Source organism: Hemiscyllium ocellatum, chromosome 44, assembly GCF_020745735.1.
Source record: "Hemiscyllium ocellatum isolate sHemOce1 chromosome 44, sHemOce1.pat.X.cur, whole genome shotgun sequence".
In the NCBI taxonomy this organism is placed as follows: Eukaryota; Metazoa; Chordata; class Chondrichthyes; order Orectolobiformes; family Hemiscylliidae; genus Hemiscyllium; species Hemiscyllium ocellatum.
The window spans coordinates 3,681,062-3,969,419 of NC_083444.1; the positions used below are offsets into that span (position 1 = coordinate 3,681,062).

Genomic DNA, 288,358 nt, shown 5'->3' on the forward strand with positions numbered 1-288,358 from the left:
TCCCTCCATGACTACCTAGTCAGGTCCACGCCCCCCAACAACCCACCCTCCCACCCTGGCACCTTCCCCTGCCACCGCAGGAACTGTATAACCTGTGCCCACACCTCCTCCCTCACCTCCATCCAAGGCCCTAAAGGAGCCTTCCACATCCATCAAAGTTTTACCTGCACACCCACTAATATCATTTATTGTATCCGTTGCTCCCGATGCGGTCTCCTCTACATTGTGTAGACTGGACGCCTCCTAGCAGAGCACTTTAGGGAACATCTCCAGGATACCCGCACCAATCAACCGTACCGCCCCATGGCCCAACATTTCAACTCCCCCTCCCACTGTGTCGAGGACATGCAGGTCCTGGGCCTCCTTCATCGTCGCTCCTCCACCACCCGACACCTGGAGGAAGAACGCCTCATCTTCCGCCTCGGAACACTTCAACCCCAGGGCATCAATGTGGACTTCACCAGTTTCCTCATTTCCCCTTCCCCCACCTCACCCTAATTCCAAACTTCCAGCTCAGCACTGTCCCCATGACTTGTCCTACCTGCCTATCTTCCTTTCCACCTATCCACTCCACCCTCCTCTCTGACCTATCACCTTCATCCCTACCCCCACTCACCTATTGTACTCTATGCTACTTTCTCCCCACCCCCACCCTCCTCTCATTTATCTCTCCACCCTCAGGCTCTCTGCCTTTATTCTTGATGAAGGGCTTTTGCCCGAAACGTTGATTTCGCTGCTCCTTGGATGCTGCCTGAACTGCTGTGCTCTTCCAGCACCACTAATCCAGAATCTGGTTTCCAGCATCTGCAGTCATTGTTTTTACTACCTTGATGGGCTGAATGGCTTGCTTCCACACTGTAGGGATTCTGTGATCATGAAGGACTCTCATCCTCGACCTCTCCCCTTGCCTGAGGTGAGGTGACTCTCAGATTAATTCACCACTAATTCTCTCTCTCTCTGAGAGAGCAGCCTGCAGTTTGGAAGGACTGTGGTGATATACCTGGCTCTCTGAGGAGAGCTGAGAAGGTTAATGGGGGATTAAATTGGATTGTTCAAAGCCTTTGAGTGTTTTGATAGAATAAATGAACTGTTTCCATAGGGCACCAGAGGAACTCAGATTGAAGACAATCATAAACAGAGCCGGGGAGGGGGGAACTGGGGAGAACTCTTTGTTTAAAGCACAGTGGATCTCTATTTTAAAAAGAAACTTGCAAATTGAGTAGTGAATAAAGTCATAATGTATGCACTGCAACAGTAAATGCCTTGGAACACACTGCCTGAAAGGGTAATGGTAGATCCAAAACGAAAGGGAATCAGGAATGAGAAAGGTTTGGGGGGAAGGAATGGAGGGAGCAAGTGGTGAAATTAATTGGAGAGTTGTCATCAAGAGTCAAATGGACCCTTTCTGTGTCCTCCAGTAAAACGTGAGGTCTGCAGATGCTGCAGATCAGAGCTGAAAATGTGTTGCTGGTTAAAGCGCAGCAGGTCAGGCAGCATCCAAGGAACAGGAAATTCGACGTTTCGGGCATAAGCCCTTCATCAGGAATGAGGAGAGTGTGTCCAGCAGGCTAAGATAAAAGGTAGGGAGGAGGGACTTGGGGGAGGGGCGACCTTTTATCTTAGCCTGCTGGACACACTTTCCTCATTCCTGATGAAGGGCTTATGCCCGAAACGTCGAATTTCCTGTTCACTTGGACATCGATAAAGAAACGTTTTCAGCCTGTGGTACAGATTAATCAGGTCCCTGAATGTGTGTTCCCCCTTTCCATCGATGATTTGGGGTTTGCTAATGTTTTGCCATTCGCTATTCCCCAGTCACAGCCCTGACAGCACTGAGACAGGAGAAGGTGAGGCCAGCGGGTTTGGAAACAGAGGCATTGAATGACACCACGAAAGCAGAAAGAGCAACTCTACGCTTGTGGTTAGAGTGGATATTTGGAGACGGTCCCTTGGCAAGGTGACGGGACTTGAAAGGAGTCAGCCCAGAGTTCCTGTAAACAGCAGTTACAGAGCCTGAGGCCAGAGATTGTGTAGAGCAGGTAAATCATTCCAAACATCCACATGCTGAGATACAAGAGGGAATGGAGGCTCACAGACAGTCAGTAAGATTGGGCTTGGAGAGCTCAGGAATGAGGTGCTACACAACAGCAGCATGTTCAGATAGCAAGGAGAGGAGGAAAATAATTAATGAATTTAGGAATGTTTCACTGGGGTACAGTCCTGCACACACAGACACACACACTGACTCTCACTGGGGTACAATCCCATGTACATAGACACACTGACTCTCACTGGGGTACAGTCCCACACACACACTCACTGACTCTCACTGGGGTACAGTCACACACACACACACACACACACACACACACACACACACACTGACTCTCACTGGGGTACAGCCCCACACACACACACTGACTCTCACTGGGATACAGTCCCACACACACACTCACTGACTCTCACTGGGGTACAGTCACACACACACACACACACACTGACTCTCACTGGGGTACAGTCCCACACACACACTCACTGACTCTCACTGGGGTACAGTCACACACACACACACACACACACACACACACACACACACACACTCTGACTCTCACTGGGGTACAGCCCCACACACACACACTGACTCTCACTGGGTTACAGACACACACACACACACACAGACTCTCACTGGGGTACAGTCCCACACACACACTCACTGACTCTCACTGGGGTACAGTCACACACACACACACACACACACACTGACTCTCACTGGGGTACAGTTCCACACACACACACACACACACACACACACACTGACTCTCACTGGGGTACAGTTCCACACACACACACACACACACACACACAGACTCTCACTGGGGTACAGTCCCACACACACACACACACACACACACAGACTCTCACTGGGGTACAGTCCCACACACACACACACACACACACACACACACACACACACACACACACACACACTCTGACTCTCACTGGGGTACAGTCCCACACACACACACTGACTCTCACTGGGGTACAGTCCCACACACACACACACACACACACACACACAGACACACACACACTGACTCTCACTGGGGTACAGTCCCACACACACACACACACACACTGACTCTCACTGGGGTACAGTCCCACACACACACTGACTCTCACTGGGGTACAGTCTGTCCATGCTGAAGAGGATAATGTGGTTGTTTTTATGCTGTGAGAATTCTTATGCCAACATACAACTCGTCGATGCTTCCCCTGTAGAATATGCTTGACCTTCTCAGCTGCAAAGTGTTGTTTGTCTGGATTGTGGGGTGAGGCATTGCTGCTGGGTTGTCTGATGGTTATGCTCAGTTTCCTGGGACCAAGCTAGCTGACCTCAATGATAAGGAAACAAAATGCTCATCATCTCCTTTCCTGACTTGGGATTTTGCTGTGCACATGTTGGCCGCTCCGTTTCCCACAACATGGCTGCGGCTGCGTTGAATGTGAAGTGATTTGGAAAGTCCCAAGATGCCGAAGTGAGCAGGTTATAATTCCCAGAGGTCCTTGCTGGTTTGGTGATCAGACCTGGGGTCAGGTGAGAGGCTGGGACGTGTCGCTTTCTCTGGCCCTCGGTGCTGTTGTCCAGAATTCCCTGCACTACCTCGGGCAACTGCCTGCAGTCACTCTTGCATAATGCAGTCCGACAGGTCTGTCGACTCTTCTATGTAAATAAGGCTCTTGTGTGCTTACTCCTCCCTCATCACGTAGCTCAGTCACCGCTGACGACCTGTAGAAGGTACCGGAAATCTGCCACCTGTCTGGCAGTGGCTGGGGTGAGTGATGGGATAGTATATGTCTGTGAGCAAACACTGGTCCCTGTTTTGATTTCACTGCCACCAGGGCGTCTGTTCCAAAATGCTCCTTGTCTTTGCCACTCTGTGAATCTCCACTTTACACAGAGGCTGTGTCTCCCCCTCTGCTGTTTCTTGAGACGCAGTTTAATAAATGACCGTTGAACAGGGAGAGAATTGTTTTCTATTTTTGATTAATCTCTGCTTTGTGTGACTTGCTGAGTTGGGTCAGGTCACAGCATTATTGTTACTGAGCACAGATAGGTTCAAGTACCGGTGTGAGGCGAGATGGGACCTTGGTAACAGGTTGTTTGAGGACTTTACACGCTTAATCTCTCAATAATCCTGCAGGCAGTGAGTGAATGACTTGTAATAGGAACAGGAGGAGCCTATTCAATCCCTCAAAGTCTTACTATCCCATGAGATCAAGAGGAATCTGCAGCCCAACTCCATGGACATCTTTGTCCCACATTTCTTAATAATTTTGATGAACAATCCATGTTAGATTTATCGTTCTAAAGTCAATTGCCATTTATGAGAAAAATGCCTCAATTTCTGCCACCGTTTGTCTGTAAAACGATCTGATTCCCCATCCCTCAATTCCAGACTCAAACCAGTGGGAATAGTTTCTGTCAGTCCTTTTTGTTCCCCTGAACGTTTTAAATTTCAATCAAATCACTGTAAACAATCTAAATTCTGGGATTTCGACTCGAGTTTGTGCAAACTGTCTTTGAAGCAATCCTTAAAGCAGCATTGGGTTGGGGGTCAGATGTAATCTGGTGACGTTTTAGGCAGTTCGACTGTGGGCTTCCTGAATCTTCCAATTGTCACAAAATGTTGTCTCACTTAAAATAAGTAGAGCGCACACCTGTGAGGAGACAGTGTAGACAACATTGTACCCAGTGCACAGCACAGAGGCCATTCAGTCCCTTTTCTGACTCATTGGAAGGGCTATCAGCGAGTCCCGCCTCATGCCCCTCCCCCTTTATCTAGCCCTGCGTGTGTCTGTATGTGTGTGTGTGTGTCTGTCTGTATGTGTGTGTGTGTGCGCGAGAGTGAGAGAGAGACATCCTTCAGTAACCATTCTGATGATCTTAGAGCTCTGTGAAGGTTGTTTCATACGTCAGATGTAACTTGAGAATTTTTTTCTTAACTTTGAAAGGCAGAGGATTGGAAAGGGGGAGTTTTCTATGGCAGGAAGTGGCAGCATTTACTGAGTGGGAGAAAGTGGTTTTACTGCAAAACAGGTGCCTTTCCAAGATTATATTTTTAGTCGCTCTGACTGTTGGTACTGAGATTTCCTCTTTCAAGCTCCCCATGTCTATCTCCCACCCTTCAATCCTTATCTAAAGCCCCAAGTTCTCCTTTTACCCTAGACCACTGCGTTGTCTTCTGTTTTTCTGTCTCGCTCTTTACTGTCCACCTCTTCTTTCTCTTTCTCTGTTTATCTGTCTGTTCCCTTTTCCCCACTTCCTTGATTTCCTGTCCCCAAGCCTGTATTTCCCCCTCCTCACCCCAATTCTCTCTGCTTCCCATCCTCTGTGTCTCCCCTTCTCTGCGTTCTGTCCTGTACTTATTCCCCTTCCCCTCTGCGCTCTGCTCTCTGTCTCCTTTCCCCCTTCTCTCATGCGTCTCTTCTGTCCCTACCCCTTTTCTTTCCAAATGTCTGTATCCATGTCTTCCTCCTCCCTTCTCTGTCTACCAACCCCCTTCTTTCTCACATGAATCAAATTAACCAGAGAAGCAGTGATGCTGTTTCATGTGACATTCTCCCCAAAAATAGTCAAGAAACTCATCATAAATCTCACTCCTTCCTCTCATCTGAATCCCCTTCCTCTTCTCTCTCTCTCTTATCTGACCTATCCCACATCAGTAACGTTTTTACTAGGTTTCAGCTTTGCATTTCTGAAGTTTACAGCTTTGGTCTTTTTAGCTGCTAAAGTTAGCGATTCTTTACTTCTCTTTGTGTGGCTGACTTCAAGACAGTTTCAGTTGAGCTGTCCATCTGCAGCACGTGGTCCAGAGGTGGCCCTGCCCTTCCCCGCACTGAGCTGTGAGAAACCGATCGGGCAGGTGGGTGACTGGGATGTCGGGCTGGGGGAATGGGATACTTGTGGAAGAGCAGAATAAGCTGGGACTGAGATGCAAAAGCAGCTTCAGACAGATGCAGTCACAAATGGCTGGCCCTCACCTTCAAACTGGGACTGTGGGAGGATTCTTGACTGAGTGTTTTAATGTGTCTCACAAGCAAAATATTAGTTATGTTAACCTGTAAGGAGGTGGAGAAACTAAGGTTACAGCATGGAAAGTTAAGAGGGGTTGAAATTATGGAAGGTTTTGCTAAAATAGTTAAGGAAAACTATGTTTCCATTGTCTGAAGGATAGACTCTTAAAGGATCAATAAAGTGTGAGGTGATTTATTTTAGCAGGAAGAACATTAAAAAGCAATATAAAATTGGGGGTACAATTCTAACGGGGTGCAGGAGCTGGGAATAGAGGTGCACAGAGTAATGAAGGTGGCAGGACAGGGAGACAGCAGTAACTGAAACATACAGTACTCTTGGTTTTGTTAATAGGTGAAGGAGCAGGGAGATTATGTCGAACTTGAACTTGTATAAGACACTTGTTAGACCTTAGCAGTAAGAATGTGTGCAGTTGTAGAAAGGATTTTAATGCATTGAAGTGAGTGTAAAAACGATTTCCAAGAATGGTCCAGGGGTGAGGAATTCCTGTTATGTAAATAGATTACAGAGGTCGGGGGTGTTCTCCTGAGAGGAGGTCCGATAGAAGTGGCTCTATTGGATAGAGCTACTGGGCGGCACGAGTGGCTCAGTGGTTAGCACTGCTGCCTCACAGCACCAGGGTCCCAGGTTCGATTCCAGCCTTGGGCGACTGTCTGTGTGGAGTTTGCACATTCTCCCTGTGTCTATGTGGGTTTCCTCCAGGTGCTCCGTTTCCTCCCACAGTCCAAAGATGTGCAGGACACAAGAGAGAGCTAGGTGGCGGCACGGTGGCTCAGTGGTTAGCACTGCTGCCTCACAGCACCAGGGTCCCGGGTTCAATTCCAGCCTTGGGCGATGGTCTGTCTGGAGTTTGCACATTCTCCCCATTTCCTCCAGGTGCACCAGTTTCCTCCCATAGTCCAAAGATGTGCAGGGCCAGGTGAATTGGCCATGCTAAATTGCCCGTAGTGCTAGGTGCATTAGTCAGAAGGGAATGGGTCTGGGTGGGTTACTGATCGGAGGGTCGGTGTGGACTGGTTGGGCCAAAGGGCCTGTTTACACACTGTAGGGAATCTAATCGAATCGAATCTAATAAGGTTCTCAGAATCATGAGGGTGCTGGACAGAGCAGATCAGGAGAAACTGCTCCTGTTCAGAAAAGGAACAAGATGATCTGGGAAAGAAATAAGAGTGAAGTGAGGAAAAACATGTTCACCCAGCGAGTCGTTATGGTCTGGAGTGCACTGCCTGGAAACATGGTGGGGTCAGATTCAATTGAGGCTTTTGAGAGGGGCTTTGGATGGGTATTTGGATGGAAATAAAGTGTACGAGAGTAGGGGTGACAGGCAGGAGACTGGCTTCAAGTAACAGTGTTCGTTAAATGAGCCGACTCAGGCGGGTTGAGCTGAATGACTTCTTCCTACACTCGGACAATTCGGAGAGAGGGGCGAGATTAGCGAAAGAACCAAGATTGGAGGATGGGGGGGTGGAGGGGGGCCGTGGGGTGGGGGGTGGGGGGGGGGTGTCGGGGAGGGGGAGAGGGAGAGGGAGGGATGTGTAGAGTGACATTGAAGCCCAAGATCAAGTGACAGACCCAGCTCAGTGGACCAAATGGTCTCTACCAGCTCCAATTTCTTGTTGCCACAGACTGTGCCCCTCTGGAAGCAGGTTCAAGAGGTGAATGAGTTGGAAACGAGGTGGGGGGGGTCCAGATAAATGGTTGGAGGAGAGTTTATGGGGGGGGTGTGGAAGCTGGGGAGAAAGAGAAGTGAGACTGATTTGCAGAACAGGGTTGATGGACTGCATGGCCTCTTGTCTTTGTGGTGTTGCTGAAAGGGTTATGAAGGGATTGTCGATCTCTAAGTGCCCAGGAAGGAAGGCTTCTTGGCGGGCTGCCACATGGTCTGGGTCAGGGCCAAGTGTACATGTTACAGTTTGCTGCCTATCTGGTCAGCAACTTGACATACTGTTCCGTCAGTGAGGCAGATGATCTGCCTGCCAGTGTCTGGGTCTCCCGAATGAGGAGCACTGCTCCCACAGAGGGGGGGTGGTGGCTGGCAGGAATACCCACAGCACGGGGGAGGTATGGGAAAGGCAGGGTTCTGAGTCCTGGTGTATACCCCATGTCGATTGGTGAGTCCCATAGCGGGGGATTTGGGGAGATGCTGATGTGAATGGGGAATACACCTAGGCATACAAGCCACCTTCCTGCCCCTCCCCAACATCCCTGGCCACCTAAAAGCCTCCTGGAAGGTCCCCAGCTGCCACCTGCTCTGCTCCTGAGGCAATGTTTTGACCACAGGCAGAGTTTGTAGCCACCTATTCCTTTGCCCGGTTCCCTCCTGTGCTGGCGCAGAGTGGGGAGGTGGGCAGGAAACACTCCAACGACAGTCAGAGCAGAGCGCTCGGAGTGTGGGCCTGTCCTTTTTTTGGTGTTGTTTTAGGGTCAGGATTGCCGACGTTTCTACAACTGTTTTCAGGCTTAAGATGTCACCGTCTCACACCAGCTCCTCTTCCCTGCCCCCCCCACCCCACCCCTGTTCTATCTGAAACAGGTGAAAGGTCGCTGGCATGGCGACCCGGATTCCGGACGAGGTTCCTGACGGTGGTTGGGGTTGGGTGATTGTTCTGTCAGCATTCCTCATGTCGGCTCTGGTGTTTGGTGTCATCCGTTCCTTTGGCGTGTTCTTTGTGGCGTTTGTGGAGTACTTCTCCGAGGCTTCGAGCACCGTGTCGTGGATCACATCAACCGCCATCGCCATTCAGCAGTTTTCCAGTGAGTAGCCACACTGGTGTGAGGGAGGCAACAATGTCTACGCGGCAGTACCTGTGGTCTTTTACCCAGCACCTGGGAGTGTGGATTACTCCCTGTGTAACTCTACAGAGTCATTGCTAATTCAGCAGAGTAAGGTTATTCCAGATCAAAGGGGTTAGCCATGGGTACGTGTATGGGCCCTAGCTATGCCTGTCTCTTTGTCGGCTACGTAGAACAGTCCATCTTCTGTAGTTACACCGGCACCACTCCCCACCTCTTCCTCCGCTACATTGATGACCACATTGGCGCCACCTCGTGCTCCCATGAGGAGGTTGAGCAGGTCATCAACTTCACCAACACATTCCACCCTGACCTTAAATTTACCTGAACCATCACTGACACCTCCTTCCCCTTCCTGGACCTCTCCATCTTCATTATTGACAACTGACTTGACACTGACATTTTTTACAAACCCACCGGCTCCCACAGCTACCTGGATTGCACCTCTTCCCACCCTACCTCTGGCAAAAATGCCATCCTTTATTCCCAGTTCCTCCGCCTCTGCTGTATCTGCTCCCAGGAGGACCAGTTCCATCACAGAACACACCAGATGGCCTCCTTCTTTAAAGACCGTTGCCCTCCAACGCATCTTGTCCACATCCCGCACCTCCGTCCTCAAACCCCATCCCTCCAACCATAATAAGGACAGAACCCCACTGGTCCTCACCTTCCACCCTACCAACCTCCACATAAACCGCATTATCTGCTGACATTTCCGCCACCTCCAAACGGACCCCACCACCAGGGATGTATTTCCGTCCCCATCCCTATCCATTTTCCACAAAGACCGTTCCCTCCGTGACTACCTGGTCAGGTCCACGCCCCCCTACAACCCACCCTCCCATCCTGGCACCTTCCCCTGCCACCGCAGGAACTGCAAAACCTGTTCCCACACCTCCTCCCTCACCTCCATCCAAGGCCCCAAAGGAGCCTTCCACATCCATCAAAGTTTTACCTGCACATCCACTAATATCATTTATTGTATCCGTTGCTCCCGATGCGGTCTCCTCTACATTGGGGAGACTGGATGCCTCCTAGCAGAGCGCTTCAGGGAACATCTCCGGGACACCCGCACCAATCAACCACACCGCCCTGTGGCCCAACATTTCAATTCCCCCACCTACTCTGCTGAGGACATGCGGGTCCTGGGCCTTCTTCACTGCTGCTCTCTCATCACCCGATGCCTGGAGGAAGAACACCTCAACTTCTGCCTTGGAACACTTCAACCCCAGGGCATCAATGTGAACTTCACCAGTTTCCTCATTTCCCCTTCCCCCACCTCACCCTAGTTCCAAATTCCAGCTCAGCACCGTCCTCGTGACCTGTCCTACCTGCCTATCTTCCTTTTCACCTATCCACTGCACCCTCCTCTCTGACCTATCACCTTCGTCCCCTCCCCCATTCACCCAATGTACTCTTTGCTACCTTCTCCCTAGCTCCACCCCCCCCACTTCCCATTTGTCTCTCCATCCTGGAGGCTCCCTGCCTCCATTCCTGATGAAGGGCTTTTGTCCGAAACGTCAATTTACCTGCTCCTCGGATGCTGCCTGACCTGCTGTGCTTTTCCAGCACCACTCTAATCTAGACTCTGGTTTCCAGCATCTGCAGTCCTCACTTTTGCTTAAGGATTACTCCCTGTGTATCTGTATACAGTCATTGTTAATTCAGAGGATTACGCTCTGTATAACTATACAGAATCGCTGTTAATTCAGCTGAGTAAGAATTACTCCCTGTATAACTGTACAGAGTCACGGTTAATTCAGCAGAGTAAGGATTACTCCCTGTATAACTGTACAGTCACTGTTAATTCAGCAAAGATTACTCTTTTGTAATCTTTGCTGATTACAAATATTTGTAAAATCATTTTACAAAATCATTGTTTATTCAGCTGAGTAATGCCTACACTCTACAACTGCACAGAATCACTATTTGTTCAGCCAGATAAGGGTTATTTGTCTATATATTTAGCAACAGTTTACAGTACTGGATTTAAACTGCTGGAGATAATGAATTGAACGCACTTTGAGAAATAATTTCTCCTGTTTTCCTTTCCCGTTAGGTCCCATAGCCAGTGCTCTTAGCAATTACTTCGGAGCCCGTTCTGTGGTGATGCTGGGTGGTTTCCTTTCCAGCTTGGGGCTGGTATTTGCTTGTTTAGCTACAAACCTGGTTCACCTTTACCTGTCGATCGGACTTCTCTCAGGTGAGACAGGAAGTGGCTGAAGGTTACTCACTGGAAAGTGTTCACATAACAGCAAAGATAGATTCATACAGCATGGAAACAGACCCTTCGGCCCATCTCGTCCATGTTTGCCAAAGTAAACTAAACACACCGTCTGTGTGAAAAGGTTGGCCCCCCCTAGGTCTCTTATAAATCTTTCTCCTCTCACCTTAAACCTGTGGCCTCTAGTTTTGGACTTGCCTATGTTGGGGAAAAGACCTTGACTCTACTCTCTATCCACACCCCTCATGATTTTATAAACCTCTGTAAGGTCACCCCTCAGCCCCTGACACTCCATACTCCACAATTGGCAGCAGATGATGTGTGGTTAGGTGCTAGACCACTGAACACCATTCTGCTCAGGAGGAAGAACGTCACCTGGTGAGGCACGAAACTGTCTGGCTTTCTAGAATTTGTAGTGTACGAGGAGGCCATTCGGCCCATCCCACCTGGTGCAAGCTCTTCGCCTGGAGCCGTTTCCTTCAGTTCCATTTCCTGAAAGCGTTCCGGTGTGGGCTGGGCACTGAGGCTGCAGTCTTTCTCCCCTGTCTTCGGTGGCTCCACATAAAGACGTGATTTGCTCTGTTTGAGGGATTCTAATGACACTGACAGGCTGCTAACTATTGGTCGTTCCTGAGACGATAAGGGTGTCAAGTCTCTGACCTGTATGACTGTGCAGTGCTTCAAACAAGCCGGGCACGACAGAAGAAAATGGTGGACAACTATATAGTGCAGGACAGGAGACCCAAGTCGACGAGATTGGAGGGGGGAAGCATGATGGCTTTGATTCCTTGAGAGGTATTACTGAAGCTAAATGCTCATTTTACTCATGCCTACCTTTTATTTCCCTATTTGATAAACTGGAATTACATTCTCAGAACTGTAATGGAGGCAAATTTGAACTCCTTAGGAGTCTATGATTAGCAGCATTAACATAAGCACTACACAGCCATGTTTTTCAACCATGGTTCTGTTGTACAGCCAGAAACAGACCCTTCGGTCCAACCAGTCCATGCCAATCATAATCTCAAACTAAACTAGTCCCATCTGCCTGCACCAAACCCTATACCTTCAAATATTTCTTAGTGATCGACTTACCTAAATGTCTTTCAAATGTTGTAACCGTACCCGCAACCATCACTTCCTCTGGAAGTTCATTCCACACACCAACCACCCACTGTGTTAAAAAAAAACGTGCCCCCTTGTCTTTTTGAAATCCTCCCCCTCTCACCTTAAAGATTTGCCACCAATCTTGAAATTCCCCACCCTAGGGAAAAGACACACCTGCCTTTCACCTTATCCACGCCCTTCATGATTTTAGAAACCTTGAGAAGGGTTACCCCTCAACCTCTTATGTCCACTGAGAAAAGTCTGAGCCTTCCCAGTATATTTTTAAAACTCAAACCCTCCATTCCCAGCAACATCTTGGTAAATCTTTTCTGAACCCTCTTCTGCTTAATAACATTCTTCCTATAAATATATAGAGTCATAGAGATGTACAGCACGGAAACAGACCTTTCGGTCCAACCCATCCATGCTGACCAGATATCCCAACCCAATCTAGTCCCACCTGCCAGCACCTGACCCATATCCCTCCAAACCCTTCCTATTCATATACCCATCCAAATGCCTCTTAAATGTTGCAATTGTACAGCCTTCACCACTTCCTTTGGCAGATCATTCCATACACGTACCACCCTCTGTGTGAAAACTTTGCCCCTTAGGTCTCTTTTATATCTTGCCCCTCTCACCCTAAACCTATGCCCTCCAGTTCCCCGATCCCAGGGAAAAGACTTTGTCTATTTATCCTATCCAGGCCCGTCATGATTTTGTAATACCAAAATGGCGTTTAGTCCATCTGTTCCACATGAGCTTCATTCTGCCCTAACAGCACATTCCTGTTTGTTTCTGCATTGTGTGTCCATCCGGCTTTTCCCTCCTTCAATGGATTAGCAATATTCACTGGAGTCACTCCTTGTGATAGCGGTTCCATCACTGTCTGGATAAAGAACGTTCTCCTGAATTCGCTTTTGGATTTGTTAGTGACAGACTGTTCCATTGACACCCCTGCAAGTGGAAACACCTTTGCAATGTTTACTGTTTGCAACCTTTTCACAATTTGTAATGTTTTCCATCAGGCCACCCTCAACCACTTCTTTTCTAGAGGAAAAAGAGGGTCAGCCACTTCAGATAGTTATAACCTTCCAGTTCCAGACATCATCTGACCACAAAAACAGCCAACATTTTGTGACAATTTTTAAACTACAGATGTGGTGTCATAGCAGAAGTGAGTGGCAGAAAATCTACAATAAATCTTAAAGATTTCAATTCACCCACTAAATGAACAAAGAAGTACTGCAGGATCCAATGAAAAAGTTGATGTCTTTGAAACTTTTATTGGCAGCCATTAATGATAATGCTATCACCCTCTCTTATTTTGATTCTATAGGCTAATTCTCCAAGATCCCTGTAGTAAATTAAACCTGAGTTGTACATAGAACATAGAAAAATACAGCGCAGTACAGGCCCTTCGGCCCTCGATGTTGCGCCGACCAAAGTCTACCTAACCTACACTAGCCCAATAACTTCCATATGCTTATCCAATGCCCACTTAAATGACCATAAAGAGGGAGAGTTCACCACTGCTACTGGCAGGGCATTCCATGAACTCTCAACCCGCTGAGTAAAGAATCTACCCCTAACATCTGTCCTATACCTACCACCCCTTAATTTAAAGCTGTGTCCCCTAGTAACAGCTGACTCCATTAACAGAAAAAGGTTCTCAGTGTCTACCCTATCTAAACCCCTAATCATCTTGTGTTTCCCATTTCACTGATCTGCCTTCGTCCTCCTGAACACCATCACTGTTCTGTGTTTACTGCATTACCAAGGCTCAAATGAAACTTTCAAATTATACCCTGTATATCCAAGGCCTGGTTATTATAAAGAGCAGCAGCCCCAAACTTTTCTTTTTATTCATGGGACATGGATGTCACTATGGCCAGCGTTTCTTGCCCGTCCCTAATTGCCCTTGAGAAGGTGGGGGTAAGCTGGCTTCAGGAATCGCTGCCGTGTGTTGTAGATAGACCCAACAGTGCCCTTCCTTTCCTAGACTGTAAAATGACTCCTCACCGCTAAGCTCTGTCCCTTGGATAGCTTTGCATCCTTAATGGCAGTGCTCCTTTATCCCAATGGAATTTAGTTTTGATAACCAGTCTATGATGCGGGCATTAGTCAAATGGAGATTGAAGCTCTGTGCCCATCACTTGTGCTCTCCTGAAGAAACCTGTCACTTCATCAAACGTTTCGATCAAATTTGTTTTCCTATTAAAAACAAAACAGTGATAACCATCATTGATTAACTCCTCCTTATCCAAGTGAAAATTAATTGCTGTCTACGGCTTTCCCACGATTGGCCTTAAGACCGTAAGACATAGGAGTGGAAGTAAGGCCATTCGGCCCATCGAGTCCACTCCGCCATTCAATCATGGCTGATGGGCATTTCAACTCCACTCACCAGCGTTCTCCCCGTAGCCCTTAATTCCTCGAGACAACAAGAATGATCGATCTCTGATGCCTGGCTTGTCATTCGACTTGAAGCTATGGGTGGTATGGCCTTCACTTCTGAGTAGCTAAAGCAGGGGTTGGTGCTCTGTTACTATTACAAATTTGCATCCATAAAGCTATAGGTGGAACCTTTTCACACTAAAGGTAACCCCAAACCTCCCTCCTCTATCTGGGCGTATTTCTGCCCAGATTCTGCCAAAATCTGGGGAAAGTATGCTATTGGGTGTTCCTCTCCATTGGGCCATCTGTGAGTCAACATGATGCCACATGGGGCGTACTCCCTGTCAGCATGGTTTACCGTTGCCTCATTATAAACAACGGTGTGACATCTACATCCTTCCCGTCCTCTAGTACTACTCGAGTATTCAAGGAGAATTGAAAGATTGCGGCTCAAATGTCTGGAAATTTCACCCTTTTTCTCAAACTCGCATCATGTATAAATACATTGTATAATATTTTGAACTTGACATTGCAAAAAAATCCAAAGGAGGTTAGTTTGTTTCAATACTGTACGTGAGGTGTCTCGCTGCACTTGGCATTAGAGGTTATATTTCTGACACGTTTACATTTCATGCACGTCGTTCTCTGGTGTTTACAGCTCTGAGCGGGGTTTGCAGTTTGCTGCCTTTCAGTGTGCAGGGATAGGAGGGTCTTAGACAGACACCTTTCTCCATTGTGCCTGTGTGGTGGCCATTGGGCCGAACTTTACAGCATTCCTCGTGTGTAATCCTGGGGCCTTGCAATATGGTCATTTACATTCGCCGGCTGTCGATAGTTCTTTGCAGTGGCGGAGCAGCGAGTCAAAGAATCTTTTTCACTAAGTTGGTGGTCGTCCAGCAGAAGTTGTATGCCCCTGGGAATGTCCCATAGAGCACAGAACCCGACGTCACGGAGATGCCTGTGTCCAACCTCAACAAAAACTCCCTCCTTCTGGACTGACTTGCCTCCTGCAGCGACCGACTGTGTATTCCATCCTGACTTGAGGATTTTTTTTATTTTTGAACACTTAATAACTGTTCTTTATCCACCTCAATCCTGTCCAGTTTCTCCACTCCCTCCCACATGGCTGTGTTGTACACAGCATCCTGTTTCACAGAAGGAAATCCAAAGTTTATACTTAGTGCCGTGCTTTTTGCCTTTACACGTGACTACCCTTTTAGTCTTTACATGTTCCTCATAAAAGACAATCTTCATGCTTTATTGCACCCGCTGAGCTTTGCTGAGAAATTTCTTTGCCTGACTTACTTCCTATTTCAGTGTTTCAGTTCTCTTCTATACTTTCTTTCTTTACATGTCATTCACTACCTCAGGATGTCTCAGGTTTCTTTGTAGGAGTCAGAATGTCTTAACCAATACATGTCAGCAAAATAGCAATGCAGTACGACGAAGTCATTTTTTTTTTGTTTGTTACATTAATGACATCTGTGAGTCGTGCCTGCTCTGATGTGTGTGTGCGGAGCCACATGTAAACCAATGTGGTTTGACTTGTCTCCCGTTTGGGATGATCAACACTCATTTAAAATGGGTAACAAATGCTAGAAATGAAAGAAAGGAGCCATCTGGGTGGATGGATCTTCTGTCTGATAGCTTCGCTTTGAAAGATGGCATATCTAACAGTGTGTTGCTCCCCTCGTTTCTAACCCTCCGACAGTGCGGCACTCCCTCAGCACTGACCCTCTGACAGTGCGGCACTCCCTCAGCGCTGACCCTCCGACAGTGCGGCGCTCCCTCAGCGCTGAGCCTCCGACAGTGCGGCGCTCCCTCAGCGCTGACCCTCCGACAGTGCGGCGCTCCCTCAGCGCTGAGCCTCCGACAGTGCGGCGCTCCCTCAGCGCTGAGCCTCCGACAGTGCGGCGCTCCCTCAGCGCTGAGCCTCCGACAGTGCGGCGCTCCCTCAGCGCTGAGCCTCCGACAGTGCGGCGCTCCCTCAGCGCTGAGCCTCCGACAGTGCGGCGCTCCCTCAGCGCTGAGCCTCCGACAGTGCGGCGCTCCCTCAGCGCTGAGCCTCCGACAGTGCGGCGCTCCCTCAGCGCTGAGCCTCCGACAGTGCGGCGCTCCCTCAGCGCTGAGCCTCCGACAGTGCGGCGCTCCCTCAGCGCTGAGCCTCCGACAGTGCGGCGCTCCCTCAGCGCTGAGCCTCCGACAGTGCGGCGCTCCCTCAGCGCTGAGCCTCCGACAGTGCGGCGCTCCCTCAGCGCTGAGCCTCCGACAGTGCGGCGCTCCCTCAGCGCTGAGCCTCCGACAGTGCGGCGCTCCCTCAGCGCTGAGCCTCCGACAGTGCGGCGCTCCCTCAGCGCTGAGCCTCCGACAGTGCGGCGCTCCCTCAGCGCTGAGCCTCCGACAGTGCGGCGCTCCCTCAGCGCTGAGCCTCCGACAGTGCGGCGCTCCCTCAGCGCTGAGCCTCCGACAGTGCGGCGCTCCCTCAGCGCTGAGCCTCCGACAGTGCGGCGCTCCCTCAGCGCTGAGCCTCCGACAGTGCGGCGCTCCCTCAGCGCTGAGCCTCCGACAGTGCGGCGCTCCCTCAGCGCTGAGCCTCCGACAGTGCGGCGCTCCCTCAGCGCTGAGCCTCCGACAGTGCGGCGCTCCCTCAGCGCTGAGCCTCCGACAGTGCGGCGCTCCCTCAGCGCTGAGCCTCCGACAGTGCGGCGCTCCCTCAGCGCTGAGCCTCCGACAGTGCGGCGCTCCCTCAGCGCTGAGCCTCCGACAGTGCGGCGCTCCCTCAGCGCTGAGCCTCCGACAGTGCGGCGCTCCCTCAGCGCTGAGCCTCCGACAGTGCGGCGCTCCCTCAGCGCTGAGCCTCCGACAGTGCGGCGCTCCCTCAGCGCTGAGCCTCCGACAGTGCGGCGCTCCCTCAGCGCTGAGCCTCCGACAGTGCGGCGCTCCCTCAGCGCTGAGCCTCCGACAGTGCGGCGCTCCCTCAGCGCTGAGCCTCCGACAGTGCGGCGCTCCCTCAGCGCTGAGCCTCCGACAGTGCGGCGCTCCCTCAGCGCTGAGCCTCCGACAGTGCGGCGCTCCCTCAGCGCTGAGCCTCCGACAGTGCGGCGCTCCCTCAGCGCTGAGCCTCCGACAGTGCGGCGCTCCCTCAGCGCTGAGCCTCCGACAGTGCGGCGCTCCCTCAGCGCTGAGCCTCCGACAGTGCGGCGCTCCCTCAGCGCTGAGCCTCCGACAGTGCGGCGCTCCCTCAGCGCTGAGCCTCCGACAGTGCGGCGCTCCCTCAGCGCTGAGCCTCCGACAGTGCGGCGCTCCCTCAGCGCTGAGCCTCCGACAGTGCGGCGCTCCCTCAGCGCTGAGCCTCCGACAGTGCGGCGCTCCCTCAGCGCTGAGCCTCCGACAGTGCGGCGCTCCCTCAGCGCTGAGCCTCCGACAGTGCGGCGCTCCCTCAGCGCTGAGCCTCCGACAGTGCGGCGCTCCCTCAGCGCTGAGCCTCCGACAGTGCGGCGCTCCCTCAGCGCTGAGCCTCCGACAGTGCGGCGCTCCCTCAGCGCTGAGCCTCCGACAGTGCGGCGCTCCCTCAGCGCTGAGCCTCCGACAGTGCGGCGCTCCCTCAGCGCTGAGCCTCCGACAGTGCGGCGCTCCCTCAGCGCTGAGCCTCCGACAGTGCGGCGCTCCCTCAGCGCTGAGCCTCCGACAGTGCGGCGCTCCCTCAGCGCTGAGCCTCCGACAGTGCGGCGCTCCCTCAGCGCTGAGCCTCCGACAGTGCGGCGCTCCCTCAGCGCTGAGCCTCCGACAGTGCGGCGCTCCCTCAGCGCTGAGCCTCCGACAGTGCGGCGCTCCCTCAGCGCTGAGCCTCCGACAGTGCGGCGCTCCCTCAGCGCTGAGCCTCCGACAGTGCGGCGCTCCCTCAGCGCTGAGCCTCCGACAGTGCGGCGCTCCCTCAGCGCTGAGCCTCCGACAGTGCGGCGCTCCCTCAGCGCTGAGCCTCCGACAGTGCGGCGCTCCCTCAGCGCTGAGCCTCCGACAGTGCGGCGCTCCCTCAGCGCTGAGCCTCCGACAGTGCGGCGCTCCCTCAGCGCTGAGCCTCCGACAGTGCGGCGCTCCCTCAGCGCTGAGCCTCCGACAGTGCGGCGCTCCCTCAGCGCTGAGCCTCCGACAGTGCGGCGCTCCCTCAGCGCTGAGCCTCCGACAGTGCGGCGCTCCCTCAGCGCTGAGCCTCCGACAGTGCGGCGCTCCCTCAGCGCTGAGCCTCCGACAGTGCGGCGCTCCCTCAGCGCTGAGCCTCCGACAGTGCGGCGCTCCCTCAGCGCTGAGCCTCCGACAGTGCGGCGCTCCCTCAGCGCTGAGCCTCCGACAGTGCGGCGCTCCCTCAGCGCTGAGCCTCCGACAGTGCGGCGCTCCCTCAGCGCTGAGCCTCCGACAGTGCGGCGCTCCCTCAGCGCTGAGCCTCCGACAGTGCGGCGCTCCCTCAGCGCTGAGCCTCCGACAGTGCGGCGCTCCCTCAGCGCTGAGCCTCCGACAGTGCGGCGCTCCCTCAGCGCTGAGCCTCCGACAGTGCGGCGCTCCCTCAGCGCTGAGCCTCCGACAGTGCGGCGCTCCCTCAGCGCTGAGCCTCCGACAGTGCGGCGCTCCCTCAGCGCTGAGCCTCCGACAGTGCGGCGCTCCCTCAGCGCTGAGCCTCCGACAGTGCGGCGCTCCCTCAGCGCTGAGCCTCCGACAGTGCGGCGCTCCCTCAGCGCTGAGCCTCCGACAGTGCGGCGCTCCCTCAGCGCTGAGCCTCCGACAGTGCGGCGCTCCCTCAGCGCTGAGCCTCCGACAGTGCGGCGCTCCCTCAGCGCTGAGCCTCCGACAGTGCGGCGCTCCCTCAGCGCTGAGCCTCCGACAGTGCGGCGCTCCCTCAGCGCTGAGCCTCCGACAGTGCGGCGCTCCCTCAGCGCTGAGCCTCCGACAGTGCGGCGCTCCCTCAGCGCTGAGCCTCCGACAGTGCGGCGCTCCCTCAGCGCTGAGCCTCCGACAGTGCGGCGCTCCCTCAGCGCTGAGCCTCCGACAGTGCGGCGCTCCCTCAGCGCTGAGCCTCCGACAGTGCGGCGCTCCCTCAGCGCTGAGCCTCCGACAGTGCGGCGCTCCCTCAGCGCTGAGCCTCCGACAGTGCGGCGCTCCCTCAGCGCTGAGCCTCCGACAGTGCGGCGCTCCCTCAGCGCTGAGCCTCCGACAGTGCGGCGCTCCCTCAGCGCTGAGCCTCCGACAGTGCGGCGCTCCCTCAGCGCTGAGCCTCCGACAGTGCGGCGCTCCCTCAGCGCTGAGCCTCCGACAGTGCGGCGCTCCCTCAGCGCTGAGCCTCCGACAGTGCGGCGCTCCCTCAGCGCTGAGCCTCCGACAGTGCGGCGCTCCCTCAGCGCTGAGCCTCCGACAGTGCGGCGCTCCCTCAGCGCTGAGCCTCCGACAGTGCGGCGCTCCCTCAGCGCTGAGCCTCCGACAGTGCGGCGCTCCCTCAGCGCTGAGCCTCCGACAGTGCGGCGCTCCCTCAGCGCTGAGCCTCCGACAGTGCGGCGCTCCCTCAGCGCTGAGCCTCCGACAGTGCGGCGCTCCCTCAGCGCTGAGCCTCCGACAGTGCGGCGCTCCCTCAGCGCTGAGCCTCCGACAGTGCGGCGCTCCCTCAGCGCTGAGCCTCCGACAGTGCGGCGCTCCCTCAGCGCTGAGCCTCCGACAGTGCGGCGCTCCCTCAGCGCTGAGCCTCCGACAGTGCGGCGCTCCCTCAGCGCTGAGCCTCCGACAGTGCGGCGCTCCCTCAGCGCTGAGCCTCCGACAGTGCGGCGCTCCCTCAGCGCTGAGCCTCCGACAGTGCGGCGCTCCCTCAGCGCTGAGCCTCCGACAGTGCGGCGCTCCCTCAGCGCTGAGCCTCCGACAGTGCGGCGCTCCCTCAGCGCTGAGCCTCCGACAGTGCGGCGCTCCCTCAGCGCTGAGCCTCCGACAGTGCGGCGCTCCCTCAGCGCTGAGCCTCCGACAGTGCGGCGCTCCCTCAGCGCTGAGCCTCCGACAGTGCGGCGCTCCCTCAGCGCTGAGCCTCCGACAGTGCGGCGCTCCCTCAGCGCTGAGCCTCCGACAGTGCGGCGCTCCCTCAGCGCTGAGCCTCCGACAGTGCGGCGCTCCCTCAGCGCTGAGCCTCCGACAGTGCGGCGCTCCCTCAGCGCTGAGCCTCCGACAGTGCGGCGCTCCCTCAGCGCTGAGCCTCCGACAGTGCGGCGCTCCCTCAGCGCTGAGCCTCCGACAGTGCGGCGCTCCCTCAGCGCTGAGCCTCCGACAGTGCGGCGCTCCCTCAGCACTAAACCTCCTGCACTGAAGCACTCCTTCAGTGCTGACCGTCCGACAGTGAGGCGCTCCCTCAGCACTGAGCCTCCAACAGTGCCCACCGTCCGACAGTGAGGCGCTCCCTCAGCGCTGAGCCTCCGACAGTGCGGCGCTCCCTCAGCGCTGAGCCTCCGACAGTGCGGCGCTCCCTCAGCGCTGAGCCTCCGACAGTGCGGCGCTCCCTCAGCACTAAACCTCCTGCACTGAAGCACTCCTTCAGTGCTGACCGTCCGACAGTGAGGCGCTCCCTCAGCACTGAGCCTCCAACAGTGCCCACCGTCCGACAGTGAGGCGCTCCCTCAGCGCTGAGCCTCCGACAGTGCGGCGCTCCCTCAGCGCTGAGCCTCCGACAGTGCGGCGCTCCCTCAGCGCTGAGCCTCCGACAGTGCGGCGCTCCCTCAGCGCTGAGCCTCCGACAGTGCGGCACTCCCCCAGCGCTGACCCTCCGACAGTGCGGCACTCCCCCAGCGCTGACCCTCCAACTGTGCAGTGCTGCCCCAGTGGTGACCCTGCGACAGTGCGGTGACCCCTCAGCCTTCTGGCTGAGAATCCTACCAACCTGGGTCATGGTTGACCACCTTCTCTGTGAGCCTCCATCTGTGTAAGGGAGCACTGTGCTGAATTGTGACATGCTGTGTTTGGAGTGGGAGATTGTGTGTTTAGTTGTTCAGCCACTCCACAGTTTGTTAGAGCTGTAATGGTGAGACCTTCTGTTGTGGTTAAACTTTGCCCTCTTGTGTTCTATTCTTTGTAAACTTAACCCTACCTAAATTCTGCTGCCTGGGATCTTCACTCACAGCAAGCCCTGCTCCCCTACTTTCCCAGTGGTTGCTAATCTACATTGCAACTTCTCACCCATTATTTTCAAATGCATTCATAGCCTCAACTCCCTTCCACAGGTAGCTCTCCCTGAGGTCTCTACACTTCTCGAACTCAGGGCCCTTGATGATTGCTGTCGCTCCCGCTTGGGCGGCCTTGCTTTCAATTGCTGGCCCCAAATTCTGGAAATTCCTCCCTTAACCTATGCCTCTCCACATCATGCTCTTCCTTTTAATACAATCCTTGTAACCTATCTCATGATTTGACTGTTGGCTTATGGAATCATAGAGTCGTACAGCACGGACACATGCCCTTCAGTCCAACCTGTCCATGCCAACCGCGATGTACAAGGATGTTACCAAGACTGGAAGGTTTGAGTTAATAGGCTGGGACTTTCTTCCCCTGATGCATACGATACTGAGGGGTGACTTTATCGAAGTATATAAAATCATGAGGGGCATGGATAAGGTGAATAGCAAAGGGTGGGAGAGTCTGTAACTAGAGAGCAAAGGTTTAAGGTGAGATCTGACTTAACATCCTGCTGTGGGCTCTTGTTATACATTATTTTATAATGCACCTGTGAAGCACTTTGGGTTATTCCACTGCATTGAAATTGTTATATAATGATCAGTGGTTGGTAGTTAGCTGTCCGTATGTAAACAATGTGTTCTCCTGTTATCTGGCAGGCTTTGGCTGGGCGCTCGTCTTCACCCCATCCGTTGCTGCTGTTAGTCGATACTTTAACAAGAGGCGGACTCTGGCAATGGGGATGGCTTTCACTGGAGTTGGCATCGGCTCCTTTGTCTTCTCCCCACTCTTCCAGTATCTAATTGATGAGTACATGTGGCGGGGGGCACTGCTGGTCATCGCGGGCATGATGCTCAACCTCATGGTGTGTGGTGCGTTGATCAGACCCCTGACCCTGAAGGAAGACCTGGTTCGCGCCACGGCTCCGGGAGAGGGCTCATTATGTTGTCAAGGTGCCAGGAATGTGATCTTCGACCTGCTGGACCTGAGCCTGCTCCGACACTGGCCCTTCCTGACCTTGGTGCTGTCTGTCACCTTGATCAATGCTGGCTATTTTGTGCCTTATGTCCACTTTGTGGCCCACGCCCAGTCCATTGGCTTCGATGAGTACCAGGCCGCATTCCTGATGTCAGTGGCGGGAGTGATGGACCTGATTGGTCGGCTGCTGTCCGGCTGGTTCTCTGACCTACGCAAGATGCGCCTGGTTCACATCCTGATCCTGTGGACCATGCTGACAGGACTGAGCTTGCTCGCCATCCCCTTGGGTCACACCTACCCTGTGCTGATGTTGATTGGCATGGCCTACGGGTTCTGCGCTGGGGCCTTGACACCTGTGGTGTTCTCCTTACTGCCTGAGATAGTCGGGATTGGGAGGATTTACGGAGCGTTGGGCCTGCTGCAGATGTTGGAGAGTGTAGGGGGACTGCTGGGAGCACCGATATCAGGTAAAGAAAACACCCTTTATTCTGAACTTTGCATTTTGGACACCTGGGTGTAGAAACATTGATCTCTGTGACTCTATGTTAAGGTTCTAGTACAATGTTGGTAGTTAGGGTACAGATCAGTCATGGTGTAATTGCATGGCAGTTGAATGAATGAATGGCCTCTCCCTGTAGCTATAAGAAGGATGATCCTTTAGTTCCAGGTGAATCTTTCTCTTGAGGTGCAGTACTCAGAACTGAACACACTGACTTCAGATGGAATCTGACCAAGGTTCAGTACCACTGAAGCATCAGTTCTTCCTCCCAGCTTTGAGATAAAGATTAACTTTCCGTTAGCAGCTTTAATTGCTTTTTGCAGCTGATCGCTTTCTCAAAACGGTTTCGAGTCTTAGATCACGGAAACAGACCCTTTGGTCTTACTCGACAATGCCGACCAGATATTCTGAATTAACCTAGTCCCATTTGCCAGCGTTTGGCCCATATCCCTCTGTACCCTTCATATACCCATCCAGATGCCTCTTAAATGTTGCAATTGTACCAGCCTCCACCACTTCCTCTGGCAGCTCACTCCACACACGTACCACCCTCTGCGTGAAAAAGTTGGCCTTAGGTCCTTTCAAAATCTTTCCCCTCTCACCCTAAACTTATGCTCTCTAGTTCTGGACTGCCCTCCTCCAGGGAAAAGACCTTATCTATTTACACTGTCCATGCCCCTTATGATTTTATAAACCTCTATAAGGTCACCCCTCATCCTCCAACAATCCATGGAAAATAGCCTTCGCCTATTCAGCCGCTCCCTATAGCTCGAACCCTTTAACCCTGGCAACATCCTTGTAAATCTTTTCTGAGCTCTTTAATTTTAATAATATCTTCCCTATAGCAGGGAGGCCAGAATTGAATGCAGTATTTCAGAAATGGCCTGTACAGCTGCAGTTTTTTTTTTGTGTGAAAATCTGACAGAACTCTTTGCTTGTCCAGGTTCTCATTTTTTCACCACGTTAAAGGTGCTGAATGTGCATTTATATAGCGCTGTTGACAAGGATCTTCCAAAGTGTTTTACAACCAATGTTACACTTTTGAAGAACAGTCAATGTTTTATGTTTGCAAACATGGGAGCCAATTTGCAAAACCATCTCCTACATTCAATAACCACATTTATGGCAGGGGATTAGGGATTAATATTGGCCAGGACCCCAGGATGATCTCCCTGCTCCTCTTCTTGTAGTTAGAGACAAAAAAAAAACTGCAGATGCTGGAATCCATAGTAAACACACAGGAGACTGGAAGAACACAGCAAGCCAGGCAGCATCAGGAGGTGGAGAAGTCAACGTTTCAGGTGTAACCCTTCTTCAGGACTGGGAGTGGGTGTAGGGGGAAGCTGCAGATAAAAGAGGTGGCAGGGGTAGGGTGGTGAAGTGGGGATAGGTGAAGACAAGTAGAGGGTACGACCTGGTTGGCCAATGGGAGGAATGAATCCTGTTGGTGGCAGGGAGGAGTGGAAGGGAGGGGAACATAGAACATGGAACAATACAGCACAGAACAGGCCCTTCGGCCCACGATGTTGTGCCGAACATCTATCCTAGATTAAGCACCCATCCATGTACCTATCCAATTGCCGCTTAAAGGTCGCCAATGATTCTGACTCTACCACTCCCACGGGCAACGCATTCCATGCCCCCACCACTCTCTGGGTAAAGAACCCACCCCTGACATCTCCCCTATACCTTACACCCTTCACCTTAAATTTATGTCCCCTTGGAAAGAGCTGGGCAGGGAGTCAGGGGATGGGGAGGGAGGTTATTTGAAATTGGAGAACTCGATGTTGAGTCCTCCGGCCTGTAGGTTGCCCAGGCAGAAGATCAGGTGTTGTTCCTCCAATTTGTGGTGACCATGGGGTTCCTTTACATCCCTCTGAGAGGGAAGATAGGGTGTCATCAGAAATGTGACATGTCTTGACAGTGCAGAATTCCTTCAATATGGCACTAGGAGTGCCTGAAGAGCATAAATACTCCAAAAGAGCATAAATACTCCTTCAATATGGCACTAGGAGTGCCTGAAGAGCATAAATACTCCAAAAAAGCATAAATACTCCTTCAATATGGCACTAGGAGTGCCTGAAGAGCATAAATACTCCAAAAGAGCATAAATACTCCTTCAATATGGCACTAGGAGTGCCTGAAGAGCATAAATACTCCAAGACTTTGTTGTGGGATATGAAGTTGTGACTTTCTGACACAAAGGTGAGCCTCTTCAACTCAATATTGGCTAGTCTCAGCTATTTGCAACAGGCTGACCTAATTTTTTTTCACATTTCTGCTTCTAGGCTGGCTGCGCGATGCAACTGGTAACTACACGGCTTCCTTTGTGGTGGCAGGTACTTTCCTCCTGCTCAGCAGCCTGGTTCTGATTGGTATTCCCGGTGCCTTGTCCTGTTCCTGTCTCCCGCCTGCCAGGCATCCCCAGACAAAGAACGCGAAGGAGGAGGAGGAGGAGGAGGAAGAGGAGGAATGCAAGTCTATGGCTGACTCAAATGGATCTGGGCTGGAGGTGCAGTGTGTCCCGATTGAGCCCAGCAGTATTGCTTGCAGAAACACAGTGGTGGCCTGAATTAAGAAACACATTAATGCTGGGAGTGGATGTTGATGTTTAAATTGAGCTGTCTCCAACTCCAAGTGAGATCGGAGTGAGAATTGACGCCATTCTATCAGCCATTGCAGGCTGGAAGTTGGATGGAATCCATGGCAAACAGAGTCTATTTAAACAGAGCTTCTACGAGTACAGGAAATGGGCTAAAATCCCCGAGGAAAAAAAAACCCTCAGCAAAAAGCAGTACGTTGTTGATGGTGACATGATACAAATTTGCTGCATAAAATCATTAACTTTACAATAGTATTGATTAAGGGAGGTACTAGTAAATCATCTCCATTAGACTGGGACTCATTGTGCCACAGTAACCTATTAATGCTCACTACCCCTTTAACACTTGCCCATTTTCTCCCATCCCACCCCCAATTAGTGATAGCTGTTTGTACAGGCACTGGCTCAGCCTGACTGGCAAAGTTCGCAGTTCAGAACCAAGTCTAGTTGTGCATTTGTTGATCTTGGCAGAGAATGGGCCGGGCTATAGTCCTCATCAGTGCCTCTGAGTTGAAAGAATCAACTTCCTGCCTGCTGGAAAGACTGTGTCCATATGGTTGATGGTAAGAGCTGGTGTGAAGGTTGCTGCTGTTGAATAGTTCATTGGTGCTTGTTGTTAGCAGGCTCCTGCAGATATAATGCCTGAGGTAGGTGGCATTGTGAGGAAGGAGCAGAAAGTGGGAAGGCAGAGACGCCTTTATTAGCAGTGTGGAGAGCTGCCAGACTGCAGAGCACTCAACTTGGGGCTTTTAGAAAGAGCAGTTACACCACGTCAACCCACCACCACCGTCACTTGGCTCTTGAGACGGCGCCTCCTGTCTTGGGCCCCAAATTATCATATCGAAGACATGATACGTTCTAACTCCCAACTGATATAATCATTGAGATACTATATTAACTAACTCAGGGCAACTGGAATTCAGTCAGACTTCAACTTCTTAGCTTTCTTCAACTTAACACACAGACTTGGTGATTGTGTTATCCTGTGAAATGGCATTTGGAGAGCATGGAACTACTGAAGGTGGGAATCTCCTTATCGGGGACACTGTCAAAATTGTACTACTGGCCCTGTTCTCTTTCCCTCTGGACCTGCACTGGTTTTATGCCTTCGAACCTGGCAGTTGGGTTTGACTATAACTTGGATAGGGTTGTCAGTGGGTGATGTGACTAATTTGAAGGGGAAGGTAGGGGTCTCCTGTTGGCTTTCTCAGTGAGATTTCTCAGGAATCCCCTGCTTCTGAGCGCTACCAAAAAAAACCCTGCCTGTTCATTGCTGCATCTCGAATAGAAACTGAGAATGTTCAAACAATAAAAGCATTTTAAAAAATACTTTTAACGTTGTCATTTCTTTGTTAAAGCTGCGTTACTGCCAACTAAGATCCTTGTCCCTATTCTTGATTAGTGGCTGGGTTGGTATAACTAGGCCAGGGTGCTACTGTTAACTTTGGTTATCTGGACTGGGGAAGACAAATACTATTTGGCTGTGTGAGTCTGCGACTGTTTGGTGAGGATGGGAGTTGAATTTTCATGTTGTCACGGTTAGCCTGACTTGCATTTATTGTAAGGACCCACACCCGAAATATAGCTACTTTGGTAAGGTGTCAGGGAGCACCAGCACCAGGTGCGGACTCTAGGAATGACCAATTCAACTAGTGTAAGATCCCAACATCTTTCCCTTATATATTCCTCCTTAAATAATCAGATTCCCTCTTAAATGCCCCATTTCCAGATCCTAAATGCTTGCTGTATCAAAAAGTAATTTGTGTCTCCACTGCTTATTTTGCCAATTCCCTGAAATCCACGCCCTCTGGTACTTGATGCTGCCACCAATGAGAACAGTTTCTCTGCAAGTTCTGGTCCCTCGTGATGCCTTCATTAAATCCCATGTTGATTACTTTGTGGGAACTAAGTTTCCTGCCATTACTTGTTTGTTGATTGACTTGTTTCATTCTGAGCACCTAAGTCCGGATATATTCAGTTCAAGTTGGGAAGGAGTGGGAGTTGTGATTTGGAGAGATATCCCATCAAAACCGAAACTTGAGTTTCTGCTCTAGATTTCCAGTTAATTTTTTTTGCTCAACTCCAGACGGTGCGCTGATTTTTTAAAAAATCTATTTTTCTAATCAACCTGTTCAGAGATTTATTACACTTCCATGGAGCTGGTGGCCTCCTGGTCCAGCGCAGGCACACTACCAGTGTGCCACAAAAGGGCCCCTGGTAGCATTGGCCACAAGAAAGTTCTGGTACACACCTCCAATCAATGCAGGATCAGCTTCTCTCCTGTTCTGTTTAGCCTAAAATGGATTGGAGTACCGGAATGGAGATTGTCCATGGACTCTGAACTTCAGAGAATATCCGTGTTCAAATCCCATGCCTACCTCTATCCTCCTTTCGGTGTACAACTCCTTGAGGAATCTGCACTCCTTAATTTCTGACCTCCTGCTAATTCCTGGTTTAATTGCTCCACCATTCCTTTAGGCATTTAGGAACTAAGTTCTGGAATTGCTTCCTGAAACCTCTCTGCTGTTCCTCCTTTTTAAAAAAAAATAAAATCTTTTCTTTGAGCAAGTTTTTGGTCCTAAAATGTAAGCCCTGTGTATAGGTCATCATCTTGCTGTTTGATTACCACCCTTGTGAAGCAAATTTGGATGCTTTGCTACATTAAAGTTACTGTATAAATTGTGTCGATGCTGCTACTTTAACAAGGTTATTCTGCCTTTGTTTTTTTCCTGAGAGAGGTCGTAAAGGCAGAGGTGCCAAAATGTCTGAACTGGCTATTTTAATAACGGCTAACAGATGCTGTCTCAGGTTTTTATTCAAACCACTCGTACAATGAAAGGGGAGTGGCCAGTTTTGCCAGTTCAGGCTTTTTTCTAATTCTGATTTAGTTTTAGCTGGGCACCCAAAGAAACAGCTCCATGTTGATCCTCTCTCTCTCTGACATCTCTCTCCTGTAAGAATCTGTGATTAGATTAGATTACTTACAGTGTGGAAACAGGCCCTTCGGCCCAACAAGTCCACACCGACCCGCCGAAGCACGACCCACCCATACATTTACCCTTTACCTAACACTACGGGCAATTTAGCATGGCCAATTCACCTGACCCGCACATCTTTGGACTGTGGGAGGAAACCGGAGCACCCGGAGGAAACCCACGCAGACACAGGGAGAACGTGCAAACTCCACACAGTCAGTCGCCTGAGTCGGGAATTGGACCCGGGTCTCAGGCGGTGTGAGACAGCAGTGCTAACCACTGTGCCACCGTGCCGCCCACTAATTTAGCTGTTTGCCAAGGGGCGTGTTTATGCGATGTTGCAGGAAATCAGAACCGTTCTTTAAGTTGCGTTTATGTGTCAGTTGGGTTTTCAAATAGTTATGGTATTCTAAATTTGGTTTTCTTTTCATTGTGTGCAAATAAATTCAGTTTTGTTTGAAACTGTGTTGTTTGACCAATTGCATCACTCCTGGAATATTCGCCTTACATCTGCTTAAAACAACTAAAAAAGTTAAGTTCTGGGCTACCTTGTTAAAATGTTTTGAGGGGGTCCAGCCTGGTCCATAACAAAATGTAAGATGTTGCCAAACAGCGTTTTTGTGAAAGGATAGGATTGAGGAAGCTTGACCAAAATCATGCTTGACAGTTCTGTTCGCCGAGCTGGAAGTTTTTGCTGCAAAAACTTCCAGCTCGGCGAACAGAACCACAACAACAGACACCCGAGCTACAAATCTTCAACCAGACTTTAATCATGCTTGACATTTTGTGTAAATTTTAATCGTCTCTGTCCAATTGTTGCCAGTAGTTTTGATTTACATTGGACGATTGCCCATAATAGTGAATGTCTCCTGACTGAACAATTCACGCAATGGCTCAATGTTAGTAATTCTTGCAAAATAGAAATAACAAGGTATTCCAAGAGCTCTGAAGCATTGTGCAAAATTTCTTGCAATATGAAATCTTCTTTGAAGGCACTTCCCAGTAATCTGTATATGAAAAGACTTCTTGGAAGCAGAGAGAAACTAAAATGCCATTCTTTTCCTAAAAGTGTTGGACACCACGATAAGTCATCAGCTAGCTCTTCAGGTTGGCCAGTTGCATGTGGCAGAACTGAAGATACATCCCATTGGCTTTCAACTCCCACTTAGGAATGGTGTAGGGTTTCTGGTTTGCGGTCAGAAATTTGCTGATTTTTAGATGGTTTGAATCACCCCCAGATCCCTGGTTCTGACATATTTTGGGAACATGAAATGAAGAAGACGGTAGACGGATGTTTCATGGCAAAAAAATCTGTGTTTATTTAAATACAAAAAGGTAAGTATAATTCAAGAAATAAAAAGGCAAATGTGATAGAAAAGTTAAAATGCCACAATTATACATAAACGGTAATTAGATACACTATCAAATTAAACAGGTTAGAACAGTATTCGAAGCTAAACAGCAGTTTTAATCACAGATATTTTCCTCAGGCTTCCTACCCTTGGGGTCCCTGCCCTGTCACCACCTGCCTTCCCCTACTTGCTAGGTAGGCTGGAAACTTTTGAGGTCTCTGGAGTTTCAGCTCATCACTGGGGAAAACACAGTTTTAAAGTGTGTCCAGTTGCTGAGGTTCTTGGGTCAGAAATTGGCGAGCTGAAAGAAGACAGAAGGTGGTGATTGATGGGAAATGTTCATTCTGGAGTTCAGTTACTAGTGGAATACCACAAGGATCTGTTTTGGGTCCACTGATGTTTGTCATTTTTATAAATTACCTGGATGAAGGCGTAAAAGAATGAGTAAATTTGCGACGACACTAAGGTCAGTACAGTTGGGGATAGTGCTGAAGGATGTTGTAGGTTACAGAGGGACATAAATAAGCTGCAGAGCTGGGCTGAGAGGTGGCAATGGAGTTTAATGCAGAAATGTGTGAGGTGATTCACTTTGGTTGGAGTATAGGAATGCAGAGTACTGGGCTAATGGTAAGATTTTTGATAGTGTAGATGAGCAGAGGGCTGTTAAGAAGGCATATGGTGTGTTAGCTTTCATCAGTAGAAGGATTCAGTTTCGAAAACCATGAGGTCATGCTGCAGTTGTACAAAACTCTGGTGCGGCCACACTTAGAGTATTGTGTACAGTTCTGGTCACCGCATTATAGGAAGAATGTGGAAGATTTGGAAAGGGTTCAGAGGAGATTTACTAGGATGTTGCCTGGTATGGAGGGAAGGTCTTATGAGGAAAGGTTGAGAGACTTGAGGCTGTTTTCGTTAGAGAGAAGATTGAGAGTTGACTTAATTGAGATATATAATCAGACGGTTAGATTGGGTGGCCTTTTTCCTAGGATGGTGATGGCTAACACAAGGGGACATAGCTTCAAATTGATAGATATAGGACAGATGTCAGAGGAGGTTTCTTTACTCAGAGTAGTAGGGGCGTGGAACGCACTGCCTTGCACAGTTAAAGACTTGCCAACTTTAGGGGCATTTAATTGATCATTGATAGGCATTTGGACGAGAATGGAATAGTGTAGGTTAGATGGGCTTCAATTTGGTTTCACAGATCAGTGCAACATTGAGGGCCGAAGGGCCTGTCCTGCGCTGTAATGTTCTATGTTCTTGCCGTTGGTTCTCTTAGCTTGGAACAGGCATGTATCTGAAAGCTCTTCTTCGGATCGTGTTTGGTTGGTATCCCCCTCTCATGTCCTGTTGCGATGAATGCTGTTGGTTTTGGTCTCCTGATCTAGCTTCTCAGTTCGGCTTCTGTGGTTGTAGATTCCAAAGCTGCTTGTTGGGGCTGGAAGCCTGTGGGGAAACTGTTTCTGCAGGAACCTGATGTTTGAAAAAAAACTCTCTTGGATCTCTCTCTCCTGCCAGTAGCTACAGGATAGCTTTCAGGGTGGCAGCTATCTGGGATCCTTCTTCTGCGAAAGCTATGGGCATAATTACCTGTGCCGAGATGAGGGCTTGTAATTATAGTGAGTTCAAATCTGTTGTTCTTACAATAGTCTCTTTGTTGTTTCTTTTGAGATGAATGTCTTCCTTATTATTAGAGTAGGTGCAAATATGTTTTCCATCCGGGGTGTATGGGCTTTCTGATTGTATGGAATATCCTCTGTTTAAGTGATTGAATATCTGGTGAAGTTGGAGGTCTTGGAATCTGTGCAGCCTCCATGTTGTCTGAATTCAGTTTTGTCATAAAGGTTAGTTCATCGCTCTTGTAGGGCTGAGGTGTGAATAGGTTTCCCCAGCTTCCAGACAAACTGTCCCTGTGACTGTATATTCCAGCATAGCTCAGCTGCTGGAGTTTTCTTTAAGTTTAACTTCGGAAAAAAAAACCTCCAAAATTCTGGTGGAAATCCAGTCATTTCAGATGGTGAGGAATCTTTTCAAGCTGATTTAGAATTTTGCCCAATCCTACAATGGGTTCTTCAGGCATTGACGCCATTGGAATATAGATTTGACAGAGAAGTGTTGGAGAGCTGTGGGTTATGGGTGCCATACGCAAACTGAATCTCATTGGGTGCATAAGCACCTTTGAATGCAGAAATAAAAAGTGGCCTCATGATATGATGGAGGGCATTGTACAAGGTATGATTGAGTGAAGAAGTAGGTGGATGTGGCTAAAAGGAAAATAGGGTATCAGTAATAGGCCTTGTATTGATTGACTGCCAAAACAAACACTTGATTTTACAAAGCATCTTTGTGTACTACTATACTCCCACAAGTGCTGTGGGAACTTGCTCATATACATGACTGAACAGGCAAGGATCTGATTTTATGTCTCATTGTATAAGGTCACTTCTGATAATGCAGCATTCCCTCAGTATCAGTTATGGTCAAATGCTACAGTAGGAGCACCGATCCCAGAACCTTTGACATCAACATCAGAATACTACCCAACTGAGTGACATTGACACATGGTTAGTAGTGTTTGCCATATCAATTCTCTTATACTTACACAGACTATTTATAGGGTTTGTTTTTTAAGTGATAAAACGTTGCTGATTAGAAAGTGCAAGGGTGCTTCTTTTTAAAATGATAAGGTTGCTTTCTACTTTATTCAGTGAACAATAAAGCTGTTTCTAAATTCAAGAAAATTCCTCAGCTCTTCATAATAAGAGTTGTCAGAGGCATTACCTAAAACCAGCATGCTTCATTCCGAGGGTCAGTGCAGCACAGGGTTAAAGAAAGGTTAAACGCAAAGTAACGTTCCCTCAACATTGTACCCATCAAACAATCCCAGGACAGGGACAGGGTGGGGTTAGATACAGAGTAAAGCTCTCTCTACTCTTTTTAAACTGAATGCAAAGCTTCCTTGACACTCCCCATCAAACATTCCCAGGACAAGTACAACATGGGCTTAGAAGTAGAGTAGAGCACACTACCCTTTTCACTCTCTTCACCCTCTTAAGCGAAAAAAAGGTCTCTCTACTATTGTATTGAGCATTCCTAGAGTAAAGCTACTTCCACAGTCTCCCCATCAAATACTCACAGGACAGGGATTAGACACAGATTGAGGATCCCACAACATTATCCCAAGACAGCCTTCCTGTTGCAAATGGAGAACTCTGCTCCCTCTATGATTGTAACTTGAATCGCTGAGGGAAATTAGTTGCCACCCCGGACACCCCAGAAATTGAAAATTAGTTTGCAGGACTAGGGTCATAGAGATGTATAGCATGGACGACATCAAACAAAACAATTTTTTGATTATGTGTATTAGTTTAAAAAAAAAGTCAGAAAAGTTGGGTGTAGAGGTAGAGTAAGGACTTTCAGTAATGGTCAAAAATAATTCAATCAATCAGCAAATTAAATTATTTGTTTTCTGATAATGTTTGTGATGAATGTGCTGAGTTATCAATGATGATAATGTAAGAGTGGGTGGGTATTGGAGGCAGGAGATTGAGTGAGAGATCATCACCAGACATTTGTCTAACTAGACAGCTCCCAGTCATTAGTGGCAGGTCATTTCTTTTGGGTATGTCAAGGCAAGCTTGTCCTTTCTCATTCTCAGTCTACCTGAAATCAAGAGTAGATTTAATCAAGGTGTTCAAAATTATGATTGGTCTCAATAAAGTAAATAAGGGGAAATGGTTTCCACTGGTGTTTGGATCAATAACCAAAAGACATGGGTTTAAGGGAATCTCAAAGACTCTGGCACAGGAAAGCAGACCGAATAACCTCTTTGTATGGCATCATAAACAAATTGATGATTGTATCCAGAGTATTTGGTGGGTGGAGAGAAAATAAGGGCTGTTTGATTTCCAAAATCATAAGCAAGCTGAGGGTCAGGGGGTTTGGAGACCCCTCTCCCACTGCTTAAACTAATCAAAAATCTAAAAAGCCTTCTGCAGTTAAACCTAGATTGAACATTTCAACCTGTAACTCCTTTAACGTTTTTATACATTAATGGAAGCTCCATGGTTCCATCTACAGGTAAATGCTTTCTTAGCATATTGGAATCAGTGTTAAAAGATTCTGACAAACAGGGATACTGGCCAGATTGTCTGTTTTTAGATGTTGGTTGAGAGGAAAATATTGATCCAGGACACAAGGGAGAACTAGGTGGTGGCACAGTGGCTCAGTGGTTAGCACTGCTGCCTCAGCACCAGGGACCCAGGTTCGATTCCAGCCTTGTGGAGTCTGTGTGGAGTTTGCATATTCTCCCGGTTTCCTCACACAGTCCAAAGATGTGCAGGCCAGGTGAGTTGGCCATTCTAAATTGCCCATAGTGCTAGGTGCATTTGTCAGAGGGAAATGGGTCTGGGTGGGTTACTCTTTGGAGAGTCGGTGTGGACTTGTTGGGCCAAAGGGCCTGTTTCCATACTGGAGGGAAACTAATCAACTTGCCTACTCCTCTGTAGTGTGAGGGATCTTTCATCAAGACCTTTGGTTTAACATCTTAGTGCAATAAGTTGATTAACAGCACAATGATAACATTGAGTCAGTCTACAACACAGAAAGTAAGTCATTTAGCCCATATAATCCATGCTGCTATTAATACTCCACAAACACCAAAGCCATGCTCAATCTATTGACTACCACCTGACCTATTTAAGCAAACAATTAACAGTAAGCCTGACTATGTGGTACGCCAATGAAGATTTCATACATCATCACAGAATGAGATGCAACGTTATCTGATCTTGCTTTCTTTGGCCTCGTGGCAAGATGAAGCCGCAATAAAATATTTCTCAAATAAAACTGTTGCTTTCAATGCTTGCAACGGTTTCCAAAAATACTCCTTAGTGTCACAATGACACTAAAAATGTTATATCTTACAAGTCAATTGATCTGAATAATATGCTGACTGAGTTAAAATATAAATGGCATCAGCAGTTCGATGGAAATAGCCAAGCCTGAATGAGAAAAAAAACAGGAAAGAAGGAGGGTCATTTCATTTGGGGCTTGCCTTGAATGCATTAGAGCCAGCACCCCTAACTGAGGCTGTCACCCCACACCACCTTCTGTAATGTCTGTCTTAAAGAACACCACCCCACTCATTGAGTCATAGAGACGGACAGCATAGAAACAGCCCCTTCGGTCCAACTCATCCATGCCGACCAGATATCCCAACCCAATCTAGTCCCACCTGCCAGCACCTGGCCCATATCCCTCCAAACCCTTCCTATTCATATACCTATCCAAATGCCTTTTAAAAGTTGTAATTGTACCAACCTCCAACACTTCCTCTGGCAGCTCATTCCATACACGTACCACCCTTTGCATGAAAACGTTGCCCTTTAGGTCTCTCTTATATTTTTCCCCTCTCACCCTAAACCTATGACTCCCCTACCCAAGGGAAGAGACTTCATCTATTTACCCTATCCATGCCCCTCATGATTTATAAACCCCTCAACCTCAAACGCTCCAGGGATAACAGCATCAGCCTATTCATCCTCTCCCTACAGCTCAAATCCTCCAACCTTGGCAACATTCTTGTAAATCTTTTCTGAACCTTTTCAACTTTCACAACATCCTTCCAGTAGAAATGAGATCAAAATTGCACGCAATATTCCCAAAGTGGCCTAACCAAAGTCCTGTACAGCCACATGACCTCCCAACTCCTGTACTCGATACTCTGAACGATAAAGGAAAGCATACCAAACGCTGCTTTCACTATACTGTCTACATGGCACTCCACTTTCAAGGAACTATGAACCTGCACTCCAAGATCTCTTTGTTCAGCAACACTCCCTAGAACCTTACCATTAAGTGTATAAGTCCTGCTAGGATTTGCTTTCCCAAAATGCAGCGCCTCGCATTTATCTAATTTAAACTCCATCTGCCACTTCTCAGCCCATTGGCCCATCTGGTCCAGATCCCATTGTAATCTGAGGCAAACTTCTTCGCTGTGCACTATATCTCCAATTTTGGTGTCATCTGCAAACTTACTAACTATACCTCTTATGCTCATATCCAAATCATTTATATAAATGATGAAAAGTAGTGGACTAAGCATCGATCCTTGTGGCACTGCACCAGATATAGATCCGTCCTCACTCAATAGCTACAGGATTTCTGTTTTCAGGGCATCTGGGATCCTCTTTAGGTCCTTACTGCTCTCCTGCCAACAGCCTGCACCAGGAGTGATGGAACTGCTAGCTAGTCAAACTAGTGACTCCTTTTGAGGACAGCACTTGGTCTCAATTGAGCCTGCCTGTAGTGTGTTGTATTAGTGGCTTTCTTATGTATTTCCTTCTAACTCCCCTCCTTCAAATGCAGTCGCATCTATTCTCCTCAACGATTCCCTATTCTCACCACTCCTTGGTAAAATAAATTTCTCATGTATCCCCCATGTGATTTATTTAGCAACAGTCCTGTATCAATTAGTTTCACTTGAACTGTAAACATTTTATCAACAACTTTGCAAATCCCTTCACACAAGACCATGAACTAGGAGCTGGAGTAGATTATGTGGCCCCTCAATCCTGTTCCATTTAATAAGATCATCTGATTGAAACCTCAAATCTATATTCTTGCTTATCCAATAACTTTTCACTCTTTGTTCACTCAGAATCAATCTACTTCTGCCTTTAAAAATATCAACATCTTAGCTTCTCCTACCTTTTCAGGAAGAGAAATTTTGAAGACTCTCAATCTATCATGATAAAAAAACTCATCTGTTTAATGGGCAACCTCTTATTTTTAAACAGTGGCCTCTCGTTCTAAATATTTTCATAACAGGAAACATCCCCTTATCTGCCTGTTGAGACCTCTCAGGACCTTATAAGTTATGATCATGTCTCTTCTTACTCTTCTTACAAGCTATTCTGCCCATTTCAATTATTAATCTGATAAACCTTTGAATTGCTTCCAATGTATTTACATGAAGAATACTGCACACAGTCTTCCAAATGTGGTCTCACCAGTTCCCTGCATTACTGAAGTATACCCTCCCTCCTTTTGCATTTAATTCCCCACACAATAACTGATAATCTATTAGTCTTCCTAATTACTTGGACCTGCATTGACCTTTTGTGATTAGTGCACTAGGAACCCAGAACCATCTGCATCTCAGAGCTTGCAACCTCTCACCATTTAGGTAATTTGATTTTAAAAAAATTCTTTCTATCAAAATGGATAATTACACATTTTCCCATCTTATACTCCATTTGCCAGATGTTTGCCCACTGGTTTAACCTACGTAAAGACTTTAGCAACCTTTTTATGTCCTCTTTACAATTTACTTTCCTACTAATCTTTGTGTCATTAGCAAACTTTGCAACCATACCTTCCGTTGCTCCACCCAAGTCACGTATGTGCTTTATTAAAAAGTTGAGATCCCAGCACTGATCCCTGTGGCACACAATTCATTACATCTTGCTGACAGGAAAAAAAAACCCTTTTCTGTCTCCTCTCTGCTTCCTGTTACCCTGCTAATTTTCTATCTATTACAAAATGTTTTGGCTACACCATGAGGTTTTATTTTCCAAAATAAAAATGAAGAGATTTGATATGGCACTTTATCAAATGTCTTCATAATCTTAAAGACCTTGAGTCTTGCCTAGAGGCAAGAGTCCTAGGCCTGATCATCCTTTACTGACCTGCACATCTCTCAATTGACGATAATTAGATAGAAATGAACAACATGGAGAAATTTATTCCTCAAGTACAGTGCAAAAAACAGATTATCAGATCACTGCCATTTTGTTGTTTGTGGGATCTTGCTGTGTGCAGATTGGATGCTGTATTTTCTATACGACAACTATGATGAGATTTTGGCTGTAAAGTGCACTGGGATATGCTGATGTTTTGAAAGGCACTTTTTTTTTTGCTTTGACAAAATCAGAGATGTGATTGTAATAGTCAGAGTCTGAATAAAGTGATGGGCCAAATGCCCTTTTCCTACTCTGAATTTGCATTATTTTCCTTGCTGAATTGTCCAGCTATTTGTCTGCAGGAGTAATTGCAACTACATCTGTTACAGATTAGAATGTGCTCACTCAAATGATTCACATTACTAACTTGGGGTATGTCACTCCTTAACTGAATGAATCTTCCCTTTGCATGTGCCACGTTTGGTGATGTCCAGCTGTGATGCCTTGGTTTAAACAAGAGAGCTTGGCCATGGAAAGAACCTTACAACACTGCATTGTTAGGATGCACACAGTCAGCTGCATTCCAATAAATAGTTCCTGTTATTCCTCCAAGCAATAGTTTGTCACATCAGCCTGTGCAGAATGGTCCCTGCCATCCCCAGCCCTGGCTTGATCACAACTCTGTTGTTCAGAAAGGACCACTGTGCAGATGAGAAAGCTCGGAAGGAAGAACAGGACGAGTGATCCTGCTAGGATGAAGCCACCTGCAGTCATGAAGGATGTGGTGTAACTTCCTGTGAGATCCTCCAGAAACCCTAAGTGGGAGAGATAAATTAGAATCACAAGTCACTAAACTCAATGTTTAATCTTTATTGCAGTTGCAGGTTCAACCCACTCATTCCTGGTTTTGATGACTCAGAGCCACACCTATTAAATGATGTTCTTCATGCTTGGCTTGAAGAGTACAGGTGAAATGTACAAAAAAAACAAGGAAGTTATGCAGTTAATAAGAATTGTTCACGCAGCAGTTCACATCCTCGAATTCTCTGCCTGCAAGGGTGGAGGAAGCAGATTCAATAGCAACATTCAAAGGAGAAATCAACAATTATTGTGAGGGCAACATTAATAGAGCTCTGAGCAAATACCAAAGGGTGTGAGATTAATTGCGTAACTCAAAGATGCAGAGACAATGGACCAACTGTGATGAATTATTTTTGTTTCTTCAGATCTCAGCCTGAAGACATGAACCAAATATCAATACCACAACTTCCATCAGGGAGGCTGGAACCCGACTATGTTCCTGCTGAATCAAGGATCGAATCCCGTGCTGGCACCAATCTGACCAGAGCAGCCAGCTGAGCTAACCAACCTTCAACCCCTAAAGATTGACTACTAACACATGTGCCACAAGACCTACCTGATTTTATATTGATTCAGTCCAATCCCACTTATAGTTGTGTTTGCTTTATAATGAGGGAATTTAAATACATCAGCAAGTGGTAATTGACAGAACTAATAAGACTCTATCTCAAGTAGGGGCAGGCTGCCTAATGTGGCCGGAAGGTGGGAGGGACGGGTGACTTGCTGGGTTGCTGGGGGTCTGTATTGAATGTACTGTTTTTTATGTAATTGGACTGTCTTATGTACAAATGTCATTGTTACTGTTTTATAATGATTGAAACTGAAATTTGAGGTATGTCCTCATTTCCCTGAAAACTTGTTGAAGGGTAAGGTTTGGGGTTTGGCTTTGCCATTCCTCTCCCTTGTAAAATTGACGTTTTTCTGTATACAGCTGTTTAATGTTAATTGTTTTGTAAACTGTGCATTGTTTAATAAAATAATAAGACTCTATCTCCAGACAGCAACAACCACCACCAATCAGTAAACCTCTGAAAAATATTATTGTAATATATATTTCTGTCAGAGCTCCACAGAGATATCAGTTGCAACCAACTATATGGAGATAGTCAGCATTGTATTAGAAAAAAATGTACCTATAAAGCATTCTTAAAATATGTTTTATCCATCTCATTTTTCTGTTTATAATATTTATTTCACATTTGTAACTGGATAGTTCAAATTCAAAAACTCAAAACAAATTAGAAACAGAAATCTTCAGCACTTTTCACAATTTCACGTTGTTCAAAAATTCAAATTCACCTGGACTGTCTCAGACTCCTCCCTCCCCTTCCTAGACCTCTCCATTTCTATCTCGGGCGAACGAATCAACACAGACATCTACTATAAACCGACTGACTCCCACAGCTACCTAGACTACACCTCCTCCCACCCTGCCCCTGTAAAAATGCCATCCCATATTCCCAATTCCTTCGTCTCCGCCGCATCTGCTCCCAGGAGGACCAGTTCCAATACTGTACAGCCCAGATGGCCTCCTTCTTCAAAGACCGCAGATTCCCCCCAGACGTGATCGATGATGCCCTCCACCGTATCTCCTCCACTTCCCGCTCCTCCACCCTTGAGCCCCGCCCCTCCAACCGCCACCAGGACAGAACCCCACTGGTTCTCACCTACCACCCCACCAACCTCCGTATACAGCGTATCATCCGCCGTCATTTCCGCCACCTCCAAATGGACCCCACCACCAGGGATATATTTCCCTCCCCTCCCCTATCAGCGTTTTGAAAAGACCACTCCCTTCGTGACTCCCTCGTCAGGTCCACACCCCCCACCAACCCAACCTCCACTCCCAGCACCTTCCCCTGCAACCGCAGGAAGTGCAAAACTTGCGCCCACACCTCCTCCCTTACCTCTCTCCAAGGCCCCAAGGGATCCTTCCATATCCGCCACAAATTCACCTGCACCTCCACACACATCATCTATTGCATCCGCTGCACCCGATGTGGCCTCCTTTATATTGGGGAGACGGGCCGCCTACTTGCGGAACGCTTCAGGGAACACCTCTGGGATGCCCGGACCAACCAACCCAACCACCCCGTGGCTCAACACTTTAACTCTCGCTCCCACTCCACCAAGGACATGCAGGTCCTTGGACTCCTCCATCGCCAGAACATAACAACACGATGGTTGGAGGAAGAGCGCCTCATCTTCCGCCTGGGAACCCTCCAACCACAAGGGATGAACTTAGATTTCTCCAGTTTCCCCATTTCCCCTCCCCCCACCTTGTCTCAGTCGATTCCCTCGAACTCAGCACTGCCCTCCTAACCTGCAATTTTCTTCCTGACCTCTCCGCCCCCACCCCACTCCGGCCTATCACCCTCACCTTGACCTCCTTCCACCTATCACATCTCCATCGCCCCTCCCCCAAGTCCCTCCTCCCTACCTTTTATCTTAGCCTGCTGGACACACTTTCCTCATTCCTGATGAAGGGCTCTGGCCCGAAACGTCGAATTTCCTGTTCCTTGGATGCTGCCTGACCTGCTGCGCTTTAACCAGCAACACATTTTCAGCTCTGATCTCCAGCATCTGCAGACCTCACTTTATATTCAGTCATGTGACAAAGAGACCCCAAGGTGGGGTAGAGTTCATTTATGCATGGGATGAAGAAGCCCTGGCCCTGAGTGGCCAATACCTCAACCAGGAAACTGGGTTCCACTGCAGCATGGTTCCTGCTGCTGATCCCAATTGGAAAATTTAGCTCTAAGTGAAGATTTAATGAGCGTTTGGTAGTAGAGAAGTTGAATATTGCTAAAAGAAAAGTGACCACGCTGGTGAAACCTTTTGTCATACACTCATACAGCCTGCTTGTTGTGATATAATGGCTACATATCTGGCATTGCACCATACAAATTACTCATTTATGCACTTGGCAGAACTTCTTTTAAAGTTGAATTACTGCTGATATAAGTACTAATTTTTGTCATAATTTTCAATGGGATCACATTCTAATTTCAAAAGTTATTTCCTGTTTGCCCACATTCCAACCAGATTTTTTGGAAACCTGAAATGTTATAGTTTGTATGTGTCATGAAATCATTCATTTGCGGCACTTCCTTTAAATAGATTTCTGCCTCATTTGCAGGAAGGTTTTGATCCAAAGTACTTGAGTGGTGTTCACAGATGCTGAGTTAAGATCAGATTATATTGCTGTAATAGATCCTGACAGGAGAGGGATTGATGTCTGAACCTTGTCTATTTTAATAAGGTTGTATTTTACATTGATTTCAGGGAACTGAAGTGAACTGCTGTGATAAACTAGCAAATTGTCCAGGAATGAACGGAGAACTTATAGCATTTCAAAGCTTAACCTGAATTTCTGTGTATTCTACTCTCATAGAATTTTCAAATGGGTAATGAGTCAGTTATGTCTGAAATGGATTGAATTACCTTTTGTTGTTGCTCTTTCGAAATGTTTCTATATGATAGGGACACCCCCACTAATGGATCTCCAAAGGAGACAACAGTGTGACATGATATGGGGCAGAAGGATCCCCCTGCCCTTTCCTTTTGGGTCCTTCTGTAGACTACCAATGGAGGAACACCTCCATGAAGGGGTGTCATGGAGTTATTCAGTGCAGAAACAGCCAACATGCTGACCAAGTTTCCCAAACTAAACTAGTCCCACTTGCATGCATTTGGCGCCTATCCCTCTAAACGTTCCTATTCATGCCGATAGTAGCACAACACCATGTTATAGTCCAACAGGTTTATTTAAAATCACAAGTTTTCGATGCGCTGCCCTTGGTCAAATGAAGCGTCCTCCAAGGTGCCCTTTAGGTGCACAACAATGGTGAGCCACCAAGCAGAACCGATAGCCAAGATCCATACTCATGAAGACGGTCTCAACCGTGATCTTTGGTTCATGTTGTGCGACATGTGACCATACTGTTCTGTACAAGCTTCCTTACTGCCCTGTTTTGACACTATCACCTCGATAACTTGGTCTGATCTCTCTCCCTTAATTAGTTTGTACAGTTTTGGATTACTTGTTACTTTGGTTAGACCCTCAACATGCAACTCTTTTACGTGGCATGTTATTCCAGTCATTTGGCTTGTCTCCAGCAACACCTTACTTTAATTTTTTGTAATTGTCTCTCTACTTCAATTAATTGGATTATAGACCATTCCCTTCACTTATTAATTAGCTGTTGACACTTTACTCACACCATCAGACATTCTTGATCACCTGCAGAGAGCTTTTCAGCCTGTTGATATTCCATTCCGACCATTTGTATGATCTTTTGATCTCTCTGATTGTGCCTGGGTGCTCTTTTTATTCCGCTTGACTAACAAGCAGTGCTCCAAAGGTTTGTGATTTCAAATAAACCTGTTGGACTATGGTGTTGTGTGTAAAAAAAAGTTACCTCTTATATTGTTTTTAAATCTCTCTCCTCTCACTGTAAAAATGTGTCCCCGAGTCTTGAAATCCCCCAGCCCAGAGAAAAGACACCTACCACTAACCTCATCTATACCCTTCATGAATTTATAAACCTTCAGAAGGTCACCTCTCAACCTCCTACGCTCAGGTGAAAAGGTTCCAGCCTATTCAGACTTTCTTTATAACTCAAACCTTCCATACCCAACCACATCCGAGTAAATCTCTTCTGAACCTCTCCAGCTTAATAATATCCTTCTGGGTGACCAGAACTGAGGAAGAAAATTTCAAAGACTAATTACTCCATTAAACAAGGAATCCCCCTTCACTCCTACCCAGAGTGGGAAACTATTTTGAAACTGTGTCCCTAATTCTACATTCCCACAAGGTGAAATACTCTTCTCAGCACCTATCCTGTCACGTCCCCTCAGAATCTTGTATGCTTTTCCCCCAAGTGGATAAGATTGCTTGTTGCTACTTCGAGAACAGGAATGTTTTTCAAAGTGTTATGGCCTATATTTATCATGCAATTAAAATCAATAAAAGCAGACTGTCTTCTTCTGTCCTCATTTATAAGGATCAGGCTATGGACTTCTTTTATCCACTTATGGGCAAAGTTATGCAGTGGTTTGTCATTGCCTGTGTAGGATAGCTGACCAGGAGACTCACCCACTCTTACTGCCTGCTTTCAGTTTTATTTACAAAGATTTATCTGGGGGATGATTAACCTGTTTCAAAAGCACCTTCCCATGGTCAATGAATTCTACTATTCCACTCAATTCTGGAGTTTCTGATGTAGAGATAGGGCTGCTACCCACTGCGCTGCAAGACCTATAAAGACAGATTATCCATTTTATCACTTTTTTTGTAGCATCTTGCTCTGCACAAATTGGGTGCTGTGTTTCCTAAATTATGATCGTAAATTCAGTTCAAAATGTACTTCATTGGCTCTTAAGCAATTTTGTTTGTTCTCAGGATTTGAAGTCATGAAATTGCAGTAGAAGAGTCCTTTAATTGTGACTTCAAAAGCAGGCCACATTAACAGCCAAATGATACAACTACACTCCCAGACATAAGCCAAATATGAGAACAGCCACAAGCTGTCTGTAAATGACAATGCTCCTGACAATATTTATAAAATTTATTCTTTAAAGATGATTAAATCTTGAATAGCTCTGCTCCATTTGTGGATCAGCTGGTTAGGAGAGAGTTGCTGAGTTATACAGAAAGTTTTCCAATTTTCTACATTAACCCACTTTAGGCAGGGATTAATGGAGGGTGTCAGTGTTGCCTTCAGTTATTTTTCCCAGGGAAAGGAAAATTGTCAAGGTTCCCATCCCATTTTGATAACTATTACCATTTGTTGTATGTGGATACCGCATGGGGACATGACCTGTGATGCCTCCACTGGTTGAGAAGGTTGCAGATTGATCAGTCCAGCATATTAAGAATTGTATAGAAATAGGCCATTCAGCCCAACTGATGTATCTTGGTGTTTCTGCTCTACAAGCTCCCTCTCATCCTATTCATCTCATTCTATCAACATGGCTTTCTATTCTTTCTCCCTTGTGTGTTTATCTAGGCATTCCCTTATCCACATCTCTAAAATCACCGGAAGTGCGATTCCTACATTCTCAGTTTTCTTTGGGTAAAGAAGTTTCACCACAATTCTTTCTTAGACTTACTCGTGAATAACTTGTATTTAAGAGCCATGAATGATTACTTAGATGAGGCAGTGGATTTTGACAAAACTCTTTAGAATTGTATCCCAGTAGAAGTCAACATACCTGGTGAAGATGATGATGAAAATAAGAAGAGTAGAATGAAACACAGAACAAGACATTTTATTACCTGATAAGGGAGGCCCAAGGAGTCCGCCAATACTTAGGAGCATCAGAAAGAGCCCAGTTGCATTGAGAATCCGTCCAATTCCTACGATATCTGGGAGCGTGGAGAAGAAGAGTGGGGCAAGACCTCCAGAACAGAAGCCATAAAAAAAACTGACCCCCACTAGACTATAGTACGTGCTCCCAACAGGAATGAGGAGAAGGCTAATTCCAGTGACAATACTCCAGAGGAATAACATGTGGATTTTTCGGATCAGCTTGAGATCTGCCAACCAACCAGAAAATAGCCGTGCAATAGTCTCAGCGATGGCAGTGACAGACAATAGGAAGGCAGCTTTATAATCACTCAATCCAAGATTCTTTCCATGGGCCACCAGATGGATGTAGGGCACAAAGTATCCTGTGGTCATCAGAGTAACTGCAAAACTGTACACCATAAAGCCTCTGTGCAAGAAAAGGGTCAAATCAAAGGCAGAGGTCACTTTGTTCCAAAACTCAGTGCTCTTCTTTCCATTGGCAGGATGTCCCCTTGAAGCAACTAGAAGGTCTTCTTGGATGGTGATGGGTCTGAGCAGAGCTGCACAGACACAGAGATTCAACATCATTGCAGACAGGATCTGAATGGCCCCACGCCATCCATACACATCAATTAGGAGCTGAAACAGTGGAGAGAAAAAGAAGGAGGCAACTCCCACTCCAGTGAATGCCAAACCGGTTGCCAAGGCTCTACGTCTCTTGAAGTATCTGGAGATCATGGCCATTGTGGGGGTGAAGACCAAAGCCCAACCAAAACCTGGAGAGTGAAGCAAGGGACAATGGAAACATGTTCTCCAAATTAGTGTGGAGCCATTGCATGGCTTAACACCCAAAGTCACCAAGATCTAAAAACTCGAACTCCTCACCTCCCATTGTCTTTCCCTTCGTCATTCAGGCATTTAAAACCAAAGCACAGTGTGATTAAATCACTGCTTTTCAAACTACTCCAAATTCCTCTCTCACTCTTTCAAATATGAATTGGATATAGATATAAATAAATATAAATTAGATTAAAATATAAATTATAAGAGGAAATGAATTGAATGGCTTGGGGCAAAGAGTGATTGACTGGGGATAATTCAATAGCTAGCAAAGACCGAGCACAAGTGTAATGGGTCTTATAGCCTCCTTCTGTGAGATTCTATGATGAGATGTCATGTGATGAAAATTCATGTGACCTCCAGAAATCTTTCCAATCAGAGTTAGTAAAGTAGTGGGACTGTACAAGAAATGTATCATTCATGGTGAATGGACATTTCATGGATACAGGGTTGTGTTTGGCTGTGATGGTCTTCCAAGTGGGTTAGCCAGGCAATATTCAGTATCAAAGTTCTGTGTGAAAAATGACCATTCGAGCAAAACAATTGGAGGACAGCCACAGCCTGTGGAATCAATCTCCTGGTGAGAGAGTCACTTTTTTAAGGAGGAGATAATTGGAGAGAGGTGGACCATCACATACCCAGGATGGACAAGACATATTGGAGCTCTCATATATGTCTCTTTGTTTGAATATAACCCATTATGAATGCTGAGGACTTGTGTGCAACTGCAGAGTTAAGAGAACAGAAATAAACTCGGATCAAGAAATCTGACAAACAGCCTACATTAAACACATTGTGCTGACCTGTCAGAACTCCAATGGAGAGGTACATGTGCAGAAGGCTCTGTCCAAATGAGGCTGCAAGCATTCCCAGGAAAGCTAAAATTGCACCAACCATCACCACAGGGCGAGCTCCGTAATGCATCCCAAATACACTCCCCACTGGACCTGTAAATTGAAACAAAATAGGAACTTCGGTCTATATCTTTAAAAACTCATAGACAAATACAAAACTAAAAAAAGGCTAATCGATATGAGGTCTTGTGGGATAGCCTTTAAACCAGAGGCTCAGGTTTCATGTCCCACTCTAGTAGTTGATGACCAAAGAATGCAAGCATCAATCCTCATATCCTTCCAACAAATGCTAGTGGCAGGCAGTAAGAGGGCCAAAGTTTCAGTCATATGCTGGAACGGAAATTGAAGTTTGTTCCATCACTAATAGCTCCAGGCTATTCATGAATCTAAAAATGTATGCTGCCACAGCACCACTTGGCTGCAAAGTTGTTGTGGATCAGACTTGTGCCAACAGAATGGGATTCTACTGGGCTGGTTATGGGATCTGTTGCCTTGACCCGACACTGGTCAATGTTGTGATGCTGTAGGTCAGACCTTTCTTCAGGCAGAGAACTCAAGAAGAACAAAAAGGCTAATAGGTTGTTCGAATTCAATTCAGGAAGGTTTTGAAAGTTTTGTTACAGCTCTGGTTGTGGCTACAGTTTTTATTTTAATCTTTCATGGTATGCGAGTGCCACTGGTAAGACCAGCATTTGTTTTCTATCCCTCATTACCCTTGAATTGATGAGCTATCTAGGCCCTTTCAGAGGCCTGACAAAAGTCAACCTCATTTCTGTGCACCTGGAGTCATGTGTAGGCTCAACGGGATAAGGATAACAGATTTACTTCCTTAAGGAACACTAGTGAATCAATGGGTTTTATGACTATTGACAATACTTACATGCTCACCTGCAGACTTTTTTTGTTCCAGATTTTATTGAATTCAACTCGAATATTGTGACATGGAGAATGTTGACCAGGGTCTCTTGGTTACCATACACCACTGCCTCCCCTCCTCTGGAGCACTGCATTCAGTTCTGGGCATCACTGCTTTGTTCTTGGAGAGGGGATGCAGTGCAGAATCACCAGATTCTGAGGCTAAAGCACCTGAGGCTAAAAGGGTTGAATTCTGAGGTTAAAAATCACACAACACCAGGTTAAAGCCCAACAGGTCTATTTGGAAGCACTAGCTTCAGAGCGCTGCTCCTTCATCAGGTGATTGTAGAGTATAAATCATAAGACACAGAATTTATAACAAAAATTTACAGTGTAATGTAACTGAAATTATATATTGAAAAAGACCTGGATTGTTTGTTAAGTTTCTCATCTTTTAGAATAAACATGTTGGTTTCAGTTCTTTCATACGAAAATTGTAGAACTTTTTTAAAGTTACATTCTCAAGTGAACTTTAACAATTGGTGTCATGTTGACCCAGATAATGCATTGAAGGTGTGAGATGCCCTGTGTGAGACTGTCTGTGCCACAATGGTCAGACTGATTCTAATCTAAAAATTGATTTACAGAATCGTACATTGATTCATGCAGTTTTTGAGCAAAATGAAATGTAAATCTGCAAGTACAAATTCACCCCAAAGATTTGTGTGTGTGTACGTGCATGTCAGTGTGTTTGTGAGGGGTGAGGAGGGTTATGACTGTCTGTGAGAGAGTGTGTGAATATGAGAGTAAAAGGGTATAAGTCTGTAAGAGGCTGTGTGTGTGTGTGTGTGTGTGTGTGTGTACGTGGCAGGTACTCATGCTAACATTGTCTATCTCATACGCTGCAGGCAAGGATGCCCTTAGGCATGGTACATTGGTGAGACCGAGCAGAGGCTACAGCAATGGACGAATGGACACCCCACAACAATCATCAGACAGGAGTGTTCCCTCCCAGTCAGAGGAAACTTCAGTGGTCCAGGACATTTGAACTCAGACCTTTGGGTGACTGTCCTCCAAGGTGGACTTTGGGACAGGAAATGTGGCCTTGCAGAAGCTGATAGCCACGTTCGGTACTCATGGGGATGACCTTAACTGGGACCTTGGGTTCATGTCATACTACAGGCGACCCCACTATACACACATGCAGACCCTCTCTCATACACAAGCTTTCTCTCATACGCTCACACATACACTCCCACACTCACACGCACACATGCACCTTCTCATAGACTTATACCCCTTTACACTCACACTCGCACATATGCACATACTCTCTCACAGACATTCATAACCCTCACCCCCATGCACACACTCACATGCACGCACACACATACATTTTTGGGGTGAATTTGTACTTGCAGATTTACACTTTAGTTTGCTCAAAAACTGCATAAATCCATGTAAGATTCTGTAAATCAATTTTTAGATTAGAATCATTTTGAACATTGTGGCACAGACAGTCTCACACAGGGCACCTCACACCTTCAATGCATTATCTGGGCCGGCATGACACCAATTGTTAAAGTTCACTTGAGAATGTAATTTTAAAAAAGTTCTGCGATTTACATATGAAAGAACTGAAACCAACATGGTCATTCTAAAAGATGAGACTTAACAAACAATCCAGGTCTTTATCAATATATAATTTCAGTTACATCAAACTGTAAATTTTTGTTATAAGTTCTGTGTTTTATGATCTTATACTCCACAACCACCTGATGAAGGTGCAATGCTCTGAAAGCTAGTGCTTCCAAATAAACCTGTTGGACTATAACCTGGCGTTGTGTGATTTTAACTTTGTACATCCCAGTCCATCACTGGCATCTCCAAATCTCGAATTATGAGGACATTGTGGTATAATATTGCCTTGACTTTCGAAAATTAAGGATGATCCCATTGTGGTAAGTTGACTGGAAGATTTGATTGGATTGATTAAAAACCATTTCCACTGGTGGGAACAGTCTTGGATAAGTAAGTAGAGTCTTAAAAAAAAAGGTCAGGCTGCTAAGGGATGATGTCAAGAAGCATCTCTTCACATAAAGACTAATTTGCCCATAAAAACCTGATGAGGTCAATTGAAAATGTCAAAACTGAGATTAACAATTGATTTTTGTTGAGTAAAGATATTGAGACATAAAGAACTAGGCTGGGTAAATACATTTAAGATACACATCAGTCACGACCTAATTTAATGGCAGAATACATTTGAGGAGCTAAATAGCTTCCTTCAGTTCATGAGTTTGTCTCCAGAAAACAGTAATTGGGCCATTTGACCTCACCATGTCCTTTGAGGAGAGATATTCTTTTAAAAGGACATAAATTTGAAGAGCAAGAAAAGAGGAAACAGGACTAACTTGCAAACTGTTGTGTTGCCATAGCAATGGAAGTGATCCATGAAACATGACTAGATGACTCTTGGAAGTATTGGATGAAATGAATGAAGAAGACTCCAAAGGATCGTGTGACACCGACCAAAAGGCAGTTATTCAAGAAGCCAGCCAAAACGATCATCCACCCCCATCCACCATCTGGAGACTTACTGATGACTGGGTCAGCCATTGCAGGCTATAATGAGATCTGTGGAGATAACACAATACTGAACAGATCAGTGGTGAGGCCCAATCCCTTTCCTGTCTCTTGGCCAAGAAATACTGACCAGTAAAAACGTCTTACTATTTTCCTGTTACAGGCTACAAACATCTCCAGATAATTGTTGGTGTGCTGATATGTGAGGCTAATGGGTTGTGACAATGGATTGTGGGGCCCCATCCCAAATATTTACATGATTAGTAATAGCTGTGGTAACAATTATTCCTGAATTGACCTGGGTTGGAGATAGGGAAATAAATCAGTCAGTGTTCCTGTACCTGAGCATGATCATGCTAGCCTAAATGGAAAATGTTTGTGTGTGATGATGCTGATTGAGCACAATATTTAACTTTACCTTGATTCCCCCACCAGATTTCCAAATACCTTCCCAACAGATGACATTCCAGAGCTGGAAGGGCAATTATATCTAATGTCTTTTGCCCATATGCCGGAGTTGGATTGTGAGACAGGGTTGAATGTTAATAGTAGCTGTAGTTCTATGGGACTTGTTGAATTCTGGCCCGGAGGTCTGCCTTCTGTGAAGGCTCTCCAAGTGTGAATCTGGTGATCTGGGGCTGAGCCTGGTGCTCAGAGAGGGGTCTCAAAGTGAGTTTGCTTCGGTTAGCATCAAAGAGTCATAGAGATGCACAGCACGGAAACAGACCCTTTGGACCAACTCATCCATGCCGACCAAATATTCTAACCTAATCTAGTCCCATTTGCCAGCACTTGGCCCATATCCCTCTAAACCCTTCATATTCATATTTTAGGATGGGAGATATTTCAGTGTTGTAAGCACACTCTCTCTTCACTTTTATGTATTGAAATGCTAACTTTCCCTTGATGCTTTCTCTCAGCTTTCAACTGTGCCTATAACTGGGAGGTGTTGGCCTAACGGTATTATTGCTGGACTGTTAATCCAGAGACTCAGGTAATGTTCTGGGGACCCAGGTTTGAGTGTCATCATGGTGGAACTTGAATTTAATATTTTTTTAAAATATGGAATTGAGAGTTTAATGATGACAATGAATCTATTGTCAGAAAAATCCATCTAGTTCATTAATGTCCTTTTGGGAAGGAAGCTGCCATTCTTACCTGGTCTGGCCTACATGTGACTCCAGGCCCACAGCAATATGGGTGATTCTTAACTGCAATCTGGGCAATTAGGGATGGGCAATAAATGCTGGCCTCATCAGAGATGCCCACATTGCATAAGTGAATTAAAAAATCCACACAATTAGTGTCCAGTCATACACATTTTGCAAATTGTTTTTCTCCTTTATATTTCATTTTGCCACATCCCTGTCCTATGCTCTTCAGACTTCTTCATTTAAGTTTTGAAACAGTTCTCCTGAGTCCCCTTCCCCCAGCACCAGAATGAAGATTTGATAGATACGCGCTGTTACATCTATGAGGAATTAATCTATTCTTTTCTCTCTTAGATGTGAAGTGGCCTACTCTGAATTTTACGTTTTTAATCCTGTTTGGCAATTTTGTTTTGTACAGAAGTGAGGGTACTTTGCAGTTTTTCTATGTTTTTGTGAATAAGACTTGAATGCTCAAATGACTTTTGAATTTTGGAACATCTCTAGGTGGCTTAAACTCAAAGAAATACTTATTTTTGAAGAGTTGTCAACACTGCAATGTTAGAAATGTAGCAGCTCTCATAAATATGATTAAACAGCGCACCATCTGTTTTTAGTAATGTTGACTGAGGAATAAATATGGGCCAGAACACTAGGAGCATGATTAATTCAGCTGCTGTTCTGCAAATTGCACCACATCTTATTCTTTGTGACTGATTTGAGAGGCAGATAGGGCTGTGATTTATCCCTCTCATGAAAGACAGTGCAGTATTCCTTCATGACTATGCTGAAGTCTGCGGAATGAAGCTTGAATTCCACTTTCTTGACTCAATGTGAAAAAATGCCACGCACTAATTCACGGCTTACATGGTGAATTGCTAAACGCCCTTCCATTACCTGAGACACTGGAAGGACTATGACTGAAACAATCAAGATTTAATGCTGTAAATCACCATTAATACATGTACCTACTTGTGGAGTTTCCAATTATAAAAGAATCTTATTATCTTATTTTAACCAGCAAATCCAGTTAATCTGTTGAAACAACTTACCGACTGTAGTAAGGGAGCTTGTAAGGGGAAGATTGGTGAACAGACAGATATTGTCAGCACAAGAATTTTGGTCAACAGATGAGAGAATACTGTCCCTGGGAGCAGCAGAGTGAGTGAATAACAAGTGGTGAAAAAATTAGGCTGGTTAAAAAATAACTACTGTAGGGTTAAAGTTAGGGATAGTGTACAAATCATTTCCTATACTAGTGAATGAAGAAATGAAAAGTAAAGGAGCTCAGACTTTGATGCATCAGTTCCTCACTCCCATCACTCAGTTGTGAACCCCCTTTTCTATTCTCTAACTGTAATTGAGAAGGTGGTAGTGAACTGCCATTGTAAACTGCTGCAGTCCCTTTGGTGCAGGTACACCCAGACTGCTGTTAGGAAGAGAGAGTGAAGGAATGAAATGCTTGCCTTCATTGCTCACCACATTGAATATAGGAGTTGGGATGTCATGTTGCAGTTGTACAAGATGTTAGTGAGGTCACTTGTGGAGTACTGTGTACAGTTCTGGTCACCCTGCGATAGGAAGGATATTATTCAATTTGGAGAGGATGCAGAAAAGATAAACAAGGATGTTATTGAGAGGGTTTGAGTTATAAGGAAACGCTGTATAGGCTGGGACTTTTTTCACTGGAATGTCAGATTTTGAAGGGTGACCTTATAGAGGTTTATAAAGGTGAACAGCAAAGGTCTTTTCCCCATGGTAGGGGATTTCAAAACTAGATGGCATAATTTTAAGGAGAGAGGAGAAAGGCTTAAAAGGGACTTGAAGGACAACCTTTCCAGACAGAGAAGAATCCACAGAATCCCAACAGTGCGGAAACAGGCCATTCAGCCCAAGAAGTCCAAACCGATCCTCCAAAGAGTAACCCACCCAAATCCATTCGCCTACCCCATTACTCTACATTTACTACTGACTAATGCACGTAACCCACACATTCCTGAACACTATGGACAATTTAGCATGGCTAATTCACTGAACCTGCACATCTTTGGACTGTGGGAGGAAACAGGAGCACCCAGAGGAAACCCATGCAGACACGGGGAGAATGTGCAAACTTCACAGACAGTCACCTGAGGCTAAAATCGAACCTGGCTCCCTGGCGCTGTGAGGCAGCAGGTGCTAGCCACTGGTAATTGGAATGTACTTCCAGAAGTAGTGGTAGTTGCAGCTACAGTGACATTTGGACAGGTACATGAATAGGGAAGGTTTAAGGGGATATGGGCCAAACACTGGCAGTTTGGGAAACTTGGTCAGCATGGAGGAGCTGGACTAAAGGGTCTGTTTCCATTCTGTATGACTGTACAAATGACTACTTAGGGGCGACACAGTGGCTTGGTGGTTAGCACTGCTGCCTCACAGCACCAGGGACCCGGGTTTGATTCCCACTTCAGGAGACTGTTTGTGCGGAGTTTGCACATTCTCCCTGTGTCTGTGTAGGTTTCCTCCCACAATCCAAAGATGTGCAGGTCAGGTGAATTGTCCATAGTGTTAGGTGCATTAATCGGGGTAAATTTAGGGGAATGGGTCTGGGCGGGTTACTCTTTGGAGGGTCTGTGTAGAGTTGTTGGGCCAAAGGGCCTGTTTCCATACTGTAGGGGACAGAGTCATAGAGATGTACAGCATGGAAACAGACCTTCTGGTCCAACCCATCCAAGTATCCAAGGGTGGATGAGGTATTGGGAGGGAAGGAGAGGCAATAGAATAGAATAACTTTCATTGTAACGGTCATTGGCAGAAGATGGGCGATCTTTGAGAAGGTGGATGAGGAAGGAGAGGTAATAGAATAGAATAACCTTCATTGTAACGGTCATTGGCAGAGGATGGGCGATCTTTGAGAAGGTGGATGAGGAAGGAGAGGTAATAGAATAGAATAACCTTCATTGTAACGGTCATTGGCAGAGGATGGGCGATCTTTGAGAAGGTGGATGAGGCATCAAGAGGGTGAGCCAAGGGTGTGAGCTCGAGAATTGGGTTTGCCAGTTGGCTCAATCCTCAGACACAGATCATTCACGTGATGTCTGGCCTGCTTCGCTTGGTTTACTGATTGAAACAATCGGCGCCCTTTACACAACGGACAAAGGGCAGAGGGTGTTTTTACAGCTTGCTGAGGTTATAGCTGCGGCACATGGAAGATAAACATTAGCTAACAGAGCTGCCAACTCCACCCCCCACTTCTGCTCCAGCTGCTGAGTTCGGTGCACCGCTCCTCCCCATGCTGCCTGATCCACCAATCACGGCCCGTCTCCCCACCCACCCCACGCGCTTTCTCCGTTGGTATTTGAAAGCTCCGCCGCTCGAGGCTGCCTGATCCACCAATCACGGCCCGTCTCCCCACCCACCCCACGCGCTTTCTCCGTTGGTATTTAAAAGCTCCGCCGCTCGAGGCTGCCTGATCCGCCAATCACAACTCGTCCCGCGCTCCCGCCCCGCGCGCTTCATACGTCGGAATTTGAAAGTCCCGCCGCACCCACCGCGCGAGGCTGCCTGATCCGCCAATCACAGCGCGCGCTTCTTTCAATGCGCGCGTTCTTCGGGCTGTTGGCGGTTGGTTTATGTTGTCGAAGCTCGGCTCAGGACGGACTCTGTAGTAATCACTCTGCATCGGGATCTCTCTCTCTCTCTCTCCTCCCTTTCACGCAACATTTATACAAAATCCTGAGTGGTGTCCACAGGGAAAACAAGAGTTGTAAGTTGTTGGAGGAGGTGAGACTTCCATGTCGACATTTTAATCAGATCTCAAACTGTCAGAATTGACCAAAGAATCTGGATCTCCCATCGCCTGTCGTGGAAGCTGATTCCATGCCGATATTAAAAGGAAATCGAACCTTTATCTGGAGAGAGGAAAAGAAACAGGTTCACATGAGAGTGGCTTTTGCAGATAACTAATTTCCTTCTGGGCCGTAATTCACAGAAAATCAAATAAAATAGAGAGCTGAAAATATTTGAGACGGAAAACTAGTTAATTGGGCAGGGGTTTTCCACTTGAAGATCAAATCGAACGATCTGATCTGATGAAGGATGAAATTCAGTTGTTAAACTGCAATTATAACATGGGTAACAAACAGCACTGCAAAAACTCAGCAAGTCTGGCAGCACCTGTGGAGACAACGTTTCTCTTAAAACGAGAAATGGAAACATCTCAGTAAGGGGACAGAGTGAGGACTGCAGATGCTGGAGATCAGAGTCGAGAGTGTGGTGAGTTTTGAGATGATTTGTAGCTCAGGTTGAGGTTTTGGATGTAAGTCTGCTGGCTTAGTGGCAAGGTTCATTTCCAGACATTTCGTCACCCTGCTAGGTAACATCTTCAGTGGGCCTCAGATGAAGCAATGTTGAAAATTTGTGCTTCCTATTTATATGTTTGGGTTTCTTTGGGTTGGTGATGTCATTTCCCGTGGTGATGTCATTTCCTGTTCCTTTTCTCACGGGGTGGTAGATGGCATCTAACTCTATGTGTTTGTTGATAGAGTTCCGGTTGGAATACCATGCTTCTAGGAATTCTTGTGCGTGTCTTTGGCTTGTCCTAGGATGGATGTGTTGTCCCACTTGAAGTGGTGTCCTTCCTCATCTATATGTGAGGATACTAGTTGGTGTTCATGTATCCTGGTGGCTATTTTTCTGCCTGTTTGTCCAATGTAGTGTTTGTTACAGTCCTTGCGTGGTATTTTGTAAATGACATTAGTTTTGCTCGTTGTTTGTATAGGGTCTTTCAAGTTCATTAGCTGCTGTTTTAGTGTGTTGGTGAGTTTGTGGGCTACCATGATGCCAAGGGGTCTGAGTAGTCTGGCAGTCATTTCTGATGTATCTTTGATGTAGGGGAGAGTGGCTAGGGTTTCTGGATGTGTTTTGTCTACTTGTTTGGGTTTGTTGTGGTACTGGAAAAGCATAGCTGTCAGGCAGCATCCAAGCAGTGGGAAAATCGATGTTTTGGGCATAAGCCCTTCATGCCCAAAACGTTGAATCTCAGTGTGGGGTGCAGACATTGGGAGCCAGCTCCAGTTAAAAGTAAAAAAGTGGATAACAGATGAATATGTGTTGGAATTGGAACCTGGTTTTCAGTCAAGACCTGACCGTAAATCTAACGAACCTTGAAAGGATCATTGCCCAGAAGACTTTTGTGAAGGCACATTCCAGAAGGGGATGTGTGACAGTCATGTCCACCTCCCACAGCCACTTCGAGAGCAGTGTGTTGTGGTGCATAGAGTCCGGGTATACATGAATGATCTCACAGGTAGTGCCCTTCTCATCACTATGCCTTGGTGTTTGTTGGAAAGTTTTGGTGATGAAGCATTCTGTGAAATGGCTTTGAATTTCAGTCTGTCAAATGACAGTCTGCCCAACACAAGAAGGCCTAACTTTTTCCTGACGGTCTTGAGGACTCTCTGTGCTGACCGCTCACTGATGGACTTGTGGTTAAAGGTGTTTTCTTTTGTAAATATTTCCATGAGGGGCAGGTGATATGAAATGGTCCAACTAGTTGGGAGCATTCTGCAGCAATGAGGCCAGATCTATCCCTGTAGCATCAGGGACAGGTAGAACCTCAGTAAGTAGTGTCATTGGTGTTTGTGTGCTCAGGGTCTACCCACATGATGCAGCCACACGCAAACATGGTATCAGGATGACGGTGGCTTTGACTGCACTTTTCTGCACAGTATAGCACTTTATACATGGTGTGCCTTCAGACCTGATCCATCTTTGACTTCCAAATGAAGTAAGAGACTTGGATGACTGCATCAGTGAGGGCTTGGGGAATAGTCCAGATCTGTGCCACATACAATAACATCAAGAGGACCTCACACCTGATGACAGAGGTTTTACCTACAATGGAGAGGGACCGGTTCTCCTGTATGCTCAGTTTGTCTCACCTTGGCGATATGCTCCTTCCAGGTTTTGGTGCATGCTCCAGCCCTTTTGAACAATATACCCAGCACCATCGAGTAATCTGTCCTAAAGATGAAGAGCATGAAGCATTGGTTAGCCCAGTCACCAATGAACATGGCCTCGATCTTGCCTCTATTTATCTTTGCATTGAGGCCAGTTTGAACTGTTCGCAGATGCTTAGTTGTCTGCACTTGAGAGCAGACCTGAGCAGATGAAGGTGATGTTATCCATTTACAAGGAGGCTTTGACCTGCAGGCCTCTGCTGTCTGGAATAGTCACTCCTCTCGAGCTCGCATGCTTTCTGATGGACTCAGCAAAAGATGATATATAACTCAGAAACAAGGCAAAAGAGAGTGGGCAGCCCTGCCTGAATCCAGATTTGATCGGGAAGCTAATTTCCACCTGTAGATTGAGATTGCACTCCTGATGTTGGTGTAGAGCAGTCGGATCCAATTGTGGATCCCCTCCGCAAAGCCTATTTTGGAGAATGCATCCCTCATGTAGTTGTGTAATATAAACTTGATTGAGTTTTTTGGGGAAGTTACCAGAAAGATTGATGAGGGCAGTGTTGTGGATGTTGTTTCCTTGGACTTTGACAAGATTCTGCATGATAGACTAATTTGTAAAGTTAGGTCACATAGGACTTGTTAAGCTTGCCAGTTGTATACATAATTGGCTTAACGGCAAGAGACAGTGGTAGTAGAAGGTTGCTTTCAGACTGGTGACATGTCACCAGCGGTGCTGCACGCAGTTTGGTTCTAGGTTTTTTTTTGTCATTTATGCAAATAATTTGGATGAGAATATAGAAGGTATGTTAAATAAGTTTGTGGACGACACCAAAATTGCTGGCATAGTTGACAATGAGAAAGGTTTTCTAAGTTAACAAAGGAATCTTGATCAAATTAGTCAATGGGCTGAAAAATAGCACATGAAGTTCAATTTGCATAAATGTAAGGTGCAGCAAATAAGGGCAGAACTTATACAATTAATGTTAGGTGCCTTGGGCAGTGTTGTAGAACAGAAATCGAGGGGTTCGGGTCATAATTCTTTGAAGGTTGTGTCACATAGACGGGGAGAAAGTGAAGACTGTAGATGCGAGAGGTCAGAGTTGAAAAGTGTGGCACTGAAAAAGCACAGCAGTTGAGACAGCACCTGAGGAGCAGGAGAGTTGATCTTTTGGGCATAAGCCTATTTGTGGTACCAAAATGCAATACTTCACATTTATCCAAATTGAAATTCATGTGCCATTTTTCAGCTCATTGACTAATTTGATCAAAATTCCTGATGAAGGGCTTATGTCCGAAATGTCGACTCAGATGCTGCCTGACTGGCTGTGCTTTTACAGGAACACGCTTTTTGACTTTGATATCCAACATAGAGTCATAGAGATGTACAGCATGGAAACAGACCCTTTGGTCCAACCGTCCATGCCAACCAGATATCCCAACCCAATCTAGTCCCACCTGCCAGCACCCATATCCCTCCAAACCCTTCCTATTCATATACCCATCTAAATGCCTCTTAAATGTTGCAATTGTACCAGCCTCCACCACTTTCTCTGGCAGCTCATTCCATACACGTACCCACCCTCTGCGTGAAAAAGTTGCCCCTTGTATCTCTTTTATATCTTTCCCCTCTCACCCTAAACCTACGCTCTGTAGTTCGGGCCTCCCCGACCCCAGAGAAAAGACCTTGCCTATTTACCCTATCCATGCATGTCATAATTTTGTAAACCTCTATAAGGTCACCCCTCAGCCTCCAATGCTCCAGGGAAAACAGCCCCAGACTGTTCAGCCTCTCCCTATAGCTCAAATCCTCCAACCCTGGCAACATCCTTGTAAATCTTTTCTGGACCCTTTCAAGTTTCACAACATCTTTCTGACAGGAAGGAGATCAGAATTGCATGCAATATTCCAACAGTAGCCTAACCAATGTCCTGTACAGCCACAACATGACCTCCCAATTCCTGTACTCAATACTCTGACCAATAAAGGAAAGCATACCAAACGCCTTCTTCACTATCCTATCTACCTGCGACTCCACTTTCAAGGAGCTATGAACCTGTACTCCAAGGTCTCTTTGTTCAGCAACACTCCCTAGGACCTTACCATTAAGTGCTAAGATTTGCTTTCCCAAAATGCAGCACCTCGCATTTATCTGAATTAAATTCCATCTGCCACTTCTCAGCCCATTGGCCCATCTGGTCCAGATCCTGTTGTAATCTGAGGTAACCCTCTTCGCTGTCCACTACACCTCATGTAAATGACAAATCGTAGAGGACCCAGCACCGATCCTTGTGGCACTCCACTGGTAACAGGCCTCCAATCTGAAAAACAACCCTCCGCCACCACCCTCTGTCTTCTACCTTTGGGCCAATTCTGTATCCAAATGGCTAGTTCTCCCTGTATTCTGTGAGATCTAACCTTGTTGCAGCCTCAGTTTCCCTTTGAGTATAGGAGTTCGGCCATCATGTTGAGATTGTACATGACATCAATAATGCCTTTTCGGAGTACTGTGGTCAGTTTTAGTTGCCCTGTTATTGGAAGGAAACTATTAAGCTGGAGACTGTTCAGAAGAGATTTACCAGGATATTGCTGGGAATGGACGATTTGATATAAAGAATGGCCAGACACACTGGGACCTTTTTTTCACTGGAGCTTGAGAGGTTGAGTGTCTACTTTATAGAGGTTTATAAAGTAAGGAGGGGGATCAGTAGGGTCAATGGGAAGTATCTTTTTCCGAGGATCAGGGATTTCAAGACTAGGCATATGTTTAATGTGAGAGATTTAAAAAAAGAAATGTGGGGTAGATTTTTTACACTGAGGGTGATTCTTGTGTGGAATGAACCTCCTGAGGAAGTGGTGGATGCGGGCACAGTTGCAGTGTTTAAAAAAACACTTAGATAAGTATATAAATAGGAATTGGAGAGATATGAGCCAAGAGCAGACAGATGGGACAAATTTAGTTTGAGATTATATTCGGCATGGACTGATCGCACCAAAAGTTCTGTTTCTTGCTGTATGATTCTGATTCTGTATCCTGTCAAAGGCCTTCTCCTGGTCCAGACTGATGAGGTAGATCTCCATTCCTCTGTTTAGCATATAGGTGATTGTTTCCCAGAAGGGTTCTCAGAGATCGGTACATCACAGTTTTGGTCGGGGTGAATCACTGATCTCAAAGCAGACGTGACCTCGTTGGCGATAAACTTAGACAAGATTTTGTAATCTACATTCATCAGTGAAATTGATTGCTGGTTCCTAATTGCCTCCCCTTTCCCCTTCTGCTTGTAAATAAGATTGATGATACCTACCCTTATGAATTCGCACATAGTACTCGCCAGAAGCGTACCTTCGTATGCTTCCAACAGGTCCTGGTCCATCAAGTCCTACAAAGCAGAATATAATTCAGCCAATAAGATGTCACTTCTGGGAGTTTTATTCTTTTCGAAGCACTCGAGGCCTTGGTCAGCTTGTGTAGAGATAATGACTGGTTCAGCTTCCCCTGCGTGCTGCCCTCTAAAATCTCAGTCATAATGACAGGAATGACTGGGAAGTTGTATTATAGTGGGCTTCGTGTCATACAGTCTGGCATGAAAGACTGAACGGATGGCCCATTCTGAACATGAGCAGGTCTATTTATGCTACACTCAGTCTGCAGGGGTGCTGAAGACATGCAGCTTGATGTTTTTATTTGTTTTTATCAGGAATCTAGGCATGCCTAGTTTGCTGTCAGCCCCTTTGGATCTTCCGTCTGCATTGATGACGCAATTGAAATCTCTGGCCAGAATGACTAACTTTTATGTCACCAACAGCAATGGGAGCTGCTGCAGGGCAGCCAGATTCTCATTTTTTTGCTGTCAGGCATGCACATTAATTAGTCTCGGGACTATTTCTTTACATAACATCTGCATTGAGGAAGCACCTGCTGAGCATCTCCTTAACCTTGGAAATGGTGAATTTGCCTCCTCGTAGCAGAACATCCAAGCCCGGAGGAACAGCAATCGTTGCCTGTGGGCCCACAAGCTCATCTATTTCTGTAGCTGAGGTGCACTATCCTGCATTCCTGCAAAAAGGAGGTCCACTTTTATGTTGGAAGGTAGGCCAAAATGGAAACACATCATGTAATCGATTTTTAAACTATTTAAGATTTATGGAAATTGCCAGAAATCCAATGTCCGTTTGCTGAAAGTTTCATCACTGGGGGATTTTCTGCATCCCTGTGGCAAGGGGGAATTGTTGAACCCTTGCAGGACTGACATAGCTGTCCTGCTCTTCTTTTCTGTAGATGCTGGAACACTAACTGTAAAGTCCTGTTCATCTATTTTTATTCCTATGACTGTTGACTTAGATTCTCAAGCATCATCATTTTAAAATTCTTATTGTTGCGTTCCAATCCCTCAGTAGCCCCCTTAGTATTCCTGCACCCTTCTCCAGCTTTTCAACTTTTAAGATATTGTTGGTCTTTCACCTTTTTAAGTATTGAAAATGTGTTGCTGGTTAAAGCACAGCAGGTCAGGCAGCATCCAAGGAACAGGAAATTTGACGTTTCGGGCCAGAGCCCTTCATCAGGAATGTGGAGCCTGATTCCTGATGAAGGGCTCTGGCCTGAAACGTCGAATTTCCTGTTCCTTGGATGCTGCCTGACCTGCTGTGCTTTAACCAGCAACACATTTTCAGGTCTGATCTCCAGCATCTGCAGACCTCACTTTTTACTCGAACCTTTTTAAGTATTCCCAAGTTTTTCTTTGGGTCCACCATTGGTGGCTACCCTGTGTTTGCAATTCCTACCCTTAATCTGTCCCATTTCTATTCAGCTTGACAGCTATTTTGATCAACCTTTTAGTTACCTATCCTATGCCTCCTCATCTGTCTTAGGGTCAGTTTTGTTTTCCTGCAGGCCCTGTGAAGCATCTTAAGTTTTTTTTAGTATATGCTAAAATTGCAGAATAAATGAAAGCTATTTTAGATTATTCTCTGGAGTGTGGGATTCTTTGGTCTAGGTACTAGGCAGTGATGTTTGTCAGTGGGTTGGGGGGGGATCTTGGGAAGCTCTTTAGTATTCTGTGCTGTGAAGCTTATGGCATTAGTGGGTTACGTTTCAGCAGAATCTCAACACATATTTTGAGTGCCTCGATTCTACTAATCTGCATTTAAGCTTTCTAGATTTAATTAAGTGGAGTTAAGAAAAGAAATAATTGCATTTCTGAACATATTTCATGACTTCTGGCTGTCTCATATTGCTTGGTATCCATTAAAAACTTTTTAACTGTAGCAAAGTAGGAAATATGGCATCCAAATTACACAAAGCATGCTCCCATAAACAGCAAAATGATAACGAGCAGATTCCCCACTCTTAAAATCCTCTTGACTGGCAGACAGAGCTAAGGGTTTAATGTCTCACCTGAAAGATAGCACCTTTGAATTTTTAAAATTACCTCTTGGGATGTGGACATTGCTGGCAGGCAGCATTTTACTGCCACCCTAGTTGAGAAGATGGTGGTGAACTGCCTTCTTGATCTGCTGCAGACACATGCTGTAGGTTGACCCACAATACCCTTAGCGAGGGAATTCCAGGATTTTGACCCAGTGAAAGTGGAGGAACGACAATATATTTCCTTGACAGGATGGTGAATGGCTTGGGGGTGAATTTGCAGATGGTGATGTTCCCATTGCATCTGCTGCCCTTGGTCCTTCTAGTTAGAAGTGGTCATGGGTTTGGAAGGTGCTTCGGTGAATTCCTGCAGTGCATCTTGTTGATACTACACAGCTGGTACTGAGTATCTGTGGTGGAGGGTATGGTGCAAGTTATGTATGCTGTTTTGTTCTGGATAGTGACAAGCTTCTTCAGTGTAATTTGAATTGCACCTATTCAGACTAATGGGGAATATTTCATCACACTTCTGATTTGTACCTTGTAGATGGTGGACAGGCTTTGTGGAGTCAGTTGGTGAGTTAATGGCCACAGTATTCCTTGTCTCTAACCTGCTCTTAAAGCCGTTGTGTTTATGTGACAAGTTAAGTTGAGTTTCTCATAACCTCAGAGATGTTGATAGTTGAGGATTCGATGATAGTAACACCATTGAATGTCAAGGGGTGGTGATTAGATTGGGAAAAAGTGAGGACTGCAGGTGCTGGAGATCAGAGCTGAAAAATGTGTTACTGGAAAAGCGCAGCAGGTCAGGCAGCATCCAAGGAGCAGGAGAATTGGCGTTTCGGGCATAAGCCATTCTTCAGGCATTCCTGAAGAAGGGCTTATGCCCAAAATGTAAATTCTCCCGCTCCTTAGATGCTGCCTGACCTGCTGCGCTTTTCCAGCAACACATTTTTCAGTGGTGATTAGATTGTCTGTTTTTGGAGATGGTCATTACTTTTCCATTTGTGCGGCCTGAATGTTGCTTGCCATTTGACTAGATATTATTATATTTGAGCAAGGAATTCTTGTTCAAAAGCCAAGGCTTTTTCATGCCCCCTCCTCAGTCTTTTTGAGTTTCCTAGCTATCCTGTAAATGAGTTGATGGGGGATATGGGGAGAAAGGGCATGTGGTTTATTTGGATTTTTAGAAAGCTTTCAACGAAGTCCCAAATAAGAAAATACCATGTAAAACTAAAGCACTTGGGATTGGGGGTATTGAGGTGGATAGAAAAGATTAGACTTACAGAGTGGAAACAGGCCCTTCGGCCCAACAAGTCCACACCGACCCGCCGAAGCGCAACCCACCCGTACCCCTACATTTACCCCTTACCTAACACTACGGGCAATTTAGCATGGCCAATTCACCTGACCTGCACATCTTTGGACTGTGGGAGGAAACCGGAGCACCCGGAGGAAACCCACGCAGACACGGGGAGAATGTGCAAACTCCACACAGTCTGTCGCCTGAGTCGGGAATTGAACCTGGGTCTCAGGCGCTGTGAGGCAGCAGTGCTAACCACTGTGCCACCGTGCCGCCCAAAACTGGCAGATAAGAAACAAAGTGGGAATAAATGGGTCTTTTTCTGTGGTATATCTCAGACTCCAGTACCTGTGTATTTAGATGAGGAAACTAAATGTAAAATCTCCAAATTTGCAGACAACAGAAAGCTGAGTGGGAGGGTGAGCTGTGAGGAGGATGCAGACAAGTTTCAGTGGGATTTGGAAAAGTTGAGTGAGTGGGCAAATGAATGTACTGCATCTGCCAGTGTGGATAAATGTGAAGTTATTCACTTTGATAGCAAAAGCAAAAAGGCAGATTAGCTAAATGGTTGTTCAGTGAGAACGGGAATATGCAAGCAGACCTTGGTATCCTCGTATAATAGTCGCTGAAGATAAGCGTGTGGGTGCAACAAGTGGTTAAAAAAAGACGAAAAGAAAAAGACCCATTTATTGCCACTTTGTTTCTTATGTGCCAGTTTTCTATCCACCTCAATACCATCAATCCCAAGTGCTTTAGTTTTACATGGTATTCTCTTATAGTAAGAGAATGTGAGTACAAGAACAGAATGTCTTACTTCAATTAATCAAATCTGATTCCACACCTGGAATATTGTGTGCAGTTTTGGTCTCCTTAACAGAGGATGGATATTCTTGCTATACAGGGAGTGCAGCAAAGTTTTGCCAGACTGATTCCTGGGATGGCAGGCCCAGAGAGATTGAATTGGTTAGGGTTATATTTTGTGAAGTTCAGAAGAATTAGACAGGGTGGGGATGACTGATAGAAACCTATAAAATTCTAACGCAGGTAAATGCTGAAAGATGTTCTTGAAGGCAAAGGAGTTCAGAACCAGGGATCACAATCTAAGGATATGGGGTAAACTACTTAGGACTGAGATGATGTTTTTCTCCCCCTGAGACTGATGAACCTGTGAATTCATTGCCACAGAAAGCAATTGAAGCCAAAATGTTTGATTCAAGAAAGGGATCAGTATGATGGGGGGAAAACTGGGAACAGGCTATGGTAAAGGTTGATTAGCTAAAATCGTAATGATTGGTAGAGCAGGCTCGAAGCTCTGAATGGACTACTTCTGCCCCTATTATATATGCTTCTAAGTTTTAAACTTGAAAAGTATGGATAGAGTGAAGAGATCACCTGTGAATAGATTTAATGTAGTTCAAAGAGATTATTTAACTCAGTATTTATGTTGTGTAGTTAAAGAAAAGTTTTGTGAATTTGGAACTTAAACCCTTCCTGTACAAATATGAATTATGTTAATATGATGATATTTGAACACAAACTCTCTTGTTAGCCTAATACCATTTCCACTGTACCTAACTATTTGTACGTGGATCTATACCATTAAAAAGGTTGGAATTAATGTCTGGAATTAATGCTGAATCTCCAAGTCACTTTGTCGATGAAACAATATGCCTGTTAGTCAATGTTACTGATCAGTGGAGGTGGAAATGTAACACTGCCCATGATCTGATCTTTCTAATTGGTCCAGTGTGTTTCATGAACAGGTCTTTTGACCGATAACATTGAAGATATTACAGCAGTAGAAATGAAGAGTGGACAGTCTAAATAAAAATGAGGGTTCTTTTCATTCCTACAGTTATTGATCTGGAAGTGCAAGTGAAACAAAAAGATGGATCTGTACTGAGGAACATGAGATTTTAACAAACTTAATACTGGAGAAGTATTTTCTAAGAAAAGGCAGGTGTTTAAGCAAACCTAGTGAAGATTATACGGTCAAACTGCTTAAGTGTAATCAGATCCAATTTTTAAAAACCAGTTCTCTGAGACGTGGTACAAGAGATGTACAAGTGAAAACCAGAAAAATCTGTGCTGCACTGTGCCCGGGTCATAGCACAGACTTGCTGAACAATCTTCATTTTCATTTGCAATATTCTTCATATGCTTTTGAAGGGCTGACATTACCTTGATTATACATTTTCTTCTAATTTAGTTGTAAAGATCTTGTTCATGGTAATCATCTGATTTTTTTTTCCCCTGCTGTTGCTATCTTTATTTTTCTTTTCGTCTTTTTCAATTGTCTGGATTCAACTATTCATCTGTAGTTCTCCATGGTGACAATTTCAAACAAGGAAATTAATGCAAATGGATGCAAGTTTGCTCGCTGAGCTGGAAGGTTCATTTTCTGAAAACGAACCTTCCAGCTCAGCGAGCAAACTTATATCTGAGCTACAAATCTTCTCAAAGCTCATTAATGCAAATGGCAGGATATAAATTTCAAAGAAACTGAGGCAGCTTGAGAGATTTGTTTAAATTATCACATTGTATTGAATGCAGTGCCTGCAAGGGTGGTGGAAACAGATTGAATAATCTCTTTTCCAATATGTATTTACCCATTTCCTTTTGAATACATTTATACAGTGAAAGAGATTGGGAAGTGTAATTAATTGTGTAACTCTAACAAAAATCCAGTCAAAGAATGTGGTGCTGGAAAAGCAAAGCTGGTCAGACAGCATCTGAGGAGCATGCGAATTGACGTTTCAGGCATAAACCCTTCATTTGGACTTCTAACAAAGATCCAGGACAGGAACCAGGGGCTGAACAGCACTGTGTTTTCGAGAGAACAGGAGTCATACAGCCTTTCCTGATAAATATGTTCTGTCAGTTTTCGTATCATCATTGTGAATCTATTTTGTACTTTTCCTACTACCTTTATATTTTAGATTAGGTTAGATTCCCTACAGTATGGAAACAGGCCCTTCGGCCCAACAAGTCCACACCGACCCTCCGAAGAGTAACCCACCCAGACTCATTCTCCGACCTGACATTTACCCCTGACTAATGCACCTAACACTGGGCAGTTTAGCATGGCCAATTCACCTAACTTGCACATCTTTGGATGTGAGAGGAAACCAGAGCACCTAGAGGAAACCTGCACATACACTGTGAGAATGTGCAAACTCCACACAGACACTCGCCCGAGCCAGAATTGAACCTGGGTCCCTGGCATTATGAGGCAGCAGTGCTAACCACTGAGCTGCCGTGCTGGCCTAGCCACCATTTATTTTGTAATATGCAAATAGTACTGCTCACAGTACTCAACATCCAGGATTTCTAGTCTTCTAGGTGGTGACTTCGGAAGGCTGGTCAGTGTTCAATGCAACCATTTCCTCCTCCAATATTGTCTTTTCAAGTATGATGACTGTACTCCAATAAAGCATAGAAGCTCTAAAACTCACCCCCCCACCCTCCTCCCAATTCAATCTCCAGAATGGGACTTGAAGCTAAAACTTTTGATTGAGTATAGTTTTGTTTCTTTCCTTACAACTCTAAAGACATTCACTGTATCCTTAACATTGTAGTTCAAAGGCTTCGCTTTGCAGTATTTGAGTTGCCCTCTGATGGCTGCAGAATGGCTGGATTTCTGTTTAGTTTTGTTGGTAAATGCTGATACTACTCATATCTTTGATCACCAGCATAATTCTGAACAAGAAACTACATGAGGTAATATAACAATTCATTATTTTCAGATTCAACTGGTTTTGGATCATTTTTGGGGTAAGGGCATAATGACAGTTAGACACACACGATGTTCATTTAGTCCATTAAACGTTATTCTGTATCTTAATATTCTCATTGAAGCCCATCCATCTGGCATTCCACCTCTCATGGAAGCCAAATCACTCCTATATCCTGATACTCCTATTGATGCCCTTCTGACTACTATCCTAACTATTAGAGAGTCATGGAGTTATACAGCACGGAAATAGACCCTTTGATCCAACTTGTCCATGCCGACCAAGTTTCCCAAACTCAACTTGTCCCAGACAAAAACAGAATGCTGGGTAAGCTCAGCAGGTGGTGCAGCATCTGGAGAGAAATCAGAGTCAATGTTTTGGTTCAAGTCACCCTTTCTGAGAATAGTCCTATTTCCACACTTGGCCCATTTCCTTCTGAACCTTTCCTATTCATCTATAGCGAAGAAGGTTACCTCAGATTGCATTGGAATCTTGATCAGACGGCTGATGGGCTGAGGAGTGGCAGATGGAGTTTAATTTAGATAAATGCGAGGTGCTGCATTTTGGAAAAGCAAATCAGAGCAGGACTTATACACTTAATGGCAAGATCCTAGGGTGTGTTGCTGAATAAAGAGACCTTAGAGTTGTAGTGGTTCTGTTCGCCGAGCTGGAAGTTTTTGTTGCAAACGTTTCATCCCCTGGCTAGGAGACATCATCAGTGCTCTGGAGCCTCCTGCGAAGCGCTTCTTTGATGTTTCTTCCGGCATTTATAGTGGTCTGTCCTTGCCGCTTCCGGGTGTCAGTTTCAGCTGTCCGCTGTAGTGATTGGTATATTGGGTCCAGGTCGATGTGTCTGTTGATGGAATTTGTGGATGAATGCCATGCCTCTAGGAATTCCCTGGCTGTTCTCTGTCTGGCTTGCCCTATGATAGTAGTGTTTTCCCAGTCGAATTCATGTTGCTTGTTGTCTGAGTGTGTGGCTACTAGGGATAGCTGGTCGTGTCGTTTCGTGGCTAGTTGGTGTTCATGTATGTGGATTGTTAGCTATCATAGGGCAAGCCAGACAGAGAAGGTGACCAAGCATGTAGATGAGGGTAGGTCAGTTGACGTGGCATACATGGACTTCAGTGAAGCCTTTGATAAGGTTCCACATGGTAGGCTGTTGGAGAAAATGCAGAGGCATGGAATTGAGGGTGATTTAGCAATCTGAATTAGAAATTGGCTTTCTGAAAGAAGGCAGCGTGTGGTGGTTGATGGAAAATATTCAGCCTGGAGTCTCGTTACTAGTGGTATGCCACAAGGATCTGTTTTGGGATCACTGCTGTTTGTCATTTTTATAAATGACTTAGACGCAGGCGTAGGTGGACGGGTTAGTAAATTTGCAGATGACACGAAAGTCGTTGGAGTAGTGGGCAGTTTGGAAGAATGTTATAGGTTGCAGGGGGACTTGGATAAACTGCAGAATTGGACTGAGAGGTGGCAATTGGAGTTCAATGCAGCTAAATGTGAGATGATGCACTTTGGGGAGAATAACAGGAAGGCAGAGTACTGGGTCAATGGAAAGATTTTTGGTAGCGTGGATGTGCAGAGGGATCTTGGAGTCCATGTACATAGATCCCTGAAAATTGCCACCCAGGTTGATAGTGCTGTTGAGAAGGCATATGGTGTGTTAGGTTTCATTCGTAGAGGGATTGAGTTCCGGAGCCGCAATATGATGCTGCAATTATACATAATGTTAGTGCGGCCACACTTGGAATATTGTGTACAGTTCTGCTCGCCATATTTCAGAAAGGAAGTGGAAGCATTGGAAAAGACCCCTGGGCCTCTTCATATTATTGATGCTTATTTCTCCTATATCCTATTTCTCTATTATCCTGTTACCAATACTCCTATTGAAGACAATTTCTCTGACAACCTAACTCTCCTTTGAAGTGCCTCCTTCTTATACCTTGAAATCAAAACAGAATAGACTGAAAATGCTTAGATGTCCTGTAGCATTTGTGGAGTGAGAAACAAAGCTAATATTTCTGTTCAATTACCTTTTCTCAAAACTCGTATCATAGTAGTAAAATTACTAGATTGGTAGTCTAGAGGGCTGGACCAGAGCTGAAAATGTGTTGCTGGAAAAGCGCAGCAGGTCAGGCAGCATCTGTTGCTGCGCTTTTCCAGCAACACATTTTCAGCAAGTATCATTTATAGTTTGGATGATACATGAACCATCAAGCTCTTCTGTTTGATTCACCCTAGTCTATTTCTGGTTTATTAGTATTCTGTTCCCTCCAAACTTGCACCCTCCTGCAATAAATGTGGGAATGCTGTTTTTTTTTGTCATTGGTCAGGTCTCCTCATTCTCCAGGATCTCAATAATATTCTTCATCACTGCCCAATATTTCGCAATTTCTTTGGATTTGCATTCTTTTACTTTAAAAGTGCATCTTCTACCTAAAGAAGTTTTGGAAGGCCAAACACAAGAAGGTATTAGATTCACCTGAAATGACAACTGCAAACTTAACCTTGTTGATCCTATAAAGTCCTCATTAATTATTGGGGCTCGTGCCAAAATTGAGAGAACTGTCTAATTAGATTTGATTACTTCCAGTGTGGAAACAGGCCCTTCGGCCCAACAAGTCCACACGACTCGCCGTAGCGCAACCCACCCATGCCCCTACATTTACCCCTTACCTAACTCTACGGGCAATTTAGCACGGCCAATTCACCTGACCTGCACATCTTTGGACTGTGGGAGGAAACCCATGCAGACACGGGGAGAACGTGCAAACTCCACACAGTCAGTCACCTGAGTCGGGAATTGAACCCGGGTCTCAGGCGCTGTGAGGCAGCAGTGCTAACCACTGTGCCACCGTGTCGCCACTGTGCCACCGTGCCGCCCACTTGGTAAAAATAAGGACTGCAGATGCTGGAAACCAGAGTCTAGATTAGGGTGGTGCTGGAAAAGCACAGCAGGTCAGGCAGCATCCGTCAAGTAACAGCCCAACCTAATCATACTAATAGAATCATACTTTACAGATAATGTTTCAAACCGCATCATCACCATCCCTGGGTATGTACTGTTTAACTGTCAGGATAGACCTACTAGAGGTGACAACACAGTGGTATACAGTTGTGAGAGTTCCTCTTGAAGCACTCAGTATTACCTCCGAACTCCATGAAGTCTCTTGGCATAAGGTCAAAAATGATCAAGGAAGCCTCTTATTGATTGTCATATACTGACTACTACTGCAATAGGCTGATGAATTTGTCATCTGCAAGTTCAGCACCACCTAGAGGAATCACAGGATAGAAATGGTGCAGAATGTATCTTGGGTGATGTACTTCAATGTCACCACAAAGTGTGGAATGTCAGTATCACTAGTGACAGCTGCTTGAGTGCTAAAGGATATAACTGCTGGATTGGAGCTGTGGCAGCTGAGAAAGAAACCACCATGAGGGAAAACAGACTTGATCATCTACTCACCAATATGCTCGCCACAGATATACTGTCAATGATAGCCTTTAAAGGAGTGACCAACAAATAGACCTGGAAATGAAATAATATCTTCATATTGAGGATACCGTCCATTGTGTTGTGTTGCTCTACCAACATGTTAAATGGGATAGATTTTGAACTGAGATCTTAACACCACCATTACTAGCAAGTGGAAGGATCAACCCTGGTTCATTGAAGAGGACGTTAAAAATGAGGTATCAACTTGGTGAAGCTACAACTCAGGATAACTTGCATGCCAAATAGTGTAAGCAGCAACTCTTAGATTAGCTAAGCAATTCAACAACCAACAGATCAGATCTATTCAGCTGCCTTGGTAAAGGAACCAACATAGTGAAAGACTTCTCTCACCCAAGTTATACTCTCTTCCATCCTTTTCCATCAGGCAGAAGGAATAAAAGTTTGAATACATATACAAACTGATACAAGAACAGCCTCTTTGTCTGCTTTTATTAGACTTTTGAATGCACCTCTCAAATGTTAATGTTGATCTCTTTCTCTCTGTGGCTGTAACACTATTCTACACTCTGTTCTGCTACCCTAAATACACCTTGTATGGTATGGTCTGTCTGTATAACACTCGTAACAGCACTCCTCACCATATCTTAGTACACATAACAACAATAGATCAATCAATCTAAGCTCTAATACTACTACATCCAATTGTGAATGGTAGTACAGGTAGTTCTCCTGTAGGGCTGTAGTTGCATTCCAGTGAAACCTCACATCATTGATTTATATATAATGGGGCTTATGGGAAAAGTGGAGTTGGTACAGATGAGCAAAGATTATGATTCAAGATCACTCAAAAATTATTCAGAAGTCTAACATAAATTATAGCACAGCTTGAATGAAGGTATAAATCATATTTATCAATGGAACAAAAGTAAATTTAACAGTATATTTAAAAATTTAAGTAATCTCTCTTATAATATCTCTCATGGAAAGCTGCTTTGTCGGTAGCTGACATGGTCACATGTGCTGTATGGCACGAAGACTGGTGCTGACATTGCGCATGCATAGAACGGCATGGAGACATCAGCATGGACATTGACGCCTGCGCAGAATGGCACTGGTGTGTGTGCAGAATGGCATGGACATTGGCGCATGTGCAGAATGGCATGGAAATTTTGGCATGGACATTGGTGCGTGTGCAGAACAGCATGGAGATTTCAGCATAAACGTTGACGCATGTGCAGAATGGCATGGAAATTTCAGCATGGACACTGATGCATGCACAGAATGGCATAGAGATTCCGGCATGGACACTGGTGTGTGTGCAGAATGACATGGAAATTTTGACATCGACATTGGTGCGTGTGCAGAACAGCATGGAGATTTTAGCATGAACATTGATGCATGCGCAGAGTGGCATGGAAATTTCAGCATGGACATTGGCGTATGTGCATACCAAAGCACGCAGACTAATCCCTGCTTGAATCGCATTATTGCAAACAGGGGTGAGCGTTCTCGAAGATACTGTCACCTAATTCTTCAGCCAAATCTGCTAAATTACACGTTATCCCAGAACCACCTAGAAGATTAAACAACTGAATGAAGGAGGAGGCTCCCAAATACACCACCATCAATGATGGTGGTCCAACACATCTGTATAAAAAATAAGCATTTTCAACAATATTCAGCAAGGAATGCTGAGTGGATGAGTCCCCAGTATCATAGATGCCAGTCTTCAGCCAATTTGATTGACTCCATATCACATCAAGAAATGACAGACAGCACTGAATACTACAAAGACTATTGGTCCTGACAACATTCTGGCAATAGCATTGAGGCATGTGCTCCAGAATTTGCAAATCCCTTAAGCTTTTCCAGTATAGCAACAACAGTGGCTTTTACTCGCAATATGGAAAATTGTTTAGGCATGTCCTATACATAAAACACGTGCCATTCCAACCTAGTTAATTATTATTCCATCAGTCTACTATTGATCGTTGATAAAGTAATGGAAGGGGTTGTCAAAACTGCACTTACTTGGCAATAACCTGCTAAATATACTCACTTTGGGTTGCATCAGGGTCACTCAAGAGTTTGATCTCGTGGGCTCAAACATAGTTGAAAGGGTACTAAAGAGTTGAATTCCATAGGGGTGGTAAGGATGACGGTTCTTGCCATCAAGGCTTCATTTCAACGCCTTGAGACTACCAAGGGACTACCATTGACCAGAAACCATACTAGTCCTGCAAGTAGGTTCTGTGGCTATAAGAGTAAGTTAGAGGCTAGGAATCTTGCAATGGCAGCTCACCTTCTTACTCTCCAAAGCCTGTCCACCATCTACAAGGAATAAGTAAGGAGTGTGATGGAGTACTCCCCATATTCACTAAAGATCCTTAGGTAGAACCTTCCAAACGCATGGCCATTTCCATCTAGAAGGATAAGGGTAGCAGATACATGGAAACACCACACGTACAAGTTCCCTTCCAAGCCACGTACCATTCTGACTTGGAAATATATTGCTTTTCCTTGATTGTTGCTGGGTAAAAATCCTGGAATTACCTTCCTAATGGCAATGTGGGCCAACCAAGAGCAGATGAACTGCAGCAGTTGAAGAAGGCAGCTCACCTCCACTTTCATACAGGCTGTTAGACTAGATGGAATTGTGACGCGTAAGGAGGAGGTGTTTCCAATTCTGCAAAGTGTGAAAATAGGTAAGTCCCCTGGGCCGAATGGAATTTTTCCTAGGATTCTCTGGGAAGCTAGTGAGGAGATTGCAGAACCTTTGGCTTGGATCTTTATATCATCATTGTCTACAGGAACAGTGCCAGACGATGGAAGGATAACAAATGTTGCCTCCTTGTTCAAGAAGGGGAGTGGGGATAACCCTGGTAATTATAGACCAGAGAGCCTTACGTTGGCTGTGGGTAAAGTGTTGGAAAGGATTATAAGAGATAGGATCTATAATCATCTGGAAAGGAATAATTTGATCAGGGATAGTCAACACGGTTTTGTGAAGGGTAGGTCTTTGAGAAAGTGACCAAACAGGTGGATGAGGGTAAAGCCGTTGATCTGGTGTATGTGGATTTCAGTAAAGCATTTAATAAGGTTCCCTATGGTAGGCTATTGCAGAAAATGCGGAGGCATGGGATTGAGGGTGATTCAGTGGTTTGGATCAGAAATTGGTTAGCTGAAAGAAGACAGGGTGTTGGTTGATGGGAAATGTTCATCCTTGAGTTCATTTACTAGTGGTGTACCACAAAGGTCTGTTTTAGGGCCACTGCTATTTGTCATTTTTATAAATGATCTAGATGAGGGCGTAAAAGGATGGTTTAGTAAATTTACGGATGACACTAAGGTCAGTGGAGTTGTGGACAGTGCTGAAGAATGTTGCAGGTTACAGAGAGACATAGATAAGTTGCAGAGCTAGGCTGAGTGGTGACAAATGGACTTTAATGTGGATAAGTGTGAGGTGATTCGCTTTGGAAGAAACAACAGGAATAAAGAGTACTGGGCTAATGGTAAGATTCTTGGTATTGTGGATGAGCAGAGTTGCCATCCATGTTGACAGGGTTGTTAAAATGGCATACAGTGTGTTAGGTTTTATTGGTAGAGGGATTGAGTTTCGGAGCCATGAGGTCATACTGCAGCTGTACAAAACTCTGGTGTGGCCGCAATTGGAGTATTGCATACAGTTCTGGTCACCACATTATAGGAAGGATGTGGAAGCTTTGGAAAGGGTTCAGAGGAGATTTTCTAGGATGTTGCTTGATATAGAGGGAAGGTCTTATGAGGAAAGGCTGAGGGACTTGAGGCTGTTTTTGTTAGAGAGAAGAAGGTTGAGAGTTGACTTAATGGAGACATACAAGATGATCAGAGAATTAGATAGGGTGGACAGTGAGAGCCTTTTTCCTTGGATGGTGATGGCTAACCGGAGAGGATATAGCTTTAAGTTGAGGGGTGATAGATGTAGGACAGTTGTCAGAGGTAGTTTCTTTACTCAGAGAGTAGTAGGGGCGTGGAATGCCCTGCAGCAACAGTAGGAGACCCACCAACTTTAGGGTATTTAAACGGTCAATAGAGAAACATATGGATCATAATGGAACAGTGTAGGTTAGAATGGCTTCAGATTGTTTTCACAAGTTGGTGAAACATTGAGAGTGGAAGGGCCTGTACTATTTTATGTGCTGTAATATTTTATGTTTCATTTTCTATGTTCTCAAGGGCAGCTAGGCATTGACAATAAATGCTGGCTACCCAACAACGTCCACATCCCATGAATGAATAAAAAAAAGAACTTGAGAGGACACAGTAGAAGTGATCTTGATCTCACATACTTTCCAGTCAGTTGATAAATAGGGATCAGGAGAGGCATCCTATCTAATCGATTGTCTGATCAACACTGCTGGGGTAGATGCTCGTGAGCCAACTGCTTTTCAGCTATGGAATGGAGATTGAAACTGAGATCTAATGGGTCTGGATGGCTGATCTAACCTCTGTCTATACCCCCAAGTCCCATCTCAGAATGGCAATGAAGGTTTCCAGAGTTATACCATAGACCACAGATTTCTACCATACCCTTGGCAAGGTTTCTTGCACATCTTATTAAAGCAGCATCGAAACAATAAACTTCTTAACTCAGATTATGTCCTGGCACTGTGTGCTTTGCATTATAACACACAACAAACTGACTCAAAGTTTTAAAGGTTTACTAACAGCTGTATTTTCCAACTGACTGACCAATAAGCTTGAATGACAGCTCAGGATTGCATGAGAGAGAAGGTGATATCAAAAATGGTTATTGTTATTTGGAGCATAAAACCTATACTATCAATAGAATTGGAAATTATACCTATTACATTTTTATGTGTGAATACAAACACAATTTATAGTGATTTCCAGTAACTTGTTTTTAAAAATCCAATTTCTATCACAGTCCTTGGTTCAAAGCAGTATCCTTTTCCACTTTGGTGTCGAAATTAAAATAAAGAAATTTTTAAAAATGTGAACTTAATGTTTAAAAAATTCTTGGACCCACACCTTTTCTTTTCAAACTTAATGTAAAATTCAGTCATGTCATGGTGCTGGTTCCTATGGATACCTTCACCTTGAGATCAATAATTAAATCTATCTTGTTGCACAAGACAAGGTTTAGAATATTCTGCTCTCTGGTCACTTCCAGATTGTGCTAATAAACTATCCAAAACACATCTGACTTTTCCAGTCTGTAGGTAGATTAAAATATCCCATAATGATCACCATATCTTTCTGACAATCTCCCATTATTCCCCTTTACATCACTCCCACAAGTGACTTGCATTTATTATTTTTTTTCTCCACTCAAACCGATTTTATAAATTAGGTTTACTCATTATTATGCTAATACAACGAACAAACCACCCCGCCCATTTTTCTAATTTCCTGTCCTTTCACTCCTCCACTTTTTTCTAGTTTTCTGTGCTTCCTAAATGACTTGTACCTTTCAATACTCTGGTCCCAATCCTTGTCATTTGACAGCCATGCCTGTGCAATGACTACCAGATCATTTTTATTTATATCTTTTTGTACTATTAGTTCATCAGTTTAGTTTTGATCTTTAATTCTTGTTTGTAAATTCTATTTCATCTAACAATTTACTCTCAGACTCAGTTTTGTGTTGTATATCCCTTCCAATCCTGGCCTATTTATCATTTCCTGTATTAATACCTTTGTCTCTTGCCTTAACTCTTCAACAACTCCACAGAGGCTGGTATTCAGTCACAAATTCACCCTTTATTTACATATGGAAAGTCCTTGACACTAATCCAGCTCCCTCAGAGCCAGCTCTCAGAGTGAGTAGTATGTCTGACACTCCTGTTCTTATATGTCAGCCAGGGCTCCCTGATTGGACCATATCAAGCCCCATTCAAATAATTCATATTCTTTGAGGTCCACCTGGCTGACCTAGTTAAAATTGCTACAGTCTCTACTGTTTACTTTGTCACATCTTCCAAATGTCATCTCTTGCCCCACTAGTAGGAATTCTGTGCTTCCATTTTAGTTTAAAATTCTCTCTACTTGTTTGCTTAAGTGATTTGCAAGAAACCAGTACTAATATTGTTCAGGTGGAGACTATCTTGTTCCAATTTGGCCTTGCACTGGTGCCAGTGCCACACAAACCGGAACCCACTCCTCTCACACCAGCCTTTGAGCCAAGTATTTATCTTCCTTGTCTAATTAATTCTCTTTTACTTCAACATAGTTTGCATCTGCTTCACGTAATAATCCAGAATTTCTGGGGTCTGTTTCTTAATTTGGTGCATAGCTCCTAATACTGATAATTCAGAACCTGCTTTGTTCTGCCTTTGCCATTGGTACAGACATGGACATCAACCAGTCTCTCTCCTTTCCACTGCAAATTCCTTTCTAGTCTGAGCCTGTAAGAAAGAATGGAATAGTATGTGCCAATGAAAGATATATGTAAAGTACGGTATTATGTCAATAAATAAAACAATTTGTAGAACCTACTAAAGTCAGATAACAGTTGCTCATAAGTGAGAGGAAACCATTACAGGCCATAAACTATCAGAAGAGGCAAGGATAGCCATCTCTCATCTGCAGTGTGCAGGATAGAACTCTGAGGCATAAGTCTGATAGCAACACAAACCACTTACAGAGCAAGAGATTTTCAAATTTGAAAATGAGAAGCAGCTTAACCCAGGGCATACTGTAATTGTGTGATTACAGCAAATTCTGGCCAAGATATGCAGCTTTAATACAGAGTATACAACAGCGTTGGTCTTATTTCCTTATTAGTTTATCAATTTCCTATCATTGAACTTACACAGTGAGGCCAGAGGCTACTTGGCACATTATGTCCATGTAGGCTCTGCAAGATCCTAACCACATTACATGAAGTTAAAAATCACACAATACCAATTTATAGTCCAAGAGGTTTATTTGGAAGCACTAGCTTTCAGAGCACTGCTCCTTCGTCAGGTGGTTATCAACCACCTGATGAAGGAGCAGTGCTCCAAAAGCTAGTGTTTCCAAATAAACCAGTTGGACTATAATCTGGTGCTGTGTAATTTTTAACTGTGTACACCCCAATCCAACACTGGCACCTCCAAATCATGACGTTGCATGAAAATATTTTTCCTCATATCACTGTTGTTACTGTTGTCTTTCACTTTAAATCAGGTTCTCTACTGTCTGGCAATAGGAACAGATTTTCTGTTCTGTTAGATCCATCATGATTTTGGATGTATTTACAGAGAAAGCTTCATCCGACAGATTGCTGATTAGTTTGTGTAATGAAGCTCTGTTGTGGAGGCCAAAAGTCACCAACATGACAGCTGTTCACTGATTGGCTCTTTGGGAGGTGGACATCTGTACGATTGAACAACACAGAGGAAGAAACCTCCAGAATGGAACCGTGAAAAGGATCTCTCACTCTCAGTGATATAACCAAACTTGGAAAATGGATAGCTCTTCTCTTCCATCAGTTGGTGTAAACTGTTGCCTCTAACCTGTGACTGAAAACTGTGTAATAGGTATGCCAATTGCATTATGTCTTCAAATAACTGAAAGAAGCTGGATGAGGAAATCAGAGAACAGAGGGTTTGGAAGCTGTAAAATTGACACCACATTGAATCTTGTGGGCTGGTGCTATTGAACTATGTTTCCCCAATTCATCAACACAGTGGCATGGTGGCTCAGTAGTTAGCACTGCTGCCTCACAGCTCTGGGGTTCCAGGTTTGATCCCAGCCTTGGGTGGAGCTTGCACGTTCTCCCTGTGAATGTGTGGTTCCCCTCTGGGTGCTCTGGTTTCCTCCCACAATCTAAAGGTGTGCAGGTCAGGTGAATCGGTCGTGCTAAATTGTCACATAGGGATGTATGGGTTAGGTGCATGAGTCAGGGGCAAATGTAGGGGAATGTGTCTGGGTGGGATACTCTTTGGAGGGTTGATGTGGACTTGTTGGGCTGAAGGGCCTGTTTCCACATTGGAGAGATTGTAGTATTTTCCCCTCCTCCCATATGTTAATTTGAAAAAGGTCTTGTCTGCATGCCTGTTTTGGGGAGATGATGGTGTAGTGGCATTATTACTAGACTTTGAATCAGAGATCCAGATAATGTTCTGGGTACCCTGGTTTGAACCCTGCCATGGCAGATAGCCAATTTGAATTCAGTAAATAAAAACTGGAATTATGAGTCTAATGATGAACATGAAACCACTGTTGATTGTTGGGAAAATACCCTTTAGGGATGGAAGCTGCCATCCTTACCTGGTCTGGCATACATTTAACCCCAGACCCACCGCAAAGTGGTTGACTGTTACTTGCCCTCTGAACGATAAATACTGGCCTAGCCAGTGACACCCATATCCTATGTATGAATAAAAAAAAAATCAGCTACTAGAGTTTTATGTTGATAATTCATAGTTCTGTTTACCAGTGGCTAGAATTGCAATAAATAGTAGCTTCCTGTTAAGTGTACAAACCTGACAAATGTTTTCTGTAAACCTGAGTTTATCAGACAGGAAAATTGATAAATTTGAGTAGTTTAATTAAATATTTAACATTTGTAATGATCCTGGGAGTAGTGGGGCTTGAATATCAGCCAAGTGGACCAAGACATTAAACAAGGCCAGTTATGAAGGCATGAAACAAAATTGACTAAAACTGACTTAGACAATCAGGTTAAAGGGTAGGTCAATAGAGAAACAGTGGCAGACATTTAAGGGATATTTCAGAAGTCAACAAATTTGGAAAATTCCAGAGGACCCAACATTCATTGTAACTAGAAACGTTAAACAAAATATAAAATATAAAGAAAAAGTATATAACGTGTGCAAAATCGGATGGCAAATCAGAAGGGTGAATAGAATATAAAAAGTCCAAACAATTAACAAGGAGGCAAAAGAAATCGAGTTTGAGAGAAAGCAAGCTTGAAATGTAAAAATATGTTGAGTTTTAATAAATGTTTACAAAAAAACAAAGTGAGGATTTGTCCTATAGAAAATGAGTGTGGAGAATTGATATTAAAAAAAATGAAGGCATGGCAGATGAGTTAATTGATTATTTTAGTCTTCACAACATCACACGAGTCTTCACAACAGAAGGTAATATCCCAGAAGCAGCGATCATTCAGGAAATTGAAAAGAGGGTCTTGGGAAAATTAAAATAATTGGAGAAGTGATACTGAGTAAATTGTTGTGGGTGCAGGCTCATAACTTACAATAACATTTAGTTTAGTTTTTGGATTTGAGCTAGTGGCATGTGGGCTTTGATCTGTGTGTTTCAGTTGATTTAAAGACTAACTTGTAGATACTTCTGTAGTCATGGTAATTTTGTTTGAAAAAAAGACATATTTCTTGGAGGCCAATGGGACTTTGCTTCTCATGGGAGAGGTTTTACAAATCCACAATCTAAACATTTGTGTATTAGGCTTTCAGTTCAGAAGATCAGCAATTGATATTTTTCTTTGGGGAGAACACCCAGAGTTTGGAAAAAGCTTTTGATTTCAGTTTGGCAAGTTTGCAGAAGTCCTTGTTGAAGTTGGATACATAAAACAGTCATTCCTCAGAAAGTGAAAAATCACACGACACCAGGTTTATTTGGTTAGACACCAGGTCTAACAGGTTTATTTGAAAGTACAAGCTTTCGGAGATCTGTTATTGGGAAAATTTTAGAAACCATTAACAAAGCCATCATAGCAAGGAACTTCAGTAAATTCCTTATGATCAGGCAGAGTCAGCATGGTTTTGAAAAGTGACACCATGTTTAACCAATCTGTTGGACTCTTCCACCCCAGGGAAAAGACCTTGTCTATTTATCCTATCTATGCTCCACTCTCTTTAAGAAAGTAACGTGCTGTGGATAAAAAGGAACTGATGGATGTAATGTACCTTGATTTCCAGATGGCATTTGATAAGGTGTAACATCAAAAGATATTATGGAAAATAAAATTTCATGTATCAGGAGTAGCATTTTGGCATGGAAAGAATTTTGGCTGGCTAACAGGAAGAGTCGAAAAGGGTGGTGCTGGAAAAGTACAACACATCAGATAGCATCTGAGGAGCAGGAAAGTGGACGTTTCAGGCATAAGCCCTTCATCAGGAATGTGGAGAGGGAAGGGGGAATGAGAGATATATAGCAGAGGTGGGGCTGGGGTGGAAGGTAGGTAGGAAGGAAGATGTACAGATAGGACAGGATGAGAGGGCGGTGCTGAGTTGGAGAGTTGGATCTAGGATGAGGTCAGGTGGGGGAGACGAGATTTGGAAACTAATGAATTTGATGTCGATGCCATGTGGTTGGAGGGTCCCAAGGCAGAAGAAGAAGCATTCTTCCAATAAAGAGTAGGCGTAGTGGTGTGTTTTTTCGATTGCAAGATGTCATCAGTAGTGTTTCACAGCGATTGGCACTGCGACTTGACTGTTTACAATGTATATAAATGACTTGGATGAAGGGCTGAAGGTATGGTTGCCAAATTTGCTGATAAGAAAACAAAAAGTCATAGCAGATGTAGATCGTTTGGCTCTTGAATGCTTCATCATTCATGAAGATGACAGCTAATTTGCCCATGCTTCAGCTCATTTTTCTCAGGCCAATCCATCATAGCTCTCAGTTCCTTGTTATTATGAAAAATTATTTACCTCCTCTTTAGAAGCTAGCAGTGATGCAATCTCCACAACTCTTTAGGGGAGAGACTGCCAGACATTCAATACCTTCTAGCAGAATAAATGCTTTCACATTTTAAATGAGCATCCTAACATTGTCCCCAATTCAAGATTTTCCCACTAGTGGAAATATCTTCTCAACATCTACCCTGTCAAGTTCCCTCGGGATCTTGTATGTTGCAATAAGGTCACCATTTTGACTGGAAGATAAAAAGAAAAGCAAGCGTGTTATCTCAATGGTGAGAGACTGCAGAGCTCTGATCTGCAAATTTGGGTATCTTAATACTTGAATGTTAAAAGGCTAGTATGCAGGTATAATTCCTAATTGGGAATGCTTATAGAATGTTATTTATTGCAAGAAGAATGGAATACGAAAATAGGAAAATTATGCTTTAAATATGTTGGTACTGCCTGATCACATCTGGAGTACTTTATACAATATTAGTGTCCAGTAAAGGAAGAATGCGTGTAAATACATTGGAAGCAGTGCAAAGAATGTTTACCAGGCTGACACCTGGAATGGTCCATTTGTGAGGGACTGGGCTAAATAGACTCGGTTTGTATCTGTTGGAATTTAGAAGAGATGACATGATTGAAACATCCAAGGTCCTGAGGGGTCTAGACAGGGAAATGCAGAAAGAATGTTTCCTGCTATGGGATAATCTAGAACTTGGGATCACTGTTTAAAAATAAGGTGTTACCCATTTAAAACAGAGATGAGGTGAGTTTATTTTTCTTCGAGGATTGGGACTTTTTGGAATTCTCTTCCTGCAAATGAAGTGGGTGGAATCTTGGTAATCAAGGGAGTGAAAGATTATTGGGGTTTGTGAGATGGTGGAGTTGAAAGATCAGCCATGATCTTATTAAATGACGGAGTAGTCTTGAGATACCAAGTGGCCAACTCCAGTTCCTAGTCTGTATGTTCACCCGACTGCGGATGTCATTTTTACGTCAAGGTAAACATCATTGCATTATCATAACTATTCCCATTGAACTACTGTAAGTTGTTGGAAGTATGAGCTAGCAATGTTGCAGCAGTGATAGTGAAACATTTTTGATTCAAATGAAAAGCGGGGTCAACAGTTAATCCATAAACTCACTGGTGAAAGGTTAAGAAAATAAAGTAAGAGGGTTGGTAGGAGAGAAGAAACTGTTAATACAGGTTAGGAAGAGAATGAAAAAGGGAAAACATTGAGAAGAGATTGAGAGAAATGTGTGACCATATGAACGTGTTCCTACACACATGTATACAACTCCCTGAAAGCTGCTATACTTCTTTTAACCTGACACAGTTATCTCAGTTTTTTAAGATACTAACACAGGTCCTTAGTTTGTGTCTGTCGAATAAGGGGTGTTCCTTCAGGAAGTCACTAATAATCGCCTTTAGATGGCTGCAATGGAACATGAATACAACAGTTGGCACCTTGAAGATGTGTTTTACATGTCTTGGGTGTTTATTCGAGAGTGTGGTGCTGAAAAAGCACAGCAGGTCAGGCAGCATCTGAGGAGCAGGAGAATTGATGTTTCGGGCATAAGCCCTTCATCTTCTCATTCCTGTGCTGTGCTTTTCCAGCACCACACTCTTGACTCTGATCTCCAGCATCCGCAGTCCTCACTTTTTCCTATGTCTTGGGTGTACTCATGCTTGAAGTGCACTTGATAAACTGGTTTGATTTTGATTTGGATCATTGATCCTGCCTTAAAGACAATCACTGATGGACAAGAAATGCTACAAAAGATCATCGTCATTTTATTTATCAATACCTTATCTGAAGATCTGGAGAATGAAACAGCCTTCCATGTCTGGGTATGCTCCCGATAGCATCAATGTGAGATGGATATCAGCATGCAGTCTTTGGTGGCAATAGTAAAAAGCATTTTCATTCTGTAAACATTCTCATTGAGGATTTAGTTCACAATAGTAGACAAACATATTTAGCAAGGGATTTGTATTTGTCATGTGCTTAATTCTGCTACACTCAAAGATTTGAATGGAACTACCCATCAGTGATTGAGGTCAGAAATGTCCTGCACTTATAAATGCTGCTATACATAGCGCCCTACATTGATTTAGAAGAAGTGGAGACAGCCTACTCATTTCTTATGCTACATTGCATTAAGGAGGGTGGTGAAGTGGGTCATTGTGCAGGGACCTGTTGGTACTGTAGAAGCAGCTGCTGGGTTAGGCGGGATCGGCTCTAGGGGCACAGGAGTTGTCCATTTTAGGAACCATTGCGAACATCCTGTTCAGGGAAAACACCTTATTTATCCCATGTTTGTTACCACTCATTTTCAGCTAATTGTTTCATATTAGTGAACCTTGTACCTTTATAGGGGGGTGTGCAGCTGTTGCATGCATTCTGAGTGATACTGCACTTGTCTCTCCATGGGACTAGCCATTCTCGCATGATTGGATATTGTGGTTGCACCCCCGAGCCAAGAGAGAGCACACCACTGTTATAGACTGCTGCATTTTCAATGCACAGACTTGCATTGATTTACAAAATGGTGAAATGTCCATATATCTGGATAACAAGGATACCATCAGGCTCCTACTTATTGACAGATTCAAGATTAGTAGAATGGTGCTGGAAAAGCACAGCAGGTCAGGCAGCATCCGAGGAGTAGGAAATCGAAGTTTTGGGCAAAAGCCCTTCACCAGCATTTGCCCGAAATGTTGATTTTGATGCACCACTGTAATCTTGACTCTGATCTCCAGCATCTGCAGTACTCACTTTCTCCAATTTATTGACTACAGCTCTGCCTTTAACATTATAACTCAAACTAATCTCCAAACTCTGAGACCTCGGTCTCTGTTACACTTTGCAACTGGGTCCTCGACTTTCTGACTCACATACCACTGTGAGAGTAGGTAACAGCACCTCCTCCACAACAGTTCTCAATACTGGTTCTCGTAAGGCTGCGTACTTAGCCACTTGCTATACCCCTGTTCACTCATGACTGTGTGACCAAATTTCATCCAAACCCCATCTACAAATTCACTGGCCATACCACAATTGTAGATGTGATTCAAACAACGATAAGATATAATATAGGAAAGACATTGTTATCTTGACACCGCACTACCAAGCACTCAATCTCATACTTAATGTCAGCATAGCAAAAGAGCTGATCATTTGCTTCCCGACGTCAGAGGGAGGGCACCCCTCTTCATCAATGGAGCTAAGGTGGACATGGTCAAGAGTGTCCAGTACCTAGGAGTCATAGTCACCAACAATCTGTCCTGGTCCACCCATGTTGAAGCAATGGTTAAGAAAGCACAATAATGCCTCTATTTCCTCAGGAGGCTAGGGAAATTTGGCTTTTCCAAAAAGACTCTTAACAATTTTTATAGATGCAACATAGAAAGCATTCTACCTGGATGCATCATGGCTTGGTATGGCAACTGCACTGGCCAGGACTATAAGAAACTACAGAGAGCTGAGAACACAGCCCAGTCCATCTTGCAAGCTAACCTTCTAACCATTGACTCCATCTACACTTCTTGCTGCTTCAGAAAGTCAGCCAATATAATCAAAGACTTCTTCCACCCCAGTTGGAAACAGTGGGCAGAAGGTACAACAGCTTAAACACGTGTACCAACAGATTCAAGAGCAGCCTCTTTCTGCTGTTATTGGACTTCTGAATGGACCTCTGAAATTTCAGATTTAATGTTCATTTCACTCTTTGTGCACCTTCTCTGCAGCTGTAACATTATATTCCTCGCTTGGTTCTGTTACCCTTTATGCAGTTTACCCAAATCATTTGTATGGTATGATCTGCCTGTTCTGCATGCAAAACAAAACTTTTCACTATAGATATGCGACAATAATAAATCAAATCAAATCAACATCTGCTGCTGATGCTCCAAATATTGTGCTCCATAGGGTGATCCCTGAGACCTTATCTCTATGCATAATGGAGCATTATTGTGACTACTGTCCCTCCTCCAGGGATTTATACAAAGGTGTCACTGACTCAGTTCCTTCACTTGTACTCACCAAATACTACTGATTCTATATGCATGCAACATCCCTCTGCAGGCCAATTAAAAATGCTGCTGCTTCCTTGAATGTCTTTTCCTCCTAATGCCCAAATATAAAGTTGATCCAGTGAGTTGGTGGGGTGGAGAGAGAAGCAGTAAGTAAGTGAGCTGGGACCTATGTGAGTTATGAACAAAATGTAATGAGGTTTGGCCCTTCATATTGAGAGCCATCTTGAAATATGCGATTTACTTTAACCTCTAGTCACAACTGTATTGCTTGCAACTGAACCATGTACTTGAGATGTAACATTTGTGATTTTTATACTGTGTGTTTGCACGATACTAGTTGTACACTAGTAGTATATGTGTGTCTGAAGGGGTTTAGTAATTAATGTGTAAGAACTATAGTACAGATGAGAAGCAGGGAACCTGTACTTTTTCCTTCTGCAACCAAATGGCATTCAGTCCATTGATAGTAACAGCTTCAGCACAGTTGGTGGGAAAGTGTGGATCCAGAATCTCTCGGTTTAGCACAGTACAATATACTAATTTTATATAATGCGAGAAACTTAAAGGCTCCTCTATCTTGATTTCTTGTCAAGGTAATCAATCAAACTTCAATGAAGCATATAAACCGTACATTTCTTTTTAAAAAGGTTTATTTTTTTCAAAACCTCAAGCAAAGCTCTTTTTTATATAAATATATTGTTACAAACTAATGTATTATTTTAAAAAACTTTCAAAGTGAACTCTATCACAATGTAATAAATTGTCTCAAATTTCTGATACATTTCTTTTGAATCCTGCTGTTCATTTTTGAATCCAACAGCTTCTGCTTTGGCCTGATTGATTTCCGCAGTCTTAAGCTGTGCATGGGACCCGGAATAAAAAGTTGTCCCTAACTTAATTCTGAGTTTGAACCTCAAGATCTGTTTGGATTACTGACTTTGGATATCTGATAATTAATAGGAGTCTGATTGAAACTTTATCTGGAAATGTTATCCTGAGATATTCCAGACTGTAGCTGAATTCAGACATGTTGAGAAGAGAATTAGTTGAGTTCCAGAGTTTGGAGATCAAGGGAACAGTGCAATTAGATCGGATTTCAATATACTGAAGATGGAGGAAGCAAGAATCCCCTGGTGCTGGAAAAGAAATGGGGTTCCTCAGTTCCTTATTGTTGTTGAACTCTTAAAAATGATATTCCTGCTGTATGTGAACAATCAACATTTTTTTTGCTTTCTGTACTTTAGCTAGTTTGAAAGAAGTTGCACCTGTTGAGGGAATCATACAGCAGCCTGTAGGATATCTCTGGGTGATTGCCAGGTAGGAACACTTAAAGCGTTGAGGTTCTGAGTTCATGACTCTTACGTTTTAACTTCTCCGGGTTATTTGAAGCCATATGCGAGAAATCTCGGAAAATATCGTTGTACGTTTCATCTCCTGAAAGGAGAAGAAAAAGATATAAAGTGAAAGAAAACATGGGATCAGAAAAGCAAGAAATTCAAACCTACTGACACTCAATCCTCAGCATCAAGTAGGGTCAGAAGCACACAGGCATGCAGAGGCTTGGTGAACAAATATCTTCTGCTTGATGTACTACACAAAAAGCAGGAGGCGCAAGATTCTGTCTTAAACTCACATCAAAATAGTTAATTAGCTACAGTCACCTTCAATATCCCTGGGCTGGGATGGATGGTGTTAAAACCAGCTCAGAGCTTCGCAGCTAATCACTATCCATGCCTCTATTGCTAAGTGTGTATATGGATTGAATATAGCTATCATATCTTTTACAGCTGAAGAACTCAATGACTCCCACTGTCCTGGATAACACAAATAATCCAGGAGAGCAGAATGGAGGAACACCAAAATGAAATTACAGCAGCTACTGGGCAAAGGGTACAAAACCGCATTGGAATAACCTCAATGTTACGTGGCCTTAGAATGATCAGAGGGGAAATGCTTGTTAGAGTTAGTTCCAGGTCCCACAGAGATTAATACCAGGGAAATGACTGAATGCCACTCTTCATCCTGCTTGTTTTGTCAATTATTTTCTTAAAGAAATGTAAAGAATTCAGTGGCAATCAAATTGCTTCAATTTGATTTGGTTTTCATATTTTTTTTGGCTACTTGCCTACTCTACTGTGACACAGCAATAGTGCTTTTTTCCCTCACTGCACCCATGTTGCATATGTGTACTGATTCGGATTTCAAAGTCCATATTAATTTAATATGTCTTTGATTTAAACCTGGTTGATGACATGCAGCATTGGACACAAAGATACTGACCTGCTTGTCCAAAGACTCCCTCTGCTTCTCGCATCTCCTCATTCATTTTAGCCAACCGAAGCCTGAAAATTCAGTGGGCAGATTATTAGGGTTTAACACAGCGAGTCCTTCACTGAGGATCATAAACTCAAAGAAAGAGGTAGGTCAGCCCTTCATGTCTATTTGCTTCTTTGAAACAGCATCCAGTTAGATTATGCCCCCATCTCTTCCTAACAATCCCGATTTTTGTCCTTCAGGTAAAGAAAGTCTTGGAATTGAAAGAATAGCATAGAAACCTTATAGTGTGGGAATAGACCATTCAGTCCAAGTCCACACTGACTCTCTAAAGAGCAACCCACCCAGACTCACCCCCCAACCCCACACTATCCCTGTAACCCTGTATTTCCCATGGCTAATCCACACATCCCTGAACGCTATGAACAATTTAGCATGGCCAAACTACCTAACCAGCACATCTTTGGACTGTGGGAGGAATATGGAGAACCCAGAGGAAATCCACGCAGCCTTGGGGAGAACGTGTAAACTCCACACAGACAGTCGCCCGAGGTTGAAATTGAACCTGAGTCCCTGGCGCTGTGAGGCAGCAGTGCTAACCAGTGCCGCACCTATACATGATGTGTTTTGTAATCCCAGGAAGCTTAAAAGTGTTCAGTCTATGTTGTGAAGAATCTGGGAAAAACTTTCTTCCTCTTCTTTGAATAGTGCAGTGGGATATTTTACATTACCTTAGGGGACAGATAGAGTTTTAGGTGAACATTGGAACTAGAAAAAGAAATCCAATTCCCTTAAAGAGTTGGCATGATCTGCATAGGTTCTTGATGAATTTTATGGGCCCCTCCATTCAACGGGACGAGATGGTCTAAAAAAAATGGCTTATCTAAAATAAATGTTGCTGGACTTGAGAGCTGGAGAGCTTCCCCAGGCCATGACTCAGATTTGTGGACCAATGTCTTTCTTTACTGTCTGCAATCATATCAGAACTCCTTCACTCCACCTTCCCTCTGATCGCCACATACAGACAATATGTCTTCCCTCTGCAATTTGATGTGACACCCTACACCTGGAGTCAAAAATCGGTACTCGATCGTTCAAGAATTAAATTAGGAAATACTTCACACAACGATAGAAACTTGGAACTCTGATGGTAGATCGTTTGTCAATTTTTAGGGATGGACAATAAATGCTGGCCAAGCCACCAATTCTCTATCCTATGGATGGTTAAAAAAAAAATCAGATTGATTTCTGTTAACCAAAGGCTTGGCAATATATTGGAAAAGAGTCATAGAGGAATAAAGATGTACAGGATGGAAACAACCCTTCGGTCCAACTCGTCCATGCCGACCAGATATCCCAACCCAATCTAGTCCCACTTGCCAGCGCCTGGCCCGTATCTCTCTTAAACCCTTCCTATTCATATACCCATCCAGATGCCTTTTAAATGTTGTAATTGTACCAGCTTCCACCACTTCCTCTGGCACTGCTCTCTGAGTGAAAAGGTTGCCCCTTAGGTCTCTCTTATATCTTTCCCCTCTCACCCTAAACCCATGTCACCTAGTTCTGGACTCCCCCAGCCCAGGGAAAAGACTTTATGTATTTATCCTATTCATGCCCCTCATGATTTTATAAACCTCTGTAAGGTCACCCCTCAGCCTCTGACGCTCCAGGGAAAACGGCCCTAGCCATTCAACTTCTCCCTATAGCTCAAATCCTCCAACCCTGGCAACATCCTTGAAAATCTTTTATGAACCCTTTCAAGTTTCACATCTTTCCAATAGGAAGGAGACCAGAATTGCATGCAATATTCCATAAGTGACCTAACCAATGTCGTGTACAGCCGCAACATGACCTCCCAACTTATGTACTCATTACTCTGACCAATAAAGGAAAGGAAGGCGGCATGGTGGCTCAGTGGTTAGCACTGCTGCCTCACAGTGCCAGAGACATGGATTCATTTCCCACCTCAGGCGACTGACTGTGTGGAGTTTGCATATTCTTCCCGTGTCTGTGTGGGTTTCCTCGGGGTGCTCCGGTTTCCTCATACAGTCCAAAAATGTGCACGTCAGGTGAATTGGCTATGCTAAATTGCCCATAGTGTTAGGGGCAGGGGTAAATGTAGGGGAATAGGTCTGGGTGGGTTGTGCTTTGGTGAGGACTTGTTGGGCCGAAGGGCCTGTTTCCATACTGTAAATAATCTAATCTAAATGTAATTGTACCTGCTTCCACCACTTCCTCTGGCACTGCTCTCTGAGTGAAAAGGTTGCCCCTTAGGTCTCTTTTATATCTTTCCCCTCTCACCCTAAACCCACACCATCTAGTTCTGGACTCCCCCACCCCAGAAAAAGACTTTATGTATTTATCCTATTCATGCCCCTCATGATTTTATAAGGTCACCCCTCAGGCTCCGACGCTCCAGGGAAAACGGCCCTAGCCATTCAACTTCTCCCTATAGCTCAAATTCTCCAACCCTGGCAACATCCTTGAAAATCTTTTCTGAACCCTTTCAAGTTTCACATCTTTCCAATAGGAAAGAGACCAGAATTGCATGCAATATTCCATAAGTGACCTAACCAATGTTGTGTACAGCCGCAACATGACCTCCCAACTTCTGTACTCAATACTCTGACCAATAAAGGAAAAGAAGGCAGCACGATGGCTCAGTGGTTAGCACTGTTGCCTCACCGCGCCAAGGACCCGGATTCGATCCCAGCCTCGGGTGACTGTCTGTGTGGAGTTTGCACATTCCCCCCATGTCTGCAACACTCCTGAGGACCTTACCATTAAGCGGGTTTCCTCCGGGTGCTCCGGTTTCCTCCCCCAGTCCAAAGATGTGCAGGCCAGATGAATTGGCCATGCTAAATTGCCCATAGTGTTAGGTGCATTAGTCAGAGGGAAATGGGTCTGGGTGGGTCACTCTTCAGAGGGTCGGTGTGGACTGGTGGGCCGAAGGGCCTGTTTTCACACTGTAGGGAATCTAATCTAAACTCATGGATTTAGGCATGAAATCATGCAACAAATGACTCCCCAAAACCTCCCATCATCACCTTACCACTTTAAAGCTTTTGCCCCCTTGTTCCTTCTAAATATATTTTCAGTGAAGGCGTGAGAGTCAGTCCTGACAGTGTAGCTCCGTCATGTCTCAGACTGATGCTAATGCCAATGAAACAGACTTTCAGTGACTAGCTCTCCATTGTGACTGTCCTCCATGCAATATTATTCCTTGATCTCATAGGTCACGAGTACATTGTAATTGTTGGGTAGACTCCATGTCTATGGGGCCTCCTCTAAAGGTGAGTCTAAGTTCTGTATAATATTGTCCAGACATTCTTCTGACTCCCTTTGGAGAGCAGGGAATCTAATCTAATCTAATTATACCAAACGTCTTTTTCACTATCCTATCTACCTGAGAGTCCATTTTCAAGGAACTATGAACCTGCACTCCAAGGTCTCTTTGTTCAGCAACACTCCCAAGGACCTTACCATTAAGTATATAAATCCTGCTACGATTTACTTTCCCAAAATGCAGCACCTCACATTTATCTAAATTAAACACCATCTGCCACTTCTCAGCCCATTGGCCTATCTGATCAAGATCCCGTTGTAATCTGAGGTAACCTTCTTCGCTGTCCACTACACCTCCAATTTTGGTGTCATTTACAAACTTACTAACTATACCTCTTATACTCACATCCAAGTCATTTATATAAATGATGAAAAGTAGTGGACCCAACACCGATCCTTGTGGCACTCCACTAGTCAAAAGCTGGAGATGTGGAGTTAGATCACAGATCAGATAATTTTATTGAATGGTGTAACAGGTTTGAGATATTTAACGACCACCTCCTTTCCTTTCTTCCCCTGCAGTCCTATATTACTGCTGGCTCTAACTTTTCTCCAGAGACGATCAGTTGTAGCAGACACAGTTTACCTAAGCTGTATATAATCTTCTCTCAACATAGTTAACCACTTTCACTCACTGGGGAATGGGATGGGGAGGAGATAGCTATTCAATAATTAACATTTGGAAGCATCCCTGAGAGCTGGGACTAATCTTCCAGAGCTAAGGTTCCTGAGTAAGTCCGTATAATCATTTAATGGTGGGGATTATTGTCAGAACTATACACCCTGCTCACTGGCTCCTCTCTCAGCTTAGATTTAAAGGACAGTAGCTTGTGTTACTTAATCACAGAGAGCAGAAATATAATATATTCAGTCTCAAGTCCCTGTTGACTTGTCATGATTTGGAGATGCCGGTGTTGGACTGAGGTGTACAAAATTAAAAATCACAACACCAGGTTATAGTCCAACAGGTTTAATTGAAAGCACTAGCTAGTGCTTCCAATTAAACCTGTTGGACTATAACCTGGTGTTGTGTGATTTTTAACTTTGACTTAGTTGAGTTTGGATAGTGCAAATCATTAACTGCAACAAATGATCTTTGCACCATCGAACCAGCCAAGCTATAAAAGGAAATGCAAGCAAGGGTTTCTGCTTTTTAGTCATTATTCATTGACTCATGAATGTCAGCTGACTATAAACCAACATCCCATGAACATTCATTGCCTTGATGCAGACATGAGCAATGAGCCCTTGGGTGAGGAACCAGGAGCAGACTGGATACTGTTGAACACAGCCCAGCAAAAGTGAGCATCTTTGAGAGTGGAGAAGGGAGGTAGTAGAAGAGAAGGTAGAGAAGTAGAGAATAGAGGGTAAGAAAGATATCCTGGATTTTGTTGGCACTCACAGTGTGACAATGTCTGCATTCGCAGTATCGATAGCGATCGTAATTGGATCTTTGCCGTTTTCATCTACTGCAGTTTGGCTTGCTCCACGTTTCAAGAACAGGCACACTAGACTATAATAAATCACAGATTGTAATAAACAGAACATTTTAAAAACACAAACTAAGAGTTGGCATTAATAACTCCGATAGGTGTCAACTGAATTATTATTTAGGAATGCATTATCTTAATCAATAACAATTCACACACTTCAGTGAAGCTGGTATAGTTATTGAAATTTCTCGTGACCATTGTTCTGCATTAATATCACCAGGCAAATAGACAGTGTTGAGCTAAAAACAATGCAATAAGATGACAACTTGTATTTATCTAGCAGTGTTAAACGAGTGAAACATTCCATGGCACTGCAGAGGAATTTAACATTGACCGAGTCGTGTGAGGTGACATTATGGTAAGTAATTAAAGACTATGCCACAGAGATGTAGAGATGACAAGCTCAAGGGACTAAATGGCCTTTTCCTATTTCAGTGTCTCTAAAGCAAAAAAAAACCAGAAGTCACGATCGTCCTCTTCTGCCATTGGGGTCCAGGATGTAACTAACTTTTACAGTGCCTGCCCTGGGAATATAATGACAGGAAGGTGTAAAGAGATCTTTATTCTGTATCTAACCCACGCAGTACTGCTCAGAATTGATTTTGTTAGGGATTGTATAGGTAGAGTTCTAACAATATCTAACCCTGTGCTGTACCTGTTCTGTGAATGTTTGATGGGACAGCAAATAGGAATTTTCTCATTGTTGTTTCAAACTTTCTAAATTTGACTCAAGTTTTTGAACATAAAGACCCAAAGGAAGTGCCGGAAATGAGACCAAATCATGATCTCCCACTATGAATCAATTTTCACTTCTGATTTATAATTAGCTACATTTCCTTTTTAAATAAGTTACATCACTTATGGTGTCAAATCGGCACACATGATTACTTTTGCAGCATTAGATGCATCAAGTGCCAAGCCAGCCTTACCCAGTGTGCCCATGGATAGTGGCATGGTGGAGTGGACCACGACTGTGGATGTCCATTTGATTCACGTTGGCTCCGTTCTGCAACAGAAATTCACAGGCTACCAAGGAACCCTGGGAACCATATCATGGAGCCGAAGAGAAGGAATGTAAAGATGGAACAAAAAAAAGGTCCATGGTTAGTCCATTTAGGATCTAAATCACATTTCTCAATGATACGAGGAGCAGGATCTCCACAGAACATACTTAGTCTTATTGAGTACATATAATTCAGCGCAGAGTTATCTTTCTGTCTTTGCATGATTTGACCAAACAGATTACCCACCTAATATCCACTTGGCCCATTTTTTTTAATTTTAGTTCAGTCTTGAGGGATAATATTTCAAGGAACAAATCTGAGCTATTTTTCCTTCCACTCTAGGGATCCCCGTAGAATAAATACCAACTTTCTATTAGCTCTCATTAAGAAGATACCCAATGATGTAAATCACATGCACTTACTGTCAAAGCAAGTATCACTACAATTTTTTAAAACAAGAATATTCGGACAAGATTTCAAGTGAAATCATTGTTTATCATTGTATTTTATTGTTTAACCAGGCTATGGTGGATTTGATTTGATTTATTGTAGTCATATGTACCTAAGTACGATGAAAAATTTTGTTTTGCGAGTGGTACAGGCAGATCATAACAAACAAGGAAATACAGATCACAGGATGAGTCTATGATCACAGAGCGAGGCATACAGAGTAATGGCACACAGCAAAATCAACATTAAATTTGAAATTGAAGAGGTCCATTCAGCAGTCTAACAATAGCAGGGAAGCAGCTGTTCATGAACCTTGTGTCTGATAGAAGAAGTTGGAAGAGAGTATTACTGGAGTGGGAGCGGTCTTTGATGAGCATTGATGAGATTGTGGATCAGAGATTATTGTTGGATTGCTATTGTTCAGTTGTGGCTCAGTGAGGGGAGCACATCAGTTAGAAAAGAAAGGCACAAGGGAGTCAGAGTATGTAGTAAATCTGAAGAACTAAACTGCATTTATTTCAATGCAAGGAATTTTACAGGTAAGGCCGATGAACTGAAGATATGTTTAAGAACATGGGATTGGGACGTCATAGCTATTACAGAAACCTATATGAGAAATGGACAAGACTGGCAGCTCAATGTTCCAGGTTTTAAACGCTGTACGAAGGATAGAAAAGGAGTGAAAATATATGGGTAAAAATTACAAATAAGAAAGGAAAGATCACTTTGATGGGATTGTACTATAGGCCCCCCAATAGTAAGAGGGAGATTGAGAAACAAATACGTAGGGATATCTCAGATATATATAAGCATTGTAATAATGGGGTTTTTGATTTTCCAAACATTGACTCAGGCTACCATAGTGTTAAAGGCTTGAATGGTGAAGAATTTGTCAAATTTGTTTGAGAAAATTTTCTTTTTCAATATATGGATGCTGCTACTAGAGAAGGAGGAAAATAAGATCTTTAGGGCAATAAGGCAGAGGACAGGTGACTGAAGTTAAAGTGGGGGAACACTTTGGGTCTAGCGATCATAGTTCTATGAGTTTCAAAATGGCTATGGAAAACGATAAGCCTTCCATTTAGAATCAGAGAATCATAGATATGTACAGCATGGAAACAGACCCTTCGGTCCAACCCGTCCATGCCTACCAGATATCCCAACACAATCTAGTCCCACCTGCCAGCACCAAGCCCATATCCCTCCAAACCCTTCCTATTCGTATACCCATCCAAATGCCTCTTAAAATGTTGCAATTGTACCCGCCTCCACCACATCTTCTGACAGCTCATTCCATACACATACCACCCTCCGTGTGAAAAAGTTGCCCCTTAGGTCTCTTTTATATCTTTCCCCTCTCACCCTAAACCTATGCCTTCTAGTTCTGGATTCCCCGACCCCAGGGAAAAGACTTTGTCTATTTATCCTATCCATGCCCCTCATAATTTTGTAAACCTCTATAAGGTCACCCCTCAGTCTCCGACACTCCAGGAAAAACAGCCCCAGCCTGTTCAGCCTCTCCCTGTAGCTCAGATCCTCCAACCCTGGCAACATCCTTGTAAATCTTTTCTGAACCCTTTCAAGTTTCACAACATCTTTCCGACAGGAAGGAGACCAGAATTGCATGCAATATTCCAACAGTGGCCTAACCAATGTCTTGTACAGCCGCAACATGATCTCCCAACTCCAATACTCAATACTCTGAGCAATAAAGGAAAGTATACCAAACGCCTTCTTCACTATCCTATCTACCTGCGACTCCACTTTCAAGGAGCTATGAACCTGCACGCCAAGGTCTCTTTGTTCAACAGCATTCCCTAGGACCTTACCACTAAGTGTATAAGTCCTGCTAAGATTTGCTTTCGCAAAATGCAGCACCTCGCATTTATTGGAATTAAACTCCATCTGCCACTTCAAGGTAAATTTTAATGCCACGAGACAAGAGCTTTCAAAAGTTGATTGGAGTAGACTGTTCGCAGGTACAAGGGTGCCTGACAAATTGGAGCCGCTCAGGAATGTGATGACGAGAGTTTGGAGGCATTTTATTCATGATAGAGTGGTATGATTAAGGAACAATGGATGAATAAAGATACTGATGTTCTTGTCAAGAATAAAAGAGAATCATAATTTAGATACAGACAACTTGGTTCAATTGAACCTCTTAATCAATATGAAGAGTGTTGGAGCATTCCTAACAGAGAAATCAGGAAGGCAAAGAGGGGAAAAGATAGCATTGGCAGATAAGGTTAAGGAGATTCTACAAATAAAGTAAGAGTAAGGTAACTGAGAGAGGGTAGAGCCTCTTAAAGATCAAGGAGGTCATAAGAACTAGGAGCAGGAGTAGGCCGTCTGGTCCTTCAAGCCTACTCCGCCACTCAATAAGGTCATGGCTGACCTTTTCGTAGACTCAGCTTCATTTACCTGCCCATTCACCATAATCCTTAATTCCTTTATTGTTCAAAAATAAATTTTAGTTTTAAAAACATTTACTGAAGAAACCTCAACTATTTCACTGGGCAGAGAATTCCACAGATTCACAACCCTCTGGGTGAGGACGTTCCTTCTCAATTCAGTCCTGAGTTTGCTCCTCCTATTTTGAGGCTATTCCCTGATGTCTTAGTTTCATCTGCCAGTGCAAACATCCTCTCTATGTCTATCTTATCTATTCCCTTCATAATTTTATATGTTTCTCTAAGATCCCCCCTCATTCTTCTGAATTCCAATGCATATAATCCCAGTCTACTCAGTCTCTCCTCATAAGCCAACCCTGTCAACTCCAGACCTAGTGAACCTCCTCTGCACCTCCTCTTGTGCCAGTATATTCTTTCTCAAGTAAGGAGACCAAAACTGCATGCAGTACTCCAGGCGTGGCCTCACCAGCACCCTGTACAGCTGCAATATAACCTCCCTGATTTTCAACATAATTCCTTCAGCAGTGAAGGACAAAATTCCATTTGCCTTCTTAATTACCTGCTGTACCTGTAGACTAACCTTACGTGATTTATTTACAAGGGCACCCAGGTCCCTCTGCACAGCAGCGTGCTGCAACTTTTTACCAGGAGATGGGAGAGATACTAAATGAATATTTCTCATCAGTGTTTAATGTGGAGAAAGAAATGGAGACCAGAGAACGCAGAGAGAGAAATATTGATGTTTTAAAAATAGTTCACACTACAGAAGAGGAAGTTTGGGAGGACTTGGAGAATATAAAGGTGTGTAAATCTCCTGGACCTGATCTAATGTATCCCAGAACATTGTGGGAAGAAAGAGAGGAAATTACGAGACCCCTCGCAGAAATATTTACATCATCTGTAACTATGGGGGGGGGGGGGGGAGGGGGAGGTGCCTGATGACTGGAGGGTGGCTAATGTTGTACCTTTGTTTAAGAAAAGTTGTAAGGAGAAACTGGGGAACTAAAGACCTGTGAGTCTGACTTTGGTTGGCGGGAAATTTTTGAAGGTGATTATAAAAGGTAGGATTTATGGACATTTAGAGAGGCAAAATCGATTAAGGATAGTCAGCATGGTTTTGTGCGAGAAAAATCGTGTCTCACAAACTTGATTGAGTTTTTTTGAGGAAGTTACCAAAAAAGTTGATGATGGCAGAGCAGTAGACATTGTTTATTTGGATTTTAGTAAAACGTTTGACAAGGTTCCGATCGGTAGGTTAATTAGTAAAGTTAGGCCACATGGGATTCAGGATGAGCTTGCCAATTGGATACATAATTAGCTTAATGGCAGGAGACAGAGAGGAATGATGGAGGGTTGTTTTTCAGACTGGAGGCCTGTGACCGGTGGTGTTCCACAGGGATCAGTGCTAGGTCCACTTTTGTTAGTCATTTATATAAATGATCTAGATGGGAATATAGAAGGCATGGGGTTAGTAAGTTTGCGTACAAAACCAAAATTAGTGGCATTGGGGTAGACTGTGCAGAAGGTTTTCTAAGATTATAAGAGGATCTTGATCAAATGGGGCAATGGGCTGAAAACTGGCAAATGGAGTTCAATCTGGATCAATGCAAGGCATTGCATTTTTGTATTACAAACAATTAATGGTAGGGCCTTGGGTGGTGTTGTAGAACAAAGGGACCTAGGGGTGCAGGTACATAATTCTTTGATGTTTGTGTCACGTATCGACAGGTGGTTAAAAAGACACCTGGCACACTTGCCTTCGTTGCTCATTGCATTGGTTTTAGGAATTGGGAAGTCATGTTGAGGTTGTGCAGAATGTTGGTGAGGCCTCTTCTGGAATATTGTAACCAGTTCTGGTCGCCCAGTTATAGAAAGGATATCATCAAGCTGGAGAGGGTTCAAAGGACATTTAGTAGGATGTTGCCTGGCATGGAAGGTTTGAGTAAGAAAGAGAGGCTGGATAGGATGGGAATTTTTCACTGGAGTGTAGAAGGGTGAGTTCTGATAGAAGTTTATAAAGTACTGATGGGTATAAATAGAGTTAGTGGTAGTTGTCTTTTCCCTAGGATGGAAGATTTCAAGACTAGGGGACACATATTTAAGGTGAGTGTCGGAGATTTTAAAAAAGACATAAGAGCCACATTTTTTACACAGAGTGGTTCGTGTGTGGAATGAACTTGCAGAGGAAGTGGTGGATGTGGGTACAGTTACAGTGTTTAAAAGACATTTGGTTAAATACATGAATAGGAAAGGTTTGGAGGGATGCGGGCCAGGAGCAGGCAGGTGGGACTAGCTTGGGATATGTTCAGCATGGACCGTATGTTTTAATGCTGGGTGACTCTGTGACTCTATGATTAGGTGTAGTGCTGCATTCAGCAGATATCACTCTCTCCATCGAAAATAATGAATTCTTTTTACCGGTGTCACTGCCTGGATAAGTGGAGTTTTGTTCTCATCTGATGCATTCACCCAGTTCACATCAGCCCCATGTGCCAGTGCATCAGCCATGACTGGGAGATTTTGGAGTGCGGCAGCTCGGTAGAGTAGCGCCCCTGGATGGAGGTCTCGCAGCTCGTCACAGCTGTCAGCATTTGAGGCTTCTTTATCATTCACGCCTACAAACAGGGAAAAGGAGAAAGAGAAATTGAAATTAGTGAACCTGACCTGACAGTGCTTTTCAGCATTTTACATTTATAAATTCACCTTTAACATAGTAAAAACATTCCAAGGAGTAGCTAGGTAAAGGAAAATTGACATAAGATAAACAAAGATATTGGGACAGATATGGGAACATGGGATATTGGAAAACAGTACTTTGATCCTGCTGCTTCATTCATTAGTAAGATCATGGCTGATCTGGCTGTTGTTTCAATTCCACTTTCTAGACCGCTTCTGTCCCTGGGATAATGGGGTACATTAGGGTCCAACAAATGAGTCCTGGATCTCTGGAGGCCCCCTCACTCAGTACTTGCATGGGGCAGGGCTGCTGTGCTCAGTTGGGGTCCTGAACTAGTGGGGTCTTTGATTTCTGTACCTATTCCTGGACTGCATTCCATAACTTTTGATTTCAATGTTTATCAAAAATCTCTCTCAGCCCTGTGTAAATTTACAGACCATTCCCTTCTGGAGAAGAATAATTCCACATTCTTAACTGACCACAGGATACTAAAGTTCTTATCCCTATCTTAAAAATAACATCCTTTATTTTTCAAGTATATCCTCTAAATTTTTTTTTTAAAAGATATTTTTATTAGAAATTTAATATTTTGACAGATTTACAAAAATAAACAGAACTTTCAAGCACAAACATTAATATAAAAATAGATCTTAAATATATAATCATCAAAATTCAAAGGAATGATACTAAAGAAGAAAGAAAAACAATGAAACTCAGTTAACTACTAATCTAATCCACAATTATCCAGAGTGTATAGTTGAGTCACTTACATCCTTCAAACAAGAGAAAATGTTCTCTAATACACTCATAACAGTATAATAAAAAGGAAACTATTTCCAAACAATAAGAACAAAAAAAAAACATGTTTGAATGGAGATCCTCCCCCTTGTTCTCAGGGGGCCTTACTTCCTTTCTAAAGGTCCACCATATCCTCTCCCAAACAGTGTCCCACCCTTGACCCGGGCGCTCCTTAATAGGATTTAGATATAATACCGAGCTAGAGTTAACAGTGAGCGCCCCACCCACACCTGAGTATATCTGATAGCATCAATGCCACGTACAAACACACATAACTATAAAATTACAACTCCAACAGATTACAGTTAAGTATAATAACATAAAATAGCAAGGGAAGACAACCCTGCTCCCAGAAGCAAAAGTAAAGTATCCACTTCTCCCCACGAAGTGTGGAAGAGGCAAGCCAACATAAATTGTCTCTTACGATTTATTTAAACGAGTCTAAAAGTTCCTTAGCCTCTTCTGGTGATCTAAAATTATACTCGGATCCTTCGTGGGTAAAGCATAACGTCGCTGGGTAGCGTAAGGTGTATTGAATATTTAAGTTCCTTAGACATTTCTTCACCTCATCAAACGCCTTCCTCCTTCGTGCCAAAGCCGGGGAGAAGTCCTGAAATAACATAATCTTGGATCCTTCATGGATCATGGCTTTAGGATCCTTTCCAAGCTTTCTGGAGGCATCCAGGAGTATCTGCCTCTCCCTATAACTCTGCAGCCGGAACAGGACCGGGCATGGGCGCTGGTTTGGGCCAGATCCGTGTACTGCGACCCGGTAGGCCCACTCCACCCTTACCCGGTCAGTTTCAGCCCCCAGGTTTAAAAGCTGGGGCAGCCATCGCTCCAGAAATACTGCTAATTGTCCTTTCCCTTCTTGTTCAGGGAGGCCCAGAAGACGGATATTCTTTCTCCGATTTCTATTATCCAGGTCATCCATGTAGATTTCAAAGGCCCGGACTCTCTGCTCCAGAGCTCGCACCTGTTCTGCAGCTGTTTGTGCTGCAGCCTCGGAGGTCGTGGCCTTTAGCTCCGCCCCCTTCACTCGGCCCTGTAATTCCTCGAGAGCCTGGCTGTGTTTTTGCAGCTTTTCTTCAAATGCATTCCATCTCTGTCTGGATTCTACAATGAAATTGACGAGTGTCGTTTCCAGCCTGGCAATCATCTCTTCAAGGCCTGTTTTTACATCAGCTGCAGCAGGAGGAGTCTTTGTTTTCTGAGAGCTGCGGGATCCCTTTGGTTTACTCATTATCCACTTAATATTAAACTGCTTAAATATAATAGTAAGCAGCTAATTAAGGTTAGAAAATTTTTTTGGGTGGTTTGGTAAGTGTGGTGGGGGTGAGTAACTCACTTTACCCAGGTTTTGGGAAGAGCACTGTAAACTCAGACTTGCTGAGTCGCCGCCATCTTGGATCTCCATCCTTTAAATTTAACCTTTGCCACAAAAGGAATCATTCTCTGGGTATGCATCCTTCCCAGTCCCCTGAAGATTTTGTCTCAATAGTATTAGCTCTTTTTATGGTGGCACAGTGGTCAGCACTGCTGCCTCACAGCACCAGAGACCCGGGTTCAATTCCCACCTCAGGCAACTGTGTGTGTGGAATTTGCACATTCTCCCCGTGTCTGCGTGGGTTTCCTCCGGGTGCTCCGGTTTCCTCCCACAGTCCAAAAATGTGCTGGTTAGGTGAATTGGCCATGCTAAATTGCCTGTAGTGATAGGTAAGGGGTAAATGTAGGGGAATGGGTCTGGGCGGGTTGCTTTTCGGAGGGTCGGTGTGGACTTGTTGGGCCGAAGGGCCTGTTTCCGCACTGTAAGTAATCAAAATCTAAATCATTCTTCCAAACCCCTAATTTCTAGTGGCCAACTGTCCGATGTTTCTTCATAAGATAAGCCCCTCATCGCAGGAATGAGTTGAGTAAACCTTCTTTGAATTGTTTCTGAAGCAATTCTACCTTTTTAAAATCAAAATTATGACACCAAAACTACATAGCACTGTAGACATATAACTGGACCTCCAAGGGCCTTTGTTCCAATATATTTTCTTTTTTTTTAAGATTTTTTTTAGAAATTTAACATTTTTACAAGTTTACAAAAATAAACAAAACTCTCAAATACAAACATTGATGTACAATTAAATCAAATATACAATAGTCAAAATTTAACAAAGGAAAAAAAAATTACCAAAATAAAGAAAACAAAACTCAACTTTCTACTAATCTAACCTATAACTAACCAGAGTGCATACTTAAGTCTCTTACATGCTCGGAATGTAATAACATCAAATGTAATAAAACCCGTATTCGTGCGGGATTCCTCTCCTAAGGGGCCCCGGAGCAGCCAGGTTTGTGATCATTAAATAAAAGCCTTTGTTAGGATGGCCGAAATATCTGCATTTATGCAATTCAAAAAGGGCTGCCATATTTTATAAAATAATTCAGTCTTTCGGTGCACCATATTTGTCAGGAAGTCAAGGGGAATACATTCCATAATTAATCTGTGCCAATTTGAAAGTCCAGGGGGGCCTCAGCCACCCAGTTCACCAAAATATTTTTCCTTGCACAGAAAGAGAGAATAGAAAATAGTCTCTTCCCGTGCATATCCAGGGAGGAAAAGTTCGAAAAGCCCAAAAGGAGAGATACAGGGTTCACTCTAATTTCCGTTCCTAAAATTTCTGTCAGGGTACTTGCTACTTTAATCCAATATCTACGGATCTTATGACAAGTCCATAGGCAATGTACAAGAGTGCCCACCTCTATTTTGCATTTGGGACACATTGGAGATGCTCCTGCCTTAAATTTTGCCAATCGAGCCGGTGCTATATGGGCCCTATGAAGTATCTTCAGCTGGATAGCCTGGGTTCTGTTACAGATAGTAATTCTTCTAGCATTTTCCCAAATATCATTTCACATTTCTATAGAGATTTCTAGTCCCAAATCTTGATCCCATGTTTTAAGCAGATTGTCCATATCTCCCGATACTTCATCATGTAGTAAATGATAAATAGTACTGACGGAGGATACCCCCACTGGTCGTAGGACATTACATTCTCTATCTGATTTATAAAGACTATCTATTAACGTAGTCTTCTTCTGTATATAATCTCGAATTTGGAAGTATCGAAAGAGGTCTCCATTGGGTAATCCGAATTTCTGACGCAGCTGTTCAAAGGACATCAGGACCCCATCTTTAAATAGGTCCCCTAAACATGAGATACCCCTGGATCTCCAGAGTTTAAAAGTGGCATCTGTAAACCCCAGTTGGAATCCCCATGCCCCTACTATCGGTGCATAGGGGGATGTTTTATGTAAATTACCCTCATTTTGCCACATTATATTCCAGGCCTTAATTGTGTTTAGTATTATGGGGTTTTTACAGTGATCTGTAATGATTTTCCTCTTGTCTGAAAATAAGAGGTTAATAAGTGGGTATTTTACTTGAGAGGCCTCGATGTCCAGCCAGATTGATTGTGGGTTGGACAAGACCCAATCAGCTATGTAACTTAACTGATATTTCCTAAAGTCTGGGAAGTCCAGTCCTCCCCTTGCCTGTGGAAGCTGTAGCTTCTTCAGCTTAATGAGGGGCCGTCTATGATTCCAAATAAAGGAACCCAGCCAGCCATATAATTTACGTAGGGCCATCCTTGGCAGCATCACCAGGAGCATTCTCATAGGATATAGGAGATGGGGCAGAACATTCATTTTAATTAGTGCTATTCTACCCAACCAGGAAATTGGAAGGTCTCCCCATCGCTGGAGGTCCTGCCTTATCCTTTCCAGTAATTGCACAAAATTCGCCTTATACAACTGACCAAATACTGGAGTAATAAAAATACCTAAATATAAGAAACCCTCCAGGGACCAACGAAAGGGAAAAAGGGATCCGTCCACTAAGTGGGGTGTCATAATCAGGCCACCCATTGGCATAGCCTCCGATTTTGAAAAATTAATTTTATAGCCTGAGAATGCACTAAATGTATTAATAACTTGAATTAGACGAGGTACGGACATCAGAGGATTATTGAGGAATAAAAGAACATCATCTGCATAAAGGGTAATTTTGTGTTTACCTGTACCAATCCTCGGGGCCGTTATATTAGGATCAGTCCGTATAGCTTCTGCTAGTGGTTCAATTATTAGCGTAAATAATAATGGCGAGAGAGGACATCCTTGACGGCAGCCCCTACCCACACTGAAGCTATCCGAACCTAATCCATTGGTAACCACAACTGCTTTGGGATCACTATACAATGTTGAGACCCATTTGGTAAACACCTGTCCAATGCCAAACCTTTCCAATGTGTAAAACAAATATGACCATTCAACCCTATCGAATGCCTTTTCCGCATCTAATGAGACTACTACTCCAGGTATCTTTCCCTGATGACAGGCTTGGATCATGTTCAAAACCCTTCTAATATTATTGGATGATCTACGGCCCTTAATAAATCCCGTCTGATCCTCCTTTATGATATATGGCAGTACCCTTTCTAGTCTCAGTGCTAACATTTTAGTGAGGATTTTAAAATCTACATTTAGCAAGGATATTGGTCTATATGATGTACAGTCTTCTGGATCTTTTCCTTTTTTAAGGATAAGAGAGATATTTGCCTCTTTCAGCGAAGGCGGGAGACAGCCCTGACTATATGCATAGTTATACATGTCCGTAAGTGGATCAGCCAATATTTCTGTAAATTCTTTATAGAATTCAACTTGAAAACCATCTGGGCCCGGTGCCTTTCCGCTCTGGAGTTGCCTAATTGCATGAAGTATTTCTTGGACTGTTAGAGGAGCATTTAGGACCGATACCTGTTCTTGAGTCAAGCCCGGAAAGGTCAAATTTTTAAAAAAATGACTGCATCCTCCTAGTCCTATCTTCACAATCCTGCGATTTATATAACTCAGAATAAAATTCTCTAAAAATCGCGTTAATCTTTTTATGATCATGAGTCAGAGTACCTGTACTTTCCTTGATAAAAGTAAAAGTAATAGTCTGAGGGGCCTTCTTTTTCTATGCAAGAAATGCTAAGTATCTACCCGGTTTGTCGCCATATTCATATAACCTTTGTTTTGCAAATAATATTTCCCTCTTAGCCGTTTGAGTAAGCATAGTGTTTAGAGCTGTCCTAAGAGCCGTAATCCTCTGCAATTTTATAATAGAAGGTCTATCAGCGTATGCTGTTTCAGCTGCTTTTAAGTGTGCTTCGAGCAGGCGCTGTTGCTCTCCCTTCAGTTTTTTCTGGGTCGCTGAGCAGGAGATGATCAAACCTCGTGCATAAGCTTTGATGGTCTCCCACATCATTGATGGGTTGCTAGCCGTACCTGAATTAATTTCTAAAGAAGTTTTAAATTCTTGGGAGAAGTACTTTACAAATTTACTATCTTTTATCAGGAAGGGGTCCATACGCCAATGCCAAGCGGATGTCCCATTGTTCCTTGCCTTAGTTTCCATAAATACAGCGGCCTGGTCAGAAATTGCTATAGTACCTATTTTACAGGATGATATGGAATTTTAAAAAAAATCGATGGGGCAAAAAACGTCAATTTCTTGTATGACATTTATGTGGATTAGAGTAGAAAGAAAAATCTCTACCCTGTGGATGGAGACATCTCCATACATCTACCAATCCTAATTCTTTATTCAGATCCGCCAGTTGTCTAGATCTGGGAGATACTCCAGCAGCACTCTTGGGAATCCTATCTATTTCCGGATCCATAATACAATTAAAGTCTCCCCCTATAATTGTATGACGGGCACCAAAGGCCATCAATTTTGAAAAAGCTTCCGTTATAAATTTAAAGGGGTGTGCTGGGGGGCAGTACAAATTTGGAATCCCATATTCCCCTCCATTTACGAGGGCTTTAATCAAAATATATCGTCCAGATTCGTCTTTTATCTGATTTAGAATTTTGAAAGGGAAATTCTTCCGAACAAGAATAACAACTCCCCTGCTTTTTGAGCTAAAAGAAGAAAAAAAGGCCTGATCAAATCCACCCTGCCGTAATTTTAAGTGTTCTTTATCCGACAGGTGTGTCTCCTGTAGGAGAGCTATATCAACTCTTTCTTTAAGATTTGACAATATTTTCTTCCTTTTAACTGGCGAATTACTCCCCTGACATTCCAGGTGCACCACTTAACCGACTGATCAACCATAATCATCTGGGCAGATCCGAGACCCCTCGGGAGGGGAAACCCTATCTGGAACATCCCGAGCATGGAGCATATAAAATTTACAAAAATAAAGGCTCTCTAATACACTCAAAACAGTATAATAAAAAACTATTTCTAAATAAAAAAAAATATAAAACGTACCTAAATGGAGATTTTCCCTCTTGTTCCCAGGGAGCCTCACTTCCTCTCCAAAAGTCCATCTTATCCTCTCCCAACCAATGCCCCACCCTTGACCCAGGTGCTCCTCAATAAAATGAGGAGAATTCAAATATAATACAAAGCTAGAGTTAACAGTGAGCACCCTACCCCCGCCCACACCAACACCTGAATATATTTGGGAATGTTAATACCATATATAAATATATAACTATAAAATTACAATCTCAACAAAGTAATAATTAAATATAATAATACAAAATAACAGGGGAAAAACAACCCCGCTCCTAAAGACAGAAGTAAAATAGAATAAGGTAACCACCTCCCCCCACCAACATTAACCAAATGCCCCAACATGTATATACATACATACATACCCACATATATACATAAAGTAATAAAAGAAAACAAACCCACGCTGGGGGGGCAGAAAATCAAATCCCTCTCCCTGCCCCCATGATAATATTAAACAATAAGGTAAGAAAAAAGAGAAACAAAAAAGGTGGGGGGGATGTAAACCAAAGTAGAGGGAAAGGCAAACCAACATCCACTATCTCTTACAGTTTATTTAAGAGAGTCCAAGAATACCTTAGCTTTCTCTGGTGATCCAAAGTTATATATGGATCCTTCGTGGTTAAAGCGTAGCGTCGCTGGATAATGTAAGGAGTACTGAGTATTTAAGTCCCTTAAACGCTGCTTCACCTCATCGAATGCCTTCCTCTTTCGGACCAGAGCTGGGGAAAAGTCCTGGAATAGCATGATCTTGGATCCTTTATAGATCATGGCTTGGGGATCTTTTCCAAGATTTCTTGAGGCTTCCAGGAGCATCTGCCTCTCCCTATAGCTCTGCAGCTGGAACAGGGCCGGGCGTGGGCGCTGGTTTGAGCCGGGCCCACGTATTGCGACTCGGTAGGCCCATTCCACCCTTACCTGGCCTGATCTAGCACGCAGATTTAAAAGCCGTGGCAGCCATTGCTCCAGGAATGCTGTGAGCTGTGAGCTCTTCCCGTTCAGGAAGGCCCAGCAAACGAATATTTTTTCGAAGACCTCGATTATCGAGGTCGTCAATATGATTTTCTAAGGTCCGGACTTGCTGCTCGAGAGCCCGGACCTGATCCGCGGCCGATTGAGCTGCAGTCTCGGAGGTCGCGGCCTTTAACTCCGCCCCTCCGACCCGGCGCTCGACTTCCTGGATGTCTCGGCCGTGCTTCTGCAGCGTGGCAGAGAATGATTCCCAGCGATGTCGGGACTCCTCGATAAAGGCATCGATCTTCGCGTCCAGCTTGGTGATCATCTCCACAAGGCTTGTTACCATCGGTAAGTCCCCCGGGGCGGCTGTGGATGCCTCTGCTGCAGCTGAAGAGGGAGAAGGTGGGGGAGGGGGTCCTGCTTGTTGAGAGCTGCGGGCTCCTTTCCCTTTGGTCATTTTTCACTAAATGTTAGATTATTTAAATGTAATACTAAGCAGCTATTTAAAGTTAACAGCTATTATGAATGATTTGGTGAGTGTGGTGGGGGTGGGTGACCCACTTTGCCCAAGTCTTGGGAAGAGCACTATAGACTCAGACTTGCTGGGTCGCCGCCAACTTGGATCCCCACCAATATATTTTCTAATCTCAATCCTTTCAAAGAAACATTTCAATTCATCTTTCTTGATCAAAAAAGAGATGAAATGTTGAATTATACCTTTAATAGTTGTACTAATTCTCTAAGTCTGTCATCTCTTTTTGTAACCATAGATCCATAGAAAATGTACATTATAGAAATAAGCCATTCAGCCACCACGTCTGTGCAGTTTTACTGAATTAGCCACCTGTTCCAATCCCATTTTTCAGCAGTTAGTCCAGAGTCTTTCAGGTTACAGTACTTCAGGTGAAGATATAGCTTCCTCCTCCATGATTCAATTATTGTGTCATCTGCAAATTTCCCAATTATATCTTCCATGTTTAAGTGTAAATTATTAATATATACACCAAAACTAACATGCCTTCTCATAGCTTCTTTGAAGAATGTGAAAAACGTTCTCCATATTGTTACAATACAGGGTAAAAGACCCTGCTTAATTTAAACCAGCAACACAGAAAGGATTTACTCAGTGCAGTAATCTGTGAAAGTTCGAGAGACCAAAAACTATTTGAAGTAAAAATTAACAACTTTATTTCTTAAAGTATAACAAAGAATAATTAACCAACAACCATTTACAACTCCTTCCTCTAATCTGTCTTTTAGTTTCCCTTCTTTAATACTAGTCCAATAAAACCCCCGATTAAGATTTACTAAAAAGTTCAAATTTCAAAATCAGCCAGCTGTCGAATCTTCTCTTTGCAGATTTGCTCTCCAAGTCGGTGTCGAAGTTTTTCTCTGTGCAAACTCCTTCTCTGGACAGGTACCTCTCAGAGTTCTGACTAGCAGCCTACATCTGTTGGTCTTTTCGAGTTCTCCCCCAGCTGTTCAATTTTCCCTGGTCTTATACCCCCAAAGGATCAGATTGAATCATTGGCTTTTAATATTGTCAATATACTAAATTCAAACTTGATTAGAGTTTTTTTTTGGGGTATATTTTAAACTGATTGGCCAAATTCAAATTTGTTTGTCTCTGGGCAACCAGCTACCCTAGCTGCTGGACCACATGTTACATTGTATCTTATTCAGAACACTTGGTGCTGTTGGATAGTTCTGCTCACTTTTAACTCTCTTAAAGGTACAATACACCCACACCTTCATAACACCAAACAAGAATCGATTGATGGTATAGATGTTGAATATTGCTGCAAAAAGACATTTTGTGAAAGCTTTCTGTTTTGCACTCATAACAAAATGTTGCAAGAATACCAATTCAAGGGGAAAAAAAATCCAACCTTAATGCTACATGAGAAGAGATGGCTGATTGGTTGGCAAGGGGATTCTGATTGGTAGAGGTACTCTCCCTGGCAACATCTGTGCAAGTAACATTCTTGCCCACACAAGTCCCAGTCAGCCAATGGATATCTCTAACAAGAAAGAATTTAAGCAACACCTCTCCATTCAATGGCACATTGTTGAATCCCCCACTATCAACCTTGGGGTTACCACTGAGCAGAAATTGGACCAGACTAGCCACATTAATACTAATCTACAAGAGCAGGTCAGAGGCTAGGAACCTTGGAGTGAGTAACTCACCTCCTGACTCCCTAGCTTGGAGAAAGTGAGGACTTGGAGATACTGGAGATCAGAGTCGAGAGTGCAGTGCTGGAAAAGCACAGCAGGTCAGGCAGCATCCTAGGAGCAGGAGAATTGACGTTTTGGGTAAGAGCCTTTCATCAGGAATTCTCGATGAAGGGCTCTTGTCTGAAACATCGATGCTCTTGCTCCTTGGATGCTGCCTGACCTATTGTGCTTTTCCAGCACCAACTCAACTCCCCATGGCTTGTCCACCATCTATAAGGCACAAATAAGGACTAGGATGGAATACTGTTCACTTGGATGAATGCACCTCCAACTACATTCAAGTGGCTTGACGCATCCAGGACAAAACTGCACACTTGAGTAATATTCAAAAATGTTTATTTCTCTCACAACCAACACACAGAAGCAGCAATATGTACCATCTACAAGATGCACCAGAGAAATTTATCAAGACTCCTTAGGTAGAAGCTTCAAAACCCATGACCACAACTATTTAGAAAGACAACGGAAACACATACATGTGAATGTCACCATATGCAGGTTCCTCTCCAAGTCACTCTCCATGCTGACTTGTCACTGTTGGTGAGTGAAAATCCTGGAACTCCCTCCCTAACAGCATTGTGGGTAAATTTACAAATGTCCTGCAGCTGTTTAAAGTGGCACTGTTACTTAATATTGATCTGAGATTTAATAGAATAAGTGAACAAGGTTAATTGGGTATGAATTGGTTGAATAAAAATGGGCAACTAAGAATCAGTGGAGTGAGAATTTTGTGGTGTGTGGTTAACTGAAATAAAGCTCTTGCTTCAACTGTTTAAAAACAGCTAACCTGTAATGTATAACAGTAGTAGTGGAGTGTGGTTGAGTCAAACTGTAAAGTTTTAGGGTATGATTTACCCACCTATTTCCTGAAAATGAGCCTTATGACCAGTGGTGTGCATGTCTACATAGTATAGAATAGACCGGCTAAACTGCGACCAGGTTTCTAAGTAATAAAGATCGGGTTAATGTTAGGAAATTTGAGAGTCCCATTAATCTCAGACTTTTGGGAATGATAACACACCAGAAGGAACTAGTCAGTGGAGAAATGTGACTCTTAATTTGGACAAAGAAGGCCACTGGCAAATGTAAAAGCTAGTTGAACATACAGGGTAAGGACAGGAAGTTAGGTCATAGAGTGGGAATATGAAGATAGAAGGCAATAAAACACTGTTAGTTGTTGGCTTTGTTAGTAACAAATGCTTGGAAGAGTAGATTAAATAATATTGTTTCTTAGTCCTCCAAACAAGCCACCAAATAGTGAAGCAAAATTAATGTGCATTTTACCTAAATACTGCCATTACGGTTTGGTACTTCTCAACAAGGTGTGCCTTGTTAATACTGGGCTGTCAAGTTAAAAATAGATTTTTTCATGAGGAGCAACTTTCAATCATCTTTATGTTGTGTGTGGATAATTGTTTGTTGAGTGGAAGCAGGAAACTTGAAAACATTGTGATCAGTGGGCTTAAAAAAGAATTCCAAGTTGGATTCTGGAGCTTTTTCACATATTGGATTGGAAAATCAGGTTGAAATGATTATGTGTCACCTTAGCAACCTTATCTGGGAAATGTTAGGCTCATTGTTATTAGTCAAAGAGCCTCAGAAAAAGAATGCAGCAGCTTAGAAAACTGAAATGGACGAAATGCAAAGTCTAAATGTACAGCTGAATTGACTTGGTACCCAAACAAGATCAGATGAGAGAGTTTTGTAGCAATACAGTTGAATAAAATTATGAAAAATCCCAACATAGGAGATGTTCTGGTGAACAAGACATTGAAAAAAACATTTAAAATAAAGCTTTTTGTTAAAGTTTGCATCAGTGCGAAATGCCAGAAACTTGAAACTTCTTGTTTTTAAATCATGCTTCCTAAGCAATCTGTGATGGATTCTTAAGTACTGGAGAGTTTGTAATTCTTCTTGTGAGATGGGGAAGAAAATATTGCAATTTAGCTTCGGAAGGTAAAAAGATCAGATTTGTAAAAGGAAGGTACTTAGCAACAGAAACTCGCTTTTGGTAAGGCTGTGGATATGGTGTTTCTCTTGCAAAAATATTGGAGGAAATTGTAAGAAGCAATTGAGTAGCAACACCCTTTGAGTGCTACATTGATAGTACGTTGCTATGGAATAAAATACACTCAACAAATGTGCAAATGGGAAAATACTGAGGCTTGATTTTGTAGTTTTAAAACAGACACTGGAGAATGGACAAATCTCCATATTGGAATGGGTGGATAGCAGGAGTCAGCTAGAGATTATTTGTGAAACAAAAGAGCAAATCCTCAGAAACTGCCATCCGTACTGGAAAAGGGATACTTGGAATGCCAATATGCAAAGAAGAAATGGGAATATAATATGTTGTCATTTTATATGACTTGTTTTATTTAATTTTTAAAAAAAATTTAAAAGGATAAAGAGAATCTGTTATTGTCTAATGTAGTCTGAAGGAATGCCTGAGACCTAAAAATTTAATGATAGTCTTTATATACCTTCGTAATTGAGATGAAACACCATTCAGAAAAAGTGTTTTATCATGAGATATATGTTGCAAAGATGACAAAACACATGACTTTTATCTGTTCATCCACCTCCTGCCCCCTTCCAAGCAAAAATACAAAATTTCAGCATTTCTTAAACCTTTAACTTATACCATCAGTTTACACTCTGGGCAATGCACCTGCAACCACATTATTTGCTCCAGAAATGTGAATGACTTACCATTAAATGGTTGAAATAATATATTCTGAATAAGGTTTTGAACTTATGAATGAATACCAATGGATCACTGTCACTGTAGATTAATGTACTGTACATCTGTTATCATGTCAAACATAAACTTCAAAATATTGAAAAGACAATGACATTCTCAAAATCTCTTTTTGGAAAGTAGAGTACATCCACTGAGAAGTATGTCCTAATAAGTTACTCTTGCACTTGTGAATACACTTTTGGGCAAATTTATTACAAAACCAGCCAACTGTAATTTCGTAGCAAGGTCTGACATGTTCCTCCCAGATGTTTGGTATGTTGCCTCCCAGGTGCAAGGGTACGTGATGTCGCTGATCGTGTTTTCCGGGTCCTTAAGGGGGAGGGGGAGCAGCCCCAGATCGTGGTCCACGTTGGCACCAACGATATAGGTAGGAAGAAGGGTGAGGATGTCAGACAGGCTTTCAGGGAGCTAGGTTGGAAGCTCAGAGTTAGAACAAACAGAGTTGTAGTCTCTGGTTTGTTACCTGTGCCACGTGATAGAGAGTCGAGGAATAGGGAGAGAGAACAGTTAAATGCGTGGCTACAGGGATGGTGCAGGAGGGAGGGATTCCGGTTTCTGGACAACTGGGGTCCTTTCTGGGGAAGGTGGGACCTCTATAAAAAGGATGGGCTACACCTGAACCTGAGGGGCACCAGTGTCCTTGGGGGGAGGTTTGCTAGTGCTCTTTGGGAGGGTTTAAACTAACTCCGTGGGGGCATGGGAACCAGGACTGTAGCTTTAGGGTACAGGACCTTGAGTGTAGGGAGGTTAGGAATAATGCAACGATCTCTAAGGAGGGTGCCTGTAACCAGAAAGGTGGATTGAAGTGTGTATACTTCAATGCCAGAAGTATAAGGAATAAGGTAGGTGAACTTGCAGCGTGGGTTGGTACCTGGGACTTCGATGTTGTGGCCATTACAGAGACGTGGGTAGAACAGGGACAAGAATGGCTGTTGCACGTTCCAGGGTTCAAATGTTTTAGTAGGATCAGACATGGGGGTAAAAAAGGGGGAGGCGTGGCATTACTTGTCAAAGACAGTATCACAGCAGTGGAATGGACGATGGAAGAGGACTTGCCATCTGAGGTAGTTTGGGCTGAGGTTAGAAATAGGAAAGGTGAGGTCACCCTGTTAGGTGTTTTCTACAGGCCTCCTAATAGTCCTAGAGAAGTAGAGGATAATATTGCGAGGATGATTCAGGAAAAGAGTGAAGGTAGCAGGGTGGTTGTTATGGGGGACTTTAACTTCCCAGATATTGACTGGGAGAGCTATAGCTCGAGTTCATTAGATGGGTCGGTGTTTGTACAATGTGTGCAGGAGGGTTTCCTGACACAATATGTCGACAGGCCAACAAGAGGGAAGGCTATATTGGATTTGGTTCTAGGTAATGAACCAGGCCAGGTGTTAGACTTGGAGGTAGGTGAGCACTTCGGGGACAGTGACCACAACTCGGTGACTTTTACTTTAGTGATGGAGAGGGATAATCGTGCGCCGCAGGGCAAGAGCTATAGCTGGGGGCAGGGAATTTATGATGCAGTGAGGCATGACTTAGGTTGTGTGGATTGGAAAAACAGGCTTCAAGAGAAGAACACTAATGAGATGTGGGGATTGTTCAAGGAGCAGCTACTGTGTGTCCTCGATAGGTATGTACCAGTCAGGCATGGTGTAAAGGGCCTTGTGAGGCAGCCGTGGTTTAGTAAGGAATTGGAGTCCCTTGTGAAAGGGAAGAAGGCGGCATATGTAAAGATGAGGCGTGAAGGTTCAGTAGGGGCGATTGAGAGTTATAAGGTAGCCAGGAAGGAGCTAAAGAGGGAGCTAAGAAAAGCGAGAAGGGGACATGAAAAGTCTTTAGCTGGTAGGATTAGGGAAAACCCAAAGGCTTTCTATAGGTATGTCAAGAATAAAAGGATGACTAGGGTAGGTATCGGTCCAGTCAAGGATAGTAGTGGGAAGTTGTGTGTGGAGGCGGAGGAGATTGGAGAGACATTAAATCAGTACTTTTCATCAGTATTCACTCAGGAACAGGACACTGCTGATGTGAATATGGAATCACAAATAATTAGAATGGATGCCCTGGAAATATGCAGGGAAGAGGTTTTGGGAATATTGGAGAGGATGAATATAGATAAGTCTCCTGGGCCTGATGGCATTTACCCCAGGATCCTATGGGAAGCTAGGGAGGAGATAGCAGAGCCATTGGCCTGGATTTTTATGTCGTCATTGTCAACGGGAATAGTACCAGAGGACTGGAGGATAGCGAATGTGGTCCCATTGTTCAAGAAAGGGAGTAGGGATAGCCCTAGTAACTATAGGCCAGTGAGTCTGACTTCAGTGGTGGGCAAAGTCTTAGAGAGAATGGTAAGGGATAAGATTTATGAACATCTGGGTAGGAATAACGTGATCAGGGATAGCCAGCATGGTTTTGTGAAGGGCAGGTCGTGCCTCACAAACCTTATTGAGTTCTTTGAGAAGGTGACTATGGAAGTGGATGAGGGTAAAGCAGTAGATGTTGTGTATATGGATTTTAGTAAGGCGTTCGATAAGGTTCCCCATGGTAGGCTAATGCTAAAACTTCGGAGGTATGACATTGAGGATACATTAGAGGTTTGGATTAGGAATTGGCTGGCTGGAAAGAGACAGAGGGTAGTAGTTGATGGATTATGTTCATCTTGGAGCGCAGTTACTAGCGGTGTACCACAAGGATCTGTTTTGGGACCATTGCTTTTTGTTATCTTTATAAATGATCTAGAGGAAGGACTTGAAAGCTGGGTAAGCAAGTTTGCGGATGACACGAAAGTCGGTGGAGTTGTGGATAGTGAGGAAGGAAGTGGTAGGTTACAGCGGGATATAGATAAGTTGCAGAGCTGGGCGGAAATGTGGCAAATGGAATTCAATGTAGCTAAGTGTGAAGTCGTTCACTTTGGTAGGAATAACAAGATGATGGATTACTGGGCTAATGGTAGGCTACTTGGTAGTGTGGATGAGCAGAGGGATCTTGGTGTCCATGTACACAGATCTCTGAAAGTTGCCACCCAGATAAATAGTGCTGTGAGGAAGGCATATGGTGTACTGGGCTTTATTGGCAGAGGAATTGAGTTCCGGAGTCCTGAGGTCATGTTGCAGTTGTATAAGACTCTGGTGAGGCCTCATCTGGAGTATTGTGTGCAGTTTTGGTCGCCATACTATAGGAAGGATGTGGAAGCTTTAGAACGAGTGCAGAGGAGGTTTACCAGGATGTTGCCTGGAATGGTAGGAAAATCTTATGAGGAAAGGCTGAGGCACTTGGGGCTGTTCTCATTGGAGAAGAGAAGGTTTAGGGGAGATCTGATAGAAGTGTATAAGATGATTAGGGGTTTAGATAGGGTAGATACTAAGAACCTTTTACCGCTAATGGAGTCAGGTGTTACTAGGGGACATAGCTTTAAATTAAGGGGTGGTAGGTATAGGACAGATGTTAGGGGTAGATTCTTCACACAGCGGGTTGTGAGTTCATGGAATGCCCTGCCCGTATCAGTGGTGAACTCTCCTTCTTTATGTTCATTTAAGCGGGCATTGGATAGGCATTTGGAAGTTATTGGGCTAGTATAGGTTAGGTAGGACTCGGTCGGCGCAACATCGAGGGCCGAAGGGCCTGTACTGCGCTGTATCCTTCTATGTTCTATGTTCTATGTTATTATATATCTCAAAGCCAAAATAGGTGTGCAATTATGAATTTCAGCTATGACTTGATTCATTAGCCTTTGGAATTTAGTTTGGTCATTCTTTAATCCAAATGGCATTACTTGAAACTGTTTGTGACCCTTGTAGGGTCACAGAAGTGGGTATCTTCTTCCTGTTTGATGTTAAGGGCATTTGCCAGTACCACCTCATTACATTTATGTCAGAAAGGAACACAGCACTGCCAACCCATGAACATGAGTAGGCTACTTTGGCCTTGAGCCTGTTCCACATTTAATTAGATTATGGCTCATCAGTGGCTTAACTCCATTTATCTGCTTTTGGCCCATATTCCTTCCTACCATTTGCTTAACAAAAAAAATTATCTATCTCCGACTTAAAATTAACAATTTTAAGCATTTGCTGATATTTGTGGAAAAGGCTTCCAAACATCTATCACCTTTTGTGTATAAGAACGTGTAGAAATCTCTCCTGAATAGCTTACCCTAATTCTGAGACTGTGCCCCCTAGTTTTAGAATTCCTAACCATTAGAAATAGTTTATCTCTACCCTATCTTTTCCTGTTAATACAGTCTTCCAATAGTGGGAATGAGTACAAATCTTATTTTCTGACTGCATTTACCGTTCTGTAATCTATACAGTATCTAGTTGATCTATCCAGTTTATAAACTGACAGTATCGTTGAAAGCGAAGTGCTTTGATTAGGTTCATTAAAGTAATTTTCCAGAATGTATTGAATTTATTTTTCTTCCCCAGAGTTTGCTTTTCTGAGCTGAACTGATAAGGATTCTGTCTTATTGATATGAAGTCTCCATATTATGCCGAGCTAACAGAGCATACCCATGTGAGTATCTACAGATTATCTAATACTTCCTTGGTTGTTTTGCAAGATACTTCCATTGTCCATCATGTAGTCATCTCCATGAGGTCTTCATTTAGCTCTGTCTTTTAGTCGTGCAATCTTATATCATGATCCTGTAGGTTCATGTTGCTTTGCCATTATCAGAAATAATATCAAACTTGGAGGTGTGGGAAATAACATGGATGATATCAAACAGCTGTAACAGGGCATGGCATACTGGAAGAGATAGACAACTGGTAATTTGAGTTGAAAATGTGTTGCTGGTTAAAGCACAGCAGGTCAGGCAGCATCCAAGGAATAGGAAATTCAAGATGCTGCCTGACCTGCTGTGCTTTAACCAGCAACACATTTTCAACTGTGATCTCCAGCATCTGCAGACCTCATTTTTTACCCAACTGGTAATTTGAATTTAATACAGAGAAATGTGAGGTGATGCATTTTGGCAGAAGGGTTAGGGAGAGGTAGTATATACTGAAAGATACAGTGCTAAAGAGAGCGCAGTTCCAGAAACATCTGGGAATTAATGTATATTAATCTTGAAGGTGGCAAGACATACTGAAAGAATAATTAACTTTCTAGGATCTTGTCACACCATAAATAGAGACATTGAAGATGAAAACAGGGTAGTTACACTTAACCTATATGAAGCTCTGGTGAGACTGCAACCAGAGTATGGTGTCCATTTCTGGGTACTGGACTTTAGGAAGGATATGAGTGTCCTGCAGAGGGTACAGAGGAGGTTTACCAGAATTACTATAGGGATGAAGAATTTGTGATGATGCCGCTCCTTTAACAAGGTAATGTTATCTTTGGTTTTTGTTTTCAAAGTGATTGTAAAGACACAGATTCAGAGAGAGCTAGGTTTGAAGGGTATTAGGGCCAATTTGATTATAGCTAACAGATACTGCCTCAGGCAAAAGGTTTTCAAGATTTGAAATAATCACTTGTACAATGAAAGGGGAGTGGCCAGTTCTCCCATCCCAGCTTTTCTCTGCTTTGGTTTGGGGTTTTAGTGAGTAGTCAGTAGTGAAGCTGCTAGACCCAAAGAAGCAGCTCCATGTTGATCCCCCCCCTCTCTGACATCGCTCCTAGAAGACTCTGGGTTTGATTTTACCTTAATTTCCAAGGGGGTGTTTATGGGGATTGTTGCAGGAATTTGGAACAGCATCATTAAGTGGGGTTACTCTGTTGGGTTTTCAGATAGGCTAAATTACTCTATTGTCTGTTCTCTTTTGTTTGTGTTTCATTTAGTAATATCGCAAATAAATTCTGTTTTGTTCAAAACTGAGTGGTTGGGTCAACTGCATCTCTTCTGGAATATCTACTCTACACCTGATTCAAACAATTAGCAAAGTTAGTGTCCAGGCTACTTTCTTGAAATGTTTTGAGGGGGTCTGGCCTGGTCCATAACAGATGGAGGGCTTGTCCGGGATTTGTTCAATGGTTCCAATTGGGATTCGTGTTGTTGGACTTAGAGGCAGTGAGTGGCAGGTGTGAGTGTCTTTTATTCTGCATGTTCATTTTGGTTGGTTTAAACAGTACTTGGGATAGCAATGGCTCTCTCAGTCAGTAAGAGATTTCTAGGGGTGGAAGAAGTGACTTTAGGGGTTTCACAAAAAGTGAATAAGGCCAATTGCTGAAATTAGCAGACAAGCTGGGATTGGAGCTACCTCCTTCTGTGTGGGAAGGAGAGATAATTACAGCAATAGCTCAGCATTTAAATTTGTTGGAAAAGCCATCAGAATCTTTCGAGATGGCTAAAATTCAATTGAAAATGAAGCAGCTTGAGTTAGAGGCAAGGAACAGGAAACAGAAATATAATGGTTTGAATTATGATTAAAAGCAGAGGAAATGGAAAAAGAACCCCAAATCTTCTAGCAGAACATAAAGAAAAAGAGAGAAAGAGAGAGGGACAGCAGATAGAGAGACAGAGAGGAGAGAGAAAAGGAGAGGGAAGAAAGGAAGAAAGAGAGGGAGTTTGAACTTCAGAAATTGGCACTGAGACAGGAAATTCAGCTGAAATGGATAGAGATGAAGGCTGAAGGGAAGTTTAATGAGGAAGAGAGTGAGGATGAGCAAACCCATGGTAGCCAAAGGGCAGGGGAGAAACTGTTTAAAGATATTCAAGCCTTGCCTAACTTGATGAGGGGAATATGGAAGCCTTTTTCATCTCATTTGAAAAGTTGGCTAAACAAATGCGGTGGCCAATCATCTTGTGTTAATCCAAACAAAACTTGTAGGTAGAACTAGTGAGGTATTCACATCACTATCAGAGGATGTATCTGGGCCGTATGAGGAGGTGAAGAAAGCCATTTTTAAGTGCATGTGAGCTTGTGCCAGAAGCCTATAGAAATGTTTCAGGAAACTAAGGATATTGAGTTTGAAAGAATCAAACAAATAATTTAATAATGGATAAAGGCATTAAAATAGAGCAAACCTATGATGTTCATAGAGACAATTATTTGGGAGGAGATCAAAAATTCACTTCTGAAGTAGTGAGAACTTATGCAGAAGAGCAGAGAGTTAAAACGGCAAAGTTAGCAGCTGAAGTGGCTGATGATTATGAGTTGGTCTATAATTCAAAGTTTAGCTTCCAAAATCAATTTCAATCCGTGAGGGTTGGACGCTGGGACAAAGAGAAATCCTCACATGGATAGAGAAAGGTAGATCTCGGTGAAGATCATAAGGTTAACTTACCACAGGGTACAAAAGAAAACCCTTGAAGGGGAAAGAGAAGTTAAAAAGCTCTGGTGTTTTCACTGCAATAAAGTAGGCCACATGAAATCACAATGTTGCTGGGCTAGGAAAAGCACTGGGAAGCCAGATGTATGAAAAACAGCATAAGCCAGTGAATTTTGTCAGAGTGGTAATGGAAAGCACAGTGGAGGCTAGAAAGCTGACCAGAATGTACAACTTGATCAGAGGTTGATTAAGGAGGAAGTGCCAGATCTTCTTAAACCATATACCTTCGAAGGTAAAGTTTACTCATATAGGCCAGGAGCAGCAGGTAAAGAGGTTACAGTATTAAGAGATATAGGATCCTCTCAATTTTTGATGTTGAAAGATGAGGAGATATGTACCCCTGAAGGAATATTGCCAGACAAACCTTATTGAGTTCTTTGAGAAGGTGACTAAGGAGGTGGATGAGGGTAAAGCAGTAGATGTTACTAGCGGGGTACCACAGGGATCTGTTTTGGGGCCGTTGCTGTTTGTCATCTTTATAAATGATCTAGAGGAGGGGCTTGAAAGCTGGGTGAGCAAGTTTGCGGATGACACAAAGGTTGGTGGAGTTGTGGACAGTGAAGAAGGATGTGGCAGGTTACAGCGGGATATAGATAGGTTGCAGAGCTGGGCAGAAAGGTGGCAGATGGAATTCAATGTAGCTAAGTGTGAAGTCATTCACTTTGGTAGGAGTAACAAGAAGATGGATTACTGGGCTAATGGTAGGTTACTTGGTAGTGTGGATGAGCAGAGGGATCTTGGTGTCCATGTACACAGATCTCTGAAAGTTGCCACCCAGGTAAATAGTGCTGTGAGGAAGGCATATGGTGTACTGGGCTTTATTGGTAGAGGAATTGAGTTCCGGAGTCCTGAGGTCATGTTGCAGTTGTATAAGACTCTGGTGCGGCCTCATCTGGAGTATTGTGTGCAGTTTTGGTCGCCATACTATAGGAAGGATGTGGAGGCATTGGAACGAGTGCAGAGGAGGTTTACCAGGATGTTGCCTGGCATGGTAGGAAGATCGTATGAGGAAAGGCTGAGGCACTTGGGCCTGTTCTCATTGGAGAAAAGAAGGTTCAGGGGAGATTTGATAGAGGTGTATAAGATGATTAGGGGTTTAGACAGGGTAGACACTGAGAACCTTTTACCGCTAATGGAGTCAGCTGTTACTAGGGGACACAGCTTTAAATTAAGGGGTGGTAGGTATAGGACAGATGTTAGGGGTAGATTCTTTACGCAGCGGGTTGTGAGTTCATGGAATGCCCTGCCAGTAGCAGTGGTGAACTCTCCCTCTTTATGGTCATTTAAGCAGGCATTGGATAGGCATATGGAAGTTATTGGGCTAGTGTAGGTTAGGTAGGATTTGGTCGGCGCAACATCGAGGGCCGAAGGGCCTGTACTGCGCTGTATTTTTCTATGTTCTATGTTCTATGAAAAGGCAATCCTGGGATTGGGTGGGTTTTATCGAAAATTCATCCCAAATTTTAGCAGTGTGGCTGCTCCACTCACCAAATTGCGAAAGAAAGTCAAGAAGTTTCATGGACAGCGGACTGTCAGAAGGCATTTGACAACCTGAAAGCTGTGTTAACTACTGCCCTGGTATTAGCCACAGCTAATTATGCAAAGTCATTTAAGGCGATTATCGACGCAAGTGATGCGAGTGTCTGTGCTGTGTTCTTGCAAAAAGATATGAGAAATAGAAAGACCTGTCAGTTATTTCTCAAGGAAATTGAACATTAATCAGCATAAATATTTGACAGGTGAGAAGGAGTCAGAAAAGATTTACAAGGATGTTGCCAGGGTTGGAGGATTTGAGCTATCGGGAGAGGCTGAACAGGCTGGGGCTGTTTTCCCTGGAGCATCGGAGGCTGAGGGGTGACCTTTTAGAGGTCTATAAAATCATAAGGGGCATGGATAGGGTAAATAGACAAAGTCTCTTTCCCTGGGGTGGGGGAGTCCAGACCTAGAGAGCATAGGTTTAGGGTGAGAGGGGCAAGATATAAAAGAGACCTAAGGGGCAACTTTTTCACACAGAGGGTGGTACGTATATGGAATGAGCTGCCAGAGGAAGTGGTGGAGGCTGGTACAATGACAACATTTAAAAGGCATCTGGATGGGTATATGAATAGGAAGGGTTTGGCGGGATGTGCACCATATGCTGGCAAATGGGACTAGAGTGGGTTGGGATAGCTGGTCGGCATGGATGAGGTGGATCAAAGGGTCTATTTCTGTGCTATACATCTCTATGGCTCTATGAGACTTTGAACTTGGTGTTAACATCACAACATTTCAATGTTTATGTTCCCAGTAATGTATCTGAGACAATCATATACACTGATCAGAATCCACTGAAGTTTGTGGAGAAATTGAAGGACAAAAACATCAGACTGTTTAGATGGAGCATGCTGGCCAAAATTGTGCATGTGGCTGGACAAGAAAACACAGTTGCTGATGCCTTTTCGAGTCTCAAATGAGAAACAGAGGTGTTCGATGGCAGGAATACGACAGACTGAAACAGAGTGTAGCAGGGCATACTTGCACGACTATTGTCAATGTAATTTATATGGTTGTTGTGGTATACTAATTATTTAAGATAAAGGGGTTTTAACATGAAGCTATGTTTGGATATTGATGGTTCATTTTTTTTAAGTGGGGAGATGTGATGCTGCTGCTCCTTTAACAAGGTAATGTTATCTTTGGTTTCTGTTTTCAGAGTGTTGTAAAGACACAGGCTCTGAGAGATCTAGGTTTGAAGGGTTTTAGGGCCAATTTGATTATAGCTAATTGATACTGCCTCAGGAAAAGGGCTTTCAAGTTTAAAGAAGAACTTGTACAATGAAAGTGGAGTGGCCTGTTCTCCAAGCTCAGCTTTTCTCTGGTTTAGTTTTAGCGAGCAGTCAATGGTGAAGCTGCTAGACCCAAAGAAGCAGCTCCATGCTGATCCTCCCCCTCTCTGACATTGCTCCTGGGTTTGATTTTACCTTAATTGCCAAGGGGGTGTTTATGGGGATTGTTGCAGGAATTTGGAACAGCATCATTAAGTGGGGATACTCTGTTGGGTTTTCCGATAGGCTAAGTTACTCTATTGTCTGTTCTCTTTTGTTTGTGTTTCATTCGGTAGTATCGCAAATAAATTCTGTTTTGTTCAGAACTGAGTTGTTGGCCAACTGCATCTCTTCTGGAATATCTACTATAAATCTGCTTCAAAGTTAGTGTCCAGGCTACTTTGTTGAAATATTTTGAGGGGGGTCTGTCCTGGTCCATAACAGATTCTAGTTACAAAATAAGGTTGGAAAACCTAGAGCTCTTCTAAAAGCAAAGGGGCTGAGGATGGACCTGATTGAGAAAAACAAGATCATCCCACGTTTCCATTCCTATTAATTGATGATGCAAGCCCTATAGGACATCAATTTTAGTTTTTTGACGAGATATTGGTGTATGTGAGGAAGAACTATTTTCAGAAGTACTGTTCATAGAATCCCTACAGTGTGGAAACAGGCTGTTCAGCCCAACATCTCTGCACTGACCCTCCGAAGAGTATCCCACCCAGACCCATTCCCATTCCCCAACCCTTTTATCCCTGCCTAATGCATCTACACATCCCTGAATGCTATGGGACAATTTCCCATGGCCAATCCATCCTCATCTGTACATCCCTGGACACTATGGGACAATTTAGCACAGCCAATCCACCCTAACCCGCACATCTTTGGACTGTGGGAAGAAACTGGAGCACATGGAGGAAAATCACACTGACATGGGAAGAATGAGCAAACACCACACAGACAGCTGCCCGAGGCTGGAATTGACCCTGAGTCCCTGGCGCTGTGAGGCAGCAGCACTAACCACTTGAGCCACCTTTGCACAGCAAATGGTAATGACCTGTGGTCGATGGTATTTAAGTGAAAGGAAATTTCAATCTTACCTGAGTTCGAGGACAAGGTTTTCCCTCTTGGCTTCAGGAAAGGTTTTGGTGGTTTTTCAGGTTTTTGGGCTTTCTCCAGAGTGTTGGTACGCTGATTTCGCTTCAAGCTGCACCTTCGAAGTCTGATGCCACTTTCTGGAAGTTTGTGGATAAATTTCTTCTCCACATACTTGGCCCGAATCCAGGCTTCTTTCTCCTGTCTAAGGAAGGAGAGTAGTGAACAAGGCTGTTATTCACTATGCCTTTTATCAACTTTCAAGATCATGGTAGAAAAAGACCTTTGCAATTTTAAGACAGATGTTATCCTCAAAATATAATCCTTACCGAGGAGATCCAGAGTGAGGCTTTTTCACTGTCATCTCTTCAATTCGAGCTTCATAGATCCGATTAATGGTAGAGTTCCCCAACTCACACATCAGCTGTTTGCGAGAGAAACATAGAGTGAAAGGGATGACAGAGTGATGGGAAAATCAAAGCAGGGTTGGGGTAGTAGTGAAAGCTCAGCGATGAAGGATGAGTAAACACAGGTTGAGGGCCAGGGGAGTGGGACACAATGAACAGTGAGAAATGGAGATGAGTGAGTGGGTGGAACAGAGGTGGGGGTTAAAATCAGATATGGATAGGGCTTCAGGGAAAATAACCTGGGAGGAGAGTTGGGAAGAAAAGGAGGAGAGCCTGACAAAGTGTGGTGGAGATGGGAAATAGAACAGGAAAGGAAAAGGGAAAAGAAATAGGAGTCGTTGGGAAAGACAGGGGAGGGAAGATATAGAACAAAGAGTGAAGGGGGAAGCAAAGAAGAATGGGGGGAGTAAAAGGAAGGGAAAGGTGAAGCAAAGGGAGGGGACAAAACGATGAATGTGGGATAAAGGTGAGAGGAAGGGAGGAAAAGCAGAGAGAGAAAGAGGGGGGCATAGGAAAAGTAAAGGGGAATTCAGATGTAGAAGTCCAAGGTCACGGGTTGGTGCAACATCGAGGGCCGAAGGGCCTGTTCTGTGCTTTTTTGTTCTATGTTCTAAATGTAGGAAATCCCATATTATATAATTTAAACTATATTAATTCTGGAAAGTACTGACCTTTAACAATTCAGGCTCCCAGGAATCAAGAGTCAGTGATCGGACTTTGGAAAAATGGACTCCCAGACTCCTGACAGAAGTAAGAGAACCAAAATTAGTTCTCTCTTGCTCAGTACACACTTCCAGTTGTCATGTCTTTAGCCTCTTTTCTGACAGTTACAGCTTCATCCCACTCCTGACATTCTTACAAGAAGTACCTCAAGATCAGTGCTGGGCTTATTTCGAATACTTAGATTTGTTACTTGCTCCCAGCATTCAGCTCAAAAGTTCAGAGTTTACAATCCCATTAATAGGTAACCACAAGAGAATAAAATCTGAAAAGGTTATGAATATGAATCTCTGGGCTAAAGTAACAAGGGTTTTGAAAGAAAATAACTGAAAACACTGGATTACTTACTCGTTCTGTAATCAGTATTAGAATAGAATCCCTACAGTGTGGAAACACACCCTTCGTCCCAACACGTCCATACCGACCCTCCGAAGATTATCCCACCCACACCCATTCCCCTATTACTTAACATTTCCCCTGACTAATGCACTTAAAATACACATCCCTGCACAGTATGAGCATTTCTCATGGCCAGTTCACCTGACTTGTACATGTTTGGACTGTAGGAGGAAACCCACGGGGAGAATGTGCAAACTCCACACATACAGTCGCCTGAGGTGGGAATCAAACCTGGGTCCCTGGCGCTATGAGGTAGCAGTGCTAATCGACTCTCCCTAACCACCCGATTCCTGGAGGAAGATTGCCTCATCTTCCGCCTTCTAACACCATGGCATCAATGTGGATTTCACCAGTTTCCTCATTTCCCCTCCCCCCACCATATCCCAGATTCAACCTTCCAACTTGGCACTGCCCTCATGACCTGTCCTACCTGTCCATCTTCCCACCTATCTGCTCCACCCTCCTCTCCAACCTGTCACCATCAACCCCCCACCCTCCATCTACCTATCGCACTCTCAGCAACTTCCTCCCAACCCCACTCCCCTCTCATTTATTTTTCTACCCCAAGCTCACAAGCCTCATTCCCGATGAAGGGCTTTTTCCCGAAACGTCGACTCTCCTGCTCCTCAGGTGCTGCCTGATCTGCTGTGCTTTTCCAGCATCACACTCCACTCTAACCACTGAACCACCATGCCGCCTGTGTTGTTTAATCCTTGCCAATAATTTGCCTTTATTAAGAGTTTCATGTATAACTAGTTCAAACTGTTCAAGAACTTCGCCAACTACTTCTGAAAGCCTCTATATCTAATATCATACTTTGTTCTATTCAATACTTTAGTCACCTCAAAGGGTGCATTCAGCGACTACACCAAATTAAAATTTGGGTGAGTTGGCAAATGTGCCTGACTCTTGCCCTTCACCTGTGAATTCCAGAACATTCTATGCAGAGGGTGATGCCAAGATTGATGCTGGCCCATTCTGGCAGGTGTTCATTGCAATCACAGCACTGGGCATTCCCTGGGATAGCTTGCACCTGCTCCAGACCCTTTTCCTTTCCGGGTCTTGCTTCGTCTGAGAAATCCAAAACTCCTGTAGACATAGACGAAGTCCTTTCCAATTTCTGAAAAGACACCAAGCTGAACTCTAACAAATATAGATAACAATGAGAAATGCTTTAAAAAATGTAGTCCATAGCTGAGCAGAGCCAGGATAATTTTCAGGAAGGATGCTGAACAGTTTCTCTGGAAAAAGTTACGGGCATTGAACCACACAAACCAAATTCCACCCACATTCTAGTCCTTGATTTCAATTTGGAGGAGGGTAATCAAGGGACCATGACTAACTTCTTGTTTAGAGAAGTGTAAAAATCAGCTGGGTTCCTGTTCCTGATCACAGTCCATTAGTCACTCTGGAAATATATGGCTCTGTGATGTCAGGCATTCACTTCGGCTGTGATGAGCTATTGAATATTTTACAGTCTGCAGTGTCAGAAATGAAAGAAGTCCATTTTGTTAACATAATGGAAAACTGTAGTGGCTTTGCCCCCACACCTGCCATTGAGAATCAGTATTTGTGAACATTACCAAGTGAGAATTAATGGCTGCATAATTATTTATCATTGAGAGAGTTTCCTGGTGAGTTTCAGTGTGCGGGGAGCTCATATTCCTGTGAGAGTCATTGTGTGTAGAATCCAAATTCCAGTGAGTCAGTGTGCGTGCAACCATATTCCAGTGAAAGAGCGTACGGGACCAGTATCCTAGTGACAGCTAATATGTTGGAACCATACCTCTTGAGTGTCAGCATACATGGAATCCAAACGCCTGTGAGTGTATGTGCATGGAACTTGTAATTGCGAAGTTTCAATGAATTTATTTTGTACCGAATAATTGTCCTCTCGCCTCTCATTAAAGGCTGTTGCAATGCTTGATTGTACCGCCAGGATCCAGGTTTGCTGGTGTTTCTCAGAATCAGCCTGAAGCATGCAGCTCCTGCAAGGGAACATAAGGATAGCTTAAGAACAGGGAACTTGCATCAAGGCTGCAAGTCTTGTAAATGTTAAAACGTCTACTATTTAAAACAGTGTTCTGACAGCAGCACTCGTTGTGTATGTGTGAAGGGAAACATGAATTATATTTCAGTCAAACATTGCCCTTCATGGAGTTTGAGGCTCTGATTGCTGTTTAGTTATTATGGGATGTGAGGCTAATTGGTAAGGTGCATATTTATTGTCCGTTTCTTGTATGGTTCTACAAACACTGACTCTCACTAAACACAAGAGGCAATAGGCTGCGAGCGGCCAGACCAGAGTGGGTAAGGATAACAATGGACATTATGAACTGTTTAGGGTTTCATGACTATCTGATAGATTGTGGTCACTTTTACTGGTACAGCCTTTTATTTTCAGATGTGTTAAATTGAATTCAGATATCTTTAAACATCAATTTGAAATCATGGTTTCCGGTTTACTAGTTCAATAGTACAGGGAAATCGTGGTAACACAAATTTGGATAACCTGAAACATTGGTTGGGGTGAAGCTTTCAGTCACTCCCAATGACAGAACAGTAAGTACAATCAAAAGATGCCCACGATAAACCAAATTGTTTTAGCTGAATTCATGTATGCATGTGACAGGGCAACAAATCAGAGCAGAGTTTTACTCACTGTAACATGAAATCAAAGGTAAGCTAAGAGTGAACATCAAGATCAAAACCTCTGTGAAAGAATGTTCACCTGCAGGAACGGTTAAATTTATAGAGAAAGTTTAAAATATATTGGAGACAAAGAGAAATTTGTATGACTCGATATGCAGTGGAAAATCGCAGTGTGAAATAGTGGGACCTTCCACCAGTGAGTTTGTCGATCATTCTGAAACACTGCAGCATGAAAGCACAGGAAATATGATTTGGAGGTGCCAGTGTTGTACTGGGGTGTATAAGGGTAAAAATCACCAACACCAGGTTATAGTCCAACAGGTTCATTTAGAAGCACTAGCTTTCGGAGCATTGCTCCTTCATCAGGTGGTTGTGGAGTATAAGATCATAAGACACATAATTTATAGCAAAAGTTTACAGTGTGATGTAACTGAAATTATATATTGAAAAAGGCCTGGATTGTTTGTTAAGTCTCTCATCCTTTAGAATGACCGTGTTGGTTTCAATTCTTTCATATATAAATCCCAGAACTTCTTTTAAAAGTTACATTCTCAGGTTAACTTTAATAATAGGTGCCATGTCGTCTCAGATAATGTATGAAGGTGTGAGCTGCCCAGTGTGAGGCTATCTGTGCCTCAATGTTCAGACTGATTCTATTTCTAAAAGAGGAATTTACAGAATCTGACATGGATTCATGCAGTTTTTGAGCAAAATAAAATATAATTCTGTACGAAATATGTTTGACTTGAATTGACAATATGGTCAACTGTATTGCACTCATTCAAAGAAAATTAGGTAGTGGATCATGTTATGAAGATGTGCGTGTACTTTAAGAAAGTTAAAAGCAGCCAAACTACCGGACACGGCACCAAGTGTTCTCAATAAGGCAACAATGTAACACTTGGTCGAACAACTCAATTAGATCCTTGCCTGGAGACAAAAACTAATTTGAATTCAGCCAATCTGTTTAAATTATACCCCAAAAATATCAAACTCTAATCCAGTTTGAATTGATTATATTGAAAATCTTAACAGCCAATGATGCAATCCAATGCTTTGGGGTATAAGATTGGGGAAAATTGAACTGTTGGGAGGAGAACTGCCAAGCTACCAGCATGTAAACAGACTGCCTGAAAAAATAGCTGTCTTAAAAAGGTACCTTTTCGATCAGTAACCTGTAACGCAGAAATTCCTAAGAAGAAGAAAAGACACAGGAAGATCCGAACAGAAGAGCGAAAGTTGCCGGGTTTTGAGATAAAAAATGAGGTCTGCAGATGCTGGAGATCACAGCTGCAAATGTGTTGCTGGTCAAAGCACAGCAGGTTAGGCAGCATCTCAGGAATAGAGAATTCGACGTTTCGAGCATAAGCCCTTCATCAGGAAAGAAAAGTCTTGTTTATAAATCTTAACTGGGAGTTATATCAGATTCATATTATAGAAGGGAAGGTATCAGATAGATTAGAGTAAGGAATGGTTAATAGTTGTTAGTTAATTATTCTCTGATCAACATTAAAAGATTTGACAGGCATTGGCAATTCACACTCACTTTGATGGGGAGACTACTTCAAAGCAGAATCGTCTCTCAGTGTCTGTACCAGACTTGATTGTACACAGTCGGAGGTCTTCCACCACAACCGTTAGATTATCCTGTATCATTGAAGATAACGAATTGAATTTACAGCTTCTTTCAACTGGTTAGCAAAGTCTACAATTCACAGTTTCAAGATATCTTCCATTCTCTGTGAAGTTTAAGTTTCTTTTTTCACGGTTTGTGGGCACTTCAGGCAAGGCTGACACTTAACCTCAATCTCAGTGGTTTTCTAGATTCTTCCAAGAATTATTAAAAGTCAAACTCGCTGATCTGGTTTATTAATTTGCCATCCTACCAAATCAATGATAATTGGTAATAGACTCTCTTTCAATTCTAGAATTAAGTGATTTTAAATTTTACTAGATGTCTTGGTGTATCTTAAACCCAAGTCCCCAACGTATTACTCTGGGCCGTGGTTTTGCTGGCCAGGAACATCACCACATCTGCACTTTCTCATGAACACAAATTAACTCATTCATGCAATCACCTAGAATCTATAGAAGAGAAATTGACCATTGGTTCACATGATCCAACAATTTTGTGTTGCCTGATATTGAACCTAAACTACCTCCTTTAAACTTTATGTGTTTGATGTAGTTCTGTGGAAAGCACTTCTCTGCAGTAGATATGTTTTCAAACCGAGAATGCTACATAGTTAGAAGAGCTTTATTTCTGATTTGACAATTAAACAGTGCCTCTTTGCCCTCTTGGCTAAACTTAAAAGATCTCATTTTGCACATTCTCCTCGTGTCCGCGTGGGTTTCCTCCGGGTGCTCCGGCTTCCTCCCACAGTCCAAAAATGTGCAGGTTAGGGTGAATTGGCCATGCTAAATTGCCCATAGTGTTAGGTAAAGGGGTAAATGGGTCTGGGTGGGTTGCGCTTTGGCGGGTCGGTGTGGACTTGTTGAGCTGAAGGGCCTGTTTCCTCACTGTAAGTAATCTAATCTAATCAAAAGAAAGAAATTCTCTGGCCAATATTTATTCCTCAATCAACATCACTCCAGTTATTGTTGCTAATGGTGGGTACTAGTGGTGTGCAAATTAGCTGCAAAATTGCCTACATTATAACATTTCAAATACTTTAGCAGCTATCAAAAAAACTATGGAATGTTCTCAGGTGGCGAAGGTGTTGCATAAAAGCAACTTTTAACTTCACTTGCACACTCATCTAGTCATGATGTGGAGGTGCCGGATTGGGGTGGACAAAGTTAAAAATCAGATTCGAAAAGTGTGGTGCTGGAAAAGCACAGCCACTCAGACTGCATCTGAGGAGCAGGAGAAGTGATGTTTCAAGTATGAGCTCTTCATCAGGAATTGAGCTTATGCCTGAAACGTTGACTCTCCTGCTCCTTGGATGCTACCTGACCTGCTGTACTTTTCCAGCACCACACCTTTCGACTCTGATCTTTAGCCCCTGCAGTCCTCACTTTCTCAAAGTTAAAAATCACACAACACCAGGTTATAGTTCAACAGGTTTATTTGGAAGAACCAGCTTTTAGAGTACTGCTTCTTCATCAGGCAGCAGAGCAGCGCTCTGAAAGCTGGTGATTCCAAATAAACCTGCTGGACTATAACCTGGCGTTGTGTGATCTTAATTTGAGAAAGTGTTAGAGCAGTTTGGTCCAGGTAATATCCCTGGAGTTGGTTTATGATTTAGAAATGAAGGAGATGCAAGTAAGCTACCTCATAGTAATAAGCTGACAAGCAACCCAACTCACCTTGAGCTTCTTCTGATAGACCAGCTGATTGTTTTGAATGGAAAACCACCGTCTGTGTATATAGAACAGAACAATGTCATATCTTGCCCAACGTAGCTGATTTGGAATAGTAAATACCTTGATGCTGGATTAATTGTCTTTGAAGATGATGTTGCTGTTGGAGTGTATTTCTTGCCATTGGGTTTGAAGGACCTTGTGTAGCCACTGCTGGTTTACTTCTTCAGTTCTTTGAATTGCCTTCTCTAGATTCCTGGCCAATCTGGTCTGGCCTGAACCCCATTTTCCTGTCTGTTCTCTTACAACCCTTCATACCACTACAGTTTAAGAATCTATCATAGCCTTGGACATAATCAATGACTCAGCATATACGGTTCTTTGGGGTAGGGAATTCTAAAGATTCTCAACACTCTGATAGAAGAAATCAGTCTAAGTAGAATGATTAAGGGACAGTGATAATTATTGATTTGAACCTGGATGTTGCTTGGTCTGGAGGGAAGGTCTTATGAGGAAAGGCCGAGTGACTCGAGTCTGTTCTGATTGGAAAGAAGAAGGCTAAGAGGGGATTTGATAGAGACATACAAGATGATCATATGATTAGATAGGGTAGACAGTGGAAGTCGTTTTCCAAGGATGATGATGTCAGTTTGTATGAAGGGATATTGCTACAAATTGTGGGGTGATAGATTTAAGACAGATATCAGATGCAGGTTCTTTACTCAGAGAGTGGTAAGGGTGTGGAATGCCCGAACTGCCAATGTAGTTAACTCAGCCACATTAGGGAGATTTAAACAATCCTTAGATAAGCACATGGATGATGATGGGATAGTGTAGGGGGATGAGCTTAGAATAGTTCACAGGTTGGTACAACATCGAGGGCCGAAGGGCCTGTTCTGAATAGACCTTGGCTATTCACCCAACTATGCCTGTAATGATTTTATAATCCTCTATAAGGTCACCCTTTAGCCTCCCAAATTCTAGGGGAGAAATTCCCAGCTTAGCCAGCCTCTCCTTAAAGTTCAAACCCTCCAGTATCAGTAACATCCTTGTTAATATTCTCAGCACCTTTTTTCAGTTTAAGAAGATTCTTCTTATAGCAGGGCAACCAGAACTGTATGCAGTACTCCAAAGATGGCCTCACCAATGTATTGTACAACCGCAACATGATACTCGAACTCCTGTATCTAATGTTCTGACCAGTGAAAGCAAATGTGCTAAACGCTTTCTTCACCAGCCTTCTACCTGTGATGTTTCAAGGAACTATGTGTCTGAACCCCTAGGTCTCTCTGTTCGACAACACTATCCAGGGCCCAACCATTAATTGTGCATCAATTTGTCTGATCAAAATGCAATACATTACTTTTATCTAAATTAAATTCTATCTGCCACTCCTTGGACCACTGCCCCAGCTAATCAAGATGTCAGTACTCTTCGATAACCTTCCTCATTGTCCATTATAGTACCATCATCTACAAACTTAGTTATTATGCTTCCTGTATTCTAATCCAAATTGTTTACATAAATGACAAACAACAGTGGACCCAGCATCGATCTCTGTGGCACACCGTTGGTCACAAGCCTTTAGTCTGAACACTACCCTAAACCACCACTCTGTCTCCTACCATCAAACCAATTTTGTATCCAATTGGCTAGCTGTACCTGGACCTAACTTTACTAACAGTCTACCAGGTGGAACCTTGTCAAAGGCCTTGCTAAAGTCCACGTAGATGTCGACCGCTGTGTCTTCATCTATCTTTTTGGTCACCTCTTTGAAACATTTATTCCAGTTTGAGAGACATGATTTCCCATGGACAATGCCTTTAATCAATGCCTTTCCGAATGCAAGTAAGTCCTGTCTCTCAGAATCTTCTTCAACAACTTACAACAACTTCAACCGAAATCAGGCTCATCAGCGTATACTTCCTTGGCTTTTCCTTGAAGCTTTTCTTAAGTAAAGGCACAATATGAGCCACTCTCCTGTATTCCAGCACCTCACCCGTGGCCGTAGATGATAGAAATAACTTGGCTAGAGATCCTGCAATTTCTTCCTTAGCTTCCCACAATGTCCTGGAATACCTCTGATCAGGACCTGGGGATTTATCTACCTTTATGCATTAAGACCTCCAGCACCACCTCTTCTGTAATATGGACTCTTTTCAAAACATCACTATTTATTTCCCCAAGTTCCCTAGCTTCTGTGTCTTTCCTCACAGTAAATACTCAGGCAAAATATTCATTTAGTATCTCACCATCCCGAGCCTTATTAATTAAGGAGCCCTATTCTCTCCCTAGTTGCCCTTGTGTCCTTAATGTACTTGTAGACTGTCTTTGGATTCTCCTTCATCTTATCTGCCAATGCTATCTCATGTCCTCTTTTTGCCTTCCTGATTTCCCTCTTAAGTGTGTTCCTATTCCCCCTACACTCCAAAGGATTCACCAGATCCCAGTTGTCTATACCTGATGAATGCCGCCTTTTTCTTGACCAGAGCCTCAATATCTGTAATCATCCAGCATCATCCTGATGCATTATCCTGATGAAGGGCTTTTGCCTGAAACATCGATTCTCCTGTTCCTCAGATGCTGCCTGACCTGCTGTGCTTTTCCAACACCACAGTGTTGACTCTAACCTGGTGTTGTCTTAATACAATCCTGTTATTCTTACTGATATTGGAGATCTCCAATATTTGTTTGCTCAATTTGCTTCCTCAATTTCTCACTGACTGACTATCAAGGTGATCATTCTCTTATTTCTCAATTCCACGCATATAGCTTCCCTTAGGAATAATTCTCTCTTAAGTACTGCTGCGATGTTTTCCCTAGTCAAAAACACCACTCCTCCTCTTCTCTTGCTTCCCTTTCTATCCTATTAACATCTATAGCCCAGAACATTGAGCTACCAGTCTTGTCTTTCCCTCAGCCACTTTTCTGTCATAGCTGTGATATTCTATTCCCATGTTCCCATTCATGCCCTGCATTCATCTGCCTTACCTGTCAGGCATCTTGCATTGAAATAAATGCAGTTTAGTTCATCAGTCTTATCTCGCTTCTACTGTGCTCCTGCCTGCCTCATCTGTTTAGCTTGCTCCCCTTAAACTCTGTACCAGCCTCAACCTTCTTTCTTCTCTCACTACTGCTTAGGGTCCCACCCCCCCAGCAGACTTATTTAAACCCTCCCAAACAGTACGAGCAAACTTTCCCGACGGGATATTGGTTTCCCCCTTTAGTTCAGGTGCAACCTGTCCTTGTACAGGTCATCTCTTCCCCAGAAGGGATCTCAAGGATCCAAAAATCTGAATCCTTGCCCCTGCACCAGCTCCTCAGCCATGCATTCATCTGCCCTGTCCTCCTATTCCAACTTTCACTAACATGTGGCACTGAGAATAATCCAAATGAGTATTAACATTTCTCCTGAATTCCCTATTAGATTTATTGAATACTGTCTACATTTTGTGGATTCTAGTTTTGCTCTCCCTAACAAATTTAGTATCTTCTCTGTGCCTACTCTATCTATCCTCATTTTTAAAAAAAATATAGCCTCCACTAGATCACCCGACAGTCACTTCTGGAGAAAAGAACCAGAAAGAAGAAAGTTTAGAGAACACTGATAGGAAAGGTAAAATAAACAAAAGGATACAGTGCTGAGAAATTTCGCAAGTTCCGCTGAATCATAAAAGCCTGTCTAACACAATGGCGAGAAAGGAGTTTTGAGTGATGGGAGCAGAACCAGCATTTTGAGGCCTCACCCTTTGCAGTAGACAGTTGATGCATCTTTGCACACATTTTAAACTACAAGTAGAAGATATTTACAGTACCTGTTCCAAGTTTTGAAGGCGTTGCTAGCTCGTTTATACAGATAACCCTCCATAACCACACCATTTGGAGCCTCTATATTAAACTCCACTGCCAAATCATCATAAAACACATCCTGTTGAAAGCAAAAATGTTTAATTAAACCAGCAACAGTTCAAATAAGCATCCTACTCTTTCAGACGGGAGGAGGAATTTCAATCTTCTGCGTCTTTGCCATTCAGTTTAATCAGAGCTGATATATACCTTAATTATATCTGTTTTAGTTTCATCATCTATGATACCTTTTTTGATTTAAGTTTTGATATTGATAATTAATTCCCAACTTCAACTGCTTTTTGGGGGAGAAGATTTCAGATTTCCACAGCTCTTTATATGAAGAAAGGCTTCCTGATATCATCACTGAATGGCCAAAGTCAAATTTCAAGGTTATGTTTTCTTTTTCTGGACTTCTCTCAAGAAAGGGAACAATTTCTCTCTTTTTCATTTCAGCAATTTCTTAAATTGTCTTAAAACTCAATTAAATTATCCATTGAGTCTCCAAACTCAACAGAATTTTAACCTTGTCTTGCAAACAGTCCTTTTATTAAAACACGTGAGTCTAGTGACTCAGCACCGCACCTGCTTCAAGGTAGAGAGCAGAAGGCAAATACTCCAAACACACAGTCTAGTGAGAGCATTTTACAGCTGTAACAAAACTTGCACTCCTTGGAATATTGGCCAATGTGTCATTAGCTTTTTAAATAATCTGTCCACAACTGTTTGCATTTCTATAATCTTCAGAGGGCAGAGGTTTAAGACTGTAAAGCAGTGAGAGCTGATTGATGTTGGTTATGACCCATGCGCAGCCAGGATATAATAGTCAAGGAGATACAGGCTATTGTGATGCTGTGGTAGCATCTCTACCTCTGAACAGGAGGCACAGGTCTAAGTCCCTCTTGCCCTGGATTTGTAGCATAACATGTTCAAACAGGTTGATTGAAATAACTTGAACAGGCAAGGAAGAAAAAGATGGGGAAGTGGTAGGGCTTATCTGACTTATGGATGACACGTTTTAACTGACCTCCGGGCAGATTGAAGTGAAGTGAGGAAGGAACAGGGAGTTTGATTTCAAACAATCTTCCCTATTCCTGATGTACAATTCATAAATTTCAAATAATAATGAAGTGTCATACCATTTACAGTCACAGTCTTGTACAGCACAGAAACAGTCCTGTCCGTCCAACTCGTCCATGCCAACCAATTATCCTAATCTAATATAGGCCCATTTGCCAGCACTTGGCCCATATCCCTTTAAATCCTTCCTGTTCATATACCAATCCAGATGCCTTTTAAATACTAAAATTGTACCAGTCTCCACCACTTCCTCAGGCAGCTCATTCCATACACACACCACTCTCCGCGTAAAAACGTTGCCCCGAGATCCCTTTTACAGCTTTTCCCTCTCACTCTAAACCTATGCCCTCTAGTTCTGGACTCCCCATCCATTGGAAAAGACCTTGTCTATTTATCCTATCCATGCCCATCATGATTTTATAAACCTCTAGAAGGTCACTCCTAAGCCTCTGACATTCCAGGAAAACAACCCCAGCCTATTCAGCCTCTCCCTATAGCTCCAACCCTGGCAACATCCTTGGAAATCTTTTCTGAACCCTTTCAAGTTTCACAACATCCTGAATTGCACGCAATATTCCAAAAGTGGCCTAACCAATGTCCTGTATAGTCGCAGCATAACCTCCAACTCCTATACTCAATACTCTGACCAATAAAGGGAAGCATATCAAATGCCTTCTTCACTATCCTATCTACCTGCGACTCTACTTTCAAGAAAGTATGAACCTGCACTCCGAAATCTCATTGTTCAGCAACACTCCCCAGGACCTTACCACAAAGTGTATAAGTCCTGCTCTGATTTGCCTTTCCAAAGTGCAGCACCTCGCATTTATCAAAATTAAACTCCATCTGCTACTCCTTAGCCCATTGGCCCATCTGGTCAGGATCCTGTTGTAATCTGAGGTAACCTTCTTCACTGTCCACTACACCTCCAATTTTGGTGTCATCTGCAAACTTACTAACCATACCTTATATGTACACATCCAATTCATTCACATAAATCACGAAAAGTAGTGGACCCAGCACCATTTCTTGAGTTTTTAGGGAATTTATCACCAGAATCTGCTGTAGAATCATACTTTTAAACTAGGAGTTTTGATATCTTAATCTTTTTTGTTTTTTCTCAACTAACTCCCTTTTCTGCAATGTCCCTGCCCTGATAGAGTGTTGAGCACAGAGAGACCTTTACTCTGAATCCAAGCCACATTCTACCTACCCTGGGAGCTTTTGATAGGGACAGCGGGAAAGAGAATATCAAACTTTGTGCTGAAATGTAAACAGAAAATGCTGAAGAGACTCACCAAATTTGGCAGAATCTATGGAGAGGGAAACAGAGTTAAAATGTTGAGTCTAACATAGACTTTAGACCATAAGACATAGAAATTTGGCCATTTGGCCCATCAAGTCTGCTCCACCATTCAATCATGGCTGATAAACCTCCCATTCCCATTCTCCTGCTTTCTCCCTGTAACCTTTAATCCCCTTGATACTCAAGAACCTATTTCAGTCTTATGTATACTCAGTAACTAGCCTCCACAGCCTTCTGTGGCAGTGAATTCCATTGATTCCCCACTCTCTGGCTGAAGACGTTTCTCCTTAACTCCGTTCTAAAACATCTTCCCTTTACGCTAAGGCTGTGTCATCAGGTCCTCATCTATCCTACCAATGGAAACGTCTTCCCAACATCCACTCTGTCCAGGTCATTCAGTATTCTGTAAGTTTCAATTATATTCCACACACACCTCCTTCCTTCCTTCCTTCCTCCCCCCCCCCCCACCCCCATCGTTCTAAACTCTCAATCCTCAAACATTCCTCATATGTTAAGCCTTTTATTTCTGGAATCATGTCGTAAAACTCCTGTGGACCCATACCAGGGCCAGTACATCCTTCCTGAGATATGGGACCCAAAATTGCTCACAATACTCCAAATTGTGACCACAGCCTTAGAGAGCCTCAGAAGTACATCCTTGCTTTGAAATTCAAGTCCTCACAAAATAAATGTATCTGTGCCTGTCTAATTACCGACTCAACCTGCAAGTTTACCTTGAGAGAATCCTGGACCACAACTCCCAAGTTCCTTTGCACTTCAGATTTCTGAATTTTCTCCCATTTAGAAAATATTCAGTGCCTCTAATCTTCTGATCAAAGTGCATGACCGCACACTTCCCCATGTTGTATTCCATCTACCATTTCTTTGTCCATTCTCCTAACCTGTCTAAGTCCTTCTGCAACCTCCCCACCTCCTCAATGCAACCTGTCCCTCTACCTTCCATTGTATCATCTGCAGACTTAGACTTAGAACATAGAACAATACTGTGCAGAACAGGCCCTTCGGCCCTCGATGTTGTACCAACCTGTGAACTATTCTAAGCTCATCCCCCTACACTATCCCATCATCATCCATGTGCTTATCTAAGGATTGTTTAAATCCCCCTAATGTGACTGAGTTAACTACATTGGCAATTCGGGCATTCCACGCCCTTACCACGCTCTGAGTGAAGAACCTGCCTCTGATATCTGCCTTAAATCTATCGCCCCTCAAATTTGTTGCTATGCCCCCTCATGCAAGCTGACATCATCATCCTAGGAAAAAGACTTTCTCTGTCTACCCTATCTAATCCTCTGATGATCTTGTATGTCTCTATCAAATCCCCTCTTAGCCTTCTTCTTTCCATTGAGAACAGACTCAGGTCTCTCAGCCTTTCCTCATAAGACCTTCCCTCCAGACCAAGCAACATTCTGGTAAATCTCCTCTGCACGTTTTCCAATGCTTCCACATCCCTCCTGCAATGGGACAACCAGAATATTCCAAGTGTGGCCGCACTAGCATTTTGAATGGTTGCAGCATGACATTGCAGCTCTGGAACTCAATCCCTCTACCAATGAAACCTAACACACTGTATGCCTTCTTATCAGTACTATCAACCTGGGTAGCAACTTTCAGGGATCTGTGTACATGGACTCCAAGATCCCTCTGCACATCCACACTACCAAGAATTTTTCCATTGACCCAGTACCCTGCCTTCCTGTTATTCTTGCCAAAGTAAATCACCTCACATTTATCTGCATTGAACTCCATTTACCACCTCTCAGCCCAATTCTGCAGTTTATCCAAGTCCCCCGCAACCTGTAACATTCTTCCACGCTGTACACTACTCGATTGACTTTAGTGTCATCTGCAACTTACTAATCCATCCACCTATGCCTGCGTCTAAGTCATTTATAAAAATGACAAACAGCAGTGGTCCCACTTGTGGAAACTACTTGTAACCGGACTCTATGCTGAATATTTTCCATCAACCACCACTCGCTGCCTTCTTTCAGAAAGCCAGTTTCTAATCCAAACTGCTAAATCACCCTCAATCCCATACCTCTGCATTTTCTCCAACAGCCTACCATGCGGAACCTTATCAATAGCTTCACTGAAGTCCATGTATACCACATCAACTGATCTACCCTTATCTCCATGCTTGGTCACCTTCTCAAAAAACTCAATGAGGTTTGTGAGACGTGACCTGCCCTTGACAAAACCATGTTGACTATCTGAAATCAAATTGTTGTTTGCTAGATGATTATCAATTTTATCCCTTATAATCCTTTCCAAAACCTTTCCCACGACAGAAGTAAGGCTCAGTGGTTTATAATTACCTGGGTCACCTCTCCTGCCCTTCTTCAACAAGGGCACATTTGTAATCCTCCAGTCCTGTAGACAATGACAACTCAAATATCAAAGCCAAAGGCTTCACTATCTCCTCCCTAGCTTCCCAGAGAACCCTCAGACAAATCCCATCCGGCCCAGGGGACTCGTCTACTTTCACTCCTTCTAGAATTGATAACACCTTTTCGTAACTAACCTTGATCCTTTCTCGCCTAATATCTCATATCTCATTCTTCTCCTCTTCAATATTCTCATTTTCCTGAGTGAAGACTGATGAGAAATGTTTATTTAACACCTCTCTGATCTCCACAGGGTCCACACTCAACTTCCCACTTCTGCCTTTGACTGGCCCATTCCTACCCTCGTCATCCTTTTATTCCTCACATACCTATAGAAAGCTTTAAGGTTCTCCTTTATTCTACCTGCTAAAAACCTAGCCAGAATGCTCTCAGTTCCTTCATTTGGTCATGAATGTAAAAAGTGAAAAGTTGTGGTCCCAACACTGAGCCTCATGGAACACCATTAGTTATCTGCTGCCATCCTGAGAAGGACTCTTTTATCCCCACTCTCTGCCAGACAGCTAAACTTCTATCCATGCTAGCACCTTGCCCCTGACACCATGGGTCCTTATATTACTTAGCAGCCTCCTGTGCGGCACCTTGTCAAAGGCCTTCTGGAAATCCAGGTCGATAACATCCATTGGCTCTCCTTGGTCTAATCTGCTCATTACCTTCTGAAAAGAATTCTAACAGATTGGTCAGGCATGACCTCCCCTTGATGAAACCATGCTGATTTTGGCCTATTTTAACATACTTCCAAGTGTTCAGAAATGACATCCTTCACAAAGAACTCCAAAATCTTACCAACTGCCCTGGGTATATTTGATGAAATCAATCAGAGTAAGCCTTACTCTGTATCTAACCCTGTGTTGTACCAGATCTGAATGTGATTGATGGGACAATGGGCAGAAATTATTGGTATGGAGAGAAGGGTGTCTATAGTTAGTTAGTCAGTGAATTAAAATCACCCTCATGCAAATGTTACAAAGGTACAAAATAACTCAAAACAGTAATGCTCATTTCAGTATGGGGCTCTGATGTAGCTCTGTGATTTATGGTATGAATACCCAACGGCTTGATATTCTTATGCCTCACCTTCTGCTTGATAGTGGCATGCCTCTGTTCCATATCACGTTTATCTCTTGCTGAATTCAACACGAGCTGATGCAACTGCAAGAACAGAGAAGCAAACATCATTGAAAACAACACGGAAAATTACTTAGATTAGATTACTTACAGTGTGGAAACAGGCCCTTCGGCCCAACAAGTCCACCCTGACCCGCTGAAGCGCAACCCACCCATACCCATTCTCCTACATTTACCCCTTCACCTAACACTATGGACAATTTAGCATGGCCACTTCACCTAACTCACACATTTTTGGACTGTGGGAGGAAACCGCAGACACGGGGAGAAAGTGCAAACTCCACACAGACAGTTGCCTGAGGCGGGAATTGAACCCGGGTCTCTGGCACTGTGAGGCAGCAGTGCTAACAACTGTGCCACTGTGCCTCAAGTCATTGTCTTTTTAAAAAGGAGGTTTTCCTTTTCATTTCTATTGAAGATGCTGATGTTTTCTCTGGGTTCCCTTATACAGTATCTTCACCATGGACCCATCCTTCATATATGAGTGTTTACGTGATACCTGCCTGGAGAGGATACTGCAGTTAGGTGTGAACCTGCCCTCCCTGATCTGGTTCACACTGAAGTGAGTTCCACATTCTCTCTGCTCTACAAAAACGAACGTCTCTGAAGTTCTTAGTTTGATAGTTAAAGACTGTCTTATGTGAATGTGCAGTGTCGCTCAATAGCACTCAGCAGGAGGTCCATGTGATTGATTATTCCTGTTGTATATACTGTGGGACCAACCACAACTGGCTAATGGTTGGGGCAGAGTGTGGCCACCAATTTTTTTGTACTCTTTTTAAAACAAATCTTGAATCAGATTGAACTATAACTTGGTTCAGTGTGAATTTTAACTTTGAATCAGATTAGACAGCCATTGGTAAGGCAAAAGAGTTAACCATATTGCTATGGGGCTGGAGCCACGTTTCAGTCAAGTAGGTAAGGACAGGAGAAGGTTATCAGTGAACCAGGTTGGCTTTTATAACAATTGATACTGATTTTATGATCACCAATTCTAGGACTAGTTGTTTTTAAAACTTTTCTTTGATGTTAATTAAATTTGAATTTCACCAGCTGCCATAGTGTGCTTTGCACTTAATGTCCCCATAGAATTATCCTGGGCAGCTAGATAACATAACTTATGGCATAACCATTGTTCCATTGTGTGCCATCAGCCGCCAATCTACATTTTTAAACAAGCTTAAAATCTAGTTCAGGCAGTTCCTGAGGAGCAGGAGAATCGACATTTCAGCCTGATGAAGGGCTTTTGCCTGAAACGTCGATTTTCCTGCTCCTCAGATGCTGTCTGACCTGCTGTGCTTTTCCAACACCACAGTGGCGACAGCCCCTAATATGATACTGCATCAAAAATACAAACTGCCAATTAACAGTGTCACAAAGCTGGTCCGTTTTTGTTTCACTAAAAGCTGTTCCTTGGCTCAAGGAGACTCTGTCCTTGACTGGGCTGGACTCCGATTTGGTACAGAGATGAGACTTCAGGCCAAAGTGGTCATATTTTAGAAGTGACATGTATAAAGAAAGAGGAGTGGTCAACTCTCTAGCTGAGTTGGGCTGAGCAGTTGTATTTCAGTCCTAAACTGGGAAGCTCAACATGGACCTGTGTGGAAACTCTCTCTGTTCTACCCTTCAACTTCAACCTATAAACATGTGTTCCATTTATACTGGGTTTTAAAGAGAGTCGCATATTGGGACTTTTGTGTATGTTCATAACAGCCTAATTAAGTCTAGGTTGGATAGACTGAGTTCTGTAGGGGTTCTTTATTCTGTTCTTTGTGTTTCATTGTGTAATTTTGTGAATAAATTTTTGTCTGTTTTAAAATCTAGTAGTCAAGCTAGCTAACTTACTCTGGGTAATGTTCACTGGACATTTACTGAAACAAATTGCAAAGTTATGGTCTGGGGTTGCCTGCTTAAGTGTTTTGAGTGGTCTGGCCTACTCCATAACAACAGAAACTTATCAGCTTGAAAATAATGTCATCGAAGGTGAGGATCCAACCCTGTGGTTCTCACCAGTTTCTAAAGGCTTTTATCATGCTGATGAACACCAAATGATCCCTCTCCATGGAGACCACAGCATAGACGTAAAAACTTCTGTTTTGTTCTGTACTGAGTTTCACATGAACATCAACGCAGACATGATATTGGAAGTCCCATTGTTCTCCAAGATGTTTACATTTATCATATGTATTTAATAGAAATCAGCACATTAATATTACCAAAGGACATAGACAGAATTGTTTCCGGATATCAAAACACAGTAAAGCATATATTGCTGGTGCAATGCAATTTCCATAGAAGAATTCAAGAAAATTATTGGAAAATATCCGGTATTTGAACTTAAGTCAGAAGACACAGCATGACACAGCTGTTTGTTTTATAATATTATGGTTATTTCTGCCAAATTTTCCTTTTCTGCAGTTCAATCACAGATGCAATGTGTTTATAATAATACCAGGTATTACTCTACATGAATCCTGCTGAAAAGCTGATAAAGGATTGAATAAAGTTTGCATTTCTACAGTATTTTTCACAACATTAATAACTCCTAAAGTACTATTATTGGAGTATCATGACTGTTGCAATAGAGCAACCAATTTCAGCAAATCCACAAACAGCAATATAATAGATCTTGCATGAAGGATTAGTATTGGCCAAGGATACCTGGGGATAATTCCTTACCATGGAATCTTTTGTGTTCACCTGAGATATCAGGCAGAGCCTTGATCTAGAGTGTCAAAAAGGCAGAAACATTGATTGTGCAGCACTCTTTCAACATTTGAATTGGGTGTGTGAGTGCAGGATCGATTAATTGGTGAGAAAACTATCCTCTGAACCACAGCAAACACTATTATAGCACAGCCATTTTACATTGAGTAACCTGAGACAATACAATCACTTTAAAAAGATGATTTTGTCCTTGCTCTTTTTTTTTTAAAGAGAGGCTGTAAATGCAGAGGTGGTGAAGAGTCTAGGGAGTAACAGATTAACAATGGAAGGAGAGTGGCCAGTTCTCCCCATTTAAGCTTTCTAGTTATTTTCAGCCATAGCAGTCACAAGGTATGTGAGTCCAAAAGAGTTGCAAGCTTCAATAAATAATTCCTGACTCCCTTTCTCTGAAGGCTGTCTCTGGATATTGTTCCCTCCTGCCTATAAGAATCTGTGCTTGAATTTATCTTTTTGCCAAGGGGTGTGTTTATGGGATGTAACTGTACTGGAACAGTTAATTAGTGATAGCTGCTGTATCTGGTTGGTTGAGTTTTCCAATGGTTGTTATTCTAAATTCCGCTTTCCTTTGTTCGTGTTTTACGAAATTGTGTTTTGTAAAACTGAGCAGTTTGACCAGCTGCATCACACCTGGAACACCCACTTCACGTCTGCCTTTAAAATACGAAAAAGTTAGGGTCTAGACTACCTTCTTAAAATATTTTGAGGGGGTCTGGCCTGATCCATCAAAAACCAGAAAGAATGGATATTGACCATTCCTCCAGCTTGGGGTTGATCAGTTACTGATTTGGAAGCATGATGATCCAATTCTTCCCAGTCATACTGTGGATTTCATTGTACTGGTGCAGGTATGATGGGCCAAATGGCTTCTTGCACTGTTACAATTCTGTAATTCTGCGCTACTGCTTTCCAGTCCTTATCTGCCTTGCTCTGAGAAGCATAGAATTCCTGAAACTTGGAGTTACAGGGATATCCGATGTGTTAAAGAGCCAATGCCATGATTTCTGTCCAGTGACACTGCTTCCTGCCTGTTTTATGCTTCATGCGATACCATGATTACCACAGGAGGACAACTCCAGCAGAAACTGTTCAAAGTCAGTGAATCATAGAATCTCTACAGTGTGGAAACAGGGCATTCGGCCTATTGAGTCTACGTTAATCGTCTGAACAGCATCCCTCTCTGACCCACCAACCTACTGTATAACTCTGCATTTCCCATGGTCAATTCACCTAACCTGCACGTCTTGGGCTGTAGGAGGAAACCGGAGCACCCAGAGGAAACCCACGCAGATGCGGGGAGAATGTGCAAGCTCCACATAGACAGTGGCCTGAAGATGCAATCAAACCTGGATCCCTGGTGCTGTGAGACAGCTGTGCAAATCACTGAGCCACCATACAACCCAATGGTGGACAAATATTCATCAAACAAAAATCAAGCAACTCTGTTTCTATCTCAGTCCCCCTACATTAGCCAGTGTTATAAGAGCCCACCTGGTTCACTAATATCTTTTAGGAAAGGAAATATGCTATCCTCACCTGGCCTTTCCTAGACATGATTTCAGACCGTCAGTAATGTGATTTCTTATGTCTTCTGGTGACCAAGTCAGACCAATCTGACTTGTGGTACAGATAATTCACTGCCACCCATCCTTCCTTTTATACTAAATCTAAGTCAAAGAGTTAAAGAGATGTACAGCAAGGACCATTCAGTCCAACTCGTCCATGCCGACCAGATATCCTAAATTAATCTAGTCCCATTTGGCAGCATTTGTCCATATCCCTCTAAACCCTTCCTATTCATATACCCATCCAGATGCCTTTTAAATGCTGTAATTGTACCAGCCTCCACCACTTCCTCTGGCAGCTTACTCCATACATGCACCACCCTCTGTGTGAAAAAGTTGCCCTTGAGGTCCCTTTTAAATTTTCCCCTCTCACCCTAAACCTATACCCTCTAGTTCTGGACTCTCCCACTCCAGGGAAAAGCCTTTGGCGATTCACCCTATTCATGCCCCTCATGATTTTATAAATGCTCCAGGGAAAACAACCCCAGCCTGTTCAGCCTCTCCCTATAGCTCAAATCCTCCAACCCTGGCAACATCCTAGTAAATCTTTTCTGAACCCTTTCATGTTTCACAGCATTCTTCCTATAGCAGGGAGACCAGAATTGCATGCAGCATTCCAAAAGTGGCCTAACCAACGTTCTGTACAGTCACAACATGACCTCCCAACTCCTATATTCAATGCTCTGACCCAATAAAGGCAAGCATACCAAATGCCTTCTTCACTATTCTGTCTACCTGCACTTTCAAGGAGCTATGAACCTGCACTCAAGGTCTCTTTGTTCAGCAACACTCCCCAGGATCTTACCATTAAGTGTATAAGTCCTGCCCTGATCTACTTTTCCAAAATGCAGCACCTCACATTCTTCTAAATTAAACTCCATCTGCCACCCCTCAGCCCATTGGCCCATCTGATCAAGGTCACGTTGTACTCTGAAGTAACTTCCCTTTCTGTCAGATACACCTCCAATTTTATCTGCAAACTTATTAACTATACTTCCTGTGTTTACACCTAAATCATTTATATAAGTGATGAAAAGTAGTGGACCCAGCACCAATCCTCGTGGCACTCCACTGATCACAGGCCTCCAATCTGAAAACAACCTTCTACCACCACCACTGTCTGTCTTCTACCTTTGAGCTAGTTCTGTATCCAAATGGCTAGTTCTCCCTGTATTCCATGTGATCTAACCGTGCTAACTAGTCTCCCATGAGGAACCTGTTGAACTTGTAGTCCATCTTGACCCCTGCCTAATAATCTGTTGTTGAGGATAGACCACTGTCGAGTCTTAGGAAGAGGCATATGTTTTACATAACAAGGTGCAGTTTATTGCAATATAACAATAGTTACAAATAACCTTAACTGGTGAGGCATAATTACTACAATCCATTATTTAGAATGTTGATGGTAGCCATGATAAGGAGGTGGCGGTGTTGAACTGAGGTGGACAAAGTCAGAATTCACACAACACCAAGCTATAGTCCAACAGGTTTATTTGAAATCACAAGCTTCTGGAACATTACTCTTTCAGGAACAGGAAGCGCACAGGCACAGAATTTATATACAGAGAGGTAATGATGTCAAATAAACCTGTTGCATTATGTTGTGTGACTTCTGACACTGCTTAGAAGGCACTTCATAATTAATAATGAGACTTTGAAGCCTTTGTGGAAATAGGAGTTAATTCTTCCAAACAAGTCATTGAAAAGTCATTGTGAACATTGGATACTTAAGTAAAGCTTGCTAGAAATCAGAAGGCTTATGACATCAGCTTGCTTTACTGGGGCTGTTTGAACAGTAACTAGATGGGGAGTGTTTGGGTATTTTGGAATTCATTCGGGAACATGACGCCTTTGAAGAAGAGCTGTCCAGCTGACCTCTCCTCTTCTCTGTAAAGAACCCTCTTGGTGATTTCAGGGTGAAGTCTATTTGTTCTTCTGAATGAGTAATTGAATAAACAGTTTAGACCAGTAGGTAAGTTAGCTGACTGAGCTGGAAGGTTTATTTTCAGACATTTCATCACCATACTGGGTAACATCATCAGTGAGTGTGTCCGGTCAAAAGCTGGTGTTATGTCCCGCCTCTCTATTTATTGGTCTTTTCTTAAGGTGGGTGACGTCATTTTTTTTCAAGAAAAATTGGTAGGATCTAAGTCGGTGTGTTAATTGATGGAGTTCTGGTTAGATTGCCATGCGTTTAAGAATTCTTGTGCGTATCTTAGTTTCGCCTGTCCTAGGATGTGTGTATTGTCCTGGTTAAAGTGGTGTCCTTCTTTGTCTGTATTTATGGAATTTTCCAAGCAAACTGTGTCTCATCAGGCTCCAGAGACAACTCGGTGTGATTAGTGACTTGACTGCACATGCCAAAACATCAGAATGATATACTTTGGAACATTCTTTGTCTTGTACTTTTATGTTCAGCAGTTACTCTAATTGCCAGAAAGTGTTATTTTCTTTTAAAGTGAACCTCTGCAGTAAGAAATTCATTTTTACTATTTTACTTTTGTGTCTGTTTTGGGTTATTTAGAAGGGTTAACATTTATATTTGCACATTTACATGGATGTATCACTACCTGGTATGGCAACTGTACAATTCAAGATCGGAGATGGTTACAGAGAGTGGTGAACTCGGCCCAGACAATCACAAAGGCCAACCTCCCATCTATAAAATCCATCTATGAGGCCCGCTATCAAGGGAAGGCCACCAGCATTCTCAAAAGATCCATCCCACCCTGGCAATGTTTTTCTACAGCCTCTACCATCGGGGAGAAGGTACAAAAGCCTCAATACACAGACCAGCCGGTTTCAAAACAGTTTCTATTCTATTGTTGTTAGAATACTGAATAAACTCACAAACTCTTAACATTTGCCTGTACCTGTGTTTTTTGTTTTTACTGCTGTTTACCTTTTATTTACTTATCTATGTTACTTAACTCTGTGATCTGCCTGCATTGCTCACAAGACAAAGCTTTTCACTCTGTCTCAGTACACGTGACAATAAATTCAATTCAATTCAGTTCAATTCATATTATTGGCGATGTTAATACAGCGCATTCTGGTATTGTGTGTGTTTTGTCAACACGGACTGGGTATAATGTGTTTGACAAATTGTGGTTGCTGTTTGGATAACATGAACTTCCTAACAGGTATAGTGATATTTTTATAGCGATCTTCTACAAAGCGATTCTCTACAGCGATTTTTCATAGTACGATTTTCTATAGTGCGAATTTGCAGAGGAACACAGCTCTCGTGTTATGCTGATACTACCTGTAATTTATTGCATCTTCCTTGAATATAATTATTTGATAATAATTCAGTAACTTTGAGTCCATTAAGAGAACCAGGGTTGATAGATATTATACAAAATTTGATCCTGAAAGGTATTTAATTGGACAACTTTGTAATTGGCAAATATATTTTTATTTAAGTTATGAGCCATGAAGTAGTGGGAGTTAAGCAACAGTTTACTCCTTTAGCTTTGGTTGCAACACTAGCCAATGTTAAACTAACTATTTCTCCATCAGACTTAGGTGACATCAGATTGGGTGGAGCTAACGCAACTTGCACATTAATTGGTTCAGTACCATTACCTTATACAACATTGCTGATTCTATTAAATGGCCCACAAGCACCTTAAAGGACATTTAGGGTTGAGCCACAAATGCCTGTCTTGTCGGCAATGCATTCAACCCATAAAATCAAATTTAAAATTTCTGTTGATGAATGACCAAGAGCAAAATACTAGAACACTTCAAAAGCTTCACACTATACCTGCTCTGCAAGCTGTTTCTTGTAAGCTTCGATGCTCTTGAATGTATTAAAGCCCTGAGTAAAGAAGCTAGACTGTGCATCCATGAGTGACACCATCTGGAACCAATCAGATCAAAATTCAGGCAGCACAGGAAATCACAGTTGCAGTCACTCAAAAATGCCAAAACCATTTCAATAATTTAAAATAATTGATGCATATTTGGCCCATTGGATGTGGGTATTGCCCAATTAGTGTGAGACTCTGTCGAAGATACATTGCATTCTTCATGTGGACATATATCTGACCTCCTTTGGGGTTCTATGATTGTTGTCAGTGTCCCATGGTTGGAATCCAAAGGAGAGAGGTCAGTTACCATTTATAGATTGTTCTTTGGAAAGAACACTCTGGTAGAGAATAGAATTGGCTGAGCTGTAATTTTAATGATGCATGTTACCAATACAGCTGTCTGCCTCAGGTACCAGAACATGCATGTGAAGTTATGCCATTGTATGATTCGGACATTCCAGAAACAGAACAGTCTTTCAAAATAACATATCTCCAAGGACCCATCTCACCCAAAAGTTGACCAAAAGTGGGAGGAATTAAAGTCAAGACCATACTTACAAACTGTAACATCTCATTCTTCTTCTTTGCTTGAATAACATTTATCTGGAAGGAAGTAAGACAGAAAAATATGTCAAGACATTTAAAAAAAAAATGATTTGATGGTTTTAACCCAGTTTAGATGCAGAGCTCTGTCTATTTGTCCCATTAAACACTCCCAGTGCCTGAACAGCAAGAGGGAGAAAGTGAGGACTGCAGATTCTGAAGATCAGAGTCCAGAGTGTGGTGCTGGAAAGACCATCAGATCAGGCAGCTTCCAAGGAGCAGAAGAATTGACGTTTCGAGCATAACCCCTTCATCAGGTACAGCAACAGCTTAAGGTAGTGAAAATTTCTCACTAAACCGTGCGTGTAAAATGCTCCAAGGGGAGGTATAGTTTGGCACTAGTTATAGATCAGAATTCCATTTGTCCCAATAAATGGTGGAGGCTATTGCGATTACAACAGTTAAAAGGCATCTGGATGGGTATCCGAATAGGAAGGGTTTGGGGGATATGGACCCAGATGCTGGCAGGTGGGACTAGATTGGGTTGGGATATCTGGTCGGCATGGACGGGTTGGACTGAAGGGTCTGGTTCCGTGCTGTTCATCTCTATGACTCTAAATACTCCCAGTTCCTCTGTGAAATTTCCATTTTTCTCATTAACTATTATGGTTACTTCCTTTCTGGGTTTTTGAAAGTGTGACATATATGCATAACATTATCAAAATTTGGCAGTTGGATTTTCAAGATATAAATAGATGTAATTTCTAAAATAACTCCACAGAGGCTGGTATCCTGTCACCATGTCACCTTGTATTTTCACACGTATAGTATTTCACGCTGGTCTAACTTCCTCAATGAGCAGAACCTCTGACACACCTGTGTATATCTGTCAGCCAGAGCTCCCTGATCGGACCAGGTTAACAGCCCCAATCAGAGAACTCATATCCTATGAGGTCTACTTGACTGACCTCAATACAATCACTACGTTTTCAATTCTGCGAGTGTTTTTTTTAAAATCAAAAATCCATTCAGAACAATGAGCCTGAGAAATAAGGACTGAATTTTTCCAAAAATCAATTAAGTGTAATTTCATGGAGTTCAATGAAGGGTTTATCTCTGAGAGTTCTCACGACCTTTCTCATCTAATTTTACACTGCTTATCTCATCAGGTGTGCAGCATGTCTCTATGGTATCAGTTCTGTACTTCCTTCTACTGAGCAGTAGCAAAATGCATGCGGTTCCAGGACCTTCAGGTGTTCATGCCACAAGTGCCATATCTATAGCCAAGCTTCACATTATCTCTAATGCTGCCAGCTTGGTTTGAAGTAGCCATTCAGGTCAGTGTGGTGTCCACAGTCTGGAGGAATGCACAGCCAATGTCACAGGATGTTTAATGACCTTCCTTGCTCCGCAAGGTAAGGGTCACCATCTTCACTTGCGAACTGAAACACACTCTAACATTGCACCTACATCCTACAAAGCTCCATGGTCTAGCATTCCCAATTGTTGCTTGCACTATCTTCCCTCAATGACTGTCACCCACTCCCCATGACCACCTCCACTCCCCCCCAACTAACTTTCCTGGCTTCTGCATTTCCTGCCCACTCACTTCCCTGACAACCTTCCTTGACTGATGACAGCTCAGCCCCCCCCTTCACTGTTCATTGCTGCCAAACATGACAAGCTGCCTGGCTATTTGTCTGTGCTGAAAGCAGAAGGCAAGGCAGAGGTCTGTGAACATCCAAGTAGGTCCAAGATAAGTGATCACTGAAAAAGCAACCCCAGGACCCAAGGTACACCCTGTTCAAATGCATGAAATGGGTGTCCATTCCTGCGTCCAAAGTGACCTGGCAGTAGTGTTGCGATGTCAGGTGCCAGTGAGCCTCTGAAGTGCTGAATTGCAGAGTAAGTGAGTTTGAGATGAGTTATTACGATATGGTGAAGTTGCTGCTTTGTCATTGCCAACCTCCCTTCGGGTAATAACTGCGTATCAATCATGCTGGCAATGATTATCCAGATGGAGATGCAGAGATCATGCCAGCAGGCTGTAGCTGCCATTCAAAGTTTTCCTGTTGGGAATTGTCACCATGCATATTACCTCTACAGCCTGGTAAAATAGCAAAGTGTGGAAAAAAGTGCAAATAGTTCATTTGTCACTAACTAGCAAGATTCTCATCTAGGCATTAAAATCTCGGGTGGAAAATCAAACCCTTTTCTCTCACTGCCAAGAACCTGCATTTCTGTTCTCGCATTATTTTCTGATTGATTTGCCAGTTCCAAAGTTTTGAGAGCCTGGGAGGACTCCCTCCATAACTTCCAGCAAGGCATGTGATTCAGTCAACTGAGGAGCAGGACAACTGTGCTGTGCTGTGATGGAACGTTTATACTGCTGAGTTTATGACAGAGAACGCAGACCAGATGCCCTTAATTCCATTATGACTTCAGTTCCGAAGAATCAGAAGTTCAGTTCAGCAGGGAGAACAGCTTCCTCTTCAGGAAAACTAGTCATCCATCCAGAAAGGTTTTAGTTTATGATACCCACAAGACATGAAAATTCCTTTGGAAGTTTTCAAGTTGTTAGACCATCAGAATTAAAAAAAAATTAATGCCAACGGAGTCAGAAAGAGTTTGATTGAAGTGTCTCAGCAGTCCAAGGAGAAGAACCGAGAAGAGTCAGTTCAGTAAGAAATTAAAGGGTTGAGGTAGAATGCACTGGAATTTGGCATTCTACAAAAATATTGTGTGGATAAATAAAATAAAACTTTGTTTTGTCGTTTATGTTAAGGCCTTTCTAAGCTGTCATTTACATAGTTTAAATTTTCTTATTTTGTAATAAACGCATTCTTTTATTAAAGAACTTTTGTGTTTATGTTCAGTGACTAATCACCATGATAATCAATTACAGAAACTAAATATGTGATCAAGCCAGGTTGCACCTTTGAATCTGCCTTATCCAGCGTTAACATCACCTGGGATCAGAAGTTAGTTTCTGATGTGGAGAAACCACTCAGGTAGCTGATAGACATCAGCTCTCCTCAATACTCAACATATTCCTGACTTGTCTGTTGGACTCAAACAAAATGGAGTATTCTGATTAATGAATTAAAGTTAATTAAAAATTGATAAAAGGAGACAATGTCAAAACTTTTCTTTTTGCTGTCATTACAAATAGGATGCAGAAAACAAAGAATGAGACAACAATTTAATGTGGCATGAGAAGAGAATGCTGATATTTTTGGGCCATTGTTGGCATAGGGATACCGTAGAATCAATTAACAGTGTTTACATTTTTAAGTGTGGCGCTGGCAAAGCACAGCCAGTCAGGCAGGATTCGAGGAGCAGGAGAGTCAACGTTTTGGGCATAAACCCTGCATCAGGAAGAGCTTGTGCTCGAAAGGTCAACTCTCCTGCTCCTCAGCTGCTGCTTGACCCGCCGTGCTTTTCCAGCACCACACTTGTCGACCCTGACTCTCCAGCATCTGCAGTCCTCACTTACCGAGCAATTCTCCAGTGAAGGGGTTGGGTTTGATTCCTCCACTGGGTAATGTGTACAGAAGGTTGTATATTTGGAACTGGGTTTTCCAGTGTGAAATCAGAAAACACATCATACAAAGGGCAATGGAAGTCTGGAGCTGCCAATTTCAAAATAAGGCTACTGCATTTGGAGATCAATTGTAATCAGGTTACAAAACAGCTTGCTGGATTTTTGTTAAGACAAGACTGTTGATGTTTATGAAACCAATATATATTAATGAAATTAAGATGCAGATCAGCACTGATCTTACACAATGACGGTACATGCTGAGTGGCTCAACGGTGTCCTCCCAGAAGGCAATATTGAAAAGGTTCCACACCTGGAGTACGTAATCCAATGAAACATGGCGGAACGACCTCCGAGCTGTTAGGAGGGCACTGGTAGCTTCATCCACCTCATGCTGTTTCTTGGGGGGTGCCTGGGCATTCCTATTCAGTGCATTCTCTAGATCCTCACTACTCTTGTCAAAATGTTTTTTTGTTTCCTTGAATTTCCTCACATCCCTGAGACAGAGAAATAAAAATGAATTAAATTATTTGAGGACTAGAGGGTAAAAGTGAATTCATGATCAGGAAGAGCTCCTTTGGTAACTAATCCACAGGAGAACATTATTAAACCAGAGATACTAAATCCCACCGCTACCATAGTGACGGGTGATATAACTCATGCATTTACTTGCAAAAGACCTGGATAGCTTCAAGTTTGTGATGCTCTCTGTCAGGGTGGCTTAGTGGTTAGCACTGCTACCTCACAGTGCCAGCGACCTGGGTTCAATTCCTGCCTTGGGCGACTGTGTGGAGTTTGCACGTTCTCCCAGTGTCTGGGAGGGTTTCCTCCCACAATCCAAAGGTAAGGAAGTTTGTTGAATTGGTCATGTGAAATTGCCATAGTATTAGGTGCATTAGTCAAGGGTAGATTTTTGGGGGGGGGGGGGGTGTGTGGGTTACTCTGCAGAGGATCGGTGTGGACTTGTTGGGCCAAATGGCCTGTTCCCACACTGTAGGGAATCAAATCTAAATCAGTGCAAGTTATCTTTGAAGAACTTGGTGAAATTATTCTTTTCAAGCCAGTTGCTTTGCCAAAATGCTGAATTAAAATAAGCTAAAAAAAATGGTGAATTTCTCCAGATTACAGTACTTGGATTAGTTTACAGTGCTGAAACCATAAACAGTTCTACACTCTGGTAATCCTTTTAATTTGTATCATGAATTTGTGAGGATGTATTTTATGTGGGACTGAATCTCACAGGTGCCTGTCATCTTGCAGGTCCCAACATGACTCAGTCAAGAAATCTGAAGAAGGACGACTGTCCAGATTCTGATATTAATAAAATGCCTGGGTGAATATTCAGGAACAGCAATGGGCATGATGAAGACAGAGATGAGACAATTGAACAGAAAGAAACAGGTGGTTGCATAGACAGATATTTACATGCTGATGTAAAGCTGTACGCACACCAGCCTGAATTTAATGTCAAATCCAATGGCTAGAAAGCTCAGGGTGATTATATTAATTTCTGGGAAATCCAACTGGATTACCTGTCAATCAGGAAGTTACATGTCTGTAACCAAGGCTCCCTTTGGCGTGATTGACTGCAGTTCAAGAACTGCTAGCCAGAGGGAAAGTAGCTTATTACTCCAAACAGAATCAATGAGTACAGTGAGCATTGGAGTAGACACAGAGCACTAAACACAAGACAGGGGTGAGTGATACAAGCACATTGGACATGTGCTGGTGAATAGGTTGTTGTGGAGCACAGGGAAAGAGGCAGTCAGTCAGGGGGTTTCTATAGATTATAAGCTGTATTGAGCGTTTTGAAGCACGGTTGTAATGTCCCTACCTGTGGGCCTGACGATGTTGATTCAAGTCCTGCCTGGCCTAAGGGAGTGAAATGTCTGAACCATTAGATGAAAAATACTTGCATGCAACATGGGGATGAAGTCACTTTATTGGTTGTTATCTAAAAGTGGGAAGGCCATCTGTATCATTTCTAATCCCTGACTTAAAGACACAAGCAGTTGGAAAGGTGACAGGCTTCCCACAGTTTCAGAACAAATTACAGATAGTTTTTAATGGACCTGTTGAGATATGTTATTACACACATATGGGCCAGTTGGGACTTGAACTTTCATCCAGAATTGGGAACACTATCACTGCACCACAAGAACCCTCACACTCAATTATTGATATTTCTAATCAACATGGATGCCCCCTTAATTGATATCCAGCCCACTTGAGGATGAGATTAAATTTTACCAAATGAGTAGTTAGACTCTCATATCCACAAACATTAAAGTTACCAGATGGAACACAGCTCAGTGTACTCACTCCTTGATGAAGCTAAGCAAATGCTGTTTGACTGATTTCTGAATCACCTCGATGAGTGTCTGAAAAACACAAGAAACACTCATTTGAAGTTCTGGCACAGCTCAGTGAAGAAAGCAGGATACCAGCAGATTCCTTGTGCATTTACCGTTGTTCTTGATACTTAAGGGAGAGTTTAATAATTTAAAAGATGTCTTCATTTACTTCATCAACTAAGGTGTCGAAATGCAACTGTTACAACACGAGGTAAACCCTTCTGCTTAATTTAAACCAGCAACACAGAAAGGATTTATCCCGTGCAGTAGTCTGTGAAAATTCCATAGGCCAAGAACTATTTAAAGTAAAAATTAACTACTGTATTTCTTAAAGTATAAAAGAGAATAATTAGCCAACAACTATTTACAACACCTTCCTCCAACCTATCTTTTACTTTTCCTTCTATAATACCAGTCCGATGAAACCACTCGCAATTAAGGTTTACAGAAAAATTTGAATTACAAAACCAGCCAGCGACTGAATCTTCTCTTTGCAGATTTGCTTTCCAGGTCGGTGTCAAAGTCTTTTTCAGTGCAAATGCTTTCTTTAGACAGGTACCTCTCAGAGAGTTCTGACTAGCAGTCTAAATCTGTTGGTCAGGTGGCAGTTCTACCCCAACTGTTCAATTTTCCCTGGTCTTATACCTCCAAACTATAAGATTGGGTCATCGGCTTTTAATATTGTCAATACAATAAATTCAAACTGAATTGGCATTTGGTTTTTTTGGGGTACAATTTAAACTGATTGGTCTAATTCAAATTTGTTTTTATCTCCAGGCAACCAGCTACCAGAGCTGCTGGACCACATGTTACATTGTATCTTATTCAGAAAACTTGGTGCTGTCAGGTAGGTCTGCCAGCTTTTAACTCTCTTAAAGGTACAGTACACCCACATCTTCATAACATAACATTCCATGCATATAACAACTCATATCCAAACCTCGAAAAGCTGTACATCAAGCCATGGGATGGCAATGCTGGGTTTGAAACCATTTCTTGTCAGCACTAATACACTCCCAATGTTATATTCCTGTCAATGCAAGCTCATCATGTTTTTCTTTCTTGTTTTCTGTCTCTATCTTTTCATAATCTCCAATTCTTTCTTCATCTTTCCTTCCTTTCATGTTTTCCTCCCACATTCCCTCTTCCTCTGTCACATTCTTCTTTCTCACATATACTTTTGCCCTTTTTCACATGCTAACTTCCTTTCTGTTTTTCTCATTACGATTTCTCTGCCTTTGGGGGTTGGTAATAAATTCATGAGAAGTCAGGTCTTTTAATAATGCAGTCAGTAAACAAGAAGAGAATGAATTTGCTTTGGGAAACATTCAGTGCTGTTACTCACCGTGTGCTGATCAATCATATTACTTAGACTGTTTGAAAATTTTTCCAGACATCCCTGTATAAACAAAAAGTCAAAAGTCAAGAGAAGTGCTTAAAATGCAGAACAGAGAAAGGTGTTAGTAGCTCAATGTTGCAAAGTGGTAATGTGAAGGGATGCTGATTTTATCAGTGACATTTTGATAACAAGTGTACAGAATTTTGACCTCTCTAGCTTCCTAACATGTTGGACTCACATTGGCAGAAATCAACAAGAATTATTTCTCACAAAATGCTCTCATTGTGAATTTCACTGTCAATTCATCCCTGAAGGGAGGGAATGCAAAATGAAAATCCTTCTCTTAGCCTCTCCATCCCTTTCTCCTTTAAGATGCTCCTTGCTTCTTAAGCCAAGCCTTTGGTTCCCTGTTTTGTCATGATCAGACATTGGACAAGAGTCACTAAGTTATTCTGGTTCAGGATAGGTTACCCCAAATTGTTACGTGCTGAGGTGAAGAAGGATGAACTGTTCCACTTCTTTATTCATGCTCTCTCTCAGTTAGTTGCAACAAACTTAATTGGAAAGGGATCCTTCCCTTGTGGATGTCTTTCTCTAAAGTTTCTAGACCTAATCCCTTTAACAGTGGATGACTGGCAGAACTCAGAGTGAGAGAATCCTTTGTGTTAAGTTTTCTTCTAAATAGCTTGCTGGCTAGTCTGTTTCTAGTGCACAGAGTGAGAGAATTCATTTGTCTGCAATGCAGGAATGACAAGAGTCATACAACATGGAAACAGATCCTTTAGTCCAACTAATCCATGTTGACTGTGTTCCCAAATCAAACAAATATCACTTGCCTGTGTTTGACCCATATCCCTCCAAACCTTTCCTCTTCCAAATGCCTTTTAATGTTGTAACTGCACCTGTATACACCACTTCGTCTGATAGTTCGTTCTGCATACAAACCTCAGAGTGTTAAAAAAATTGTCCTTCATTTAAAAAAAATCTTTCTGCTCTCGTTAAAAAGATTCCCCCTAGTTTTGAGCTCCCCATCCTGGGGAAAAGACCCTTGCTATTCACCTCATCCATGCCCCTCAGGATTTTATAAACCTCGGTAAGGTGTCCCTTCAACCTCTTGTGTACCAGTGGAAAACGTACCAATCTAATTTTATAACCCAAGCCTTCCATTCCTGGCAACATCCTGGTCAATCTTTTCTGAACTCTCTTTAATTTAATAATATCATTCCTATAGCAGAGTGAGCACAACTGTTTGCAGTACTCCAGAAGAGGCCTCACCAATGTCCTGTACAACCCCAACATGATGTCCCAACTCCTACACTCAAAAGTCTGAGCAATGAAGGCAAGTGAGCTAAAGGTCTTCTTAACCCCTATCTACATATGACATACATTTCAAAGATTTATGTATCTGAACCTCTAGGTCTCTGTTTCACAACATTACCCATGGCCCTGACATTAATTGTAAAAATCGTGCCCTCGTTTGTTTTACCAAAATGTGATCCCTTGCATTTTTCCAAATTAAACTCCATTTGCCACTCCTCAGTCCATTGACCCAATTGATCAAGATCTCTTTGTAAGCTTAGCTAACTTTTCTCACTGTCCACTATGACTTTGATAGCATCCTAACACTCAAATCCAAGCCTTGATCCTCAAATCTCTTTGCACAACTTCTTCCACATCTTATCCTATCAGTATACACAGAACAGATTGAGTTTTAACCCTGTCTTTGTATATTCCTGGAAGGGCAAAACACAAAATAAATATCTGAAAGATATGGCTTCCTCCTGCGGGGTGGGGGGGGGGAAGTTGGAGAAGAACCCCTTTCTTATCTTTTCCTCTTGCTGTTTTTTGTCTCTCTCTGTTTGAGATATCAGTATAAGAGTAATATTCTATGGGTCGAGAGTGTGGTGCTGGTAAAGCACAGCCGGTCAGTCAGCATCCAAGAAGCATGCGAATTGATGTTTCTGGCATTAGCCCTTCATCAGGAGAGCTTTCTTGATGAAGGGCTTATGCCCAAAACGTCGATTCTCCTGCTTCTCGAATGCTGCCTGACCTCTGAACATAGAGCATTACAGCACAGTACAGGCCCTTCAGCCCTCAATGTTGCACCGCCCTGTGAAACCAATCTAAAGCCCATCTAACCTATACTATTCCATTCTCTGCTGTGATTTTCTAGCACCACACACTTGAGTCTCATCTCCAGCATCTGCAATCCACACTTTCTCCTGATATTCTACGGGTCCCACACAAGACAGCGCTGAATTTACATCTGTAGGCCTTTTCTTTTTGTAGCACTCTTCTTTAAGAAACACGCACATTTTTGGAATTAAAAGATTAAAACCATTCAATAACACTGCAGGGTTTTGATCCATCGTTACAACGCTTCACCTGCAGGATGAATAAAATTAGTTTTACTGTCACTACATTACAAGGATTGAAAAATAATTAAATGTATAAAACAATAAACACACACATACACTCATTCTCTCAGCATCGATCAACATTATCTTTTTGGTTCTAACCTGCTCTCTTTAAGAGCTGGACAAAGAGTCTTGTACTCACATTCAATTTCCCAGGAATGGGTTATTTTTGTCTGATGTAGTTGAAGAACCAACATTCAACGACACAGTTGGAGTTCTCCACAAATGTTAATGGGCTATGGACAAGATTATAGTCTCTCTGTACCCACTTTGACTTAAAACCCAAACTGTCTTGACAGTCTGTATTAAACCAAGGATTTCCTCATCAACTGTGGAGTACGGTTTCTGATGCTCATTTAGATTTTTGGAGAAATATCTGATGGATCTCTCTATTCTGGATTCATCATTTTGATACCCCAGTTTAGATGGCAATTTCATATACTCGGATAAAGTTTGGAGACAGAAGCACAGGCACATTTATTAAAATGGCCTAAAGATTTTCAAAACCTGGATACGTGATCAACTAGCCACAAAACGACATGACCCACTCTCACTAGTATCCGTACATATGGATGAGGAAGGACACCACTTCGACTGGGACAATACATCCATCCTAGGACAAGCCAAACAGAGACACATGAGAATTCCTAGAAGCATGGCATTCTAACTGGAACTGTATCAACAAACACATTGACTTGGATCCCATTTACCATCCCCTGAGAAGAAGAACAGGAAATGACACCATCGTAGGAATTGATGTCACCACAGGAAATGACATCACCAACCCGAGGAAACCCAAACATATAAATAGAAAGTGGGCTACACCACCAGTGCTTCACTCAGAGGCTCACTGAAGATATTACCTAATATGGTGATAAAATGTCTGAAAATGAACTTTCCAGCTCAGTGAACAAACCTACATCCAGAACCTCAACCTGAGCTACAAATCTTCTCAAAACTCGCTCATTTTCAAAACCAGTTTGGAATTTCTAATTCCATCCTATCTTTGCATTTTTCTTTGGTAGGTCTGTCAGCTACTGTGCTGACGTTTGGGACAAACATATACAAGAACCCACAAGGAATAGTGAATTATGCAACTGCAGCTCAGGTCAGGGCTCATCTTGACCCACTATGTCCCATATGGGTCACTTGGGGTCTAGTGAAACAGCTCTTTGAGGTAACCATTAGGACAGCTAACTGTATTTTCTGTAAAAGGACTTCTAATTGCTTTAAGTGTATTTCCCAAGTCTTGTACACCAGGAGATTGTCTAGATACACAACACAATTAGATAAGCCTCCCATTATGTGAATCATCAGCCTTTGAAATGCACCAACTGCCTTTCAGAGTCTTTTTTTTGGACCATGGCATAACCCATCCAGGGTTACTAAAGTGCAGATATAATGTGCATGGGCAATCTGTGGAACCAGTCAGTACACCTTGAGTAAATCTACCTTGTAGGTTGCTTTACCAACCATGCCTATGCACTCTTCCAGATGGGGTATCAGATCAGAATTGGATCTGGTCACTGCATTGACTTTAGTAATCAGTACAGAACCATATGGAGCTGTCTGGCTTGGGAGTGAGCACAAGTTTGCGAGCTGCATCTACTGCTGCTTGGCTCTGGAAGTTTGTGCATGTAGTTAATCTCCCAAACCTGGGCCTAAGCTTTTCTGGTTTGGCCAATAGGGATGTTGTCCTTTGGGAGGGACATTTCCCACATCCACATGACCTAAAGCCAGGATAGGACAGCCTGATGAGTTGCTACAATAAGTTACTCTCTGTTCTGCATATAGGTGGATGAACAAGGATCCAAATTTGTTAGTACTTCTGTATTGGTTAGCTAGGTAGTATGGGGTTCAGTGTGGCCCTTTAATTCACTGTTGTTACCCTGTCCTTCAGATTGGTGACAATGGGACAAACGACTCCCTTCCTCCTTCTGAGCAGTGGCAGATTTAGCATGTTGACATGACACAGCTATTGCCTTTCTTCCAAAGTCGGATAATTTACTTCCCAAAGCTCCTGGGCCATTCTGGATAACTCGCTGAACCAGGCCTTTAAGATTCACCCAATATTGGTGGGAACATTAGCACGAAGGTTCCTGGCTGAAATGTTCACGCCATGGCATGTTTGTTTGTCTTTTGTTCCATGATGGTTTGGGAGATTTGAATGTTCTTTGGCAACTTCATAGGGTTACTTTCCAAACTCTGCTGTGTTGTTTAACATGGAAGCTTTCTTCTTCTGTTCAGAAAACCACTGCAGAGGCCTTTGCACTTGGTGCTTTTAAATTGGTTCCAATGGAGTAAAACCAGTGGATTTAGTTGGTGAAATCCTGATGGTGAATGTGTGAAAATCTAGGTCTTTATCCCACTCATGGGGTTACTCATTGCAGTTTTAGGATCTGGTGCCCCTGACAGATGGCATATTGAGGACTTCCACTGGAGCATTTTGGAAATGCAAGCTCTGATCCAACAGGAATGTTGATGGGCAGTTGAAAACATTCCTCACCACTGTTTTGACAGATGTGATTCTGAGGGGAACAGCTTCCAGGAAATGGGTGGCCACATCCATGATGGTGGCACAGTGGCTCAGTGGTTAGCACTGCTGCCTCACAGCGCCAGATACCCGCGTTCGATTCCAGCCTTGGGTGACTGTCTGTGTGGAGTTTGCACGTTCTCTGCGTGGGTTTCCTCTGGGTGCTCCAGTTTCTTCCCACACTCCAACAACATGCAGTTTAGCTGAATTGGATATGCTGAATTGCATTAGTCAGGGATAAATATAGGTTAGGGGAATGGATTGAAGTGGGTTACTCTTCAGAGGGTCAGTGTGAACTTGTTGGGTTGAAAGACTTGTTTTCACACTGTAGGGATTCTATGGCAGTGATGTACTGGTGGCCTCCTTGTTTTGGGCAAGGGTCCCACTTAGTCCACCAACACATTGCTGAATGTCTTCCTTTAATCTGACAGCAGGATCGTATGGGAAGCTCTTATTACAGGTTGGTATTTCCAACCTGCCAGGCTCTGGAAAATGTTACAATATTATTATGGAGCTGAGGCCAATAAATTGCTGGCTGACTCTGGCTCAGGTTTCATGTATACCAACAATACCCAGCCATTGGGATTTCATGAACATGCTGCAATATTTTCTGCTGTACTTGGACAGTACTATTAAGTGGTAGATCACTGATCATTCCTGATTTGCAGAAATTTGAGGGGCTTTCCAGTTCCTCCCACCGATTCATTTCAATATAATAGCATTCAGGGAGGCTTCTGCCTCAGCTTCAGCCTGCACAGTCAGAACTAAAGTTTTTAAATTGTGGATCAACTTGTTGGTTTAATTCCTTGGGATCTTCTAGACTCAGGATAAAGGTTTCAGATATCCAAACTGGAGGGTGTTCTGTTCACAGCTGTATGTCAGCCTCCACTGGCTAATGTTGTTTGACCCTAGACCACATGCCTGCATAATCAGAGAAATGCGTGTCTGATGCAAGCTCCCTAACTTCCACGGTTTTCTCACTGATGAATAGGAATGCTATTCCCTTTTATCCCACCAGGTCATTGCCAAGGATCGGTCAATTGCATCCAAAGGCAAACTGGGGATAACTCCAATGGTCACTGGCCTTGACATAAACTCACACTCTAGATGTACCTGCAAAGAGATTGGCATGTCTCCTTCTTCAATCCCTGTTCCTGGCATCTTGGTACTTATTGCACTATCCGGTCAGAACAGCACTGAAGTTTGGCTAAACCCAATATTTCCCAATATCACCAGGCAAGCTTACCTCACCCTAGAAAAGCATGGCCATTCTCTCTTTGGATACAAAATCCTGATAACTCTCTGGAATTTGTCCTTCCTGTAATTCACACTCTCAGGAAGGCTGACACAGGGATTTACAACTGTAGTCAGAGCCATAACCAGGTTTGTTATGCTCCCTGACTGACTCCCATTCCTTCCACAGGATGGGTAAGTATTAATAAATTCCTCTTTTTTTAAAATCCTGTAGTCTTCAGTAGCCACCCTAGACATTCACTCTGTTAAAACATACATCTTTCTAGGTTGTCTTTGAAGAGAAGATACTGTAATGTTGATAGTTGGAACAATCTTTTTCTGGATTCTCAGCCTCTGTAGATTATTTGAAGTCTGTTTTGACCTGTTTCCTTTGGCAGTGGTCAGCTGGGAGCATTGAGAGAAAAGGAATCTTTTTTGTCCCGTTTCCTTTTGACCAACTTGCGAGCCAGTTGGCTTCAAGTAGTCAGTGAGTAAGATTGTTTTTACCTGCAATGCAGGGGTGATTAATAAGTGGTTCTTCAGCGGTGACCATCATAGCGTATTAGTGCCTAAATAGGATAGAACACATGTGCCCTCAGTTCACAAGAATGCCTCCCTACACCAGCACATGCTCACTCCTTAATAAAGGCAGATCAAGGTTACAGTCAGTCAGTCAGTTTTTAATCCTTATTTTGTATGTCCCTAGAAGGGCAAGATACAAAATAAAGAATGGCAAAAGGTGCCTTTCTGCTAAGGTGGCAGAGATAGTCGAACCCCTGGTTAACACTTCTTGTTACATCTCTCTCTCTCTCTCTCTCTCTCGAGTTTCCCTGACATTCCACAGGTGTGACATTCAGTCTGTCCTACACAATACTTTACCAGATGGCACTGAATTTACATCAGCAGTCTTATATTTATCGGTAGCTGTACTCTTTTAAAAACACATTTTGGCATTAAAAATGTGAAAAAAATTATAGAAATCCAGGTTTTAATCCATTGCTATCTCCTTCTTTTGCTTTGCATCTATTTTTGTATGAAGATCCTCAGGATGCGTTTTCGGGTTTAAAGTTTCTATATTAATGTAAATTGTGTACTGATTTTAAAACAAAGTGTGAAGGGAGTGTTGCTGAACAAAAAAGAGTCCTTGGAGTGAAAGGTTCATAACTCCTTGAAAGTGGAGTCACAGGTAGATAGGAGAATGAAGAAGGCGTTTGGTATGCTTTCCTTTATTGGACAGAGTATTGAGTACAGGAGTTGGGAAGTCATGTTGCGGCTATACAGGACATTGGTTAGGCCATGTTTGGAATATTGCATGCAATTTTGGCCTCCTTCCTATCAGAAGGATGTTGTGAAACTTGAAAGCGTTGAGAAAAGATTTACAAGGATGTTGCCAGGGTTGGAAGATTTGAGCTATAAGGAGAGGCTGAACAGGCTGGGCTGTTTTCCCTGGAGCGTCAGAGGCTGAGGGTTGACTTTATAAAATCATAAGGGGCATAGATAAGATAAATAGACAAGGTCTTTTCCCTGGGTTGAGGGAGTCCAGAACTAGAGGGCCCAGGTTTAGGGTGAGAAGGGAAAGATATAAAAGAGACCTAAGGGGCAACTTTTTTATGCAGAGGTGGTATGCGTATGGGATGAGCTGCCAGAGGAAGTGGTGGAGGCTGGTACAATTGCAACATTTAAAAGGCATCTGGATGGGTATATAAATAAGAACAGTTTGGAGGGATATGGGCCGGGTGCTGGCAGGTGGGACTAGATTGGATTGGGATATCTGGTCGACATGGACGAGTTGGACCGAAGGGTTTGTTTCTGTGCTGTACATCTCTATGACTCTATGCCTCTTAAGTTTATAAAGAATTCAGGTTACAGATTTAGACAGTTAGAGAGTTTTTTTCTTTTGCAATGATTAACAGTACAAAATATTATGCTCTTCAGAGAGTAATCTGGCATGGGCATGAATATAATTGGAGGAAATCTATTGCAGAATGTGTTAGGATCTGAATGGGCTAGTACTGTGGGGTGCATTATACACCATCCAATGGGATGATGTCATATAGACTTGGATGGGGATCAGCTCTGGATCTCAAAAGAGACAGACCTACAATTGGGGCTCGTTGTGTGTAACAATGTCTATGATACCGAAGTGAAGGTGATAGCAATTCATCTACTATATCTTTCATAACCAGTTACTGAGCATCCATCATACGATTTCATAATTGTATCATCAAGTCTGGATAAAATGGAATCGATGGACTAAATGGCTTCTCACTCTGGATTTTCATAATATTCCAATGATTTGCAAGAACACATCCTACATCTCACATTTTTTTGGGTGGCGGTTCACATTGGTGATTAGATCCCCACCTTTGCGTTATCCCAAAGTATATCCAGTGGAGAAGGTTCACAGTTTGCTCTCATCCTGTAAATATGGAACTCGCTTCTGTTACACTTTATTCCTTGGATCCCAGTGGCCCAATTAAGGGTACTGGCTATTTGAAATATAGACCCAACCAGTTGTGTAGGGATTCTGCAGACATGCACATTGACACGTGTGCAGCACACTCGTGCCTGTATGCAGGCATACACACTCTCACATCTTTTCAGAATGAGTGAAACCACCCAGTCCCTACTCAAAGGATTTTGAAATTGATGCAGAGAACTACTTACGCTCATCATCTCATCGTCTTTGCAATGTCCAGACAGTTCTCGGATTCCGTTCACAAATTGCCTGGCATTAGTGCTGTATATTCGACCAGCTTCAAGCGTGGCATTGCATATCTTCACCAGCTGCAACAAGAGGGCCACACAATAACTACATCACATGGGAATGTTATACAGGAGCAGACCGGATCAATTTGTTTCCATTTGGGAATGTCCAAACGATTGCTGGTGATAAAATAGCCTTTCACCAATTGCTTCAAGGGTCTGAATAGTAACAGGGAAGGGAGGCAGTGTGCATGTGGGCCTCCCTCCTCTAAGCCAGCGGAGGCATTTCTGGGCATGAGCATCAGTGATTCTTCTATCAGGACTGTGCTAATAGCTATAATGAAAACCAATTGAAAATCATTAATCAGCAGCACATTGTTCAAAATAGGTGGACATCTGGGATGCTGGGAAGTGGAATGTCTCCTCTACGAGCAGATGTGATGGAAATGGAGGAATTGGGAAAACGGATGGAGGTCTTGCAGGATACTGGGTCGATGGAGGTCTGGTCCAGGTTGTTATGGGAGTCTGTGGGTTTATAGTAGACATCCATCTGTATTAGCTCACCAGAGACAGTAACGAAGAGATCATGATAAGGGGAGGGAAGTGTGTGAGATTATTTTGAACAATGTGCATCCCCCCACCCCTGAAATCTCGACAGCCCTCCACCGCATCTTCTCCGTTCCCCGTTCCACTGCTCTAAACACCTCCAAACATAATAAAGACAGGGTCCCTCTTGTCCTCACCTCCCACCCCACTAGGCTCTGCATCCAACGGATCATGCTTAAACATTTCCACCAACTCCAGCTAGATCCCACCACCAAGAACATCTTCCCCTTGCTGCTTTCCGCAAAGACTGCTCCCATCGACAGTCCTTGGTTCGCACCACTCTTCTTACCAACAACACCCCCCCACCCCAAAACCTCAGGTACATTCCCCTGCAACCAGAAAAGATGTAAAACCTGCTAGTAGACCACCACCCCCCTCACCTTATCCAGGGTCCCAGACAGTCCTTCCAGGTGAGACAGAGGTTCACCTGCCTCTCCTCCAACCTGATTTACTGCATCCGATGCTCCTAATGTGGTCTTCTCTATATTGATGAGACCAAACATCAGTTAAGGGCATGTTTCACCTAGCATCTCAGCCAAGCTCCAGTCAGCAGCCATTTTAATTCCCCTTCCCACTCTCTCTCCAACATGACCATCCTTGACTTCCTCCAGTGCTACAGCAAATCAGACCGCAAATTGGAGGAACAACACCTCATCTTCTGCCTGGGCAGCCTACAGCCTGGAGTTCTCCAATTTCAAATAACCTCCTTTCCCATCACCCAACTCCCTTCCCAACCCCTCCCCCTCCCTTCAATTCCACTCACCTTTCCTTCTAGCCACCAACCAGGTCACCCCCCCCCCCCCCCCCCCCCCCCACCGTGTTCACCTATCATTACCTCACCATTCTGCCCCCTCCCCCTCTTTATTGGCAGCTCCGTGCATCCCCCCCACCCCCAGTCCTGAAGAAGGGTTACGCTTGAAACATTAACTTCTCCACTTCCTGATGCTGCCTGGTTTGCTGTGTTCTTCCAGCCACCTGCTCGTCTGCTTTGGATTCCAGGATTTGGAGGTGCTGGTGTTGGACAAAGGTTTATTTGGAAGGACTAGCTTTTGGAGTGCTGCTCCTTCATCAGGTGGTTGTGGAGTATAAGATCGTAAGACACTGAATTTATAGCAAGAGTTTACAATGTGATGTAACTGAAATTATACATTGAAAAAGACCTGGATTATTTGTTAAGTCTCTCATCTTTTAGAATGACCATGTTGGTTTCAGTTCTTTCATGTGTAAATTGCAAAACATTTTTAAAGTTAGATTCTCAAATAAACTTTAACAATAGGTGTCATGTCAACCCAGATAATGCATTGAAGGTGTGAGGTGCCCTGTGTAAGACTGTCTGTGCCACAACGGTCAGACTGATCTCATCTAAAAATGGGATTTACAGAATCTTACATGGATTCATGCAGTTTTTGAGCAAAGTAATATGTAATTCTGCAAGTACAACTTCACCCCACAAACAGTGTGTGTGTGTGTGTGTGTGCAGGGAGGGTATTTGTGTCTGTGAGAGAGTGTGTATGTGTGAGTGTAAAAGGCTATAAGTCTGTGAGAGGGTGTGTGTGAGAGCGTATGAGAGAGAGCTTGTAAGCTAGTTCTTCCAAATAAACCTGGTGTTGTGTGATTTTTAACTTTGGATTTTAGCATCTGTGGGTTTTTTTTTGTCTCTAACCTGGTTTGAAAATTAAGATTGACAGGCAACTGTTTAGCTGCCTCTCCATGCTAAGGATGGTCTAACCAATCAGCATTCTCTTTTCATGTTGTATAAAATGGTGTCTCTCGTCAAGTCTGCTTCTTGAATCCTGGTCCTGATGATTTCAAGATCAAAAGCTTTAATTTCTCATCTCCTTTTTGCAATGATTAGCTAAATATATTGTAAAAATAAAATGTATGGGCTACCAAACCAGTTTTCATTCTGGAATTTGACTTGTCCAGTATTAGTATCAGTTGGGATCAAAATACTTCTGAAAAAGGGCTATAGGGGTATATAATATTACCTACTATAAAACCAACAGCAGTTCCCCTACCATTGTCTTGAAATAGATCATCGTGAGTGGTACTGAAATGGGATTGGAACCAGGAATCCTCCTCATTGGTGTATTCCTTCCTACCAGGTAGAATGTTTATTAATTCATCAGTACTAAAAGACAGGTTCTGGTTCTCAGTTTGAATCAAAATGGAGGAAGGTTAGATTCATACGCAAATGGAAAACCACTCCAATCTCACCTTCACCTCTCACTAATCATCGCTTATGGCACTCACCTTCTCAAGTTTGACTTCAAGCTCTGTCACCTCAGTCTCTACTCCTTCAATTGAAGCTCTAGAAGAGAGATTGAATTGGTTAAATACTGAACAAAGTGTTGCTTCTGAATATAAACCATGAGAGGAGCAAAAGTAGGCCAATCAGCCCATTATGCCGTTTCCACCATTCAATGAAATCGTTGCTGATCTGATAATCCTCAATTCCTGTGGCACACCACTGGTTTCAAATTGTCATCCTGAAAATGTCTCCCTTATCCCAACTCTGTCTTCTAATAGTTAGCCAATCCCTGCTAATGTATTACCTCCAGCACCATGAACCATCTTATGAAATAGCCTAATGTGTGGCACCTTATCAAATGTATTCTGAACAGCCAAATATATTCCATCCACTATTTCGTCTTTGTCACCTCCTCAAAGAATTCTAGTTCATTTGTGAGGCACGTTTTCTCCTGCACAAAGACATGCTGACTCTGCTTGATCAAAGAATGTATTTCTAAATACTCTGCTATTATATCCTTTCTAATAGACTCGAAAATTTACCCAATAACAGACATTAAACTACTTGGCTTACAGTTACCTGTTTCTGTTTCCTTCATCTTTTCAGGGGATCTCCCATCCACCGCCTCCAACCTCAGTCCCACAATCCCGCACCGCCCGTTTCTACCTCCCGCCCAAAATCCATAAACCTGACTGCCCTGGCCGACCCATTGTCTCAGCCTGCTCCTGCCCCACCGAACTCATCTCTGCATACCTCGACACAGTCCTGTTCCTCCTTAGTCCAAGAACTCCCCACCTACGTTCGGGACACTACCCACGCCCTCCACCTCCTCCATGATTTTCACACCCCCGGTCCCCAAAGCCTTATCTTCACCATGGACATCCAGTCCCTGTACATCTCCATCCCCCATCACGAAGGACTCAAAGCCCTCCGCTTCTTCCTTTCCTGCCGTGCCAACCACTGACATCCTCCTTTGACTGACTGAACTGGTCCTCACCCTGAACAACTTCTCTTTCCAATCCTCCCACTTCCTCCAAACCAAAGGAGTAGCCATGGGCCCCTGCATGGGCCCCACCTATGCCTGCCTCTTTGTAGGATATGTGGAACAGTCCATTTTCCGCAGCTACACTGGCACCACCCCCCACCTTTTCCTCCGCTACATTGATGACTGTATCGGCGCTGCCTCATGCTTCCACGAGGAGGTTGAACAGTTCATCCACTTTACTAACACCTTCCACCCCGATCTCAAATTTACCTGGACCGTCTCAGACTCCTCCCTCCCCTTCCTAGCCCTCTCCATTTCTATCTCGGGCGACCGAATCAACACAGACATTTAATATAAACCAACCGACTCCCACAGCTACCTGGATTACACCTCCTCCCACCCTGCCCCCTGTAAAAACGCCATCCCATATTCCCAATTCCTTCGTCTCCGCCGCTTCTGCTCCCAGGAGGACCAATTCCAATACCGAACAACCCAGATGGCCTCCTTCTTCAAAGACCGCAACTTCCCCCCAGACATGGTTGACGATGCTCTCCACCGCATCTCCTCCACTTCCCGCTCGTCCGCCCTTGAGCCCCGCCCCTCCACTCGCCACCAGAACAGAACCCCACTGGTCCTCACCTACCACCCCACCAACCTCCATATACACCATATCATCTGCCGTCATTTCCGCCACTTTCAAACGGACCCCACCACCAGGGATATATTTCTCTCCCCTCCCCTATCAGCGTTCTGAAAGGACCACTCCCTCTGTGACTCCCTCGTCTGGTCCACACCCCCCCACCAACCCAACCTCCACTCCCGGCACCTACCCCTGCAACCGCAAGAAATGCAAAACTTGCGCCCACGCGTCCTCCCTTACTTCTCTCCAAGGCCCCAAGGGATCCTTCCATATCCGCCACAAATTCACCTTCACGTCCACACACATCATTTACTGTATCCACTGCACCCGATGTGGCCTCCTCTATATTGGGGAGACGGGCCGCCTACTTACGGAATGTTTCAGAGAACACCTCTGGGACACCCGGACCAACCAACCCAACCACACCGTGGCTCAACACTTCAACTCCACCTCCCACTCCACCAAGGATATGCAGGTCCTTGGACTCCTCCATCGCCAGACCATAGCAACACGACAGCTGGAGGAATAGCGCCTCATCTTCCGCCTAGGAACCCTCCAACCACAAGGGATGAACTCAGATTTCTCCAGTTTCCTCCTTTCCCCTCCACCCACCTTGTCTCAGTCCTAACCCTCGAACTCAGCACCACCTTCCTAACCTGCAATCTTCTTCCTGACCTCTCCGCTTCTACCCCCAACTCCGGCCTATCACCCTCACTATAACCTTCCACCTATCGCATTTCCAATGCCTCTCCCCCAAGTCCCTCCTCCCTACCTTTTATCTTAGCCTGCTTGGCACACCTTCCTCATTCCTGAAGAAGGGCTCATGCCCGAAACGTTGATTCTCCTGCTCCTTGGATGCTGCCTGACCTGCTGCGCTTTTCTAGCAACACACTTTTCAGCTCTGATCTCCAGCATCTGCAGTCCTCACTTTCTCCTAGCAGAGTAGGACTCCCCACCCTGGACTCCTCTGCTGCACAGGTTCTTTTGCTTTCTTTTCTCTGTTTTAAAGCAGACACGGAGCAGTGTGAGGGGACTGAGACCCGGAGCGGAGTGAGGGGACTGATGACCGGACAAGTCGGAGGGGAATGAAATCCGGAGCAGAGTGGGGGAATGAGACCCGGAGCAGAGTGGGGGGACTGAGACCCGGAGCAGCGAGAGGGGACTGAGACCCGGAGCAGCGAGACCCGGAGCAGCGAGAGGGGACTGAGACCCGGAGCAGCGAGACCCGGAGCAGCCAGAGGGGACTGAGACCCGGAGCAGCGAGACCCGGAGCAGCCAGAGGGGACCGAGACCCGGAGCAGCCAGAGGGGACCGAGACCCGGAGCAGCCAGAGGGGACCGAGACCTGCTGAGGAGCAGATTGGAGTCTGGAGCGGAGTGGAACAGCGCCTGGCATGTGTGGTCAGACTGCATGCTGAACTGCTGTCATTTGAAACTCTTTACTGGACTGTAATGTCAATCCTTAATCTATGTTATAACTATCTTATTTCTAAACTTTTCTTTAGGGACTGTATGTAATACTTTTCCTTTTCTTTCCTTTATTCCTCTTTGTATCCAAGATCTGTACCTGAGTGGTTGTCCCTAAGGTGGCTCCATTAGAGGCAACCATTGTAAAAATGTTTCACTGGTACTTCTGCACCACACCCCCCACATGTGACAATAAAGGATATTCTATTCTATTGTACCAGATGTTGTACCTGTTCTTAGGACACTGAATCCCCCCACACCCAAAGGCATTCTGTTCTGGCTAAACACTTTTTCTCCTTACACTGCACATTATTTTTCTGCACACTTTACTGAAAGGTTCTGAAACAGGTGTCTTTTTTTTTCTGAATATGATCCATTGCTGATTTCAGGCAGTCACCCGGAATACCCATAAGCCACAATGACCCACGAGGTATTGCATCCATAAACTTATTTTACACTGTTGTATGTGCGAGTAATGAGCAAAATAGCGTCATAGTTTCTCCCTCCTGTAGGTCCACATTTGTAAATACGATTCACCCCAAGTACCAAGATGTCAGATCAGGTCCACCACGTGACTTGAATTGACCGCCCTGCTCTCCAAAAGGGAGTCAGAAGAACGTCTGGACAATATTACACAGAACTTAGACACACCTTTAGAGGAGGCCCCATAAACAGTCTACCCAACAATTACAATGTACTCATGACCTATGAGAACAAGGAATAATATTGCATGGAGGACAGTCACAATGGAGAGCTCGTCACTGAAAGTCTGTTTCATTGGCATTAGCATCAGTCTGAGACATGACGGAGCTACACTGTCAGGACTGACTCTCATGCCTTCACTGAAAATATATTTAGAAGGAACAAGGGGGCAAAGACTTTAAAATGGTAAGGTGGTGGGTGGGAGTTTTTGGGGAGTCATTTGTCGCATGATTTCATGTCTAAATCCATGAGTTTAGATTAGATTCCCTACAGTGTGGAAACAGGCCCTTCAGCCCAACAAACCCATACCGACCCTCTGAAGAATAATTCACAGACCCATTTCCCTCTGACTAATGCACCTAACACTATGGGCAATTGGACATGCCCAATTCACCCTAACCTGCGCATCTTTGGACTGTGGGAGGAAACCAGAGCACCCGGAGGAAACCTACACAGACACAGGGAGAATGTACAAACTCCACACAGACAGTCACCTGAGGTGGGAATCAAACCTGGGTCCCTGATGCTGTGAGGCAACAGTGCTAACCACTGAGCCACTATGCTATCCTGAATCACTTGCTGTTTGATTCAAGACACTAAATGAAGGCAGAGCAAAGTCAAGAACAGCCTTCTTTATAACACCGTTATATTAGATAAATACCAAGTTCTAACCTGACAATTACATTACTGTAGGCAATAAATCTGAGGATTGGGAAGCTAAAGGAAGACAAAGAAACTGGTAAGGAAAGGAAGAGTAGAATATGAATGTAATGTAAACTAGCAAAAACATAAAAATGGACTGGAAAGGCTTCTATAAGTATGTAAAAAAAGAAGTATTCAGCTAAAATGTAGGTCTGGTGCAGGCAGAGTCAGAAGCATTGTAATATGGGAATGGAGAAATAGCAGAAAAGTTAAATTGTTATTTTGTTATGTTTTCACTGAGGAAGACACAAGAAATCTCCCAGAACTAGATATTCAAGAGACTGGGAAGAGTAAGGATTTGAAGGAGATTAGTAAGAACATTGCACTGGAGAAATTAGTGGGGTGAAAAAAATCGTATCACTGGACCTGATAGTGTACATCCCACAGTGTTGAAGGAGGCAGCTACAAAGTTAGTTGTTGCATTTGTGATCATCTTCCCAAATTTCTTAAATTTGGGAATGATCCTTGCAGTTTGGAAGAGAACAAACGTCACCCATTACATGAGAAAGGACTAAGAAAGAAAACCGGGAACTGCAGATATGTCAGCCTTAAATCAGTAGCAGGGAAAATGCTAGAACCTAACCTTCAGGGCTTTGACAGTTACAAGTTAACCTGGCAAGATCTAAAGAGAGAGCTAAGAAGAGCCACAAGGAGACATGAGAAGTCGTTGGCAGGTAGGATCAAGGAAAACCCTAAAGCTTTCTGTAGCTATATAGGGCATTAAAGAATGGCTAGAGAAAGATGAGGGCCAATCAAGGACAGTGGTGGGAAGTTGTGCATGGAATCTGAGGAGATGGGGAAGCGCAAAATGAATATTTTTTGTCAGCATTCACACTGGGAAAAAGACAATGTTGAGATACAGGCGACCAGACAGATGGGATTGAGGTTCACAAGGAGGTGGTGTTAGCAATTTTGGGAAGAGCGAAAATAGATAAATACCCTGGGCCAGATGGGATTTATTCTAGGATTCTCTGGGAAGCCAGCTGGGAGATTGCAGAGCCTTTGGCTTTGATCTTTATGTTGTCATTGTCTACAGGAATAGTGCCAGAAGACTGGAGGATAGCAAATGTCTGTTCAAGAAGGAGAGTAGAGGCAACTCTGGTAATTATAGACCAATGAGCCTTACTTAGATTGTGGGTAAAATGTTGGAAAAGGTTATAAGAGATAGGACTTATAATCATCCAGAGAGGAATAAGTTGAATAGGGATAGTCAACACGGTTTTGTGAAGGGTAGATCGTGCTTCACAAACCTTATTGAGTTCTTTGAAAAGGTGACCAAACAGATGGACAAGGGTAAAGCGGTTGATGTGGTGTATATGGATTTCAGTAAGGTATTTGATAAGGTTCCCCACAGTAGGCTATTGCACAAAATACGGAGGCATAGGATTGAGGGTGATTGAGCAGTTTGGATCAGAAATTGGCAAGCTGAAAGAAGACAGAGGGTGGTTGATTGATGGGAAATGTTCATTCTGGAGTTCAGTTACTAGGGTACTGCAAGGATCTGTTTTGGGGCCACTGCTGTTTGTCATTTTTATAGATGACCTGGATGAGGGTGTAGAAGGATGGGCTAATAAATTTGTGGGTGACACTATGGTTGGTAGAGTTGTGGATAGTGCTGAAGGATGTTGCAGGTTACAGAGGGAGATAGATAAGCTGCAGAGCTAGGCTGAGAGGTTGCAAATGGAGTTTAATGTGGAAAAGTGTGAGGTGATTCACTTTCGAAGGAGCAACAAGAATAAAGAGTATTGGGCTAATGGTAAGATTCTTGGTGGTGTGGATGAGCAGAGAGATCTTGGTGAAAATATACATAGATCCCAGTAAGTTGCCACCCAGGTTGATAGGTTTGTTAAGAAGGTGTGTGGTGTGTTAGCTTTTATTGGTAGAGGGATTGAGTTTCGGAACCACGAGGTCATGCTGCAGCTGTACAAAACTCTGGTGTGGCCACACTTGGAATATTGCATGCAGTTCTGATCGCTGCATTATAGTAAAGGATGTGGAAGCTTTGGAAAGGATTCGGTGGAGATTTACCAGGATATTGCCTGGTATAGAGGGAAGGTCTTATGAGGAAAGGCTGAGGGATTTGAGGCTGCTTTTGTTAGAGAAAAGAAGGTTGAGAGGTGACTTAATTGAGACATACAAGATAATCAGAGGGTTAAATAGGGTGGATAGTGAAAGCCTTTTTCCTTGGATGATGATGGTTAGCATGGGGGGACATAGCTTTAAATTGACAGGTGATAGATATAGGACAGATGTCAGAAGTAGTTTCTTTACTCAGAATAGTGGGGACGTGGAATGCACCGCCTGAAACAGTAGTAGACTTACCAACTTTAAAGGGCATTTAAATAGTCATTGGATAAACATATGGATGAAAATGAAGAGTGTAGGTTAGATGGGCTTCAGATTGATTCCACAGGTCAGCACAACATCAATGGCCGAAGGACCTATACTGCACTGTAATGTTCTATGTTCTGTATCTATCATGCTAAATGGACACTTGGATAAAAATGATCCGTTGGACATAGTCAAAATGAATTTGCAAATGTAAAATCGTGTTTGACAAATTTGGAATTTTTTGAGGATTTTACTTTAAAAAAGTGATAAACAGTAGTATACCTGGATTTTCAGAAATCTTTTAATAAAGTCCCCCACAGAAAATTAGTTAAACTAAAGCTCATCGGATAACAGATGATGTACTGGCATAGAATAAGGATTGGCTGACAAACAGAAAACAGAGTAGGAACAAATGGGTCTCGGTTTGATTTGATTTATTATTGTCACATGTACCTAAGTACGGTGAAAAGTTTTGTTTTGCGAGCAGTACAGGCAGATCATAGCAAACAGGGACATACAGATCATAGGGTGCTTAGACAGAGGGAGGCATACAGTGTTACAGCTACACAGGAGGTGCACAAAGCAAGATCAATGTTGGATTGAAACTAGAGAGGTCCATTCAGCAGCCTAATAAAATCAGGGACAAAGCTGTTCTTGAACTTTTTGATGCATTTGTTCAAGTAGCGCTTGGGCCCCAGCTGTTCACAATATATATTTATGATTTGGATGTGGTGACCAATGTTTACAAATGAAACAGAGCTAAACAGCATCATGAAGATGATGTGAAGCAGTTTTACAAGGATTTGAAGAGACTTAGTGAGTGGGGAAGTATATGGCAGGTTGCAGCAATCTATTAAGAAGTCCAATGGAATGTTTGCCTTTATTGCAAGAGATGTTGAGTACGGGAGTGGTTCAGTTCTCTAGAAGCTTGGTTAGACTGTACCTGGAGAACTGTGCAATTCTGGTATGCTTACCTCAGGTCAGCATTTGTAAAAGAGGGAGTTCGACAGAAACTCACCAGAACAACATGAAGAATGGTGGATGCTGGAGATCTATAATAAAAATGTAACCGGTGAAACTCAGCAGATCTGCCAGTATCTGTGGAAAGAAAGCAGAGTTAATGTTTCGGGTTCGGTGATTCTTCATCAGAACTGCTTTGAAGAAGAGTCACAGGTCTTGAAACATTAACTCTGTTTTCTACGCATTGATGTTGCCAGATCACCTGAGTTCCACCAACGGAATCTGGGTTGTCTCAAAAGCCCAGCAGACCCGTTCCCAGGATGGTAGGACTGTCCTATGAAGAGAGAGGAGACAAACGAAGCCTGTGTTCTCTTGGGTTTTGAAGAGTGAGAGGCGGTTTCATTGAAACTTTCAAAAATGCTTAAAGGGATAGACAGGGTGAATGCAGATGTTTCTCCTGATTGGAAAACTTGAGGCATGATTTTTTTAAAAGAAAGGAGTAGTACAGAGGAACCATGATTATCTGGAATTCGATTATCCGAATTTTGGATTATCCAGCAAAAATGCTAAACTGTGTTATCTGGCATTCGATTATCCGACAAAATACTCCTTGCCCATGTTGTTCGGATAATCGAAGTTCCACTGTATTTGGGACCAAATGAGCAGAAATGTTATCACTTAGAGTTGTAAATCTTTGGAATTCTTTACTCTAGGGAGCTGTGGAAGCTCAGTTTTGAGTATATTTTTAAAGTTAAGGTTCTCAGACTATCGCTTACCAATGGCTTAAAGGGTTATGAAGGTATTATGGGTAAAAGGCATTGAACAACCATTATCAAACACAAATCAGGGCTTTTGCCCGAAACGTCGATATTCCTGCTCCTCGGATGCTGCCTGACCTGCTGTGCTTTTCCAGCACCACTCTAAAATGTTAGACCAGTCAGCTTAATGTCATTAGTAGGTAAAATAGTGGAATTCCTTCTCAAAGCAGTTCTGATGAAGAACCACCTACTTCAGGAATTCCTACTTTTCCCTAGGATGGGGGTGTCCTGAACTAGAGGGTATAGGTTTAGGGTGAGAGGGGAAAGATATAAAAGGGACCTAAGGGGCAACTTTTTCACAGAGAGTGGCACGTGTATGGAATGAGTTGCCAGAGGAAGTGGTGGACGCTGGTACATTTGCAACATTGGATGGGTACATGAATAGGAAGGGTTTAGAGGGATATGAGCCAAGTGCTGGCAAATGGGACTAGATTAATTCAGAATATCTGATCGACATGGATAAGTTGGACCGAAGGGTCTGTTTCCGTGCTGTACATCTCTATGACTCCAATAGAAGAACATTTAGAAATGAAAAATATAATGAATGTTAAGCAAGGATTTCAAAAGGAACATTTTTTCCTGACCTTTTGAGGTGTAGGTAAGAGAGAAAAGGAAGGAAAGGAGATGGGATGGCTCTGTTCTTTAGGGAGATCATTTCAATGTTGGAAAAAGAGGATAAGTCAGAGGGTTCAAGGACAGAATCAATTTGACAAGAGCTAAGGAAGAAAAAGAGAGCATTTATATTCCTCTGTGAAGTCTATAGATATCAACTAGTAGAGGAACAAATCTGCAGGGAAATTATCACATTGTTGTCTGAGATTTTGCTATGGCCAGATTTGCTGGCACATTTCTTATATGGTAGCATTGACAGCATTCAAATTTTACGAATGTTGAACAGATTGATAACCATTCGTATAATGCAGTAAAAGACTTTCAGACAGTTGCAAGGGTTTCTTGTAATTCTATAATATAGATTAGATTCCCTACAGTACGGAAACAGGCCCTTCAACCCAACAAATCCACACCAACCCTCCGAAGAGTAATCCACCCAGACCCTTTTCCCTACCCAATATTTACCCCTGACTAATGCAATTTAACACGGCCAATCCACCCGACCTGCACATCTTTGGATTATGGGAGGAAACTCACGCAGACACAGGGAGAATGTGCAGACTCCACACAGACAGTCGCCCGAGATGGGAGTTGAACCTGGGTCCCTGGTGCTGTGAGGAGGCAGTGCTGACCACTGAGCCACCATGCCACCCCAAACAAACACAAGCACAAGTTTTCACAGTTCCTGACTGGATCCTTCCCTGTTTAGAAGCTAATTCAACTCCTGAGAAAGAAACTTTTAAAAAAAAAATATACAGACCATAAAATAAACACTCAAAACACAAATAACAAACACTCCACACCAGGGGCAAAAACACACTGTTTACTTTGTCCACATCCAATCACTCAGAGATCAACCTGAGGACTTCACTACCATCAAGCTAAATAATTGAACTATGTGAACAGTGACAATTAACAGGCATTATCCATCAGGGGCAGGGCAACAGCAACAAAATTTGAGGAGGGTAGGCCGAGAGGGAGAGAGGTCAATTTAAATAAAGTTGGAGAGAAATACACCACAGCTCTCACATGCCCACCTTTCTGTATGGGGTGGGTGGACACTGTATGCTCCATAAGACACAGGAGCAGAAATTAGGCCATTCAGCCCATCAAGTTTGTTCCACCATTCAATCATAGCTGAAAAGTTTCTCAACCCTATGCTGCTGCTTTGTCACCATAACCCTTGATCTCTTTTATATTCAAGAACCTATCTATCTCCATCTTAAGTACCCTCAGTGACTTGGCCTCCACAGCCTTCTGTGGCAGTGAATTCCATTGATTCCCTGCTCTCTGGCTGAAGAAGTTCCTTCTTCTCTCTGTTCTAAAAGGTCTTCCCTTTACTCTAAGACTGTGCCCTTGGGTCCTATTCTCTCCTACCGATGGAAACATCTTGCCAACATCCTCTCTATCCAGGCCATTCAGTATTCTGTATGTTTCAAGTAGAGTCCCCCCCCATCATTCTAACTTTTATCGAATATAGACCCAGAGTCCTCAAATGTTCCACATATGTTAAGCTTTTCATTCCTGGTACCATTCTCATGAACGTCCTCTGAACACTCTCCGGGGTCAGTACATCATTCCTGAGATATGGGGCCCAAAACTGCTCACAGTACTCCAAATGTGGTCTGGCCAGAGCCTTATACAGCCTCAGAAGCACATCCCTGCTTTTATATTCAATCCATCATTGTATTTGTCTTCCTAACTATTGACTCAACCGGCAAGTTCACCTTGAGAGAATTCTGGACTAGAACCCCCACCCCAAGTCTCTGCACTTCAGATTTCTGAATTTTCTCCCATTTCGAAAACAGTCCATACCTCGATTCTTCCTACCAAAGTGCATGACCTCACACTTTGCCTCGTGTACTCCATCTGCCACTTCTTTGCCCACTCTCCTAATCTGCCAAAGTCCTCCTGCAGCCTCCCCACTTCCTCAATGCTACCTGTCCCTCTACCTATCTTTGTATCATCCACTAAGGGCAGCATGGTGGCACAGTGGTTAGCACTGCTGCCTCACAGCGCCAGGGACCTGGGTTCAATTCCCGCCTCAGGCGACTGACTGTGTGGAGTTTGCACGTTCTCCCCGTGTCTGCGTGGGTTTCCTCCGGGTGCTCCGGTTTCCTCCCACAGTCCAAAGATGTGCGGGTCAGGTGAATTGGCCATGCTAAATTGCCCGTAGTGTTAGGTAAGGGGTATATGTAGGGGTATGGGTGGGTTGCGCTTCGGCGGGTCGGTGTGGACTTGTTGGGCCGAAGGGCCTGTTTCCACACTGTAAGTAATCTAATCTAATCTTAAAAAAAGTAATCTAATCTAATCTAATTTAGCCAGAATGTCCTCAGTTCCTTCAACTAGATCATTATAATGCATAAAGTAAAAGTGGTCCCAACACTGAGCCTTGCGGAACATCACTCCTCACCAGCTGCCATCCTGAGAAGGAACCTTCTTCTCCTCACTTGTGCTTTCTGTCAGACGGCCAAGCTTCTATCCATGCTAGCACCTTGCCTGTAACACCATGGGGCCTTTTTCTTACTCAGTAGCCTCCTGTGCAGCACCTTGTCAAAGGCCTTCTTGAAGTCCAGATAGATAACATCCATTGGCTCTCTTTGGTCTAACCTGCTCATTACCACCTCAAAGAATTCTAGCAGATTTGTCAGGCATGACCTCCCCTTGATGAAACCATGCTGAGTTTGCCCTGTTTTACCATGTATTCAGAAATCTCATCCTTCACAATGGTGTCCAGGGTCCTCCCCACGACCGAGATTAGACTAATTCACCGAGAATTTTCCATCTTTTTCTTTACTCCCTTCTTAAACAATGGGTTATGTTAGTGATTTCCAGTCCTCTGAGACCCTCCCTGATTGTAGCGATTCCTGAAAGAGCCCCACCAATGCCTTCACTATCTCTTCAGCTACCTCCCTTCAAACTCTGGGGTGCAGTCACCTGGTCCAGGAGATTTATCCATCTTCAGGCCATTCAGTCTTTCTAGCACCTTCTCCTTGGTGATGGCCACCATACTCAGCTCTACCCTTACACTCTCTTGAATTTTTAGGATATTACTCATGTCTTCCACCGTGAAGGCTGACGCAAAGTAATTATTCAGTTCCTCAGCCATTTATTTATTCGCTCCTACTGTCTCTCCGGTGTCATTTTCCAGCGGCCTCTCTTTTGCCCTTTATATATTGAAAGAAATTGTTACAGTCTTCCTTTATATTACTGGCTAGCTTACCCTCATATTTAATCTCCTCCCTCCTTATTTCTTTTTTTTTTGTTGCCTTCTGTTAGTCTTTGTAAACTTCCAAATCCTTTGGTTTCCCACTGCCCTTCACTGCATTATATGCTTTCTCTTTTGCTTTTATGCTGTCCCTGACTTCCCTAGTCAGCCAAGGTTGCCTCATCCTCCCTGGGCCATGCTTCTTTTGCCTTGGGGTGAATCTCTGTTGTGTCTCCTGAGTTACTCCCAGAAACCCCTGCCATTGCTGTTCCACAGTCTTTCCTGCTAAGCTCCTCTCCCAATCAGTTCTACCCTCGTGCCTCTGTAGTTGTCTTTATTCAGCTGTAATACCACGACCTCTGATTCTATCTTCTCTCTCACAAATTGCAGAGTAAGTTTGATCATGTTATGATCACTGCTTTCTAAGGGTTCCTTCACCTTAAGGTCCCGTATTAACTCTGCCTCATTGCACAACATTAAAGCCAGTGTTGGCCTGTTCCCTAGTGGGCTCCACCACAAGCTGCTCCAAAAAGCCATCTCATAGACATTTCACAAATTCCTTTTCTCACAATCCCCTACCAACCTGACTTTTCCAGTCCACCTGTAAGTTGAAATCCCCTGTGATCACTGTAACTTTCCCTTTCCTTCACACCTTTTCTATCTCCTGTTGTATCTTGCGTCCCAGCTTCTGACTACTCTTATGGAGGCCTGTACATAACTCCAACTATTGTTTTTTTTTCACCTTTGTCGTTCCTCAATTCTACTTGCACAGATTCTACACCATCTGAACCTACTTCGTTTTTTATTATTGATATAATTTCATTTTTTACTAATAAGGCGAACCCACCCCCTCTGCCCACCTGCCTATCTTTTCGATAGGATGTCTATCCTTGAATACTCAGCTCCCAATCCTGATCCCCTTGCAGCTATGTCTCCTTGATGCCCATCATGTCATACCTGCTGATTTCGATCTGCGTCACAAGCTCATCTACCTTATTCCTTATACTGTGTGCATTCAGATATAACACTTTCAATCCTGGGTTTACTGTCCCTATTCTCATTATCATTCATTTATTCAGCATGCTTGCAGTTTGATTGTTAACCCTTTCCAAACACTCTTTCCTCTTTGTGTCTGTGCTGGAGACTTTAATAACCTCCCCAAGTTCTGCACTCTTACCTCTCTTTAATTTGCCTTTTCTAACTTCCTCCATAACTGACCCCCACCCTCCTATTTAGTTTAAAGCCCTGTCTACAGCTCTAGTTATGGGTTTCACTAGCAGTCTGGTCCCAGCAGGTTCTGATGAAGACCATCCTTTCGGAAGAAGTCCCTCCTTCCCCAGTACTGGTGCCAATGTCCCATGAATTCAAACCCATTTCTTTCACACCAATCTTTGAGCCATGCATTTACTTGCTTATTCTTATTGACCCTGTGCCAGTTAGCTTGTGGCTCAGATAGTAATCCATAGATTACTCCGTTTTTTGGTTCTGATTTTTAATTTAGCTCCTAGCTGTTCATATTCCCCTAGCAGAACCTCTACCCTAGCTTTGTCTATGTTGCTGATACCTATGTGGACCACTAGATCTTTCCCTTCCCACTTCAAGTTCCTCTGCAGCCCAGATGAGATTTCCGAACCCCAGCACCAGGCAGGCAACACATCCTTCAGGACTCTTGATCCTGGTAACAGAGAACAGTGTCTATGCATCGGGCTACTCTATCCCCAATAACAACATTTCTCTTCCCTCCGCTCCCAACTTGAATGGCTCCCTTCACCACAGTGCTGTGGTCAGTCAGCTCATCCTCCCCGCAATCCCCATTCCCGTCCATCCGGGGAGCAAAACTCTTGAACCTGTTGAACAAGGATAAGGGCTGAAGGTCCTGCAACTCTACCTCCTGGATCTTTCTACCTGCCTCACTCACAGCCACAGCCTGCTGCTCCTGACCAAGGGCTGAATTAGAGTTAGTTAGTCTAAGGGGTGTGTGACTGTCTCCTGAAACACAGAATTCAGGTAACTCTTCCCGCTCCTTGGTGTGTCTCAATGTTTGAAGCTCAGACTCCAGCTCATCGACTCTGAGCCAGAGGTTCTCCTGCAACATTTACTACAGACATGGTCACTGGGAACCACAATGGAAACCAACAGCTCCCACATCACGCAGAAACAACACATCACCTGACCCTCCACCCTTACTTTATTTAATTAATTTGAATTTAAAAAAATTTTTAAACTGTTTTTGTATCTCTGTTTATGCAAGTTGTAACCAATAAATAAATTACTGGGATTCAAGTTAGCACAGATTCAAATTTTGCAGACCCCTTATTAGCCAATCAAATCACAGTCTTCCTGTGACGTCACTGTTCAGTTTCCCACTCAGATTCAAATAAAATCACTCACTTTCCCAGAATGCTGTCTGCTCAGTTGCTCTCTTGAAGTGAAGGCCCCAAGTCCACGCGGTAAGCTTTTATACCATTTGCCTTCCCAGAATGCTCTCTTGAAGTGAAGGCCCCAAGTCCACGCAGTAAGTTTTTATACCACTTACTTCCCAGAATTCTTTCTGCTTGGCTGCACCCTTTTTAAGGAGACGTGAGCACAAATCTAGCTATGGAAGAGAGGCAGGCAATAGAGAACTATAACCCTTTTGCAGTCTGGTGCCTGGACCTGTTATGGTTTTTTTTGCCAGGCTTGTAAGGATGTCCTCTAATTTGCCCACACCCCTCCATTCTTCACCAGGTACCCACAGCTCAAGAGCATGGGCCTGTAATGCAACCAAAAGAATAGCAGAAAACAAAAAATCAATGAACTAAAAAAGGGCTGCAATCACCCACAACTAACGTACATGAGATCCACAGACTCCATAGAACTGCAAATAGTTCTTCAGTTGAAGAACCTAGCTGTGTTTAAAAATAACAGACCATCATTAAGTCACCCATGTCACTAATTAAAATAATAAGTTGCATGTACTGCTACCACAGGCAGGACAACAATAACAAAAGGTGAAGGGTAGGGAAAGAGGGAGTGGATTAAATTAAAATGGAGTTGGATGAACAAATAATGCATTCCAATCTCGACAGTGCCCACCTCGCTCAAAAGGAGAGCCTATTTAAATTTTTAAAATAAACCTCCACAAAGTCATCCATGTCATCAATTAACCAGTTAACAAACTACAAGCACGAGGCGAAAGTGGGTATTGCAGATGCTGGAGATTAGAGCCAAGATCAGAGTGGAGCTGGAAAAGCACGGCAAGACAGGCACCATCCGAGGAGCAGGAAGATCGATGTTTTGGGCAAAAGCCTGATGATTTCCTAAATGAATCTAGACCCACCTGCCAGCACCTGGCCCATATCCCTCTGAACCCTTCCTATTCATATACCCAGGTGGGTCTAGATTCATTTTGGAAATCACGCACAAAGCCATGTTGACTATCCTTAATCAGTCATGCCTTTCCAAATACATGTACATCCTGTCCCTCAGGATTCCCACCAACAATTTGTCCACCACTGACGTCAGGCTCACTGATCTATAGTTTCCTGGCTTGTCCTTACCACCTTTCTTAAATAGCGGCATCACGTTAGCCAACCTTCAGTCTTCCAGCACCTTACCTGTGACTATCGATGATACTAATATCTCTGTAAGGGGCCCAGCAATTATTTCCCTAGCTTCCCACAGAGTTCTAGGGTACATCTGATCAGGTCCTGGGGATTTATCCACTTTTATGACTTCCTCTTCTGTAATATGGACGTTTTTTAAGATGTCACCATCTATTTCCCTCCATTATATATCTTCCGTGTCCTTTTCCACAGTGAATACTGATGCAAAATATTTGTTTAGTATCTCCCCCATCTCCTGCAGCTCCACACAAAGGCTGCCTTGCTGATCTTTGAGGGGCCCTGTTTGCTCCCTAGTTACCCTTTTGTCCTTAATGTATTTGTAAAAACCCTTTGGATTCTCCTTAATACTATTTGCCAAAGATATCTCATGTCCCCTTTTTGCCCTCCTGATTTCCCTTTTAAGTATATTCCTACTGCCTTTATACTTTTCCAAGGATTCACTCAATCCATCCTCTCTATACCTGACATACACTTCCTTCTTTTTCTTAACCAAACCCCCAATTTCTTTCATCATCCAGCATTCCTTTCACCCTGACAGGAATATACTGTCTCTGGATTCTCGTTATCTCATTTCTGAAGGCTTCCCATTTTCCAGCCGTCCCTTCACCTGTGAACACCTGTCCCCAATCAGGTTTTGAAAGTTCTTGCCTAATACCGTCAAAATTGGCCTTCCTCCAATTTGGAATTTCAAGTTTTGGATTTGGTCTATCCTTTTCCATCGCTATTTTAAAACAAATAGAATTGTGGTCACTGGCCCTTGAACTAAATGACCAATTTACAGCACTGTTGCCCACCATTGCCCACCTCTTGTGTGACTACATTCACATCCATGTGTTCTCAAACAGGATCAGGACCTCCACAGCCTGCAGTTGGATCTGTTGATGGCTACTTTGACTAGGTCCCTGAAGAGGGACTGTGACTTGCAAATACTTTGCTCTTTTACTAAATAAGCCATGACCAAGTCACCTGTGTTTCTAATTGGAGGAATGATTAACAAGCACTGCCCATCAAGCGCAGAGAGCTTAGTTCAAGTTCTGTGAGCATCACCTGCTCTCAATCAATTCTGGAGCTGTTCTGGTTGACCCCAGTGGTGGTGGCACAAAGCAACTTAAAGAAAGAGAGCAGATGGGGCCAGGGTCAATCTGCTACTGGTCCCTCCAGCCTCTCTGTCTGACTCTCTTCCCCGATACTCTCCAATTACAGTTCAGACTGGACAATCCAGATGAAGGGCTTTTGCCTGAAACGTTGATTCTCCTGCTCCTCAGATGATTCCTGACTAGCTGTGCTTTTCCAGTGCCACACTCTGGACTCCAGATTCCCAGACTGGCATCTTTCACATTGGCCCCATGTGGTATTCTGGTAGTGTCCCTACCTTTTGAGCCAGGAGGACGTGTGTTCAAATTCCACCTGCTCCAGAGGTGTATAATAACATCTCTGAATAGGTTTATCCGAAAAAATAAACTTCTGATTAACCCTCAAAGGAACCTTTATTTCTCACACTGACAGTGAAACGTACAATATAAGTGGAATTTCTTCCATCCTTTTCCAATTTGACAGTTTGAGTTATAAAGAAAGGTTGAATAGGTTGGGAGTTTTTTCACTGTAGTGTAGAAGGTTAATAGGCGACCTGGTAGAAGTTTATAAAATAATGAGGGTTATAATTAAGTTAATGTTAGTTTGTCTTTTTCCTAGGATGGGGGTTTTCAAGACCAGGAGGCACATTTTTAAGGTAAGAAGAGAGAGATTTACAAAAGATATGAGAAGCAAGTGTTTTACACAGAGAGTGGTTCGCGTGTGGAATGAACTTCCTGAGGAAGTGGTGGATGCAATTACAATTACAACATTTAAAAGACATTTGAGTAGGTACATGAATAGGAAAGGTCTTTGAGGGATATGGGCCAGGAGCAGGCAGGTGGGACTAGTTTAGTTTGGGATTACGTTCATCATGGACTGGTTGGAGCGAAAGGTCTGTTTCCATGCTGGATTACTCTATGACAATGTCAATTTAATTCCCAAATAATTCATCAGGGATAAGTTGCAATGGTTCAAAGTGTGCATGGTAACAGGTGACAATCGGAAACTGTGCAGCCCAATAGATTAGAGCGAAAGATAAAGCCGAAACATTTGCAAGAGTGTTCAGCCAGAAGTCAGATGAATGATTCATTTTGGCATCTTCCAGAGGTGCCCACCATCACAGATGCCAGTCTTTACCCAGTTTGATTGATTCCACGTTATACTAACAGCTGAAGACACTGGATACAGCAAAGACTATGGGCCCTGACAACATTCTGGCAGTGGCACTGAAGATGTATACCCTAGAATTTGCCACAGTCCCAGCCAAGTTAATCGAGTACAGCTACCACGCTGGCATCTACTTGACAGTGTGGAAAATTTCCCAGGTGTGGCGTGTACACAAAGAGGATAAATCTAGCCTGGCCAATTACTGCTCTATCAATCTACTCTCAGTCATCAGTGAAGTGATGCAAGTTGTCATCAATAGTGCTGTGAAGCAGCACTTGCTTAGCAACAAATGAACTTACTGGTGCCCAATTTGGGTTCCGCCAAAGCCACACAGCTCTTGACCTTAACACAGCCTTGGATCAAATGTGGACCAAAGCAGGCGAATGCCTCAGGTAAAGTGAGAATGACCCTGGATGTCAAAGCTGCATTTAGCTGAGTATGGCAATAAAGAAACCCAACAAAACTGGAGTCAATGGGAATCAGAGGGAAAACTCTCCACTTGTTGGAGTCATATGTGGCATAACAGAAGATGGTTGTTGTTGGAGATCAGTCATCTCAGTTCTGGAACATCTCTGCAGGAGTTCCTCAGGGTAGTGTCTTAGGCCCAACCATCCTCAACTCTTCATCAATGACCTTCCCTCCATCACAAGCTCAGAAATGGGGATATTTGTTGATGATTGTGCAATGTTCAGCATCATTCATGACTCAATACAGATTGAGAGAGTCCATGTCCAAATGTAGCAAGACTTGGACTTCAGCTGAAAAATGGCAAATAACATTCACGTCACACAATTGCCAGATAATGGCCATCTCCAGTAAAAGAACTTAACCATTTTCCTTGATACTCAATGATATTACCATTACTAAATTCTTTCCACATTACTAACAGCCTTGGAGTTACCATTGATCAATTCCTGATGAAGAGCTTTTGCCTGAAACATTGATTCTCCTGTTCCTCGGATGCTGCCTGACCTGTTGTGTTTTTCCAGCACCACTCTAATCTCGACTCTAATCTCCAGCATCTGCAGTCCTAACTTTCGCCACAATCTGAACTGTCTTTGCCATAGAAGTATAGTGGTTTCAAGAGCAAATCAGAGGCTACAAAATACTGCAGCACATAACCTGACATCTCAATGCCTGTCCGTCATCTTCTGGTCACAAGTCAGGAGTGTGATGGAATATTCCCCACTGCCTGGATGAATGCAGCTCCAACAATGCTCAAGAAAGTTGACACCTTGCAGATCAAAACAACTTGATTGGTGCAACATCTACAAACACCCACTCCCTCCACTGATGCTCAGTAGCAGCACTGTGTACCGTCTACAAGATACACAGCAGAAATTGACCAAGGCTCTTTAGACAGCACCTTCCAAGCCCAGAACCATTTCTGTCTCTTGGGAACACACGTGCCTGCAAGTTACCCTCCAGGCCACTCACCATCCTGACTTGAAAATATAATGCTATTCTTTGCAAGGTTTGTGAAGGTTTGTAGCTCAGGTTGAGGTTGAGGGTGTAGGTTTGCTCGCTGAGCTGATATCCAGGCAGTGGGGAATATTCCATCACACCCCTGACTTGTGACCAGCAGATGATGGATATCAAACCTACAGCTCAGCGAGCAAACCTACACCCCATATTGCTATTCCTTCAGTGTCGCTGAGTCAAAATTCTGAATCTCTCTCCCTAACAGCAATGTGGCTCTACAACTGTACATGCCCTGAATCAATTCTACGGTTCTGTGATTGAGCCAATTACTCAATAAACGATGGTTGATCTCTGGTTGTAAAATTGTTTGGCAGGGAATACTTTATGTCTGCTTTTACAATCCTCATTTAAAAGAATGAGAACAAAATTGTTGCCTGGGCTGACTTTTGAGTTCCTATGCTTGTGGTTATTGCTACTTCCTATGTGTTTTTATCGGTCCCCACCATCAATCAACCTAACATTGCTAGTTTCCTGCTGTCACAGCTGTTGCCTAGCGATGATTCATGATAGTGTGTGTTAAGGCTCCATAACATAGGCTAGGCCGGCTGCATTGGGTTCTATTCAAATGAGGCGATGCACCATTTGAGCTAATTGGCACTTCATCTTTAGATTCTCTACAGTATGGAAATAGGACCTTTGGCCCAACAAGTCCACACCAACCCTCCAAAGAATAACCCACCCAGACCTATTTCCCTCTGACTAAGGCATCTAATACTATGGGCAATTTCCCATGGCCAATCCATCTGATCTGTACATCTTTGGACCATTGGAGGAAACCAGAGCACCCGGAGGAAACCCACACAGACACGAGGAGAATGTGCAAACTCCACACAGTTGCCTGAGGCTGGAATCGAACCCAGGTCCCTAGTGCTGTGAGACAGCAGCACTAACCACTGAGCCACCATGCCGCCCTTTAACACGACACCCCTTTAGTTGACAGAATCCATTTTTGAAGTGTGAACAATTCTCTCAAGCTGACGGTACCTGTCCTAGGAATAGCGAGACACCCCCTTCCATGTCTTTCAGTTCTGCTTTCAACTCTGCAGAATCTCAAAAAGTGAATCTCAAAAGGGAACTTTAAAAATTATATTAATTGTGGTTATATTAACTGAGATTAAAGATGAGGAACCTTCTTAAGACCACAGAGTAGGCTTTTACTGTGTATCTAACCTGTGTTCTACCAACCCTAAAAGTCACGATGTAGAGGATTTGCAGATGCCGGTGTTGGATTGGGATGTACAAAGTTAAAAATCACACAACACCAGGTTATAGTCCAATAGGTTTAATTGGAAGCATTCTATCTTTTGGAATGCCACTCCTTTGTCAGGTGATTGTGGAGGAGACAGTGTTGGATTGGGGTTGACAAACTTAAAAATCACACACAAACAACAGGTTGCAGTCCAATAGGTTTATTTGGAAGCACTAGCTTTGGAGCACTGCTCCTTCATCAGGTAGCTCAGCATCGCTCTGTAGGCTAGTACTTCCAATAAACTTGTTGGACTATAACCTAGTGTTGTGTGATTTGTAACTTTACCCTAAGAGTGTTTAGTAAGACTCTGTAGAGGGGAGCTTTACTCTGTATCTAAACACTTGCTGTCCTGTCCTGTCCTGGGAGTGTTTGATGGGGTCATTGTAGAGGAAACTTTATGCTGTACACGGTTTTACTATTTAACCTGTGCTACAGCTGCCCTCAGTGTTTGATGGGACAGTAGATAGGGAGCTATACTCTGTTTCTAAACCGTCTATTATTTGCCCTGGAGATGTGGTGGAACTGTGTTGTCAATGTCTGGTTAATTGCATTGTTAAGTTTCTCAATGTTTTTATTTAAGGTTAAGAAGAAACCAGAGATGGCTATTAATTATCTGAGCAGATATACAGGGATTTGACATTGAAAAGAAGCTGCAGCCTACATGTTTGACTTTTTTTATTAAACTGACAGCATGTCATTAATTTTAAATAGTTTTAGATTTAGATACGCAGGATCAAGGCTTTTTGTGGTGCAATGGTTCTGTCCCTAGCTCTGAGTCAGAAGGCTGCTCGAAAAGGTGTGGACTATCTCTGTACAGGTTGATTAGAAAATATCCATACATAGGGATCAGGGACTCTTGTGGCACAGCATAGTGTCCCTTACCTTTTGAGCTATGAGGTCCAGATTCAAGGTGCACCTATTCCAGAGGTACGTAATATCACCTCTGAATAGGTTGATTAAAACATAGATTTAAAAAAACACACCCACAAATAGAGACTGGGAAAAGTGGTGGTGCAGTGGTAATATCACCGGATCAATGATCCAGGATAATGTTATGGGACAAGAGTTTGAATCTCACCAAGATAGATGGTGAAATTTGAATTCAATTAAAAAAAATACAGGGATCACCCAAGGAATCAGAGGGATGAGCCTGAGCAATTCAATAAATTATTTCCAAAAAAGACAAAGGTATATCAGTCTTAATTTCAATGTCCACAATTAACTTGGAATCTATTAATGTTGGCAACAGAAAATGATGCAGATTGGAAATTAAGGGTTCAATTTTATAATCTATTGGTTAACGTCAAGTGAAGTTATTTAGAGAGTTCTTCCACCACAGGGCCATTTTATCAACGTGTCTTACCAAACCTACCTCATTGATTACCTAACCCACCCCAGACGTGAGTGTCACACCCTTCTGTCTGCCATCTCACATTCACTATCTCTACTACCTCGCACCAAGGCTCATTCTCTGTCACTCTCACTCTTTTCTGCAACGTCTCGTGCTGCCAGCCCTCACACCCCTGAGCCTCCAACACCACTAACATCGCACGCCTTCTGCTAGGCCTACTCACTCGTCTGGGTGGTTCAGGTAGCAGCTTTCATGTAATCCACATGTTTGTTCAGGACCGCCTCACCAACCCAAACTGGGTATGTCACATGATCTGATCTCGTGTCATACCCATGCAGGACTTTTTCTGTGGTTTTGACACCAAACTTCGTCCCCTGAGGTAAGCTGCCTCTCTCACTTAGAGAGGACATGTGCCCAGCATTGGCGTTCCTGATGCTGTTTCACCCTCTCACCCTGCGAATATCAGATTTAACCTGGTGCGGAGTCTACTCCCCATCAGCAAATCTGCTTGAACTTTCTCTCTAGTTATGTGAGGGGTGGTTCTATAATCGAATAGTAACCGGGACAGTTTGGTATCGAGTGAAGCTGTTGGCTGTTTCTTTAAGCCAGCCTTCAATGTTTGGACTGTCCTTTCTGCCAGACCATTGGACGATGGATGGTTTGGATGCCATTCACCTTTAAAAAATACTCAAAATCCCTGCTGGTAAATCACATCCCATTGTCCATGACCAGTATTTCTGGGAGTCTGTGTATCTCAGACAATGCTCACGGCTTTACAGTCATCATCCTGGAATCTGACGAACAAACTCTACGTAAATCCAACCGTTTTGGGTGGGCATCAACGATGAGCAAAAACATTGAGCCCATGAAAGGACTGGCATAGCTGACGTGTGACTGAGTCCAGAATTTATCTAGCCATTCCGCTGCACGTGGGGACATGTTGGTAATAATTTCTGTCCTTGTTGGCTCTGAGCACTGGCCTACCAACCCAGCTATGTTGGCAGCCAATTCTGGCCACCAGGCATGACTCCTTGCCAACATTCTCATTTTGGAAATCTCTGGATGACTTTGGTGGAGTTCAGCCAGTACCTGACAGCAACCTTTACTTGGGACAATCCCTCTTGTTCACCAAAATAATAGAATAACAGAATCATAGAATCCTTACAGTGTGCAAACGCCCTTTGGCCCAACAAGTCCAAACTGACTCTCTGACGAATAACCCACCCAGATCCATTTCCCGAACCTATTACTCGGCATTTACCCTTAACAAATGCATCTAATCTAAACATCCCTGAACACAATGGGCAATTTAACATGGCCAACTCAATTAACCTGCACATCTTTGGATTGTGGGAGGAAACCGGAGTACCCAGAGGAAACTCACGCAGACACGGGGAGAATGTGCTGTCCTCTACGATGATCTAGTCACACTGGTCCAGAAAGGATTGTCTTTTTGTTGTGATGATTCCTTCACTTTCTAGCCTCCTGATTTCTGCCTCTACTTTTATATTTATGGCAAATGGCAATCGCAGGGTAGCTTGGCTCCTTTGATAGTCGCTAGTCTTTGCTGAAAAACCTCTGGGTATTGAATTAGGATTTCACTTAGGCAGCCATTTTCTAATAGAAAAATGTTGAACGAATCAAGGTAAATCTTTCTCAACCAATTCCACCTATCAAATTTGAACCTTTTTCTACCAACCATGGTAACTACACCAACCGTTTCTCATAGGAGACCGGAACCGAAGTCATAGCCTTAATCTGTAACAGTTCCCCACTATACATTCTTGGTCTGGGAGAAAGTGAGGACTGCAGATGCTGAAGGTCAGAGGCAAAACGTGTGGTGCTGGAAAAGCACAGCATCCGAGGAGCAGGAGGATTGACGTTTCGAGTATCAGCTCTTCATCATTCCTGACACGTCGACTCTCCTGCTCCTTGGATGCTGCATGACCGGCTCTGCTTTTCCAGCGCCACACTTTTTAAGCGCATTTTCAGTTTGGCCGAGGTCTTGCACAAATCTAAAGATCGGAGTCCAGAGAGAATCTTGTTAAAGGTTGGTTCTGCAACCATTGTTCGATGTGTGACAGTATCGACTTCTGTGGGTGGCCATCTAACCAGACACTTAGTTTGATTGGTTCTGATTTGGATGTTGCTAAGCAATTTAACTGATCCAAACCTCAAGTGGGTGGACTTTCCAGGGTGTGCACTCTCCTGGATAATGACCTATGAGTTTTCTTACTGAAGTCAGGCCTCGAAGGACTCCTTTGCTGTGTCAAGTCTACATACCGGCAGTAATTACAATAGCTGGACAGCCTGGATCCTGAAGAACATTTTAGCCACTTGGCCGAGGATTAGTTTTGTTTTCGGGTTTTGCTGTGGGCTGATCTAGAGTTCCTTTTCTTAGGATATGTCCTACATCAGGCTCTGTGATTTCCTACACTAAAGTGCTATTCCCCCAGCTCAGTCAGACAGGTGACAGTGTCCACTTCCACTGGAATACCCTGTAGCTCATACGCTCCACTTGCTGCATTTTCTAATGACAAGAGTCATAGTGACATAGAGATTACAGCACAGAAATGGACTCTTCGGTCCAACTCGTCCATGCTGACCAGATATCCCAACCCAATCTAGTCCCACCTGCCAGCACCCGGCCCATATCCCTCCAAACCCTTCCTTTTTATATACCCATCCAAATGCCTTTTAAATGTTGCAGTTGTACCAGCCTCCTCCATTTCCTCTGGCAGCTCATTCCACACACGTAACACACTCTGTGTGAAAAAGTTGGCCATTATGTCCCTTTTATATCTTTTCGCTCTTACTCTAAACTAATCCCCTCTTGTTCTGGACTCCCCCACCCCAGGAAAAACATTTTGTCTATTTATCCTATTAACCTCTATAAGATCACCCCTCAGTCTCTGATGCTGCAGGAAAAACAGCCCCAGCCTATTCAGCCTCTCTCTATAGCTCACAGCCTACAACCTTGGCAATGTCCTTGTAAATCGTTTCTGAACCCTTTGAAGTTTCAAACATCCTTCCAGTAGGAAGGAGACCTGAATTACATGCAATTAGACAAAGCCTGTCTGTTTGATGTCCAGTTGGGTTAGTAGGTGCTTTTGCATGGTTACATCATTAATTCCACACACCAAATGGTCTCTCAGTATCTCACTCAGGGTTAACCCAAAATCGTATGCCTCTGGTAGTCACAACTTTGTTAATAATACCAGTATGGATTCTCCTACTTCTGGAAGTGCCGAATAAATTTGATAGCATCACAGAATTAGAGGAGGCTGGGGTTCTAATATTCGTTCACTAAATCCATCAACTCTTGACAGGTTTTAGGATCTGGTGCTTCAGGGAAAGTTAGGCTCCTAATAGCCAAAAATGCTGCAGGTCCACAAGCAGTCAGAAGAATTACTCATTGCCTTTCCTCTGCACCAGTGTCATTTGCCCGGAAAAAAATAACAGATTCCTTCCACATACTGGGCCCAGTCTTTGAGAGCAGGATTAAACAAGTCAAGCTTCCCAAATAAAGGCATGATGCCAGGAATGCTTACCCTAACTCAAAGACGGCTGCCATGAGTGAATTTTCTTCAGGACCGGAGTGTTTTCTTTCATTGTTACTGAAATAACAGTGCAGAGGCTGGTATCTTGTCACTGAGTCACCTTATATTTACATGAGCACACGACATGGACTCTGACCAGCGAGCTCAGAGCCAATCCATGGAGTGAGACAACTTATCATAGAATCTGTACAGTATGGAAACAGGCCATTTGGCCCAACAAGTCCACACCAACCTTCTGAAGAGTAACCCACCCCGACCCATTCCCCTGTCCTGTTACTCTACATTTACCATTGACTAATGCACCTAAGCTACACATCCCTGAACACAATGGGGCAATTTACCATGTGCAAATCACCTAACCTGCACATCTTTGGACTGTGGGAGGAAACCGGAGCTCCTGGAGGAAACCCATGCAGACACGGGAGAATGTGCAAACTCCACACAGACAGTTGCCTGAGGCTGGAATCAAACCCAGGTCCCTGGCACTGTGAGGCAGCAGTGCTAACCACTGAGCCACCATGCAACCCATGCAATCATGGCTGATTGAAGACTTTAAGTACCTTTTACCTGCTCCCATCCCATAAGTCTGTGTACCAGGAGCTGCAGTCATGCAGTGGACCATGCAATCCTCTGCCTGCCTCCATGAACAGTGCTGGTGGCTGCAATAGAGAACTGGGGCTGCTGGAGAGGTACATAAACCTGCAATCCGTCTCCCGAGTCTTTGGTTCATAGGAACAAAGTCATGTTGACGGAGGGTTGGGAAACCTAGCACGTGCTTGAGATTCTCCTTTCTCACAAGGGGACAAGATGCTACCAGGAGGCATCCAACCAGAGGAGAAATCTCACGCAGCCCACTCCGGTCAACGCACTCGAGGTGGCTATGCCTTTCTCCTCCACCCTCCTTGCCTCCCCCCCGACCCTTGGAAGATCATACTAGGGAGGGTTGAGTTTCCTGTTGCGAGAAAACACTGGGCATATCTGTACAGCCCAGACATAAAGGCCTATGGGGTCACCCGAACAAACTTCCAATGGCCTCCGCTCCTGAGCAGTTTGTTTCCACAGCAGCTGCAGACCAGGGAGTATACTGAGATGTAGTGGAGGGAGAAAAAGAAGAAACCCTATTGAAGGAACTTTGGGAGCACGGGTGACAATGCACTAGACACTATTTATCCCTTTTTAAATAAATATCAGTGCTCTGACCCGGCATTTCCTTATTTCTCTCTCTGTGTAGCCTTAAATGTAACCATTCCAGCATGATGCATACCTTCATGGCCACACAGGGTGCTACAATTGTAAAGGGGTGCAACAGTGTTTAAAAGGAAGGTGGGGGGAGAATTCAGTAAATTAGGTTTTGAAACAATTTCTACCATACTGTTGTTAGAATACTGAATGGACTCACAAACTCTTAACATTCATCTTTACCTGTGTTATTGTTTTTGCCGCTGTTTACCTATTACTTACTTATCTACGCTATTTAATTCTGTGATCTGTCTGTATTGCTTGCAAGACAAAGCTTTTCACTGTGCCTTGGTACATGTGACAATAAATTCAATTCAATTCAAAATCATGGGTAGGAAAAGGTTTATTCAGGATTGGTGGGGTTAATTCACGAGCATTTGGTTTTTGGAGAAGGAGCGATTATCTTGGGAAGAGACTGCAATTAGTTTCATTGCTTTTTCTGAGTATCTGAACACTCAGTGTGCAGAAAGAAAGGCATTCATTAACGCTGCGGTTAGAGTAAAATTCAGTGAGTCCTGCAGCATCATGAAATAGAAATCTGGGAGACATGCTATATTGCAAAAGAGAGGGGCAGAAGAAGTGGGAAGGTCTGGGTCAGGTTATGGATAGTGATGAAGAAAACAGATAATTTTTACACTGTGGCAATCAGACTGTTAGGATGCATTGCTCAAGGCTAGTTCTGAAGAAGGGTCACAGGATTCGAAATGTTCTTTCCAGAAATGCTGCCAGACTTGCTGAATACCTCTATCAATTTCTGTTCTTGTTTGTTTCGGATCTCCAACACCTGCAGTTATTTGCTTTATTCCTCAAGGTTAACAGGCAGAGCTTATGCATTCACAGAATCTAAACACCTCGCCCTTTGCGTGCGTAAAACAGACGGTACCGAGGAGCAGATCAAGGCAAATAAAGAGCTCACTGAATGTGGACACAGTAATATCGATGGACAAGATAAGGCTACATTTTCAAGAGGACCTAGACCAAACTTTGGGTCACTAAACATGCCAGAGACATTTGTACGCCAGAATTAGAATTAGATCTAGAATTAGAAGCCCTAAAGTGTGGAAACAGGCTCTTCGGCCCAACAAGTCCGCACCAACCCTCTGAAGCCACCCAGATCCATTCCCCTACCTTATTCCTATACATTTACCCCTGACTAATGCACCTAACCCACACATCCCTGAATACTATGGGCAATTTAGCACGGCCAACTCACCCTAACCTGCACATCTTTGGATTGTGGGAGGAAACTGGAGCACCTGGAGGAAACCCATGCAGACACGGGGAGAGAGTGCAAACTCCACACAGATAGTCGCCTGAGGGTGGAATCAAACTTGGGTCCATGGCGCTTTGAGACAGCAGTGCTAACCACTGAGCCACTGTGCCACAGAAGGGACATTAAATGGAAGGATGCTCCCATGAAATTGAAAGAAGAAAAAGCCAACAGCAAAAATGATGAAAATGCAAGATGAGGAAAATGATTTGTCAAAACGAGATAAGGATGTAAAGGAAGTACAGAATGAATTCTGAAAGTAGGCTTGGAAGTGAACATGGACCTAGGGAAAGGTCACAGACTGTTGAAAGGAACTCTGATCATACAAGAGGGAGACAGTGTAGTAGCCCAGACTGAAGAGTGAGTAGAGAACAAAAAAATTAGGGAACAGACCAAGGTTGGAAGAGACGTTTGAGTTGATAGAGGACGCAAAAAAGAAATGTTGGAAAGGATTTGGTGTTGACACTGAGGTGCAGGATAGGAAACATGCAGCTTTATATCACAGGTCTGAAGAGGAGTCATACCAGATTCAAAATGTTAACTCCATTTTCTGGATCAGTGGTGCTGGAAGAGCACAGTAGTTCAGGCAGCATTGTTGGATGCTGCCTGAACTGCTGTGCTCGTCCAGCACCACTGATCCAGAATCTGGTTTCCAGCATCTGCAGTCATTGTTTTTACCTTGTTAACTCCATTTCCCTATCCACTGAGTCTGCCAGCCCTGCTGAGCTTCTCCTGCATCTTACAATACTGATAGATGCATACAGAAAAGATGTTTGCTGCTGATTCCTTTAGGTTAATATCAGACCAATGGCTTGGGGTTTTGAAGAAAGACTTGGGTGATCAAAATATCAGAGTCAATTTTCCTACAGCAGGAGAGCTGTTTTTGAGCTGTTTAAGCAACATATTCCTAGGAATATAAACAAATGATGTAAACTTGCGCTGGATCCCTGTACGGGTTGATTAAAACTAGGGGTTCTGAAATAACTGCACAGAGGTTAGTATCCCATCACCAAGTCACCCTTTATTCACTTGTGCACAGTACACTGGCTAGGGCTAGCCAGCTTGGAATCAGTCATCTGAACTGAGGCAATTCCAAATTTCCTGTTAATATTGGTTAGCCAGGGCTTTCTGGATTGGCCCAGGTTAATACCCTAAGCAACAATCTTGTAGTCAACGAGTCAACCTGGTTCCAATCACGAAAGGTACTTGTGGTGCAGTGGTAGTATTTCTACATCTGAGCCAGGACACCTGGGTTTTGGTTCTACCTTCTCTCGAGGTCAGTCAAAACATCTCTGAACAAGTTGATTTGGAAAAATATTTTTCCTAATCAATCCACCTAATTGACTCCACTGGATATGGAATGAGAAAGTTAAGACTGAGGAAGTCAATAAACTCTCACAATTGAAAAGCTATATCAGTCTTGATTTGAATCTCTTTAAGTGGCTTGCAATCTGTTAACAGTGAGCTTTTACTCCTTCTCAAACTCCTTTGTATTACTGTGATGGTGGTGTTGTGCCATTGAGAGCAGAGATATAAAAATAAAGAGGTAGGAGCATTATCAAGCATGTTCTTTGAGCCAGCTGGACCATTCAATGTGATTGCTGCTGACCTGTTTGCAGCTTTAATTTCAATTTCATGCCAAAACCCATTATCCTCAAATCTCTTGAACATAAAAAGTATTAGTTCAGCACCCAACACTCTCTCAGGTTGAGAACTGCAAAGATTACTCCTTGGAGGGTTGGTGTGGAGTTGTTGGGCCGAAGGGCCCGTTTCCACACTGTAGGGAATCTAATCTAATCTAATCTCTCTAGGTGAAGAAGTTCCTCTCCATCTTGTGCCTTTTCATTGCCCCTAGGAGCGAATGCATCTCCTCAGTATCTATCCTGTCAAGCTCCCTCTGAATCTTACATGTATCAGTAAGATCTCCCCTCCTAGAAACTCCAGACATGGACTCAAGCTTTCTTATAAGCCCATCCCTTTATTCCAGGAACTCATGTATTAACTTGACCTGAACTGTTTCCAAATTGTGTGCATTTATCTAATGAGCCATTATCTAAAAAGACAGTTGGTTCTGCACAGTTTGAGGATAATTACTCCACATGAACTATCATATCCAGTACAGGAACATAAAAACCTATCCTTAATTAAGGAAGCCACAATTGTACAGAACTGGCCTCACTGATGCCATGGATAGTTGGAGCAAGACTTCCTTCCTTTTACATTCCACCCTCTGTTTTGCAACAATAGACAATCGTTAATTTGTCTTTCAAAGGCTAGGCCCCTCCCCTTACTTGCAGATGCCCTCATTACTGAGCTTTGTGAAGCTGTGAAATTTCACTTCAAGGCCTTGTGGTGAGGTAAAAGCTGTCAACATTCAAGATGAGTGGAAAATAAAGAATTGCCTTCATACAAAGCCTTTCACCATTCATAACTACTGAAAGCACTTTCCAACCAGGTTTTTGGTTCCAGACGTAGATGTCTATTCAGGAAATGTGGCACCTTGATCTCTCTGTACTGCAGATTTCTGCAGTCTCTCTGCTTTCCTATCCTTCATCAAAGTGAAGGTGTTGATGGAATGGTAATATCACTGGACTAGTAATCCAAAAAGCCAAAGTGAGGACTGCAGATGCTGGAGATTAGAGTCGAGAGTATGGTGCTGGAAAAACACAGCAGGTCAGGTCCGAGGAGCAGGAGAATCAATGTTTCAGGCATAAGCGCTTCATCCATTTTACCCAAAACGTCAATTCTCCTGCTCCTCAGATGCTGCCTGACCTGCTGTGCTTTTCCAGCACACACTCTTGACTAGTAATCCAAAACCCCGGCTAATATCCTGGGAACACAGATTCAAATCTGACCATGGCAGATGATGAAATTTGATTTCAATTTGAAGAAAATGTGGAATAAAGAGCTGACCGAATGCTGACAATGAAACTACTATTAACTGTTATAAAATACAAGATGGTTCACTGCCATTTTGGGAAGGGAATCTGCCATCCTTAGCTGGTCTGGCCTACATATGATCCCATAGCCACAGCAATGGGGTTGACTCTGAACTGCCTTCTGGACAATAAATGCAAGTCAAGCCAGTAACACCTATCTTCTTTGAATAAACTTTCTTGAAAAATGACATGCTATGTTCAGATTCAAATTTTTACCCACAATTATCTTATCCACATTGCTCTGTAAACGCTTTGTAACTTGCTTATTTTTATATCGGTCTTTGCATCATTATCAAATTTGGCCATAATGCAGTTGGGCCTTTCATGCAGGTCATTAATATAGATTGTACCAGTATGTCACTCCATTAGTTATTGCTTGCCAAGTTGAACACTACCTCTTTATCCCTACTCTCTGATACCTGTTAATTAGATAATCCTCTATTGCGGTCCTCTATTACCCTCAAAACCATGAGTTCTTTTCCGATGTGACAACATTTCATAGGGTACTTTATTCAGTAGATTTTAGAATTGAAAACACTCATCTACTGTCTGCCTTTTAGCCACTGACACACTATGTTCAAAATAATGGATTGCATCATTTTCCCAAAACAGGTCAAACTATTGGCTAACTGGCCTAAAATTTCCCATTCTTTCTTGAATAGAAGTGTTGCATATGCAGTTTTCAAATCCACTGTGATCTTCCCAGGATCAAGGGAATTAACGCAGATTACAATCAATGCATTCACTAACTCTGCAGCCACTCCATTAAATTATAGGCCATTGGACCAATGGCTTAGTATCAATTTAACGGAATTGAGTTGGCACAGTTCCAACTGCAGTTGATATGGAGCCTCAACAGCATGATATTGAAAGAGTTGAAATAAGTGTCCAAAATGAGACTTTTACTCCCTCACCAACAAGTTTACCTCCCATGCTGGCACAAACCGCTGACAGTAGCCAAGAGTGGAAACCTCAGCTTATTATGAGGGCTGTGCAAGATGAAATCGAGGGCAAATGTAGCAGTGAAATGATCACCTAAACTGAGTTGAGAATACACAACAGAACAGAAAAAGGGATCTTTCTTGCTACACTCCCCAGCACCAAGAATTGAGTAATATTTACAGGCCCAACTGGAACTCACAGCGCAGAAAGAGACAATCTGGCCAATCAAGTCCCCCCCCCGCAAAGAGCAACCCATCCCCACACCCTATCCCTGTAGCCCTGCATTTACCATGGCTAATCCACCTAACCTGCATATCTTTGGGCTGAGGGAGGAAACTGAGCACCTGACCAAAACCCAGACAGACACAGAGAGAACATGCAAACTCCACACAGACAGTCACTAAAGGCTGGAATCGGACCTGACTCCCTGGCGCTGTGATGCAACAGTACTAAGCACTATGCACTGAACATGTTGAACTCTAGAACTAAGGCAGCCACAGTAAAACTGATTTCCTGCCAACTGAGGTCTTATTCATTTGTGGTTTTCAAATTGCTAATTTTGTTCTTATAACAATCAGCATATTCATCACATCTTCAGGACAGAGTTATCAGTAAATAAAGGCCTTCCCTCCTTTCGGCTCTACGTGTCAGTTAGGTACATTATTTTCTGAGGCTGAGGTTTGTTCACTTTATTTACTGGCATTTTGGAACTGTTTTCATGGTCAAAGAGACAAAAAGCATCCCAACATTGGCAAAAGATAAGGAGGGAAGAACGAATTTAATCCCTATCACTAGTCATAGAGTCATAGAGATGGACAGAATGAAAACAGACCCTTTGGTCCAACCTGTCCATACTGACCAGATATCCCAACGCAATCTAATCCCACCTGCCAGCACCCGGCCCATATCCCTCCGAACCCTTCCTATTCATATACCCATCCAAATGCCTCTTAAATGTTGCAATTGTACCAGCCTCCACCACATCCTCTGGCAGCTCAGTCCATACACGTACCACCCTCTGTGTGAAAACATTGCCCTGTAGGTCTCTTTTATATCTTTCCCCTCTCACCCTAAACCTATGCCCCTCTAGTTCTGGACTCCCCGACCCCAGGGAAAAGACTTTGCCTATTTACCCTATCCATGCCCCACATAATTTTGTAAACCTCTATAAGGTCACCCCATGGCCTCTGACGGTTCATGGAAAACAGCCCTAGCCTGTTCAGCCTCTTCCTATAGTGAAAAAGTGTCAGGAATATTACTGGTACGAAAGGCTGATAAGTTCCCAGGACGTTTTAAAAATTATTTTACAATATGAAGGCATCGCTGGCTGGGCAGCATTTATTACCCATCCCCTAATTGCCCAGAGGGCAGTTGAGAGTCAAACATTTTGTTGTGGATTTAGAGTCACGTATAGGCCAGACTTCTTTCCCTAAAGGGGCATGAGTGAATCAGATGGGTTTTTCTGACAACTAGGCAATGGATTTAAAGTCATCATTAGATTCTTAATTCCAGGTATTTATTGAATTCAAATTCCACCATCTGCCGTGGTGGGTTTTGAACCCAGGTGCCCGGAACATTATCTGGGGGCTTTGGATTAACAGTCCAGAACCAGGGAGTCGGGTTCAATTCCAGCCTTTAGTGACTGTCTGTGTGGAGTTTGCATGTTCTTTCTGTGTCTGTGTGGGTTTTGGTCAGGTATTCTGGTCTTCTCCCTCAGCCCAAAGAAGTGCAGGCTAGGTGGATTAGCCATGGTAAATGCAGAGTTACAGGGATATGATGTGAGGGTGGGTTGCTCTTCGGAGGGTTAAATGGCCTCAATTGATACTGGAATTTAGAATTAGAATCCCTACAGTGTGGAAACAGGCCCTTTGGCCCAACAAGTCCTCACTAACCCTCTGGAGAGCAACCCACCCAGACCCCTAACCTATATTTACCCATGACTTCATAACCTACACAATGGACAATTTAGCATGGCCAATTCACCAAACCTGCACATCTTTGGATTATGGGAGGAAATCGGAGGTAACGCACGTAGACATGAGGAGAATATGCAAACTCCACCCAGACAGTCACCCAAGGTTAGAATTGAACCCGGGTCCCTGGTGCTGTGAGGCAGCAGTGCTAACCACAGTGCCATCGTGCCACCCCAAGAACTCAATGCATATACACATTGGCTGAATTACTTCCCACTCAATAATCTCCTATTCTCTGCCAGGCCTTCTCAGCTTCAGGGCCTTCCTCTGCCTTGTGGAACACTGATGCCTTCACTACGGAGAACTGTGAAGCTATAAAATTTCACTTCAAATGTTTGTGGTAAGGTTAAACCTGTCAACATTCAAGGTTAGGAAGTGTTGCCTTTACAGAAAGCCTTTCAGCACCTCAGAACGTCCTAAAACCCTCTCCAGCCAGATTTTTGATTTTTTTTTTCTCTGTGGAACTCTATGAGAGAAATGCGGCAGCCAACATACACACAATGAGCTTCCACATAATGATGACCAAATAATCTGTTTTCTAACTGATATTAGAGTAGATTCCCTACAGTGTGGAAACAGGCCCTTCGGCCCAACAAGTCCACACTAAACCTCCGAAGAGTAACCCATCCAGGCCCATTTCCCGCTGACTAATGCACCTAACACTATAGGCAATTGAGAATGGCCAATTCACCTGACCTGCACATCCTTGGACTGTAGGAGGAAACCAGAGCACCCGGAGGAAATCCACGCAGACACAGGGAAAAAGTGCAAACTCCACATATTGACTGAGGGATAAATATTGTTCTCGGGACAACAAGAGAACTGCTCTATTTTTCATTCAGCAGTGACCATAGGCTTTCTTATATCAAACTATATACTGATAACACTGCTCTGAGGATGTGATGAAAATGCTGATTGTTAAAAGAACAAAATTAGCAATTTCAAAATCACAAGTGAATAAGACTTCAGTGGGCAGGAAATCAATTTTACTGTGGCTGCCTTAGTTCTAGAGTTCAACGTGCTCTAGCGCTTAGTACTGTGCATCACAGCGCCAGTGAGTCGGGTTAGATTCCAGCCTTTAGTGACGGCAAACAGGGCCTTACAGTTCTTCCAAAAGGTAGTACCTGCAAGAGCACAGAGCACCCTCAGCACTGCACAGCGTCTGTCAACCTGGATTTTGTGATTAACTATCTAAGTGGAACTCAAATTTATAATCTTTTGGTGCAGACAGAAGAGTGCTACCCACTGAAGAAGTGTTATTTCAGTAGCTAGTTTAGTGAAGTAATGGCCTTACTTCCATCCATTAGATTAAAAACCAGAGGGGAAAATGAAACAAGCTGAGGGAACAGCAAGCCTAATTATACCCAGTGTTGCAGTCATTCTTGAAAAGGAATGGACAATGGTCACGCAGAACAGAAAATTCACCAAACTCCTGTTCGTGGAAACAATGGCCCAACTCCCCGTGCGCCTGTTGAAGTACGAAAAGGCAGCCTGTGGTTTTTCGACTGAAGCGCTGCAATGTATCTTGCAACATCCTGTGATTGAATCTGTGTGACACTGATAGTACAACTCCCAGCCATACTTGGTTTGAGTGCAAACCACCACAGGCTACAACCAGCACACAACCCTCTACAGCAGAGTGCTAGCCAGACCACAATCACAATGAGAAAGGAGGTTGGGGGGTGGGGGGCAGTGGAGAATGTGCTGATCGCCCCATCTGAGTTCACCTTCGTCTAATGGTATTCCTTCTACTCTTCTTAGGCATTGCTCTCTTCCTTCTTGGAGCACCATACCGCACACTTGCTGCAAGTGGTGATTATTTATTGGCTATACAAGTCATAAACTATTGTGGGATGAATCTTAACCAAAGTCTGACTTTCTCTTCTTTATGCTGTTCCTTTTTATAAGCCGAGGATAAGGGTCCGAAAGCCTTTTCCTTCCTCCACTTCCTATGAGTGCTGTCTCACCTGCACTCCATCTCAGCTATGTTCAAACTACAACACAGAAACTTGTAATCTATCTGGGATCTTCCTGTCAAATTCTCTCTAATTACATCTCAATCCTCTCACTTAATGGTTATAATGCAGCAACTTAGGAAAACTGCTGTTGAGCAAGCAATTAGTTAACTTGGCAAGAATGTTCATTTTCCAGTTGAGCATTGGAAAGTTTGTCACCATGGAAATGAGGGTCAGGTGACCAACTGCGGAACCAAGAGAGTGGGGTGTTGGGCGCCAGGAAGTCACATGATTCAGCCTCCAGGAGTATACCTGGGTAGACCTGCCAACCCAGTTACATTAGGCGCAAAATGGATTTACCCAGAACTTTGGGTGCAGAATGCATAATTTGCAGTGTGCCCACCCCTGTTCAAATTGTGGTTTGACAATATTTACCTAATCAGCTCTTCAAAATGATTATGGCATTAGTTCTTGGGCATCTGGCATTGATGTTTTCTTTTCAATCCTGCACACAACAGGAGGGCAAACAGCACTGCTATGCATAGTGGCCTGCATTTTCTTAAAAGGCAAGTTCTTTCTCAAATGAAACATGAAGTAAAAGATTGATACATTAGAAATTCTTGCAAATTGAACACAAGGCTATATCCAGATCCAGACTTACGGAGCAAATGCTGAAGCATTTACGGTATATATGAATAAGAGATGATGCCATAATCGCATGGAAACATTCTGAGGAAGAGTACTGGATCTATAACATTAACTCTTTTTTTCTCTCCACAAATGCTGCCAGACCTGCTGAGTTTTTCTAGTAATTTGTATTTTTGTTCCTCTTTTGAGTTCTTGTTTGCAATCTGTCATAGTAGCCTGAGGAGAAGGACTGAAAGCAATTGCACATCACTTGATCACGTGCATTGGAGGCTAAAATGTAGTCAGGAATAACATGATAAGTCATTGATCTCCAGTGGGCATTAGAAGTGGCACGATGCAAATATATTTCTCATCCACTACCACATTGTATTAGACAATGGACTAAATAACCAGATTTAAAGAGGTTGCATTGCAGTTGCACTGTCGTGTGTGTAGCTGTGGATGCCTGTTTATAGAAAGGATGCTAGAGCTGGAAAGAGATAGTGTGTTGATTTACCAAGGTAACTCAGGGATGAAATTCCCTGCTTACAAAGAGACAATTAAAAATGATACAGCACAAAATATGGCATTTTGATTCGTCATATCTGAGCTGTCACTTTAAAGAGTGACAGTTTGTCCTAATTCCCTCACCCATTCTCCCACGGCCCGCAATTGTTCTCTCCTCTCGAAACATTAATTTTGTTTCTCTCTCCACAGATGCTGCCAATCTTTTTGAATTTCTTCAGCATTGTCTGTTTTTATTTCAGATGTCCAACATTTGCATTATTTTACTTTGATTTTACTCAGTATTAATTTGTTGTTAATGGGACTTTGGAGGGAATACAACTCAAATTTACTGCACTAACACTGTAACCAAAAGTGTTCAGCATCTCCATAACCATTAAGTGAAAGAACTTTATCCCAGTAATTATTCACTTCCCTTTCGAACTGGAAGTGCTTTAACTCGAGCAAAGGCAAAAGGAAATTGAACAACCACTTTTAAATTATTAAATTAGGTGAGTGAATAAGAAGTGATTTGTTTATTGTCCCAGATAAGGGATCATCAATTGGAAATTGCAAGTCAGAGAGGCTGGAGAAGAGTGGTTAGAGAAGACAGAGAACATAACAACCAGATAAATATTACAAACACAGAGAAGGGAGAGAGCAGGGCAGTACGAATAATCTTAGATTTATTCAGAACGTTGAAGCGAGCACAGGCATGGATGCATTGACACAGGACTATCTGAGAAGTGACAGGATGGTGGGATTACTTTTAGATAGACACAGAGCCATAAAGAGATAAATGGTGGTGCCATTAGTTTTATATTAATCCAGGGATATGGGGTAAGTGCATGACAGTTGGATTAATTTGAGATTTATGCAGGGCTGTGAGGAGTTTGGGACATTGGGATTAATGTTAGATTGATGCAAATCTATCAAAGCAGCAGAATAGGATACAATCTATGATTAGGCTACAATAATACGGTATAGCGCTTCGAAGACAGAATGAGACAGTGTGATTCGGGTTGTACTGAGATGAGACTATGATGAGAGAGAGTCCATGGGTTTAGCCTTGGATTGGTACAAGGCTATGAAGAGAGAGAGTAGTGCAATGGGATTTATGTGAGGATGATACAGAGGCATGGGAAGAGAGCAGAACAATATTTAATCTCTCAATCAGCATTACTAAAACAGATTAACTTACTGTTTGAAAGTTCAAAGAATCCTGAGAAGTCATTTGGATCTTGAAATGTTAATTTTGTTTCTCTCTCCACAGATGCTGCCAAACTTGTTGAGTTTCTTCAGCATTGTCTGTTTTTATTTCAGATGTCCAACATTTGCATTATTTGACTTTGATTTTACTGCGTATTAACTTGTTCTTAACGAGATTTGGAGGGAATACAGCTCAAATTTACTGCACTAACACTGTAACTAAGTGTTCAATTATGAGGCTAGGCTGCATTGTATTGGCAACAAGTGAATGACGAGTTTGAGGTGCTTGTAATATTAAAAGAATTTGATAAGTTGATAATGAGAAACAAATTCTTTTGTTGGGGAAATGAAGAAAATGGGAATATTCTAATCACAGCTAAGATATTTGAAGTCAAGCTTGTTGCAAAGTGTCATAGAAATCAGGCATTCTCTCCATTTCTCTCCTCTTGGGATCAGTTGGAGTTTTAAGATCTAAGCTTGGATGTTTTATCATGAACTCTTCTGCCAGTAGTAACTGAGACTTGATTACTCAACCAAATCTCTTAGTTCCTATCGTACCATTTAGTTCATATTGCCTACCTTCAGTCTCCCTGTCAAAGTAAATAATATTGCACTTGCCTCCTAAGGTCTGCTGCTATCATTGTTGACTACAATAAAGCCAAAAAAGAGAAATGGCTCAGAGGTGAATAAATGCAGCTGAGATGTAAGTCAGCCATGACTTAACTTTATGGAAAAGCAGGCCTAGTGAATAGTAACCTTCTTTTCTCCCTAATGTTCCTAGAATTAATTAGATGTTAGTACTAGACCTTGCTTCCAACTCCTATCTGAAGTAGATAACTCAAAGCAGTATTAAATTATTTGCATTCAAGGACATTCTATGCTTACTTAGTTACAAGCACAGATAGAATATTCCAGCAGAGAAGGTGTCACAGAGCCTTTCGGCCAGGTTACTGGGGTGATTTCCCCTGCTCTTCTTCAGGTTCTCTCCTCTTCCTGAGGTTTGGATGTACCAGTCACTTCTATTATCAGCAGCAAGGTTTAACTGCTAACATTGGAATGTTAATTGGTAAGGTCCCAATCTTATTCAAAGTGACTGCCCACAAGTTCACCTCATCAGGGGAGTGCCCTGAATGTGACACAGATCTAGATGTTGTCTGCCTTCAGAGCCGTTGTCTACTTGTTAAGGGTCACTTGATTCTTCCATTATTCCAGATGGCATGCACTTTAAGGACAGCTGTACTAACACCAATGAAGCTGATGCTGCCCTAACTTAGTTTAGTTAATCAGCCAAGTTGAGATGTCAGGATGTGCCAATGTGCCAATCAGCTGCTTGAATGCAAAGAGAGAGCTGCGTAAGCTCAATCCGCATTCAAAACCAGAGGGTGCAGCTAGAAATTACTCATTTCTATCACTGACATGGTGCCAACAAGTCTTCTAAGCCCAGCTCAGAGGGAAAATGGGGCTTCGGTTCATTTGACAATGCAACTGTCTGATTTTTGTGCTCAGATTTCTGAAGTGAGACTTGAACACAGAAACCAGAGTTCAACCAACTGATTCATGGTTAACAGGCCTGAAAAACTGAAAAGCTAAAGGAGGTGAGGATTTAAGATCCTGGTAAAGTGTTACCTAAAATAGAAGCCAATGCATTGATAAGGAAGAGTGCGCAGAATAGAATAGAATATCCTTCATTGTCAAGATGATATAATTGCGGTATTGGATGCAATTGTGTTCACAGAGGTGCTGACAAAGGAAGACTGATCAAATAAGGAAAGAAGGGGAAAGAAAACCTTGTACTTTTAGAGTATCTTTCACTACTTAAGGACCCCTCAAAGCCCTTCATATTAATAAAACACTTTCAAAATGTGGCCACTGATTTAAAGTAGAAATGGTGATTTGCATAAAGTAAGATCCTGCAAACAGCAGAGATAATTAGAGTCACAGAGTCATAGAGATGTACAGCATGGAAACAGACCCTTCAGTCCAACTCGTCCATGCCGACCAGATATCCCAACCCAATCTAGGCCCACCTGCCAGCACCCAGCCCGTATCCCTCCAAACCCTTCCTATTCATATACCCATCCAGATGCCTTTTAAATGTTGCAATTGTACCAGCGTCCACCACTTCCTCTAGCAGCTCATTCCATACACGTACCACCCTCTGTGTGAAAAAGTTGCCCCTTAGGTCTCTTTTTTATCTTTTCCCTCTCACCCTAAACCTATGTCCTCTAGTTCTCCCCCACTCCAGGGAAACAATTTGCCTATTTACCCTATCCATGCTCCTCATGATTTTATAAACCTCTATGGGGTCACCCCTCAGCCTCCGACGCTCCAGGGAAAACAGTCCCAGCCTGTTCAGCCTCTCCCTATAGCTCAAATCTTCCAACCCTGGCAACATTCTTGTAAATCTTTTCTGAACCCTTTCAAGTTTCATAACATTTTTCTGATAGGAAGGAGACCAGAATTGCACACAATGTTCCAACAGTGGCCTAACCAATGTCCTGTACAGCCACAACATAAGCTCCCAACTCCTGTACTCAATAATCTGACCAATAAAGGAAAGCATACCAAATGCCTTCTTCACTATCCTATCTACCTGTCACTCCACTTCCAAGAAGCTATGAACCTGCACTCCAAGGATTATTTGTTCAGCAAAACTCCCTAGGACTTTACCATTAAGTGTATAAGTCCTGCTAAGATTTGCTTTCCCAAAATGCAGCACCTTGCATTTATCTAAATTAAATTCCACCTGTCACTTCTCAGCCCATTGGTCTACCTAGTCAAGATCCCGTTGTAATCTGAGGTAACTCTCTTCGCTGTCCATTACACCTCCAATTTTGGTGTCATCTGCAAACTTACTAACTGTACCTCTTATGCTCACATCCAAATCATTTATATAAATGATGAAAAGTAGTGGACCCAGCACCGATCCTTGTGGCACTCCACTGGTCACAGGCCTCCAGTCTGAAAAACAACCCTCCACCACCACCCTCTGTCTTCTACCTTTGAGTCAGTTCTGTATCCAAATGGCTAGTTCTCCCTGTATTCATGAGATCTAGGAGAAAGCGAGGACTGCAGATGCTGGAGATCAGAGCTGAAAATTGTGTTGCTGGAAAAGTGCAGCAGGTCAGGCAGCATCCAAGGAGCAGGAGAATCGACGTTTCGGGCATAAGCCCTTCTTCAGAAATTCTTCCATGAGATCTAACCTTGCTAACCAGTCTCCCATGGGGAACCTTGTCAAACGCCTTACTGTAGCCCACATAGATCACATCTACCACTCGGCCCTCATCAATCCTCTTTGTTACTTCCTCAAAAACTCAATCAAGTTAATGAGATGTGATTTCCCATGCACAAAGACATGTTGACTATCCCTAATCAGTCCTTGCCATTTCAAAAAACTGTACATCCTGTCCCTCAGGATTCCCTCCAACAGCTTGCCCATCACCGACGCCAGGCTCACGGGTCAATTCATTCCTGATGAAAGGCTTTTACCCAAAATGTCAATTTTCCTGCTCCTCGGATGCTGCCTGACCTGCTGTGCTTTTCCAGCACCACTCTAATCTAGGCTCTGATTTCCAGCATCTGCAGTCCTCACCTTTGCCTCACTGGTCTATAGTTCTCTGGCTTATCCTTACCACCTTTCTTAAATAGTGGCACCACATTAGCCAACCTACAGTCTTCTGCCACCTCACCTGTGACTATCGATAATACGAATATCTCAGCAATGTACCCAGCAATCACTTCCCTTGCTTTCCACAGAGCTCTAGGGTTCACCTGATCAGGTCCTGGGGATTTATCCACTTTTATGCATTTCAAGACATCCAGCATTTACTCCTCTGTAATATGGACATTTTTCAAGATGTCACCATCTATTTCCTTACATTCTATATCTTCCATGTCTTTTTCCACAGTAAATACTGATGCAAAATACTCGTTTAATATCTCTCCCATCCCCTGTGGCTCCACACACAGGCCGTCTTGCTGATCTTTGAGGGGCCTATCCTGTCCCTAGTTACCCTTTTCTCTTTAATGTATTTGTAAATTAATGCATTCTTTGTTTTCAGGTTTTGATTGAAGGAGAAATATTAGCTGAGGACACATGGAATATATCCCCTTCTCTCCCAACAGTGTCACAACATCACTGATCTTACTTGAGAGTGAATACGGCATCTAAGTCTAACAGCTCATCCAAAGGACAACACTTTCAATGATACATAACGCGAAAGAGGAGTGACAGGTTATGTCTGGTAGGCAGAACAAGCTCTTGACTAACAGCATAACTTGTATTGGATTCACAAATGACAGTTTAGACAGATTTGAGAAACTTCCATCAATTCTTTCGAACAGGTCAATGCAATGAAAGGATATTAGGCAACAAAACAAGAGGTGGATGTTTTAATTTTTCATTGCATCATGGGAAACAGCTTCTTTTATTTTTAACACAGTATAGCAAAGTATTGGCAAAATGGAGTATTCAAATCCATCAAAGGGCCAACAAAGTGGGCTGAATGACTTCCTGAGGTACTGTAGATGTTTTCTAATCAACATGTTCAGAGACGCTCTACATCTGGATTAAGGGACTGAACTCGATTAGGTGGAGGTAGGGACTCTACCACAATGTGAGAAGAGCCCGGTCCTTCTCTAGATTGTTTTTTTCTAAGAGAGCAGAGAATCAATGATTAACTCCTTCTCCTCTGAACCAAAAAGAGGTCTATGCAAATGATTAGTTTTAAAACACTGCATTTTTAATACAATGTAGTTTAAATTGTTCAAATTTAGTTTGGAGTTACGGGGCAAGAATCAATTTCGTAAGCAGCACTTTGTGAAAAGAGTGTAGCAGAGTGTAGGAATGGTGGGTGATGTTGTGACTTACATCTTCGAAAATATTAATCTTTTAACCAGAGGCTGAAGATGACTCAGTCCTACCTGAACTTCAGGGAGTCCTTCAGACACTCTTCGAAGTCCACAGATATGGTCATCTTGGCCAGCTGATGTGGGGATAAAGGGGCAATGGCAAAGATCTTCTGCCTTTAATTGTCCATCTTCTCCAGAGAAAGGCTGCGAGTGTGGGTTCAAGGCGGTTGATCAGTTTCTTGCAAGAGGAAGGGTAGTGTAGGCGGAGCAAGGCGGTAACCACATCCTGGAAATAATCAATTTAGTAAAACTGCACAAAACATTTTTGGTAGAACAAAGAGAGTGCCATCTACTGAACCCACTGTGGAAATCAACTAGTCAATGTGGAGTTTACTGCGCCACGACCTAGTCAGTCAACGTCCGTCGTCAAACTCATTTGAGTGAATGATGTCAGTAGTACAGGCTTGGGGCAGGGTCAACAAGCAGCACACATTCAGAAGGTACAGCGCAGGTTCAAATCAATGTAAAAACCCAACTATGTCATCCCCACCCCAAACAATTCCATGGAATGGAGTACTAAAATGAATTTGTCCCATTTATGGGTGTGGGGTGTTGTAATTTGTGATATACCAGGGCTGATTCCATAGTGACAGGCAGTGCACAAACTTGGTGTGTCCAACTCATTAAGCTAATTGTAGTATGGGGCTGAGAGAATTCCTGGTAAGTCTTTTTCACGGATGGCTGCCTCTGTGCATAACAGGTGCAAATCATCACTCTTTGCTCCTTCATCTTCCACCATATTGATGATGAACTTGACTTTCACCCCAAACACCATTCTCAAGGTGGGACACCTGCAGTCCTCAGATCTTCAAAGAGGTACCCAGGTTATTTCTAAGAAATGCACTGAGAATAGGCCTCTTCAATGGTCTAATCCCCACTGTTCCTGATATCCACTGTCCCCGGCTCTGGATAGCAGGGAATCCAAACCCAATTTCAGTGGAGCAGATGAAAATACGCTAACCTCAAGTTGCTCCAATCCCATCCGCCATCATAAGAAACGTGAGAGGATTTGGGGATTCCTTGCTGCTTCTAGCAATGCAGACTCCTGACAATTGGCTGGCCAGACATGGAGAGGATCTCTTCCTGAATCTGTCCCTGGCCTCACCATGATAGCTACCTTTAAAGATCCAAACAGAGAACAGAAAACAGGGGGATTTGACCAAGCTGCCCACTGGCCTGAATTCTGTAGCTATCACGGTGTTCAATTGTTCAGAGTAACAGCCTGCTGTGTCTGTTCGAGATTTTCTATGGCTCAGGGGCAGCAGATAGAGTGGACAGCATTGTGTATTTAATAAACAGAATTACAATTTGATAAGTTTTTGAGTTAACTGTATCATAATTTAGAATATAACACAGTAGCCCTTTGGAAAGGCCACTTAATTGTTTAAGTTCTTAAATATTCCCATGTGATGATTTAATAATTCTTATTAAATTAACTGAAAGGGGAGACTGCACCCTCCATAGTTCTAATATGAACTCTGAGACAGAGTGACATTAGCAGGACAGAGGATGCTAAAACACATGATTATTATAATTGATTCAATTGGGCTGTGCATTCTTTAGAAACTTCCTATTGGTGAGGAAGTGAGTGGGTTGAGCTGAATATAAGCAGGCTAATTCTAATCAGCATGGTTGCTGGGTTTTTTTTATTCAGCAGTGTGTAGGAAAGGTGGTTAGTAATGTGGTCCTTATTTTCAGTTCTTTTAATTGGAGTAGTTTGTTGTAATCATAGTGAATATTTAACGCAGCAAGAGATTCTGAAGGGCAGCTTCAGAGTGACTCCTGACCTCATTCCTAGTGATTGGGTTCTTGCCTCCATTACAAGTGTATTCCATTCCTCTTCCTTGCATGCTATTACTGCTCTGTGTGGGGAGCAGGCATTACTAGTGATAGTCAAGTTAGACCTACTTAGAACTGGCTACTTAATCCAGGCAGTGGATTTGACTCTTGGGCCTGCAGGGTGCCTGTTCACTTATGTGGATGCAGGGACAAACATTGTGCTGTTTTACTATCCCCTCCCTGAGTGTGGCACTACTGTAATGGTAAGATGGTGGAATTAGATAACCACTAGTATCTTGCCTGTTCTCCTTGTTCTGTCCCTTTTTAGGGGAAGAGCAAGAGGATGACTACTTCATCTTTGTTTTAACTTTTTTTTATCCTTAACTAAGAAGTTAACAATTACTACTCTTCAGGTAGCCAAGCACCATTTCCTCTACTCCACCCACCTGTACTATATGCTAAAGGAACCCAGGCTGGCTATAGTGAGAACTAGTTCAGACATTGCTCTCATTGAGTGCCATTACCCCAGGTAATATTCCCCAGGGCTTTTCTCAATGTTCTGGTTTTCGGTGTAAACTGGAAGTTGATGGCCTTTTTCCTTTGGTAGGAAGGATCATGTCAATAGTCAAGCTGTGTGGCCCACCTGGCTCCCCTTCAAATCTCTCTTCAAGAGAGGAGGATTTCTAGCATATTCTTTGCGACAGATGAATGGTAAGGCCCATGATGCTTGTTCTAAACTATAGCTGGAATTTTAAACTATTTTTAAGTATAAACTGTGATACCTGTAACATCTTTGACTCTTTCATCCACTTTCTAGATAAGTGGGATGCAGAGCGTGTATCAAATGTCTACTATCTAGGAGAGCTCATCCACATTGAAGCCTCTGTCATGACAATAGACCATGAGCCATTGAGACTTTATGTTGACAGCTGTGTGGCAACAGTGACTCCATACAAGGACTCCACGCCCAGATACCAACTTATTGATTTCAATGGGTGAGGGTATGAACAGTTAGTCTTGGATAAAGCTTGTTATTTAGTCTTACTAGTACACTGCATTCTGTCTACTTCCTTCCAGTTGCCTGATGGATAGTCACGCTCGTGATTCCTGTTCTTCTTTTGTGTCTCCAAGAGTTGATCAGAAGAAACTCCATATCAACTTGGGTGCATTCAGATTCTCCGAGGAAAAGAATTTGGTAAGGTCCTCTGAGTTAACACCTCTGGAACAATGTACTATTGGGATTGTTCTCCAATTTGAAGTTGAGGGGTTTGATTGAACAGCTCAAAATTCAGGGGTTTGTCGAGCAAGGAGAAACTGTTTCACTATTCAGAAGTAGAAAGTGAGGACTGTGGGCGTTGGAGATCAGCGTGAAGTGTGTGGTGCTTGGAAAAGTACAAGTCAGGCAGTGTCCGAGAAGTGGGAGAGTTGACATTTTGGGTATAAGCTCACTATTCAAAAGTCTCAACCAAAGGATACAGATCTGATCAAGAATGCAGTGGCTGAAAAATTGGCAACTTCAACAGTAATTTTCAAAAGCTAATTAGACTAAATTATCTACAGTATGGAAACAGGCCCTTTAGCCCAACAAGTCCACACCAGCCCTCCAAATAGTAACCCACCCAGACCCATTCCCCTACCCTATATTTATCCCTGACTAATGCATCTAACATTATGGACAATTTTTAGCATAGTCAATTCACCTGACATCTACACCTTTTGGATTGTGGGAGGAAACCAGAGCACCTGAAGGAGACCGATACAGACATGGGGAGAATGTGCAAACTCCACAGTCACCTGAGGCAGGAATTGAACCTGGGTCCTTGGTGCTGAGAGGCAACAGTGCTAACTACTGAGACACTGTGCTGCCCATAAATACTGGAGAGAAAAGTAAACTTGCAGGACTTTAGGAATGTGTGATTGGTAATGTTAGTTTGCTGCTGAGTGCTGGCGTGGACTTAGTGCTATGAAGCGGGTTTTTTGTGCTATATTAGTCATACTGTTGCTAGATTTGGGGAGATTTCCTGATTATGCAGATTGCTTGAGTTTAAAGGATCCTGTAATTGAGGGCGGATGGGAGTGTAACTCCACTAACACCAGTGTAGGCAGAGCAAAAACATTTTTTATAATACAGATCCTTAGAAAATAAGGTGACAGGTTTAGATAGAGGATCTGGGATTGGTGCAGGGTTGGAGGGCTGAACGGCCTGTTCTTGTGATGTAATTTTCTTTACCACTTAATTGGTTAATAGAACATTTAGCTATGAGTCCAACCAACAGTGTCTGTCTTGATGTTCAGAGTTTGATACTTGTGTAGCGTTCTTGAGCTTCTGCTACTGAAGACTCCTGAACTGATTACTTATTGGAGTTTTGTCTTGTAATATTAGTGACATCATTGATCCTTTAGATTCATTCATCTACAGCATTCATTTAAACTTCTGGAGTTAAGTCCAGACCTTGATAGCTTCTCTGTTCCTTGTTACATTTGGCATTGACTCTGTTCACAATGCAGTTTTCCAGGAATTAATCCCTTTGCAGAAGGCATGTCTGGTGGTAATCATCTGAATTGCCCATTTGACGTGGCAGGAGGTTATCAAGCAGTTACCATCTCCTCCCCCCAAAAATCAGCTTGCTTCCCCTCTGTCATCCCAGGATAGTTAATTAGCATACTGTCCTTAGGCAATTCCTCCTTGTCCCTTTTGTCTCTGGAAAGTTTATTTCAGAATGTTATTGCTGATTCTTTTAATCTGAATAGTTAGTGTTAAGTCTATAGTATACAGATGGCCTCTGATCTGAGACTTCCATTGCAGATTTTCATCACCTGTAATTTAAAAGTCACTGCGATAGATGGAGTACCAGATTCAGTCAACAAAGCTTGTTTCTTCCAGAAACTGGACAATGAGTAAGTGCCTTACCTTTAGCTTCTCTGCAAATTACTGATGGCAAGCTGAGAAATTTCCCTTTTCTATAGGTGGGTGCCTGTCGAGGGATTGAATGAAATTTGTCGATGCTGTGACCATGGGAACTGCAGAGGTAGCAGAAGAAATGTTCTTTTTCAGCAGAGAGCAGCTGGTATGTATTCCTGGGGGCAAATTATTTTACTGGCTTATCTTACTGTTTCAAGTTAACTTTCACTTGATGGCTGGTGGTTTAATCTGAGTTGTCATACCTTTGGTAAGGTTGAGAAGGCATCTCTTATGGATATTGATTGTCACTCTGCATTGCCAAACCTACCATCCAGCCAACTGGCTCCCAATTTCATGTTGGATTGATGAACACTTTAGCATTTCAAATGTTAAATGTCATGTATAAACACTGTTGTTTAGTGTATCTGTCTCAGGAAGATCCACTAATGAAGGCAGGTGAAATTCAGATGGGACCCTTGGTAATCCTGGCTTCTAGAATGCAAAGAGAAAACCAGAATATGTCAAATGGGCAAGGAACTCCTGAGCACAGTAAGGATCTAGAATCACCTGGCTTACTCGAACCTTCCCTGTATTAAGAGCTAACCAATGACTTTTTTCCTTTCCCCAGATGGTGTGGACCTGATGATCATAGTGGGAGTAGTGGGGGCTGTGGCTCTGCTGCTGTCAGCCTTGGTGGTAGGGGGAATTGTAATCTGTGGATCTTTGACTATTAACAAGCTGGTCAAGCCCTCCATTTAGCCCTGGGCTCGTATTAACCTGAGCAAACAAAGAAGCAATTTTCTACAATGGACAAACTGTCATAGACATCACTCATGCTGTATCTGGAATGTCTGACTTCTGCCACTTGTACAAGTGGCAGATGTCATTTTAAATGTAAAATGTTAATTAAATGTTGCTCCTTTTGGAAGACTGACAGGTTTTTTTTTAGCCAGTGTAGATGTCATGGCTTGAATAGTCTTTGGTTTTTTTTCCATGGTTGTGTGGCCTACAGAACATGTACTTTTTGCTTTGCTACTTTCAGACTGAATGGGTTTTCTTTAACTTGTGCTGAGATAAACTTGGAGATACCATTCAGTGCAAACTTTTATTCAGAACTTGGAATGCAGCACAGATGATGTGGCTGAAAAACCCATATAGTCACTGCTTTGTCAGTCAGATGCAGAGGAGGAACCGGAACCTGTTTGAGCTCTGAGCTGCTTGCCGCAGTAGACTACGCTGAAGTGACCATTGCAGGTGCAACCTTACACACAAGTAGCTGGGTAAACTTTGCAGTGGGCTAAATGGTGCAAGTACAAAATATTGTTGGCTGTGCTGCTGCCTTCTAGAAGCAGGGGTAGTGTATTCAAGCCTGATCCACCATTCAATACAATTTGTGCCTTACTCAGCTCCTGCTTTTGGTCCATTCTGTTTAATACCTTTTAAACCTTAGTGACATTAGATTAGGTTCCCTATAGTATGAAACAGGTCCATCGGCCCAGCAAATCCACACCGACCAGCCAAAGAGTAACCCACCCAGACCTATTTTCCCCTACCCTGTATTTACCCCAACTAATGGGCAGCTTAGCATGGTCAATTCACCTGGCAAGCATATCTTTGGATTATGGGAGGAAACTGGAGCACCTAGAGGAAACCCATGCAGACATTGGGAGAATGGATGACTGTGCGGAGTTTGCACAAGTGGGAATTTAAACCTGGGTTCCTGGTGCTGAGGCAGTAGTGTTAACCACTGAGCCACCATGCTGCCCTCTATCTAACCTTTATTGAAAATAGTGGTTTAGACTCTATTACTTTGATTGAATTTCACAGGATCACTATTGGAGAAGGAAATTCTCAATCCTAAATAGCCTGCCCAGATCATTCCTCAAAACATCTGCATTTTTGTTCTATGCTGGCTGTGGTTTCACCAGGTCCCTGCAGGAAGGTATCCCTGTTCTTGTATTCCAATCCTTTTTCTAGGAAGGCCAGGAAATCATTCACCTTTATCCAGTGCTCCTGCATACTTCCTTTTGGCAATGGTGTACAAGGGTATTCTGGTGGCGTTGCCCTATCTCTTTCCTAATTTGTTGCCATTTTGGAAAATTGCTTTCCTGTGTTGCTGCCAAAGTGGATAACTGCCCATATGTACACATTATACTCCAACGTTTGTATTTGCTCACTCTCTCAACATGTCTAACCTGCACTGAAGCATCTCTGCATCCTGCCCCACTTCAAACATCCATCCGGCTTTGTGTTGGCTGCAAATATGAAAGTTTTTTTTTGGTGTTCTCGTCTGGGAGTCCAAGCACCGATCCCTGTTGTCCCACCTGGTGGCTGGCTCTCTTGCAGCAAATGACCTGTTTATTCTGACCTGTTCCCTTCCTGCCAGTTAGTTCTTAACATACATCTGTATGTTGCCCCCCAATCAGTGTTTTAATTTTAAATGTTGGACTCCTGTTTGTGAACTTGTCAGACTCCTGGCAGTCTAAGTAAACTACATTCACTGGTTTTTCCTTGGACTAACTCTGTAACAGCCTCTATTTCCAGTGATTTATTAAGCATGATTTCCCTTGTGTACATCCATGCTAATTCTGTCCAATCTTGTCCCTTTCCAACTGCTTCGCTATTAATCCATTGTAATGGACTCTGGCATTTTCTCTACTGATGGCAGGTTAACCAGCCTATAATTCCGATTTTCTTCCTGCCTTTTTTAAATAGTAGGGTTACATTAGCCACATGTGTAGGTACTGTTCTAGAGTCTTGGAGGGTGACCACTAATGCATCTATTATTTCTAGGACCTCTCTGGAATGTAGATTCAGGCCCAAAGAATTTGGCCTTTAATCCCATTACTTTCCCAACTGTTTCTGTACTAACTGATTTCCTTCTGTTCCCCTTTAGATCTAGTATTCAAAATGTTTTGGATGTTATTTGTTATAGTCAATCATACAGCATGAAAACTGACTCTTTGGTCCAACCTGTCCATCCTGACCATAGTCCCACACTAAACTAGTCCCACCTGGTCCACATCTTCCAAACCCTTCCTATTAATATAATTATCAAGATGTCTCTTAAATGTTGTAACTGTATCTGCATCTGCCACTTCCTCTGGCACTTAATTCCACACACGAACCACTAGGGGGCATGTTTTCTCCTCATATCCTTTTTAAATCTTTCTCTCATTAAATGTCTGAGTCTTGAAATCCCCCATTCTAGGGAAGTGACACTTGTTGTTCACTTTATATATACATACCTCAAATTTTATAAATGTGTTCTGCTTTGTAAAGATGACAAAATATACTAACTTTTTTATTCCCCATCCAACACCAACATGATTTCCACTAACTTCTCTTCCTGTTCACATAAAAGCTTCTCTAAGTATGCTCCCTGCAAGCTCTCACTTAGCTGAGTTTTTTTTTCTTTCAATCATACCTTCTGTTAAATTCTAAACTGTTCCCAGCCCTCAGGTCTGCTCTCTTTGGCCAACTTGTATGCCCTTCCTTGGATTTAAAGTGTCCCTAATTTCCCTTGATGGCTGTGCTGTAGTCACATAGATCTATTTCATACATGGCAAATAGATGAACAATCATTGCAGTTCTACCATGCACTCTCAACACTTGCTATTGCCCATTTGCCATCATTCCTTAACTAATGTTCCCAATCTATCATAAACAGCTTACGCCTCATAATACACATAGATGTCATCTCCTGCTTAGGTTCAGGACCATTGTCTCAGAATCCACTGTCATACTCCATGATAATGGAAGTTTGATATTCTATCAATTCTGTAATGGGCCCCTCAGCAAAATTGCTGACTATTCCTTTCTCACTGTACAATGCGAAGACTTGTTTTTGAGTTGCTTCCTCAACATATTGCAGCAAAGCATCCAATACACACTTCAAGAATTTCTTTTCTATGGCGTGCTTTTACTGATTTGTTTTGTCTTGATACACTTGTAGATTAAGTCACTCAAAAATTACCTTCATTGCTTGTGGCTCTAATTAATACCTTCCCAACATTGCTCACTTTCTGCCTCTTGATGTTTGGAAGCTCTACCCCCATACAGATTCATCTTCACTGGAGCTAATCTTTTATCATGACAGTATTAATGTCTTTAACCAGCAATGCTATCCCAACTCCTTTTCCTCTTTGTTCCTGAAAACCTTAGATATTCAGTTATCCATCTGGTTCACTAATGTTCTTTAGGGAAGGAAACTGCCATCTTACCTGGAGTCAATAAGGACTGCAAGATGCTGGAAACGAGAGTCAGTAGATCTGGAGCTGGAGATGCGCAGCAGTCAGACCACATCAGAGCAAGCATTTTGGGCTGGAACCCTCCTTCAGGTCCTGGTAAAGGGTCCTTTCCTGAAATGTTGACTGTCCTGCTTTGATGCTAATCTGACCTGTTTCTCCACTCCACATCTATTGCCATCTTCCCTGGTCTGGCCACATGAGACTATATAGCCACAGCAAGTGGTTGACTCTTAAATGCCCAATTTGGGATGGGCAGTAAATATTGGCCTTGCTATTGGCATTCTCATCCTGTGACTAAGAGTTCTCATTCCTGGTCACCCTATAACCACGTCTCTGTAATCCCAACTATATCTCTTTATATCTATTTACAAAACTAATTCATTCACTTTATTACAATTGCTCTGTGCGTAATGCCTCGACATTTACTCCTGTTCCCATTATTTAGCACATTATCGGCAGGTTATTTTATTCCCCATTGTCGTCATGCAACATGGAAACAGACCCTTCAGTCCAACTTGTCCATGCTGACCAAATTTTCCCACCTAGACTTAGTCCCATTTGTTTGTTTGACTCCTATCCTTTCCTATTCCTGCACCTGTCCAACTGTCTTTCAATGTTGTCCATGTACCTGCATCTACCACTTCCTCTGGCAGTTCATTTCACATATGGACCCCTGTGTGTGGAAAAAGCTGCCCTCTAAGGTCCCTTTTAAATTGAATAGTGGACAGGCTTTGGGGAGTCAGGAGGCAAGTGCCCTCCTGCAGGATTCCTCCCCACAGACCTGCTCTTGAAGCCACCGTATGTGTGGCCAGTCGACTCTGTTTCTGGTTAATGGTAACCTCAGTGTGGTGTTAGTGGGGAGTTCAGTGATGGTAATACCTCTAACTATAAAAGATATAAAGGTTAGGTTCTCATTAAAAATGGTATGTGTGGCATGAATCTTGTCTGTCACTTGTAAGCCCAGCCCTAGATGTTGTTCAGGCTTTGCAACATTTTTATCAATGACTGCTTCAGTATCTGAACAGTTGCAAATGGTGCTGAGCATTTAATCATCAGCAAACATCCCCCACTTCTGATCTTCTCATGAAGAGAATTGTACGGAGTCACAGTGGAAAGCTTTGCCTTGCAAGCATTACAGGCAGGTCACATAGTTAAGTAGCATAGATAGTAAATAATAGGTAAACAGTGGCAAAAACAAAAACAGATAAAAGTGAATGTTAAGAGTTTGAATCCATTCAGTATTCTAACGGTAGGGTAGAAACTGTTGTGAAACCGGCGTGTGTTCAGTCTTCTGTACCTTCTCCCCGATGATAGAGGTTGTAGAAAAACATTGCCAGGGTGGGATGGATCTTTGAGAATGCTGGCGGCCTTTCCTTGACAGCTGGGCCTGGTAGATGGATTCTATAGACGGGAGGTTGGCCTTTGTGATTGTCTGTGGAGGACGATTTCCAGGAGCTTGACACTCTCCATTTGTTCCACCTCTGTGCTGTTAATGTGTGTGGGTGGGGGGGGCATGAGTAACATCTTGCTAAAAGCCAATGAGTTCCTTGGTTTTGCCAGCATTGAGAGCTAGGTTGTACTTAGTGCACCATTTTTCCAGGTCTTCTACCTCCCGGCTATAGTCTGTTTCGTCACCATCTGGGATTCGACTGATTCTGGTAGTGTCATCAACGAACTTTATAAATGGCATTAGGCTGGTATTTGGCGATGTGGTTGGGGTATACAGTGAGTACAGTAGGGGGCTCTTGGGGAGCTCCAGTGTTGAATGTTAGTGAGGATGAAATATTGTCCCCAATCTTCACTGACTGGCCTGTGGGTCAGGAAACTGAGGATCCAGTTGCAGAGAGTGGGGCTTAGTCCAAGATCACTAAGTTTAGTAATCAGTCTCGAGGGGACAATAGTATAAGCATAAGACATAGGAGTGGAAGTAAGGCCTTTCGGCCCATTGAGTCCACTCCGCCATTCAGTCATGGCTGATGGGCATTTCAACTCCACTTACCAGCATTCTCCCCGTAGCCCTAAATTCTTTGTGACATCAAGAATCTATCAATCTCTGCCTTGAAGACATTTAGCGTCCTGGCCTCCACTGCACTCTGCGGCAACGAATCCCACAGGCCCACCACACTCTGGCTGAAGAAATGTCGCCGTATTTCTGTTCTGAATTGACCCCCTCTAATTCTAAGGTTGTGTCCACAGGTCCTACTCTCCTTGCCTAACGGAAACAATTTCCTAGCGTCTACCCTTTCCAAGCCATGTATTATTTTGTAATAGTGTTGAAGGCTAAAGTGTAGTTAATGAATAGGATTCTTATGTAGCTGTTCTTGGTGTCAAGATATTCTAGGGAGGAGACAAGGGCCAATGATTATGGCTTCTGATTTAGATCTTTTTATCTGATTAGGCAAATTGGAGTGGGTCAAGAGCAGTGGGGAGGCTGGAGTTGATTGATGCCATGACTGGCCTTTCAAAGCACTTTATGACCACAGAAGTTAGGGCCACTGGACGGTAGTCATTGAGATATGCTGCATGAGCCTTCTTTGGCACAGGGATGATGTTGGCCCCCTTAAAACAGGTAGGTTGTTGATGAAGTAGCTGAAGAAGGATGGGCCTAGAATACTTATCTGAGGATCTCTTACTGATTCCTCTGGAAACTGAGGTGACTGATCTCCAACAATCACTATCCTCTTCCTTTGTTTTAGGTATGACTCCATCCAGAATTTCACCCTGATTCACATTGACTCTAGTTTTGTTAGGTCTCCAGAATACCATACCCTGGTCAAAAGTTGTCTAGATGTCAAAGCAGTTACTGTCATATCACCTCTGGAGTTCAGCTGTTTAGTCTGTTTGAATCAAAGCTGTAATAAGGGTAGGTGCAGAGTGGCCCCGGTGGAACCATAATGAGCACCTAAGAGGAGGTTGTTGCTGAGCAAGTGCTGCTTGATAGCAATGTTAATTATCCTTTCCATCACTTCACAGTAAACTGGAGTGATAACTGGCTGGGTTGGATTTGTTCTTTTGTATGCAGGACATACCTGGGCAACTTTCCAAGTAGTCAGGTACACACCAGTATTAAAGCTGTACTAAAAGAATTCCGGAGCGCAAATCTTCAGTACTATTGCTGGAATTGTCAGGGCCAGTAGCCTTCACAGTATCTAGTGTCTTCAGCTATTTTTGTGGTTACATGGAGTGAATCAACTTGGCTAAAGGCTGAAGTGAGCAAAATTTTTAAAGAACGATAATGAGGGAAATGGGGGCACGGTGTCTCAATGTTAGCACTACTGCCTCACAGCGCCAGGGTCCCAAGTTCGATTCCAGCCTTGGGCAACTGTCAATGTGGAGTTTGCGCATTCTCCCAGTGTCTGCGTGGGTTTCCTCCAGGTGCTCTGGTTTGACCCCACAATCCAAAGATGTGCAAGTGAGATGAATTGGCCATGCTAAATTGTCCATAGTGTTAGGTGTGTTAGTCAGAGGAAAATGGGTCTGGGTGGGCTACTCTTCAGAGGGTCAATGTGGACTTGTTGGCCTGAAGGGCCTATTTCCACACTGGAGAGAATCTAATCTAACAATTAAGGGCTGAGTGCAACACATAGAAGGATCCTCAGGACAGATACAGATGAAGGGAAGGCAGGAGAACAGAGTCAATGTACAATATATTAATGGGATTGGGTGATGATCTGCAGGTGGGGAACTTGAGTAAAACCAAATTAAGGAGCATAAATGTGAGTTGATATTATTCTGATTATGGATGCAGTGAATGTTAACGAAGGGTAAACTCAAATCTCAAATTATACAAATGTAGGTGATTTAAAGGTTAGTGATCAAGAACACTAAGACAAGGGGTGAGATAGTTAAATATTGACCTATAAGATTCCAAGGAAGTATTTTTGACTTGCGCAAATTATAAGTAATATTGTGACTTAAAAGATGAAACTCTCGTTTTCTATTAATAGTATGGCCAGTGACGTGATTGGTTAGAATTACACTAGTGGAAAGATAGAAAGCAAGCTATCATACTTAGCAAAGAGAAATAGGATGGAAAGTATTTGAAACCAAGTTTTTTAGATTAGATTCCCCAAAGTGTGGAAATAGGCCCTTAGCCCAACAAGCCCACACCGACCCTCTGGAGAGTAACCCACCCAGACCCATTTCCCTCTGACTAATGTGCCTAACATTGAGCAATTTAGCACAGCCAATTCATCTGGCATGCACATCTTTGTACTGTGGGAGGAAACCCACACAGTTAGTCACTTGAGGCTGGAATCAAACCTGGGACCCTGGTGCTATGAGGCAGAGGTGCTATGAGGCAGCAGTGCTAACCACTGAGCCACCGTGCCACCCCACTAATTCTCCAATCTTTATTGAACAGCATGTGAGAGCTTGGATTCAGTTACTGTTTTATGTGGGTTTCAGTAATTAAATCAGTGAGCTGTCTTTACCTTCTCTCTCATTTACTTATGACATGCCAAGTAATTTAAACATGACAGATATTCCAGGAGGAGCTGAACTTGTGCATTAAGCTAACTTAGAATTCTAATTTCAGCATCATCACCTCTATCTACAACTGCATGATAGATAAAATTGAGGCATCAAATGCAAAGCCTCCAAGGGAGGATTTGTAGGATTAGCAGGGAACTTTAATTTTGAAACTAGTGCCTTATAAATGGCTTATTTCAGCTATAATCACAAAATGAAAGTATATTAATTGACCTAATATTATCGTAGAATGTATTGCTGGAAAAGTGCAGCAGGTCAGGCAGCATTAAATGCTGCCTGACCTGCTGCGCTTTTCCAGCAACACATTTTTCAGCTCTGATCTCCAGCATCTGCAGTCCTCATTTTCTCCTAATATTATAGTATTCTGCCTGGTATAGTCAATGTATATTGTGACATTCTAACATCTTGTGACTTGGCTTCGTTTTAACATAGGAAAGTACCATGAGATTGCAAACAGGTTGAAGACCATTATCTACTGTTTGATTTACAGCTAAAAGGCTGAGGAGCATCTGTTTAGTATCTGATCCAGACTTCCAAAGTTGAATAAGACAGTCCCAAGTTTGTAGGCCTTGACAAAGAATCATGATGACAACAATGCCCTGTATTAGTGTCTTAAAGTATTGCAGGTGACTAAATGTAACCATTGGGATGGAGTTACCTATGTACAATATAATCAACATTATAGTTACATTCTTTCTGATCTTGCGTATTAAGGGGGTTGGTTGTCTGGATGGCTGGTTTACAATCAGTGATTCATTAGCATGGGTTTAATTCCGGCACCAACTGACATTACCATGAGGCACTCTGCTTCTCAACCCTGCCCTTCATCTGAGGTGTGGTGACCCTTGGGTTAAATCATCACCAGTCTTCTCTAGAAGCCCAATGAGCAGGTAGGACTATTGTGACTCTATCTTTGTGTTTCTTGCATTGCCTTTATGATGTTTCCAAATATTCCTGAAGCAAACTTTCAGTAATATCTTTTCTAATTTTGCCCTTGTTACTCCCATTTCTTTCAGCTCCCATTCCCCTGTCATTTTAGTTTAAACTCTCCCTGTCTGCTTCACCACCTTTGTACATTTCTCCAGCCATGTATTCAGTGATGGTATCTGGCTATTTCTACTGACTAGCCATTTTGTCCAGTAACAAAATATTTGAGACTTCATAGTCAGAGAGATGTACAGCATGGAAACAGACCCTTTGGTCCAACCTGTCCATTTCATATTCTGGCTGTCTTGCTGAATCATCAACCAACCCTGGTTTTAGGAGAGATCATGTATTCAGTGAAAATACAAGAACATGCTGACTTGTTCTGACCCTTGTTAAGAAGTCTGAACTCCTGAATGAGAATCTTCAGTGCTAATTGTGCCATTATATGGCCTATTGAATGCTCTATACGTGAACAGCTTAGAAGTGCTTTCTCCATGTGGTAGTTTTGAAGCATATTAAATCAGGTTAATCTTGTTTTTGTCCTGTTCTTCATTTTCTTTGGGAGCATTGGTCCATTTTCACTTGGCTTGTAGCTTTCAGTTGCTCTGGCCATTGGGCCCATCTGCCATCAAGTCTGCTAATTCTGCTTACCACTTGAATTTGTCTACCTGAAATTGGCTCCTGCTTTGCATTGAGTCTGCTGCATGTTCTCAACTTAACAACTGCAATTTGCTGCTACACAACCTTCCAGAATATGCTGCCTCTAGGTGTTAGTTAATGGAGTCTGCCTGATCTGCAATTCCTAGTCTCTTTCCTGTGGTTGATTGACTGTCGCCTGAGACTATCTTCTGTGGCCTCCTTAATTTACAACTCCCTCCATCTTGCTGGAATGTTGTTTTTAAACATCAAACATGGCTACCACTGTTCATTGTAGTTTTAAACTTTCATGTCAATGCTGAATATTGTATCGCTGCTCCAAAGAAAGTTCTACGACTGTCACCACCCAAGTGTGATTAGTGATGTGCAGACGAGAAGTTTTGGGAACTAGACTAACTTGAATTCTTTGGAGCAGGAGAGAAGGCATTAGTGTCATAGGCCTAATGACACTTCCTGTCATTTATCCTGTTGCTGTCTTGTGCAAGGTGCACATTCTTTGGTAGCAAGGCCAAAGTTCATATTGCCCATTTCTAGTTAACCATGGAGGTGGTGCTAAACTGCACTGAGTTACTGACATGTGGTGTAGTTACACTTTCAGAGCTGCTGGGAAGACTTTCAGGACATTCACTGTCCAGAGGCAAAAGAAAGGAAGCTGCTTTGTCTTAGTGTTGAGCTATCTCAATTTGGGAACTGCACTCCACCAAGTAGATGGGTGAACATTCCATTGCATTTGACTTGTGCTTTTAGATGATGGTGTGAGATGAGCTACCCTCCTCAGAACTTCCAGCCTCTGCCCTTGGAGCCATGGTATTGAGTGGCCTGTTTCAGTTTCTGGTTGGCTAACTGATAGCGGAGAAATTCATTATCATGCTATCAGAGGGAGATGGCAGTCAACGTCTAGTGGTCTTGAGTACTTTGTAAATTTTCTCTAACTCATTTGAGATGTCATATTGTACATACTGAAGGTATTATGTGGTGCTTTGAAGTAAAATTAGTTTCAATATACTCAAAGCCTCATTACATTTCCCTTTTGAAACTAGAGTAACTGGATGATAAAAATATAGGAAAGTTCCTTTCGAAAGAAAATACTGTACTGTGTATATCAAAAGTAGAAGTGTAATTTTGTAATTCCAAACTGATCTATCCAAAATGTTAGTGATTCTAAACCAGACTGTCCACAATAGATCCCTGAAATAGGAAAGCAACCCTTGGTGCCTACATCAGGTTTCCAAATAGCCTTTCGCAGGATGACTCCTTAGTCAGTCAGAGACAGTGACTGACTTCGTAGGGAAGACCCTTTTAGAATGGAGATGAGGGGAAACTTCTTCAGCCAGAGTGGTGAATCGATGGAATTCATTGCCACAGAAGCTGGTGGCCAAGTCATTGAGTGTATTTAGGACAGAGATAAGTTCTTGATTATCATAGGGGGATCAAAGATTATGGGAGAAAGGTTTCTCAACCCCGTTCTCCCACTATCAGCCATGATTGAATGGCGGAGCAGACTTGATGGGATGAAAGTAGCTGAAATTAGGCCAATGTCTTAAGGTCTTTGCACTTGACTAGACCATCACTCAGCTGCAGCAGCAAATCTTTTTGAAGCACTGACCCTTTCGGCTCCGTTGCAACATTTTGAGGGTTTGGCACTTAAAGAAATGAGATGTTTAAAAAAAAATGGAAGTCTCCATTTCAAAGGCAGCAGAGGTGCGATAAAGAAGATTTAACCACCTGATGGTTCTGTACCTGTCGTCTTTTTACACCGAAGGTCAACAAATGTTCACTGAGCACTACTATGTCTTGGTGTAAACTGATTACCTCTAGTCTTTATACTTTCCTAGTTACACATTTTTTTGTTTTAACAACCCTCCTGTTTTTCTTTATTAGATTTCACCAATACTTTCTGATGCAATTTATTAGGTTTCCTTATTTCCTTTGAATTCCACTCCAGCACATTTCATGTGGGTTTCTGCCGTATTCAGCCTTTTGTCTCTGTCGCAAGGTTCACTCTGTGCTAACTTATAAATCCCTTTAGTATTTAAAGTTGTTTGCTCTTGGTTACACCCTTATTATGGAATTTTATTTGCATTATACTCTTGCTACATCTCCCTAGCATCATTGCATTGTTCAGTTTTAATTGGAAACAGCTGTTCTTTGTCCACCTGGGCCAAATTTGCATCTTTTTAGTTTAAAACTTGATTCTTTCCCTATGGAGGAAGATATCCAGATATGAACATATCATTACAATTCTCAGTCTTGAGTTATGTTTAGTATATCCAAAAAGTTCTTACTGATGGCCTGACTTCTGAATATTAGGCTCATTTTGCTCGTAGCAGCAACAATGGGTGGTGTAACAGTAAGGACCAGGGCCTGCCGAAGGTAAACTTAAAATTATATAAACTTACCTTGTGAATAGAAGGAGTGCACGCTGAGCAGGAGCAGACACTGGACTGCTGAGTAACTGAGGTAACATATTTGGGTGCTGAAAATGTGTTGCTGGTTAAAGCACAGCAGGTTAGGTAGCATCCAAGGAACAGGAAATTCGACATTTCGGGCCAGAGCTGTCCTGATGAAGGGCTCTGGCCCGAAACGTCGAATTTCCTGTTCCATGGATGCTGCCTAACCTGCTGTGCTTTAACCAGCAACACGTTTTCAGCTGTGATCTCCAGCATCTGCAGACCTTACTTTTTACTCCAACATATTTGGGTGGTTGTTACCTGAAACACTACTTAGGTAGTGTCTCCCACCCATCCTCCTCTTCTAACCAAACAAAAGGTCTGTGTGCCGGATTGGTAAAGTAACTAATTTGTTTTTTTAAAAATCTGTTTCTATAGTCTCTTTGAGAATTTAGAACAATGGGAATGGTAGTTAGGGCAGTTGAATATTCCTCCTGCAGAATGTGGGAGGTAAGGGTCACCTCCTAGTGTCTCTGCTGACTGCATCTGCGGGAAGTACACCCAACTCCAGCTCCTTGAAACTGTTAGGGAGCTGGAGCTAGATGAACTTTGGATTATTCGGGAGGGGGTTATTGAGAGGGGTTACAGGGAGGTAGCCACACTCAGATACAAAAAGGTAGATGGGCTACCATCAGAGAATGGAAAGGGAACCGGCAGGTAGTGCAGGGAACTCCTGTGGCCGTTCCCCTCAATAACAAGTATACTATTTTGGATACTGTTGGGGGGACAGGTCTCTGGCATAGTCTGTCCCCCTTCCTGAGAAGGGAAGGGGAGAGGAGCAGAACTTTAGGAGACTACATAATTCAGGGGACAGATAGGAGATTCTGTGGGTGAGTTGCCTCCCAGGTGCCAGGGTTGATGTCTTGGATTGTGTTTTTGGGATCCTTGAGGCAGTGGGGGGAGCAGCCCCAAGTCGTGGTCCACATAGGCACTAACAGCATAAGGAGGCAAAGGGATATGGATCTAAGGCAGAAGTTTAGGGAGCTAGGTTGGAAGCTTAGAGCGAGAACAAACAGTTGTTATCTCTGGTTTGTTGCTTGTGACACATGCTAGCGAGCTGATGAGTCAGGAGAGAGGAATTGAACACATGGCTACAGGGGTGGTTCAGGAAGGAGGGATTCAGACACACAGATAATTGTGGTTCATTCTGGGGTAGGTGAGAACTCTACAAACAGGATGGTCTACAGCTGAACCACTGGGTACCAATATCCTGGGTGGGGGGGAGAAATAAGCTAATGCTATTTGGGAGGGTTTAAATTAATTCAGCAGGGGATGGGAAACTAAATTATAGTTCCAGTGTCCAGGAGGTTGAGAGTGGTGAGGTCAGAAATATGGTTTCAAGGTCACAAGAGTTCGCCAGCAATCAGGAAGGTGGTTTGAAGTATGTCTACTTCATCACCAGGAACATCCGGAATAAGGTGGGTGAACTCGCAGCATGGATTGGTACCTGGGACTTTGATGTTGTGGCCATTTTGGAGACCTGGATAGAGCAGGGGCAGGAATAGTTGTTGCAGGTTCTGGAGTTTAGATGTATCAGCAAGAACAGAGGATGGTAAGAGGGGGAGGTGTGGCATTGTTAGTCAAGGGCAGTATTATGATGCAGAAAGGATGTTTGAGGACTCGTCTAGTGAGGCAGTATGGGCTGGGGTTAGAAATGGGAAAAGAGGTCAGTGTTGGGAGTTTTCTATAGCCCTCCGAATAGTTCTAGAGATGTAGAGGAAAGGATAGCAAAGATGATTCTAAATAGGAGCGAGAATAACAAGGTAGTTATGAGGAACTTTAACTTCTATATATTGATTGGAAATACTATAGTTCGAGTACTTTAGATGGATTAATTTTTGTCCAATGTGTATGACACAGTATGTCGACAGACCAACAATGGACAAGCTCACATTAGGTTTGGTATTGGGTAATGAACCTGGCTAGGTGTTAGATTTGGAGATAGGTGAGTACTTTGGTGATAATGACCACAATTCCGTTATGTTTACTTTACCAATGGGAAGGGATACGTATATACTGCAGGGCAAGAGTTATTACTGGGGGGAGGCATGTATGATGCAATTAGGTAAGATTTTAGGATGCATTGCATGGGGAAGGAAATTGCAGGGATGGGCACAGTTGAAATGTGGAGCTTATTCAAGGAACAGCTACTGCATATCCTTGATAGGTATGTATCGGTCAGGCAAGGAGGAAGTGATTGAGTGAGGGAGCTGTGGTTTATTCAAGAAGTTGAATCTCTTGTCAAGAGGAAGAAGAAGGCCTATGTTAGGATGAGATGTGATGGCTCAGTTAGGGCACTTGAGAGTTACAAGTTCTTCAGGAAAGACCTAGGAGAGCTAAGAAGAGCCGGGGGAGGTGGGTGGGGGATATGGGAAGTCATTGGCAAGTAGGATCAAGGAAAACCCTAAAGCTTTCTATAGGTATATCAGGAACAAAAGAATTTCTAGAGAAAGATTAGGGCCCTGGGCCAATCAAGGACAGTAGTGGGAAGTTGTGTGTGGAGTCCGAGGAGATGGGGTAAGCGCAAAATGAATATTTTTCATCCGTATTCACACTGGAAAAAGACAACGTTGTCGAGGAGAATCCTGAGATACAGGGATACCAGATTAGATGGGATTGAGGTTCACAAGAAGGTAGTGTTAGCAATTCTGGAAAGTGTGTAAATAGATAAGTCCCCTGGGCCGGATGGGATTTATCCTCTGATTCTCTGGGAAGCCAGCGGGGAGATTGCAGAGCCTTTGGCTTTGATCTTTATGTCGTCATTGTCTACAGGAATAGTGCCAGAAGACCGGAGGATAGCAAATGTCCCCTTGTTCAAGAAGGGGAGTAGGGATAATCCTGGTAATTATAGACCAGTGAGCCTTACTTCAGTTGTAGGTAAAGTGTTGGAAAAGGTTAGAGATGGGATTTAAATCCTATCGAGAGAGGAATAAATTGATTAGGGATAGTCAACACGGTTTGTGAAGGGTATGTCTTGCCTCAAACCTTTATTGAGTTCTTTGAGATGATGACCAAACCGATGGATAAGGGTAAAGTGGTTGACATGATGTATATGGATTTCAGTAAAGCATTTGATAAGGTTCCCCATGGTAGGCTATAGCATAAAATACAGAGGCATGGGATTGAAGGTGACTTAGAGGTTTGGATCATAAATTGGCTAGCTGAAAGAAGATAGCATGATGGTTGATTGAACTTCAGGATGAATATTTCCCAGTTACTGGTGGTGTACCGCAAGGATCTGTTTTAGAACCACTGCTATTTTGTCATTTTTATAAATGACCTAGATGAGAGCATAGAAGGATGGGTATGCAAATTTGTGGATGACACCAAGGTCAGTGAAATTGTGGATAGTGCTGAAGGATGTTGCAGGTTGCAGAGGGACATAGATAAGCTGCAGAGCTGGGCTGACAGTTGGCAAATGGAGTGTAATGTGGAAAAGTGAGGAGATTTACTTTGGAAGGAGCAACAAGAATAAGTAGTACTGGGCTAATGATCTTCTTAGTAGTGAGAGATCGGTGTCCATGTATGTAGATCCCAGAAAGTTGCCACCCAGGTTGATAGGGTTGTTAAGAAGGCATACGATGTGTTAGCTTTTATTGGTGGAGGGATTGAGTTTTGGAGCCACGAGGTCATGCTATAGCTGTACAAAACGCTAGTGTGGCTGCACTTGGAGTATTGCATACAAGTTTGGTCACTGCCTGATAGGAAGCTTTGGGAAGGGTGCAAAGGAGATTTACTAGGATGTTGTTTGATATGGAGGGAAGGTCTTATGAGGAAAGGCTGAGGGACTTGAAGCTGTTTTTGTTAGAGAGAAGGTGGCTGAGAGGTGATTGACACATAGAAGATGATCAGAGGGTTAGATAGAGTGGACGGCTCAGATGGTGACGGCTAGCATGAGGGAACATAGCTTTAAATTGAGGGGTGATAGATATAGGACATGTCAGAAGTAGTTTCTTTACTCGGGGTAATAGGGACATGGAATGCACTGCCTGCAATAGTAGTAGACTCACTAACCTTTTAAAGGCATTTAAATGGTCGTTGGATAAATATATGGATAAAAATGGAATAGTGTCGGTTGATGGGCTTCAGACTGGTTCCACAGGTCAGTGCAACATTGAGGCTGAAGGGCAGGTACTGTGCTGTAATGTTCTATGTTCTAAAGAACAAAGAAAATTTACAGCCCAGGAACAGGCCCTTTGGCAACACCCCCTCCAAGCCTGCACTGATCCAAATCCACTGTCTAAACCTGTCGCCCAATTCCTAAGCCTCTGTATCCCTCTGCTCCACCTCCTGCATCTGTCCAGATGCATCTTAAATGAATCTACTGTGCCTGCCTCTACTACCTCTGCTGGCAACGTGTTCCAGGCACCATACCACCCTCTGTGTAAAGTACTTGCCTTGTGTTTCCCCTTAAATTTTTCACCTCTCACCTTGAAAGCGTGACTTCTTGTTGAATCCTTCACCCTGGGGATTGTTCTGTCCTGTTTTGGGTGTGTACTTACTAGCTGATTACATTCTTTATGTAATTTTGGAATTTTGCTTCCTCCCTCTGACACTAAAACTATCCAAGATGATACTCTGATAGGCAAACTCCTGGACTAGTACTGCTGTATCATTCTTACACTTGAAATTTGATATTTTTGATCCCCTCCCTTATTGTTGGGGCTTACAGTTCCAATAGTGTTTGCCTCTTATGTATTTTACTTCTATTTAAAGGCTTCATTTGACACACCTTGCAAGATATTATCCCTTCTCCCTGACATAATGGATTCCGTGATCAATAGTGTGATATCCCTAACTTGCTCTTCTATTCCCCCTCCATTTTATCTTTAATCCAGGAATATTAAATCTAGACCATCTTTTAGCCAATTTGGTCAATAATTCAATGTTCCTATAGGGTGTAGGTTTGCTCGCTGAGCTGTAGGTTTGATATCCAGACGTTTCATTACCTGGCTAGGTAATATCAGTGGTGATCTCCAAGTGAAGTGAAGCTGTTGTCTCCGCTTTCTATTTATATCTTTCTCCAGGATGGGGTTCCTGGGGTTTGTGGTGATGTCATTTCCTGTTTGTTTTCTGAGGGCTTGATAGATGGCATCTAGATCTATGCTTGTTTATGGTGTTGTGGTTGGAGTGCCAGGCCTCTAGGAATTCTCTGGCATGTCTTTGCTTAGCCTGTCCCAGGATAGATGTGTTGTCCTAGTCGAAATGGTTTTTTTATCCATATGTAGGGCTATGAGGGAGAGGAGTTGGTCTTTTTGTGGCTAGCTGGTGTTCATGTATCCTGGTGGCTAACTTTCTTCCTGTTTGTCCTACATGGTGTATGTGGCTGTCCTTGCATGGAATTTTATAGATGATGGATTGTACTAGGTCTTAAGTTTGTTTCACCATTTCATCTGGGACAACACATCTATCCTGGGACAGGCTAAGCAAAGACATGCCAGAGAATTCCTAGAGGCCTGGCACTCCAAACACAACACCATAAACAAGCACATAGATCTGGATGCCATCTATCAACACCTCTGAAAACAAACAGGAAATGACATCACCACAAACCCCAGGAACCCCATCCTGGAGAAAGATATAAATAGAAAGCAGGAGACAACAGCTTCACTTCACTTGGAGGTTGCCACTGATAATGTTACCTAGCCAGGTAATGAAACATCTGGATATCAAACCTACAGCTCAGTGAGCAAACCTACACCCTAAACCACAACCTGAGCTACAAACCTTCACAAATCAATGTTCCTATCTTTGCCCTCAAGCCATTTGGTTTTATTTCTTAGAACACAGAATAGTACAGGCCCTTTGGCCCTGTAAGATCAGACTAACCTACATATCCTTTACCCTCCATTGTATTAACTTCCATGTGCTTATCCAAGGGTCACTTAAATGTCCCTCATGTATCTAGCAATTCTATATCTGAGGCTCCTTGTATTGAAATATTCCATTGAGCCTTAAACTCGCTTCTTTAGCTCATGCTTCGTCTGCCTTCCAACCCCCCTCACTAGTGTTTTAACTTCCAATTCACACTCAGCTTCTCTCCCCAGTGGGATCCTAATCCCAAGCCAATTTAGTTGCAAATCTGCCCCAATAACATTAGCAATACTCCCCAAAAGGATGTTCCCATTCCTGTTCAGATGTAACTCACCTAAGGTGTGTAGGTCCTAACTCTCTCAAATGGTTCCAAAGTCAAAAGCCCTCCTTCCTGCAGCACCTTTTTCAGTCTTGTTATAGGGCAGACTAAACACACCTTTTAAACTCATCCGAGATGGCCTAACCTTTCTTAAAGGCAATTGTAAGGTGCTGTGTTCCAGATGTAATTGGATTGGTCGTACTACTCAGCTTTACTCGGAACATGCTTTTTCTTTACGGGTCAAGCACAAACAAAGGAAATAAGACTTGGAATAACTTTATGGTGTTGGCAAACTTAACAAAATCATAAATCATTGAAGTACTCAACAGCAATTGTTTCAAAATAGTAACATCCCATAACCATACACTTGGCAAAGGTAAATTCAGTAAAATTGTCTCTCCTGCAATATTTTTCCAATCCAGGAGGAAAGAATAACAAAAAGTTCTGGCAGAGAGATAGCAAAACACTATGGATAGCTTCAAAACCCTAAAAGCTAAACTGAAACCCTGGATCTGTAGGAGCCTGACCCCACTCATTCAGGCTGCACCTATTGTTCCAACTTTTAAATAAAAAAAACTCCAAGGTGCCTCAAGCTGTTTACTTTTATTGGCCTGGAACAGACTAATCATCACCTCTATCTCAAACTCTCCATTTTTCTCTTCAAATAAACAAAAAGACAAAACACACCTCTTAAAGTCATAGTGTCAGCACACCTTCCTTCTCTTCCATCCTTCTGCATTGAACTATTAATGTACAAAGATGGCTTCACTTTTAAAACACTTTAATCTTGCAGTATTAGCATACTACAAACATTTACAGTACACTGACTGTAAACATGCAAACATTCAAATAGTGTAGTCCATTTCAATCAGTTTCTTTCACCATAGGCTGTCTTCATCCTTCCAAATTGTTGCAACGTGTCAGCATTTATGTTCTCCTATTCTGCCATTTGCAAAGTCTTCAAATTAAATGCCTGTAACAATAAACTCTGTATGAACTCTGGTATTTTTATCTTTTTTTTTCCAAAACATGTTAAGGGGGCATGATCAGTATATGGAATTTGTTCAGGAATTACTGGTGACATAACTGTTGAAAGGTTGCAAAGCTGGTGTTGGACTGGGATGGATAAAGTTTCAAAATTACACAACACCAGGTTAGAGTCCAACAGATTTATTTGGAAGCAGCTGTACAAGCTTTCAGAGTACTGCTCCTTCATCAGACAGCAAATTGGGCAGGATCATAGGACACCCAGAGATCATCATTTCTGATTATTCGACTATATGTCAAATTGTAGGGAAAGAATATATTAGGTGAGTTGGCTGGACAGCATTTGAAAGTAATGTGATGAAACAGGAAGCAGACATGACAAAATTTCTTTAGTTTCGCTTGAGGAGATAACTATTACTATCAGTGAAACTGAGATTCACCTGCATCTCCTCCAACCTAGTTTATGGCATCCAGAACTCCCGACGTAGTCTTCTCTACATCGGTATTGTTATGGACTAGGCTAGGCCACTCAAAACATTCTTAAGCAGGCAGACCCAGACCATAACTTTGCAATTTGTTTCAGTAAGTGTACAGTGAACATTACCTGGAATAGGTTAGCAAAGTTGACGATCAGGTTTAAAACAAAGATTTATTCACAAAATTACACAATGAAGCACAAAGAACAGAATAAAGAACCCTTACAGAACTCAGTCAATCCAAAATAGCCTTAATTATGCTGTTTGCAATATACACACAGTCCCAATAAGCAAACTCCCTTTAAAACCCACTATAAATGGAGCACATACTTACAGGTTGAAGTTGAAGGGCAGAAAGAGAGAGAGAGAGAGTTTACGCACAGCTCCCTGTTGAACTTCTCACCAGTTCAGGACTGAACTAAACTGCTCAGTTAGAGAGCTGACCGCTCCCCTTTTATTGTACAGGTCACCTCTAAAATATGACCACTTTGTTTTGAAGTCTCATCTGTTTACATATAAACAAAAGACCTCTCAAAATCTTTTTTATCTCTATATCAGACCGGACTGATTGGACCCCGGCCTGGTTTGTTGCCCCTCTGAAAAAAATCAAAGACAGAGTCTCCTTGAGCCAAGGATCAGCTTTTAGAAAAAAACGGCCTAGCTTTGTGACAGTTACACCAAACAAAAACAAAGGCAACATTTGTCGAGCATCTCAGCCAGGCTTGTAAAGGCCTGACCTCCTAGTCACCACCCATTTCATTTCCCCTTCCCACTCCCTGTCCAAAATATCCAAACTCAGCCTCCTCATCTGCCATAGTGAATCGGACCGCAAATTGGCATAGCAATGCCTGGGCAGCCTACACCCCAGAGGACTCAACATTGAGTTCTCCCATTTCAAATAACCTTCCAACCCATTTCCTACCTCGCTTTTCAGCCCCATCGCCTCCTCCCTTCCATTTCACCTCCTGACTCTTCCTTCCAGCTACCAATGGGATTCATTCCTCCCGTCGACCAACCAAATCGTACCCTTCTCTTTATTTGTAGGTCCACCTAACCCCAGCTCTTATTCCTGAAGAAGGATTACACTCAAAATATTGAGTTCTCCACCTCCTGATGCTACCTGGCTTGTGTTTAAATTAGATTAGATTACTTACAATGTGGAAACAGGCCTTTGGCCCAACAAGTCCACACTGACCCGCCGAAGCGCAACCCACCCAGACTCATTCCCCTATATTTACCCCTTCACCTAACATTACAGGCAATTTGGCATAGCCAATTCACCTAACCTGCACATCTTTGGACTGTGGGAGGAAACTGGAGCACCCGGATGAAACCCAGGCAGACACTGGGAGAATGTGCAAACTCCACATAGACAGTTGCCTGAGGCGAGTATTGAAGCCGGGTCTCCGGCGCTATGAGGTAGTGGTGCTAACCACTGTGTCACCGTTCTCTGGGGAAGAGAATTCCCCCAGGCTCACCACCCTTTGAGAGGGCTTATTCTATTTTGTCATAGTGTTTTACCTAAACCATTAACACTGGGACTTCAAGAGTCCTATTTTATTGTCGTGAAAACATTGGAGGGATTTTGTTTCTGTTCTACCCTCATAGGTTTCTTTTCATAACCTGTGATAAACTATCTTTACTGTCTTCAATGGAATCTTTGTTCCTTTTACTACCTGAGGATTTGTCTCTTTCATCTACCCCTCACAGATTGAACTTGATGTTCAAAGTCAAACTTTGATTTATGAGTTAATTTCTAATTATCTACCATCTCTCCTACTAATCTTGCAGTTTTAACTCTCTGCTGTTCAACATGAGTTCTCGCTACTTCAGGAAGTGAGTCTCTCTGAGAGCATCATATGTTTGATCTATTTTCAATGACCTTATCCATAATATCTTTGTTGATCCTTTCAGACTCTGTATGTTTGACCAGGTTCCCTCCTTAATTCCTAAAATTTTGTCTATAAGTTCTGGCACTAGTTGTGAAACTTGAAAGGGTTCAGAAAAGATTTACAAGGATGTTGCCAGGGTTGGAGGATTTGAGCTATAGAGAGAGGTTGAACAGGCTGAGGCTGTTTTTCCTTGAGCGCTGGAGGCTGAGGGGTGACCTTATAGAGGTTTACTTAATTATGAGGGGCATGGATAGGGTAAATAAGCAAAGCCTTTTCCCTGGGGTCAGGGAGTCCAGAACTAGAGGGCATAGGTCTAAGGTGAGAGGGGAAAGATATAAAAGAGGCGTAAGGGGCAACGTTTTCATGCAGAGGGTGGTATGTGTATGGAATGAGCTGCCAGAGGAAGTGGTGGAGGCTGGTACAATTGCAATATTTAAGAGGCATTTGGATGGGTGTATGAGTAGGAAGGGTTTGGAGGGATATGGGCTGGGTGCTGGCAGGTGGGACTAGATTGGGTTGGGATATATGGTCGACATGGACGGGTTGAACCAAAGGGTCTGTTTCCATGCTGTACATCTCTGTGACTTAAGATGGCTTTATCCACCTCATCATATTCCCCAGATTCAGCCCCCAGCATATGGTGAAAAGAACCACCTTAAGTGTACATCAACTCCTGCTAACAAATTAAATTGGCCAGTGACCATGTTGGTATTGGTGATTCAAACAAAATTGGTCAGGAGGTCTCGTGAGGTAATTGCCTCGCTATCTCCAGGATAGTGATGCAAATACTTCACTAGCTCAACCTATCAGTTTTCTTTGAATTAACAAAACCAACAGTCACTGGCCTTTTCATTTGTTTAGCCACTTTCTCAAATGGAATGAAAAACACTTCTATGTCCTTCTCATCAGATATTAGTAATGCTTGGACATACTTTAACAGATCACCACCAGGCCTTTGGCTCTGATAGATTTGCTCTTCATCACTTTTCCCATCACCACTACTATCTTCTATCTTCTCCACCATTTAAAGTCAACTTTCCACTTTCAATGCAGACTTCTGAAGTTCAAGACTTCTTCCTTTCTCCCTGTGTCTTCTGCTAGAGCTTTCCTTTCTCTTGCTTTTTCCTCTGCTTTTAATCATCATCAAACGGTTTCATTTCCTTTTCATATTTATGGTGCTTCATTTACAATTATTCTGTTTGCATTCCTGGCGATTGTAAATGCAGAGTAATGGCTGCAATGATCTCCCCCTTCCTCGCAGAAATCAGCAACTCCAACTCCAATTTATTTGCCAATTCCAAAAGCTTTGCCTTACTGACATTCTTTAAAGCACCTAAGTGAGTTCTTCGACCCCAGGAAACTTTTAGTGACTGAACGAACCATTACACCCTGTTCAAACCAACTGAACACCTGAAAAAAACATTAACACTCACCACTCACTGTCTTTGAGTCGAATAATTTTAAACTCAACCTGGAATGAAAGATTTTTATCTTGACAAGAGCCTCCAATTAGCTATCTACCAGATCAAGACCCCTTAAATATATCAAGGAGATAGTCTAGACCCTAACTTCCATCTTATTTAAAGGTACATATATTGGTCAGAGTATTGAGTACAGGAGTTGGGAGGTCATGTTGAGACTGTACAGGACATTGGTTAGGCCACTTTTGGAATATTGTGTGCAGTTCTGGTCTCCTTCCTATCAGAAGGGTGTTGTGAAACTTGAAAGGGTTCGGAAAAGATTTACAAAGAAGTTGCCAGGGTTGGGGGATTAGCTACAGGGAAAGGTGGAATAGGGTGGGGCTGTTTTCCCTGGAGCTTCGGAGGCAGAGGGGGTCCCTATGAAGGTTTATAAAATCATGAAGGGCAGTGATAGGATAAATAAACAAAGTCTCTTCCCTGGGGTGGGGGAGTCCAGAACCAGAGGGTTTAGGGTGAGAGGAGAAATATATAAAAGAGACCTATGGGGCAACCTTTTCATGCAGAGGGTGGTACGTGTATGGAATGAGCTGCCGGGGGCTGGTACAATTGTAACATTTATCTAGATGGGTATATGAATAGGAAGGGTGTGGAGGGATATGGGCCAGGTGCTGGCAGGTGGGACTAGATTGGTTCGGATATCTGATTGGCATGGACGGAAGGGACTGTTTCCGTGCTGTACAGCTCTATGACTCTAAGTGCTCACTGTGACATTAGACATCAATTTTGCTGAAGCCGCTCTGTCACTAGTGAATGTTTCTGGGGCCTCTCTGCTTCTGAGTCCCAATACTGCCCGTTTGTAACGTCATTGGCTCTGCACCTGAGTCTCTCACAACTCCGTCGTCACTGTTTCTGGAACCTCAATTCAACAGCTCTTACAAATGGCCTGGAATTTCCAATGAGACAAATAAATCTTTCGACAGCATGCACGGGGACCCTGCAGAATTCCTACTGGATTACGCTCTGAGAGAATTGTCTGAAAATGGAAGATTAACTGGGTCAATCCCCCTAACCCGGAGCCCACTGAAAGTAAAAGCAGAGATTTCTGGAAAGGGTTGGCAGGTCTGGCAGCACCTGTGGAGAGAGATCAGAGTTAGGTATTCTGAGGAAGGGTCACTCAAGCCAAGATGCTAACTCTGATTTCTCTCCACAGATTCTGCCAGACCCACTGAGCCTTTTCAGCAACACAGTGGCTCAGCGGTTAGCACTGCTGCCTTACAGCGCCAGGGAACTGTGTCCGATTCCAGCCTCCGCCTGGGTTTCCCCCCACAATCCAAAGATGTACAGGTGAGGGTGGATTGGCCATGGGGAATTGTCCCATATTGTCCAGGGATGTGCAGGTTAAGGGGAACAGCCAAAGGAAATTGTCCCATAGTGCCCAGGGATGTGCAGGCTAGGGTGGATTGGCCGTGCTAAATTTCCCATAGTGCCCACGGATGTGCAGGTTAGTGTGGATTGGCCGTGCTAGATTGTCTCATAGTGTCCAGGAATATGCAAGTTAGGTGAATTAGGCAGGGATAAATGTACAATGATAGGGGAATGGGTCTGGGTCTGGGTGGGTTAATCTTTGGAGGGTCGGTGTGGACTTGTTGGTAAAAACAATGACTGCAGATGCTGGAAACCAGATTCTGGATTAGTGGTGCTGGAAGAGCACAGCAGTTCAGGCAGCATCTGAGGAGCAGCGAAATCGACGTTTTGGGCAAAAGCCCTTCATCAGGAACAAAGGCAGAGAGCTTGAACGGTGCAGAGATAAGCTAGAGGAGGGTGGGGTGGGAAGAGAGTAGCATAGAGTACAATAGGTGAGTGGGGCAGGAGATGAAGATGATAGGTCAAGGAGGAGGGTGGAGTGGATAGGTGGAACAGAAGATAGGCAGGTCGGACAAGTCATGGGGACAGTGCTGAGCTGGAGGTTTGGAACAAGGGTGAGGTGGGGGAAGGGGAAATGAGGAAACTGTTGAAGTCCACATTGATGCCCTGGGGTTGAAGTGTTCTGAGGTGGAAGATGAGGCGTTCCTCCTCCAGGCATCTGGTGGTGAGGGAGTGGCAGTGAAGGAGGCCCAGGACCTCCATGTCCTCAGCAGAGTGGGAGGTGGAGTTGAAATGTTGGGCCACAGGGCGGTGTGATTGATTGGTGCGGGTGTCCCAGAGATGTTCCCTAAAGCGCTCTGCTAGGAGGCGTCCAGTCTCCCCAATGTAGAGGAGACCGCATTGGGAGCAATGGATACAATAAATGATATTGGTGGATGTGCAAGTTAAACTTTGATGGATGAGGAAGGCACCTTTAGGGCCTAGGATGGAGGTGAGGGAGGAGGTGTGGGCGCAGGTTTTGCAGTTCCTGTGGTGGCAGGGGAAGGTGCCAGGGTGGAGGGTGGGTTGTAGGGGGGTGTGGACCTGACCAGGTAGTCACGGAGGGAATGGTCTTTGCTGAAGGTGGAAAGGGGTGGGGAGGGAAATATATCCCTGGTGATGGGGTCTTTTTGGAGGTGGCGGAAATGTCGGCGAATGCTTTTGTTTATGCGAAGGTTGGTAGGGTGGAAGGTGAGCACCAGGGGCGTTCTGTCTGAGGGCGGAGGTGCAGGATGTGGACAAGCTGTGTTGGAGGGCATCTTTAACCACGTGAGATGGGAAATTGCGGTCTCTAAAGAAGGAGGCCATCTGATGTGTTCTGTGGTGGAACTGGTCCTCCTGGGAGCAGATACAGCAGAGGCGGAGGAATTGGGAATACCGGATGGCATATTTGCAAAAGGTAGGGTGGGAAGAGGTGTAATCCAGGTAGCTGTGGGAGTCGGTGGGTTTGTAAAAAATGTCAGTGTCAAGTCGGTCGTCATTAATGGAGTTGCAGAGGTCCAGGAAGGGGAGGGAGGTGTCAGAGATGGTCCAGATAAATTTAAGGTCAGGTGGAATGTGTTGGTGAAGTTGATGAACTGCTCAATCTCCTTGTGGGAGCATGAGGTGGTGCCGATGCGGTCATCAATGTAGCGGAGGAAGAGGTGGGGAGTGGTGCCGGTGTAATTACGGAAGATCAACTGTTCTACGTAGCCAACAAAGAGACAGAGATAGCTGGGGCCCATACATGTGCCCATGGCTACCCCTTTGGTCTGGAGGAAGTGAGAGGATTCGAAGGAGAAATTGTTAAGGGTGAGGACCAGTTCGGCCAAACGAATGAGAGTGTCGGTGGAAGGGTATTGTGGGGACGTCGGGAGAGGAAAAAACTGAGGGCTTGGAGACCCTTGTCATGGCGGATGGAGGTATAGAGGGATCCATGGTGAAAATGAGGCATTGGGGGCCAGGAAAACAAAAGTCTTGGAGGAGGTGGAGGGTGTGGGTGGTGTATTGAACGTATGTGTGGAATTCCTGGACTAGGGGAGATAGGACAGTGTCAAGCTAGGTAGAAATGAGTTCAGTGGGACAGGAGCATGCTGAGACAATGCGTCGGCCAGGTTGGTCAGGCTTGTGGATCTTGGGAAGGAGGTAGAATCGGGCAGTGCGGGATTCCCGGACTATGAGGTTGGAAGCTGTGGGTGGGAAATCTCCTGAGGTGATGAGGTTCTGTATGGTCTGGGAGATGATGGTTTGGTGATGGGGGGGTGGGGTCATGGTCAAGGGGGTGGTAGGAAGAGGTGTCCTCGAGTTGGCATTTGGCTTCAGCGGTGTAGAGGTCAGTGCGCCAGACTACCACTGCGCCCCGTTTATCTGCTGGCTTGATGGTGAGGTTGGGATTGGAGCAGAGGGATTGGAGGGCTGCGCGTTGTGAGGGTGAGAGGTTGGAGTGGGGGAGGGAGGTAGACAGGTTGAGGCGGTTAAGTCCCAGCGGCAGTTGGAAATGAAGAGGTCGAGGGCAGGTAATAGGCCAGCGTGGGGTGTCCAGGTGGATGAAGTGTATTGGAGGTGGGTGAAGGGGTCCTCAGAAGGTGGGTGGGAGTCCTGATTGTGAAAGCTCGGAGGCTGAGACAGCGGAAGAATTGTTCGACGTCTCGGCGTGTATTAAATTCATTGATGCGTGGACGGAGGGGGATGAAGGTGAGTCCTTTGCTGAGGACTGAGCGAGGGGTAGGTCTGGAGGGATGGTGAAAACTGGGCAGGGCTGGGAGCTGGGATCTGGTGTGGGTGTGGAGCTGGGAGTGGGGGCGGAACCAGTAACTGGAGTGGGTGTGGTGGTGGTGGGGGGAATGCAGCTGGAGTCATGAGCAGGGGTAGTGTTCCCCTTGGGGTTCTGGGGGCCGGGGATGGTGACAATGGGATCTGGGGGGTGGGTGCATGTCAGCAGAATGCAGGTGAGTGGCTTTGAGGGGGACGGTAGTGGTGGCAGAAGCGTCCGAAGGGCCTGTTTCCACACTGTAGGGATTCTGTGCTGACCTCTTTCCAGAAATTCGTGCTGTTGTTTCTCACCTACGGGATCCTCAGTCCTTGCCTCCTGCCAAGTGTCCACTTCCCACTGTGGGGTGCGGGAGACCTCCTGCGCCAGAGTTGCACTCATTTCCCCGGCAGGCTGGTCCATTCCACCTCCCACCCCCAGGAAGGGGAGCTCTCCGCCTCCCGCCCCCACCCCACTGTGCGGAAGCCGCCCTGGGTTTTGTGATGGCAAGAGCTGATGACAGGAGCAGAGTGTCGCCACAGCGATCGGAAGTGAACCATCATGAGGTAGGTCCGCACGCAGCTTTCTATCAAAGACTCAGCCAGAAATCGATGGAAAATCTCCTGCAGCATCTGTGCAGAGAGAAACGGTCGCATCCAGTCACCCTTCCTCGGAACTGTTTTTCTGTCCGTGCTGCAGAATTCTCCTATTTCTGATTTTGATTCTGCTCAACGGTTTGTTTGAGTGGATTGGTGGCTGTCATTCGGTTTCCTGTGTGTGACTGGGTGTGTCTGTGAGTGTGTGTATCTGGGTCTCTGTGTGCGTTTGTGTGTGTGTGTCTGGGTCTCTGTGCTTTTGTGATTGTGTGAGCGTGTGTCTGTATGTATTTGTGTGTGAGTCTGTGAATGTGCGTGCCTGTGTGTATGTGAGTGTGTGTCTGGGTCAGTCTGTGTGTGTCAGGGTGTGTGTGAGTCTGTGTCGGTGTGAGCTTGGGTCTGCGTGTGACCCTGTGTGTGTGAGTCTGAGTGTGTCTGTCTGTGTGCATGTGTGTGTCTAAGTGTGTGTGAGTGTGTCTGTGTGCTTGTATGTGTCTAAGTGTGTGGCTGTGTCTCTGTGTGAGAGTGTGTGGATCTGTGTGTGTGTGTGTGTGGGTGTGTGTGGGTGTGTGTCTACCTATGTGTCTGTGTGCGTGCGAGTCTGTGTCTGTGTGTGTGCGGGTCTGTCTGTGTGTGTGTGTGTCTCTAAGTGTATGTGTGTCTGTGTGAGTGTGTGTGTGCATCTCTGTGTGTGTCTACGTGTGTAAAAAATGAGGTCTGCAGATGCTGGAGATCACAGCTGAAAATGTGTTGCTGGTTAAAGCACAGCAGGTTAGGCAGCATCTCAGGAATAGGGAATTCGACGTTTCGAGCATAAGTCCTTCATCGTCGAATTCCCTATTCCTGAGATGCTGCCTAACCTGCTGTGCTTTAACCAGCAACACATTTTCAGCTGTGTCTACGTGTGTGTCTGTGTCCAAGTGTGTCTGTGTGTGTCTGTCTGTGTAAATGTGTGTGTATATGAGTGTGTGTTGTGTGTGTGTCTGTGTTTGTGTGCATGCGAGTCTGTGTCTCGAGTGTGTGAGTGCGTGCGTGTGCGTGAGTGAGTCTGTGTCTGAGAGTGTATGTGAGAGTGTGTGTGTACGGGACTGCAGTGGGTTTGGTTTGGAAATATAGGGCTTTTGCCCAAAGTGTCGATCCTCATTCTCCTTGGATGCTGCCTGACCTGCTTTGCTTTTCCTTCACCACTGTAACCTTGACTGTGATCTCCAGCATCTGCAGTACCCACTTTCACCTTGGTTTGCAAATGTTTGGTTTGGCTCTCTCAGGACCTGCCCTGTACCCAGGAGCTGCGGTGGGGGTGTGGTGGAAACGACAGAAAATGAACTTTCCCTAGCTTCCATCATTTCTGATTTGGAGGTGAAGGTGTTGGACGGGGGTGGACAAAGTTAAAAATCACGCAACACCAGGTAAGAGTCCAACAGGTTTATTTGGAAGCACTAGCTTTCGGGGCGCTGCTCCTTCATCAAGTGGTTGTGGAGTATGCAATCATAAGACACGGAATTTATAACAGTGTGATGTAACTAAAATTATGTATTACGAAAGATTTGGATTATTTGCTAAGTCATCTTTCGGAATGAACATGTTGGTTTCAATTCTTTCATATGCAAATTCCAGAATTTTTTAAAGTTTCATTCTCAAATGAAAGTGATTTGGAGATGCAGGTGTTGGGCTGGGGTGCACAAAGTTAAAACTCATACTACACCAGGTTATAATCCAACAAGTTAAACTTGTTAGACTGTAGCCTGGTGTTGTGTGGTTTTTAACTTCTCAAGAGAACTTTAACAATTGATGCTGAGTCGGCCCATATAATGCATTGAAGGTGTGAGGGGTCCTGTGTGAGACTGTCTGTGCCACAATGTTCAGACTGATTATATTTCTAAAAAAAGGGATTTACAGAATCTTACATGAATTCATGCAGTTTTTGAGCAAAATAAAATGTAATTCTGCAAGTACAAATTCACCCCACAAACTGTGCGCGTGTGTGTGAGGGGAGGAGGGGATATGAGTGTCTGTGACACAATACGCAAGCTCTCTCTCATACACTCACACGTACACACGCACACTCACATGCCCACACACCCTCTCATAGACTTATACCCCTTTACACTCTCACACACTCTCTCTCTCCCCGCACACAAACACTCACACACTCTCTCACAGACATTCACACTCCCCCCCCACACACACACACACACACACTCACATACACACACTCTCTCAGACACTCACACTCTCCCTCGCGCGTGCGCACACACACTCACACTCACATAGACACACACTCTCTCACAGACACTCACTACCCCCCCAGCGCAAGCACCCACACTCACATACACACACTCTCACAGACACTCTCACTCTCCCTCGCGCGTGCGCACACACACTCACATAGACACACACTCTCTCACAGACACTCACTCCCCCCTCGCATGCACACACACACACATGCACTCTCTCACAGATACTCACACACACCCCCGGTCACACACCCACACTCACATACACACACCTCACAGATGCTCACACCAGACACTCTCACTGCCCCCCCCGCACACACACTCTCAGACACTCACACACACCCCCCACGCGCGCACAGTCACACTCACATACACACACTCTCTCACAGGCACACTCCCCCCACACGCACACTCGCACTCAGACACTCTCACAGACACTCACACTCCCCCCGCACACACACTCACACTCACATACACACACTCTCTCACAGTCATACTCCACCCCCCCCGCCACGCGCACACACACTCACATACACACACTCTCTCACCGACACTCCCACTTCCCCCTTGCATGCACGCGTGCGCGCGCGCACACACACACACACACACACAGACACGCACACACATACAGACACACATACATGTAAGTTTGTGGGGTGAACTTGTACTTGTAGAATTACATTTTGTTTTGCTCAAAAACTGCATGAATTTATGTAAGATTTTGTCAATCCCTTTTGCAGAATGTAACTTTAAGAAAAACGTTCTGGGATTTACATATGAAAGAACTGAAGCCAACATGGTCATTCTAAAAGATGAGAAACTTAACAAACAATCCTGGCCTTTTTCAATATGTAATTTCAGCTGCATCACACTGTAAATGTTTGCTATAAATTCTGTGTCTTACGATCTTATACTCCACAACCACCTGATGAAGGAGCAGTGCTCTGAAAGCTAAATGAACCTGTTGGACTATAACCTGATGTTGTGTGATTTTTAACTCTTTATCATTTCTGTAAATAAGATGGCGTCAAACTGCGGTGACTGTCCGCATCTCATGGTATTTTCATCAATATAAGTGGCTGTAAATTGCTATTTGATTCTAACAGTTGACTCAATTGCTTATGAATACACTGGTCATTTGGTGAGCGGATTGGCGCAATGTGTTTGTTCCACGTTGGGTGGCTGGGTAACTCGATCTATTCATGGAAATGTTGACTGGTTCAGGAAGTTAGATGACTCAGGATGGGAAGAGGGGGAGGCAGGGGCGCTGTTGGTTGGCTACAGAGCAGTATTCTGTTTTTTTACCTCATCCATTTGTTTGAATATTATCCTTTTCTGACCAATTGGAAGCCTTCTGGCACAGAGAGTATTGTCCCTGGCTCTGACCTAGTGGTCAGAATGTGATTCTCAAGTAGGCGCCTTCCAGTATTGATATTCCTAATCAACTTGTTCAGAGAGATGTTATGACACCCCTCTGTAGTGGGTGGGACTTGAACTCAGGCCTCCTGCTCTAGAGGCAGGGACACTACCACTGTGCCATAGCAGCCTTTTTTAGAGCTATTGCAGTCTAGGATATAAAGCGATATTCTCTACTGCCATGTAGCAACACTGACTCCAGTGCCTGATGGTTGCCTCCCATTTAGGCCCAGTCTGTACTATGTAACTGGACTGATGACAGTGGTCCTTGTTGCTCCCCACCTCGAACATAGAACATAGAATATTCCAACACAATACAGGCCCTTTGGCCCTCGATGTTACACCGATCTGTGAAATCAATCTGAAGCCCATCTCACCTACACTATCCCATTCTTGTCCATATGTTTATCAATGACCATTTAAATGCTCTTAAAATTAACGAGTCTACTACTGTTGCAGGCAGTGCATTCCATGCCCCTACTACTCTCTGAGTAAAGAAACTACCTCTGACATCTGTCCTAAATCTGTCACCCCACAATTTAAAGCTATGTCACCTTGTGTTAGCCATCACCATCCCAGGAAAAGGGCTCTCACTGTGAACCCTATCTAACCCTCTGATTACCTTATATATCTCAATTAAGTCGCCTCTCAACCTTCTTCTCTCTAACGAAAACAGCCTCAAGTCCCTCAGCCTTTTCTCAGAAGACCTTCTCTCCATCCCAGGCAACATCCTAGTAAATCTCCTCTGAACCCTTTCCAAAGCTCAGAGAAGTCGAGATTGTGGTGCTGGAAAAGCACAGCAGGTCAGGTAGCATCTGAGGAGCAGGAGAATCGAACAGCACTGTGCTCCCGACTCTGATCTCGAGCATCTGCAGTCCTCACTTTCTCCATAGCTCAGAGAAGCTTTGGAAAACTTTTAAAATCATTGCAGTCGAGGATAAGGCATTTGACAAGGTTCCTCATGGGGGACTGGTTAGCAAGGTTAGAGCTCATGGAATACAGGGAGAACTAGCCATTTGGATACAGAACTGGCTCAAAGGTAGAAGACAGAGGGTGGTGATGGAGGGTTGTTTTTCAGATTGGAGGCCTGTGACCAGTGGAGTGCCACAAGGATCAGTGCTGGGTCCATTACTTTTCATCATTAATATAAATGATTTGGATGTCAGCATAAGAGGTATCGTTAGTAAGTTTGCAGATGACACTAAAATTGGAGGTGTAGTGGACAGTGAAGAGGGTACCTCAGATTAAAATGGGATCTTGATCAGATGGGCCGAGAAGTGGCAGATGGAGTTTAATTCAGATAAATGTGAGGTGCTGCATTTCAGGAAAGCAAATCTTAGCAGGACTTATACACTTAATGGTAAGGTCCTAGGGAGTGTTGCTGAACAAAGAGACCTTGGAGTGCAGGTTTATAGCTCCTTGAAAGTGAAGTCGCAGGTAGATAGGATAGTTAAGAAAGCGTTTGGTATGCTTTCCTTTATTGGTCAGAGTATTGAGTACAGGAGTTGGGAGGTCATGTTGTGGCTGACAAGACATTGGTTAGGCCACTGTCGGAATATTGTGTGCAATTCTGGTCTCCTTTCTATCGTAAAGATGTTGTGAAATTTGAAAGGTTTCAGAAAAGATTTACAAGCTTGTTGCCAGGGTTGGAGGATTTGAGCTATAGGGAGAGGCTGAACAGGCTGGGGCTGTTTTCCCTGGAGCGTCGGGGACTGAGGGGTGACCTTATAGAGGTTTATAAAATCATGGATAGGGTAAATAGACAAAGCCTTTTCCCTGGGGTGGAGGAGTCCAGAACTACAGGGCATAGGTTTAGGGAGAGAGGGGAAAGATATAAAAGAGACCTAAGGGGCAACTTTTTTACGCAGAGGGTGGTACGTGTGTGGAATGAGGAAGTGTTGGAGGCTGATACAATTGCAACATTTTAGAGGCATTTGGATGTGTATATGAATAGGAAGGGTTTGGAGGGATATGGGCCGGGTGCTGGCAAGTGGGATTAGATTGGGTTGGGATATCTGGTTGGCATGGACGGGTTGGACGAAGAGTCTGTTTCCGTGCTGTACATCTCTATGACTGTATATAAAGCGATATTCTCTACCGCCTATCTTATCCTTGGGATGTAGTGACACTGACTCCCGTGCTTCCCATTTAGGAACTTGGTGTACTGTGTTACTGGACTGATGACAATGGGCTTTGTTGCTTTTCACCTCTTGGCCTCTTCTTGGTTGAAAGCTGACGTTACGAATAAATTTGTCAAGAACTCCATTCCGTCTCCAAGCAAAGTGAATGCCTCCAAAGAAATCTACCACAGACAATCGATCAACCTGACTGATGGGAAAACCACTTTCCACATGGACTTGAACTGCTTTCAGAAGGAGTACGGCTACATGCAAGACTACAGTTGTAAAGTTAAGATCAGCAACCCTAAAATGTGCACTGCACCGGAGAACAGCTCGTTACTGTTAATCGCAACCAACTCCGTTCCGAGTTCGTTCACTAGGAGGGGAGCATTGAGAAAAGCCTACGCCAAACGGCAACAAATTAAGAACTACCAGGTAGTCACGGTTTTTATGTTAGCAGTGTCCCGCAGTGAAGAATTGATGGAGCTCATAGCTTACGAGTCCCGTTATTACGGGGACATCATTGTGTGGGATTTTGAAGAGCATCGAGCCAATTTAACCCTGAAGATAAGCTGCCTCCTGCAATGGCTGAACGAGGAATGCACGGCAGCAGACTTTTTCGTGAAAGGTGAGTTCCTTGTGAACAGAGCAGCTGCATGAATGGATCTGTCGGAAGAGTTTCTGGTGAATTGTTGGTGACGTTGGGTTGCTGCTATTGCTTGACACAACCCAGCTTTTTAGCTAACACCTATAATGAATTTAAAAAAAAATTTTTTACAAATGTGGAACAAAATAAATTGGAGTAACATAACAGGCTTGGCGACATCTGTGTAGAGACAACAGATGAATCAGACTAAATTCCAAATGTTTTACTTTCCTCAGATGCTGCCAGAGTTGCTTTCTCGCTCAATTTCTATTTTTATTTAAGCTGCCTTTGTTTGTTTTAAACATAATAATTTTTACAGCAATTAAACTCTGACCTCCTTTTCTACTGGCACAGTGCGGGTGATTGGGGGTCAGTTGCTAGTTGGGTGGGATTGGGGGTGTTAGTTGTCTGGAGGGTGTGTGCACCTAATCAGGAGGTGTATTTGGGGGTCAAGGTGCACTGGTCAGGTCAGGGGTCGAGTTGGATGATCAGGGCGGGCTAGTTATGTTCAATGTGGTGTAATGGGCTCAGGTAGTAGAGTGGTCAAGGATTTGGGGGAGTAGTTTGAATTTAGGGGGATGGTTGTGGGATGAGTGAGTTGGTCAGGTGGACTAGGTGGAAGGTCTGAGTGGGTCTATTTTTATTCATTTGTGTGACTTGTGTGTCGCTGGCTGGCCAGCATTGATAGCCCATCCCTATTTGCCCCTTGTGAAGGTGGTGGTGAGCTGTCATCTTGAATCGCTGCAGTCCACTTGCTGTGGGTTGACCCGCAATGCCGGCAGGGAGGGAATTCCAGGATTTTGACCCAACAACTGTGAAGAAACAGCGATATATTTCCAAGCCAGGATGGTGAGAGGCTTGGAGGGGAACTTGCAGGGGGTGGTGTTCCCATGTCTCTGCTGCCTCTTGTCCTTCTAGATAGAAGTGGTCGTAGGTTTGGAAGATGCTGCCTGAGGATCTTTGGTGAGTTTCTGCAGTGCATCTTGTAGATGGCACACACTGCTGTTGCTGAGTGTTGGTGGGGGTGGGAGGGGATGTTTGTGGACGTGGGGCCAATCAAGCGGGGGCGGCTTTGTCCCTGGATGGTGTCGAGCTTCTTGAGTGTTGTTGGAGCTGCCCCCATCCAGGGGCAAGTGGGGAGTATTCCCTCACACTCCTGACTTGTGCCTTGTCGATGGTGGGTCAGGCTTTTGGGTGTCAGGAGGTGAGTTACTGGCCGCAGTACCTCTCGTCTCTGACCTGCTCTTGAAGCCACTGTGTTTATGTGGTGAGTCCAGTTGAGTTTCTGGTCAATGGTAACCCCAAGGATGTTGATAGTGGGGGAATTCAATGATGGCAATACTGTTGAATGTCAAGGGGCAGTGGTTACAGTGTCTCTTATTGTTGATGGTCATTGTCTGGCAGTTGTGTGCCGTCAATGCTAATTGCCACTTCTCAGCCCAAGCCTGAATATTGTCCAGATCTTGATGCATTTGAGCATGTGAGGAGTCCGGAATGGTGCTGAACACTGTGCAATCATCGGCGAACATCCCCACTTCTGACCTGATGTCAGAGGGAAGGTCGTTGATGAAGCAGCTGAAGATTGTTGGGCCTAGGACACTAGAGTCACAGAGTCATAGAGATGTACAGCACGGAAACAGACCCTTTGCTCCAACCCGTCCATGATATCCCAACCCAATCTAGTCCCACCTGCCAGCACCCAGCCCAAATCCCTCCAAACCCTTCCTATTCATATACCCATCCAAATGCTGTTGTGGAAAAAATATGGGATCATAATTGCAGGCATTATTCCATGTGTGTTCTCAACAGACACTCTCTACAATTGTTGCAAGACCTCTTTATACTTGTATTCTAATCTGCCTACAATTAAGGCTGGAATACCACTTGCCTTTCTAATTGCATGCTGTATCTGCATGCTAACCTTTTTGTTCCAGTTTGAGTGCCTCCAGTTCTCTGATCAGAAGCATTTACAAGTTTTGCATCTTTTTAAAAACGCTGCTTTTGTATTCCTAGGACCAAAGTGAAAGTCCTCACATCATTCTCAATCGGCCTCTTTATTGCCCAATCACAAAAACTATCTGGATCTGTGTAATTTCTTTGTGCATTCTCTCAATTTGAATTCTCACTTCACTTTGTGTTGTGAGTGAGTTTGGATATATTATCGTCTCCCTGTCTAGTTCATGAATATAGCTCAAGTTCCAGTGTTAAACCCTGTTTTACTGCACAGTTACAAACTGCTATCTTCCTTCTGCCATTTCTCCTAATTCTCTGCTTTCTCTCTGTTCATGAATCCTCTGTCTGTGCAAATATATTATCCCAACGCCATGGGCAATTCTGAAGAACAGTGAAATTGGACCCCACCGTTAACCATTTCCTGTTTTCATTCATTCGTGAACTGTGGACAGGCCACATTTATTGTCTGTCCCGAGCTGCCCTTGAACTGAGTGGCTTGCTAGGCCATTTCAGAGGGCAGTTGAGAGGAGACGTCATTGCTGTGGGTCTGGTCATGTAAGCCAGGCCAGGTGAGAATGGCAGATTTCCTGCCCTGAAAGTCATTAGTGAACCAGATGGGGTTTTCCCAACAATTGACAGCAGTTTCATAGTAGATTCTTCATTCCAGATTTTCTTCGATCAGCTGCGTTGGGGTTTGAGCCTGGTTCCCAGAGCATTTGCTAACTTTCTGGATTGGTAGTCTAGCGATGGCGCCAGTGGGCTGTCTCCTTCCCATCGCCTTTTCTCTCCATTGTAGCTGCCCGACCATTTAGAGAATCAATCTGACGAGGTAGTTGTGGTGAACAAGGAAATGGCAGAGAGGTTAAACAGATACTTTGCATCAGTCTTTAGGGTGGAAGATATTTCGTGCCTCCCATTAACATTAAAGACTACAGGAGGAGGAATTAAATATTACCACTAGAGAAGTAGTTTGAGGCAAAATAAAGAGGCTAATGACACAAATCCCTTGCCTTTGTTAGCTTGCACCCAAGCATCCTACAGAAATAGTGAATGAATTGGGTCTAATTTTCTACAAATACTTGGACACTGGAGCAGTACTGGCAGATTGGAAAACTGCCAATATGTCACACCCATAAGTCAGTTGGTATCTATTGTTGAACAGATATATACTAATTATGGAGAAGGTAATTTGAGCTATAGGGAGAGGCTGAACAGGCTGTGGCTGTTTTCCTTGGAGCGTCAGAGGCTGAGCGATGACCTTAGAGAGTTTAAAAAATTATGAGGGGAATGGATAGGGTAAGTAGGCAAAGTCTTTTCCCTGGGGTTGGGGAGTTCAGAACTAGAGGGCATAGGTTTAGGGTGAGAGGGGAAAGATATAAAAGAGACCTAACTTTTTCACACAGAGGGTGTGCGTGTATGGAATGAGCTGCCAGAGGAGATGGTAGAGGCTGGTACAATTACAACATTTAAAACATTTACAACATCAACATCTGGATGGGGATATGAATAGGAAGGGTTTGGAGGGAGATGGGTCGGGCGCTGGCAGGTGGGACTAGATTGGGTTGGGATATCTGCTCAGCATGAACAGGTTGGACCGAAGGGTCTGTTTCCGTGCGGTACAGCTCTATGACTCTAAGTAATTTGAGAAATCATGATCTGATCAAGCAGCGTCAACATAACTTTTAATTAGATTCTCTGCAGTATAGAAACAGGCCCTTCGGCCCAACACGTCCACACCGACCCTCCGAAGAGTAACCCACTCAGACCCACTCCCCTACCTATACTCATCCCTGACTAATGCACCTAACACTATTGGCAATTTAGCACGGCCAATTCACCTGACCTGCACATCTTTGGACTGTGGGAGGAAACCGGAGCACCCGGAGGGGACCCACACAGACACGGGGAGAATGTGCAAACTCAGCACAGACCGTCACCCAAGGCTAGAATCGAACCCAGGTCCCTATCGCTGTGAGGCAGCAGTGCTAACCACTGAGCCACCGTTCCACCTTCATGAAAGGGAACTTGTATCTGAGTTCTTTGCAAAAGTGGAAATTCGACGTTTCGGGCATAAGCCCTTCATCAGGATTCCTGATGAAGGGCTTATGCCCGAAACGTCGAATTTCCTGTTCCTTGGATGCTGCCTGATGTGCTGCGCTTTTCCAGCAACATATTTTCAGCTCTGATACTCCAGCATCTGCAGACCTCACTTTCTCCTTCTTTGCAAAAGTCTCAACCAGAGTGGATAGAGGGGAGGCATGTTGCATTTGACAAAGGTTACAAAAGGTTAAGTCATAACATATATTGACATCGAGAATTGGCTGATGGGCAGGAAACAACTTGTTGGGATGAGGTGTTCTTATTCAGTTTGGCGATAGGAAGGCCAGTAGGGTTTCATGGGGATGCTGGGACTGGAACATTTTACACAATATATTAATGACTTAAAGGAAGCAAATGTAGTGTAGCCAGAATTGAAGGACCACAGAAGTAGCTAGGTTGTGACAGGGACGTAAACAGTTTACAAAGAGATGTTGACAAGTTAAGTCAGCGGGGCAAAAAGTTGGCAATTGAGTGTCATGTGGGAAAATGACAAGTTGCTTGTTTTGGAAGGAGCAACAAAAGAACAGAGTGTTATTTAAACAGAGATAAGCTCCTGAAAGTTGCAACGCAAAGGGACATTCACATCCTTTTGCATTAAACATTGAAAGCTAACATCCGTGTGCAGCATGTAATCAGGTAGGCGAGTAGAATGTTTGTAAAATCCTTAGTGTGGAAGCAGGCCATTATGCCAGTTGGGTCCACACCGACTTTCTGAAGATCATCCCAACCAGACCCACACTCTTATCCTGTAACCCTGCATTTCCTGTGACTAATCCACCGAGCTGCCACATTCTGTACAGTATGGAAACAGGCCCTTCGTTCCCAACAAGTCCACACCAACCCTCCGAAGAGTAACCCACCCAGATCCACTCCCCTACCCTATATTCACCCCTGACTAATGCATCTAACACTATGGGCAATTTAACATGGCCAATTTACCTGACCTGCATATCTTTGGACTGTGGGAAGAAAAAGGAGCACCCGGAGGGAACCCACGCAGCCATAGTATTAAGGGTTTAGATGGGGAGGAATTTGTTTAGTGTGTACAAGAAAGCTTTCAGATTCAGTATGTGGATGGACCTACTAGAGAAGGTGAAAAACTTGACCTACTCTTGGGAAATAAGGCAGGGCAGGTGACTGAGGTGTCAGTGGGGGAGCACTTTGGGGCCAGCGACCATAATTCTATTACCTTTAAAATAGTGATAGAGAAAGATAGACCAGATCTAAAAGTTGAAATCATGAGGGGCACGGATAGGGTAAATCCAGAACTAGAGGGCATAGGTCTAGGGTGAGAGGGGAAAGATATAAAGCAGTCCTACGGGGCAACCTTTTCACGCAGAGGGTGGTACATGTATGGAATGAGCTGCCAGAGGAAGTGGTGGAGGCTGGTACAATTGCAACATTTAAAAGGCATCTGGATGGGTATATGAATAGGAAGGGTTTGGAGGGATATGGGCCGGGTGCTGGCAAGTCGGTTTAGATTGGGTTGGGATATCTGGTCGGCATGGACGGGTTGGACCGAAGGGTCTGTTTCCATGCTGTACATCTGTATGACTCTATAATTACTCAATATTCTGTTAATAAAAAATTACCAGGAGATTCAGAAAATCATTCACGAACTTAAACTTTAATCTTACAAAATCAAAGCTGTGACAGCCAGAAAATGTCTTCCCTGTCTGCTCACAAAAACTTTGTTTCTCTGTAATTTATACAATCTTCAGTTTCCGGATTAAGGGCATACCCCTTGTACAGGGTGGTGCAGAGCCGGGTGTGATAGGGCATTGGCACTACCAGCGAGATCCACCAGGTCCACCAAATCGATGGACCCCTGGTCAGCACAGGAGCAGAAGGGGTCAGGACTGGGGAAGGGGCTTCAGTGACCTCCCCCAACCTGTCCTCAGCCTCACCATCAGGAGAAATGACACCTTCCCCAAACCGACAGCCCCACAGGCACCAGTATCCCCAAAGGCCACATTCACCGACTGCCCAAGGTCATGGAAAGGGGTATCAGTTCCCCTTTCAACCACCGCCCTCACGTACCTCAACCCCAGAGCCCATCTGTGCCTGTGGGAGCACCCTGGTACAGTGACGAACCACGCAGATTGACCCACCATAGGAACAGCAGTAGGTGACGCCCTGGTTTACCGTAAAGGGGCCCTCTCTCCTTGGCTCATTCCCCTTTCTCCGAAAAACCTGTGCATACACCTGACCCCCAGGTTTAATAGGCCCCTCCTTGTTCTAAGACACTGGCTCCCTCAGTATTTCCTGTGTGGGGATAGACTCATGAATCATAGTTAGCTGTTGCGTGTACTACTTAAGCTCAAGTTCCAATTGTTGTAGGTTGGGCCTGTCATACGGGCCCTTCCAGTTGGGCACTGACATGGGTCCAGCGGTGAGCATTTCATAATAGTGTTAAGGTATTCATGTGGTTAATCTGCATATGGTCGCTCATTAGTGCCAGTGTCAGCTCATCGATCCAGTTCAGATTGGTGCTCGCACATATTTTATTCAACTTAGCTTTTAAAATACTGTTAATCCATTGCACTATACCTTGCAACTGGGGGAGGGAGGGGGTGTGGTGACATACACACCCAAACCTCGGCCTGATCCTCAAAGTCTGCAGCACACACTGTACCACCCTTTGGATTAAAGCAGCCTCATTGCCTGAACTGATCTCTGACAGTATGCCATGCCCTGGAATGACTTCACTTGTTAAGAATGTTACCACTGTGCAACGCAGCTCAGATTTGGATGGCTTAACTTCAGGCAGTAACATTAAAACATCCTTCCTCCATTTTTCCCAAGTCTCAAAAAATATAACCCTCTTTGTCTCCGATCCTAATCCCATTTGAGTACATTCCAATTTCAATTCTAATTTCAGGTAAGGTTGACACCCTAGAAAATTAATTGGCATCGCCTTCAAAACTAAGAAAGGCAAGTCGACTGTTTTACTGTCCATTTATAAACTTGCTGGAGCTGTAAATCTTGTTAACTGCGGTTTATCCAAGAACCCTGCAGTCTCAAGAACTGTTCCTGACCTGAGAAGGAGGGAGGCAGATTGGGGTTGAATACAAATATAAGTTACTGGAGCTACCATCATCACAGGTGTCAATTGTCCTTCCCACTCACCTGCACAGTAGGTTCCTGTTCAGCCTTTGGGCCTGTAGGGATTTTGAGTTGGGACAGCCAGACGTTCCTGACTCATAGGTGCACCCTGGAGCTGGGAGAGTCAGGTCCAATATGGGCAATTTCTTTGAAAATACTCTGGTTGATAACACCCCCAACACATTATTTCTGATCCTCTCTGAGCCTGACTTCTCACTATACCTTCGGCACTGCACCACTTCTTTGCCTGTGTCCTTGGAGGCCCAAGTTCTGTCTGGGCTGTTAGTTAATTTTATTTTGAACTTGGCATGGTATCTGTGGAAAAGTCCCTGCAAAAATGTTTATTATCGGCATGGGGTTGTCTGGCCCTTCCTTGCCAGGTGGTGGGAGAGGGTTCTCCCTGGACTGGCATGTTATTCATTTCTTTAGCGCTGTTGTCACTGGCAACATCCTTGTGCTTCTCTCTCTCTCTCTCTTTTTAAGTTCCTCGAGTTGCAGTTGTGTCAACTTCCTTTGGACCTCCTCCTGTTATTCGGCCAGCTTCTTTTTGTCTTACCGGTATCTTTCGACTGCATGGTCTCTGAGTTCCTGACAGGCCATTGACATTAGACCCAGTGCCTCCTCTGGCTTAGACCCAACTTGAGGGACATTGCCCCAACAGTAGCAGTCCGGAACATTCTGGTTAACAGTTGGCTACCTCCCACAATTGTTCTGTACCAAGCCTCCACCTTTTTAGCCAGTTTCCCAAATCGGGCTACTGAGTTTTCAGTGGATCCCAGTGGATCCCTTCTAAGCTTTAGGATCGATCTTAGTTGGGTAACAGACTAAGGGCCTGCCATACCCTTTGTCTTACTCAATCAAATCCAACATCATCAATCATCGGATTGTCCACCACATTCTTCAAGCGAGCTCGGTCCATTATCTCTCTTAATATAGGCAGTTTCCCCCCACCTGTACAAACACTGCCTTCAAATCCCTCACAGCCAACAACTGTCCTGTGGTTTCCTCTTCAAAGGCTCTAATCCACTTTCCTGCTCCATCATGTAAACTGGGCAACACGTTCATCGGCCTTTCCAGATCCTGGGTTCCCCAAGGAACACATTGCAGCCGTCTCCCCACTTTTAATAAGCAATGGCACTATTTCCCCACTGAGAGCTTCTTTCCCTTATTAAAATCGCTACATTGTGATTTGTCATTGGATTCCAATTCTAACCAAACTGGCATTCCTTCCCATCTTCCTGCCACCTCTGCTCCCCTCCCTCAGCACTCTATACCAGTCTCTGCTTAACATTCCTGGAATGATTTAGATGTGCCTCATAGTCTCTTTGTTCTCTTAACTTGTGTAACCTCATAATTTCACCTTGCAATCTTGCTTTTTCCAGTTGTAAAGCTTCAACTTTGCCTCCTCGCTTGTCCCGCCTCCCGTTTTATTTTTAACACATTCTGCTCTGGGTCAGCTTCCTCCCAATTCAGTTCCCCCTCTTTCTCTACTTTGTTGCCCCTTATTACAGGACGGTGTGTGACATTCCCTTCACCCAAATTGGGAGGTGGGGAGTTGGGGCAGGCTTTTCTAATTTTGTAATCCAGAATTTCATTTCCAAAGGCTCTGCGTTCTGCTCGGAACACGTGGAGATTTTCTCCGCCAAAGTCTTTGTTCCCAAAAGCTGCTCGCTTGGCTGTCTGGCACCCCACCTCCCCAGTCGTACCTGGTGTCTGAAAGGATTTTTTTCCTCAATCCTCCCCTACTATTCCAAACAGCTTTAAAATTTCTACCTCCTGTTCCCTCTTCAAGATTCTCTTTTTTGATTTATCCTTAGATCTGTAAGTCTTAATTAAACCTTCCATTTCATTTGCACATATTTACATCAAAGGTACCCTCTCTTGACCATTTAGTTAGTTCTTCTTTCCCATTTTTGAGAATTTTTTTACGATATTGTTTCTTGCTACTGGAAATTTCTTCCTCAATATTTCAACCACAGTCCCTTTGTTCCTCCTGACATTTATCTCAGTCCAGCGAATCTCTGTTCTCACAGTTCACTCTCTTATGCTTTACAAGTCCAGGAGCTTCTCGTCAATTATTGCGAGTGTTTCCTAATTCCACAACTTGCAATCATCCCTTATCAACTGATCAGTGTCTAAACATCCTTAGCTTCAACTAATGAATAAAGACAATCTGTTCTCATTCGTCCTGCCTATGCTATTCTAAAACTGCATCTGCAGAATGCACTGATCACTGATGGTTCCTTGAAAAACCTGCTAAAAAAAATGCTATCTTAAATTCTGACAATGCAAAATAAAATCAAAACACTCCCGGATCTTGAGCTCCAGGGAACCAGATACAAACAGGTAACAACCAACAAGCAGTTGCGCATACAAACCCAAACACAATGGTTAATCTCTCTCTCACACACACACACACACACACACACACACACACCCTTTCTCTCTCTTTCTCTCACACACAGATCTTACCTGCCTAAGCAGAGCCTTTGTTCATATGTAAAATTATTTCATTCTAATGACAATCCAGTGTTTAAAAAATATCAATAGTGCACCAGCACTTTAGAAAACTTGGCTATTCTCTAATATTTTATTTATAATCATCAACTACCAACCAATCTGTTGGTTTTCAATTACATTCAAAATCACAAATACTATCAAAACAATCCTTACCTGTTGTGCCCCTAGCTTTCCTTTTCTTTTTGTTTTGTATTTCTTCATTTTGCTCTATAACAATAGGGCACGATCCACAGGGACGTACTGACACAGCCCCGCCCAAGCAGACCCTCACACACCGGGCGAGTCCCTCACACGACTCGTGAAGGGGTATCCACAGGGACGTACTGACACAGCCCTGCCCGAGCAGACCCTCACACACCGGGCGAGTCCCTCACACGACTCGTGAAGGGGTATCCACAGGGACTTACTGACACAACCCCGCCCGAGCAGACCCTCACACACTGGGCGAGTCCCTCACACGACTCGTGAAGGGGTATCCACAGGGACGTACTGACACAGCCCTGCCTGAGCAGACCCTCACACACCCGGTGAGTCCCTCACATGACCCGTGATACGGTATCCACAGGGACTTACTGACACCACATGGAATTTTCTCTCAATCTCTTTGTTCTTCACCTCCTTACCCCACTGTGCAGTTTTCCTGAACAATCCTCTGCATCTCCTCAAACTTTAATTTACCATCCACCTTCTGGTTCTTTGGACCGGAGAGGCCCACCTGAAGCTTTCTTTGCACTTCTGTGTTCTCACTCAGGCCAGCTATGTCAATGTCGTAGCCAGAGTTCCCAATCCATAACAACTATTTGCTGTTCGGGTCTGTCATTGTTGGAGTTCTCTAGAAGGGTCATGATGGTCCAGGTGCCAAAATTCATTTGGCTGGATGGAGGGATGGTGCTGGGTTGGAAGCTGCTTGTGTGTGGATTCTTATAACGTTGTATGATCATCACATAGCAACCACCACAGGGTCACAGTGGAGCAACATTTTGAGCAAATGACAGGGAAAATCAGCAATGACTAAGCTGTGCTGTAGGATGGGAAATAATCAAACAGTCATTTTCCATCAAACATTCCCTATCACTACCACAGGGAAGTAGGGAAAAGCCCATAGTGCTGGTGACCAGCACCGTCTCAGTGTCAGAGGGGTATCCAGGCTGAAGGCTTGGGCCTAGCTATAAGCTACTCATTTGCCTGAGCTCTTGCAATAATGCGTTCAAGACTGAGTCAAGATGGCACATGTACCTGGGAGAGGCCCACCCTGTGGCTTGTTATTAGATCGAACCAGTGTTTCTCTGTACACCTGGTTTTAGTTCAGAGCGGTTCCGCACATGCACATTTGAATTCTTGCTGCACTGTTGGCACAGCTGCTGTTGTGGCCTCCTCACAATCCTTTGCCATCTTCCCCATTGCCAGCTGCCCGGCTAGGTTCCTGAGCCACCACCAGTTCTGGGGGAGCAAACGTGGGCCTGCCCACCCACCAACTCACTCTAACCTCCAGTTGCCAAAGTGGCTGCAGGCCTTTGCTGACCCTGTGGACACCAATGGGTCAGTAAAGACTTGTTACAGTGAGCTTGAAATTTAAATAATGCCCTCTTTAACAACTCATTTGAACCCGCCTTCACATGATCCCAGTCAGAGCACTCCCAAGCCCAGACCACTCACAGTGTGGAAAGAGTTGTTCTTATCTTGCCTTAAAACTGCCTTCTGATTCTTCAACCTTTTTATGAGCCAGTTTCTCCCTGTGTCCAGCCCCTATTTAGTTAATCCCATTCCCCTCCCCACTATCCTGAATTATGTTTCCTTTTGAGGACACAGTCACCTTTCCAGTCTGGAAATCTATTGTTTGGGAAGTTCAGCTATCTGGAAATATTTTTTGAATCGATTGAAACAACTCAGCATCATTTTAATACAGTGCAATGACAGTTAAAACATGGAAGATACAATAAGTAACACAAATTGTATTACAGTTTTCCATGTTTTATAACTGTTTTATGCTTCGAGTAAATACAGTACTTAATCTCACTCTGCTTTTAAGTTCACACACTTGGTAGACATTATTTTAGGCATGGCACTATTTCACTAGTAATTTGTTCACCTGGGCTCATTTTAAGTTCTGTCAAGATGACTTGGCTTCGGTCCTAATTGCAGATTTAGTCTAAACATGGACAAAAGAGATTAATTTTGAAAGTGCGGTGAGATTAAGTAGCCATGAGGCTGAGTAATACAGGAGTCAATGAAATTCAGGGAAAAATGTGCCACTGGCCATTAACACAACAAGCACAAAGTAATATTGCTGTACACTCTGAAAGCTGATATCTCAACCCAGCATGTGGCTGCCGAAGTTCCTCAGAATAGGCATTCAAAAATTCTTTATACTTCCAAACTGCAAAAATGAGTTGGTCCCCAGCATTCAGATCAGAGAGATAATGTGTACTTATCCATTAGGGGAGAAAGTGAGGACTCCAGAATGCTGGAGATCAGAGCTGAAAATGTGTTGCTGGAAAAGCGTAGCAGGTCAGGCAGCATCCAAGGAACAGGAGATTCGACGTTTCAGGCATAAGCCCTTCTTCAGGAATCTAGCAGTTTGAGACAGCTGAGTGGCTTGCTAGGCCAATTCAGAGGACAGTTAAGAATCAACCACATTGCTGTGGGCCTCGGGGTCACATGTAGGCCAGACCAGGTAAGGATGGCAGATTTCCTTCCCAGAAGGGGTGAGTGAACCAAATGGCTTTTTCCAATAATTGACAATCCTTAGTCGACCCTTAATTCCAGATTTCATGTTATTGAATTCGAACTCGACAATCTGTCGTGGTGGGATTCAGATCCCGGTCCCCAGAACACTATTCTGGGTTACTGGATTAATAGTCCAGTGGTAATATCACTAGGCCATGGCCTGCTCTGAAGGAGTGATTGAGGCCTCAGTTTTGCACTTACCTAGATGTTAGACTCATGTGTCTAACGCGTTTAATGTGTCTAACATGGTTCCAAACCAAGGGAATGTGCCCTTTGGTAATTTCCAGGTAATTCCCATGGAGTTCAGTATATTAGAACTTCTGCAGAAAATACAATGGCCATCATTGATCTGATGCAGGGATTGGAAGATTGAATATAGTAGGTTTCAACCTGAGCCCACTCTAATTAGCTTAATGTCTTGATGCATTTGCTCCAATATTCAGTCAGATGTGCCAAGTGGAAGATGCGTCTCAGCCTTCTCTGGAGATCCTGAGTATTACACAAGCCAATTTTCAGCCAGTTCAATTCACTTGTGATACAAGTAACAGCTGAAGACACTGATTAGGCAATGAGTCTGACAACATTACGGCAAGAGTACTGAAGATTTGTGCTTGTGCTATTTCTACATCCTTAGTTAAGCTGTTTCAGAGCAATGACAATACTGACATCTCACCAGCAATGCAGTAAGTAGCCACCCAATGTCTTGTGCCAACAAAAGGATGGCACGGTGGCTCAGTGGCTAGCACTGCTTCCTCACAGCACCAGGGACTTGGGTTCAATTCCAGCCTTGGGTGGCTCTCTGTGTGGAGTTTGCACCTTCTCTCTGTGTCTGTGCAAGTTTTCTCCAGGTGTTCCAGTTTCCTCCTAAAGTCCAAAGATGTGCTGGTTATGGTGGATTGACAATGCTAAATTGCCCATAGTATTCAGGGATGTGTAGGTTAGGTGAATTATTCATGTGAAATGTTGAGTAATAGGAGTAGGGGAATGGCTCTGGGTTGGATATTCTTTGAAGGATCAGTGTGGACTTGTTGGGCCAAATGGCCTGTTTCCATACTATAGGGTTCTATATATTCATTCTATAGATTCTACAGATGCATTCTATGAATGCAGGACAAGTTTAAACTGCCCAATTACTGCCCATCACTCTGCTCTTGATTAATAAAGTAATGGAGGGTGTCATCAACAGTGTTATCAACCAACATTTGCTTAGAACTAAGCTGCTCACTGACGTTCTCCTTGGATCACCCAGCTCCTGACCTTGTTAAAGCCTTTGGTCAAACATGGACAAAACAACTGAATTCCACAGTTGAGGCAAGAGTGACTCTCCATGACATCAAGGCCGTAATTGACTTGGTGTGGCCTAGCAAAACGAGTCAATGGGAGTCAGGCAGGAAACTCTCTGCTGCTTGGTCCGAGAACAAAGAAGAATGGATGTTGGAAGCCAGTCATCTCAGATCCAGGACCCTCTGCAAGAGTGTCTCCTTCAGAGATGTCTCCTAGACCCAATCACTTTCAGCTGCTTCGTCAATAATCTTTCCTTTATCATTAGGTCAGCAGTAGGGAAGTTTGCTAATGTTTAATATGGTTTGCAACTCCAAAGACACTATCCAGGCAAGTAACATTCTTACCATACAAGTGCCGAGCCATGACCATCTCCAAGAGACCCTAACCATCACCCTTGACATTCAATTATGTTACCATTACTGATAACCTCCAAGATATTGAGTGTGGGGTAACCATTGACTAGCCCAGAAATGTAACCCAATCAGCCATATAAATATGGTGGTTACAAATGCTAGTTGGAGTAGATCACCTTCTGACTCCCCAGTTCACTCCATAATCTACAAGATTTATCAGGAGTGTAGCAACACTCTTCTTACTTACCTGGGTACAATATTCAAGAATCTTGATAATCACCCAAGACAACGATCCTGCTTAATTAGCACCATATCTACAAACATCCACTCCATCCATCACTGATGCTCAGTAGCAGCAGTGCATACTATTTGGAAAGTGAACTGTGGAAATTCAGTAAGGCTTCTTCAACAGTATCTTCCAAACATACAATCCCTAACATCTAGACCAGGGCAGCAGACATATGGGAACACCATCAGCAAGTTCCCCTCTAAGCCACATGCCACCCTGACTTGGAAATGTATCACCGTTCCTTCAATCTCCATGTATTAAAATCTTGCAAATCCCTCCTGATATGGGGGCAAACCAAATCAACTGCAGTGGTTTAAAACAGCAGTTCCCATCACCAGAGCTACTAGGGATGGACAATAAATGCTCGCCTCGTCAGTGATGTCCACGACCAGTGAATTAATAAAACAGATGTTGTGAACTTGCTGCTCGGACCCTGGATCTAGCCAGTTCAATTGGAGACTATTTTGATATTATGATTCCTTTTTGTCTCAGTTCTGGTGCTCGTGTCCCGGTTTGTCCCAGCCTGCCTTGTCTCTCTATTTTTGTCATTTTGTCTTGTCTCTGGATCCCTCTTCTCTTTGCATGATAATATCTCTATCACTTTAGCTCTCTGACCGCATTGTCTGCCTGTGTTGAGCTTACTCATGTTCATTTTGCTGTTTCAAAGCTGACGACGATGAATTTGTCAACCCTGAGGCGATTGTGAACTACGTCACAACTGACAACACCTCAGAGAAAGTTATTTCTGGTCACATCTTGCAACGAAGCATGGTCTACCGATTTGGCAACAACAAAGTGAGCAAATATCTTTTGGTCAATGACATCTACCCAGACTTCCCATCTGGTGGAGGATACATGGTGCCGAGATCATTCATTCCAGAGCTGAACTGGAAATCCAAGACTTTGCCTGCTTTCCCTGTTGATGACGTTTTCATGGGATTTCTGGCTCTTGCTTGCAAGATCCCACTGAGAAACAAGAAAGAGTTTTATATGTGGGGACTCAAGTACTCAGTGCAGTATTTTAAGGATGCATTTATTGTACATTCATTATCTCCAGAAAAGATTATAGAAATGTGGGAAATGTTACAAAAGGAAAAACAAAGATTAATTGCATAAAGATCTTAATCACTTGGGCGAGTGGGAAAGCTTTATCTTCAGATACTATTTGGTGTCCCCAATACTCTCCAGGACCACTAGTTAAATCCAGATATTAGGTTACATGGCGAGACATCATATTGTTTGATGTTATTCACCTTTAACTTCCTTATGCTAATTTTGCTTCATTGTAAGAAAAGGAATATTGCAGTTGGTGTCCGGGGGTTGAGAACAGGTGATTAGCAAACTGTGTAAGGTCGGTGCAATGGGTTTTCCAGTGAAAGGGCGGAAGGGGGAAATGGTGAGGTTGGATATGTTTGGAGGTGTGGGTCAATTGATTGATTGGAACTGGGATTTCATACAATCGGAGGCTCCAGGAACAGATGGAAGCAGAGTCAGCAACCCTCCAGCTAGACACAGTCCATTTGCCAAGGGATGAATTACAACGACAACTTTCTTTCATATCTTGTCTTTGATCTAGCAAAATTTCCCACAGTACTTCACTGGAGTGATTATCAAGTAAAGTTTGACTTGGAGCTAAGTGAGAAGATATTAGGACTGATAAGCAAAAACACTTGGTCAACCAGCAAACTATCAGGCAGTCTATAAAGTGGAAAGGTTTAGAGAGGGAATTCTAGAGCTAAGAGCTAACTAAATATGGGGGAACACATTGGTAGCATGAAGAGAATTGGTAAGTGTGCAAGAGTCCAGTGTTCGAGGAGCACCGAGATATGTGAGTATGAGTATTGATTTCGTGGCCTGATGTTGTTTCTGCACACTCTACATTTTGTCCTTCGACAAAACTGGCAATGTCCAATAATGAGACTGAGTCACCACATTTAGCCAGCATTGTGGTGATTTAATCGGTGGATATGGAGATATTCAGAGATTCCCAGATCCTGGATCAGACCACAAACAGTTAATCCTCGTGCAACAGTGGGTTTTTAAATCTCCCTTGCTTCATTCTGTTGATTTAGCTGATTTTTTAAAAAATTGATTTATTTTGATTGTGTATGGAATGCTGTAACTGTGATTGCCAGTACTGCTGAGCACTTCCAGGAATATCAGGGATTGGAAAGATTTTAATAAATGAAAATAATTTTAATCTTTTCTCAGTTTGTTAGAAACCCCTGTAATGTGACTGCTTGATTGATATTCAGTCAATTATTACGCCAAAGATGTTGTGATGCCGCTGACCAGCCCTCTGTTGCCAGTGGTTCGAGGTGTTACCTACTGAATCTTCTTGGACAAGCTTGCTCATTTCACAGATGATTGATGGGTTGTTTAAATGAAACACTGGTTGACAGGTTGGTTTGGGTGACACTACATGTTGCTGGGTGACAATGAGTACCAGATTCATCCAGTTGAAACTGCCTGATTTCCTGACCAATGATTTGTGTTGCTATAAGATGCTAGATATAAGCATAAGATATTGTTGCTGAAAATAAGAGGCATAAAATTTCCAGTCTAACTCATGAATCCCAAAGTAGCCAATCATTATTTGTAAATATCTTAAAGTATTTATTAAATAGCAGTAGTTTAGATATGGCACATTACCTAAACAGACAGAAACAGTATACAACCTGTTATGACACGGGGTAAATTCTCCTGCTTAATTTAAAACCAGCAACATGGAAAAGATTTATCACGTGCAGTAATCTGTAAAAATTCGAGAGGCCAAGAACTATGTAAAGTAAAAATTAATAACTTTATTTAGAGTCATAGAGATGTACAGCATGGAAACAGACCCTTCAGTCCAACCCGTCCATGCCGACCACATATCCCAACCCAATCTAGTCCCACCTGCCGGGACCCGGCCCATATCCCTCCAAATCCTTCCTATTCATATATCCATCCAAATGCTTCTTAAATGTTGCAATTGTACCAGCCTCTACCACATCCTCTGGCAGCTCATTCCATACATGCACCACCCTCTGTGTGAAAAAGTTGCCCCTTAGGTTTCTTTTATATCTTTCCCCTCTCACCCTAAACCTATGCCGTCTAGTTCTGGACTCCCCAACCCCAGGGAGAAGACTTTGTCTATTTATCCTATCCATTCCCCTCATAATTTTGTAAACCTCTATAAGGTCACCCCTCAGCCTCCGATGTTCCAGGGAAAACAGCCCCAGCCTGTTCAGCCTCTCCCTGTAGCTCAGATCCTCCAACCCTGGCAACATGCTTGTAAATCTTAAAGCATAACAGAGAATAATTAAGTAACTACTATTTACAATTTCTTTCTCTAACCTATCTTTTACCTTCCATTCTGTAATACTAGTCTGATAAAACTCCCATTTAAATTATACAAAACAACATATCTTATCTCAAAACCAGGCAACTGTAGGTTCTTATCTTTGGATCGTCCTGTGTCTTCTTTCCTCCTTGTTAGGAATTTATGTGTCACAGGTTGCTGATGGAAAGGGTACTTTTAAGAGATATATTTTTGTCAAGCAGTCTTTTACATGCCAGGACTTGGCAGTACTCCTCTCAACTGTTCAATGCCACAGAAGTAATATGGTGCAGAAGGAGGCCATTCAGCACATCGTTCCTGTGCTGGCTCTATTATCTAATCCAGTTATATTAACTAGTGCCAATTTCCTACCTTTTCCCATATCCCTCCAAACCACGAATATCCAAACCACATTTGGATACTTCAATTGAACCTGCTGCACCATATTTCCAGGCAATGCATTCCTATAACAGCAGAAGAAATAGGAACAGAAAGAAGACATTCAGCCCCTTGAGCCTGATCTGCTATTCAATAGGATCAGAGCTGATCTGACATTTGTCATGGACCAGACCAACCTCCTCCACCCTGCAGATATATCAAGGAAATAGCCTGGACCCTAACTTTTATTTCTTTGAACATAGAATCCCTACAGTGCGGAGGCAGGCCATTTAGCCCATTGAGTTCATACTGACCCCTCCAAAGTGCATCCCACCCAGACCAAGACCTCTATCCTGTCCCTTACCCCTGCATTTCCCATAGCTAATCACCTAGTCTGCACATTCCTGGACACTATGGGACAATTTAACACGGCCAATCCACCCTAACCTGCACATCCCTGGCCACTATGGGACAATTTCCCATGGCCAATCCACCCTAACCTGCACATCCCTGGGCACTACGGGGCAATTTAACATGGCCAATCCACCCTAACCTGCACATCCCTGGGCGCTACGAGGCAATTTAACACGGCCAATCCACCCTAACCTGCACATCCCTGGCCACTATGGGACAATTTCCCATGGCCAATCCACCCTAACCTGCACATCCCTGGGCGCTACGAGGCAATTTAACACGGCCAATCCACCCTAACCTGCACATCCCTGGACACTATGGGCAATTTAGCATGGCCAATCCACCCTAACGCACATCCCTGGACACTATGGGGTAATTTAACACAGCCAATCCACTCTAACCTGCACATCCCTGGGCACTATGGGGTAATTTAACACAGCCAATCATCCTAACCTGCACATCCCTGGGCACTATGAGGTAATTTAACACAGCCAATCATCCTAACCTGCACATCCCTGGACACTATGGGGTAATTTAACACAGCCTGTCATCCTAACCTGCACATCCCTGGGCACTATGAGGTAATTTAACACAGCCAATCCACTCTAACCTGCACACCTTTAGACTTGTGAGGAAACAGGAGCACTCAGAGTAAACCCACACAGACACTGGATGGAAATGCAAACTCCACACAGACAGCAACCCGAGGGTGGATCAAGATCAAAGAGGAACATACAAAACTATCCATGGAGCATAAAGTAGTGGGTCTGGATCACAATTACTCTATGAAACAGCCAGCAGAGATGTTCAGGGCTAATTGATTACCTTCTACATTTTAAATCTCCTCACAGGCCTCTATATCACCCCATGTTTTAGGTTTCAATAAGTGCCGTAATAAGTGACACACTTGCCTATGTGTTGGAAGTTGACTGTTTACAGGTTCACATGTCACTGCAATACAAAGAGAGTGAGGGAATTCCCCTTTTTGGTGTGAGATGCTACGCTGCTCTGCATGGGAGATTGTGAAAGAACCTACTGCGTTATTTTGAAGAAGGATTTATCAACACTTATCCCTCAACCATTATAAAACACATCACAGAGGATCCGAAGGACATGGATGGGGAGTATTTCGTTCAGATAATAGAATTCCGGATAATCGAATGCGGGATAACACAGTTCAGCCAAACATCGGGATCTTGGGATTAGATTCCTTACAGTGTGGAAACAGGCCCTTCAGCCCAACAAGTCCACACCGGCCCGCAAATCACCAGAGCCATTCCCCTACATTTACCCCTTCACTAACACAATGGGCAATTTAGCCTGGCCAATTCACCTAATCTGCACATTTTTGGACTTTGGGAGGAAACCCACGCAGACACGGGAAGAATGTGCAAACTCCACACAGAGAGTCGCCTGAGGTGGGATCTTGTCGGATTATCCAATATTCAGATAATTGTGATTCCTCTGTAATTATGATGTGGTATAATTGTCAAGTTGATGCAAATAAGTCAGCACATTTCCTGCGTTAGATCATTAAACTCCACTTCAAAAGGTATTTCATCAGCTGTAAGCTGCTTTGGAACATCCTCAGGTGGCAATAGATAGTGGGGGAATACAAGCACTTCCTTTCTTTATCAGTCTCAGAGCAGAATTGTATTATATTGCTTGAGAAAATCTTCCAATTGCTGTCTGTGCTCCCTATCCAGCGCCCATTAAAATGTATAAGTTCAGAATAAACATGACAATGACTACTGGTCACACAACTTCCGAATGGCACAGTCTTCCCTGTTTTTATAGATCAGAATGACTACTCAACCTTGGAACTCTCTCTCTTCATCCCAACTTCCTGTTTCCACAATAGGATGATGAGAAGGAAAATGGAAATATATCCTGCCAGATCAATGAAAGAAAATCAACACAGCATTCTGAAAATGTTCTTTAAGAAACAATTCCTTGAAGCCTTTGGTTGTAAAAATGTCGGAGATAACATATAAAAGCTGTTTGAGAATCAAAATCCATCCAACCAGGTCATGAACACTTGCTGATTAGCCATTGATAAGCATGGTCAGATGTCAAACAACACTGGGTTACTGTCCAACAGGTTGGTTAGAAATCACAAGCATTCGGAGCACTGCTCCTTCATTAGGTGAAGTGAAAGCAAGCACACAGGCGTGGTAGGCGGGTCATTCGAATGGTGTGAGTGGAGTATCGATAGGCTCGCTAATAAGACTTTGCAGGTGAACAAGTGTATCAGACCGAGTGAGTAAAGTGTCAACAGCTGAATAACAAGTGATGGGTTGGCTTATAATCAAATTAGCTGAGGCAGAGAGAAATGATTACAATAAAAGATAAAGTGGTGCTGAAGATAAACCAATTTGCTGGAGTAACATGCTGTGTATAAGAGTCGCATGCTGAGGGTTGAACCAGAGTAACAAGTAATCCAAAACTGTACAAACTAATTAAGGGAGAGAGATCATATCAAGATGATGGTGTCAAAACAGGACAGTAAAGAAGATTTTACAGATACAGAACAGTATGGTGAGGTCATATGACATGGACCCACGATCACTGTTGAGGCTGTCTTCATGGAAACTTGGCCATTTGTTTCTGGTCAGCGATTCTGTGTTCTTTTGTGTCTCAGAGAATGCTTACCTGAAGATCAGAGGGTAAATCTCCTTGACTGCTGAAGTGCTCCCTGACAGAGAAGGAACTTTTCTATGAGGTGATGGTCCATCCATTGTCATAGCGTCCACATGATCTTGCCAAGATACTATGCCTTGGGGTATCCTTCCCTGCAGCGTATGCGGTAGGCAACATTGGCTGAGTCACCTGAGTATCCGCTGTATACACAGTGGGTGGAGTTCTCACGTGTGATGGTAGTATCCATGTCGGTCATCTGCCAATCGAGGAACACTTCAGTGGTCAAGGACATACAGCCTCTGAGCTTTGGGTAAGCTTCCTCCAAGGCTGCCTTCGAGATCGACAACAATGCAGAACCATCGAGCAGAAACTGATAGCCAAGTTGTGTACTCAGGAAGACAGCCTCAACTATGATCTTTGGTTCAGGCCGCACTACATGTCACCTCACCTTACTGTCCTGTCTCTGTAAACTCTTCCTCACCGTCCAGTCTTGACACCATCATCTTGATGACATGTTATGATTAGTTTGTACATGTTATGATTACGTGTTACTTTGGTTAGACCCATGACATGTGACTCTTACACCTATCATGTTATTCCAGCCATTTGATTTGTCTCTAGCACCACCTTTTTAATTTTTTGTAATAATATCTCTGCCTCAATTAATCAGATTACAGGTTATTCCTTCAGTTGTTATTCAGCTGTTGACACTTTACTCACACAGTCTGACACTTTTGATCACCTGCAAAGACTTATTATTTAGCCTGTCAACACTCCACGCACACCTGGATATTCCTGTTATGGACTAGGCCAGACCAATCAAAACATTCTTAAGCAGGTAACCCCAGACCATAACTTTGCAAATTATTTCAGTAAGCTCACAGTGAACATTACCCGGACTAAGGTAGCGAGGTTGACTACCAGGTTTTAAACAGACAAAAATTTATTCACAAAATTACACAGTGAAACACAAAGAACAGAATAAAGAACCCCTTCAGAACTTGGTCTATCCAAACTAGATTTAATTATGCTGTTCCGAATATACACAATGGTCCCATTCAGCAAATCCCCTTTAAAACCCAGTATAAATGGAACAAATGCTTACAGGTTAAATTTGGAAGGGGGGAGAGGGAGAGAGAGCCTGTTTCCACACAGCTCACTGTTGAACTCCAAACTAGTTCTGGACTGAACTACTCATCTAGAGAGCTGACCACTCCCCTTTCATTATACAGGTCCCTTCTAAATCATCGAGTAAAAAGTGAGGTCTGCAGATGCTGGAGATCAGACCTGAAAATGTGTTGCTGGTTAAAGCGCAGCAGGTCAGGCAGCATCCAAGGAACAGGAAATTCAACGTTTCAGGCATAAACCCTCCATCAGAATCCCTCCATTCCTGATGAAGGGCTTATGCCCGAAACGTTGAATTTCCTGTTCCTTGGATGCTGCCTGACCTTCTAAAGCATGACCACTTGGGCCTGCAGTCTTATCTGTTTACATATAAACAAAAAGGCCTCTCAATACCCTTTAATCTCTATACCAAACCAATCTGATCAGAGCCCAGCGTGGTTTGTTACCCCTCTGATAAAAAACAAGGACATACTATCCTTGAGAAAAGGAACAGCTTTGAGAAAAAGGGACCAGCTTTGTGACACCTCTCCCCTTAAAAAAATACCAAAAGATGGCTTCATTTTCTAAAGCCCTTCAAAAACCCAGTGAATAGTCTAAACACATACATGTACACTCTACTAACAATACACATGCAACCATGCACAACCACATGCAAATTCAACCGCCTTTGTATCTTATTCATGTCTTGATAACGCATCGGCCATCACATTTTCGCAACCAGCCACATGCACAATTGTCAAATTGAATGGTTGTAACAAGCTCCATATAAACAGTCTGGCATTTTTGTCCTTAAATCTTTCCACAAATGTCAATGGGTTGTGATCAATGTATACGATTGTATCAGATGCATCGTTGGTAATATAAACACTGAAATGTTTTCATGCCAACATCAAGCTTAAAGTCTCTTTCTCCATCGTTAAATATTTCTGTTGATGAATGTTCAATTTCCTGGAAAAATACCCGATGAGTCTTTCTATTCCCTCCTCATCCTCCTTCAGGAGCACCGCACTGACACCCACATCACTGGCATTGATAGCCACCTTGAAAGGCTTTGTGTGGCTAATACTAGGGCAGTGGTTAACACAGTGTTTAGGCTGTCAGATGCCTTTTGACAGTCTGCTGTCCACTGAAACGTCTTGCCCTTTTTTAACACTTTGGTGAGTGGAGCAGCCACATCGCTAAAGTTCAGCACAAACCTTCGGTAAAATTCACTCAACCCCAGGAACCGTGGTACTGCTTTGTTCGTCAACGGTGTGGGAAATTCCCCAATTAGTTTTGTTTTTGCATCCCATGGGGCCATTTGTCCATGTCCAATAACATGACCCATGAAGGCGACTTGGGCTTTGGCAAATTCACTTTTAGCCAGGTTTACCACCAAGCCTGCCATCTGAAGTCAATCGAACACTTCTGATAAACGTTGTAAATGTTCCTTCTATGAGTGATTAAAAATCACCAGGTCATAACTATATACCACACAGTTGGGTAATCTGGCAATGTCCTTATTAGTCAGTCTCTGAAATGTGGCTGGAATGTTTTTCATACCAAATGGAATGTCTTTGAATGGATACAGTCCATTTGGTGTTACAAAAGCTAAAATTGCCTTTGCTCTCTCTGACAGACATTCTTGCCAGTAGCCTCTAAGCAAGCCCAACTCAGAAATGTAAGTTGCTTGTCCCTCTTTTTCGACACAGTCCTTCAACCATGGAATTGGATATGCATCAGTCTTTGTAACAGTGTTGACTTTGCAATAGTCCACACATAACCGTTGGGTACCATCTGTCTTTGGCACCGTGACTATGGGTGAGCTCCAGTCACTGTAACTCACTTTGATTATGATACCTTGCAGCATGCGCTCCATCTCCTTCTGAAACTGTGCCAACTTTAGAGGGTTATGCCTATAAGGATGTTGCTTAATTGGAACAATATCTCCTATATCTACATCGTGCACAATTAGGTTAGTACTTCCCAGTTTAGTTCCGCATGTCTCCCCATGTGATAGTAATAACTGTTTCAGGTCATTTTGATTTTCTTGTGGAAGGTAACTCAATAATTTATCCCAATTTTTGGTAACTTCCTCATTGTTTAATTTGATTTGAGGAATGTCCAATTCGGAATCCTCTGAACACGGTTCTTCCTTCTGTGCTGTAATCATTAACACCGTCTCCTCTTGCTTTCCTTCCCTATCAAAGAACTTTTGAGCATATCATATGACACACACTGTGCGATTTCTTCCTGCCTGGAATCCTTGTCAAGTAGTTCACCTCACTCACTATGATAAGGTCCACTAAACCTGGCTTTTAAAGGCTTATTTGTTACTGGAAGTAACACCAATACTTTCTCCCCAAAGGCAAAATTGTGAATTTGTGATTTCTTATCCACTTCCTGTTTCATTGTACGCTGTGATACCTTTAAATGCTGTCTAGCTAACTCCCCAGCTCTATTTAATCATTCTCTAAAATTTGACACATACTCCAATGGGTGGTCTCTGAATTCTGACTTATTAATATCTCTTTAATCAATTTTAACAGTCCTCTTACTTCATGACCAAACATTAATTCAAATGGGCTGAATTTGGTCGATTCATCCGGTGCATCTCTGATCACAAAAAATACAAATAGAACTCCCTTGACCCAATCATCTGGATAATCCTGACCATCAGCCCTCAACATTGTCTTTAGTGTTTGATGTCATCTCTCTAATGCTCCCTGCAATTATAGATGGTACGCAGTAGATTTGAATTGCTTTATTTCCAAGTTATCCATAACCTCCTTGAATAGTTTGGGTGTGAAGTTTGATCCTTGATCTGACTGGATCTCGATTGATAGTACGTATCAAGGAAAAAAAGTTTAAATAATTCTTCTCCAACCCTTTTTGCTGTGATGTTGCATAATGGGATTATCTCTGGAAATCTAGTCGATACATCCATTATTGTTAATAAATACTTATTCCCACTTTTTGTTTGAGGTAGGGAACCTACACAATCAATCAAAACTCTTGTGAAAGGTTCCTCAAATGCTGGAATAGGTATTAAAGGTGCAGGTTTTATTACTGCCTGGGGTTTTCCCATTAGCTGACATGTATGACATGTTTGGCAAAGTTCAACTACATCCTTGTGTAGTCCAGGCCAGTAAAAATGTCTTTGTATTTGAGCCTGTGTTTTCCTCACCCCTAAGTAACTTCTGAGTGGTAGCTCATGCACCACTCGCAGCACCTCCTTTCTATACCCTACTGGCAAACAATTGATGAATCTCAGCCCATTTCTCATCTGCTTGAATGTGTGATGGTCTCCATTTCCTCATTAAGACATCATTTGTTAAGTAATAACATACAGGGATGCATTCATTCTCCTTCTGTGTAAATGCCTTATGTTACAACTGTTTTAACTCCTCATCTTTCTGCTGTAATTCAATCAGTTAAGCAGAGCTAAAGATACTGGTATGTTTACCTCATTGCTCCTGCTCTGTCCCACTTATCTGATTAAAGAACATTTCAGATAACACTATGTCAGCTTCCTTATCTGTGCCTTTTGATCCCTCCTGCTTCAGCTTGTGCCTCTGTGATCTTGTGTTCACACAATCTCAGAAAATTCCTGGAAAAACATCCTTCATTTCTTCAGTTGCATGCGACTGCACTGGCTTTTCAACTAGAGTAGGCAGCACGCCTACCAGTGAATCAGCGATATCAGTTGTATTCCTGGAGCTGAGAGTGTGTCCAGTACTCCTCCCACAGATTCTCCACTCTTCTCTGGTCTCTCTAACCTCACTTTACAGAATGGAGCACTTTTTGTCTCACCATGAATTCTTGTTACCAGTACCTTTTTTGGCAATAGTCCCTCAGGAGCAGGAGACAAGTTTCGCTTCACTTGGAGGTTGCCACAGATGATGTTACCTAGCCAGGTAATGAAACGTCTGGATATCAAACCTACAGCTCAGCGAGCAAACCTATACCCTAAACCTCAACCTGAGCTACAAACGTTCACAAATCATTGTTCCTATCTTTGCCCTCAACCCATTGGTTTTATTTCTTAGAACACAGAATAGTACAGGCCCTTTGGCCCTCTAAGGTCAGACTAACCTACATATCCTTTACCCTTCATTGTACTAACTTCCATGTGCTTATCCAAGAGTCACTTAAATGTCCCTCATGTATCTATCAATTCTATATTTGAGGCTCCTTGTATTGAAATATTCCATTGAGCCTTAAACTCGCTTCTTTTAGCCCATGCAACCTCTGCCTTCCAAACCCCCCTCACTAGTGTTTTTAACTTCCAATTCACACTCAGCTTCTCTCACCATTGGGATCCTAATCCCAAGCCAATTTAGTTTTAAATCTGCCCCAATAATATTAGCAATACTCCCCAAAAGGATGTTCCTATTCCTGTTCAAATGTAACTCACCTAAGGTGTGCAGGTCCTAACTCTCTCAGAAATGGTTCCAAACCTCAGTAGTCAAAAGCCCTCGCTCCTGCAGCACCTTTTCAGTCTTGTTATAGGGCAGAATAAACACACCTTTAAACTCATCAAAGAGATGGCCTAACCTTTCTTAAAGCCAATTGTAAGGTGCCGTGTTCCAGATGTAATTGGATTGGTCGTACTACTCAGCTTTACTCGGAACATGCTTTTTCTTTACAGGTCAAGCACAAACAAAGGAAATAAGACTTGGAATAACTTTATGGTGTAGGCAAACTTAACAAAATCATAAATCATTGAAGTACTCAACAGCAATTGTTTCAAAATAGTAACATCCCATAACCATACACTTGGCAAAGGTAAATTCAGTAAAATTGTCTCTCCTGCAATATTTTTCCAATCCAGGAGGAAAGAACAACAAAAGAAAGTTCTGGGAGAGAGATAGTGTTTTGCTATGGATAGCTTCAAATCCCTAAAAAGCTAAACTGAAACCCTGGATCTGTGGGAGACTGACCCCACTCATTCAGACTGCACCTATTGTTCCAACTTTTAAATAAAAAACTCCAAGGTGCCTCAAGCTGTTTACTTTTATTGGCCTGGAACAGACTAATCATCACCTCTGTCTCAAACTCTCCATTTTTCTTTTCAAATAAACAAAAAGACAAAACACATCTCTTAAAGTCATAGTGTCAGCACACCTCCTTCTCTTCCATCCTTCTGCATTGAACTATTAATGTACAAAGATGGCTTCACTTTTAAAACACTATAATCTTGCAGTATTAGCATACTACAAACATTTACAGTACACTGACTGTAAACATGCAAACATTCAAATAGTGCAGTCCATTTCAATCAGTTTCTTTCACCATAGGGTGTCTTCATCCTTCCAAATTGCTGCAACGTGTCAGCATTTATGTTCTCATATTCTGCCATTTGCAAAGTCTTCAAATTAAATGCCTGTAACAATAAACTCTGTATGAACTCTGGTATTTTTATCTTTTTTTTTCCAAAACATGTTAAGGGGGCATGATCAGTATATGGAATTTGTTCAGGAATTACTGGTGACGTAACTGTTGAAAGGTTGCAAAGCTGGTGTTGGACTGGGATGGATAAAGTTTCAAAATTACACAACACCAGGTTAGAGTCCAACAGATTTATTTGGAAGCAGCTGTACAAGCTTTCAGAGCACTGCTCCTTCATCAGATAGCAAATTGGGCAGGATCATAGGACACCTAGAGATCATCATGTCTGATTATTCGACTATATGTCAAATTGTAGGGAAAGAATATACCAGGTGAGTTGGCTGGACAGCATTTGAAAGTAACATGTGATGAAACAGGAAGCAGACAAGACAAAATTTCTTTAGTTTCGCTTGATAACTATTACTATCAGTGAAACTGAAATTCACCTGCATCTCCTCCAACCTAGTTTATGGCATCCAGAACTCCCGACGTAGTCTTCTCTACATTGGTATTGTTATGGACTAGGCCAGGCCACTCAAAACATTCTTAAGCAGGCAGCCCCAGACCATAACTTTGCAATTTGTTTCAGTAAGTGTACAGTGAACATTACCTGGAATAGGTTAGCAAAGTTGACGATCAGGTTTTAAACAAAGATTTATTCACAAAATTACACAATGAAGCACAAAGAACAGAATAAAGAACCCTTACAGAACTCAGTCAATCCAAAATAGCCTTAATTATGCTGTTTGCAATATACACACAGTCTCAATAAGCAAACTCCCTTTAAAACCCACTATAAATGGAGCACATATTTACAGGTTGAAGTTGAAGGGCAGAAAGAGAGAGAGAGTTTACGCACAGCTCCCTGTTGAACTTCTCACCAGTTCAGGACTGAACTAAACTGCTCAGTTAGAGAGCTGACCACTCCCCTTTTATTGTACAGGTCACTTCTAAAATATGACCACTTTGTTTTGAGGTCTCATCTGTTTACATATAAACAAAAGACCTCTCAAAATCTTTTTTATCTCTATATCAGACCGGACTGATTGGACCCCGGCCTGGTTTGTTGCCCCTCTGAAAAAAGTCAAAGACAGAGTCTCCTTGAGCCAAGGATCAGCTTTTAGGAAAAAACGGCCTAGCTTTGTGACAGTTACACCAAACAAAAACAAAGGCAACATTTGTCGAGCATCTCAGCCAGGCTTGTAAAGGCCTGACCTCCTAGTCACCACCCATTTCATTTCTCCTTCCCACTTCCTGTCCAAAATATCCATCCTCAGCCTCCTCATCTGCCATAGTGAATCGGACCGCAAATTGGCATAGCAATGCCTGGGCAGCCTACACCCCAGAGGACTCAACATTGAGTTCTCCCATTTCAAATAACCTTCCAACCCATTTCCTACCTTTTCAGCCCCATCGCCTCCTCCCTTCCATTTCACCTCCTGACTCTTCCTTCCAGCTACCAATGGGATTCATTCCTCCCGTCGACCAACCAAATCGTACCCTTCTCTTTATCTGTAGGTCCACCTAACCTCAGCTCTATTCCTGAAGAAGGATTACACTCAAAATTTTGAGTTCTCCACCTCCTGATGCTGCCTGGCTTGTGTTTAGATTAGATTAATTACAGTGTGGAAACAGGCCCTTCGGCCCAACAAGTCCACACCGACCCGCTGAAGCGCAACCCACCCAGACTCATTCCCCTACATTTACCCCTTCACCTAACACTACGGGCAATTTAGCCTGGCCAATTCACCTAACCTGCACATCTTTGGACTGTGGGAGGAAACTGGAGCACCCGGAGGAAACCCAGGCAGACACGGGGAGAATGTGCAAACTCCACATAGACAGTTGCCTGACGCGGGTATTGAAGCTGGGTCTCCGGCGCTATGAGGTAGCAGTGCTAACCACTGTGTCACCGTTCTCTGGGGAAGAGAATTCCCCCAGGCTCACCACTCTTTGAGAGGGCTTATTCTATTTTGTCATAGTGTTTTTCCTAAACCATTAACACTGGGACTTCACGTGTCCTATTTTATTATCGTGAAAACATTGGAGGGATTTTGTTTCTGTTCTACCCTCATAGGTTTCTTTTCATAACCTGTGATAAACTATCTTTACTGTCTTCAATGGAATCTTTGTTCCTTTTACTACCTGAGGATTTGTCTCTTTCATCAATTTCTACCCCTCACAGATTGAACTTGATGTTCAAAGTCAAACTTTGATTTATGAATTAATTTCTAATTATCTACCATCTCTCCTACTAACCTTGCAGTTTTAACTCTCTGCTGTTCAACATGAGTTCTCACTACTTCAGGAAGTGAGTCTCTCTGAGAGCATCATATGTTTGATCTATTTTCAATGACCTTATCCATAATATCTTTATTTGATCCTTTCAGACTCTGTATGTTTGACCAGGTTACCTCCTTAATTCCTAAAATTTTGTCTATAAGTTCTGGCACTAGTTGTGAAACTTGAAAGGGTTCAGAAAAGATTTACAAGGATGTTGCCAGGGTTGGAGGATTTGAGCTATAGAGAGAGGTTGAACAGGCTGAGGCTGTTTTTCTTTGAGCGCTGGAGGCTGAGGGGTGACCTTATAGAGGTTTACAAAATTATGAGGGGCATGGATAGGGTAAATAGGCAAAGCCTTTTCCCTGGGGTCGGGGAGTCCAGAACTAGAGAGCATATGTCTAAGGTGAGAGGAGAAAGATATAAAAGAGACATAAGGGGCAACGTTTTCATGCAGAGGGTGGTATGTGTATGGAATGAGCTGCCAGAGGAAGTGGTGGAGGCTGGTACAATTGCAATATTGAAGAGGCATTTGGATGGGTATATGAATAGGAAGGGTTTGGAGGGATATGGGTTGGGTGCTGGCAGGTGGGACTAGATTGGATTGGGATATCTGGTTGGCATGGACGGGTTGAACCAAAGGGTCTGTTTCCATGCTGTACATCTCTATGACTTAAGATGGCTTTATCCACCTCATCATAGTCCCAGATTCATCCCCCAGGATATGGTGAAAAGAACCACCTTAAGTGCACATCAACTCCTGCTAACAAATTAAATTGGCCAGTGACCATGTTGGTATTGGTGATTCAAACAAAATTGGTCAGGAGGTCTCGTGAGGTAATTGCCTCACTATCAGGTTCACCCACAGGATGAGTTAATCTCCAGGATGAATCTGATAGTGATGCAAATACTTCATTAGCTCAACTTATCAGTTTTCTTTGAATTAACAAAACCAACAGTCACTGGCCATTTCATTTGTTTAGCCACTTTCTCAAATGAAATGAAAAACACTTCTATGTCCTTCTCATCAGATATTAGTAATGCCTGGACATACTTTAACAGATCCCCACCAGGCCTTCGGCTCTTCATCACTTTTCCCATCACCACTACTATCTTCTATCTTCTCCACCATTTAAAGTCAACTTTCCACCCCGCCCCCACGCTTGACCCCGCCCCCACACCGAGCAACGTCACCACGTCTAACCCCGCCCCTACGTCGATCTCTGTCCCCGCCCCTAACCCCGCCCCCACCCCCAGCTCCAGTCCCACACCAGGTCCTAACTCCCAACCTTGCCGGATCTTCACCATCCCTCCTGACCTCCCCTTCTCTGAGGATGAAAGATCAGTCCTCAGCAGAGGCCTCACCTTCATTCCCCTACGCCCTCGGATCAATGAGTTCAACACGCGGCGAGATATTGAACAATTCTTCCGCCGCCTTCACTTCCGTGCCCACTTTTACAACCAAGACTCCCGCCCACCCTCTGACGACCCCTTCTCCCGCCTCCAACACACCCCACCCACCTGGACACCCCGTGCTGGCCTCTTACCCGCCCTCGATCTATTTATAGCCAACTGCCGCCGCGACATCAACCGACTCAACCTGTCCACTCCTCTCACCCACTCCAACCTCTCACCCTCAGAACATGCAGCCCTCCACTCCTTCCGCTCCAACCCCAACCTCACCATCAAACCGGCAGACAAGGGAGGCACGGTAGTAGTTTGGCGCACCGACCTTTATACTGCTGAGGCCAAACGCCAGCTCGCGGACGCCTCCTCTTATCGCCCCCTTAACCATGACCCCACCTCCCACCACCAAACCAACATCTCCCAGACCATCAATAACCTCATCACCTCAGGGGATCTTCCATCCACTGCCTCCAACCTCATAGTCCCACAATCCCTCACCGCCCGTTTCTACCTCCTGCCCAAAATCCACAAACCTGACTGCCCCGGCCAACCCATTGTCTCAGCCTGCTCCTGCCCCACCGAACTCATCTCCGCGTACCTCGACACGGTTCTGTCCCCTTTAGTCCAAGAACTCCCCACCTATGTTCGGGACACCACCCACGCCCTCCACCTCCTCCATGATTTTTGCTTCCCTGGTCCCCAACGCCTTATCTTCACGATGGACATCCAGTCCCTGTACACCTCCATCCCCCATCAAAGCCCTCCGCTTCTTCCTTTCCCGCCGCACCAACCAGTACCCTTCCACTGACACCCTCCTTCGACTGACTGAACTGGTCCTCACCCTGAATAACTTCTCTTTTCAATCCTCCCACTTCCTCCAAACTAAAGGAGTTGCCATGGGCACCCGCATGGGCCCCAGCTATGTCTGTCTCTTTGTAGGATATGTGGAACAGTCCATCTTCCGCAACTACACTGGCACCACCCCCCACCTTTTCCTCCGCTACATCGATGACTGTATCGGCGCTGCCTCGTGCTCCCACGAGGAGGTTGAACAGTTCATCAACTTTACCAACACCTTCCATCCCGACCTCAAATTCACCTGGACTGTCTCAGACTCCTCCCTTCCCTTCCTAGACCTTACCATTTCTATCTCGGGCGACCGACTCAACACAGACATCTACTATAAACCGACTGACTCCCACAGCTACCTAGACTACACCTCCTCCCACCCTGCCCCCTGTAAAAACGCCATCCCATATTCCCAATTCCTTCGTCTCCGCCGCATCTGCTCCCAGGAGGACCAGTTCCAATACCGTACAGCCCAGATGGCCTCCTTCTTCAAGGACCGCAGATTCCCCCCAGACGTGATCGACGATGTCCTCCACCGCATCTCCTCCACTTCCCGCTCCTCCGCCCTTGAGCCCCGCTCCTCCAACTGCCACCAAGACAGAACCCCACTGGTTCTCACCTACCACCCCACCAACCTCCGCATACAGCGTATCGTCCGCCGTCATTTCCGCCACCTCCAAACGGACCCCACCACCAGGGATATATTTCCCTCCCCTCCCCTATCAGCGTTCCGCAAAGACCACTCCCTTCGTGACTCCCTCGTCAGGTCTACACCCCCCACCAACCCAACCTCCACTCCCGGCACCTTCCCCTGCAACTGCAGGAAATGTAAAACTTGCGCCCACACCTCCTCCCTCACTTCCCTCCAAGGCCCCAAGGGATCCTTCCATATCCGCCACAAATTCACCTGCACCTCCACACACATCATCTATTGCATCCGCTGCACCCGATGTGGCCTCCTCTATATTGGGGAGACGGGCCGCCTACTTGCGGAACGCTTCAGAGAACACCTCTGGGATGCCCGGACCAACCAACCCAACCACCCGTGGCTCAACACTTTAACTCTCCCTCCCACTCCACCGAGGACATGCAGGTCCTTGGACTCCTCCATCGGCAGAACATAACAACACGACGGCTGGAGGAGGAGCGCCTCATCTTCCGCCTGGGAACCCTCCAACCACAAGGAATGAACTCAGATTTCTCCAGTTTCCTCATTTCCCCTCCCCCCACCTTGTCTCAGTCGATTCCCTTGAACTCAGCACCGCCCTCCTAACCTGCAATCTCCTTCCTGACCTCTCTGCCCCCACCCCACTCCAGCCTATCACCCTCACCTTGACCTCCTTCCGCCTATCACATCTCCATCGCCCCTACCCCAAGTCCCTCCTCCCTACCTTTTATCTTAGCCTGCCTGGCACATTCTCCTCATTCCTGATGAAGGGCTCTGGCCCGAAACGTCGAATTTCCTGTTCCTTGGATGCTGCCTGACCTGCTGTGCTTTAACCAGCAACACATTTTCAGCTCTGATCTCCAGCATCTGCAGACCTCACTTTTTACTTTCCACTTTCAATGCAGACTTCTGAAGTTCAAGACTTCTTCCTTTCTCCCTGTGTCTTCTGCTAGAACTTTCCTTTCTCTTGCTTTTTCCTCTGCTTTTAATCATCATCAAACGGTTTCATTTCCTTTTCATATTTATGGTGCTTCATTTACAATTATTCTGTTTGCATTCCTGGCGATTGTAAATGCAGAGTAATGGCTGCAATGATCTCCCCCTTCCTCACAGAAATCAGCAACTCCAACTCCAATTTATTTGCCAATTCCAAAAGCTTTGCCTTATTGACATTCTTTAAAGCACCTAAGTGAGTTCTTCGACCCCAGGAAACTTTTAGTGACTGAATGAACCATTACGGAACACCCTGTTCAAACCAACTGAACACCTGAAAAAAACATTAACACTCACCACTCACTGTCTTTGAGTCGAATAATTTTAAACTCAATCTGGAATTAAAGATTTTTATCTTGACAAGAGCCTCCAATTAGCTATCTACCAGATCAAGACCCCTTAAATATATCAAGGAGATAGTCTAGACCCTAACTTCCATCTTATTTAAAGGTACATATATTGGTCAGATTATTGAGTACAGGAGTTGGGAGCTCATGTTGAGACTGTACAGGACATTGGTTAGGCCACTTTTGGAATATTGTGTGCAGTTCTGGTCTCCTTCCTATCAGAAGGGTGTTGTGAAACTTGAAAGGGTTCGGAAAAGATTTACAAAGAAGTTGCCAGGGTTGGAGGATTAGCTACAGGGAAAGGTGGAATAGGGTGGAGCTGTTTTCCCTGGAGCTTCGGAGGCAGAGGGGGTCCCTATGAAGGTTTATAAAATCATGAAGGGCAGTGATAGGATAAATAAACAAAGTCTCTTCCCTGGGGTGGGGGAGTCCAGACCCAGAGGGTTTAGGGTGAGAGGAGAAATATATAAAAGAGACCTATGGGGCAACCTTTTCATGCAGGGAGATCAGAGTTAGGTATTCTGAGGAAGGGTCACTCAAGCCAAGATGCTAACTCTGATTTCTCTCCACAGATTCTGCCAGACCCACTGAGCCTTTTCAGCAACACAGTGGCTCAGCGGTTAGCACTGCTGCCTTACAGCGCCAGGGACCTGTGTCCGATTCCAGCCTCCGCCTGGGTTTCCCCCCACAATCCAAAGATGTACAGGTGAGGGTGGATTGGCCGTGGGGAATTGTCCCATATTATCCAGGGATGTGCAGGTTAAGGGGAACAGCCAAAGGAAATTGTCCCATAGTGCCCAGGGATGTGCAGGCTAGGGTGGATTGGCCGTGCTAAATTGTCCCATAGTGCCCACGGATGTGCAGGTTAGTGTGGATTGGCCGTGCTAGATTGTCCCATAGTGTCCAGGAATATGCAAGTTAGGTGCATTAGGCAGGGATAAATGTACAATGATAGGGGAATGGGTCTGGGTCTGGGTGGGTTAATCTTTGGAGGGTCGGTGTGGACTTGTTGGTAAAAACAATGACTGCAGATGCTGGAAACCAGATTCTGGATTAGTGGTGCTGGAAGAGCACAGCAGTTCAGGCAGCATCTGAGGAGCAGCGAAATCGACGTTTCGGGCAAAAGCCCTTCATCAGGAACAAAGGCAGAGAGCTTGAACGGTGCAGAGATAAGCTAGAGGAGGGTGGGGTGGGAAGAGAGTAGCATAGAGTACAATAGGTGAGTGGGGGAGGAGATGAAGATGATAGGTCAAGGAGGAGGGTGGAGTGGATAGGTGGAACAGAAGATAGGCAGGTCAGACAAGTCATGGGGACGGTGCTGAGCTGGAGGTTTGGAACAAGGGTGAGGTGGGGGAAGGGGAAATGAGGAAACTGTTGAAGTCCACATTGATGCCCTGGGGTTGAAGTGTTCTGAGGCGGAAGATGAGGCGTTCCTTCCTCCAGGCATCTGGTGGTGAGGGAGCGGCGGTGAAGGAGGCCCAGGACCTCCATGTCCTCTGCAGAGTGGGAGGGGGAGTTGAAATGTTTGGCCACAGGGCGGTGTGATTGATTGGTGCGGGTGTCCCAGAGATGTTCCCTAAAGCGCTCTGCTAGGAGGCGTCCAGTCTCCCCAATGTAGAGGAGACCGCATTGGGAGCAACGGATACAATAAATGATATTGGTGGATGTGCAAGTTAAACTTTGATGGATGAGGAAGGCACCTTTAGGGCCTTGGATGGAGGTGAGGGAGGAGGTGTGGGCGCAGGTTTTGCAGTTCCTGTGGTGGCAGGGGAAGGTGCCAGGGTGGGAGGGTGGGTTGTAGGGGGGTGTGGACCTGACCAGGTAGTCACGGAGGGAATGGTCTTTGCTGAAGGTGGAAAGGGGTGGGGAGGGAAATATATCCCTGGTGATGGGGTCTTTTTGGAGGTGGCGGAAATGTCGGCGAATGCTTTTGTTTATGCGAAGGTTGGTAGGGTGGAAGGTGAGCACCAGGGGCGTTCTGTCTGAGGGCGGAGGTGCAGGATGTGGACAAGCTGTGTTGGAGGGCATCTTTAACCACATGAGATGGGAAATTGCGGTCTCTAAAGAAGGAGGCCATCTGATGTGTTCTGTGGTGGAACTGGTCCTCCTGGGAGCAGATACAGCAGAGGCGGAGGAATTGGGAATACCGGATGGCATATTTGCAAAAGGTAGGGTGGGAAGAGGTGTAATCCAGGTAGCTGTGGGAGTCAGTGGGTTTGTAAAAAATGTCAGTGTCAAGTCGGTCGTCATTAATGGAGTTGCAGAGGTCCAGGAAGGGGAGGGAGGTGTCAGAGATGGTCCAGATAAATTTAAGGTCAGGTGGAATGTGTTGGTGAATTTGAACTGCTCAATCTCCTTGTGGGAGCATGAGGTGGTGCCGATGCGGTCATCAATGTAGCGGAGGAAGAGGTGGGGAGTGGTGCCGGTGTAATTATGGAAGATCAACTGTTCTACATAGCCACCAAAGAGACAGGCATAGCTGGGGCCCATACATGTGCCCATGGCTACCCCTTTGGTCTGGAGGAATTGGGAGGATTCGAAGGAGAAATTGTTAAGGGTGAGGACCAGTTCGGCCAAACGAATGAGAGTGTCGGTGGAAGGGTATTGTGGGGACGTCGGGAGAGGAAAAAACTGAGGGCTTGGGGACCCTTGTCATG

At 43.8% G+C, this 288,358-nt stretch overlaps 4 protein-coding genes across 7 annotated transcripts; 2 read left to right on the forward strand and 2 right to left on the reverse strand.

Moving 5' to 3' along the window:
- The first annotated feature begins 3,781 nt into the window (after positions 1-3,781).
- slc16a13 (solute carrier family 16 member 13) lies at positions 3,782-27,211 on the forward strand. Of its 4 annotated transcripts, XM_060854466.1 has the most exons (6): positions 4,971-5,098; positions 5,834-5,924; positions 8,628-8,848; positions 10,947-11,090; positions 22,463-23,248; positions 25,569-27,211. In XM_060854466.1, the coding sequence occupies exons 3-6, from the start codon at positions 8,644-8,646 to the stop codon at positions 25,850-25,852; spliced, it is 1,419 nt and encodes a 472-aa protein (XP_060710449.1). In that variant the 5' UTR covers positions 4,971-5,098; positions 5,834-5,924; positions 8,628-8,643; the 3' UTR covers positions 25,853-27,211. The 4 variants fall into 4 exon arrangements, with proteins under 4 accessions (XP_060710450.1, XP_060710449.1, XP_060710448.1 ...); XM_060854467.1 differs by lacking the exons at positions 4,971-5,098; positions 5,834-5,924 and adding an exon at positions 3,782-3,833; XM_060854465.1 differs by lacking the exon at positions 5,834-5,924.
- A 10,872-nt stretch (positions 27,212-38,083) lies between these two features.
- On the reverse strand, positions 38,084-50,219 carry LOC132835264 (monocarboxylate transporter 13-like). Its single transcript, XM_060854657.1, has 4 exons — positions 50,015-50,219; positions 46,695-46,838; positions 45,039-45,827; positions 38,084-38,709 (listed from the first exon to the last, which is right to left on the reverse strand). Exons 1-4 carry the CDS (start codon positions 50,217-50,219, stop codon positions 38,495-38,497), a joined length of 1,353 nt encoding a protein of 450 aa, XP_060710640.1. The 3' UTR covers positions 38,084-38,494.
- A 36,200-nt stretch (positions 50,220-86,419) lies between these two features.
- Positions 86,420-212,234, reverse strand: LOC132835241 (arf-GAP with coiled-coil, ANK repeat and PH domain-containing protein 2-like). Its single transcript, XM_060854623.1, has 22 exons — positions 212,079-212,234; positions 168,588-168,645; positions 165,690-165,809; positions 156,846-156,899; positions 155,469-155,527; positions 153,460-153,643; positions 149,621-149,665; positions 149,017-149,112; positions 140,908-140,982; positions 134,988-135,100; positions 131,179-131,230; positions 129,416-129,516; positions 127,097-127,205; positions 126,138-126,337; positions 124,770-124,839; positions 124,021-124,115; positions 123,697-123,896; positions 99,183-99,379; positions 93,829-93,938; positions 92,809-92,919; positions 88,068-88,129; positions 86,420-87,221 (listed from the first exon to the last, which is right to left on the reverse strand). The coding sequence occupies exons 1-22, from the start codon at positions 212,129-212,131 to the stop codon at positions 87,115-87,117; spliced, it is 2,271 nt and encodes a 756-aa protein (XP_060710606.1). The 5' UTR covers positions 212,132-212,234; the 3' UTR covers positions 86,420-87,114.
- Positions 212,235-244,762: 32,528 nt separating this feature from the next.
- Positions 244,763-267,025, forward strand: LOC132835197 (acetylgalactosaminyl-O-glycosyl-glycoprotein beta-1,3-N-acetylglucosaminyltransferase-like). The gene is made up of 3 exons (XM_060854561.1): positions 244,763-245,129; positions 250,965-251,560; positions 266,577-267,025. The coding sequence occupies exons 1-3, from the start codon at positions 245,125-245,127 to the stop codon at positions 267,023-267,025; spliced, it is 1,050 nt and encodes a 349-aa protein (XP_060710544.1). The 5' UTR covers positions 244,763-245,124.
- The last annotated feature ends 21,333 nt before the right edge of the window (positions 267,026-288,358 follow it).

Bases quoted from the DNA above. Each gene is read 5' to 3' on its own strand.
- slc16a13 (XM_060854467.1), top strand. From the start codon at position 8,644: ATGGCGACCCGGATTCCGGACGAGGTTCCTGACGGTGGTTGGGGTTGG. The intron at 8,849-10,946 runs GTGAGTAGCCAC...CTTTCCCGTTAG, and splicing joins CGCCATTCAGCAGTTTTCCA to GTCCCATAGCCAGTGCTCTT. The intron at 23,249-25,568 runs GTAAAGAAAACA...TTCTGCTTCTAG, and splicing joins GCTGGGAGCACCGATATCAG to GCTGGCTGCGCGATGCAACT.
- LOC132835264 (XM_060854657.1), bottom strand. From the start codon at position 50,219: ATGGCTGACCCAGTCATCAGTAAGTCTCCAGATGGTGGATGGGGGTGG. The intron at 46,839-50,014 runs GTTAGTCCTGTT...TTCAATTTACAG, and splicing joins GGCAACACAACAGTTTGCAA to GTCCAGTGGGGAGTGTATTT. The intron at 45,828-46,694 runs GTCAGCACAATG...TTCACTCTCCAG, and splicing joins CTCCATTGGAGTTCTGACAG to GTTTTGGTTGGGCTTTGGTC.
- LOC132835241 (XM_060854623.1), bottom strand. From the start codon at position 212,131: ATGACCATATCTGTGGACTTCGAAGAGTGTCTGAAGGACTCCCTGAAG. The intron at 153,644-155,468 runs GTGAGTACACTG...TCTCTGTCTCAG, and splicing joins TTGCTTAGCTTCATCAAGGA to GGATGTGAGGAAATTCAAGG. The intron at 140,983-149,016 runs GTATAGTGTGAA...CTGTTCTTGCAG, and splicing joins AGAAACAGCTTGCAGAGCAG to TTGCATCAGCTCGTGTTGAA.
- LOC132835197 (XM_060854561.1), top strand. The intron at 251,561-266,576 runs GTGAGTTCCTTG...GCTGTTTCAAAG, and splicing joins AGCAGACTTTTTCGTGAAAG to CTGACGACGATGAATTTGTC.